Source organism: Rhinolophus sinicus, chromosome 16, assembly GCF_057876585.1.
Source record: "Rhinolophus sinicus isolate RSI-liver-muscle chromosome 16, RSI-T2T, whole genome shotgun sequence".
Taxonomy (NCBI): Eukaryota; Metazoa; Chordata; class Mammalia; order Chiroptera; family Rhinolophidae; genus Rhinolophus; species Rhinolophus sinicus.
The window spans coordinates 75,431,008-75,711,008 of record NC_142516.1 but is presented as its reverse complement, the minus strand read 5'-3'; the positions used below and the strand labels follow the sequence as shown (position 1 = coordinate 75,711,008).

The 280,001-nt window shown below is 39.8% G+C and overlaps 5 protein-coding genes across 22 annotated transcripts; 1 reads left to right on the top strand and 4 right to left on the bottom strand.

Annotated features, from left to right (window-relative positions):
• Window positions 1-20,008: 20,008 nt before the first annotated feature.
• On the bottom strand, window positions 20,009-58,320 carry SLC35D2 (solute carrier family 35 member D2). 2 transcript variants are annotated; one of them, XM_019712016.2, is made up of 12 exons: window positions 58,120-58,320; window positions 51,108-51,141; window positions 48,699-48,785; window positions 46,941-47,008; window positions 40,276-40,347; window positions 39,266-39,334; window positions 35,223-35,325; window positions 33,701-33,793; window positions 30,094-30,161; window positions 22,382-22,460; window positions 21,333-21,415; window positions 20,009-20,670 (listed from the first exon to the last, which is right to left on the bottom strand). In XM_019712016.2, exons 1-12 carry the CDS (start codon window positions 58,263-58,265, stop codon window positions 20,568-20,570), a joined length of 1,005 nt encoding a protein of 334 aa, XP_019567575.2. In that variant the 5' UTR covers window positions 58,266-58,320; the 3' UTR covers window positions 20,009-20,567. The 2 variants fall into 2 exon arrangements, with proteins under 2 accessions (XP_019567575.2, XP_088649706.1); XM_088793580.1 differs by lacking the exon at window positions 48,699-48,785.
• Window positions 58,321-60,314: 1,994 nt separating this feature from the next.
• ZNF367 (zinc finger protein 367) lies at window positions 60,315-81,528 on the bottom strand. 2 transcript variants are annotated; one of them, XM_019712019.3, is made up of 5 exons: window positions 80,774-81,528; window positions 69,067-69,220; window positions 66,569-66,688; window positions 65,980-66,118; window positions 60,315-62,844 (listed from the first exon to the last, which is right to left on the bottom strand). In XM_019712019.3, exons 1-5 carry the CDS (start codon window positions 81,170-81,172, stop codon window positions 62,622-62,624), a joined length of 1,035 nt encoding a protein of 344 aa, XP_019567578.3. In that variant the 5' UTR covers window positions 81,173-81,528; the 3' UTR covers window positions 60,315-62,621. The 2 variants fall into 2 exon arrangements, with proteins under 2 accessions (XP_019567578.3, XP_019567579.3); XM_019712020.3 differs by having other exon boundaries at window positions 69,067-69,217; window positions 80,774-81,527.
• A 19,991-nt stretch (window positions 81,529-101,519) lies between these two features.
• On the top strand, window positions 101,520-129,811 carry HABP4 (hyaluronan binding protein 4). The gene is made up of 8 exons (XM_019712014.3): window positions 101,520-101,981; window positions 107,116-107,275; window positions 108,287-108,448; window positions 108,640-108,711; window positions 115,952-116,035; window positions 122,942-123,113; window positions 126,237-126,422; window positions 127,972-129,811. Exons 1-8 carry the CDS (start codon window positions 101,630-101,632, stop codon window positions 128,026-128,028), a joined length of 1,245 nt encoding a protein of 414 aa, XP_019567573.1. The 5' UTR covers window positions 101,520-101,629; the 3' UTR covers window positions 128,029-129,811.
• Window positions 129,812-138,767: 8,956 nt separating this feature from the next.
• On the bottom strand, window positions 138,768-221,088 carry CDC14B (cell division cycle 14B). 15 transcript variants are annotated; one of them, XM_088793283.1, is made up of 18 exons: window positions 220,912-221,040; window positions 216,764-216,870; window positions 214,142-214,168; window positions 191,563-197,215; window positions 190,156-190,246; window positions 189,526-189,601; window positions 187,182-187,274; window positions 175,020-175,096; window positions 169,367-169,433; window positions 166,798-166,860; window positions 165,006-165,093; window positions 164,472-164,702; window positions 159,150-159,288; window positions 158,843-159,002; window positions 158,048-158,145; window positions 147,317-147,433; window positions 142,836-142,901; window positions 138,768-142,534 (listed from the first exon to the last, which is right to left on the bottom strand). In XM_088793283.1, the coding sequence occupies exons 4-18, from the start codon at window positions 191,609-191,611 to the stop codon at window positions 142,498-142,500; spliced, it is 1,452 nt and encodes a 483-aa protein (XP_088649409.1). In that variant the 5' UTR covers window positions 191,612-197,215; window positions 214,142-214,168; window positions 216,764-216,870; window positions 220,912-221,040; the 3' UTR covers window positions 138,768-142,497. The 15 variants fall into 15 exon arrangements, with proteins under 15 accessions (XP_088649409.1, XP_088649408.1, XP_074186361.1 ...); XM_088793282.1 differs by lacking the exon at window positions 216,764-216,870 and having other exon boundaries at window positions 220,912-221,022; XM_074330260.2 differs by lacking the exons at window positions 191,563-197,215; window positions 216,764-216,870 and having other exon boundaries at window positions 220,912-221,088.
• Window positions 221,089-243,267: 22,179 nt separating this feature from the next.
• On the bottom strand, window positions 243,268-253,424 carry PRXL2C (peroxiredoxin like 2C). 2 transcript variants are annotated; one of them, XM_019712017.3, is made up of 6 exons: window positions 253,040-253,424; window positions 252,556-252,624; window positions 251,613-251,666; window positions 251,341-251,446; window positions 247,223-247,354; window positions 243,268-244,661 (listed from the first exon to the last, which is right to left on the bottom strand). In XM_019712017.3, exons 1-6 carry the CDS (start codon window positions 253,247-253,249, stop codon window positions 244,534-244,536), a joined length of 699 nt encoding a protein of 232 aa, XP_019567576.2. In that variant the 5' UTR covers window positions 253,250-253,424; the 3' UTR covers window positions 243,268-244,533. The 2 variants fall into 2 exon arrangements, with proteins under 2 accessions (XP_019567576.2, XP_019567577.2); XM_019712018.3 differs by lacking the exon at window positions 247,223-247,354 and having other exon boundaries at window positions 253,040-253,403.
• Between the last annotated feature and the right edge of the window lie 26,577 nt (window positions 253,425-280,001).

The following is a 280,001-nucleotide window of genomic DNA, read 5'->3' as shown; positions in this document are numbered from 1 at the left end:
GGACCTACTGATTCATATAGAACAATCCAATTGGCCTTCTAGTCCTTTTACATCCAACATTTCATGCATATTTAATGACTGAGCTCTAGACATTCATTGAATGTCACAATTTCAAAATGCCCTACAATTCAGTAAATACATATCTGCAATTTACTTTTGCACCAACAATTAAAAGGTCTGCTTTCCAAGTGTGTGAACAAAAGGCACGTATACATTAAGTTTACTTGAGAGTGAGAGCAGGCCCAGTTGTACAAGCTTTGAGCAGCACACTGGCAGAATCACCCTGATTTGAATAACTGCTAATGATTTTATGTTTATTTGGGTACTTTTAAGTGAACCCATGCGTATTTCCCATTCCTCTTGATAGAGGTATTATGTTCAGGGTCATCTTTTGCCTCACCTTCCCTTCTATTACAGGGGTCAATTGTCAAAATCACCAATACAAGGCCTGCACTATGATTAACATTATAACATCAGTCAACAGCTGGTATCTATTGAGTGCTTCCTTTCTGCCATGCACTGTTTCAAGTGTTTTAGATGCATTGTCTCATTTCATATTCAAAACAAGCCTCTAATGCAGGTGCCATCATTATTCTTAATTTATAGATGAGGAAGCCAAGGGAGAGAAAGTTCTTAACTCCATCAAGGTCGCATTTCTAAAAATGATGATGATGGGATTTGAACCCAGGCTGTCTGACTTTGGGGCCCCAAGTCTATAAAGATATACCAATGACGTAATTAGGAAATCCACCACAGAGCTGTGAGGAGTTTAAAATGTTCGTGTCTAGTAATTCAATTTGCTTCTTGCTCCCCCACCCTTGAAATATATTTTCTACCCAATATTAGTCTGTGCCCAAAGACATTTTACTCTTGTTGATGATAACTCTATTCAGTACTGACTCAGTATTGAATAATCATTTTTAACAGTGCAAATGCCCATGCACTTACTTGTCTGAAATTCAAATTTAACTGAGTACCCTGTATTTTATCTGGCAGCCTTCTAATGTTGTTTACAGTCTGTTTTATTTAGCCTGGGATAGTATTCCTAAAGCCACTTAAACTTTTTTTTTCTTTTTAAGTCGTTGGATTTCTTGGTGTCCAACTTGGAAATGTAACGTTAGCATTTCATTCAAGGAGATGCTGAAACCGTAGCCTCATGCCCTTTACCTTAAACCCAGTCATGGAGCTAGAACTGCCAGATGGCAGTCCTAGGAGATAAATTAGTCAAGGCAGCAATTAACCTACTTGGAACACAATGCTGATCCAGATTCCATCTATCTTAAAAACGTGTCTCCATAAAGATTTCTGTTGCCTTGATCTCATAATACCCTCACTTCCAAAGGGCTCAGAAAATTTTTTTTAAGTAAAGTGAATTAAAATTATTTGTATTTCAGAATTTTGAAGTGCCCTTTAACAAAGCAGAAGTCCTCTAGGCTTTTGAAAATCTGGAGAAGAGGCTGTAGAAGTTTCTGCAGCATTTATTATATGCATCATGAGAAATGCCAAAAGAAAGCCCAGGTAGCGAGAAGGAGCAGATAGGCGCATGGGCGGCAATCCAGTCACTTTCCTCCCTAGTTATCTCCTCAGGCCGCACAATTCTTTTTCAGACAATTCTAATTTCACTGATGCTTTCCAACACCCCCAAATTAAAATCACCCAAAGGAATTACATCTTTGCTCTCAAACGGAAAAGATGCAATGTATCTTTTGAGACATAAATAATAATAAGCAGGAACAACAAAAAACAAAAGATGGAATGCTTTCTTTACCTGCCCACTGTCCCATTGACTTCAAGAAAGATCTTGGCAAAACTTTCCAGAAGTGCAGGAAAACACATTTGGAGAATCTCACACATTTTACCAGGTAGACCAGGCACACCAGCAGCCCTACAAAAATGAAGAGCTGCTCCATAACGTTGCCCATGATGGCACCGCAGCAGATGCTGTTTCAAGTCTGGCCCATCCCCTCTGCAGGTCTCCTAGGTCATGGCTGTTCTGGGAGGCGTGTCACCTTTTAGTCACCAGGTGCATTCCATCGGTGGAAACTTTTAGATTAGAATAACTTCGTTACACAATCATCTGATTCACAGGCTTTGGAATAAAGTATTCTTTCTAATATCTTTACAGCACTGTTGGGCTTTTGTGACCGTGGGAGAGCTGGTGAAGGAGTAAAGGCGGACATGAAGAAAGATAAAGCCTGGACAAAATTAAAATGGTAGCCCAAGGTTCTCTCCTTTATTCTTATTTGGAAGCTTACAAGGATGCTAAAAGAGTGCAAAATCCTGTAAGTCGTTTATTCAGCAAATATTTGTTGACTACCAGCCTACCAGGTAGCACCACTGTTGAAGGCATTGGGAATATACAATAGTAAACAAGATGAGGCCACTGCCCGGGGGTAGCTGAGATTCTAGTAGGAGAGACAAACGATATACAAATAGCTAAGATAATAGCAGATATCACTGCCGTGAAAAATGCTACTGAGTGTCCTATTAGAGTGACTAGTGAGCAAATATGTTACAGAAGGTGTTCAGGAAGGAATTCTGTGAAGACATGGCACTTTGAGCTGAAATCTGAATGAAATGTAAGAGCCAGCATGCAAAGATGAGGTTCCCCCTCCAGGCTAAGGAACAGGGAGTACAGATGCCCTGAAAGGAGAAAGATCCATGTACTTGAGAAATAAATGACACAGTAGAGGGACCAGTCTGTAGAGAACAAGGGAAGGAAGAATAAAGTATGCTGGAGGTGTGGGGAGCAGCCCGATCCTCTTGGTGTAGAGTCTTGGACTTTAGTCTAGGAGCAACAGGAAGCCACCCACTGAAGAGGCTCAGACAATGGACTCATATAATCTGAATTACACTTTTAGAAGATCACTCTGGATGCTGAAAAAGATGACCTTTTGTGGATGGGGATGGAGGGTGGGCATGAAAACTAAAGTAGGGAGAGTAAGACTATGGCATTCATCCAAGAAGAGCATCCCAATATTCAGTCCTTGACCTTTTTCTCTTCTCTATCCATGCTCGCGTGTTTGGTGGCATTACACCATCTCTTGACTTTAAGGACTCTATGTGCTGAAGACCCCAAATGCACAACTTCAGTAGTAACACAGACTGGTCATCCAGACTTGCATATCCAACTGCCTACTTGACACCTCCATTTGAATGCCTAATAAGCATCTCAATCTTAATATGTCTAAAATTGGTTTCTGATATTATCTCCAAATGTCAAAACCTGCACCACTTGCTGATTTCCCTATCTCAGCAACTCTTATCATCCATCTGTTTAGGTTAAAAATCTTGAAAATACCCTTGACTCCTCTCTTTCTCTCATATCCCACAGCCAATCTGTCTCCTACTGGATTTGTTTCCAGTTTTAGATTATGCAGAAAACAGTGCTACAGATATTGTTGTATTTGTACTCTTTGACACCTATGTAAGTCTCTCTCTCTCTCTCTCTCTCTCTCTCTCTCTCTCTCTCTCTCTCTCCTTCTCACATACACACATACACACATACAATTGCTAGTCACATATGTTAATCATGTACAACTCCAACTTTACTAGTGTATCAGTCAGATCCACTCAGGAGACACAAACAACACAGCAACTTGAACAGGACTACTCAATATAAAATTATTAATTATTTATAGGGAATTAGCTACTAAAAAGGCATAAAAGAGAACTCAAAAGTACACCCAAGGGCTGAAGGAGAGTATCTAAGGAACAAACTCGGAAGGGGGCCTTTGGCCCTGGGCGGCCAATGTGACCAGTGGTTGCTAGCCTGGAAATGGTATATCCAAGGCAGGGATATTGCCATGAAAGGGCAACCTAGTCTTCTTACAGAGGAGATTCACAAGGCAGAGATAGACTTGCCAGACCTTCGTCCGAGGGATGAGCAAATTCATGTCTCACTAGGAAAATGGGGCTCATCCTGGTCTCCTGTCTTGCAGAACGTCTGGTTCACAGACGGCTCAGCAATGGTAACTAAGGGCATGACTACATGGACAGCAGCAGCTTTCAGGCCAGAGGATGGGGTGGTACTCAAGGAACAAGGTAAGAGCAATTCTGCTCAACATGCAGAGCTCATAGCTGTGGTGTTGCAATGAGACACTCAATACAGGAAAAGCAACTTATGGTCAGAATTTGTACTGACTCTTGGGCAGTTGCTAATAGAATTACAATTTGGTCACAAAGATGAAAAAGACAAATTTCAAAATTAATGGCGAAGAAGTCTGGTCCAGGGATTACTGGGAAGACCTAAGCCTATTGGCTGAACAGATTAAAATCTTAGTCACACATGGATCAGCACAGAGAAAGGGAGAAACACCAGAAGAATACTATAATAACATTGCAGACTTTCTCACCAAAGAATCAGAGGTAAGGGTAGAATCTAAGGACTCACTATCGAGGCCAAAGAGACAAATCAAATTTCCTATTAAATCTCAGGACTATCATACAACTGGAGCATTTAAGGTTCCTAATGAACCGGACAAAACACAATCCTTAGACCCCAAAACACATCCACATAGACTGCAGAGGGAGCGTAAGCCTCCAGGTCATCTAAAGGACTATATCACTCATGCAACACCAGTTATAGAACAAAAACCTATTATAGTTGGTGATACTATTAATCAGGTCCATTTAGGAACACATTCCCTTTATAGTTGGCTGAATAGAAGAGGTTTACAAATTCCACTGCAACGCATTAAACATATTATTTCTACATGCGTTGACTGCAAAACATTTAGTGACAGATATAGATATAAAGAACCACCTGATACTACATCTATATGCACTTTTACTTTTCTTTGTCAAATTGATTTTATTGGACCATTAACACATTCATACACCAAAAATATGCATGCACCTTGATGGATAAATTCTCTGGCATCGGAGTTGCATTAGCCTGTCACAACCCACATCAAGGGCAGCCCAAGGAGCAATTCTTCGATGGTGTTGTTTCTATGGACCACCTAAGATAATTGAAAGTGATCAAGGATCACATTTTACCTCCACAGCAACTAAAAAACTGGCACAACTTTTAGAAATCCAATGGCAATATCATTTGCCTTATAATCCCACTGCTTCTGGCAATATTGAAAGATGCAATGGACTTTAAAAAACGGAACTAAAATTACTAGGGCAACATTCTTCTTTTCAATTGGCACTGGATGTTGCATATTTCCATTTAAATCAAAGGGAAAGACTTGGTCATGAGCCACCTCACTCTTATCTAAATTGCTGACCAGATATTGTCGATTTGCCAATTGACAACAAACCTTATAAATTTCCTTATAAAGTCACCATTAAGGATCATAAAAATAAAGGATATAATCGCTGATGGAGGAGGGAGTACTTACTGGACTTCCGGAGGACGTGGACAGTTACAGCTCCACAAAGCCAACCAAATCTCCCCAAACTTTTAAGTATTCTTACTTTTTATCCATGCACTTGTAAAAACTCAACAACTACAACACGAACAACATGAGCAGTTAGGACGAATTTTTTTCTTTCTTAGATCCCAGTACTTAGAAAACCAGCTAAGAAGACGCTGTGATAAAATGTACACTTTGCTGCAGCTTGCCTATGCTGACATTCAGAGACTCCTCAATTATGGTATTGCATCTACTAATTCTTGGAGCACTTTTTCTCTGTTAGAAATGGATTATTCCAGGCCATCTGGCTGTACGGCCAATAGTGAATGTCAGATCAATCTAACAGAACAAATAGATACAGATTCAGTACTTTCCAATGACACTTATGCTACACCCGTCACAATTCAGAGATAAACCTTCATTCCCTTTGAAAGACACTTTTATCTACAAGGCTGTTACCTTTCTAGAGATCTTGTTCATCCTTTCACTTCATCTATGTACTTCACTATGCAACCTGTGGAAGTTACGTTTTCCGATATTCCTATGGTACAAATTGAAACCCCAACACTTGTAAAGAGCTTGGGTGATGGCTCATGGATTTCGTGTACACGCAACAAATCTCAGTTATTCTATTTTAATCGTACAGCCATGTCAAATAACAATTTAACCTTTACAGCTTGCATTCATGTTTTGAATGTTACTAATATGGCTTTTAATGGTCATAGTTACATGACCTCTACTAATACACATTTATCATACCGCTTCCTTCTACCCACAGATACTAACAAATCAATTCCTTGGATTAATTCCACCACAGTCAAGGAAGCTATTCATCAAAATTTGGACGTACTAAAGACCACTCATGATGACACCATTAAACACCTCCATGCATTGGAGGCACATACAACCAAAATACAGTCATTGGTTTATACCATGAGTGCAGGGTTATCTAAGGAAGGCATGGCCACTGAATTAAGTACACCCCGTTCCTTTTGGGGACTTATTAAGAGATCCGTGCGCCCACACACTTGTTCTGACTCATGGAGCACACATAACCCTTTGTACTTCTTTCACAATACCTGGAATTCTATCATTGGAAATGTTTGAAGTGAGCTTAAAGAAATTTTGCTTTTTATGATATGTATTGATTTTGGATAGTATTTGCTTAAATATATTATACACACCTGTTTCACAGGTAAAATTTTTGCTAAAACACAATAATTGTGATTTCCTCAATGTTTTCTTTGTAACATTTCAGAAATCAGGGGATGGAATGTATAGAGCATATAAAATGTATTATATATATTGGATTGAGGTTTGCAAAACAAGTTGTTTACTGGTAGGGACAGGAATATGGCCACACATGTGTGAGACTGATAAGAGTGAAGTGCAAAACATTTTTGTGTGACACTGAGCATAACAAAATTGAGTGATAAATACCTTCACCAAAACAACTTCTGGTTGTCACCTAAGAAGTAAAAAGGCCCAAGGAAAAGAGGATAAAAGCAGAACTCCAGAGCAATGCTGTGAGAAGTTTGACTGGGCACTCCGGCTAAGACCCTTTGCGAGGAGCAAGCCACCATACTCCGGGACTCCCCGAAGCTCTTCCTTGCAAGACCAGCTCGCCTCAGACCCGTCGTGGGCCCAGTCGCCTCTCCCGGACCAGGGACCTTCTCCATCCCGATTGACTCTGGGACTTGATTCATCATTAAATTCTATACTATTCTGTATAACCTTCTGTGCTTACCAGAGCATTGGCCTCTGGAGGGACACTGGCTCCCAAATAAAGCTGAGTTACTCACTCTATCTGAATCTGTGTGCCGGGACTTTGTTCCCCACTCGCTTCACGATTACCACACAGGGACATAGGGCCCTGCCAAGGGGTTAATGTCCCCTTGGCTTTCAGGAAGAGACTGAAATGTAGCAACTGCCCTTCCAGGCGCTCGCAACAAGGCTTCACTGGAAAGAGTGTAGTTGCAGCCAACTGGATGGTGAAGAATTTCTCTGGGTTTCCCTGAGACAGAGCTGTTCGCAGTCAGGAGGATAAGGCTGGTCAGCAGGGAACTGCTGTCAGGGGGGACAGGAAATCCCCACTGGGAGGCTGACAAAACTTGCCAGAAAGCTGCAAATGGGGATGCTTCTGAACTCACTGGGGTAAGCTGATTGGGGAAGAACTGACATTTATTTTTACACTATTGGGTCTTCCAACCTATAAACATGGCATATCTCTCCTTTTAGGTCTTCTTAATATCTCTCGATAATTTCCTCAAAAAATTGTACTTATAAAGCTTTCTTTATATTAAGAAAAATAACAAAAACATACAAAAGTAGAGAGACTAATTTAATGAACCCCATTTGTATATTATGTATGAGGTGTGATCCAAAAATACAGTGACTATTTACATTTTTAAAATTTTATTACAATAAAAGACACATTGCCATTAATTTTCCCCATAATAGTCCCCCTCGCTTCAAATACACTTATCCTATTGTTGTTCTTGCCACTTTCTGAAGCAGTTCTGGAAGTCCTAGTGATAAAAAAATATAGTAAATACATCAACCAGTAAAATAGTCATTTGTTATCATTATCAAGCATTAGGTATGTGCTATACTTTTATATGACTGGCAGCACAGTTGGTTTGTTTATGCCAGCATCACCACAAACACGTAAGTAATGCCTAATGATAAGATGTACGACAGTTATGGTGTCACTATAGGCTTATGGGTTCACCATCTTATAACTGGTTCAGCTTTACTGAAACATAGTTATGCAGCTGCATTAGTCACCTGAATTTTTATTAATGGTATTTCATTAACCATCCGTAGCATGACTGTATTGGCTGTTATGGTCTACAGGGGTGCTAAAAAAGGGTGAACAGAGATCTTCAACAGTGAATCATCTGAGTCTGGTGGGACTTGTGACAAAAAGGTGTTTGGGTTCAGAACAAATGGGAAATGGAAAACAACTATCTTGTTGACAGCACTTAGGTCCTGGACAAGCCACCATCCTTACCGATTAGATTTCCAGATTGGCAAGATCAGCTTATTATAGGGGCTGGTACAGGAACTGATTAGTCCCTGGGTGATCAGATCGACTATGGATGAGAGACCTTGGTGGGGATTGTGTGGTGTTTTACAGTGTACTTCATTCACAAAAATTTTCTTGAGGTTGACAGATGACCTAGTGTTAATCTAACACATTCTGAGATGGAAACTCTGCAGGAGCAAGTCCCAGGCTATATTTCTGGCCTCTCCTGAAACTCTCTGTACTGTTCTAACAAATATTATCAGTATTACCTAACTGATAAAAATCAAGTCAGGAATATGCAATTCAGGAAAGAAGTAGACTTTATGTTTTGATTTCTTCTTTTCTTTGGCAAAAACTTGTCCCCATCCTAGCTGGGGCAGAAATAGCACCCACTTGGTGTGGAGGGGGGAGGGGGCCATTCTGCTTGACCAAACTTTAGCCTGGTGCCTGTTCCAGATGCCTCGCTGGTTACAGAGGAGCCACTGTGGGAAAGTACAGTGTGGGTAGGCAGGCTTGCGAAAACGAGGTGCTCCAGCCCCCATGCTATCACACAAGATTTGTAGCCAGGGCCAGTTCTCCTTAGTGAAAAGTGACTAGATTGAAGATTTGATAAGACCTCTCTGGATCACACTGTGTGCAGTCCAGTGTGTATAGTTAGAGACAAGTCTGAATTGAGGCAATACATTTTGCCTAGTAGAAGATACGTGTATAATTGAACAGATTATGAAATTGGTATCAGTGGGGACAGAGCCAGGAGTGCAGTTTCCAGGCTCTCGGCCTCACGTGGAAAGGTGCCGGTTCAGGTAGTAAATGGCCATCAACTGTGATTGGATGGCCATCAGCTGTGGCTAGTTGGCCGTCAGCTGTAACCAGTGAGCCATTGGCCATTAATATAACTGCTGTGGCTACGCTAGCAGAAAATGGGGGCTGGCAAGAAGATGGTGGCTGAGGTAGCAAGAGCAGATTGCAGTTAGCAGGGCGGATTGCAGTTAGCAAGTGAGGTTGGTTGGCAGAGAGAGAGTGGACGGCAGGTTGTGGATAGTGTGGCTCCTGCTTCCTATGTCTCCAACCCAGCCACCAGCGAGAGTATGTGGTATGACTCCTCTATCTATGGCTCCGTGAGTGTTCCTTTGTGGCCTCACCATATCCTGCATTCTTATATGGGGAGCGGAACCAGAGACCTCGCATGACACCTTGCATGACAGTATATCATTTGTTATATTTCTCTATATATTTTATGCGCTAGACAGAAGCAGCCAACAAAAAGCAACATTAAAAACAATTCCTTTTCATACCCTGTCATCACCACGGCCCAGCTCATGGTCTGGAGGCAGCTGGGAGAAAGGTGAGCACAGGCTCTGGAGAAAGACACTCTGGATGTGCATTTGGCTCTGCCATGTGATTTACACAAGCAAAACTTTCTGCCCCTCAAGTTATTCTTATAAAATGGGATTGCTAAATATTGTTCACTTTGCAGGACTATTGTGAGGATTAATGAAATAACATTAATAAAACTGCAGGTGACTAAACAGTGTGGCTCCAATTGTTCTTTTAGATGCGGTGATCGGTAGAAAAAAGTTTATAAGGATATTCACCAACATGTTAATGATGTTTTCATATTGAGGTGGAAGAATTTATGAGCTTTTTTTTTTTAACTTACATCTTTTGGCTTTTTTGTATTTTTAAAGTTTCCACAACGAACATGTATTACTTTTGTAATTAAAAATCATAAATATCTTCTCAAGGCTCAGATGAAGAAAGACACATCCCAAATTCATTCTCGAGTTTGTTGCCAGGATAAAATCTCCCACACATAACTGTTGGTCCCACGTGGACCTCGTCGCAAAGCAGCTCACAAAATGGCCGCTGGCTTCACCAGATCGGGCAAGTGAGAAGAGTCAGAGAGATAGACAGAAGCCACACTCTTTTGTAACCTAATCTTAAAAGAAACATCCTGTCATTTTTGCTGTATTCTATGCATGAGAGTCAAGCCCACATTCTAGATCCAGCCCACATTCAAAGGGAGAAGATTACAGAGGATGTGACTATAACTAGCAGACAGGGATCATTGAGATCCATTTGAGAAGCTGCCTACCACATGTACATACTGTATGGTTCCATTTATGTGAGGCGCAAGAACAGGCAAACCTAATCTTCAGTAAAATGAATCAGAACACTGGTTTTTGGGTAGAGGTTCAGGGATTGCCTGGTTAGGGTCATAAGGAACTTTTCCAGGTTGATGAAGATGTTGTAAATTTTGATAAGTGTTTGTGCTCGTGGGAGTAGGCTGTTATCAAAACTCATTGCACAGTACACTTAAGGTCTGTGTAATTTACTGCGTGTAAATTATACCTCAATTTTAAACTCATTTTATCGTTCAGTTATTTGGGTGGGGGGGGGGGGGAGGTGCAGATAACTTTGCCTTCCATATTACCAAAAATAGAAGTAGCAGTTCACTTGTTGGCTTGGTTTTAAACCAAATTCCCCAGCTTTATTTTTCAACATCAAAAAACGTATTCAATTCCATTTAATAGATTAAGAAATGCCAATATCCGAGTATGAATTCAGAAAATCTTTTAAATAAATTTGTATTTTCCTACTCACAATAGTACCTCAGTGAATTTGAAAAGTCTTCAGTGTGAAACCATGCTATTTTTTCCCCAGTCTACGTTAGCTGCTGTTTTCTTGCCCATTCAAGAAATGTAACTAAATGAGTGATGTTATTATAGCAATAAACATTAATTCCAATGTAAAACTTTTAGAGTTTTAATCTTTAAAAAAATATTTATTATACATTTGTATTTTAAAAACAACTGTATAAACTGGAAAGCCATCATAAGTATACTTAAATTAACAAATTTTAAATGTTTTATTTTTTTGTTGAGACATAATTGACACATAATATATCAGTTGCAGGTGTACAACATAATGATTTGATATTTGTATACACTAAGCAGTGATCAACACAATTGGTCTAGTTAGTATCCGTCACCATACATAGTTTCAAATTTTTAAAAAATTTTTCTTATGATGAGGGCTTTTAAGATCTACTCTCTTAGCAACTTTTAAATATGCAATACAGTGTTATTAACTACAGGGTTAACCTAAAATTAAAAAGTAAAAGTGAGAGGCAACAAATGTTTATTTGGAATCAGAGAGTTGCAATTTTGGAAGCAGTGATTCAGGCAGAAAGTCAAATAGTGTCCTGATTACAGAATGAAGGCGAGGGGTTTTTACGAGAAAAGAAAAGGAATAATTACATGAAAAGAAGAAAAAATTCCTATTGGGGCTGACAAGCTGAGCTACTTTTGTCTACATATGATTGGTTACTGATTCTGTCTTTAAATAGAAAGTCCATAATCATCAGTCCTTGTGGTCAGGATGTCTTCCTTCCTGCTGGCTTTACAAACAATTGTTTAGAAGACAATCTTGGCTTGGCCCAATCTGAATAGTCCAAATGTTTAACTCCAACTCCACTTTGAAATAGCTTCATTTATGTCATTTCTTACATTCGTCACCTTGCTATACATCACATCACACCTATTTATTTTATAGCTAGAATTGTATACCTTTTGACCCTCTTCACTCATTTCACACACTCCCACCCCACTCCTATGGCAATCAGCAATCTATTCTCTATAAATACATCATTTTTAAAGTTCAATAAATAGTTACAAAAAAATGTTTCCTTGCCTATCTAGCAACTCTGCATAGTGCAGAGACAAATAGTCTGAGAACTGGGCCACTGGAAATAGAATCAAAAACTCAAATGCCTACAGTTGAAGCAAACAAGTAATATAAATTAATGAAGTAAGCCAGGCACCTTATGCTGTATTCTTTCAACATAGACATATAGTAGGTATAATTCTTATTTTCACAAACAAATATACTCTTGAAACTTTGGCTCTCTTGATTCAGCTTTTATTTTCCTGCTTTCCTCCTAACTCTGTTTTAAGGAAAAGAGCACTACAAGCATACTGATGAATAGAGACTGAAATTCAGCTACATCATCAGGGACATAACAGAGAATGGTGGAGAGCATGGCAAAATGGCAACTATCCACCCAAACTCAGCTCCAGCTGACTATAGTCCTGTAAAAATTCTGGCACAGACAGCAAGTTTTGATTTTTGTAAGTGATGCTAGAAATCCAGTTTCTAATGTAATATTTCTCAATTTTGATAAAAAATTTTTTTATTTAAATGACAGAGCTGGAACATAAAGCAACAAATTCAAAAAACACTTTAACACTGTGTAAACTAAATAAAACATATGTGTGGTACAAAGTTGGCCCACGGACTAAACATGTAAGACCTCAGATTAGAAAGGGGGAACTAATTTAGTTAATTGCAACATACCCATGTTTGGTAGTGGTAGAAGAAAGGATTGGGGCCGTATAAGGTCAGTAACTAAGTTCATAAAGTAGCCTCTCCCTATCACCACCCTTGGGGGTTAGGAGAGAATGGAGACCAGTAGAAACGTGAAACAGCTGGTAGCACTTTGAAAAAAAAGACACATCAAATTAGTTAAAGCCTAGCCTAGATGTGGGCCCAAAGGAGGCCTCAGATTCAGGACATAATATCAAAGACAAAGGTCAAAGAACATCTTGAGGTAAGAGAAATGAGCAGAAAATTAAATATAGAGGAAATACAACTTGTATGCAAATGTGTGAAATAATATTTAACCTCATACATTATTAGAAATGCAAATTAAATGAACAAAATACTACTTATGCATAAATTCGTAAATAGAACTTCAGGATGTTATGCAATACTCATGAGGATGCAATGAAACTGACATTCTCCTTCACACCTTAGTGGTGATAGATTAAACTGGCAAAATTTTGTTGAAATGCACTGTATATAAAGCAGGTTAGTGGTTGCCTAGAGCTGGGTGTAGGAAGAGATTAATTATAAATGAGATGAGGGATCTTTTGAGGTGATGGAAATGTTCTAAAGCTGGATTGTGGGGATGGTTACACAACTCTATAAATTTACTCCCAAAAAATCATTAAATCGTACACTTATAATTGGTAAATTTTATGGTATTTAAATAATCCCTCAACAATCTGCTTTTTTGCGTTTTGGTTTTTTTTAATTGGCAGGACTAGGATGTAAACCCAGGCCATCTGATTCCAGAAATTACCATCACAGCAGAAGAATAATATCACAGTCGGAAAATGCCAGTCATCTAGACATCAGCAATGTCCTCAGTTGGTTTCCTAGATAAAATGCGCACGTACTGGACCATCCCATTCAAAACAATATACATGGTAACATTATCCACCCCCAGTTCTTGAAGCTAGTATCTCAAGTTTGAGACAAGAATTCATGAACAGCTCAGTCTAAAGGAATTGTCCTAAACAAAAGCCCAACCCCCTGGGGAGTTTCTTAAAAAGGGATCTTTCAGTATCAAGTAATTTTCAGTCTTCAAAAAAAGGTAAAATTTCAGAATAGTTTTTCATCACAAAGCCACAAGAGCTAAGAGATAGCGTAGAGTGGAGTCTAGGGAAGTACCAAATATGAAGCTTCTATTGTTCTCGGTCTATGAAGTCAGAACACACGACTTCCCCAGCATTGAGGTGTGATAATAAGCATGAAGTACTGCCAACCAGGGAAGCTCACCCAAGCCTCAGTGTTCAGAGTTTTTATTGTGTCATAGCTTTTGATATCATGGCTCCGTTACCTAGGCACGATTGATAGCCCACATGGTGACCTCAAACTCCAGAACCCCAGGCAATACCCACCGCTGACACCCTAAACCACATTATTGGTCTTTCTGGTGTGGTCAACCCCCACTCAGGAAAGGCCAGCCCCCATTCAAAATCACATTGTTAGACTATCCAGTATGACCCACAGTGCCCAGATAAATGACGACATTTCTATCAGGCATAACATTCCAAGGGTTTAGGATGATCTCCCAGAAGTCAATGGCAAAGCTAGATATCTTTCTGGATAAGGTTAAATTCTTTACTGCACAGACTGCCTCTTCTAGACAAACTCTCTGAGCCACCACTCTGGGTGCTAGGCAGGCTGGTAGTCTCTGGTCTTGTCAGCTTTCCTCTCCCCAGCATGGAACCTCTACCTCTGCCCTAGGTGCGAGAGTGATTGGAAAGCCAGTATTCTTGGCCTACTGCCCTGGGGTAGAGCCTCTGTCCTATGGGTAGGGACTTGGTAGAGGGTGGCTCTATCCTTCAGTTGCACTCACCAGTAATTGAGCCTCTTCAACTTGGAAGAGATGAGAAATGCTGGTGGCCTGCCCCTCCTAGTGACATATGGTGACCCTTGACTGGGAGCTGGGGAGGATGAGCCCCATGCTCTTGGCCACACCCACCTGGGATGGAGCCTCCCTCAGCTGAGCTGATGGAGGGGAGAGGAAGGGAGTGGGTCAAGGCTCAAATGCTGACTCCTACTGTTCTTATCAAGCTTTATTAGGTTTTCCTGAATCCACATTTCTTCATTTGCTACATAGCCTTAAGACAATTTCCAGAGACCTTAAATGGTTGTTTTTTCAGTTTTCTCAGTTTGCTTCCTTTTTTTTTTTTTTTTTTTAAGATTTTATTGGGGAAGGGGAACAGGCCTTTATTGGGGAACAGTGTGTATTTCCAGGTCTTTTTTTTTCCCCCAAGTCAAGTTGTTGTCCTTTCAATCTTAGTTGTGGAGGGTGCTGTTCAGCTCCAGGTCCAGTTGCCGTTTGACAGGACACATTCCAACCAACTGAGCCATCGGGAGCTCAGCGGCAGCTCAGCTCAAGGTGCCATGTTCAATCTTAGTTGCAGGGGCGCTGCCCACCATCCCTTGCGGGACTCGAGGAGTTGAACTGGCAACCTTGTGGTTGACAGCCCACTGGCCCATGTGGGAATCGAACCGGCAGCCTTTGGAGTTAGGAGCACGGAGCTCTAATGGCCTGAGCCACTGGGCTGGCCCCTCCGTTTGCTTCTTTCACTGGAGAGTGGGTCCAGAGCTCCTCATGCTGCCAACCCATCTTCTCATAGACTTTTAACATTACTCTCCAGGTAGGCAGTCACAGAATTTGAAAAATAAAGTTCGGTACTGTGACCTTGAGGATCCACATCTCCGTTCTGATCTTTGAATGAGGATATGGCAGTGAAGCCTATCTACCCTGTCCCATTCTCTCTCTCTCTCTCTCTCTCTCTCTCTCTCTCTCTCTCTCTCTCTCTCTCTCTCTCTCTCTCTCTCTCTCTCTCCTCCAGCTGTAGACAGCTGACCACCACTGGCTGACAGATGACCCCCTCCCACCAGGTGGCAGATGCAAAAAAATGCCCTGGGCTCATCAATACCCCTTCAGGCAGCAAACCTCCACTGGTACTAAGACCAAAAATGGAACAATTTCTGAGAAAACATATTAACCTGGAATGTTTTCTTTCCCTCTGAGGCAGGAGTCCTTACTTTTTTCACTCAGTGCTGCGGACCACAATGGCAGACTAGGAATGGCTACAGCCTCCTTCTCTGGATAATTTTTAAATGCATAAAATACAAAAAATTATAAAGGAAACCAACTACAAAAAGTTATCACAATATTTTCTAAACATGACATAATAAAAATATCCTTTTTTATGAATATATGAAATAACAAAAACTAGTAGAGGCTCTAATAACTACCAGAATACTGAGCGGGGCATAAATGACGTTTTCAGCAAAAACTGTAATATTTCAACTTCTGTTGATAACAAAGTCACAAGAACAGCTAGTACTGCTGTGGTTTTGCCTACATTCAAATGAAAAGAAATGCTACATTTTTGGCTAGGGAAAATGAAGATGTGCTGTTTCCCCACCCATGTTCACCAGCCCCCTAAATTCTGTGAACCTGGGTTAAGAACCCTGGTTCTTAACTAAATGCACGGCCAGCACCTATAACCTGGGGTAGGGCTTCTCAAATTGCCTGGGTTAAAATGCAGATTCTGATTCAGCGTGTGCACCCCAACATTCTGCATTTCTAACAAGCCCCCACGTAATGCTGAGGTTCTGGTCCAGGTAGCACACATTGAGGAGAAAAGACTCAGAGACTCTTCGTGGGAGACTTCAACCTGGATGGAGGTGACAGTTGCAAAGCACAGGAGGCATTTTCTGACCTTGGAAATCCCCAGGAATGGCTTGGGGATTTCATCCTAAAGGGGCATGCTGTCTTTTTCCATGTGTGTCAGTATCAGAAAAGAAACGTGGAGATTCTGAGCTGCTGGCCCTTGGTTTTCCAAAAGCTACCACAGAGTAGCAGCTACTGGTTAGCTAAATTGCTGACCCTTGGCAAGTCCCAGCACAAGTACACATATCCATTCACAGAATATAAAAATGACACAAGCCATAAAAATGACTCACCAAGAGTTAAAAGGTGAAATGATCATACAAAAGGGAAAAAGTAAAGACTTGGAAGTTACTGACATACCCAAGTTACTGACATACTTGGAAGTTACTGACATATGTACCTTTGTCATTATCCTGAGGGCACAGAAAATGAATATAAATAATAAAAAATATATAACACATTGTTATATATAATATATAGTTATATAATAGATAAAATATTTAATAATGTAAACTTAGTCTCTAAACTAGGTTCTATTCTTTAAACAAACTCAGCTGTCACAAAACTCCAGTGCTTCTGTACTTATATATTTAACATATAGAAACAATATTAACAACAGAAAAAAATCCAAGTTAACAAATGATTCATTGTTATTAGCAGTACAATAGCCAGAAGTAAGCAAAATATCAAGGCTATTAAACTAATTATCTTTGTCCCATCCAGAGTGGTTTTTATGATTTTTTTTTTAGTAAGAAAAAAGAAACCTGGAGACCTGGGGCATTGGGCTACATTTCTTCAGCCTCCTTGGAGCTCATGGGTCCCTTTTGAACCACCTCTTTGCATCCAACAGCCTCCGCTAACCTTAATTCAAAATCCAGATTGGAGCTCCCATCAATCCCACACCTCAAGAACCTGGTTTTTTAGAGATATAGCAGGAATTGCAATTTTCAACCCAGCTGCCAGGGCTGTTGGGCTGCTCTTAGGGTGCCCTCTGCTGGCCACAAATGGAAGCAGAAGTCTTTCCGCACAGATAAAAGTAAGGGTCATTGAAAGAACGGTGATTGCAAAAGAAAAAAATTTCAGTAAGAACCCTCACTCCAGGCATCCTAACTACGAAAACAAGATTGGCCATATTAAAACTTTAGAAAAACGCAAAACCATCTTCCTTTAAAAATTCTAAGAATCAAAATTAGAAAAAAAAAATTTTGGAAGAAAGCTAAAGCTTGCTTTTGTTTTGTCACTGAAAAAAGGAGTTAATGTTTACATTTTCCAAATCTTAGCATTTTTCACCTCTGGGTTTCAGAAATGATATTGATAATGAAAGAGCTGGTGGTTACACAGCTTGAGAGCCCCAAGATCACACTGCTGAAGCCTCTCAAAAGCAAAAAGTAAACTGAAACAATAAAGAACTCCTACAACTCAACAACAACAAAAAATTCAAAAAACAGGCAAAGCACTTTATAGACATTTCTCTAGAAGATACACAAATAGCCAAAAAGCACATGAAAAGAAGCCCGACATCACTAAATTAGTGCACTGCAAATCCAAACTACAATGAGATACCACCCCATACCCATTAGGATGACTACTACAAAAAAAGAAATAGAAAATAAGTGTTAGGATGTGGAGAAATTGGAAACCTTGTGCACTGTTGTACAAGGAATGTAAAACAGTGCCTGTGATCCATGTGACTATGGAAAACAGTAATGAAGCCAAAATGATGGGGTTTGGAGAGCTTCTGGGTTGGTGAACACACCGACACATGCTAGGAGAATGACGCTCCTGGAGAGGGAATGGACACTCCAAACCGTTTCCCATACACCTTGTCCTATGCATCCCTTTTCGCTGTTCCTGAGTTATAACCTTTACAATAATAACCTGGTGATAGAAGGTAAGGCACTTCCCTGAGTTCTGCGAGCTATTCTAGCAGATTATTGAACCTGAGGAAGGGGAAACCCCTGACTTACGGCTGTTTGGTTAGAAGCACCAGTCACAACCTGGGACTTGGGCTAGGCATCTGAAGTAGGGAGCAGTCTTTGGGCCACTGAGCCCTTAACTTGTGAGGTCTGTGCTAACTGTGGTTAGTGTCAGAATTAAATTGCAGGACATCCACTTGGAGTCGAGAGAGTTAAAGAACTGTTTAATGTAAAAAAATAAAATACCCCACACATTTGGGGTCAGAAGTGCTCTGTGAGTAGAGGAAACAAGTTTTATTTTAATATCCCCAAAGAATTTGAAAGCAGGATCTCAAAGACATAGTTGTACAGCCATGTTCATAGCAGCATTATTCACAAATCGCCAAGTGGAAGCAACCCAAGGGTCCACTGACATCCTGTCCATTAAACGGATAAACAAAGTGTGGTCTATCCATGGTGGTACATTATTCAGCCTTAACAAGGAAGGAAATTCTGACACATGCTGCAACTTGGGTGAACCTTGAGGACATCACCCTGTGAAATAAGCCAGCCACAGAAAGACAAATACTGCGTGATTCCACTTACATCAAATATCTAGAATTGTCAAATTCATAGAGATGGAAAGTAGAATGGTGGTTGCCAGGGGCTATGGGGAGGAATTATTATGGTTTAATGGGTATGGAGTTTCAGTTTTGCAAGATGAAAAAGTTCTGGAAATTGCTTGCACAGCAATGTGAATATATTTAACACTATTCAACTGTACATTCAGAAATGATTAAGATGGTAAATTATATGTGTATTTTAGAATTTTAAAAAATTGTTTTGGGGGCAGCAGGATGGCTCAGCTGGTCTGAACAACAAGGTTGCCGGTTCAGTTCCCACATGGGATGATGGGCTGTGACCCCTGCAACTAGATTGAAAACAGCGACTGGACTTGGAGCTGAGGTGCGCCCTCCACAACTAGATTGAAGGACAGTGACTTGGAGCTGATTGGCCCTGGAGAAACACATTGTTCCCCAATATTCCCCAATAAAATTTATTTTTAAAAAATTTGTTTTAAATAAATTGAAACAGCACATCAACACAATCATTCCTTCATTTGCTGCTCTGCCCACACTGGCTCAGCTTCTAGAAGTTTCGAAGTTAGAGTTGGCAGGGATTTGAAGATCTAGTTCAATGTTACAGGTTAAAATAATGGAGACCATAATGCAAGGTGACCTGTGAAGGTCTCAGGGGGTTAGCAGTGAAGACAGGACTAGAAGGAAGGCTCTTACCTCCCAGACGGGGGCCCTACCCTGCACCACCACCTGGATGGGAACAGCCCATTTCTTGATTGGGAGAGTAATAATAACTCCCATCACCCAGGCTCCTGCCCCACACACCACAGGTCTGGGAGGTTAGGCAGGCTTAGAAGGAAATATACTTTTGGTTAAAGTCCATCTGATCTGAATTCCACAGCCCCGTGAACAACCTGCACGGAGATGAGGAGAGCATATGACCTACTTTAACAGGGCACACTGTATCTTGTATGTTCCACTGAATTATTTTGTAATGTTTCCCAACACTAGCCTTTAAAAGATTATCAGCCTTTACAGCAGAGTAAAAAACTGACTTGCTGTTTTTCTCCCTGTCTACAACAATATCACAGTAGGGGGCATGCATATAAATTATTTTTATTTTACTCTGATGATTAGGAAAAGATACCAACATGTCAGACAAAAATCAAAGCTAACAGATAACTCTACTGGCAGTTAACTGGCTAATTTTATTGAAAATAAAGATATGTCTCTTTAAACTGCAAAAGTGTTCTTACTGGCACTTTGCTTTGGCTGGGATCTTTGAAAGTAAGGCAAAGGTGCTGATACAAAAATAATCACCCTCACAGCATCGACCTTGTACCCCATCTTAAGCACATGCAGTACTAGTGAACAGCAGCACAGACTCGGAGGCACAACTGAACACTCAGGACCCCTTTGAACCAATGGCTTATGTTGAGAAGATTCCCTTCCAGCTGGTAAGGCTCTGCCCGAAAACATTTCTCAGGGCGATGATGGCTCCGATGTGCAGTGACATGTGAGGTAGATTCTCTTTGCATTGTGCAGACACTCCTGTGCCTGCTTTAACCAGGAGGGGTGGTCCCGCGTCCCATTCTTCATTCTGGGAATATCCCCCCTCAACCCCCGACTGCAGGTCAGTCTGCAATTCTGCCCCAGAGTCTAACTCTTCAAATCTGGAGAGATGTTTTCTTCGTCCACAGGTTGTTTAGGTTTTAACTGGCTGCTCAGAGTTAAAAAGGAATATCTCAAGCCCCCTGCCATGCTGAAAGGAAGGAAAAAAAGAGTGAAAATAAAGAAACCCCATAGGTGGTACCACCAGCAGCTGCTGCCATCTTTATAAATACAGTCAACTTAATTTGTAGGGAATTACTGAGCCCCCTGTTTTCTCAAGTTTGTGGATTATTTGATAAAAATTACCCCTCTCATTTTACAAATCTTTTGGGGTTTGTAGAAAAAAGAGTAGAGCAAATCTAATACAGAAACTTAGAGAGAAAATAAGCACTTGGTTATTACTGAATAAACTATACATTATCTTAAAAATAGTGTCCCATGTCTGGGACCCCAAAACGCCTTTTAAATATATCTTAATCACTCCTCTCAATATCCTTAGCATATGGCACTTTGATGGGGCACAAGTTTAATGAGGTCCATTTCCCAAGAGGAAGACAGAGAACTTAAGGGACTTTTCCGTGAGGAAGACACAGGAATTAAATTCAGATCTCAGTCGCTTGAATTTGCATTACTCACATCCCCATGATCTACATGAGGGAGTATGTCATAAAAATAGATGAACTGAGTGATTCAAGTAAAATTATCTTAGAAACTGTAATGTCAAAACAACTGTTCTTTCACTTATAACATGTTAGTCAGACTTCTAAAATTTCGTATTTTGTGAAAACGAGTTCATTTAAAAATCCCACTTACCAAATATTTAACCCTACAAAGTTGAACACAGAGAAAATGTAATCTCCACCAACTAACATCCCAATGTAGGCAATGGATACATTCTGCAGAAAAAGAGAGGATTTGTCATTTTAAAAGTAAAGGATTTAGGGAGGAAATACATGTATAAGATGAAATCTGAAACTAAATATTTGGGTTACTTTGCACAGACTTGTACATAGTAAGTGTTCACAGGATGTTGAATGAATGAGTAAAAAAAATTACATAAGGCTTTGTAAGAAATGAAGTAAACTATGGCACAATAATCACAGAAAACTGCATTATTCATGCCCCCTTCCAGTTCACACACAGGAAAAAGATGTAAGAGCTGAGCTATAATCAGCTTTCCAGATCCCATCTCTTTACCATCACTGGGTAGTGAACTTTAGTCATAAACTTGAACAGATTAGAGATATCCAATAAATTCCATGCAGTACTCTGTCCAGTGTGTTCTGAGGCCTCTGGGCAGCCAACAGATAAGCCCACTGTGGAAGCTCATAGTTTTTCTTACTCACTTGAAGAGTTCATGTGAATAGAAAAACAGAGCAACTGTGGAAGAGAACTCAGAACACCCCTACCCGCCTATTCACTCCTTGTGTGTATTTAAACACACACACACACACACCAATCCATGAGCTTATTACCTTATAATTGAGCATATGTCTAGATTGAAACAGTTCTTCACAAGGATTCCCTTTCTTAGTTGGCAGATTCTCTCAGAGAACCAAATTGCTGAAATTTGGAATTTTTTTCAGCTTTCCCACTTCCTTTTTCCAGCCCATCCCCTACCACCACCCCCAATTTAAAAGTCATAATTTGTTCTCCTTTTTAAATTAACTAGTCCTCTCTATCTTACAGATTAGATCAGATGTACAAAAGAGTTACTGAGATGCAGCTGAAAACTGTCCCATGCCTCCATTCTTACCACCACTGCTAACAACAATAAAATGAAACTCAGCTTCTTTCGTACAAACTGGATTCACAGTCAAGTCCCCAATGGGACTGTGCACCCCAAGGCCTGATTCATTTACCTTGATGGCTCCAACCACCGCCGTCGTCAGGGCTGAGTTGTAGTAGCTGCACAGCACCGTGGAGTACATCAACAGAAACCTGGGTGAGGAAGCAAACACTGCAGTGCGTGCCTTACAGGGCGGGGTAATAACAATAGACCTCTCATGAAGAGTCAGTGAGTGACCCACGCACGAGTACTTTAAACAAATAAGAAAGAAAAACAAACCATGAAGATTCTGTAACCTGCATCTTAACACATCTCCTTTTTAACTCTGACTTTTTTCAGGAAAATGGTCCAGTCGTGCATTCGCCCAACTTTCTACCTTAGATGTCCGTTTCATTGTGCCTGCCCCTTTCCCATTCGTGTTTCCTCGGAAAGGGGGTAAGGACAATGAGGTTTTTAAAATCATCCGAAACCTTTCATTTAACAGCTATGTCACAACACTGGTTTGTGAGCCTCTCTGGGCATCAGAACCAGCTGGTGCACTTTGAACGCAGTGACGCCCAGAACAGTCTCTCTTTCAACTGGTCTGAGGTGGGGCCCCAGCTTTCGGCAGCATCAACACTCCACAGACGACTGTGCTGTGCAGCCAGCGCTGAGCACCTCTGGTGTCAGAAAGGAAAACCAACTGAGTGATTGCTGCCTTTGGACAAAGGAGACTAAAATGAATGGACTGCCCGTGTCACTAATACTCCTGAACGCTATTAAAAGTGAACTCAACAGGTTTCAATACTGACCAGTATTTTGACACTTATTTGTCAACAAAATGACTACAGAATTGTGACCAAACACCAGACAAAAAAATATACACACCGAGGAAAGAATATAGAATCCAATCAGAGATAAAGAAATACGTTCCTTTCAATCAAGTAGTGAAGAAAATTAGCTTCAACCTAAGTGGGGTACAAAGTACAATCTACCCAAATCAGTGATTAAATATGGAAAGAGGTAACAATCAAAACTTGTTGAGGATGAAATGGGAAAGGTACAGAGAGAGCATAAGATTTTAAAGCTAAATCGCAGCTGTTAGCAGGCAGGAGCATGGATACCCCTACTGACAGAGCAGAGGGAACCAGAGGCCAAGAAAGGGCTTAGCCTGTGCACCTGGCCTTAGGTAGACGAATCCCGTGGGAATTTAGTGCTCAGTTCATGATCTAGCCCCAAATCTCTCATTGTTAGTAACAAAATCAGAATCACAAATCAACACAGTAACCACTTTTGGCCTGAGTGTGTTTATTACCAGGAATGGTATAGAAAAAAAAATTAGAGATAAAGTACATCAAGCTTTACTGTAAAATTGAAGGATAAATTCAACTACAATCCTAAATTTTGTAATCTTCAGAATAATGTGTCTTTGTTATTAAGGTAATTACAACAATTTGATAAGTTAGAGAACCCAACATCTCAGCCTATGTGGTTTTCATGTGAAATGTGCGATTGATATTAGACTTGCAATTTTCATTTGAAAGGAGTATGAGAATCTGAGTAAGTTGGTATACAGTACTTGAATGTTTAAAAGAATCTGATTTACCACATTTCCAAGTTTGGTTTATTAGATTTCAAAGAGCTGCCTAAGTGTGTAAAACACTCTGGCTCATTAGCTTTGCTAGGGCCTCATTAGAGCTTAGAATTATTGGGGGGAAAGATCATGTAAATCACATTTGTAAACACAGTTTAAAATGTTTAGATTTTTTTTAATTCACTAAGTTGTAAATGGGACTAATTTACAGTAAATTGTCTAGGAGATTTTAATCAGTTAAATTTGAATTAAACCATTAATCAAATAATGAAAGTAAATATTCTCATGTATATGCAAAAATTACTGGCTTTATAAACAGAGCAATAGTATTTATATATTAAGGCTTAAGAAAATCTGTTTTTTTTTTTATTTTTACAGTTTTAATAAATTCAATATTAATTTAGCGCCCTGAGGAACTATAAATAATCCCATTCATACCTAAAATGAAAAGATTGCCAAACTCAGCATGATATTACTGAGTGCCCGCTCTGCTGGGCCTGGGTTGTAAGAGTACATTACCCACAGCAGCTACTCTGGAGCTCAGAGTTTAATACAATAATGGAAATTACAGCTCAGGGGAGAGGACCAACCCAAATAAAGGGACACAGAGAAGCTGTCAGCAGGCTTCCTCAGCTGGAGTAGAGCCTTAAACTCAGGACAATCATGGATGTTCTTCAGTTTTGCTTAAAAATTCTTACTCTGGGGTCCCAATGATGCAACATTTTACTACATTTTAGTGAAAACACCTTGGCCTGCATTCAGAATTTGCAGATAACTTGGATCTAAAATACCAATACCTATGAGTGTAGGCGACTAGGACATTCACTCACCAGCTAGCTGGGCTGAGCAGGGGAGAAGCCCAGCTCGCTAACGTCCTGGGTGTGTCTGAACTAGCAGCAGTCCTCCCAGGGAATAAATACATGGCGTCCAGACAGAAAGGCTGCACTTCTTAGTATAACCACTAGGTGTCCCCAAAGAGGGTAAATATAAAACCACGAAGATCAAAGTACGTATTAAAAAATTTTTCCTAAGGAATATAGTGTATTTCTATATGCAAATAAGTACCAATGCAGTCCTTTAGCGAAAACCAAGGTTCAGAACTAAAAGAACCTCCATTAACTCAGTACAAAGGAAACCACACCACTTTTAACACCATTTAAAAAATGTCAACCTTCACGTGACAGTTTTGATTTTAGCACCTGTGGTTTAATAAAATGAAAATATAATTTAAACGCATTGCAAATACTCAGTAGCTTTTTGCCATTCTGCATTTTTAAATCATATATCACCTCTGTACATTTGAAAAATAATAGCACATACATGGGATACACATTTATTCAGATAGCAGATGCCAGCTACACGTTTTGGATTATCGGGCCCAAGGGATGGAGGTGCCCATGTGGGAACCCCTGGACCAGAGCCCCTGCTCAAACTTTCTTCCTGTTTCTGAAAATGACACACCAAAAAACCTGATTTACCCAAGCTGGCCTGGCACACTTGTGGCAGTCACAAACAGAATTCAAATGACCTCATTTACAAGCTGTTCCTGGTTTCCAACCCATGCACGTACATATACAGAAATTCAACACAAATGTTCAAATAATAAAAGGCCACTTTTACACTCCTTCCACCATCCACAATGGTACCCCAGCACATTACTCTTTTATAATTCCAGGTTTCAAAGAATTTCCAGAATTCTTGTCTTGTCCATCTCTGGTGAGAACTCACACCAGCCCAGGCCTCAGTAGTATGCAAGGATGCTGAAGTCATGATATAAATACAGTCAATCTTCCTAGAGGACTGATTTTTACACTAAGACTTGGTTTGCTGGGCAATAACCAGAATACCTGCCGTCTACAAAGGTCCTATCACACCTCTGCCCAGACATCCACAGAATCCTGTTTTCTCTTGTAAGCTACATCTCAGCAGTATCAGTGAAAGTTCAAAGAACAGAACGTTTTTATCCTGTGAGTAGGGAAATTTGATACTTTTGTGTTTTTATTAAGGAATGTATTATTGCTTCAGTGGGATTAAAGGGCCGTTACTGGGGCAGAAGCAGTCCAGGACAATGGCCTGTGAGGCCTGGGGGCTGGTGCCAGCCGCTGGTATGAAGGAACCAGAACCTGTCATTTCTTGGCAAGATTACAAAGAGATATAGAGCTAGTTTTTTAAAATTCTAGCTGGTCAACTTAAATTCCCATCTATATTTTACCTTCTTCTGCATTAAATTATCTTAACTCCCACAATCCAGTTAGCTTCCTGACACAGTCTGACTCCATCATATGCTTTATTTACAAACTCCTGATTACAAATGCATAGCATTTCTTAAAGCTGAGTCTTTCTCAAAAAAATAATAATAATAATTAAAAGTCTCTCCTTTTCACCATTCCATTGGCTTTTAACACACATTTTTAAAGTGTTATAATCTTTAATTATATTTTCAATTTGAAATAGAGGATTGGTGGTTGGAAAAAGCAAGTTTGAAATACAAACTTGAAAGCAGTGAAAATAAGGATAAAGCTGAGCGTCAGAGTCCTCTGCAGTCAAGGGTTGGATGTGTATGCATTAGTCCTGAGACTTCCCTGAGAGAAGGGACAGCCTGAGTCCAGAACCAGTCGTTCTGAAAACGAAGGATATGCTCAGAAGCTTTCAATGGCGCCTATTACCACGAAGGATACTCATAGTGTCCTTTGAGTGAGACAATGCAAGAAAGCAGTATTCTGAAAAATCCGCCATGCCCAAACTAAAGCTTCCTTCTACAGCAGTTTCAGAATTACAACTTGATCACTGAAGGTAAAAGCACACATAACAGAAGAAAAAATGTTGAAGCCATGGCTATAGGTAGAACCAAATCTGTCTGAGGTAAAAAGAGGACAGCCGAAGTGACATCAAGAAATATAAATATTAACAATAATAACAAAAATAACAGTTAACACTTATTGAGCATTTTCAATGTGTCTATCACTCATCTAAGAGCTCTTTACTAAATCAATTCACATAACCCCACCTTATAGATCAGATACTTTAGCTAGTTGTTCCCACTTTACAGGTAAGGAGATTGAGGCTCAGAGAGGTTAAATAACTTGTCCAAGGACCCAAAGCTAATAAGTGGCAAAGCCAGGATTCAAACTCAGACCACCTGATTCCAGAGTTCAGGCACTTAACTGTTGGAGTGTCATGGTTTTAGTGTCCTCAATAGACCCACTTAAAAAACAGAGACCTACCAAGTTTTCATCCTTAAATTTAGGTGAAACCTGAAATGTTAATGATTTAACCATTTTTATTGATTTCTTTATAATTTCTATGCCTTTAGGATACTTTCATTGGCAAAGTGACTACTGATAAAATAATACATTATGAACTTTCAGCAAGATAGCATTTGTTTTCTAGGAAGCACATCATTAAATGGAAAACAATGCATGGAGTTGTACACAGATGGAGCCAAGCCTCTCACAGCCAAGCCCCAGAGAGAGACAGCTCACATCTAGGTGCTGCCCTCACCACATCACTCATTGAAAACAGCTGGTAGCAGAGGGTTACTTCTTGATTTCCTTCATGGAATGGTTAAGTGGTAAAGTACAAGTAAAAAAAAAAAGAAAGAAAGAAAGAAAAAAAGAAAACAAAAACAGTATCTCATCAAATTATAATAACATGAGAAAAGACTTTAAAACTTGGCTCTGCTGTCACAGGGCTTATGCAGGGAAAGGTGCTGGTCTGAGTTTGTGTGCTATGGGTTGAATTTTTCTTTTTCTTTTTAATTGGAGAAGAAAAAAAGATAGTTTGACAAAGGGTAACTCACAAACATGGCTTAGATTATTTTTCTTTTCAAAGTCAAATATTCTCAGTCAACAAATGGGAAAACTACAAATCTCTTACTAAACTTGTGCTTCCAACAATGGCTGCCTAAGTACTTTTAGTACTTAGTACTCTCCCACTACAGAATCGCAAATGCCTGGAAAGGACACATTATTTGAGAGATTGTTAGTCTTGAAAAAGGCACAAATAGTGGTCCAAAATTCCCCTTTTGGAAGAGGGGGAACTGGATCCAGAGTAGTAAGAATTCAGGGCCAGGCAAGGGTCAGAGCAGCAGGCAGTTGGAGCAGGCTCAGGTTACCTCAGAGCAGAGGCCATGGCAGAACAGCACTGTCTGGAACCTGGGCCTTCAGTCAAACTGCAGGTAGAAAAGACCACGGTAGCCCAGGATCCCAGGCCCTCAAAAAGACCGGACATTGTCCGGGTCAGGACTAACACCTAGCTATCAGCTAGAGCAAAATCAATTTGTTCCTATAGGAAAGTTTCTCAAATTCCCAATTTTAGCCCACAGGACTGATTAAGATTACGCAATATGCTCACAATCATAGGTCACCAAACACACAAGAAAGCAAACCATAATGACAGTCACAAACTCCATATGTAGTCAAAAAAGTACATATTTAGATTCTCAAGGATTGCAGATATTGGAATCATCAGACACAAAATATAGAATAGCTATGCATGTAACATTTTAAAAAATAAAAGCTACAGTCACAAAGATCACCAATAAAAGAATGTTAAGAATAAGCAAATACGTTTGAAAAAAATTGCGAAACTTTTACAAATAAAATATAAATTAAAATAAAAAACTGCATCAACAGGTTAAACATTAAATCAGACACAGCTAAAGACAGAATTACTGAATTGGAGGATATACATAATATTTTTTACCGTATGTGACATTACTATAATTATAATCCAGTTTGAGATTTAATTGTTGATCAAAGAGATCATGAGTTGGGGCCGGCCCGGTGGCTCAGGCGGTTAGAGCTCCATGCTCCTAACTCTGAAGGCTGCCAGTTCGATTCCCACATGAGCCAGTGGGATCTCAACCACAAAGTTGCCAGTTCAATTCCTCGAGTCCCACAAGGGATGGTGGGCTCTGCCCCCTGCAACTAAAATTGAACACAGCACCTTGAACTGAGCTGCCGCTGAGCTCCCAGATGGCTCAGCTGGTTGGAGCCCCTCTCAACCACAAGGTTGCCGGTTTGACTCCCGCAAGGGATGGTGGGCTGTGCCCCCTGCAACTAGCAACGGCAACTGGACCTAGAGCTGAGCTGCGCCCTCCACAACTAAGACTGAAAAGACAACAACTTGAAACTGAATGGCACCCTCCACAACTAAGATTGAAAGGACAACAATTTGACTTGGAAAAAAGTCCTGGAAGTACACACTGTCCACAATAAAGTCCTGTACCCCTTCCCCAATTAAAAAAAAAAGAAATGAAGTAAACTATTCTATAAAAAAGAGATCATGCGTTGTCTTAGTTCATTTACACATAATTAAAATTGTAGTATTCATGGTTTTAAAAAATGAGGGGGAAATTCACCTTTCTTCACAGGAAAAATCTTTTGATAAGTAATTCCATGAGACAATTATTCAAAGACCCTTTTGTATGGAATAAGACAGGTGCTTGTGCAAACCTGGAGCCCAGCCCAGAAAGGACACTCCAAAGACTTCAAACAGGGATTGTCTCTGGAGAGGAAAACTGCAGTGCTGCAGGGCAGGGAAGAGGAACGGTGAAAAAATACAGAAAGGGAAAAAGGAAGGGAGGAAAGGAGATAAAGGGGAAAGAGGGAGGGAGGAATGAGGGTGGCTTGTGTTCCCTGTGCATTCTTTTGCAGCTTTTGGATAATTTACTATTTGCATGTATAATATTATCTATTCATAAAAAGGAATTTTCAAGTATGGGGAACACACAAAAAAGAAAACACAAGCTGCAAAGTCTCTGACAGGAAGACAGACCTAAGGAAAATTTTAATATCAAAAGCCTAAAATTATTGGACAGTATAAAAGACCTCAACATCTCTCCTCAGAAATTTCCCTAAATATAGCAGGTGCAGCACTACAGAAAACGGTTGTCATTTTCACATATTTATGTGAGGTGGGGATCTTGGGAAACTTGGATAATTATGAGAAAGACAACACGGTACTGAATTTGACATGTCAGCTGACCTCAAACTAACTTTCAGGAATCAATAGGCAACATCATTTTGGAGTAGAATGTGACATTCAGCATGGGTCATAGTCCTCTCCTCTGCAGGAATTCTTTCCAAAGAAAACTGGAGAAGCACAAACAAAGGGATTTTGACAGAGCAGAGCAGACAGAGCGTATATTTTGATTTCACGTGTTAGGAGATACCATAGACCAAAGCTTGTACTTATTTATGGTTTCTTACCCCATAAAACAGGAAAGAAGAAACTGTATGATAAATAGAACATTCTTCCATTGGTTAAATTCAGTAGCCTATCATCAAAAAGAAAGAAAACAAATGGTTAGATTAGTTATATTGTAATTTAAATCTATTGGTTTTACCAAATTGTGTATTTTATTTAGTACAGGAACTACTCTCCCAAACAAAAAATACAATTTAAAAAATCGAAGGTAATATCAGTTGTGCTTTGTTGGGCAAATTATTTTTCCTCTGTGATCCTCAGGTTCATTTTACAAGGTGAGGATTATTTTTTTAAACTTCCTCAAAAGACCAATGTGAGGATTTAATGAAACTGTTTCAAGCCCTGCGGGTGGCAAGAGTCAAATGAGAGCTATTGTTACTGTGGCTATCATTAAATCTTTACTAAAATTGTTGACACAAATTCAGGCTTAGGTTAGAAAAAAGTTTATTATAAAATTAATAATGTCGGCAAGACTACGAAAAACTTTAAATTCATAAAATGCTTTCAAGAATGTGTAAATGCTTAGGAAGTATCGTGAACAAATAAATAGTTATTTGCTATTGACAAAGCCATAAAGTAATTCAGTAGAGGTGTTGGTAGACAGAGAAGTTTAAGACTCAGTTTCTGCTCTTTGTCCCTAGCTGAGAAAATAAAATTATTCCTCTTGAAATGATAGGTAATAATAAAAAGGAGTCTTTTTATTCATGATGTGTCCCTTGCTGCCTCCAAAACTGATTTTAAGGTGATTCAAGATTACACATAAGTATGTGCTGCAAAACGTGATTAAATGTAAGTTCTATTCACTTTCTGTTACGCAATACTTTGTTAGCCAAGTTTTAGTAACTTAATATGTTTAAAGTTATTTAAATCTTAAGTTTATAATTCAAATTTTTAAACCAATTAAAATGGAATTCTCTTGTCTGATTAGTACAACCTTGTCACACTTTATTGTCCTTGTTTCATTAGTAATACTTTACCCACCTCTCTTATCAAAAAGATACATATTAAACGTTGATTTATTGCTGTAACTGGTTGCTGGATACATGGGGTTTGTTATACTATCCTCTCTCCTTCTGCATAGGCTTGAAAGGTTCCATCTTAAAACTTTTTTTTTAAATTCTTGTGAAAGAAAAAATATAATGAGTATAAATCTGTCATATTGCCAAGCCCCAAGCCAATCAAAGAGGCAGAAACCATCTGACAGTTGATACCAGGGCCAAAGATCAAAACCAAACAAAAACTCTGGTAAACACTCTGTGTCTGAAAGTCAAATAAAAATGGGAATAGGTGAAAACCATACTCTCCAAACTTTAAACCAAGGGTAGGAAAACATTTATGCACTCAAAGAACTGCAAGTATTTATGAAAACAGTAAATAAAAACTATATATTCCTGATACCACATAAACCATTGAGGGCAACAGAATAATTTTCATAACATTTGGATTCTTTGCCAACTTAAATTTTGACAGATTTTAGTTTTATTTTGTTTCTTTAATAATGATAAGGCTGTGCAGGTGACATTTTAAAAAATAATATAGCATGACATTTATTTTAAAACATAGAAAATAATCAATACTTCTTCCTTTACTTTTATTATTATAAAAATATGTTGGAGTGTGAATCTTTCTCATTTTTGCATTTTTGGATTTTTTAATCAGAAAAAAGTCCTATTATTTATCCCTATTCATCAACAGTAATACACTAAATGTACTTTGGAAAATTGCCAGTTATAAAAACAGTCACGAGGATGTAAAGTACAGTATAGGGAATATAGTCAATAATACAATAATAACTACGTATGGTGTCAGGTGGGTACTAGACTTATAAGTTATATAAATGTCTAATCACTATATTGTATACCTGAAATTAACACAATATTGTATGTCAATTGTAATTGAAAAATTTTTTTAAGTTTAATAAATTTTAAAAAATAATTTTAAAAAATGTACTTTGGACCTATGAGTCAATGATTCAAATGACTAAAGAAAGTTCACCCACTGAGTGCTTTCCAGGGGCCAAATTTGTTAACAGTCACTGACTGTTAATCAGAGATAGAGTCAAGGTGCTGTGAGCAGACCTACTGACTGCAAGTCCAAAGTCCAGGAGTAAAACCCCCAGTGCAGTGACTCACACACTGAGTTCTAACAATCTCTGACCCTCGCCAGTCAACCAGGAAAACTGACTTATCAAAGTGCTCCTTCCACTGATAAGAGAAGTTAACATCTCGCTCTAATTCATCAGTGAACTTCCAGTACAACCAAACCAAACTTGGCAAGTAAAATGCAATTTTATATTGCAGACTAACACACCTATGTAAAGAAATTTGCTTCTTTATTGTATCTGGTTAACAATCTAAGATGGAGGCAGCCATGGTTAAAAGTGACTAACTGGAAGACGTTTGTCTTAATTCAGTTGTGGGGGAGGAACAAACTTTCCTCTACCCTCAAGGTTCTTTTGGCTGGTCTGATAATCAAATAGACATGAAACAGGTTAGCAAGAGAAAATAACCATATTTAATACATCTGTATGTATGGGCACCCCACATATATGAGAGTCAGAGATCCCACATACATGAGAGTTTCAGAGATAGAAAGAGGGATTAGACATATAAGATATTCTGAGCTAGGGATGAGGTAATGTGCCTTGAGCTTCAAATGGTCATTGGAGGATGATAAGAGGAGCAGATGGGGGCCGGCACGGTGGCTCAGGCGGTTGGAGCTCCGTGCTCCTAACACCGTAAGGCTGCCGGTTCGATTCCCACATGGTCCAGTGGGCTCTCAACCACAAAGTTGCCAGTTCGATTCCTGGAGTCCCGCAAGGGATGGTGGGCAGCACCCCCTGCAACTAAGATTGAACACGGCACCTTGAGCTGAGCTGCCTCCCGGATGGCTCAGTTGGTTGGAGCGTGTGCTCTCAACCACAAGGTTGCCAGTTCAATTCCTCGACTCCCATAAGGGATGGTGGGCTGCGCCCCCTGCAACTAAGATTGAACATGGTGGCTCCTTGAGCTGAGCTGCCGCTGAGTTCCCGGATTGCTCAGTTGATTGGAGCACGTCCTTTGGCCTCCTGCAATTAGCAACAGCAACTGGACCTGGAGCTGAGCTGCGCCCTCCACAACTAAGACTGAAAAGGACAACTTGAAGCTGAACGGCACCCTCCACAACTAAGATTGAAAGGACAACAACTTGACTTGGAAAAAGTCCTGGAAGTAAACACTGTTCCCCAATAAAGTCCTGTTCCCCTTCCCCAATAAAATATTTTTTTTAAAAAAAGTTCTTTATAAAAAAAAAAATCAAAATCCCCTTCCACATTAAATAGTTTTCCCAGGCTCTCCACATCAGCCAAGGTTAGTGAGACTCAAACTCAGATTTTTATTGTTGCTTTCCAAAAAGGTTCCAGTCCAGAGTTCTTGTGACAACTTCCTGCCACTTCCCACATGTCTAACGGTAAATGCCAATGAAAGGAGAGAGCCAAAGGTATTGCTGGGGATATCAAACATCTTGCTTTCATGGAATCCTAGTTACCTTTACACTTTTTATTTCAGTGAGTACCAAAGGTTAATACTAAAATTGTAAAAGACTGCTACGTAATAACTGTCATCTGCTCACCTGTTGAAAGTCTCCGGTGAAGACACTAAGGATAAGGGTTGGGATAATCATGAAGCAGGCATTGTAAAAAAGCACTCCATATTTCCCTAGCTCCTGCAAAAACAATGAAAACTCCATTTGATTCTAGAAACATGAAGCATCAGATTCCCTGGAGCCATTTATACAACCATGCATATGCAGAGCTCGACTATGCACTCTGACCAACTCTGTATGGAATATTTTAGCACATTTCTGATGTAAAATGCTTCATTTCAAGTATACTGTGACCTCAGGAAAAAAACATTTGTTTTACACAAAACGACAGATAAAATGAGTGGAGGTGGATGGCCTCCGAGGTCCCACCCATCTCTAACATCTAATTTTTTTTTAAAGCATGCCATTCAAAATGGGAAATCTGGAACAAAATAAAGAACATTAAAAATGTTAATATAAACAGAACTCCTTAAAAACATCTGTTCTTTCTATTCAAGAACAGCAGGGTTAAAACACCAGGTATCTCATTTTCTAATCTTGCATAAATTTACTTTTCATTAAAGTGGCTGCACCACTTCTCCACCACTTTCCATAAAGGAAAGTGACATATTGTGATTCTCAAAAGGCAACAAACCTGTTTTTGTAAAACTGCCGCTATTAAAAAACAAATGGCTGCACAGAAAGGAAAAAAAAAAAACGGTGCTGTTAAAAAACAGCTCATAGAAATAAGCCTGTCCATCAGAGCGAACCCGTCATGCAATACAAAGAACTTGAAACAAAGAAACGTATGTCTAGCTCATCCTTGGGAGCTTCCAGAACAGCTGGGGTGGGGGTGAGGGCTGGGGGGGCGGGGGGCTCCACTTGGAAGCAGCAACTCAGAAGAAAAGCTCATCTGCTCACCAGCCCCTCAGAAGAGGCAGTTACTGCATGACAGGATCTTATAAATTAATCCACTCCAATCATTTCATTCCACAGATGAGGAAACTGAGATTTAGAGAAGTGAAAGCTCAAAGTCACAATGACCAGCAAAGAGCAAGCTTTGATCTGTAACCCACATCTCCAGACTCTCAAGCTGGAGGCGCTCTCAGAATACCCCTGACATATCCTTGGTCACTGATGATGACGGTTAAAAAAAACCTTTTCATTTTAATTTGCCTTTCAAAATAATCCCCTTTATATATATTGACTTTGCACCAAAAATAGTGGCATCTTTTCCCTTCCTATCTAGTTTTCATCCAAAACTTCACTAGACAAGGAGAAATAAGAAACTATAAAGACAAGATCATTGAATAGAAATTAGTGATTTGTAGATCACATTATGTACATTAAATTACATGCCAACATTACAAATGCATTTTATTTTTTCCTGTTATTTCAGGGGCCAGAAGAAAAAGCCTAAAAGCCATAGAAAAGCGTGAAGATCTGGTACCTTTGGGTCAATTACATTAAATTACATGCCAACATTACAAATGCATTTTATTTTTTCCTGTTATTTCAGGGGCCAGAAGAAAAAGCCTAAAAGCCATAGAAAAGAGTGAAGATCTGGTACCTTTGGGTCAATTTTCTGTTTGGTATAAACTCCATTTGCTGCTGTGAAGATATCATTCAGGAATACAAAGATATAGCCTTCCAGGTTAAAAGCAAGGTCAGAACTGGGAGGGAGAACACAAAAGAGGATGATTATTCAGAAACTCACAACTTGGCCTTAAAGTCTGCCTGTTTCATCTTTCCCTAATCAAATCTGTTTGTGATGCTAGTAACTACCTTGCTCTGGCGTATTTTCCTCCTCAGTGGTGGTGAATGGTTAATTCCTCTGCTTTGTCTCCAGAGAAAAACAAAACCAGGCCATCAGGTGGCTTCAGCTCAATCATGAATGGCTTAAAACCAGAGGGACATTAACCATCTTCACTTAACTACAAAGCCCTTTCTTTCACTAACTGATAAATTGGGGTAATAACTGGTGTGCCCTGCTTTTCTAAGGGGAGTGATTTGTCCAACACAGCCAGTGGCTTTGCTTATTGTGGTAAACAGAGCCATCCTGAGGGTACAGCCCTGGGGGACAGCTGGGCAGTGACTGGAGTAAGAGGGGTAATTTGAGTAATTGACACTTCCATCTGCTGCCCAGTCACATCATCCACCAGCACCCCCAATACCCTGTCCAGCAAAAAGGCAAAGCAGGGATCCTTTCTTCTCTGCAACTCCTCTAAGGCTCCCTGATTCCCTCTCTTTTGAAATATCTTCTTGTTAATTTCCACTGTAAATAAATAATACTCATATAAAAATGTCTGGGGGGATAAGGCATAGGGAGGAGAGAGAGAATAACAGCTAAGGCACAATATGATTCATCCACCTGCAGTTGACCTTGCAGACATTACCAGACCCATGTCATAATTCATAAATATACATTGTCAGGGAGGTTTCCTCTACCCTCTTAGGTTCAGTGACTGGGGTACTGCAAATTTAACTGACAACAGGCAGACTAATAGGAAAAAAGGTACACAAATTGTAGTAAGGAGTTCACAGAGAAGTGATATTCAAATAAACTATTAAACTCTATACCATTTTAACAAAGAAGAGGGTTTGGGTTTTAAAGAACAAATAAATTACAGGAAAGGGACTAGGAAGTATCTGGGGAAAACGAATGGAAGGCAAGGCTGATTTTAGGAAGGTCTGCTGATGCAGACTCATCTTGGTGCTGACTCTCCACCTCTAGTGTTAAGAACTGCCTTCCTATTCCTGGTACAGGCGTGTGGAACACCTTCACAAAAGGAAATTTATGGTCTGCTTTTAGGCAGAAACAGGAAAACAGAGAATTCTTACATCTGTTGATTCTCAACTGCGTTCAGCTCAGAATAATGCTTATGCCAAAGCAGCATATTTTGGAGCAGCATATCCCAATCCCCCTCAATATCAAAATAAGATTATTTCTAGCCAAAGAGAAGGATGTAGAGAGAGGTAATGATTGCATCAAAATCAGAATCTAAACCAGATTCTACGTGAGGCTTCCTCTGGCATTATTATCTACAAATATATGTGTGAGAATGTAAAAAAAAAAAAAAAAAAAGAGAATGTAAATTAATTTTAGACCAGAATTCTCTGGCTCAGTCACAAAAATAGAATCTCTCAAAATAAGGGTTCTCCAAATCTCTTGCCTGCGCACATTTGGCTCAGAGCTTAAAAGTTGGCAGTTCCCTAAAATGGCAAAGAGTTGAATGAGCAAACAAGCCAGGCTTCTAGAGGAATGGAAAGGAGATGTTACTTCCTCAGAAAGCCTGAGGGAAATTCCCAGAGTTCTCAGGTCTCCCACTGGGAAACAGTAGTGCAGGAGTTCCTACCATCATTTGTTTAGGCCAGTAGTGAAAGCACAGACGTTTGGGAGACATTTACTTATTTATAAATAAGCAGGTTCACGATTACCCCTTGTCATTGTCATTCAGGGCTATTCACAGACACTTTATTTCAACTTTTTCTGGATATGTGACTTGCTTTGGCAAATAAAATGTAAGAGGAAGTAACACTTGTCACTTCTGGGCAACAGCCTGCGAAGCCAGTGCACAATTCCCCACATGCACTGGATGAGTAAGGAAGCCCCCTGAGGCAGGGGTCTCATCAACCTGGATCCCTGAGTAGCTACACTGAGCAGAGCTGGTGTTGGTTTGCATCGTAGTATGAGCAGAAGATATCTAAACCACCGAGATGTAGGAGCTGTTTGTTACAGCAGCATAAACTGGCTAATCCAACTGAGTCCGTTCTACAATTACATGCATTTGGATGAGTTTCAGTGAGAGGAGAGACGGGTGGGGTCACAGCTGGCTTCTAGCTAAGAACTGTACCTGTCACCCACCAGGATGCCATCCGTTCTGTGGGTGTCGAGGAAGGGGAAAGCCGAGAATTACTATTCCAAATTTGCTCTTGAGTAAAAGTTGGATGCTTTGGGAAACACCAGTTGTCCTTCGAGCTCGTTAGACTATCACATATGTTAAATATGAGTTGAATTTCTATAACTGGTTCTGAAAATGTGCATCTGAAGTGCCATTCCTCACCAAAGACGTACAGGCATTTTTATAAACCATTTTATAAGCCAGTCTTCAACTGGCTCTAAGTCAGTGGTTTTCAAATTGAGCTCTAAGAAAGCTAGAAGAGAGAGGCTGCCCAGGGGAGACCCCAGAGCACTATGTGGTGGGGGAGGCACTTTCAACAGAACACCTCCCTTTCTTAGCTATTTTACTCACATGATTTTGTTTGAGCAAAAGTCTTCATGAGCAAAAGAGGCTGTAAGTGCCATACTGGAGGCATAAAACACAGTGCTGAAACCAAAGAGGCCAGGTTTCAAGGAGCTGAACTCAGCCCCAGCTAGGATTGGGTCTTAGGTACAGATGAAAATATAGATAATAATCCTTGGTCTAGGCAGGGGCCTAAACACATTTATAATAATAAAAGTTATTATTGTCTGTCACCATCTGGTATGCTATATTTTTAAGTCTATTTCTTTTGGTTATTGTCTGTCCACCAACTAGAATGGAAGCTCCCTGAAGGCATGGATTCTTGTCTGTCTGGCATATAGGAGACACTCTATCTGTTTTTGTTGACCTTGGTCACACACTAGTGTGAACTCTAGTTTATTACTCACAAGGACCCTATTAGGTGGGTGCTATTCTAATCTCTACTGCACAGTTGAAATAACTAGGGCACGGGGAAGTTGAATAGCTTGTCCCTGGTTATACAGCTCGTAAGTGAGGAGACCTGAATAAGATCCCAGGCATCCTGGCTCTGTAGCATACCCCGTTATTTAATTTGCAATTAATGATTCAGAACTTGTTTCTAAACACGTTAAGGGAACTAGTTTAACTGGAATTCCTCCGACCTTTTCTTTCTTCCCATCATTCAAGTATGTTTTTCTTTTCTGTTATCATCTTTACTTTATAGATGAGGAAATTGAGGCACAGAGAGGCTAAGAAACAGCCAACAGGGGCAGGACTAAGTTTTGAATCAGGCAATGTAACTGCACACATGCTGTAATCACCATGCAATAAAAGATAGGAGTCTCAACGCCTGCTTTCAGATGGAAACTTAGAGTCCTCATTCTGGGTCTTGCATTTAGTGAATAAGACAGTAGTCATGCACTAGTGTTGGCTCATGTCCCAAACACACAAACACATTCAATGGGAGTATTCCGCCCTCGGAAATACTGATTCGTAAGGCATCACAGGATGACAAACCAAATCAGCATACAAGAGCTTTATAAATCTGTTATCCTTCTGGATCAAATGCCTAAGAACTTTGCAAGTAAATTTTTTATATCGAAGACAAACATTCACTAATAAAAGTAAACAGTTCACTCCTTTTTATGAAGAAAAGCAATATTCATATCTTAAAACACTCTCCTTATATATTCTCAGAAATGTTCTCGCCAACTTGGAATCCAGTTTGACTTTCATAGAAACACATGGGGATTCCACTAACATCAACAGATTTGTCTCCAGGCTGCTCGACTCAACTGTAGCCAGATGGAAAATGAAAAACAAAGACGGGGCTGAGCCTATTGTCAAAGACACAAAGAAGTTATTGAGCACAAACTGTCCAAAGTCTTACCCCGCTGCTAGGAAAGCACCGAGAACGATGGCAATGACACTGGCAATGATGTTCAAGGAATACTGTTTCCTGTAACACATAGACGGGCGCGCGGGTGGGTGGGTGGACAGACAGGGAAGTAGGTAGATAAAGGAAAGGAGGAGGAGAGGAAAAAAATATGGATTAAATTTTTAAAACAAACTGAAAACAGACATTGTTAACAGTTTTATAGCTAAAATCTAACGGGTAATGCTTTAGTTAGAGAAAGTACTCAAAGTATCTGTAAGTGAATTAGTAACTTAAACCAAATTTACTGCATTCTCAAGCAGTTATCTTAATATAATTATAAACATATTTCTGTTCTCATCTAGAAAAACACTGGGACCAAATGCAGAACAGCTCCTGCTGGTAGCTCTAGTTGGTATATACTTATATCAAACATCCAAAGATTAAGATAAAATTCAGTAGCAGGACTTAAAACATTGGGCCATCACCCAAATTTCATTGCTAAATAATCTTCACAGCACAATCAGGAATGACCTTTTTGGATGTCAGCCTGAGTATCCTTATGAGAAAATTTTAAACCAACATTATAAAAATTAATTTATTCTGATGTTACATCAAAATCACAGCATCAGAATGGATCTCCCTGATTTTCTGCACTATCTATCCTATATGTATACGTGAACAATTTTTCCTCTGTATTCCAAAATTAGTGTATATCCACCTGGCTTAGGAAACAGATTTTCATCTGTTTTGGGGTTGTTGTTTTAATAAATTTCTACCACAAACATGTATTATTTGACTAATGTAAAACTACAATTTAAAAAATCACCCATTAAGTGTGTAGGCAATCATGGAAACAGAAGATTGCTCTTAAGTTAATAAACTATTTATCCATAAAATACTGCTACCAGCAATTCAAATCAACTATATGGAAATAGGACTAGATGTTGAGAACTTGGTATGTAAAAATAATGCAGGGAAGGGAAAAGAGGACACCAGAGGAATAGAGGAAAAACAAAAATCACCCAAGTATGATGGTTTCCAGGAGCAAAGTAAGTGGAATGGTAAATTTCCTGAGCACGGTGAACATCGGCAAGCTGTTGGGAAAAGATTTAAGTAGAATAACGTAAGACACCAAAAAAAATTTTTAACACATTTTACATTTTTAATTAACGCACTCATTTTCCATATTAAATATAAGAAATTAATGTTAGTTCTCACATATACTACTAATGAATCACATTAAATAATTAAAAAACGGAGATTAAATAATTTCATGCTACTTTCATTTATCAGCTATTTAAAACATCATCCTCTCCAACTACTACAAAGATTTTGCTAAAACTAGTGCACAGTGTGAACCTATATACCTTTGGCAAATCAAATTGGAACTTTGTGTCAAGAGTCATCAAATGGTTCTAACCTTGGACCTAATCATTTCTTGTTGGGAAACTTATCCTAGGTAAAATCCAAAGGAAAGAAAAAAACCACGTGCAGAAACATGTTTACTGCAGTGTCTTTGGGGAAAACATCAGAAACAACCAAATGTCAGAGAACAAGGCAATGATTAAATAAATTATGATAAATCCAGTTGGGGAAACATATGTATAACTCTATAATATAAAACTTTACCACTACTGGAAAATAAGTATTAAATGAAACAAGGAGGATACAAAACTATGGAGAGTCTATAACTGTAACAAGGTACATTCTGTATATGAAAAAAGACTGAAAATCAATATTTAAAATAGTGTGTTAGCGAACAGAATTACCAGTGGTTTTCTTTCCCCCCGAAAACTTTATGTAATAAGGTTACATCCAATGGCTTAAGAAAACACTTAAGAACCTTTCACTCAGCTCAATGGATGGCCAACAGACTGCCAGGGCTGAAACAGCCCACCTCCATCTGCTTGCTGACATGACCCTGAGAAGATGGTGACCCTGGAAAGGAAAGTCCGAACCACAACCAAGGGGGAGAGTGGCCAGTTCCTCCCAACCAGACCTGAGGAGAGGTTTCACATTAACAGCGACACTACAACCAGAAGCTAAGTATGAAAAGTTTTCAGGAATTTTATATCCACATTTAAAGATATCTTATGAGACTGGTTTGAACTGCCTTTATCAAAGCAAGCAAAAAAAATAAATAACTAAAAGTCTTATTAATTTCAATTAACTTTAAAAAGTACTTTTAGATACTACCTTTTAAAGGTAGGTAAGGTATACTTAATGATCTAAAGCTAAATGGTTTTCACCTAAGATCAGGAATAAGACCAGGAGGTTCTCGCTCCCCACTAGGTCTATTCCCCATTGTACTTGACCCCCCAAAAAAGCATAGTTTGGAAAGGAAAAAATAGTTATCTTTATTTGCAGAATATATATAAATTCCTAAGGAACCCATTAAAAACTATTATAACTAATGAGTTAAGCAAGTGTGTAGGAAAGAAAATGAATACACAAAAATTAATTGTACTTATATACACTAGCAATGAACAATATGAAAGGAAATTAAAACAATTCCATGTATGATAGCATCAAAGAAAACAAAATTCTTAGGAACAAATTTAACAAAAGTATAAGACTTGTACACTAAAAACTACAAAATGTTGTTAAAAGATTAAAGATGATTCAACAGGAAGACACTGCATGTTTATGGATCAGAATGTTGTTAAAATGGAAATACTCCCCAAATGGATCTATAGATTCAACATAGTCCCTTATCAAAATCTCAGCTGGATTTCCCCCCCCCCAGAAATTGACAAGCTGATTCTAAAATTAATATGGAAATGCAAGAAAACCAGAAAGTCAAAACAAAGTTTAAAAAGAACAAAGTTGGTAGACTCAGTTTCAAAACTTACTACAAAGCTACAATAATCAATACTAGTTTAAGGATAGACATATAATCAACAGAATAGGATCGATAATCAGGAAATAAATCCTTACAATTATGGTCAACTGTTTTCAACAAGAGAGCCAAGACAATACAACGGGCAAAGAACAGTCTTTTCAACAAATGATGCTGGGACAACTAAACATCTAAATGCAAAAGAATGAATTTGGACTCCTACATCATATACAAAAAATGTATCAAAGACTAAAGGTAGGAGCTAAAACTAAAACTCTTAGAAGAAAGCATTAGAGTAAATCTTCATGACCCTGAGTTAGGCAAAGCATTCTTAGGTACATTACAAGAAGCATAAGCAATGAAAGAAAAAATAGATACATTAGAATTCATCAAAATGTAAAACTTTTATAAAGGATAAACAACATGTGATATATACATACAATAGAATATTATTCAGCCTTAAAAAGTATGAAATTCTGACCCATGCTACAAGAATGAAGTTTGCAAACACTATACTAATTGAAATAAACTAGACTTATAGAATGATAAATATTGTATGATATTCCACTTATATGAAATATCTAGAATAAGCAACTTCATAGAGACAGAGTAAAATACAGGTTACCAGGGGCTGGGGGGAGGGGAATAGGGAGTTACTGTTTAAAGGGAACAGAGTTTCTTTTTGGAAAGATGAAAAAGTTCTAGAATAGATAGTGGTGATGGCTGCTCAACATTGTGAATATATTTAATGCCTCTGACCTGTACACTTAAAAATGGTTAAAATGTTGAATTTTATGTTATGAATATGTATACTACAATTTTAAAATATGTCTAAATGGTTGAAATGGTAAATTTTGTTATAGATATTTTACCTTAATTGTTTTTTAAAACTTAAAACTTTTGTGCTCCAAAGTTCACTATTAAGAAAGTAAAAAGACAATCCACAGAATGGGAGACAATTTTGCAATCATATATATAATCTAGACTATATCTATATCTAGACTATATAAAGAAAACTTACAACTCAATAATAAAAAGATAATAAACTTATTTTTAAAAATAGGCAAAGGATTTGAATATACATTCCTGCAAAGAAGCTGTATAAATGTCCAAACAGTGCATGAAAAGACGCTCAATATCATAGTCATCAGGGAAGTATAAATCAAAACCACAGTGAGATACAAATCACAATCACCAGAATTGCTGTAATCAAACAGACAGTAACAGATTTAGCAAGAATGCAAAGAAACTGAAACCCTCATATAGCGCTGATGGGAATGTAAATTGGTGTAGCCACCTTTGAAACAGTTTGGCAGTTCCTCAAAATGTCAAACACAGAATTGCCATATGACCCAGCAGTCCTACTTCTAAGTATAGACCAAATCAATGGCAATCCCATTATTCCACTTCATCAGGCCAAAAATCATGAAGTCATCTTTGTCTCCTTTCTTTCTCAGACGCCACATGGTATTCATTAGGATATCATGTTAGCTAGCCCTTCCTTCAAAATACATGGAGCACCCAGATTGTGGCCTCAACCTAACACTAAAATAATCAGAGGATCCTTGGAGAAACAACAGGAGAAGTCCAAGACAAGCCTGGGACATCATTTGCCAGAAAGCAAGGAAATAATCAAAGACTACTTGTGGCCGTAGAACGTAGGAGCCAACTCAAAGGGGATCTCACTGGCGCAAAATGGTACAATTTAAGTATCAAAAGAGTTATTTCTATAGTGAATTGAAACATCTGGTAAGTGGAACAAACATAATTCAATGGAGAAAAGATAGTTTTTTCAACAAATAGTGCTCAAACTGGACTTGTACATGTAAAAAATTGAATCTAGACACAGGCCTTACACCTTTCACAAAAATTAACTTCAAAATGATCATACAGCTAAACGTAAAATGAAAACTATAACTTCTGGAAGATAAGATAGGAGAAAATCTGGATGACCTTAGGTTTGGCAATGTGCTTTTAGATACAACACCAAAAGCATAATCCATGAAAGAAAAAAACTGAAAGCAGAACTTCATTAAAATTTAGAATACCTACTCTGAAACACAGTGCTAAGAGAATTAACAGACAAGCCACAGACTGAGAGAAAATATTTGGAAAACACGTACTTGATAAAGGATTTGTATCAAATAAATGAAAATTCATGAGTTCATAATGATAGCAAAAAACAAAAACAACTCTCATTGGTCACCAGTGAAGGTGACAGAACACTATTATTACTCTGAACATCTATAAATAAAGCTTTTATCTTGCCCTTTCTGTGTGAAACAGTGAAAGTTTGTATTTACTGAAGAAGTTTAGACAATAAATGCAGAAGTGGGTGATACAGTTAGAAAACCACCATTTTGCAATCTGCAGTGAAATAATGAATCTAGACAATGATCATCAATGGTTTCTAAAACCATTAAGTGAAAAATTGATGGGGAATTTTCTAATAAAGGGATCAGACTGACCGCTTAAAAATCATTAAAAGTGGAACTGGTCAATTTCATATCATGAAAAGTGGGATAAAACATTATGTGACCCATGAGGTGACACAGTAGAAGGAACCCAACATCACCAATAAACTGATCTTGCCTGAAAAATTAAACCTGAATCTGATCAAGCCTCTAGAAACAACTACCAGTTTATAGAAAATATGAGGGATAGAGTAACAGATCACATGGCACCACGTATAAGCCATCTTTCTTCCTTCCTCCTCAGTCTCATTTACTAGTTCCCCCTCTTCTCCCAGAAAGCCCCCATGGCACCCAAGAGGCCCTCATCTTACCTGTTCTGCAGCACATGTAAAGAAGTGCTTAAGAACACGTGTAATAAAGATGTTACTAAGAACCCATTTGCGTGTTACCTTGAGGACAATTTTATAGAGGTGAATGGAAGTTATACCCAATCTACAGTGCACGTAGGGAAGTGTTGAGAATACCTGTGATAAAGATATTTCTACAAAATACTATCAAATCAAATACAATGCATTAAAAGGATCATATATGATAATCAAGTGGGGTTCATTCTAGGGATACAAGGATGGTTCAACATCCACAAAAGAATCAATGTGATACACCACATTAACAAAATAAAAGATAAAAACTATATAATCATGTCCATAGATGCAGAAAAAGCGTTTGACAAGATACAACATCCATTTATAATAAAACACTCAATAAAATGGGTATAGAAGGAAAGTATTATACCTCAACATCATAAAGACCATATATGACAAACCTTCAATTAATACCATACTCAATGTTGAAAAACTAAAAGCCTTTCCTCTAAGATCAGAAATGAGATAAGGATGTCCACTCTTGCCACTGTTATTCAACATAGTACTAGAAGTCCTAGCCAGAGCAATCAGGCCAGAAAAAGAAATAAAAGGCATCCAAATTGGAAATGAATAAGTAAAACTGTCACTATTTGCACATGACATGATTCTATATATAGAAAACCCTAAAGACATCAACCAAAAAAACTATTAGAAATAATAAACAAATACAGTAAAGTTGCAGGATACAAAATATACAAAAATGTGTTCCATTCCTATATACTGACAACAAAATACCAGAAAGAGAAGTGAAGAAAACAATCCCATTTATAATCTCAACAAAAAAATAAAATACCTAGAAACAAACTTAACAAAGTTGGTGAAGGACCTGTACACTGAAAACTACAAGACATTGTTGAAAGAAATTGAAGAAGGCCTAAAGAAATGGAAAGATATTCTGTGTTCACAGACTCATAGAATTAACTTTGTTAAAATGGCCATATTACTTAAAGCAGTATACAAATTTAATGCAATCCCCATCAAATCTCTAATGACATATTTCACAGAAATAAAACCAAAGATGCAAACTTGTACGGGACCACAAAAGACCGTGAATAGCCCAAGCAATCCTGAGAAAAAATAACAAAGCTGAAGGTATCATATGCCCTGACTTCAAACTATACTATACTACAAAGCTACAGTATATTAAAACAGCATGGTATTGGAAGAAAAACAACAAACAGACCAATGGACCAGAACTGAGAGCCCACAAATAAATCCACACATATATGGGCAACAAATTTTTGACAAAGGAGCCAAAACATATAATGGAGAAAGGAAAATCTCTTCAATAAATGGTATTGTGAAAACTGGAAAGCCACATGCAAAAGAATAAAACTAGACTGCTGACACCACACACAAAAATTAACTCAAAATGAATTAAAGACTTGAATATAAGACCTGAAATAATAAAATACACAGAAGAAAACATAAGCACTAAACTTATGAACCTTGGTTTCAGAGGGGCTTTTGTGAACTTAATCCCAGAGTTAAGATAAGTAAAAGCAAAAATAAGTGAATGGGACTACATCAAACTAAAAAGCTTCTGCACAGCAAAAGAAACCATAAACAAAACAAAGAGGCAGCCAATCAAATGGGAGTAGATAATGAAAAGGATACCTCCAATAAGGGGCTAATATCCAACATACGTATATAAAGAACTCATACAACTGAACAACAAACAATCTGATTTAAAAATGGGCAGAGAACCTGAATGGACACTTTTACAAGGAAGACATACAGATGGCCAACAGATATGTGAAAAGATGCTCAACATCACTAGTTATAAGGGAAACGCAAATCAAAACCATAATGAGAAAAAAAATATTAGCCTTTTAACATGTCTAAAAGCATTATCAAATTAAACTCAAAATTCTACGTTATTTTCTGAAATTGTTATATCTGTGTGATCTATGTGTAGTCTAAGCAACATCTTGAAAAATCAAACTTGGTCTTTGTACCATTAGAAGCAAATGAGTGAAGAACCTCCCATCAACCATTATCCTGCACTCTACCTTAATTTACTTGTGCTTGATAATCCACTTATGTGGTTTCCAACGTAGAGGAGAGGTAGGGGAAACAGCTTCAATAAAAAAGAAAGAATATTTGGTTAGAACTCCAATAACATATTTTCCTTCATCTATAAAAATGGTGACATTCACCTCCCAGGAGTAAGCAAATGGCTATGAATTGTCCAGAATCCAAAACACATTTTCATTTTCTAGTGCCCAAACTAGAAACAACCCAAATTACCAGAAAAAGTAAAACAGATAAGTCAATTGTAGTACTATATTCATATAATGAAATAAAGAATACAGTTACACACAATGTGGATGAATCTTACCATCCTAATGTTAAGTGAAAGAACCAAGATACCAAAGAATATAGAGTTTAATTCCTTTATATAATGTCCAAAAATGGGCAAAACTAAACTACATAATTCAGAAATACAAACACATTTAGAAAAATTACCAAAAAAATTACCAAAAAATCCTCCTTTGGGTAAGGAGGATTTTGTGATCCCATCTCATGATGTAAGTAATGATTACAAGGATAATTATTCATGCAACTATACATTCATGTATAAAGACTTTTCCCCAGTGTATGGATCATATTTCACAATTTTTAAATATTTAAAGTGTTTAAAAATTACAGTACATCCTAAACAAGGTGTTAGTAAGCCCAACAATATTCTGATTTTTCCTGTGATGATTGGGTTAATATCTTTCATATACTTCAATATTTTGTTTTTCTCTTTTTGTGGATGTCCCTGATTACTGATGCTGTAAGTCAGTCTGATGAATAATCCAGTGCTACGTAGTAGCCAGCATTTTTCCAGGTCTTAGAAATACAGCAATAAACAAGCACTGGGAGGTTCTCACTGCCAAGGAAATGACAGTCTGATTTAACCTCCCTAAAACCAAAAATGTCATCATAATCCATTTCATACCACCTGTTCTACAGGATTGCTCTAAGAATTCAATGTCTGGCCTAATGCCTGACAACCAGCAACTGTAAGTTAGTTCCATTCCACATTCCCAGGAAGGAATGGCAGGTCTCATGTTTCTAACCCCACCACAGGAGAAAAATATGCATTTTTATGTATATCAAATTGCATCCTTCATTCCACTCATAGCTTTTATCAATCCAAGCGAAAAATGAAAACTTGAAACAGGGATCAGCAAACTAAGATGCAAGAGCCAAATCTGGCCCAACACCTCTTGTTGATATAAATAAAGTTTATTAGAACACAACTGCACTAATTCATTTATGTATAGCATCTATGGCTGCCTTCATGGGACAATGGCAGAGCTGAACAGTTGCAACACAAATGGTCTGGCCCACAAAGCCTAAATATTTATTATCTGGTCCTTTATCATAAAAGTTTGCTAATCCCTGATACAGGACTTTGCCATTATAGAAGACACACAGTATTTATTTAATGTCAACTGCTAAGCATACACATACACACACACACGAACACACACACACTTTTACTATTATTATGTTACATTAATGGACAACTGAAAGATATAAAATCTTAATTAAAAAATTTGTACTAGCGCAAGCAGGAAGCACAGTGTATATATTAGGTTGGTGCAAAAGTAATTGCGGTTTTTGTAATTATTTTTAACCTTTTAAACCGCAATTACTTTTGTACCAATCAAATAAAAATGAACCTGTACTCTAAGATCAATTTGTAATTTTAATAGTATTTTCACATCTTCCACCATAGTTATACCTTCCACCATAGTTATACATATTTTTCATACCTTTATAGGAATTTTCTTGTCAAAATCAGGGAAATGAATTATTTTATTTAGCTTGGACACATACAGTATCATTATGGTAGCTGCCATCTAAAGAAAAGGGGGAAAAGAAACTTCAGCAAAATATCTGGACTGTTTGAGGTACAAAGAGATCATCAGAAGAAAGCAGATTCATTAAAAAGAAATATATCCAAAATCCACTTTCTAGGTTCCCAAAAAAATAACTGTTTCTTATAATATTAAAATTGTTTTTCTTACCACTCTGCGGATTCCATCAGAACTACAGGCAAAAACTATAACCTCAGTTAGACTCACACATATACATTTATCACAAGAGGTTTAAGCAACCAGTGACGGGGGGGGGGGGGGGGGGGGGGAAGGAACAGTGTCCCTAAAACTAGCCAATGACTACTGTCAGTGAGTCCACTCAGTGATCCTGGTCCATACTTCCCAGGTACTAAGCATATGGTCACCTTCCCCCATAAAGTGAGCATGGGCATAGCATCAGGGGCATAAACACACTTTTTATGAAGTCCAATATTTCTATAACACAGAAGGCAAATTAAGAGAAAAACAAATCTCAAAGGGGATTTATTTTCTTCAGTTTAGCAAAAATGTCTCATTCATGGGGCCCGCCCGGTGACGGTTGGCGCTCCGTGCTCCTAACTCCAAAGGCTGCCGGTTCAATTCCCACATGGGCCAGTGGGCTCTCAACCACAAGGTTGCCGGTTCGATTCCTCGACTCCCGCAAGGGATGGTGGGCAGCGCCCCCTGCAACTAGCAACAGCAACTGGACCTGGAACTGAGCTGCGCCCTCCACAACTAAGATTGAAAGGACAACAACTTGAAGCTGAACAGTACCCTCCACAACTAAGATTGAAAGGACAACAACTTGACGTGGAAAAAAGTCCTGGAAGTACACACTGTTCCCCAATAAAGTCCTGTTCCCCTTCCCCAATAATTAAAAAAAAAAAAGTCTCATTCAAATCCTATTAATCTAGAGCACACCGGGTATACTTTTAATATTCCAGCTTATTATTATGAAATATAAATTTTTAATATCATCTTCCTCTGCAAATTTTAGAACTTACTCAATTTTCTCCACATTAGGATACAAAAACTTAAGATATCCTGCAACATGATTATAATCCTAAGCCTTGATCCTAATGACTTTACAAACTTAATACTTATGATAGATTTATATAACTGGAACCCATCCTGAATTATAATTGTGGTTCGTATTTATGACATATTTTATAATTCTTACAGAAATATACTAACACTTATTTAACATATTCTGTAATTCAGACTTTTAAAATTAGGTCTGCTGGCCTCTTCCCTCAACAAATTACAAATCAAAAAGGCTTTACCCTAATTGAGTACAAGCCAGTGATTTTTATTTGCCTTGGGAATTACAAAGGACTTATTATTACATATTTACTGATCTTTTAAAGTGCTTTTTTCTACATATTTTCACATTGAAACGTAAAGAAAATATATTTTTTCACTTTAAGGAAAAATATTATTTCCTTGTTACTGTTATTTTTCTTTTCTTCTTCAAATGATGTTGCAAAGAGTACCTTAGTAGAAAAACATTTAACCAGAATAATGTTTAATCATATAAATAACAGTTTTTTCCAGATTCACAATTAGACATTTAATTAATAGATATAATTTTCATAATTTTAATTTTTCTTTCTATAAATTAAAGCAAACCAAAACAAAAAATCCCTCCTGGAAATCACCAGCATGACCAAAAGAATAAACAAGCCACAAATAATAGTAGCAAGAAATTTCAGAAACAGTCAAACAGGTTAGTCTGAAAGCTTATCCAAGCTCAAGTCTATACCTGAGAACAAAAATCACAAACCACAGGAAGCAAACATGTTTTGTTTGGCCCATAGAGAGTTTCATAAAAACTGGAATCCCTTACCAGTATTTACAAATTGGAAGATCTGATGTAAAAATTTAAATTCCCTCAAAAAAAACTCTGGAGCTCTGATAATAAGGTTCTATAGGGTCCCACCTCTTCTCCCCAACCCTTTTCCTCTCAGGCACAGTGGCTTACCTGAGTAGCAAGCGCACAGCCCAAGTCGGTCCTGGGGCCACCCTGGCCCCCATCCTATTCCTTTGTTACCCACCAGGCCTCCGAGGCTTTCTGTCTTTTGGCCCCCGGCTTTTAAGTATATAAATACTATTAAGGAAATTCAAATAAGTACTTGTCTTTCCTACAAATACAGCTGTTCCTAAATTGCAGAATGTAATAAAATGTGTTAATATTTCATATTGTTTAACCAAGAGTACCATGACTAAATGAAAAAAAATTCGTAAACCACGGTCTTAAACAAAATACTTAAAATTTTATCATGTATATTGTCAACCAATTGAGAGGTTAATTTTTTTTCCACTTACCTGTCCAATTCCAAGAACAATTGGTGATGGGAAACTAGAAAAAACATAGAATAACAAAAAATTTTAGCAACTCATAAAAATTTGAAGACAGTCTACAATACACAGTGATAGGAGTTATTAAAAAGTCTTTGACTTTTTTTTCAATCTGAATGAAATCTTAACATCAAATCTGTTCACTTTTCATTTGTCCATTTCTTTTTCATTTTTTACACTGCTGGTTGCTAAATCGGGCAAACTTCTATTGCCCCTTGAGGTGGCCTGTCATTATATTAATAAACAACATGTCTGTGTAAGTAGAAAGCTAAAGTAATCTGGAAATAAATTATTAGAGTTAATAAATAACTTTAGCAAGATTATTGGATACAAGATGAACATTTGAAAAATATCTATATATCAGAAAGACACAAAGAAAATGAAAAATTTAAAGACATCATTTACAATAGCACCAAAAAACACCAACTAACACTAACTGGATATTTTATGGTATTAAGGAATTATTTTTACTTTTCTAGGTATGAAATGATATTGGGTGGTGTTTTTTAAAACAAAAAGTCCTTCTTACCTTTTATAAATACATACTGAAATGCCTATAATGATATATTTTTAATTTGCTTCAAAATAATCTGGGGGGAAATGGTGGGGTTCAGTGAAGGAGCAATATAAATGTAACAAAGTTGAAGCTCGGTGATAGCTACATGGTGATTCATTATATCGTTTGTTTTGTTTTTTAAATAACATACCTGATACAAATTTAATACAAGATTTCCAAGAAACACCATAAAAACATCTCCAGGACTATAGGGATGATTATAAATTTGGCATTAGATTATTTTAGGAAATTACTATTAGGTTTGTTAAGAGCAAAAATGTTACTATGTAGAATATCTGTATTTCAAGAGAGGCATGTTGAAGTATTTCAGAGTGAAGTACCATGATGTTTGCAATTTACTTTCAATGGGCCTGGGGAAAAAATGCAAATAGGAAAATGTTAATTATTGCCTCTCAGTGGTGTGTATATGGGTATTCATTGTTTATTGTACTTTGCTTTCCATTTTTCTGTGTGCTTGATACTTTTCATAATAAAAAGGGATGGGAGACATAGGGGATCCTCAAAAAAAATAATTAAATAAAAGCCCCTTTCCCAACTCCTTTTTGGATTAAAGAAAACAACTTACAAATAGATGAGTCAACATGTAGCATCTATAATATCCCATTTATTTTAAAAGTAATTCAATCTATGCATGTACGAGGTCTGACAATTAAGTTCGTGAACTCATCCTAGAAAAAGTGCTGCATACCTCATTGCTGAATATCAATCACTACGGTCACCTTTGAAGTACTCCCCTTGGGAAGCTATGGACCTATGCCAGCGCCTAGTCCACCCTTCAAAGCAATTTTGGAACTCTTTTTCTGGAATGGCCATCAGAGCTGTCGTCGTATTACCCTTGATGTCCTGAATGTCATCAAAATGTCTTCCTTTCAATATTTCCTTTATCTTTGGGTAAAGAAAGAAGTCATTGGGGGCCAGATCAAATGAGTAGGGAGAGTGTTCCAATACAGTTATTTGTTTACTGGCTAAAAACTCCCTCACAGACAGTGCCATGTGAACTGGTACATTGTTGTGATGCAAGAGCCATGAATTATTGGCAAAAAGTTCAGGTTGTCTAACTTTTTCACACAGCCTTTTCAGCACTTCCAAATTGGTTAACTGTTTGTTCAGTTGGTAAAAATTCATAACAAATAATCCTTCTGATATCAAAAAAGGCTAGCAACATCGGTGCAACAAGTTCGCGAACTTAATAGTCAGACCTCGTATGTCTCCAATCCATCCATATGTCTAATTTTTATTTTGTTTGAATTCTTTATAATGATCACAACCGAATGACTTTTCTTTTTAAAAAATAAATATTTCAAGATATTGATTCTAGGTTGCGGGAATATGGATAATTCTTCTTCTTTCTTCTTTGTACATTTCTATATTTAAATAACCCCCAATTTTTTAACTGAATTCTTGTAGGAGTGAGTGCAAGGAAGTAAGACAGTCTGTATACACAACTCTTTGAGGAGTCTGACTGAAAGGAACTAGAAATGAAGGTCCACTGGAATCCAGAGAAGGTTTTTGTTTGCTGATGGAGACAGGTTGCTGATGCCAAAACAAGGAGGATCACGGAAGGAGGGGGTGGGGAGCGGAGCCCAGAAGTGGGGAACAGGCCCTTCCACAGCAACAATAGGCTCCCTCTATTTTAGCAGGAAGGACAGGGAGGGGACTCCTTTGACAGTTTCTATTTTCTCAATGATGTATCCTAGAAGGAGGCTGGAGAATGGGGGTGTGGGAAGCTTCACCATGAAGGAGAAAGCCAGAAAGAGTCATTTCTGGGACAAGGAGAGCTAGTTGAGGTTTGTGATCAACAATTTAAAGTCAAACCAGCCAGCCCAGAGTGGTTTTTCTTGCAGTCAGTGGGGCTCCAGTACTGAGGAAGGAGGCAGATGATAGGCTGTGCCCAACGAGTGACATTGTGGCTTCTAGAGCTGCGTTCCATGGGACCCAGTGGGAAGGGCTGCCCAGAGCACGGAGGTGGTGGCCACCCCCCTGGGGCCTGGAGCACGCGGCCCTGGGAGTGACCGTGGCAGTGGGCCGAGACCAGCTGCCATGGTTCAGCACGTGCATCCTGAAGTTTCCAAGGCTGACACACCAGTCCAGGTTGAAAAGAAGACCAGGCCTTTTCACTAAATGAGTTACAGCAGCACAGGAGCCATCACAGAGAGGACTGAAAGGGCGCTGGAAGGCCAAAGTCTCCACAAAGCATGAGCAGATCCCCCTCATCCGCGTCTCCCTACTTCACCCCATCCCTACCTCCAACCCCAGCACCTGCCCACATCTGGGGTGAGACCAGGATCCAGCTCCATCCCAGGTGCCGAAAAGAGCAGAGTCTTCAGGAGAGAGTAGGTTTTCATCAAAATAAAAGAAAACTAAGAATTGGTTTTGCTTTTTAACAGAGACTTTCAGTTCCCACCAGTGGACATTCTCTCCTAGTGAGTCACATTACCAGGCAGGTTTGAAAACCACTGTGTTAAATAATCTCAAAGCCCTGGGATGTAGAAAGAAGACACACAACAAATACTGAGCAAATATTTGTGAACTTAATACAACTAAGTTCTATATTTTTTATGCATCATTTATCAATTCTTGCATGCCAGAGAATATAAGATGACCACAAAAAAACAACTCCAGACCACCTGCACAACTATCATGAACTGATTCCCAAGAAGCACTTTTGTGACCAACTAGCCACGGATTCTTAGATGACCTTGCTTTTCCCTCTCACCCCAAAATGGTCTGACAGTTCACGTCATGAAGGACCTCTCTGTCCAACCAGGAAAATCTTGCATTATATTGAACTAAAGCTAAGTAAAATAATTAAAACAAATAACTAAGAGCACCCATCAGTCTTGTTCCCCAATTAGAAACAATCTATTCAAAATGGAAGAAAAAAAAAATCCTTTGAGCTACATTCCCATGACCTTATGAATAAGGTAATCATCAAGGTCCTTTCTTCCAACCTACAACACAACACTATCTCCAAACACCTAATGCTCAGATCAGATTTTTATGGTTTATTGTTATCACATCAGTTCTCCTCCCCTCAAAACTGTGCTTCTAAAGCATTTTGAGATGAGAGAATGAACAATGTTATTGAAACAGGATTCTCCAATTGTATATTACATTATGGAAATGTGAAATGTTTACTTAAAAGGGTTATAGAGACAAAAACTCAATTTCCTCCTTTAATCATGGAACTCAAAATTTTAAAGATGGAAAGTCTAGAGCATGAGAAGTCTCATACAAGTCTTCCTGGTTGGACACTGCCCGTCATCTTCGAAGCACTTAACCTGTGTTTACTGCTCCCTGCTTCCAACAAGAAGACACGTGTTTTGGAGGCACCGACTACCATGGCCAGAGAGCACATTCAAGTGCAGATAGTGGGGACTGAGCTTCAAACTTCAGCTGATGTAACTTGCAACCACTCCCAAACAAGCCTATTAATAGTATTCTCTTGTTTTTTATCCTAATGTTCAACTTTTCTTTTTCTTTCATTCGTTTGCATTGTATGTGTTGAATGATCCAGGTTTAGGCATATAGTTATTCTAATTTCTTTTTAAGGCAGGGTTTGACTTTCCCCCGGACACCAGCAAGCAGGCTGCAACACACTGGTGGAGACCTTGTAGACAATATCAACATCCATAGACTCAACAAAAAATATCCTAAATCTATCCCTTCCCTCTATATCCTCTGCTACCCACCCCACCCCAGTCCAAGCCATCGCTTAGAATTATCTGGAAAACTGCAATTGATTCCTAGCTCCTCTTCCTGCTTCCAATACCATCCACCCACCAGCCAAAGAAATCTTTTTAATCACACATATTATGTCATATCACTCCCATGCTAAAACCTTCCAAGGGACTTCCAATTGCATTTTGACTAAAATTAAAGTTATTTGTTTGGTTTAATGGTCTCCCTACTTCCATCCTGGTCCCCCAAAATTTGCTCTCAACACAGCAGCCAGAGTGATTTAGATCATGTGACTCTTCTGCTCCTTCCAGGGGCTCCCATCTCCTTCAGTAGCTCCATGGTGGCCACAAAGGCCCTACACAATCTACCAATCCATTACCGGAGACCCACCTAGTACTATTCCCACCCAAACTCCTTACTCTTCTATGCCTGAAATGTTCACCTCCCATCTCCTTCACCTCACTTATGTCTTGGCTCAAATGTCACCTCCTCAGTGAGGCTTCACTGATCACACTGAGACAGAATTCTTTCCCATGCCCATACTCCCTGCCTCACTCCCTTTCCTATTTTTTTTCTCTTGACGACACAGCCACATCTGCCATAATAAAAATTCTATCAGTTTATTTCTTAATCCACTACAGAGCTCTATGTAAGCTCCAGGAGGATGAATGTATGCTTCACGACATTTGGAATTTTGATCTGCTTTATTCACTTCTGCATCCCAAGTGCCCAGACCAATGTGTGGCACATAATAGATGTTTAATAAATATTACTGAATGACCGAAGGACCTGATCCTGCCTTCCCTGTCTCTCCTACCTTCTCCCACTTGCTCATTCAGTTCCAGTCGCAGGGACCTTCTCTGTGGTCCTCCAGCAAGCCAAGCTCATGCCCCCTTTGGCACATTCCCTTCTGTCTGGAATGCTGTAGTGCCAATCACTCCACCCCAGGCACTCACATTTCATACCTGCAATCACCTCAATTATTCATGAACTCACTTATTTTCTGTTTCTACCACTGACATGGGATCTCCAGAGCAGGGGCTTTGTGTTGTTCACAGCTGCTTCCCTGGTGCCTATGATAGGCTTGGCACATAGTAGGTACTCAGTAAGTACAGGTAACCCCTGTATAACACAGTTGTTAGGTTCCTAAAATGCCGTATTATGTGAATCCGTGTAATATGAAACAAAGAACTAGCACAAAAAAGGGGGTTAGGTTTCCCAAAATTTAAATAAAATACTATTATATTTTTATAATTAAGAGAAATATCTTTATTAAAGCAATTTTCATCAAAAGTATAACATAGTAATATGTATTAAATAATGTTTTCTTCATCAGCACTACTAAGCACCATTCACCAAGGACGTTTTCTTTTTGACAAGATATCTTCATCCTCTGAACTTAATACACCACGAACAAAATGGATTTAAAATTCTAATGAATTTTAAAATTCTGCAGTCAAATCTGAATACGCCAACCACGTTCAAATGAAAAATTTCAAATGAAATATATTTTGCTCTTAAAAGCTCTTATTACGTTCTGTGTTGTTCCGGGATTTCCCTAATTTAGAATGAAATATTTTTTGCTCTTAAAAGCTCTTATTATGCTCCGTGTTGTTCGGGGTTTTCTCCAATTCTCAAACTGCGTTAGAGTGAAACCATGTTCTAGGATGCTGTGTTGTACAAGGGTTTCTCCCAATTCTCGAACTGTGTTAGAGCGAAACCGTGTTATAGAGGTGCCGTGTTACACAGGGGTTACCTTACGCTGCAGGTGTAACTAGCCTAGCTCATGTGGGTCTCCGCTTTCTCAAGTATAAAATAAGAAGGCTGAAGATACTGAGGTCTCTTTGCACTCTTCATAAAATGCTGATTTTACAGTCTTGCAGCACAGAACAGTTCACAGCCCTCACTTATGACAGCTCCTCCAAAGCTCTGGGAGGTAATTAGCAAGGTGTAATTATTCAGCTTTTGCATCTGATAAAACTGCTGACTATGGGACTGACCCAAGAGGCACAGCTATTAAATGATGAAGCTGGGTCTAAATCCACAACGCTTTCAATACTGCTATCTAAGAGCATAATTAAGAGATTTTCTAGTTCTTACCAATAGGCTCAAGGAACCACAAATGTGCTAGTTTATTATATAATCATCCAAAAAAACTACATAATGTGAACGTCTCATTGTTTTCCCCAGTTTTCCGTGAACATGCTGGTAATGTGAGAATGATCATTCAATACAAATAAACTTCTCGCTCAGGACTCGTCTGTTGAAGGTCTAGATTTGTATAAAGAAACATTCACTTGTTTCAGCACATCGGTGCGTTTGAAAGCGTTGGCATGTAGCACTACAGAAGCACAACTACGCGGTGTCCTGCGGAAGTATCAGAATGACTTTGTTAGGTTGTGGTTGGGTTTTTACAGCGCTACGGAGGTCCAGGCCCAACGAAAACGTGGTCAAGGTGTCGAGCACGCAGCCATGCACGTTAGCACAGGGACTCCTAGCTATCGGTCCCCGCCGCCCGCTGACCCAGGCGCGCGGCCTTAGTGTATAGATGGCAGGGGCAGCCCCACCGCTCCCTACGCCCCCGACCCCGGGGGCCTCGCGAGTCCAGCCAGCCCCTGCAGGCCAGCGTGGCGCCGGGAGCGGGAAGGTGCCGGGTCAGGTCGCCGCCGAGCTGCAAGGCGCCCCCGCGGACCCCGCCCGGAACCCTAGTGCCCTCCTCACCCGTAGGTAGTCAGCAGCGCCTTGTTGACCAGCACGATGAGGAAGGAGCAGGTTCCGTAGAAGAGCGCCGACAGCGGTTGGGCCATCCCGGAGGGCAGCCGGGCGGAGGCAGGGTCAGCGCCCGCGCCGTCGTCCTGGCGGGTCATATCCAGCGCCCGCAGCCCGCCATCCGCCAGGGCTGCACTCCGCCGGGCCCCGCCCCGCCCCAGTTCCGTCCCCGCCCCCGGCTGCCCAGAGAGGGCGCGGCCGAAACAGGAAGGGCCTCCGCACGAACTCAAAGTGCGGGTACGCGCTCCAGCCTAGCGCCCGAAAGCTGCGGGTGCGGGAGGAGTTTGTGCTCAGAAATACAGCGTCTAAGCAACTCCTGTGACTGTCTAAAGGGGGATCAGAAACGGATTTGGGAGTTAAAAAGCCCTACCTTCTTCTAGACTGCTCACTTGGCAAGAAACGCTTCAGTTACGTCTCAAGAGTTGGTTTTGCTTGTTTTCTACTTTTTTTTAACGTATAATTTACATACAATAAAATGCAGGTTTGCAGAGTCCTCAGTGTAATTCTGACAAATGCATACACCCATGTAACCACCCAAATCAAAACAGGTTTTCATTACCCCAGAAAGTGCCGTTTGTGCCCCAAAGAAGTCAATCCCAACTCATTCAGATTCTACTGCGGTTGGTTAGATTTGCCCTTTCTAGAATTTCATATCAATGAGTATATTTTTTTAAGGCTTTTTTCGCTCCATTTTTCTTATTTTTTGCGATTCGTCTATGTTGTTTAACTATTGAGTAGTACCGCAATTTGTTTATCCATTCTCTGGTTGATAGGCATGTTGGTTGTCTCCACTTTAGGGATATTATAAAAAATGTCCCATAAACATTCGTGTACGAATTCTTGCGTGAACTGAACGTGTTTTCATTTCCCTTCCGCAAGTACCTATGAGTGGAATGGCTGGGGTAAGGTGAGTGCAGTCTCAAGGCTTTCCTTGCGTCTGGGTGCTTTCTAGCAGGTTCTCTCCTTACCAGGGGGCCCATTTACTACATACTGGGGTAACAACAAAGCATCCGTGTGTGTTCACCTTAATCGAAGGAGAGCCTCCCAGGACTGCGAACTCTGACCAGAGTCCACCTATTTTAGCATTATTTTCAAGTTTCCCATATTTTCATTTTAAATTATTAACTTTAAAAATCAAGTTAAATAGATGTTTGAGCCTAATTATATCCATGCCACAGAACTGTTTTTCTGTTGTAGGCATTGACCCAATATTTTCAGCACTGACAAGAACTAAAGCAGAACTTTTGATCAATAACTAAAACTAAAAAAAGCCAGAAAGGAGTCCACATTACCCAAAACAAGAAAACAAACACACATAAGATGGCTTTAAAATAGAAAATGAATTCTTATGCAGGCTGAACCAAAAAATCTGAACTTTGAAGTCATTTTGGTTAATTTCCTCAAAAAGATCAACTAAGTTTCCAGTGAGTCTCCAAATAAGTTTTGACTGCAAAAGAAGTCACTTTTAATGACAGCCTTAATCGTATTTGCATTTAATTTGCTTCTGTGTACACACTTCCAAGACCTTAGGTGCTGTCAAAGTCTCATCTTTACTTTTTAAATGACAACTCACAACTAAAGAGTTGCTTGTGAAATCATACAAAGCCTGGATGGGCTGAACCTTGCCATTTCGAGTACAAGACTAAAGATATCCCAAAAATAACTAATGAAAAAATTACACCAATTTGCTTAACTCAGAAAAGTAAATAGGTCCTGAGTGGATTCTTCAGGTGACCCCAGGTTCAACATATCCTGAGTATAAGTACAATGAAATCCCATTCCTGATTACGCTAATGTAAAGCCTGCAATGGGCTTACAATACTATCAGCACCCGTGTATTTTTAACACTGGAACAATGAACAATGAGGAAGTTAGATGAATATCTATAATCTAAAAGGCCATGATTTTAAAGTTAAGAAAAAAGATGCCCATTGTCATCCCAATAAATTTAATAAAAAAAAAAAAAAAAAAGAAAAGAAAAAAGATGCCTGGGATGAGACTGGAATGAAATATAGAACTTACCAAACTAATGATAGAAGAATGTAGGGCAGTAGGTGACATTTCTTTTTAATTTTTTATATCAAGGTTGTTATATATATGATAGGAAAACATTATAAAGGGATCAAGAATGAACATGTACTTTAAACTGTAAATTAAAATAAAATTTTATTCAAAGCATCTTTTAAAATTACAGCATGTTTATTCTTATGCTGTTAACTCTGCCAAACTACAACTTAGCCACAGAAGCATAAAACACTTCAAAATTTTGAATGTAAACCACATTTTTAAAACAAAAAGCAGTCTTAACACACCTCAAATTTTAAATGCCAATGTATTTTGTCCAAGTATATAGCTTATACCAAAAAAAAGAACATTTTAAATATTTCTATAGTAAATAGTTGTAATAATTTCTTAAACTTTCAATCATACAAATAAAAAGTGTTTGTGAATATAACTATTATAGCTGACAAAAGCTGACCAGAGAAATAAAAACCCTTACTGTTTAAGGCCTTAAATTTTATTATCTTTGAATTGGCAAGGATTTGTATTTTTTTAAATTCTTACTGCCCTTCCTTATGTAATTTCATTTCATCAAATTTTAAATTTCCCAAGACTGATGAGTATTGCTTTTTATAGTTCTTTAAGTCATATTTGAGAGGAAAACTTCTAGAGAAAAATGTTGACACATAGACCAAGAAAAGTCAATGCTATAGTCTCTCTTACTGTCTTTATAAGTGCTCCAAGTTCTATATATCAGATTACAAACAAAATTCTTAGACCATTACAAATATAAATTTTCTTATTAAAAAAATCCTTCAAGATTTGTAATTTACTACACAGAGGATTACATTTGTAAGGTATGTCCTCATCATACACATCATTTGTTGCTATCATCTTTCACACTTCCGCTCCTTTTCAAGACATTTACATCCCTCCCCTTCGTCATGGCTACATATGTGAAACTATTGGTGAACTGCAACACATGGGGATTTGGGGAAAAAGAAGCCTACATTTTAGATAATGTTTAAACTACATGTGTAGGCTACTACTTCAAAAAAAAAATAAAAAGGCGCTGAAGAGCCCATATTTCCCTCTGTTATTCCGAGGTTTACTCCAATTAATCAATCTATAAAATTAGCATGCTATGCATGTTTTCAGTTTGTGCTTAAAACAAAAGCTAAAATGATAGAGGTTTATGCCTACATAAGGAGGTGAACCGCTCAGCTCTTGATTTTTCTGTTCATGCCTCAGTACATCAAGTGGTGTTTAAGAACTTCATCTATTTGGAAAAATGGTTTCAAACCACCACACAAGTTAACACACTTGCAGTTAAAACTATCCCAGAAGCCTACTTATTTGAGTAGCTAATATTTTCTGCAGTGTTTAACTGATAGCTAAATTTAGTGAGCACAAAATAGCTTGGCATGTTATTCTGAAAAGCAAGAAGGTGGCTTTATGCACTGAAAATATAAATAGAAGGCTTCCATTTGCTAATAATTCTAAACAAGCAGTACAATTAAAATTTAGTGTTTGCTAACAAAAGATCTAAAACAGTTTACTACAAAACAACCCTGTAGATGCCCTTTTATCCATAAAAATCCAAGTGCCAAATCTCCACACAGGGCCCATAATATTTTTAAAAAACCAAAAAACCCAATTACTAGGCTACCAGACTTTGCAAGATTAATCACTCAATTTCAGCAAATGAGAAATATGAAATGTGCAAAAGTTCCCAAGTTAACAAGTGAGGGATGACAAGTGCTTTTCAAACCTGAACACCATAGTAAGTTGTAAAGCCTTGGAAAGATAGAATAAGACTGATTTTACTCCAATTTTGAAAATTCTAAACTATTGTGTATCCTACCGAAATCCTCAAATATCTACTTTTCATCCAAAGTCCATAACTTATAACATCTTCCGAAAGTCAGTTTTCCATTTCTCTAGTCTTGTTAGTCACACTATTTTGCAATTAAAACATATATATCTTACACACATATCTTATACTTTCTTGCTTGCTTCAGTGTTTACAGTATTATTAAACATACTAATATACATTGTTAAAAAAATGATCTTATAAATAATCTATTTCAACCTTCTTTGGCTACATGTTTGTTTTTTCATGAGTGTCTTATTCAGAAAGTGCTTCCTGTGAGAACTGCTTCCAATGAATGCATTAAACTTGCAAAATCTAGCTTCCCACAATATGTAGTTTCCTACCCTGTACTATACGTCCCATATTTACAAAATATTTTAAACTTTACAACAACCCATTACCATATAAAAAAAGTGCAATTCTCTCTCACCCCATATTCTGGGGCAATGACATTCTTCATAAGTTTCTACAGAATAGCAGCCTATAATAAGCAAATAAGGTGCTTAGCTTATGCCCAAGGATCTACTTTAGAAGTACGCCGGGCAGTACTTTTTGTACAGTGGGAGAGGTCCGTGTGCAGCTACTGGCGCAGTGGCGCCCCGGTCAGGTTGGCCAGCTCTATGAGCGCGAGGGCTCCGTGCAGGCGCTCCCGCTGCTCCTGTAGCCGGCGCTGGGCACCACTCTTCTCATCGTCCTCCTCATCAGACTGAAGGTATTCCAGAGGGTCCTGCTGTTCCTGATCTGCCTTCTGAACAAGCTTTCCTTTCAAGGTGGGGGTGCGCTGCTCTCTTGTTTCCCAATACCTATGGGAAATGAATCTGCATTAATTATAGGGTACGCATGACATTTGTTTCTTAATAAAAATGTTTCTTTACCACAGTATTACATGTGCTTCAGCTTAAAAAGTTATAAAGTGATTTCACATATATTACATATATTTCCCATTACTAAGGAAACAATTCAAGTTCAAGAAGTTGAGGAACTTGCTCAGATTTCCAAATTCAAACACTGGCAGTTCAGAGTCTCATTCTCAACTCTCTAATCACATATTTTTGCCATTAAACTATAGCTGCCTTAAAAACCATATGTGAAATGCACTAAAGTATAGAAATAGGAGAACAAATAATTTAGACACCTATTTATCCTATCCACAGAGGAATGGTGACTTCTGACAGTTAACTAGGAGAAATTTTAAGCCCATAAAATATGACATACAGATTAATATCTGTACTACACAGAGCTTATTCAAAAATTTAGGAGCACCACCATTATTCTATTACATAGCCAAATGGCAATTCACAAGAGAAAATGCAAATATCACACCTTTTTGGTAACTAAAGAAATGCATATTTAAATGTCAATACCATTACATCCAAAGATGTCCATACAAAGACTTTTATATTAATGTTCATAATAGCTTTACTTGTAATAGCCAAAAGCAATCCAATGCTTGTCAATAGATGAATAAGCAAGTCGAGGCGTATCCACATGGATTACTACCCAGCAATAAAAAGGAATGAACACATGATATATTCAACAACATGGATGAATCTCAAAATAATGTGTGAAAGAAGCCAGACAAACAGGAGAACATACTGTATGACTCCATTTGTATAAAACTCTAGAAAATACAAACTAATTTATGGTGACAGAAAGCAGATCAGTGCTGTTTGGGGAAGGAGGGCCGGAAGGGGTGGGAGTGATGGATTCCAAAGGGGCCTGAGGAAACTGTTGGAAGTGATGGGTATGCTCACATGTTGATATGGGTAATGATTTCACAGATGTCTACAGGTCCAGATTGCACACTTTAAATGTATACAATTTATTGTGTATGAATTATACCCCAGGAAAGCTGTTTTTAAAATTATATACAAAAAAAATACAAATACTATTAGATTTCAGGAAATCTAGACTACTTAAACTGGAAAAGTGTTGGCAATACTCAGGTATTAAAAAAGAAATGCAAATATTAATATTTCAGTATGACTTGAAAGACAACTAGGAAAGGAAAATGGCAAAAGGTAAGTTTAGCTAGGTCGGCAGGGACCAGGTAATGAAGGGCTGTGAATGCCATAGTGAAGGGCTTAGACTTCATACTGGGGAGCACATGCACATTTTAGAAAGATCCATCCCTCTGGCAACAGCATGGACAATGGATGGAGAGGGTTGAAGTAGCTGAATTATAGAGTTTTAAGGAAGTAGAATCCATAAGCTGGTCACTGCGTAGATGGAAGAAAGAGAGGATAAAGACAAGGATGACCAACAAGTTTCTGGCTTGGGCAAAATTAGAGGTACGGGGCAGTGGGGGCCAGCCCAGAGGAAGAGCGAGGGAGGAAGTGATGCAGGAAGCAACACATGTAACCCCTGCCTGGTGGAGCTGACTTGATGGTCAAGCAGGGAAGATAGACACTGAATGAATAAATGAGTGTGATGAAGATTTTGAAAGGGAAAATACAGTGTGTTATAAAAGCATCTATTAGGTGAGTCTGACCTTCTTTGTTTTGGGGGTTGGGCAGCAGGTTAGAGAAGACCTTCCTGAAGTGTTGTGAAACCTGAGTAAGAAATGAAGAAAGAGCCGAGTGGCTAAGTGAAGAGGGAAGCAAGCATGTCCCGCAGAGGCAGCAGTGACCACAAAGGTCTGGAAACCACAGGGACAGTGGGCTTATGTTGAGAAACCAGGAGCCCAGATGATGGGAAACAGTTGTGTTGCCAGAGGGAGGCAGAGCTCCAGCAGCACAGCCAGGTGGTCTAGACTTGACCCCAAGTGCAGAGGAAGCTGAGGAAGCTAGGGAGGGGGATGACCAGCTGCTGCTGGTTTCTATGCAAGAGGTGACTTCTTAAATCAAAACATCCTTACAGAACCCTTTTATACTACCTCCCATGCTGCCATTAAAAAAAATGGGTGCTTTTTGGTACTTTAGAACATCTTTCTATATATATCTGTATCTATGTCTACATATACAAGGGTGCCAAAAAAATGTATATACCTTTTAAGAGATGTTATCTATGTATTACTTTTCAAAGTTGAATTGAATTACAGTAGCAATGTGTAGTATGACATTCGCTTAAAAGATGGTATTACTCAAATGAATGCTAGTATCACCATGAGACAGGCAGGACAGTCAAAGAAAATGGCGGAAGCACAGTTGTCATTTGAGGAGCGCAAGACCATTTTGAAGTCGTAGTTGAAATTCGAGAACGTTGTGGAAGTACATCGATAATGGAGGCGTGAGTAAGCAACAGAATCTCCAATATGCCTAACAATTACACGCATTTGTGATAAGTTTGAGATGCATGGTACTTACTATGTGAAGAAATTGAAACCGCATGCACAGAGATACAAGTGGATGCTTTGGTCAACGTTGCTCAAGCAGTAGTTTGCAGTAATCAGGAGTGTGTACGCTGATGGTAACCACTTTGAGCACCTCATCATTGCAGAAGTCAAACGTGACTTGTATTCATCTTTTGTTATCAATATACATTGAGTATTACAATTTTAATACAGTTTTTTTCCTCTCTTAAAATGTGTATACATGTTTTTTGGCACCCTCTGTATAGGTAGGGGGGCACACGGATATATATCCCTATAATAATCAGCACATGTCTAACTCTGATATAAAGAAAATGAAGAGGGTTTGCGCTAACAAGTGAAACACAATACCTATAAAACATTCTTTTAAAATGGAGAAAACTATTGCTTTTAAAATAAACTGTGGTCTGGGCACTCAAGACTAATATCATATAGTATTTTTCAATCACACACAGATCCTAACAACACTCCTGACAATTCTATGGTTGAAGGAAATAAAGTGCCATTTCAAGTTATTCTATAAAATGTATATAAAAGCAACCTATTTAAAATGAGAGAACTGTCTAAGTCCCAGCATCAGCCCTCCTGCTGGGTCGTGTTCTGCAGGGGACGCCCAGGAAAGTCTTACTTTGCCAACCACTCAGCGGCAGCCTGGTTGTCCACAGCCTGGTGCTTACTGAGCGCGTCGGTGGGCTCCTCCCGCTTCAGCCTGGCGTAAGGGTGCTTCGGACAGTGGCGGTTTGCATGGGTGAATCTGCTCAGGCAGCCTTCAAAACACAGAGGGAAACACTCATCAGAACCTGGACATCCAGCAGACATGGAAAACGTTCAGTTTCGCTGGTAACCGAGAAAAGTAAATTAAGATGATGAGAAATCTAGACGATAATATGTTTCCTTCAGTTCAATAGTTAAAAAAGTTGAAAACCCAAGTAAATACCCACTCTAAAGGCTGTATATACTTTTATAGATTTTTCTACCGCATGAAACTGGATAGAGTATTTTTAATTGCCCTTTAAGATTTACATCTAAAAAGAATATTTAAAAATCAATTTTTTTCCCAGAAATTGAACATGGATCAAAATTAGCCAGGAAGAAAGCTTATGATGTTTTATAAAATCTGGATCAAAAATCTCTCCTCCCAAAAAATTCAAGCAAAAGATATTTTAACTACCAACTCACAACTAGTTATTACATAAACTTAACTCCTAACACCATACCATTTTCTGAACAAACAAAAGGTTTCTCTCCGGTGTGAAGGCGCTGATGCGTTTTAAGCTGTCCACTTTGAACAAAGGCTTTTCCACAGTCTGGATAGTCACACAGGTAGGGTCTCTCACCTAAGCAGACAAGGTAGATGTTACCTATTATTTCCGAGACAATAAGGTGAGAGGAGGAAGGGGCAGGGGGAGAGAATCAACCTTTCTATAGATCTTGACTCCAAACAAGAAAACGTTACAGCCTCTACAGAGCTGCAAGCAGAAATGCGAAAAACAGCGCTTGCATGATAGCAAGCAGCTATCCACCTGGAAGCACAACATTTTCTTTAGGCCTTGAGTTTTTAGGTACCAAGGTTCGAATCCTTGAAGCTATCATATTCGGCTTCTCCCATATTTTTTCTCCCCATAATCCAAATCACTAGCGCTTGCTGGTTCTTTAAAATGCCGCTCACTCCTACTTCCTCCATCCCCCATTCTCTAAATTTGCTGTTAACTTTCCCTGTCAGACTGGCAGCCCCTCCCACCTAGACAAACCCTGGCTGGCCTCTAGTCAATCCCCCTGCACAGCCCTTACAACATAGCTCGCACAGAACTCTTGCTTTTGTCATGCCAACTACCCCCTAATCACCCCCAAACCCTACTACACTCCTTGGACAAAAGAAAATTATCTGCTGACTTCTAAATGGTCCCCTAAGGTCTGCACTGTAGCTACTGAGTTAGGGGGCTGAGACTCATTCCAGCCAGGAGGCAGTTCCTCATCTTGTTCTATTCCTTGAAAATCCTATCTTCTCTGCCCATTCAAATCTCAGTCCTGTAGGCTCTCAGTGAAACTCCTCTATCTCCCCCTACCTCCAAATAATTGAGCTCTGCATCCTCGGTTGTTCATGTATCATGGTACTCTCCTTATACAAAGATGCATAATACCTTGTACTCCATTTCATTTCCTATACTTAACACAATGCCAGCTCAAGAAAGTGCTCACAATTAAACTTGTTTCTTCAAAAAATGTTCTTTGATCGACAATTATATACTGGTTCTTCCAATACGACTCAAAGAACAGTAACTAGTGCTCCTTAAATTTCTCATTACTTAGAAATGTACCAAATGGTTGTGACAGTTGGACACAAGTTAATAAAACACAGGAGATAAGGAGGTTATTTAAAATAGTAAGAGAAAAGTTTTTATAAAGCATATACTATTAGAGTTTAACTACACCATGGAGATCTTGGGCTCAGTTCCCTGGCATCTGGCATAGTAGGCTGAGGCCTAGCAGTATCAGGGGACACACAGTGGGTTAGGGTAGGTCAGGACTGGGGCTCAGGGATCTTTTCCTCATGCCACATGGTCTTTAATCTTATCTACACTGGCAACGTGTGGCAATGGCCTGCCCATCTCAGTTTAGACTAGGCACATTTCAGGTAATGAAGAGCCCCACGTGCTACTGTGATGGCCAGCATAGTTCTAGACTTCAGAGTATGAGAGGTTGTAGGCAGTGGTATTTGGTTTTTGGTGAACTGGTTCCGGATACGTAGGTTGGCCAGTAAAGGAACGCATATGGTCAGGCAAGTTAAGAAAGTTTATTAAGAGAAAGTCTATTTTATTAAGAGAAAGTCTATCTGGCTGAACAAAGACGGCTACAGCCCGGGCTGCACGTCTAAAGGAGACTTGCAGCCCCGAAGGAGGGGGTGAGGAGGGTTTTATAGGGGCTGTGCTGACAGGGTAGCATTGTTTGAACAGAAAATACTGACTGCTTGTAAGCCAGTAGATGTTTTGTGGCATTTTCTGTAATCGCAAGTTTGGCTCTGTCTACAGGTGTAGGCCAACAGACATTTTGTTGTTTTCTTGCAGACATGGCTCTGTCTGTAAGTCAAGGTCTCTAACATTCAGAGACCTAACATTTTCCTCATCTGTAAATTATTGGATACCATTATTAGAACCATAAGATTCCTTCTGAGGCCACCTTTCTCTTTAGAAAGAACAAGGGCTCTCTCCGTATTATTTTTCTCGCTCTCCATATGGTATTTAAAATGCAAGTATAATTTCTCTACACAAATAAAGATGTATGATACATTTGGGATACATTTAATCCTGAAAAATTATACTTCACCTTAGATTTAATGGCATACTGAAGACTCTAGAAATTCTATTAAAAACTTGACAATTACTATTTTAATATTTGGCCTACAAATCAGTTTAAACAATTATATATACAACTTAACGGTGTATCAATAAAAATCAGATAGGTAGAAGAATAGAACTAAATATAGCAATAACATTCCCATGAAAACTAGATTACCAGTGATAACTGAAAGTCACATGGAATGTTCAGAAAGCCATCACTCTCCACCAAAAAAGAAACTGACTACACAGTGTCTGTTTTTAAAAACTTTACAATAAGGAAATATAAGGCAACTAAAAAATTAATTTATAAGCCTGAATATTAAATCAGCTTTCAGGTAAGTATTATTTTTGGCATTCTCTAAATTTGCTCAACTTACCTGTATGAGTTCTTTTGTGAGCCTGGAGCGATTTCTCCCGTGGAAACACCCTATTACAGATGTTACAACGGATTCTGCTGGACGAATGCTCTCCTTCATTTATTAAATCCCGGACCGTGTCTGCTCTGGGTCTACCACGTCGGATTCCATCCTGCTAACAATTGCATAAACATTAATATAATTTCATGGACTTCACTCATTAAAGCAAAATATCACAGCAAATAATTTTTTAAATCTTTCTTGAGAGCTTGTTTGAAGGTTCTAGCAAGGGAGCCCAGCTACTCGTATACACTTGACCGAAGACTAGTCCTCTCCTCTATTGGCGAAGGTCGTCCTCTTCAACCCAGCGCGCAGCTTGGGGAGGGACGCACATGGAGCGGTGAGGGAGGAAGGAGCCACCTGCCCAGCCAGCCAGATCAGCCAAATCAACCCTGGCGATCAATGGAGTGACAGATGTCGTAGTCAGATAGCCCTCACATCCAAATATTTCTTGAGTGACATCACCAAAAATGATAGAATACGTAGTTCCAAGGACCCATCTCTCCACAGATCACTGAAAAATCAGGCTGTCAGAATCCGTTTTGTCACAACTCCAGAAAATAGAGCTTTACAGCAACTCAGCGAACACTGAATCAAGAAAAAAGCAACTTAAAACAGGAGGAAAGTTTTGCAGCATTTTTTTTAACTTGCCCTTACCCCTCCCTCTTCCCCACAGTGGTCTTAAAAATAGCAGCTTTCATTCTCAGTGTGGGAACCCGGTCCCTGGTTCCAGAGAGGGAAGAGCTGACCTTATTATGAAAAAATTGTGTTTGTCTGTTTTGACCTGTCTGGGGGCTTCCTAAAGATCTGAGGCAAGGTTCTTCTCTTTGTTTTCCCTAACTTAGAACTCTCAGGGTAGAAAAGCTGCTAGAGAGCACTGCTCAAAACACTTGTAAGGCAAATGACAACTTGCTGCCACCTGGGACAAAAGAATTCAACTGAGGCAAGCAGATATGCCAAAAGCTGAGAGAATAAGCTTGGAAGAGAGTTTCTTTTGGAAATTAGGACATTGAAAAGTGCCCATAAATCCTAAAGATAGAAATTTAGAAAGCCAAACCCTTTCCCAGGGCAGAAAGCATGCTCAGAAAAGACCTGAAAAGACCCTAAGCTTTCGCCTCTGGCTGATCTTAGGCTCAGCACAAGCAGGAAGTGAAAGCTAAGGGGGAGCTGCACAGTCTGGCTAAGCACTGAAGGAGAGCTACAGCACAGAGCCATTCTTCAAAAATTAGAATTTCTTCCCCTTTCTTTTTTTGGGTCCAGGAATTCAAGGAGATCTCTCTCAAAATATGAGCTGCCCACAAACTAAAGAAACAGACTTTAGAAAACAAACACAGCAAAGAATAGAGTTTACAAAAATAGTCAAGAAAAGTCACTAAACAAACAACTGGAACCCACAGCACCCACAAAAAACAAACTCTGAGGAGAAGAATCTGATTTCCAGAGTTACTACATTATAATGTTCAAACCATCCAGATTTCAACAAAATATTTCAAAGCATGCAAAGAAACAATAGTACGGTCCATACAGAAGAAAAACTAATAGAAACAGATCACGAGGAAGCAGACATTGGAGTTACTAGACAAACACTTTAAATAAATTGTCTTAAATATGCTAAAAGAGGTCATGGAAACCATGGACGAAGAAAAAAAGGAAACTAGGAGAACACTGTTTCAACAAATAGAGAATACCAATAAAGAAACAGAAATTATTTTTTAACAGCTAGAAATCCTGGAGCTAAACAGTACAATAACTGAAATGAAAAACTTCACTAGAGAGTTTTAATGGCAGATTTGAACTGGCAGGAAAAAAAGAATCAGCAAATTTGAAGTCAACTGAAATTATCCAGTCTGAGGAAAAGAAAGAGAAAGAATGAACGGACCCTAGAATGCTTATAGGACATCAAATGTTTCAGTCTGTTCAGGCTGCTATAACAAAATACAACAGACCTCCTAACTTATAAACAACAGAAATTTATTTCTCATAGATCTGGAGGCTGGAAAGTCCAAGATTAAGGTGCCAGCACGATCAGAAAAAGGCGCTCTTCCTGGTTCACAGCCAGTGCCTTCTCACTGTGTCCTCACATGGTAGAAGGGGAAAAGGATCCCTCCAGAACCTCTTTGATAAAGGCACTAATTTACATTTATGACAGCTCCCATGACCTAAGCATTTCCCAAAGCACCTCCTAACATCATCATCTTTGGAGGTCAGGATCTCAATACATGAATTTTTAAGGGGGACACAACACCAAGTATAACAATATACACATAACTGGATACCCAGAAGGCAAGAGAGAAAGGGGCAGAAAGAATATTTGAAGAAATAATGGCTGCAAATTTCCCAAATTTGATAAGACACAAGTCTAAACATCCAAGAAGCTCAATGAACTTCAAAAAGAATAAAGAGACATACACACTGAGATACATTAAATCAAACTATCAAAGGACAAAAAGAGAATCTTGAAAGCAGCAAGAGAAGCAATTCATCACATGTGAGTCAACAAATAAGATTAACAGCTGATTTCCCAGGAGAAACTATAGAAAGCAGTGGGACGACATGTTTAAAGAGCTGAAAGGAAAAACAAGTCAACCAATAATCTTATACTCAACAAAATTACCCTTCAAAATGAAGAAATTAAGCATTCCCACATAAACGAAAGCTAAGAGTTCATTGCTCGGAGAACTGCCCTACAATAAATATAAAGAGAGTTCTTCAGACAGAAATGAAAGGACACTAACTCAATAACTAGACAATAACTCAAAGCCATACAAAGAAATAAAGAACACCAGTCAAGGTAACTACACAAGCCAGAATTATTGTATTTTTGGCTTGTAACGCTTCTTTCCTTTCCTATATAAAAGACATATGCCAAATGTACAAAAAATTCTAAATCTATATTAACAGTAACACAATATAAGAAAGTGTAGTTTGTGACAACAATAACAAAAAGGGGGAGGGACAGAGCTTTTGTATACTACTGAAGCTACGGTTGTATTGATTCAAAATAGATTGTTTACATTTAAGAGGTTAAATGAAATTCCCAGGTTAACCATTAAAAATAAACAAAAGGAATGAAAATGGTACACTACAAAAAAAATCAGTTAAACAAAAAAGAAGATAATAATGGAGGAATTGAGAAAAAAACAAGTATATGACATGTAGAAAACACATAGCAAACTGGCTGAAGTAAATTCTTCCTTATTAAGTAATCACTTTAAATGTAAATAGATTAAATTCTCCAGTTAAAAGGTAGAGATTGGCAGGATGAATTAAAAAAACAACAAACTATGATCCAACTGTATGCTGTCTATAAGAGACTCACTTTAGATCCAAAAACACAAATAGGGGTGGCCAGTTGGCTCAATGGTTAGAGCACAGTGCTCATAACACTAAGGTCACCAGTTCGATTCCCACATGGGCCAGTGAGCTGTGACCTCCACAACAATGTGACCTGGAGCTGAGTTGCGCCCTCCACAACTAGATTGAGGGCAATGACTTGGAGCTGATAGGTCCTGGAAAAACACTGCTCCCCAGTATTCCCCAATAAAAATTAAAAAAAAAAAAACAACACAAATAGGTTAAAAGTGAAAGGATGGAAAAAGAGGCAATTATCCACACATACATACCTAACAACAGAGCCCCCAAACAATATGAAGCAAAAGTGGCAGAACTGAAGGGAGAAAGAAACAGTTCAAAAATAGCTGGAGACTTGGGGTGGACGGGTTGCTCAGTTGGTTAAAGCATGGGCTCTCAACCACAAGGTTACCAGTTCAACTCCCGCAAGGGATGGTGGGCTATGCCCCCTGCAACTAACAGCAACTGGACCTGGAGCTGAGCTGCGCCCTCCACAACTAAGATTGAAAGGACAACAACTTGACTTGGAAAAGTCCCGTAAGTACACACTGTTCCCCAATCAAGTCCTGGTCCCCTTCCCCAATAAAATCTTAAAAAAATAAAAAAATAGCTGGAGACTTTCACTTCTATGTAATGGACAGGACAGCTAGATAGAAGGTCAACAAAGATATGGAAGACTTCAACTACACCTAACAGATATATATAGAACATTCCACACAAAAACAGCAAAATATACTTTTTTTTCCTCAAGTGGACATGGAACATTGCCCAGGATACACCATACATTAGGCCATAAATCAAGTATCAATAAATTTTAAAAGATTGAAATCATCCAAAGTATCTTCCCTGAGACATATGGAATGAAACTATAAATCAGTAACAGAAATAAAACTGGAAAATTCACAAATATATGGAAACTAGATAACACACTCTTAAACAGCCAATGTGTCAAAGAAGAAAGCACAAGGAAAATTGGAAAATACTTCAACATGGATGAAAACAAAAACGACATATCAAAATTTGTAGGATATAGTTCTTGGATTGGAAGACAATAAAAGACAGCAATGCTACTCAAAGTGACCTGCAGATTCAATGCAATCCCTATTATAATTCCAAAGGCCTTTTTTGCAGAAATGGAAAAAACAATTCTCCACTTATATGGAATTGCAAGAGGATCCAAATACCCAAAACAATATTTAAAAAGAACAAAGCAGGACGACTCACATTTCTCTATTACAAAATTACCACAAAGCAACAGCAATCAAGACACTGTGATACTGGCATACAGAAAGACATGTAGACCAATGAAATAGAACTGAGTAAACAAATAAACCCTTCTATCTATGGCCAATTGATTTTCAAGAAGGATGCCAAGAACACTCAATGGGGAAAGAATACTCTATTCAAAAAACGGTTCTGAAATAACTGGATTTCTATATGTAAAATAATGAAGTTGGACCCCTATCTCACATAATATATTTAAAAAATTAACTCAAAATGTATCATACATGAAAATGTCAGAGCTAAAACCATAATACTCTTAAAAGAAAACAGGGCTAAGTCTTCTTGACCTTGTATTTGGCAATGGATTCTGATATGGCACCAAAAACATAAGCAACAAAACAATAAATAATGGGAGATATTTGCAAATCATGTATCTGATAAGGGTCTAGCTAGTATCCAGGATATGTAACTTATACAACTCAAGAACAAAAAGACAATCCAATTAAATTTTTGGTAAAGGAATTGAATAGACATTTCTCCATAGTTATACAAATGGCCAGCCAGTCCCTGAAAAGATGCTCAACACCATTAGTCATTAGGGAAATGCAAATCAAAACCACAATGAGGTCAATTATACCTCAATAAGTCTCAAAAAAAAAAAAAAAAATGAGATACTATTTCATATCAACTAAGTTATATTTTTAAAAACAGGATAATAAGTAGAAAATAAAAGTGCTCTTTGGTAAGAATGTGGAGAAATTGGAACCTTCATACATTGCTGGTAGGATTGTAAAGTAGATCACTGGAAAAGTCTGATAGTGTGGTACAATGTACATATACATATACAACAAAATGTTATTACATAAGCCACAGAAATGATACATGCTAAAAGGTGGATGAAGCTAAAAAACATTATGCCAAGTGAAAAAAGCCAGACAGAAAAGGCCACATATTGTATGATTCCATGTAATGAAACATCCATAATAAGTCCATAAAGACAGAAAACAGATTGGTGTTTTCCAGAGACTAAATGTAGAGAGGGGAATAGGGAGTGACCACTTAATACAGGGCTTTTTTTGGGGGGTAATGAAAATGTTTGGAATTTGAATTAGGTGGTGGTTGCATAACACTGTGAATTACTAAATGTCACTGAATTATACTTCAAAATGGTTAATTTTGTTATGTGAAGTACAGCTCAATTAAAATAACTAAGGAAATCTGAATATACTATGGACTTTAGTTAATAACAATTATCAACCAAGTTCATTAATTGAAATAAATGTACCATACTAATGAAAGATGTTAGCAACGGGGGAAACTGGGTATATGGTTTATTGGAACTCTCTGTAGTATCTTAACATTCCTATACAGTAGCTCTAGTCTTTCTTGCTAAAATTGTTCACCCAGCATCAGCAAAGAGGGATCTAACCACGAGTAAAAATAGAGACTCCGTTGCCATCATTTATTGAGTCATAGTAAATGTATGGATTGTTACTGGTTATGCTCATATAATTATTTTAAATGTTTTTAAAAATGCTAAACAAATAAACACAGCATCTATGATCCATAAAAATACCAGGTGACTTTGTTAAGAAAAAAATTGAACATGAAATAAGGTTAATTAAAAACCTTAGTAATACAGCTCCTCTGCCATAAAAGAATCTTTCCCCTAACATTTTTAAATACATAAAAACCTATTGTTGACTATTACAGTTTGAAATAACTGATTAATTAGTATCAAAATTTTTAAGATTACCCATTACTATTTTCTGTTTCTGGTAAAAAAATAAACAAACATGTTTAATACAGAGGGAGATATATTTTTTAAAATGTTAACCATTTGGCTGTTTCCCAGCAACTCTAAGATCTTGTTTCAGCTACAAACCACACATTCATATTTTCCAGATGAGAAACGGAGAGCTAAAAAATACATCTTAGGGGACGGCCCGGTGGCTCAGGCGGTTAGAGCTCCAAGCTCCTAACTCCGAAGGCTGCCGGTTCGATTCCCACATGGGCCAGTGGGCTCTCAACCACAAGGTTGCCAGTTCAATTCCTCGAGTCCCGCAAGCGATGGTGGGCAGCGCCCCCTGCAACTAAAATTGAACACGGCACCTTGAGCTGAGCTGCCGCTGAGCTCCCAGATGGCTCAGTTGGTTGGAGCGTGTCCTCTCAACCACAAGGTTGCTGGTTTGACTCCCGCAAGGGATGGTGGGCTGTGCCCCCTACAACTAGAAAACGGCAACTGGACCTGGAGCTGAGCTGCGCCCTCCACAACTAAGACTGAAACGACAACAACTTGAAGCTGAACAGAACCCTCCACGGCTAAGATTGAAAGGACAACAACTTGACTTGGAGGAAGGTCCTGGAAGTACACACTGTTCCCCAATAAAGTCCTGTTCCCCTTCCCCAATAAAAAAAAATCTAGAAAAAAAATAAAAAAAATACATCTTAGCCATATACAACTAGGCTTTACTAAGTGCATTCTTTGAACTAAAAAAATAAGGCAAGGCAAGTAATCATCTAATGCCCTAAATCAATGAATCAAGTATCTTTTAACCATAATATATAAATAAGCAGTACTACTTAAAAAGGACCATTTTCATTTTGGTCTTAGCAATAAGAAAATGTTTCTAGGTACATTTTGACTATGTATATTTTAACTCATCATCAACCAAGTATACATTAGCCTAAGAGAAAAACCTGGTTGAGACTGTTTGATTTGCAAGAAAAAGTTAACAAGAAATTCTAAGACATCCCATTGCCATTTATGTGGCAACTGTTGCAAAATAAGCTACTAGAAAGAAGCAAAATGATTAAACTGCCAAAAAATGTTTGCATACTTCAGTAAATTTAATTTTTAAAATAGAATTTCAATACCTCCAGAAGGTAGACTGGTGATTTTGAAAGTGTTTTCTAAAATATTTCATGATAAATGTTTTGAGTTTTTTATGTCACTAACTTTAAAATTGTTTAATAAAATTTGGGTTATTTCTCAAGCCACTTAGCATATAATGTACACATTTACGTAGGCTTTAGAAAAAGTTAAGAAACTAAAAGTCCTTGACATACTTTTATACAAAGCAAAATTCAAATAAAGTGCTCAAACACAACCTACAAGGAAAAAAAAAGAACAGGTCTCAGAGGGAGGTGTGTGTACCTTGAAAAGAAAATGAGAAAATGTAATTTATCATATTTCCCTTTCTGAAGTCATATTTAGATGCAAATTTCCTATGGCTCCCATATCTGCATCCTAACTCTATCCTCCACTTTGACCTATCTGCAAAACTTTCCAAGTCTTAATTTGAATTTATCTAGTATATTGTATATACCCTCATAAAGCATCTCAATTGAGATATGGGTAAATATAAATAGTGTGTATGTCAGTTGCCAGAGGGTAACGGGGGCGGGGGGTGGGGGGTGGGAGATGAGGGTAAGGGGGATCGAATATATGGTGATGGAAGGAGAACTGACTCTGGGTGATGAACACACAATGGGATTTATAGATGATGTAATACAGAATTGTACACCTAAAATCTATGTAATTTTACTAACAATTTTCACCCCAATAAATTTAATTTAAAAAAAAAAAAAAAGAAGAAGTCTACTTGCATTAGCTTGATGTTAAAAATATATTGAGGAGCCCACCCAGTGGCTCAGGCGGTTAGAGCTCCGTGCTCCTAACTCCAAGGCTGCCTGTTCAATTCCCACATGGGCCAGTGGGCTCCCATCGACAAGGTTGCTAGTTCAATTCCTCCAGTCCCACAAGGGATGGTGGGCAGCGCTCCCTGCAACTAAAATTGAACACAGCACCTTGAGCTGAGCTCCGGCTGGGCTTCCTGACAGCTCAGTTGGTTGGAGTGCATCCTCTCAACCACAAGGTTGTGGGTTCGACTCCCGCAAGGGATAGTGGGATGCGCCCCCTCCAACTAGCAATGGCAACTGGACCTGGAGCTGAGCTGCGCCCTCCACAATTAAGACTGAAAGGACAACTTGACTTGGAAAAAGTCCTGGAAGTACACACTGTTCCCTAATAAAAGTCCTGTTCTCCTTCCCCAATAAAAACCTTTAAAATATATATATAAAATGAACCCCTAAAGTCAATTCACACATGATATACACAGGAGCATTATCATGTAGGGATTAAGAACAAGGGCTCTGGAAGGTTCCATCAGTTCTGCCACTTACCATATGATGCTAAATACAATTAATCTTGGGGACTCTTTTCTCAAATTCCCCCTTCTTCACCCAGTAAACAAGGTAAATTAAGTAAGGAATTCACAACACTCAACACAAAGCCTGGCGGTTTGCTGTGCCAGGCAATAAATGGTGGCTACTATGTTAACAACTTATGTTTAATATGGTGGTAATTACTATGTACTAATCAGCTATTTGTAAGGCTGTGTGCAGTCTAGATGGTTGAAATGTTCACGTAATAGAAAGGGGAAGCGGGATAGGCAGCTGGCCAGTCCTGAAGGGTGAATGGTATCTGAGACTAAGCACAGAGAAGACAAACCATGCGGGTCTCACAGTGGAGAAGTAACCTCAAGAATGCAGTCTGAGTAGAGGGCACAAGGGCACAAGGTGGGGAGGCTTGGGATATCCTATGGCAGAGAGAAATTAGACCTGTTCCCTTCCTTCCCCAAATTCTACAACCCAGGAGAAGATAGTGCTAATATACAAATATACCCAAGAGTGCTAAGCAATCTTGTGATGAAGGGCCAAAATAAGTGGGTAGATGATGGGTGTTCTCCCACACAGGCAGGGGAGACAGAGTTGGATAGGAACAAACCAGAGGAGTAAGAGCTGGGGGGTGGGGTGGGTACAGGACTCAGATGTTAATGTCTCCCTTGGGAGCAGTGGCAACAAATAGACAGCAAATGAACACAAATGTTCTCAAATCCACAGCTGTTATTGCCTCTCATCTGCATACTGAGAAGGGAGTAGAGGGGAGCATGTTACGGGCACCACATGGAAACTTGTCTCCCATCTTCCCAAAAAGTGAACAAAATCAGTCAACATGATTCACCCATGATACACGTGGAGATATAGAACTACCAGCACTTCCCAGAAGCAAAACATGGGGACTGGGACTCCCTATTTTTAGTCTAGAAAGTACTGATCACAAATCAAACTAGGTAACTTCCTTAAACAAAGGTATATTCCAGACTCCCCTCTCCCCCAAGATGGGGAAGCTAAATGAGTGAACTTTTGAAGTTGTACTTGGGATTGTTTCATTGATAAAAGGACAAGTTAGAATCAGTTTATTAACGTTACAATAGGAAATACTGTGAGGAAGAAAAAAATGAAATATAAAACAGCCTTTTTATTTTTACATGTTCTCCATCACTTCTGGTATATTTCACCTCTGGAAAGAGTTGGACAAAGTGGAAATAAAATTCAAACCTATGCATTGTGTAAGCGCCTTTTATAAAGCTTTGTGTGAAGGTAAGTCTGTTTTAGGCCAAAAAGAACATACCTGCAGATTTCATTTGTCTATGATAACATTAATTTTTTTTGGATAATCCAAAATTAGATTCAACTATAATCAATAATAAATAAAAAATCTTCCACAAGTATTTGTGCATGTGTGCTTTTATGTTGATCAACTATGTACTATAACCTAATATATGTGTTTTCTAGTTTTAAAAAAGGACTAAACATTAAATCCGTTAACACAGAAAAATATCTAGGATACCCACCCAACTAACCGCTAAGTAAGGGCTACCTAAAGATAGCCAACAAGTGATTGGTTCCTTCACAAACTCACTCGGCACTATTATGAGTATTTCTACTGCTTGTTCTTTCAAATTTTTACTTTAGTGAAGCTTCAAGAGTTGAAGTGTGTTAAAGCACACAGTTTTATAACTTTATAGTTCTTTAGTTACGATGCTATTACTAACATAAAGTGTATCAATTTCCTCCGGCTCAAACAACACGGAATTTCAACATTTTTGCTACTGCGTGTAAAATGACCAAACTTGTTTCAATTAATAAATACAGTATTTGCCAATACAGATGCACTTATCCACTAGGTGATTTACTTGTTTTATCTTTGGCAAACTGCTTATATTATGCAGCCACTAGAACCTGAATAGTAACGTTATATTAGCACCATTCATTCACTACACAACTATGTACTACTGAACACCTTTATTCAGCATTTACAATGTACCAGGTATTAAAGTCGAGTAGTCTTTAATAGTCGAAAAGCCGTCCTGGAGTTTACAGTTTATAGAGGCAAGTATTTGTCAGCAGAAGCACCCCGAACACATGCTTCAAGACTAGTAGCCACAGAAATTCAGCCATAGTCCCAGGTCTCCCACTACCTAGCTGTGTGACCTTGGGGAGGTCTTCATCAATCCCCTCTAAACCTCAGTTGCCTGATCCGTAAAATGTAGGTTTGAATCAGGCAGTCACGTCCTTCCCAGCTCTAAACAGTCTGAGTGCTAGCAATTCGAGGTTAGCGACAACAGCATCCCGTTCCACTGTTGCTGTTTGTTCAGCACCTAGCAAAGTAGTAAGCTGGATTAATGAAAGGCAGCGAGGGCCCAACTTCTGCTGCCCAAGAGTCCCCGACGTCCCTTCTCACTCTTCCGCTATATCTGCAGGGCATCTTTAGCCGGGCCTGGGCTGGGATATACGCGGTAATGGAGCACAAACTGCGCAGCCCCCTCACCCACACCCAGAGGAACAGCTCAAGAAGGCAGTCCCTTCCCTCCCTCTACCTCCAAAGAGAACTCAGCGGTCTGCCCAGCGAATTACAGGGAGGGTTGACCCGCCTCCTCCGCAACCCCACGCTGCGATCCCGTCCCCTGCACCTGCCGGTCGGTCACTCGGATCTGCCTGTCCACTCCCAGCCGGCGTCACGTGGCATCCGGCCAGCTTCCCCCGCGGGGACCAGTTTTTTGGCGCGCGGCAGTGACGTAAGTGTCCTGTCACTCGCTACCGCCCCCGCCGCTGCCCCAGCGACCTCGCGTTTTAAACTCGGCCCCGCCCCGTCAGCCGCGTCCGCTGGCGCTGCCGGCTCCCCGGCTGCGCCGTTAACCGTCCGGTTGCCCCGCGCCCCGCCCGCCCACCCGCCTGCGCCGCTCACCTTGAGGTGGCCGCTGTCCGGGCTGCTCGCTTCCTCTTCGTCCTCACCCCCAGAGGCGGCGGGCGGAGGCGCGCCCCGGCCCCGAAGCCCCGGGTGCTGGGCGGCGGCGGCGGCAGGCAAGGCAGTCGAGGCGGCGGCCCCCGCAACCCCGGGGCTGAGCGTCACATTGTGCGCGTTCTCGCCCCAGCGCCACGGGTACACCATGAAGTCGCTGAAGCCGGGACTAGTGGGGATGAGCGGCGGCGGCGGCTCCGGCTCCCCTCCGCCGCTGCACGTGGGCTTGATCGGGGTCGTCCTGATGACCGACACCAGCACCCTCTTCGGGGAGTCGTGGCAGAAGATCACCGGCGGCGGCTGTGGCGGGTTGTCCGCCATCGGCGCCTCCACGCCCCGGATCATCTCCCGGCCCCGATCCGCAGCTCGGGCGGCCGCAGACAGCAGTCTCTGAGCTCGGGTCTGGCCCTTCACTCCACTCGCCCGCGCAGCACCGAGTCGCTGGCTTTCAGTCCCGCGGGCTCATGGCAGGCGGACGCTTCCCCGAATGGAGCGGAGCAGCTTGGTGGGTACCGGGCATCCAGGGCCGGACCCCAACCTCTGGTCAAGCCCTCCCTCCGCTCTTTGTACTCCCCAACGCAGGCTCCAGCGGCGGAAAGCAGCGAGCGGCCTGGCTTGCGGTGACAGAAAAACAGGACTCACGGCGCCGAACCCCCGAAAGTAACAACCTGCCACCGGGGTCCCTACTCGGCTTTTCCCGCGTTACATTTCGCGCCTGGGCGGAACCAATCACTGCGAGGCCCCTGCCGGCTGGCCGCAGCGGCGAGTGACAGACAGCGTGAGCCAATGGCCGGGCCTGAACTTCTTTCTAGCAGAGCTGGGCGGGGCCAGGGCAGCGCGCGGGTCCTTTCTGCTGAGCGATTGGCTCCGCTCTTGTATTTTTTTTCTCCCTGGAGGGCCAACTGCGTTCGAAACTCCGGGGGAGCGCGCGACTTCGGCACTAGCCCAGACTCTCTACCCGTAGCCCCGCCCCCGCCATCCTTCGGCTTGGGTTGTCAGGGGCGGAGGCGCGGGGGGGGGGGGGCGACAGGGGCGGGCCGCATGAGAGTTGCTGATTGGACCGGCGTCGGAGAGGGGGCGGGGCCAGGGCGGTCGTTGGTCCGCGTCCGGCCCGCGCGTCCCGCCGCCAGGGCCCTCCCGCCTGTGGCTGTTAGACTGAGGTTCCCGCGCGTCGGGAGTTTAAAGGGCTGGGGCTCCGGCCGCTCGCTGGACCTTCGGCTCCCGCCACCGGCTCTGCGAGTCCAAGGCCTTCCTACTGCACAAGTTTCCAGTAGATGCCCAAAGGTGCCCAGTTTCTTAACAGGCTTTCGTCTGCCCAGCTGTTGAACTCGCTGTGAATTAACTCTGTCAGCCCTTACTCCAGGTTAAGGTGGGTATCAGCCCGGACCTTCACCATCCCGGGCCTTGGTTTCCCATCTGTGTCAAGTGGGGTAGTTAAGGAAATGATCTCCGATGTACCCTTGTGCTGCTCGCGGCGCGGAGGGGACACGAATGCAGGCGTGTGTACGCTCTCACACCCGGGACCGATGCCTCAAAGTCGCCCCGAGGACCCGCCTCTCCCGGCGGTCCGTCCCCTCCACACACACACACTCTGTCCCGGAGCCTCCCCTGCATCCCCGCGTCTGGACCTGCGTGAAGCTCCCGGCTTTCCGCAGGATTCCTGTCATTCCAGACTCCAGTGTCTGCCCGCCCTCGCCTAAGGGACCCCACCCCTCACCACAGGGATGCTGGACAGTCTGGCGAGTCGGAGCCTGTCAGCCAGCCACCTAGGGCCAGCGTGGGGCTCTGAAGCACCACACAGCCGAGAATGGGGCAAAATGCAATGTCCAGTCTCATATTCAGTAGAATGGGAAGGAAGTGACAGTTTTGTTCTTGGCTATATTGCCAGAGCCTAGCGTGACTCACGGTAGGCCTTAAATATTTGTTGAATGAGTGAATAAAATGAATGGTTGGATGAATATCCAGTAATTAAAGGTTAGAATTGGTAATTAAATTAGAACATGCCAGCTAGCACACACATACATAATTATACAGGCTATGCCTAAGTTAATTTAGCCATAATTGTTTAAAAACAAATTTAAATGATATGAACAACTTCTAGGATACATTTTTAAGTGATAAAAAGGAAAACATGAAATAGTATGATTTCATGTTTTTTAAAAAAGCAGAGAATATCTCTAGCAAGATACACAAGAAACTGATATACATCACTTGACTCCAAGGAGAGGAATTATGTGGCTGGGAAACAAGTGAAAAGATTTCAAAAGATACAACATAAAATTTTGTATCTGTTGAACTTTGAACAAGTAAAAGTATCTTTTCAATAAAAGAGCATATAGCTACCATTCCTATTATAATAATGTATATCTACCGATACACAATAATATGAATGGATGCTTCACTTACATTCTACTACTATCAACAATTCTGTGAGGTAGATGTTGTTCCCACTTTACAGATAAGAAAACTTGAGGCTTGTTCAAAGTCACATAACTGGATAAATAAATCCTTTGGAAGGATGGCTCTGAAAACTACCTATGGATTATACCTCAGATCTGCTGAACAAAAGGAAAAAGACAAAAATGAGGCCCCCAAATGTCTGAGTCACATTTCTCATATTCCAAAACATTCAGGTTTTAGGAGTTAAATCCAATTTGATATTTTAATAAATAATTGATGCGGAAAGCTGAAAGTTCACCTCTCATTTCACTTAACTTAGTTAACATGTCTTTTGTTTTTACAATTTAATACCCAAGGATTGCGCCATATACTTCTGAATCAGTTGGAAGAGAAATGTAACCCATCTATTTTATACTTGAAAGAAAGTGAAAACAAAAAAGTGGGTACTAAAAGTATGGGTTGAGCAAGATTTAACAGATTAAGCACAACCGATGGTTAATTTTTAACATTCACAACATGCCCCTGAATGCAAGATGAATGACTGAGAACCAAGACACTGACTTTGTTTCTAAAAGTTACTTTTCACCAACAGTAACCTGGCAACTCCACTTGCTCTCTGCCACAAGAGAATGAAAGACATGCCAGGAATGTGTGAAGAGGGCAGAGGGTGATTCCAGGAGCAAAGCTGAGGTCATGCAAGACCTACTTGTTTGGCTCCATTTTAATGCAACTAGAAAACTGATGTGTGGGGTCATCATATCCCCCGTGTCTTTGTTCTGCCCTAGACATGGTCAACAGCCCATCGTGTATACTAACTGAAAAACACTAAAACCCATCTCAGAACACTTACTATATTATTACAGTAGTCTTCCAAATGTTAAAAAATGTAGGTCTCAAAAAAAAAAAAAATGTAGGTCTCTTCTGAGAAAACTGTATACCTCAAACCCTCTTTTTTAAGAGTAAAATTTCGAAATAAAATCTGAAAAACAAAGCCAAATTGTTTTCATTTTGAAAACAGTATCAATAAGAGCATTTGAGGCTGCTTGGTTGCTACAAAATCTTTTATCCTAGTTAGTGTGGAAGACTGAACATAACATAAATCCTTTTCAATGATGTGTCTCCACGGCTAAAAGTGCAGATAAAACAGCTTTGCAAATATTAGGTTGGTGCAAAAGTAATTTCGGTTTAGAAGGTTAAAAATAATTGCAAAAACCGCAATTACTTTTGCACCAACCTAATAGTTGTAGATGAAATAGGATAAAAATATCTGGTCACTTGTTTTGAGGTTAACAAGAATACATTTTACCATAGAAATTCTCCAAAATAATTTTCTCAATGTTTTATTTGGCAACAGACTCAAACTTGAGTTCCAAAAAATCCTCTTACAAAAGACAAAAATCTAGGGGGAAATGGTTTCCCATAGTATTTCAATGGAATTTTTAAGCTCTGATAATGGGAAAACATCAGCACAGACCAGGTACATTTTTCATCCAAAAGAGCCTTCCCCAAAATATTTTCCAAGAATCTTACTGTTGAGAGTTTCATCAAGTCAGGAGAATAAGAAAACAATTTTTAGTATCAATTTGCAGTATCTACTGTCACAAATACCAAAATATCTCATAATGAGCAATGGTGGTATTGCTACTTAGAAATAGTTCTTTTGGAGTCAAATAGGAGATCTAACTTGAGATGCAAGGAAAAGTAAGCCTGTCAATCCAGGTTAGAGAACAAAAATGGAATTATTAAAAGGAAACGGGTGTCCAGTGGACTCAAAAGTCAGAATTAGAACCTGGAACTTATCATCATTAACCCTCTGGGGACACATGGTTTCTGACCTCAGTTCCTCTCTCTATAAATGTGCTTCCTTCCACCAATCTCAATCTGTGTTATCTGATCCTTACCCAATTCTAATCAAGTCTCTGCATTAAAAAACCTACCTTAAGCAAACTTCAGATTCTCAATAAATTTTAACCTGACCTTCCCCTCTTTGAGACACTGCCAGAGCTGTAAGAAGGTGTGGATCCCCCTTACCGATGTCAGCAATAAACTCAGCTTTGTCTTAGCAACAGATTGTGTTGATGACATTTAGGAGCCATCACTCAACAGGCCTAACAAAATACCACCATATCTGTGAGTTGCTTTTAGTAAATAGGGCAAGTAGAAATCATGTAGATTGAGAGAATATAATAATTTATGTCCTTATAACTAGAAAAATGAAGTTGCAACCTCCCATCCTCCCTGAGTATGACCTTGGCCAAGAATTTAATCAACTTACAATTACTGATTTTACAGCCTCATCTAGGTCAAGGAGGCAGCCAGAAAAAGGCAAATTTTATGGAATAACAATAGGATTGCTTTGTTTTCGTAGAAGACCTGAGAGGTCATAATTTGAAAACAGAGAGTGGAGAAGGGTAGTGGGGAGGCAAGGGGAAAAAAACCAATACTGCTCGTATTATAATGTCCAGTAAGTAATGTACAGGACAGATTTCATTGATAGAGAAGTGGCTTATAAATTATGAGTCAGCAGGAAAATACTTCTCTTCCTCCTCGTGGGTTTACTGCACTACTTCTGAAAATTAAAATTTGTCCGTGGGAGATGGTAGGATGAACATGATTATGTATTTGTGTTTTATTCAGTAGTTAGCCTGGACAATCCAGAGAATAAGACATGTTCAACTCCTACAGATATCAAGAGAATCAGATTTTAAGTCACCCACAGATACTCTAAACTGCTTCTTGAAACTTGGAACGCTGAAGTCTTCCCTCACTCCCATCCCCAACTATTCGGTGGGACTTGGAAACCACCAACTCTTACCCTCCAGGCTCCCTTTTGTGGGGTGTTATTCTCATCTAGACTGAATAACTCATACTTGAGGACTTCAGCTGCTGAGAGAGAAGTTATTCTCTCATACACATGAAATTGGACATTATTGGTAGATGAAGACATTGTGAGTGCTCCATAGGCTATAAAAATTTTGTTGAATGAAATTGCCCTTTCTATAAATCTATAGAGACGGAAAATAAATCAGTGATTGCCCTGGACTAAAGGTGGAAATGGGATGGATGGCAGAGGGGTCTTCTGGGGGTGAAAGAAAAGCTCTAAAATAAAATTGGACTGTGGTGATGGGTGCACAACTTTGTAAATTGATTTAACTGAATCGTGCACTTAAAACAGCTTCATTTTGTGATATGTAATTTATACTTCAATAAAGCTTTTAAACAAAATCCCAAATTGCCCTTTTCAGTTAAAAAATACGTATTTAAAACCCTCACATTACCAAAGAAACTCTCATATGAACATGCATACTACGTTCTGCCTGGCCCTCAATCAGAGAAGAAATTAAGAAACAAATAATTCCTGAGCATTCCAGTTGAAGTGCCAAATTGATGACCTAACTGAAAATATCATAATATACATCAATTTTTAAATAAAGAAATAAAGTCATACCCAGTTTTGCAATTGGTTGTGAAATATCTACTAATACAGAGATTGTCCTTAACTATATGAATAATATGTTGTTAAAGCTCCTATAGAATAAACTTATTATCATGATTTTTTTCATGCTTTGGAAAACAGCTAATGCTGATGAGATCTTTGAAGCTATCTCACCTCAATTTTGACTGCAATTGTGTTCAGGAGTCCCTTTATCTTCAGACATCACCTGCTGGTTCTTTGAGCTCGTCCGCACCACCAAGCCCTTTCTTTCTGTGCCTTGGGTTCATTGTACATTTCTATTTCATTTTCTCTGGCCTTTGCATCTTGGTTCTTTCTATGCTCACTTCCCCTTCCCATCTCCCTCCATTCATTCACTTCTTCAGTTTTGTTTCTGGTCTTACAACTCTCATGAGACTTGATCTTCAAAAGCCAATGATGAACCAATAATAAAATCCAATGGCTTTCTTTAAATTCAGTTCTCATGCCCATCCCCAGACATCACCGTTGCTGGTTTAGTAGTACCTTCCCAGACCTTTTTAAATGCACTTATAAGCATGCTCATACAAAAATGCATGGCATATTTTGTGACTTTTCTTAAAAACATAGAGATTAAACTGTTCCTTTTGCTCTGTGGCTATCTTTTTCACTTAGAAAATGATGCCCTGGAGATCTCTGTCTGTTTTACGCTGAGCTTTGCCTCCGCAGCTCGCTGGCCTATGTGGGAATCAAATGGGCAGCTCCATTGCCCAGAGTTGGCGCTCTAACCAATTGAGTCACCTGTCCGCCCCCTCTTCTGATCTGTTACTTTCTTTACATTGTTTATAGTATCTTTTGTTGTTCAGATGTTTTCAGTCTTCCTACAGTTAAATCTGACAATCTTTTCCTTTATAGCTTCTGGGTTCTGTGATTTGTTAAAGGTCTTTCCAACCCAACATTATAAAAAAAATACTTTGTTCTGATACTTTCATAGTTGATTTTGGTGTTAGCTTATTAACTCACCTTAAATTTGTTGTTGTGGGTATGATATGAAGTACAACTCTAGCTTAGCTTTTAAATCCCAATGGATAACTGTGGCAAAGATGATTAGATGCTCACCAAAAAACATTTCTTCTTCTTCCTGGGCATACGGCAACCTGTCTTTCTTAACCTTCTTTGCAGTTAAGTGTGACCATATGACTAAGCTCTAGGGAGGAAATGTAGGTAGAAATTATGAACCCCTATTTAGGCCTGGCCCATAAACACTTCCCACTCTCATCCTCTGTGCTCTTTCCCCTCTGGCTGATGTAGTTGAGCACAGACCCTTGGAAACCATGTTTTGAAGTAGAACTATCTTAAGATGGACGAAGTCTTGATCCCTGAATCACTATTTCGAAAAGGGCCATCACCAATCAGAACCACCCATTTTGGACTTTAAGTGAGAGAGAAATGATTTCCTATATTGTTAAACTACTGAAGTTACAGCAGCTAGTGTTCACTAACATAAAAGTCACTTCTTCCAATACAATTTATTGAAAAGTGTATCCGTTTCCCCACTGACTTGAGATGCTTTTACCTTTATCATAGAATAGTCAAATAGTTAAGAACACAGCCATGGCATTATTTTGTGAACTTGGGCATTGTATTATACTTAACCTCTCTAAGTCTCGTTTTCCCAATAAGTAAAACGGGGTCAATGAGAATATGGTATATAGTGAGCTCTAAATAAATGTTAGTTGTTCTCAATGTTGTTGTAATTGTTATATACTGAATCACGTTGAGCATGGGTCTATTCTATTCCATGATACAGTTGTCTATTTCTTGTTCGTTTATTGTGTCCTGTGTCTTTTTTTGGAATTCAGTTTTCACTTTGTTGGAATTAGTATCACCCTTAGACCTTAGACTTGGGACCTGGTTTCAAATTCCAGCTTTATTACTTGTTACCTCTATGACCTTAGACAAACCTTTTAGGTTTTTTTACTATAATTTCCTCATGGATAAAATAGTGATAGTAGCACCTATCTTTGAGGATCCCTCTAAGGATTCCCTGGCATAATGTGAATGCTCAGCTCATTAATGGACTGAGGTATGTCTGAAGAAATGAAGACTAACAGGGTTAATTTGAGGGATTTCGAGGTAGGAACTGGGGTTCGAGGGGTGGGGAAAACATAGGACAAGATTTCTATGCAGTAGACTGGATGCTAGAGGGCTTTTAGTTCTATTTACAAACATCTATAAATGTGAAGTCTGATCTAACAAATTTAAAAATATTTCCCAAGAAGAATAAGCAAATCTCCTAAGTGTATGGGAAGGGCGGGGGCGGGGGGGGGGGACGGGAAAGGGATGGACTGCTCAGGGGCCAAGTAAAGAAGGAGCAGGAAGAGCTCTGGTTCACAGAGTGGCCAGGCAGAGGTCTATTACATTGAGAGAGACCTGAATGTCTCCGAGCTTGGGCTTTGATTACCATTCAGAGGTGAGATGATGCCTGGGTGTACGAAGACTCCTTAAGTAGACGTTGTCCCTGGTAGCTAGTGAGTCTTAGAAAAGTGGCTGTGGCCAACTCTAGAGGAAGCTGTTGGCCACCTCTGAGTGACCCAGGCAACTGTTGATTTCCACAGCATTTCTCTAAGCCAACCATGGCTTTGCTTGACCAACCCAAGAACGGGATGTAAATCTCATGTTCACCTCTTCAATTTAAAATTCTCTTCTTAAAATCAAGTATGAGAATATGTATATCTAGAGTCAAACATGCCAGCATTGTTGAAAATGGTGAAACATGGGAAACACCAAAATATGTATCAATAAGTACACTATAGTGTGCCAGTTATTTATTGTCTCACATCTCCAAATCATCCTTTATTGCCTGCTCTGCAAAAATGGATCTAGGCTCTTTAAATCATTTTCCATTGCCAGCAGATGTTAAGCTCTGGCCGTAGTGGCTGCTGGAAGGACACTGGAAGAGAAAGAGCTTTTCTCTTTCTAGGTCAGTGGAAGATTATACCAGGCTACTGCAGAGCATGTGTTTTTCTCCACTGCATAACTCCAAGTAGTTTATTTCTCTACTGCCTGCCAGGCTTCTGCTGTTTTCAGCTGTCAACATGGGCAGTGGCAGGACAGCCAAGAGCCTCAGAATACATGGGCCTGTGTCCCAGCCAAGGTGCTGCTCCTGGCACCCTCTCCTCTGCCCCTTGTGTGCACATACCAGGGCCCCGTGGGGCTAGCCATCTAGTGGGCCAACTACTTGAATTTTGATCCATGCAGTGTCTGGAGTCTCCCCAGCCCAAGTCATACACAGAAATGTACTAGGCTCCGGCAGACTGGGATCTCCCCAGCTTCTGGTTCCAGCAGTGTCAAAAGCGGCCCCCAACTCCCTTTGTGCATCCTTCTCTGCATCAGCCTTGACTTGCCTGAGCCCTGGATGGCTGCTCCTGCTTTCCCAGTGATTTTGGACCATCTCTGCCCTGACAACCCAGCAAACTTCTCCACCATCCACTTGGCTGTACCACATCTTCCTCAAAGAAGTTTGAACTCTCTTCCAACTTTGACCTTCCTTGGGTACCCTAGGATACCCTTCAGATTTTTTTTTCTATCTGTATAATTACTTTTCTGTCATAGTTTAATAATTCTCTATATTAAGCTTCCCCTGTTTAAATTACTGTGTGTTTCTGTCTTCTGATTGGACCCAGACTGGTATATAAAGCATTAGCATACAATGGGATCTTTTGTGGCCACTAAAATAATGACATTGATGTATTTCTTGACATAGAACTATGTCTGTGACATTGTTGAGCAAAAAAAGTAGATACGTAGAATTATGTGTGTGTCTATGTGCATGAAGAAGACTAGAAGGATGCTGAGAAAGTGTCAGCAGTATCATTTCTGGGTGGGGAGATATCAGATGAGTTTTACTTTCTCTGCTTTTTACACTTTTAATTTCTTTCAATGAGTATGTATAATTCCACCCAGCCTTCAGAAAACTGGGGACACACTCTGGGTTTAAAAGGTAAACGCTGAACTCCTTACCATGCTCACAAATTAATCCAAGGTCTGACTCCTACCTATTAGTGTAGACCCATATTTTGCCATTCTACACAGAAATTCTAGCTAATCCAAAACTCCCAATTTCCTACCTATGGACACATGTCATTCTCCCTGTAATGGCTCAGTCATTCATCAAAGCCCTGGCCTGGGCTTCCCTCCTTTCTGGAGGCTTTCCCAATTCATTCCACGTAACCTTGTTTTTAAGTGTGAGTTCATCAAAGGACATGTGGCTAGAGGACTTGGCAGTGGAAGAAGTGGCCTGAGCCCCTGCTGGTGCAGGATCTCTTTCCTTCCTTGGGAGTCAGGCAATCTTTGTCACTGCGTGGCTTGGTCCCAGGCTGAGCACTTCAAATGGACCAGCTGCTACACAGCCCTAAATATGTCAGTGACAAAAGATGACCAGGCTTCCCTCAGATGATCCTGACAGATCCAGTTGCTGGTTCGTATTTTTACTTTAGCTCAATGCTTCTCAAATTTTACTAGTACAGACACCCCTTAGGGATGTTGTCAAGTGCAGATTCTGATTCAGTAGCTCCAGGTAGGCCTGAGATTGTGCATGTCTAACATGGAGCTGCTGGTCCCAGACCATCCTTAGAGAGTGAGTGTGGGGACAGAGCCCCAGAAAGTAGTTTACAGGCTCTCGGCCTCACGTGGAAGGGTGCTGGCTCGGGTGGTGAATGGCCGTCGGCTGTGGCTGATTGGCCGTCGGCTGTGTCCGGTTAGCCGATTGGCCGCTGGCATAACTGCTGCGGCTACGAAGGATTGCCGAGGATTGCCGAGGAGCCAAGCAGAGCCGAAGAGAGCGGAAGAGGAGAGCCGAGGAGAGTGGAAGAGGAGAGCCGAGAGAGAGGAACAGAGGAGAGAGTGGAGAAGAGTCGTCGGTCGGTCGGTCGGTGGAAAAGCGGACGGCAGGTCGGCGTCCGGTGGGCCCAGCCTCCAGTGAGACCGTGGTGGTATGGCTCCCCTACCTGTGGCTCCGTGGGTGTTCCTTTTTGGCCTCACCATATCCTGCGTTCTTGTGTGGGGAGCGGGAGCAGAGACCCCGCAGGCCGCCCCGCCTGAAAGATGGCGCGGCGAGAAGGCCTCCGCGCACGACTAATGGTGCAGCGAGCAGGGTCCCCTGCACGACAGTGAGGCATTAGCTTATTTTGTAATACATTTCCGAAATATAATCCAAGCAGAACAGCAGCCCTATTTCAACATTTTAGTCAATTCAACCTTAGCATGGACACTGTGGGGACAGAGTCCCAGAGAGCAGTTTCCAGGCTCTAGGCCTCGCCTGGGGAGGTGCTGGCTCGGGTAGTGAATGACCATCAGCTGTGATTGGTTGGCCATCAGCTGTAACCGGTTAGCCAATTGGCTACTGATATAACTGCAGGGCTGCGTTGATTGGTTGGTTGGCAGGCAGAAAAGTGAATGGCGGACTGCGGGTCGTGTGGCTCGTGCTTCCTGTGTCTCCAACCCAGCCACCAGAGAGAATATAGTGGTATGACTCCCATATCTATGGTTCCATGGGTGTTCCTTTTTGGCCTCACCATATCCTCTGTTCTTATGTGGGGAGCGGGACCAAAGGCCCCGCAGGCCGCCCTGCACAACACATAGTGCAGCGAGCAGGGTATGGTGCCGACCAAAACCTACCGAAGCTTGGTGGAGCAATTTGTGCATGTAAAAGTTCAGTTTCAGAAGGCCCGAGAGGAGTTGCGCCAGGAATAGGAGGCGCGGTCTGCCTGGGAGACTTGAGCCTCCAGATGGTACACATCCCTCCTGGCCATAGAAGGCGTCACCTTCCTTTCAGTAATGTGCTGCTGCTGTAGGCTCCGAGGGTTGCGGACATCTTGGCCTGAGGCCTCCACCCAATCGGATGCCTGGCATGGCGAGCAAGATTCCGGCCAGGTAGGAATGGAGTCTGACTCTGGGCAGGAGGACGTGTGGCCCCCACACAGTGTGTGGTGTCTGGTGGCCACTGTGCTCAGGGGTTGGACCCCCAAGGAGGGGTGGGAGGACATGGACGGCTCTCCAGCCAGTGTGGAGAGGGCCCTGCAGGCTCTGGCTGAGCGGTTGCCAGAGGAGGAGAAGGCTACAGCCGGCCGCGTGGGCTGGATGTTCCTCACGGCCTTGAGTCTCAACACAGAAAATGCGCCTAATGAAATTGCCCAGGTGCCGGACCAAGTGTCCCGGTTGGAAGCGCTGGAAGCCCGGGTCCGCCTGTTAGAAGAGGGGCCCCAATGTCGAGACTCTGAGGCAGAGGCGGAGGAAGTGAGTGGAGACAACGTAGCTCCCAACCCCCAAGCCCAGCCAATCTTGAAACAAAGGGTAAAACGTGAGCAACCTTTGGGCCCCAGGGGCATTGCTGCCGGCAACCCAGCTGTGACTGAGTTTGCAACCTATACCCCTTACACACCCACTGAATTGCAGGAGCTGGGGAGGCAGTACAGACAGCACCCTGGAGAGCCAGTCTCGGCTTGACTATTATGTTTATGGGATGAGGGAGCAGACAACATTCTCTGCTCCCCAGGAGAGATGGAAAAGCTAGCCTTCGTGACAGTGCATCCATCCCTGCGACAAAGGTTACAGAACTGCCATAGGTTGACCCAAGACCAGAGCAACCACTCTCTAATGGAGTGGCTCACTGCTGCGGTACGCACAATATGGGGACAGGCTGGTGAGCTGCCAGACACTGTGAGTCATTGGCAGTCATATACGGAACTTACTCAAATCATTCTTATGCCCTATGTGGGGCGGTGGATCCATGAAGTTACAACTGCCATGGCCACCCTAGGGGATGTTGAAAAGCCGGAGGCAAAGGAAGGTAAGACAGGATGTCCGAACAGTTGAGACCTGGAAGCCCAAATCAAAAGTAAAGGGGCGAGGTCGCGGGCCTCAGAGAGTAACACATGCACAGATGTGGCGTTATCTCGTGGCAGCAGGGGTCGATCGGGAAAAAATAGACCGACAACCCAATGCACTCTTGTTGGAACTTTGGAAACAGTTGCGTCTGGAACAGCAATTCCAGAGAAGCCTAAAGGAGAAGTCTGGGAAAGCATGACCCGTGTCCCTCCAGGACTTCATGCGGCCGCTTGAGGCTGACTCCTTTCAGCTTGATTAGGGGTGGGGCCAAGGTACCCAGTCAGAGGGGACTAGCAGGGACCAGGGGCCCCACGTGGAACTATCCATACATTGGTCCCCTTCTAATGTTTTGGCCCTAGTTGACACTGGTGCAGACTGCAGTCTTGTTTATGGGAATCCAGAACTGTTCCCCGGACCAGCAATTTGCATTGATGGCTGGGGGGGGGAGGGCGCGGGGGGGGGGGGGGGGGAAGACTGTGACTGTGAAAGCCATTTCCTTACCACTGGGTATAGGCAGGCTTCCCCCTCGTACCTACAAGGTTTATGTCTCCTTTGTTCCGGAGTGTATTCTAGGGGTGGATGTACTACATGGCCTCAGCTTACAGAGGTCGGTCAGAGAGTTCCATCTCTGGATCTGGGTGGTGAAAGCGTTGACACGCGGGCATGCTCATCACCCTCCTCAAGTGTTGCCACAGCCCTGGTGCGTGGTTACAGTGCGACAGTACTGCCTGCCAGGAGGACAGGAGGAGATTGGTCGTACAGTATTGGAATTGGAGAAGGCACATATTGTGAGGCCAATGCACAGTCCCTTTAACTCCCCAGTATGGCCTGTCAAGAATCCAGATGGGGGGCCGGCCCGGTGGCTCAGGTGGTTAGAGCTCCATGCTCCTAACTCCGAAGGCTGCCGGTTCGATTCCCACATGGGCCAGTGGGCTCTCAACCACAAGGTTGACGGTTCAATTCCTCGACTCCCGCAAGGGAAGATGGGCAGCGCCCCCTGCAACTAAAATTGAACACGGCACCTTGAGCTGAGCTGCCGCTGAGCTCCCAGATGGCTCAGTTGGTTGGAGTGCATCCTCTCAACCACAAGGTTGCCGGTTCGACTCCCACAAGGGATGGTGGGCTGTGCCCCCTGCAACTAGCAACGGCAACTGGACCTGAAGCTGAGCTGTGCCCTCCACAACTAAGACTGAAAGGACAACAACTTGAAGCTGAACAGCACCCTTCACAACTGAGATTGAAAGGACAACAACTTGACTTGGAAAAAAGGCCTAGAAGTACACGCTGTTTCCCCATAAAGTCCTGTTCCCCTTCCCCAATAAAAAATCTTAAAAAAAAAAAAAGAATCCAGATGGGACCTGGCGAATGACTGTGGACTACAGGGAGTTAAATAAGGTGATGCCACCTCTGCATGCAGCAGTACCTTCAATACATGATTTGATGGATCGTCTGACTGTCTGCCTGGGAACATATCACTATGTAGTGGACTTGGCCAATGCTTTTTTCTATGCTTGTCGCATAGATTGTGAGGCGAGACCCTAGAGGGGTGAAGTGTGGGGACAGAGTCCTAGAGAGCAGTTTCCAGGCTCTCACCTCGCGTGGGGAGGAGCTGGCTAGGGTAGTGAATGACCATCAGCTGTGATTGGTTGGCCATCGGCTGTAACCAGTTGGCCAATTGGCTACTGATGTAACTGCGGGGCTGCATTGATTGGTTGGTTGGCAGACAGAAAAGTGAATGATGGACCGCAGATTGTGTGGCTACTACTGCGTGTGTCCCGCCTGGTCACCAGTGAGAATATAGTGGTATGACTCCCCTACCTATGGCTCCGTGGGTGTTCCTTTTTGGCCTAGCCATATACTGCGTTCTTATGTGAGGAGTGGGACCAGAGGCCCTGCAGGCCGCCCCATACGACAAATGGCGCAGCAAGCAGGGTCTCCAGCACTGACAAGACAATATAGCTTTTAGCCCTCAAAACAGTAGGGGGGTGGGGGTGTTTAAGTATATCATTTCCTCTCACTAGCACCGTAGTGAGCACTCCCGCATAGAATTTCTATTAGTGAAATAATTAGGGACTCCCACTCAGCTCCCTTGTAGCATTTATCTGCAGAATTACATCGTTCCCCTGCTTACTTAGCTCTTTAAGGAGAGAGATGATGTCCTGCTCACATCCAAGCTGTTAGCTCAATGCTTAGCAGGAGCATAACGGTTAGGAGTGCAGACTCAAGCCAGACTGCCTGCATTCATGATCCCAGCTCTACCACTTACTGAGGCACTCATCTCACTGTAAAATGGAGACAGCAGGGGCGGCCAGATGGCTCAGTTGGTTATAGTGCAAGCTCTGAACAACAGTGTTGTTGGTTTGATTCCCACATGGGCCAGTGAGCTGTGCCCTCCACAACTAGATTGAAGGACAACAACTTGGTGCTGATGGGCCCTGGGGAAACACATTGTTCCCCCAATATTCCCCAATAAAATTTTTAAAAAAGAAATATTTAAAAATAATAATAAATAAATAAAGGACACAGGAGACACATCTATCTCCTCAGTTGTTGTAGGGGTTAAATGAACAGATAATGCTTAGAAAGAGAACAAATAATGCTTAGAAAAATGGTTAGCTCCGAGGAAACACTGTATAAAATTCAGCTATGATTGTTAGTAAATGTGTAGAATAATGAAACTTCCAGAAAAAAGAAATGGTATCACATTGATTCATATAACATGTATTAATTAATTTTCACACATTAATCTGTTGCATTTTTACTTTATTTTTTAATACATGCAAAATTATTTATCAGGAGCCAATGTATACAAACAAGAAACTCATTCATTAACACAACAAATATTTCCTGAATGAAAGGTACCTTTCCAGGCACTGGATATGAGACCAGAAAAAGGGAAGGACGGGATACCAAATGAATTAGATATAATTTCTGGCCTTCAGGAGGAGAAATAAGGAGGAAGAATTATAATGCAGAGCACAACAGTCCAATGTTGCAAGAGGTGTACCAATAACACACTCATACTAATCAGGAAATTCTGTGTGTTACCTGCCCAGCCCTCTATTCCTACCTGCTGATATTGGAAAACTTATTTTCTGGGGAACCACCCCCCTTCCACTCAGTTCAGGGTTCAGGGGGTTGACCCAATCAGACTACAGCTTGGCCTGGTGATCTGGGCTTGGTTGATCAGAGAATTAAATACCCTTCACTATAGCAACTAGTTCAAGGTGTACACGTGACCCCAGACACACCTGTGATTCAATTCTGGGACACCTGTGCCAGTGTTGACAGAAAAGTCTTCTTTTTTTTCCTGCTGGGCTTACAACTGTAAGCCTTTAAACACTGCGCTACTGGGACCATCTGTGGTGAGAAACCAGTAAAAGGGAAGAAATACAGAAGAAAATAAAGCTGGCGGGGAGAGGGGCAGAGAGAGATCAGGTCCGGATATGGTTTATCCCCAATCCAGCAATGCCTGATTCATTTTTGGACTTTTTTCTTGAGCCAACAACTTCCTTTGTTTACTTATTCCTGGTGAGGTTTCTATTGCTCACAACTGGAAGAATCCAGAATAAATGTGGAATTAAAAGTTCTAAATTCCAAATTATTTTATTCAGCCTTGATGAAAGTTATAACCAAGACCAAAATGTTAATAATAGGAACTCTGAGAGAATAAAAAAACTGTTCTGTTGGCGCAGTGCTCTGAGAATACAAAGCACTGTGCTAACCAGTAACATCTCACCACCAGAAAGAAAGTGGGAAAGAACCTCAATGACAAAAAGGCTGGGTACAGATTTAAATATTCTGGTTTTGGTCATCATAAATGGATTTGGGCTTGCTAGAAGTTTTCCTATAGTATCTTGGTTGTTAAAGGCTTATGGTTCTACAACCCCTAACTTTGAGATTATGAACTTGCTTTATTCATTTGCTGTGGGAAACTGAATTTGAATTCACGTATCAATCTTATAACAACTAAACCAAAAACTATATTTTCGTTGAACTTATCACAATTGACTCAGCTGACATAAAGGACAGATGAGATCCTTTTAGATGTAGGAAAAACATTTTTGTTTCTGCATATATTATGCAAGTAGAAACAATTTTAAGAAGTGCAATTTTTTTTTAACTTTTTCAATTTGTTTCTTTGGTTTTATCTTCCAATCAAACATATGAGGAGCCCAGGACTGATTATAATCATCCTAATTTTATGGAGGAGAAAACATAAGCAAAGAGATAACAGTAATCCAGTTGCAAAAAACAGTATATGGAATGCAACTCCAGTGATTCACAAAAACTCATACCTTTTACAGCCTGAATGGCCCCTTGGTCCTCACCCACATGTTGCTCCCTGCATGTAATGAAAAGTAATAAAGCTACATTTAAGTCCATCTAGAAGATTTCAGTGTATTTTATTATTCCTAATGGAATTCATATATTAAGCAATTCAAGGAAACTTACATTTTGTATACTTCACTGCATTTCCATGGGTGCCAATAAATAACGACTGTGGAAGGGCTGGTGGTATCATTTAGCATCCACATCTCACTGCTTTTTTGGTATGCCTTATTATATAAGCTATATGGATGTGCATATGTGGTTTTTATTTTTTCCCATTTGGTATTATAATTACTCGAGGTAATTTTATATCTTGGATTATTAGGAAGATCAGTCTATTAAACTGATCACATTAAACATAATGTTGCAAGTAACTTATGCTAACAATGGTGAAGTTATATTTTAAGATTGCATTTATGGATGCAATCTCCCAGCAGAAAAATGGTCAGGAAAAAAATGTGAGGCTGCTTAATAAGTCACCATCAGTAAGTTCGACATTAATCAATAGCCCCATAAGAGCTAATACCTGTTAAAGGCTACTCATCTCTATTCCAGTGGTTCTAAAGGTGTTCTTAATCCTGAAACAACCAGGATTCGTTCACTTACAACTGTTTTAGGCAGTTATGTTTGGAAATTAGGGTGGAATACTCATAGGGCATGCCTTAAGAACTTGCTATAGTTGGCTGTCAGAAAGGACAGGAGGAAAATGGGGGGAGTGAGATGTCTCCAGATATCCAGTAGGGAGATGACACTCCCTTCTTAAGTAGTAATGGTTCCTTGGTGTTGTGGCTTGTGATGGGCAGTTTAAGACGCCAGAGACAACTTTGGCTTGAAGCAGTGCTTCTCAAATTCTGGTCTTTGGTGCACCTGGTGATTCTGGTGCATGAAGAGTCTGAAAATTTCATTTACATCATAATGATGAGGACTTGTTGTAACTCTACCTAGTCTTAGGTCTGATTCAAAATGATGAGGATGATATTAGTAATGTTGACAATGACTTTTACTGAGGATTTACTCTGTGCCAGGCATGGTGGTGAACACTACATATGCATTATCTGACCCAGTCCTCACAATAACCCTCTGAAGCAGGTGCCATTAGTTTTTTCATTTTACAGAAGAGAAAACTGGGGCGAAGAAATAATGAACATGTCCACGGCCATGAAGTTAATTAGTGGCTGAGCCAGGATTCAAATCATGGTCTAACTCTAAAATATATGGTTTACTTTTAAAACTGTGGTAAAATACACAAAATTTACTATTTTAATTATTATTTTAAAGTGTACAATTCAGTAGTATTTAGTACATTCACATTGTGTGCAACCATCACCACTATATAGTTCCGGAAAATTTTCATCACCCCAAAGGCAACCTCGTGGCCATTAAGCAGTCACTCACTCCCCATTCCCTTTTCCCCTGAACCTTTGTAACCACTAATCTGCTTTCTGTCTCAATGGATTTGCCTCTTCTGGACAGTTCATATAAATGGCATCATACAATATTTGTGTCTGTCTTCTTTCACTTAGCATAATGTTTTCAAGGTTCATCCATATTGTGGCAGGTATCAGTAAACACTTCATTCCTGTTTAGAGCCAAATATTAATCCATTGTACCACGTTTTGTTTATGTATTCATCAGTTGATGTACATTTGGGGTTTTTCCTACCTTTTGGCTATTGTGAGTAGTGCTGTTGTAAACATTCAGGTAAAAGTTTTTGTTCAAACATCTGCTCTCAATTCTTTTGAGTAAAAAAAAATAGGCTTTTAATCACAAACCTCTGCTGACTCCCAGCAGATGATCATATATCTTAAAATCTTCAGATATTCAACACATATTTGAGAACCTGCTGGGCAGCTGCCTAGAATGCTAAGCACTGGGAATATAAATTGCAATGAATAAGATAGACACCATCCCTGTCCTCCTCAGGAATGACAGACAGGACATTGAGTAAGTGAGTAAAACACAGGCCCGGCAGCAGTTAGGGTTAAGGGTTCCTTTTTCATTTGCTATTAAAGTAAAAGCTGGCAATGACGCACCTGAGTAAGATGCTTCTAACAGGATGCTTCTGAATGCAAGAAGCAAGCACTAAGCGTAGCTTAAACAATAATGGTGTTTTATCATCTTACATAATAAGAAGTCTGAGGTAGGGAGGTTCCCAAGTGGGGTAAGTCAGCAGCTCAACATCAAGAACCTAGGTTTTCTCCATCCCTCTGCTCTGTCATCCTTATAGTCACATTAAGGGACAGCAACTCGAAGCATCAGGTCCTCCTCACATAAGAAGGACCAAAGAATAGAAGTGGGAAGATGGCAGATTCCTTCCCAATCCCTTTTTAGGTACAAGAAAAACGTTTCCAGAAATGCTCTAGAATACTTCCCCTGAGATCTGTTCTGCCAGATTTGTACCACAAGCCTATTCCTACACCAATCACTGGCAAGAAAATGGAATTACAATGCACAATTTAAGATTAATCACCATTGAAGCTGGAAGGGGGCCCAGATTCCTCTGGGGCATAAAGACACCTGATACCCTAACAAAATACAGGTTCTGGGGAAACAAGTTCTGAGCTCAAGACCTCAATTGAATATCTCAAAAGAAAAAATGAAAAACAACACCTCAAAGCTCAACATCTCCAAGACTGAACGCATAATTCTTATCAAAGCAGTCTCTTCTAGCGCTCTAATTCTCTGTAAATAGCACCACCGTTCATTCCACCCGCACCAGCCAGAAAAATAAGAGTTCTCATAACTCTCCTCCTTTTCCTCCTCTTCATCCATATCTAATGCATCACCAAGTCCTGTTGATAAAACCTGCAAAATGGCTCTTAAATTTACTATCTCTTCACCTCCACTGCCACCATTCGAGTCCAAGTGACTGTCGTCAGCTCTTCCCTGGAGCTCTGCAACAATCTTCTACTGGTCTCCCTGCGTCCCTTTTGACCTCCCTTCAAGTCCTTCACATTGCAGCCACAGTAGCCTTTCCAAATACATGCTCACGCTTAATGTTTTCCTCCCACTGGTCCTAGAAGAAAGATCAAATAAGGCCCTCACCCAACTCTTTGCAATCCAGTTCAGTGGTTTTCTTGGAGCCTGTGAGTGGGTTGTGCTACACTCGATCTCAAGTCTTCTGCACTTGCCATTGCTCCTGCTCCTTATCATCCTTCAGATCTCAGCTTAACTGGGAAAAGCTTCCTAATTAGGTCAGGTTCCTTCGCTGTCTCATAAACAAGTCTGTGCCCTTCCTTCACGACACTTTTCTGTAAGATCCATGAAAGCACGAAGCAAGAATCTTCTACAATATGCCTGGCACATAGTAAGTGCTCAATATACAATTGTTCAATGGCTAAATGAATGTATAAACTTCAAAGAGGAGTGACCATCACGAATGTGGATCCAGATTTAGAGAAAACACAGATAATCACCGTGACTACCCACGCTGGCCAACCAGCCTGGACCAGAGGACTCGTTGCTCCTCCCAGTAGCCCCGCCCGTTGGGCTCCGCCCCTCCTTGTGAGTCGGGGGAGGGGCATAGAGGTCGGGTGACGTGACAGCAGCCTGCAACTGATTGGGCTTCCAGGCGTGCCGGCTAGGAAAAGAGGCGTGTCCGCATGCTCTGATTGGCTGTCGGGCGGCGGCGCGGGGGCTGGGGCCAGGAGGGTGGGGAGCCGGCAGGGCAGGGAGGACTGCAACTGCGGGTGGGATGGGGCCTCGCTGCCGGCTTCGCTGAGACTCGCTTGCGTGGTCTCCCGCGGTGGGCCCGCAGTGGCCGCCGCGGCATGAAGGGCGCTCTGGGGAGCCCCGTAGCCGCGGCCGCCGTAGGCGCTGCGATGCAGGAGAGTTTCGGCTGCGTCGTGGCCAACCGCTTCCACCAGCTGCTGGACGACGAGTCGGACCCGTTCGACATCCTGCGCGAGGCCGAGCGCCGGCGCCAGCAGCAGCTGCAGCGCAAGAGGCGCGATGAGGCGGCGGTTGGGGTCGGCAATCGCGGCGGCAGAAGTCCGGCCGGGGCCTCGGGCCACAGATCCGGCGCGGGCAGTGGCCGGAGGGAGTCCCAGAAGGAACGCAAGGGACTCCCGGCCCCCGGCGCGCAGCAGCCGGACAGCCCTGCGGGCGTCCCGCAACCACCCGGTACGCGCGCCCCACCTGGCACCTGGGCGCCCCTGGGTGGGCGTGGTGGACGGGAGGGGAAGGAAAATGGGTTCACGGAGGTCACCCCGCCTGGGCCGCCCCACGACCCCCGCTCTGAGAAAGGGGTCACAGGAACGTGTTATAGAAAGGGGAAGGGGGCTCTGGGAAGAGTTCGGTTGAGTTGAGGGTCCTTGTGGCGGAATAAGGTAGGAAAAGAGGACGAGGATGGGGCGGGGGTTGTCACGTCCCTTCTGGCCTTTCCCAGTCCCTTCTGGGGGAGTGGGTGTGCAGGCTTGGAGTAGGGGTATCAAAACTGAGCCCTTACAAGTTGGGCAGAGTTGAGGGATATTGCTGGGTGGTGTGTGAGGCAAAAACTGGGTTCGCTACTTCGGGATGCTCCAATCCAGAGCTAGCAGGGACCGTCTCCATTCTCCAGCCCAACCTGTGCAAGATTCAAGTCGGGAGCAAAAAGAGGCGTGATGGAAGAAGAGCCCCTCTTAGGGAGACTGGGGGAGGTAGGGCGCACCCGGTCCTTGGGAGTGGTGGCAGAGCCCCGGATGTGAAGAATCGCCGGGGTGAGAGGTTCGGGCCTCTGTGATGGAGGGAAGGCCTGGGTGACCGCGGAGTCGGGTTCTGACGTAGGCCGCGTGCGGAATGCGGCAGGGTGAACGCGGGGTCCCCGGCGCCTTCCAAGCCCTGTGCCTTCACCCGATCCCCGTATCGTAGCTTCCAGTAGAATGTCGGCATCATTTTTCAATAAGGCGTCTAGTGTTGGTGGGATGTGTAACTTGTCATTGACTCAGGCTGCTTTCTTTAACCTTTTCAAGAAGGATAGTCAAAGTTCTCCCACTCCTTGTTTAGTCAGAACGCCTAGCGTAAAACTTGGTGTACTATTTTATCCGCATATAGGGATGGAGAGTGCTTAAGAGTTCGTTTCTCACAAGAACTGAATCAGTGGTAGAGTCAGGAAGACTCCACCTGTGTTTCCTGTTTTTCTAAAGGCTGTAGTCCTAAGGTTTGCCTGAGAAGAGTGTTAAGATTAAGCTGTGCAGTTCCACCACTGCAGCCATTGTTTGGCAGTGTATTCGACTGGACTTTATGTGCTAGTTCTTTGCTTGATAAAAATTGTGCATCCCACAAATTGGCAGTTACAAAGTAGTCAGGGCGATGTAAAGTACAACATAGGGAATATAGTCAATAATGTTGTAATAACTATGTATGGTGCCAGGTGGGTACTAGACTTATGGGGGGAATTAATTATATAAATGTCTAACCACTATGCTGTACACTTGAAACTAATATAATATTGAATGTCAACTGTAATTGGAAAAAAATTATTAAAAAGAATTGTGCCTCCCAACCCTGAGAGAACAAATGATTTAAATATTGGGGCTTTCACTCCTGCAACTAGGTAATGTTTACCTTTATCTGTGAAAACTAGTCCAGCAATATCACTTGAGAATCAGAAAATCAAGTCACTATAATACAGATGTTGAAAATTATTTAAAATGCTATCTTAAGACCTCTTGGTAGACCAGTAAGTTTATGCGCCTATGTAAACGTGAGTGTGACTTGTGATATGATGTACATTTTGTATTTCCATTTTTTCCTCTTAAATCTATTTAGATACATATAGTAGTAATAAAAGAAATGAGGAAGGCTAAGCTTTTCCTCTCCCTTTATTTTTTTAACAAATGTAAATATGTATTTTATCCTTTAGAATAGTGTGAAACTGCATTTAGTGTTGTTAATATCACTTTTTAAACTTTTTAAAATTAAAAATGTCATCCATTTTTGTTACCAAGATTTGAAACAACTTAGAAATGATACAAAGTGAAAATCCCCTATTTTCCTACTGTTAACATCTTGCATTTACATACATAAATGCACAGAGCTGTTTTTTTCTGAATTTAAACAATATAAATTAGGTTGCAATCTGCTTCTTAGCATTTTAATCTAGTAAATTTGTAACTTTTTCTGTCAATTGCTCATGGTACAGGTGACCTGGCTTTTGAGATCTATACTGAAGATCTTTAATTATCTTGTAGTTAAAAGGGAAATTTTGTCATTCTAGTTCTTTTTCAAGTATGTGTTATTTCAGAAGCAAGCAGCTCAGTAATTTCCATTTATGTGGTTACTATAGTAAACTGTAATGAGTGTTTGGAAGCTACTCTCTCGAGGTTTTTGTAGCCCTGATTGATATGGACTGTACTTTTCTGACACTCAAAATTTTTAATCTATTTAGAATATTGTGAGTGAATGCTTGGTGTAAAGACTCAAAGTCAAAACATATTTAACATATAATGGAAACGTTTATTAATCTCAAAAGGATGTGGAAATTATAAGATTTTCCCATGGAAAAGGAGAGTTTTAATGTTCTTCACTATTTAACAACATACAGTTGACCGTTGAATAACATGGGTTTGAACTTCGTAGGTTCACTTTTATGTGGAGTTTTCAATTCACCCGAGTTGTTTGAGTGTCAACTGAACATAGATTCTAACTCAATAAATTCATTTTTGATATCTTAAGAGGCTGTTTCATCTTTACTTTTCCTAGGAAACCTCATTGTAAATTTTACTGTTTTCTGTCCCTTTATAGGGGTGTATTGAACAGACTGAGTGTGCCAGCCTTTTATTGGAAAGAGCTAGAGAAATTCAGTGTTTGCATTATCCACTTGGAACTGCTGATCCAGCACAGAAAAACAAACTCGTTTCAGTTGCAATCCTGATTTCTTAATACTAAATTGGGGGGAAACAATTGTACTCCTATTATCTTTGTTTTTTTGGATTTTGCAGGGAGAATAAAATGTTTGCAGGGTATTAATAATTATTTTAATAAGCAAACAGTCATATTGAATTTATACACAGAAACTTTGGAAGAAGTTTTAATATAAATTATACAGTAGGTGGCATTTTAAGTTTTGAATGGTGAATTCCAAATTTAATTGATACAATTTAAAAATAACTTTGAGAAAGGAGAAGGCGGGATAAGTTCCTAAGTAATTCTGTAGTTGAGTGGCGCTATTAAGATTTTTTTTAATTATATGTTATAAATGTATTAAGATAAGTATTGAAAAATATTGTTACTGTTGACATATTTGTTCATGACTATTAGTCATAGTCTATTATAGTTTTCAATTTGTTAGATAATTAACTTTCATAATAACATTTTCTGCTTTACATTTCAAATACCTCTTCCAATCTGATCTTCGTTAGAATGTACGTGCCTTCAGACCTAGCGCTTCATACTCCTGGGCAACTGGGCATGACTGTCAGTCTCTGTTTTGTTTCGCAGTGAAAGCATAATGCTGTATTTATAATAACATTTTTCCTGTATTCTGAGTATGTCACAAGCTCAGATTGTGGCTTCAGTACAGGATGTAAATCGGATTTAAGCGTTTCTAGGTTATGGGCCATTAACTTAAGGTTGAACTTAGATCTGTTGCACAATTTTTTACAATTGAAAAAAGTACTTTATGTTAACTAACAAGTAGTAAATAGCACAGTTTTGTTAGTGGTGTCACAGACATGACTTTTGCTTTAAAATGAGATCAGTAAGTTATCGAAACTATGTTAATATTTACATATGCCCAATTTATAAAGTTTAGATAGAAAATATTAAGTGGGAAAGTGGAAAAATATGTATAAACATATTCCTTAAGTCATGTTTATTTGTCTAAGTAGGAACAGAAACCAGCAATTAAAAAGGTACCCATTAATTCAAATATATTTAATGTTTTTTATAGCCACACAACCAACATGAAGGGTAATATATACCAAGAAAAATTGAAGCTAGTGTAATAAAAATTGTACATAGTGTTTGAGATGGAGACCTTTTAAATATGTGCAAAGTAAAGATAAACATTTTTGGAAGATGATTTAAGAAGTGACAAAGTTTTTCACAACGTATTTGCCAAGTATTAGATGCCTTCAGACATAGACTCTGCTTAAAATTTTTAAACTGTCAAAATTGGAGTGGGGGGGCAACCAGATGGGTCAGTTGGTTAGAGCGTGAGCCAGTTCGATTCCCACATGGACCAGCGAGCTGCGCCCTCCACAACTAGATTGAAGGACACGACTTGGAGCTGATGGCCCTGGAGAAACACACTGTTCCCCAATATTCCCCAATTAAAATAAATTTTAAAAAAGCTTAAAAAAATAAAAAATTGAAGTGGGGAGTAAAGTAAAGTGAGAGGAGAGAGGAAAAGACTGGAGTGGCCCAGGCCCTGCCCCAGCTGAGTGCTGGCTCCATGGATGAGAGATGCCCCTTCATTTGCTGACTGGCCCTTGTATGATTTGGCAATACCAGTTTGGCCTCATATTTGAGAAGTATGATCATAAATGCATAAAGCCTGTCAAAGAGCAGGAAAATCTGTTTCCAAATGAAAAAATAATAGAGGTATAAGCTGTATTTAAAAACAAAAATCTTGGTAGACAATTATAAACCATAGTTGGGGTTCTAAAAGTACAATCTAAAGTATAGAGTATCCTAAAATTTTCTGTGTGTAGTTTAGTGTCCATGTTTTGATAAAGCTGCTTTTATGAAATGTAGTTGATATAGCAATTATATATATCCATAGCTGTCCCAGAGTCACTATGAGATACCTGTAATAGGTTAGTTGATATGGTTTGTTTACCGTAATCATGCTTTCAGGGGCATAAGGAAAAGCATGTGATTCAATAGTAACTTTAAAGTTTTGTTAAAAAGTAGTTGATGCTTAGCAGTAGTAGTTACCAGCAACTTTTTTTTTTTTTTATCTTATTGGGGAATATTGAAGAACAGTGTGTTTCTCCCGGGCCCATCAGCTCCAACTCGTTGTCCTTTAATCTAGTTTTGGAGGGCGCAGCTCAGCTCCACGTCCAGTCCCCGTTTTCAATCTTAGTTGCAGGAGGCACAGCCCACCATCCCCTGCAGGAATTGAACTGGCAACCTTCTTGAGAGCTCAAGCTGTAACCAACTGAGCCATCCAGCCACCCCTACCAGCAACTTTTTTCTTCTCTGAACTTTTCCAAATGATTTGAATTTTCCTATGACGTTGATTTCTAGAAAAGTGAATTTTAAAAGTGTCTATAAATAATGTGCTGTCGCAGATCTTGTGTTCCAGCTCTCCCCTTTGATTTTTCATGGGCAGGTCAGAAGCGAACTCCTAGAAGGGAGCAGCAAGGATGGAATGACAGCCGGGGGACAGAGGTGATGCTGGATAGAGCAGAGCGGAGATCCTACAGGGAATATCAACTCTGTGAGACCGAGAGGCAGGCAGACTTTACACCTGAGAAGTTTACAGATGAAAAGTATGTACTACAGACAGACCTCATAAGAACGAATGGGTATCCAGAAGAACCAGGGAGCAGCTGTGTGCAGAGCACCAAAACGTTAGCTGAAAAAGGCACGGGGCAGAATTGTTCCCTTTATGTGACTCTGGAAGTTCCTGCCTCTGAGTAGTGGAAAAACGCTGCAGAGGAGCAAGGGGAGATTTGAAGTTTAACCATTTTTCTTATTGTACAAAACTTTCCAAATTTAACTTAAGCATTTAGTATTAGAACTGGAATGGACCTTAGAGTTTCTTTATCTAACCTCCTCATTTTATAAATGAGAAAACCAAATCCAAAAGAAAAAGGGATGGCCCTCTACAAATTAATGTAAGACCTACCCAGGACCTGCTTTTTCTCACTGACTCCCACACTTAGCAGCTGTATGACCTTGGGCAAGTTACCTCTGTGCCTCAGTTTCATCATCTGCGGGCAGTAGTTATATATTATAGATTTGTTTGTGAGAACTAAATGACTGTAGGTGAAGTGCTCAGAACAATGCCAGGGATAGTATGCATTCAGTACTAGTTAACTATTCATTATTAAAGCTACCATCTTTACCTAGAGAACATTATGTTAAGTGAAATAAGTCAGAAAGAGAAAGACAAATACCATATGATCTCACTTATATGCGGAATCTAAAGAAAAGAATAAGTGAATGAACTAATCAGAAACAGTTTTGGAGACATAGAGGAAAAACTGAGGGTTGCTAGATGGGGGTGGGGGATAAGGGGGAAGGTGAGAGGTTTTGGGAACGTACAGAGGGATAGTGGATGGGGGGAGGGGGGTTCACACAGTGTGAGGGATATAAATGATAAACGTCTAAGTTTTGCTTCGTCTTGTGCACCTGAAACTAATTAAAAAAAAAAAAAAAAAAAAAGCTACCATCTTTCTAATATATTGTAGCCATAATGTCCTAGAATTTTTTATCTCAAAAAAACCCTTAGATCTTAGTCTAACTCACCATTTGTTATTACACCCATCTTTTCTTAGACGAGTTGACAGATTTGATCGAGACAGACCACTGAGAGGACGTGGAGGCCCAAGAGGAGGCCTGCGGAGCAGAGGCAGAGGTGGTCCTGGGAACAGAGCTTTTGACAGTTTTGACCAGAGAGGGAAACGGGAGTATGAGAGATATGGTGGGAATGATAAAATGTAAGTTTCTTTGTAAATGCTATTTTCACTGTAAGGTCTTAGTCATACATAGTATGAACCTGTTACGTGTCAATATTTAGTTGACTTTATATTAGTATGCTGTTATTTCTGAGGGAGCTGATCCTGGGACAGCTTTTATGATCAACTTTACTGAGTTGGAGAGTTTAAGGGAATATTTTTTCTTTCTCCAGAACAGTCAGAACTGAAGACAACAACATGGGTGGATATGGAGTTCGCACGTGGGGAGCAGGTAAAGAAACCAGGTACGGTGTGAATGTGTGCCTTCTGTGAACCTACAATTGAGTAGACATTGCCGCATCTTTGCCTTTTGTGAAATTGCGTGCTCTGCGTTATGCTTGCAGTGTCTTTATACTTGTATGCCCTAAGTAGAGATTGATTTAGGCTTTTGTTTAGTGAGATAACTTTTTAAAATGGGTTTGCTATGTTGCAATGAGATTTGAAAACTGCTTTTAAAATCTTTCATTTGTATCATATTTTAGACAAACAAATTTGTGCATTTGCTGATAGCCCAAGTACATGACACTACATTTGCATATGCTTCAAATTCCTGGATATTCTATGCTTTATTTTTTTTGTGACCATCCAAAGTTCTTGTATACATTGCATCTTGATTTCCTAAAATCATTTGCAGATTGAACCTCAGTGACAAGTTTCACCTGAGGTTCAAATTTGACATTTCTCCGAGCTGTCACGGTGTCTCAGATCTGTGCCAGTTTTGCCCATTAGAGGAGGTGATTGGTTCTGCATTTCCTGTCGTTTCACGGCTACAGGGCCAGTGCCTTCCTGTTACCGGCGAAGGAACAAGCACGAAATACTTCAGGGCAGTGCAGGGTGAGGAATATGTCGCCCCAGGACATGTTGCAGGGCAGGCTTTCCACAAGTGTGAACACTTCAGGGGAATCCAGACTTCTACTGCACATCTGTGTTGTCCTTGAAAGGAAGAGAAACTTGGTGAATGTTCTCAGTCTGAGGTTCCATAGGATCTCAATTATAAATCTTTTCATTTTGTTTTATTTTGCCATGATAATATATTTTAAAAGGGTAACATAGACACCTTCTGAATCATATGATTTACTACTTTATCTAATACTACCACTACTTTTCAGTTTGCATTTGGACTTAAAATCACTTTGGCTCCAAGTGATGACTTACCCAAGGGGTCAGTGTTGGCCTTCTGACATGAAGAGGTGACGGCATGTGTTCCTGGTGGACTTGCCCTGTCTGGTGTGAAGATGACAGGTGCCCCATGGCACTCATTTTGGATTAGTTTGAGAGTTATAAAGTCAGAGCTCTTAGGTGGTGGTAATCTGTAATTGAGAGATTTTTGTTTCAAAGAGAAAGACTTTAATTGCTCATTTAATAAATTGAGATTTTGATTTGCCATCATGAAAACCATGTTGTAGAGTTAGATGCTCCATTATTTGTGTGTATGTGCTACTTTTTATTAATGAGAAAAGAACAGAGATGAGCCTATCACAGTAAGTGATGTGCCCATGGCTGGCGAGGCCAGATGCAGCCCAGTACAATGCAGGTGTGAGGGTTTGCTATAGTTTGGTAGTCCTGTTTGAAGATACTGGCAGTATAACTAGATCTGTGGACATAACCAGACTGCTTTCAAAATGGTGTGACTGAGCCATTTCCAGTATTACTGGTTTTCAGAACAGTTTGACCCCGAGAGCCTGTACTGAAAACAGAATTTTCTCCGTCGGCAGTAATTTTAAAAGTATAGTGTCACATGTTATTTTCTTTTTATCGATCGGAATAGACACCTACGAATGCAGTTTTCAATAATGCTGCCTTCCAACTTCTATTGTGAAGAGCAAGACAGTTTTATGTAGTAATCAAGCAACATTTGGTTAAAATCTGTTCCCTGTCAAGATTGGTTAAGTGTGAACTCCAATTGAAACAAAGCCTTGACATGTTTCACATTATTTTGTGGAACAGACTTGAGCAAAGAGGCATTTTCTGTGTTAGAATAACTGAAGTCAAAATGTAGACTTGGGAGCTACAGCTCTCTTCTAATTAACCCAACATTAGTGATTTACTTTAAACAGAATAACAAAATCTGCCAAAATGAATTGTAGCCCATTTTGAAACTTCATTGTTTTGTAGTTTTGGTCACTTGGTTCTATGAGAACTGTAAGTACATTAGTTTTATGTTTATTCATAAAATAATTTAGGTCAATACAGGGGGGAGATCTGTGATTTTTCTTTTCTTTAAAATCAATTGATCAAGTTTTAAAAATCCTGACTTTTTTATAATACATAATCTCTTTGTTTTGTATTCTTCTTTTTTCCTTCTCCTAGCTTTGTAGCCCTTTTATGAATTTTAATTGTTGAAAGCTATGAACTATCAGTACACTTACACTTTTTATCCCCTTGGTTTATTACGTGGCTAGAGGAATACAGAGAAAGTTGGAATAATTCAGTGTTGCAGCTGCTGCTGGATACCAAAACTTCCTGGGACCCTGCCAGGTCAGGCTGATGTGTAGAGGTGGGCGGCCTACGCTGGGTAGAGCAGCAGCGATGCCCTTCCAAACACGAGTGCGTTTGATTTAGGACTTTTTCGGTTTTTTTGTTTATTTGTTAGTTTTTTAAGATTTTATTGGGGAAGGGGTACAGGACTTCATTGGGGAACAGTGTGTACTTCCAGGACTTTTTCCAAGTGAAGTTGTTGTCCTTTCAATCTTAGTTGTGGAGGGTGCCGTTCAGCTTCAAGTTGTTGTCCTTTCAGTCTTAGTTGTGGAGGAAGCAGCTCAGCTCCAGGTCCAGTTGCTGTTGCTAGTTACAGGGGACGCAGCCCACCATCCCTTGCAGGAGTCGAGGAATTGAACTGGCAACCTTGTGGTTGAGAGCCCACTGGCCCATGTGGGAATCGAACCGGCAGCCTTCGGAGTTAGGAGCATAGAGCGCTAACCGCCTGAGCCACCGGGCCGGCCCTAGGACTTTTTCCAAAAGTAAAAATTATTCAAATTTTGTGTTGAAAAACTGAATTTTTTTTTTTAAAGTTGATTACAACAGCTTTGAGTTGAGAATAAAAAAATATGAATGTAAAAAGTGCATTCTGTTACTGCAGTTTAGTTTATGTTTACTTTTTTAAAAATAGCTTGTTTTATGAAGCTGGGCTCTGTATGTAGTGTAAAATATTTCTAATGGAAATGTAATACCCATTATGTTGACATTATATACTCATTTATAGTGACTAATTTTAGCTTTTTGCTGAAGATGACATTTCTTTCGCTGGGACTTTTAAAAAAGATTTTTTTTAAAAAAATATGGCTAACATACAACATAGTGTCAGTTTCAGGTGTACACCATAATTGTTCAACATTTATTTACGTAAAGAAGTGATCACCGTGATAAGTCCAGCAACCATCTGACACCATACCATGCTATCACAGTATCATTGACTGTATTCTTTATGTTGTACATCACATCCCCAAGACTTACTTGTTTTACACCTTGAAATTTGGACCTCTTACTCCCCTTCACATTTCCCCCCCTTTTAAAATTTTTCAATTGCTGTCGACAGTCAATATTATTTTATATTAATTTCAGGTGTACATAGTGGTTAGACATTTATATAATTTAAGAAATGATCCCCCTGACTAGTTAAGTACTCACTTGGCACTATACATGGTTATTACCATATTATTAACTATATTCCGTGTGTTTTACTTTACATTCCCATGACTATTTTGAACTACCAATTTGTACTTCTTAATCCCTTCACCTTTTTCACCCTGCTCCCCAACCCCCTCCCATCTAACACCCCAATATACAATAAATATAGTACCCATCTTACCCCATACATAGTTATCACATTATTGACTATATTCCTTATGCTATACCCTATATCCCCATGACTACTTTGTAACAACCAACTTGTACTTCTTAATCCCTTCCCCTTTTTTCACCCACACCCCCAACCCACCTCCCATCTGGCAGTTATCAAAGTGTTTTCTGTATCTATGGGTTTCTTTCTGTTTTGTTTGTTTATTTTGTTCTTTAGAGTCCATATATAAGCAAAATTACATTGCATCTGTCTTTCTCTGTCTAACACTCCACTCAGCATAATACCATCCAGGTCCATACATGCTGCCATAGATGGCAAAAACCCATTCCCTTCCATGGCTGAGCAATATTCCATTGTATTTATGTACCACCTCCTCTTTATCCATTCTTCCATCAAGGGACATCCAGGCTGCCTCCACATCTTGGCCATTGTAAACCATGCTGCAATGAAGCTATGGATGCACAGGTCCCCTCAAAGTAGCGTTTTGGGTTTTTTCAGATAAATACCAGAAGTCCTTACTTCTGTCTCTCTTATATAGCCTTTGTTTTAAAGTCTATTTTGTGTCATATAACTATTGCTGCCCCAGCTTTGTTTGTTTTTTTCATTTCCACTTTGATGAAATATCTTCTTCCATCCCCTTACTTTCCCTCTGTATGTGTCTTTCAATCTGAAGTGAGTCTCTTGTAAGCAGCATATTGTAGGGTTTTTGTTTTCTTATTCATTCACCCCTCTATGTCTTTTGAGTGGAGCATTTAATCCATTTACATTGAAAGTAATTGTTGATAGATACGTAGCTATTGCCATTTTATTATACATAATTTTGATTTTTGTTTTTCCATCTTAAAGGAGTCTCTCTAACATTCCTTGTAATACTGGTTTGGTGGTGATAAACTCCTTTAGCCTTTTCTTATCTTGGATCCTCTTTATCTGTCCCTCAATTTTAAATGATGGCCTTGCTAGGTAGAGTACCATTGGCTGTAGGTCCTTGGTTGTAGTTCCTTGCTTTTCATCACATTGAATATTTCGTGCAACTCCCTTCGGGGCTGCAAAGTTTTTGTTGAGAAATCAACTGACAATCTTATGGGGGCTCCCTTATAAGTTACTAGTTGCCTTTCTCTTGCTGCTTTTAGGATTCTCTTTTTGTCTTTAACTTTTGCCCTTTTAATTATGATGTGTCTTGATGTGGGCCTGTTTGAATTCATCTTGTTTGGGACTCTGTGCTTCCTGGGCTTGTATGTCTATTTCCTTCACAGGCTAGGAAAGTTTTCAGTCATTATTTCTTCAAATAGGTTCTCAATCCCTTGCTTTCTCTCTTTTCCTTCTGGTACCCTATGATGTCAGTGTTGTTATGATGTATGTTGTCCCGAAGGTCTCTTAAACTATCTTCATTTTTTAAAATTCTTTTTTCCTTTTGCTGTTCTGATTGGGTATTTTCTGCTACTTTATCTTCCAAATCATTGATTTTATCCTCTGCTTCATCTAGTCTGCTGGTGATTCCTTTTAGTTCATTCTTCATGTCAGTTATTGTATTCTTCACTTCCGACTGGTTCTTTTTTTGTGATTTCTATGTCCTTTTTTATGCTTGCTATCTCTTTGTTGGAGTTCCTAATAAGTTCCTTGAGTATCCTTATAACCATTGTTTTGAACTCTGTATCTGGTATGTTGCTTGCCTCATTTTGTTTAGTTCTTTTTCTGGAGTTTTCTCCTATTGTTTTATTTGGGACAAATGTTTTTGTTTCGTCATCTTTGACTGCCTCTCTGTTTGTTTCTGTGTATTAGGTAGATCTTCTGTGTCTCCCAGTCTTGGCCAGGTGACCTTGTGTGGTAGGTGCCCTGTGGGGCCCTTGCACAGTCTCCCTGGTCACCTGCTCTGGTGCTCCAGGAGTGTCCCTTGTGTGGGTTGTGTGTGCCCTCCTGTTAAAGTTGAACCTTGATTGCTATTGGCACATCAGTGGGTAGGATTGACTCTCAGGCTGATTGGCTGTGGGGTTTGGCCCGTCCACAACTTATGGGCTGCTGTGCAGAGACTTACTCTCCAAAGTGGGATTTATCCCAGTAAGCTCTGGTGTCTGTTGAGACTGCCCTTTGTGTGTGCTGCTTGTGGGGCTAATTGGGCTGAAGCCAACCTCCAAGTATGTTGATTCTGGGACCTCTTGGGAGGGGCTCCAGTGCAGGCCCAGGTTACCCATTACCTGTGACTTCCCAGTGACTACCTGGTAGGAGCTACAAAGTGATCTGCCGTTGTTCGCTGCCTTTGCTAAACCTAGCGGTGCATGGGAGAGGCCACACTGTGAACTGAGGACATCTGCCACCAGTACCGGGCCTGGGCTAGCCCTGAAGTTTCAGCTGCTGGTAAAACCTTGTACTGTTCATAAGTTGGGTGAGGCGGGGTCTCAGGGAGTCATCAGGGTGGAGCAAGCTGAGCTCACCAGACAAGTTCAGATTCAGATTTGGCCATGGGCGTGGGGCAAGGACGGGGGCCCAACAGAGGAAAGATGACACAGGTTTGATGGCTGTATGGGAGGACCCCACACAGGGAAAATGGCAACTGTCCCTTCAGTCCTTGCCTCAAACTCAGTCTCTCCACTGTGTCTCACACCCCCCACACACACTCACTGTCCCTCTGCCAGACCTCAGGGTGAGTGCCTGCAAGTGAGTCTGTGCGGGCCCTTTAGAAGATGCCTGGGTTTCCCACAGCCTTCAATCCCACCTGGACAGTTGGAATCACCACCATTTTTCACAGCCAGATGTTATGGGGGCTCCTGTTTCTGGCACCAGTACTCTGGGCTGGGGAGACTGGTGTAGGACTAGGGTTCCTCACTCCTCAGAGTGGAACCTCTGCAACTGAGATGTCGCTCCCAATTCTCAACCACTACACTGAGGTTGGGGACCAGCCTGTTCTGTGTCTCTGCCCCTCCTACCAGTCTCCATGTGCCTTCTTCTTTATAGCCTTAGTTATAAAACTTCTGTTCAGCCAAACTTCAGGTAGTTCTCCAGATTGATTGTTCTATAATTTAGTTGTAATTTTAATGTGTTCACGGGATGAGGCAAGCACAGCATTTATCTACTCCATCATCTTGGAGCTGGCCTCCTGGGGGTTTTTTTAAGTAAGTTCAGATAGGATTAACATTAACATAAAAAGGAATAATTAAGATCATATATATTAAGATTCAAATTGTTCATTGTGTTGTAATTTTCTAATCTGTAGATTGTGCATTTAGGTCTTATTTTTCTGGTATAGTTTGTAATTCTACACACTTATTTTTGTGGAATGTTTTTACTTATTTTCTGAAAGTTAGATATGGCATATTATCTATTATAAGTCATTTAACATTTGTAGGTTGGTAATTTTTATGGCCCCTGTTAATATTGGGAATTTCTTAAGGTAATAAGAGTTTTGAATAATTCTGGTCCTTTACAATCTAGTTTTTATTTTAGGGCATTCATAGAACCTTTTATTTCTCAAAGTACTTTTCACATTTGTGGAAGTAATTTATATGGGTTAGCAATTAAGAGCATTTTATCTTTTTCATTTTGATGTGGGTTACCTGTATGTGTACATAATTCCTTGAAGGATATTTACTTAAGAAAAAGGACATTGAAATATGTTTTATTGTATCTTGAATATCTAAGAGCACTGATGTGAACAAGTATGTGTGACTAGAGTGGTTCTTACTGTTTTTCAGTGACGTGGAGCCAACTGTGCCGATGGAGGAGATTTCGGTGGTGGAGGAGGCCCCAGGCCCCCTGGAGGAGGGGTCTCCAGCCAAGTAAGTGTTTCATTCATTTTCTCCATTGGGTTGGTCTTTTTCTTGCCGATTTTTAAGAGCTCTTCACAGAGCAGGAAACTCGGCCTTTTGTAATATCACAGAGGGTTGATCTACTTAATGTATTAACAAATAATCAAATTAATGAATAATTAATTCAAATAATCTAATGATTATTAATGCTAATTAATGGGTTAAATTGAAGTCATCTGTCCTCTGCCCACAACTTCTTTTCTATCAGCCCACAACCTCTTTTCCAACCTGTACTGTGACTATTTTCTCTTGTCAGGACCCCCTTCTCAAGTCCCTTTATTCTCTCCCAGTCTATCCTCCCTCTTTTTTTCATGGAGCTAAGGTCCCTGGTCCATCTCTAGCACTCTTGCCAAGTCTTTAAACTCCCTTACCACTTGGATTTTTTTGTTGTGTCTTGCTAGTAGAGTTGGCCTCCTGGATGGTGACTAGCTATCTGCCTTCTCTCTGCCTGCACACACAGGCTGAGCACTCAGTCACACAGCAAGGCCGATGGGAACCTCTGTAAATACCTAACCACCAGCATTCTGAAATGGTCCCTCAACACTGCCTGGCAGTCCCCATTTCTTGGGTTCACTCTTTCTCTCCCCCACTACAATGACTGATTTAATCCTTCTTGTCTCCTCAGAGTCCTAACTGCCCCCCACCCCATATTTGCCCACACCTCCTCTTTCATTTTCTAGATACAACTTTGCTCCCTGTGTCACAGAGAAATTAGTACTACAGATGGGAACTTCACCACCTTCCCACTCCCAAAGGTGCAAACCTGCCTACACCTGTATGTCTCCTAGCCTCCTTCCCTTGTGGTAAAATGGAGGTACCACCTCTCTTCCCACCATGCAGGCTTTGGATCTTGTTTCCTGCTGACTTCACAGAAACCTCAGACTGTACTTAGCTTCTCTCTTTTTAGGTATACTCACCTCCTTCCTTCTAACTCTGGTCTTCCAAACAAGATGTTAAACATGCTCAATTTCTCCTATTTTATTTTTTTTATTTTTTATTTTTTTAAATTTATTTTTAAAATTTATTGGGGTGACAATTGTTAGTAAAATTACATAGATTTCAGGTGTACAATTCTGTATTACATCATCTATAAATCCTATTGTGTGCTCACCACCCAGAGAAGTTCTCCTTTTTTAAACCTTCTCCTCTTGCCCCACATTGTTAAATATTATAGCCACGTTTTTCAGAGTCGTGTACTGTTTCTTCATTTCTTTCCCTCTCATTTAATCCTCACTTTATTCCAGGTCCGGCTCTGTCCTCATTGCCCTTCTGAAACAGTCACCACATGTCTCCATGCCTAATGGATTTTTGGTCTGTGTCATTCTTGACCTCTCAGAGCATCTGACTTTATTGATATATTCTTAAGCGTACCCTACCGTTGGCTACTTCAATTCCTACACTCTTCTGGCTTTCTTTCTGCCTCTCAGCTACTTCTTTGCAGACTCATCCTTGTCTTTCTGGTCTTTTAAAATATTGAGTTCTTCATGGCTCTGCCTTAGGCTTTCTTCTCTTTTTCTAGCATCTCTTTATAGGATATTATGCACCATGCAGCTTGAATTGTCCTTTATACACTGACTCCAGCCTTTGGCTCCAAAGTTCAACATGGACTCCAGGCCCATGTGCCTACCTGCCTGGTGGACACCTGCCCTTGAACATCCCAAATGCTCTCCGCACACAGCATGTCCAGGACTGAGATCCACGCACCTGCCATCCTCATGAGGTGTTTCCAGCTTGTGGAGCAGCCTTGCCACCCATCCTACTGCATGACCCAGAAACCTAGGAGCCATCCCTGAGACGTCCTTCTTCCTGATCCCCTCCCTACCTCCCCGAAATCCAATCTGTCACCCTGCCCTGGTGATTTGGACCTTCTAATATCCACCACCTCACCTCACCACCATAGTCTGTTGAGAAAGTGAGTTAACTACGTAGATACTTTCAGGAAAAATTATATCCTTTTTGAGCCAATAAAGCATTTGTACCAATTCAGATAACATAAGGCAGAATAATAGAGCATAAATTATAGCATTATTGTAACCTATAGAATTGATCGAGGTACGCTAGCATTGATAATATTAGACCAAATAATTCTTTCAATTTATCAGTCACTCTAAAAGACAAAATTATGCTTAATGATTGGTGGCCATCTCATTGTCTGCAATAAGCCGACAGAGCCGGCCAGCACATACTCTCCCTTTTCTGCTGACGGTGAGTATCTGGTTCGGATAAGACTGTGCTGAGAAATTCTTATTTCTGCACTGCCTTGTCAAATGTGAAAATTATTAGTAAAATTTCCAGTTATTCTAGCACACTGAACACCATTGTTGAAAATCAGTTGCCTATTTCTGTATTCTCTATTTTGTTCTATTGGTCTGCCTATATTACACTAATATCACACTATCTTGATTACCCCTAAGTCACTTTTAACCTATGTGTTTTCTCTTTTCTTTCCTTTGCAATGTATTTGTTGAAGAAACCAGGTCATGTGTCCAAAGAGTTTCCCAGAGTCAGAATTTTACTGATTGCATCCCTGTGGGCAGTGTTGTGTTGGTAAATACCTAACACCTGGTTCTCTGGGATGAAAAAGCAAACATTATTTCATCTGCTGATTTCTGTGGTATAAATATTCCCACCATGGCTGATTTAAAACCACCAACATGACGTCACTGAACACAGAGTTGGGAAGAGATGTGCAATAGTACATCATTATGTAGTATTTCCACTAAACACATACAATAGGTATAAACAAGAGCACAGATGAAGGTAAAATGTAGGGAAACAATTAGGGAACAGTGAGTTGTGTGTATTATCTTTTTAAAAATATAGTTAATTATAAGTTTATATAATTTTTAACAATGACTGTGTTTAATAGCTGGCACACAAAAATTCCTGACAATTTTAGCAGTTGACTTCATGACTTGGTGCAAGCCAGTTCCAGCACAGCATTGCTTGTAGAAAGTAGCTGAACATGTTTCTCTGTCCCCTGTATTTTATATATTTGCAGAAAATTAATAGTGAGAAACAGAGGTTTAGTCAAATTCAGTTTTAACCTCTTGGCAAAATTGTTTCATTGGTTATGGAAGGTCGCTGACTATCATTGTCTTTATCCATTAATACTTTAGGCTTGCAAATGGCTGATAGTCTAATTTTGTCATTCTTTCTTCATTTATTAGCTGGAATGATAGGTAAAGAGAAACTTACCCAGAACTAGTTGATTACACTGAGGTATAAGTTTGTTAAGGAAATGCAGGATAAATTAAAAGGTTACAAGTACCTTTTTTTAATCCATTTTCAGAATAACGAGTTGGTTCCCTAGCATCCTTCTAAGGTGCCAAAGACTTACTGAAGTGTCATTATGAACTTAGAGATTTAAACATATTTGATGTGTTTCAATCCACTGAGTTTTTATTCTTATGGGTGCTTACCCTGACCCATTTTTTGACTGGAGGAAGCCTCTTCAAGTTGGTTCTTGATCCTTTTGACACACATTTAGTGGTCTTTGATAGTTTCCTTGCTTTCTGGTAAGACCTATTCCAGACTCATCATCTATACTTCCTACCCCATACTTCATGCCTCGTGCCTCATCCTGAGCCATTTTTTAAGGAACCATAGTCTTTAATAGAATGTAGCATTTAGAGACCATAGTCAGGGCACTAGGGGTGCTCACTGCTGTTAGTTTCTTGACAGTTTCTAGGACATATAACTGGACAGAGCTTGGAAATAGACACACACACACATAATTTTAAGATAAAATGTTATGAGTTCATTCAGTGTTCCCATTTGAATTTAGAACTGCAAGATTTTAGCTATGTTTTCTTACATTTGTTGCTTCCATGCTGAAAGTCACAGTTGTCGGTAATATCCATCCTACTGTTACTCATTTGTGACACACACAGCACTCACACGTAGCATTACCAACACTACCTTCAATAATTTGGTCACTAAAAATTTATGTATAGAGTATTGAGCACATCCATGTTTCAAAGGCATGCTAGGTTTTACTGTTGGTTATATATCACCAACTTGATAAACATTAATTTGATTAATTTTGCTTTCAAATTTTAGAGATTGAGTTTTAATTTAAATCTGTTTAACTTACATAAAATATTTACGTTTCCGAAGTGCAATCTGATAAAACATGATACTTTCCAACTAGCTTCTATCCCTGTTCTCTCCCTGGTTTATTACAATTATAAAAAACTATATATATATTTGTAAATGTTTCTCTATTTCTTAGGTGAATAGTAACATACATTCCACCTTGCTTTTTCATCAGTATGTCCAGGAAGTAAGTGTTTCATAGCAATGCTTAGATAGTCCTCATTCCTTTTTAAAACTGTTTAATATCTGTAATTTTTACACCAAATTCCTCTCTAGATGAGTTTGGGCTGTTTCCAGTGTTTGCTATTACAAGTTTTAATGTCTTTTCAGATTTTTGCCAGTATTAGTTTGGGATATGTTTTAATATTAGTATTTTCCAACATTTCATTATGAAAAATTTCAAAAATAGCAAAGTTTAAAGAATTTTACAATAAACACTTATGGCCTATCAGCTAAACTGATATAAAATTTATTTATTGTGAAATATACAAAAATAAGTGTACAGTCATTGTTCAAAGATGCATATATTTGTGAGACCCAAACTCCTGTCCAGACGTAGAATGTTATCATTATCCTAGAAAGTTCCCTCATGATTATCTAGAGGCAACCACTACTTTGATGTTTGTTCTGCCATCAGATTGGTATTTTATTTTTTTAAATTTTAATTTAATTTAATTTTTCTTTCGGTTTGGTATTTTAAAGTCACTTTACAAATGTGTCTATTTTGGATCCTCTATGACTATGTTTTTCTCCTGATGCTGCTTATATTTTTTGTATCATTAACCGGTAATCTAGAGCCTTAAATTACACTAGCTCTTCAGTGAAGCTATTCTAGATTTGATTCCCTTCCTGCTCACCACCTAATGATTTCTTTCTTTTAAACCTTATTGAGATATAATTCCTGTACTATGCAATTCAGCCGTTTAAACTATACAATTCAATGGTTTTTGGTATATTATTGATTTTTTTTTAAATTGTGGTAAAGTATATATAACATAAAAATTGCCATTTTAACCATTTTCAAATGTACAATGTAGTGGCATTAACTGCATTCACATTGTGTGTAACCATCATCACCATCCGTCTCCAGAACTTTTCATCGTTGCAAACAGAAACTCTGTACCCATGAAATAATAATTTCCCATTCCCTTCCCCAGTCACTTCCTATCCTCCCTCCAGTCCCTGGCTACCATTAATCTGCTTTCTGTCTCTATGAATTTGCCCTTTCTGGATAGTTCATATAAATGGAATCCTATGTAAGCTTTTTGTTCCTGACTTATTTTACTTAACATAACGTTTTTAAGGTTATTCATATTGTAACTTCTGTCAGTACTTTATTTCTTCCCATAGTCAAATAATATTCTATAATAGATATACCATATTTTATTTACCATTTATCAGCTGATGGACTTTTAGGCTGTTTCTACTTTTTGGCTATTATAAATAATGCTGCTACAAACATTATCATTGAATGCTTATGTGATTCTTGTTTAAGTTTTCACATGGACATATGTTTTCATTTCTCTTGGGTATATGCTTAGGAGTCACATTGCTAGGTCAGATTGTGTTTACATTTCTGAGGAGCTGTCAGACTGTTTTCCAGAATGGACACACCATTTCATATTCCCACAGCAATGTATGAGGTTTCAATTTTTTCACATTCTCGCCAACACTTTTTATATGTCCCTTTGATTTAAACCATCCCACTGAGTATAGAGTGGTGTAAGTTGTGGTTTTGATTTGCGTTTCCCTGATGGCTAATGATGTTGAGCATCTTATTGGGTATTTATAGACTTTTTTTTTTTTTTTGAAAAATGTTCAGTACCTTGCCCGTTGTGTAGTTGGGTCATTTCTTTTTATTGAATTGTAAGAGTCCTTTATGTATTCTAGATATAAGTCCCTTCACAGATACAGGATTTGCAAATATTTTCTACCATTGTGTGGGTTGTCTTTTTACTTTCCTGATGGTATCCTTTGCAGCACAAAAGTTTGCACTTTGGTGATATCCATTTTATTTGCTTTTTGTTGTTGTTGCTTGTGCTTTTGGTCATATATAAGAAACCATTGCCTAATCCAGAGTCACGAAGGTTTATGCCTATGTTTTCTACAGTTTTATACTTCTAACTCTTATATTTATGGTGTGAGGTAGGGATCAAGCTTCATTCTTTTGCACATGGATATCTAGTTTCCCCAGCACCATTTCTTGAAGAGAATATTCTTTCTCCTTTTGTCTTTGGCACACTGATCCAAAAAAGAAAAAATCAATTGATCAGAAATGAGAGGGTTTATTTATGGACTTCGAATTCTATTCCATTGATCTATATGTCTATCTTCTATTTTCTTTTTAAGACTTATGAATTTAAAGAGGATATTTACAAAAGTATATATTTATGGCCCATTGTTTTATAACCTCTGTTCATGGTTTCCTATATTCTATCTCAATAGCTTCTCCCATTTTCTTCTGCAACTATCTCATTTTATGTGTAATGCCATCTGAGAAGGGAGTGCCTGGCGGTAAAGTGTAATGTCAGTGTCACGGTGGTGTTACTGTTTTTTGAAGACTGCTTTGAACACAGATAGGAAGTATCTTCAGTTAGCAGTGATGGCATAAAATAATAATAAAATAAGGAAGCTTATGGCGCAGAGATTTTCATACCTTATTTAGATTTGAGATGCAGTACCATGAAAGTATGTCAAGCTAATAGTTATGACTTTTTCTTTGAGAAAATAGACATTTCAGACCCATCAAAAATTATTCATTGTGATTATACTTTATAGAGTTCCTGAATTGGAAATAGAAGAAGAAACTCAAGTTCAAGAGATGACCCTAGATGAATGGAAAAATCTTCAAGAACAGACCAGACCAAAGCCTGAATTTAACATCCGGAAACCTGAGTCCACTGTCCCTTCCAAAGCAGTGGTGATACACAAGTCTAAATATAGAGATGATGTAAGTGTGATGTTTTGTATCTGGAGGTAATCTTCACTGTTACCTTATTGGAAACAAAATAGGCCTTCCCACTTGCATCTTGAAAATGGAACATTAGTAGTTGGCATTCTATTAATAATTTCTATCTAGAGTAATCAAGATGATGTATGCCTAATTTTACTGTATCTTTATTGTGAAATAATTGAATCTTGACCTGTTGACACTTAATACAAAGCAGTAATAGTGACTGAATTTTCTGTTCACCCCAGAACTGTGCGGAGACTGCAAATACTGTATGTTAATTGCACTTCATTTTTGTCTCAAAAGAGATATACAGAATGTTTTATGAATGATGCCATTTCAAAGGATGAGTACTCTGCATTCCCTGATTAGTCAGCTCTAATTCTTAGTAAGAGCATTTGATTGGGAGGGGTGGAGCATTTTAAACCGGTAGTGCTCTGTGATGCCTTTCTCATGTTAACTGTAGCAGCTTTGCGCCCTTTGCATAACTAGTGCTGAGATTCAGAGGAGGAGTATGGAAGAGACTGGCAGCACAGGCAGGGGCCGCTAGAGCAGCCTGCTGTTCAGTCAGGACGGTTCACAGCGCCTCGTGAGGCCCTTACTCTTAATGGTTCACACCCTTGTTGTTGGACGCCTCAGCTCTGAAAATATCTGCCAGCGTATATTGACAAGGATGGGCAGAAGTCATTTAATTACATTCTTTTGAAATTACTGAACTTAAGGGTACACTGAAGCATTCTAATTTTAAAATCTGGAATTTGCATCATTCGGTCACAGCTGTTTATCTTGATTCCAGTCTCTGTCAGTCATGGTGATGAGCAAAATCGTCCTCTCTGCTGGATATTATTCACTGACTTTCTGTTTGAAACTCAGGAATTTTGTACTATGTAGATTTGTCTGTGCTCCCATTTACACTTTGGTTAGTTGTATTCTTTGAACGAATACTCTCATTAGAGTTTCATTTATGATACAGGATTCCCCTCCCACCTCCTTATTTTGGTCAGTCCAAGCTCTTAGAGGCCTTACGAGTCATTTTTGAATTATTCCACTAGAAATGGCTTTTTGTACACAGGGGACGCCAGAGCCTTATTCTCTTGGAAATCTCTGAGAAGTTTTTTGGTTTTTGTATGAGTCCATCAGTTAGCTAGTTTGATTGGTTCTTTTCCTACCCACTTTCTTTGTTCTTTTTCATCCTGGGGAGCTGTAAATAAAGCCTTGCCGAAAACAAATGTGCTGTCAGGATGTGAAATGTGCCGCTGACATGTAAGGCAAAAATAGAAACTGCTCTTCCTTAATCCACACCAGATTCATCTTCCCTGGCTCCAGAGAGAGGTCTCCTGGAATATTTGGAGCAACTGGGTTAGCTGAGTCATCGAGCTTAGTCTCAGCAAAGCACACATCTTTGGTCCTTGTTAATCTTATGGCATTGAAGATTTTAGCCAGGAATGGTTTTAAAGCAACATAAGTCAAATCTTGGGGTCACTAGTTTACTTTGTTCTGGGCACCTTAAGAGACAGAAGCACTAAAATAATACCTCTCGTTCGCTTGGAGCTCTGTTTTTCGCAAAGTTCAGACCTAACAGTAGACTGTGAATAGAGCTGGGCCCTTACAGCACTTTGGCCTCTGACTGTTAGCTCATTCAGCATCCATCACCCACTGCCCCTTCTTACTGGGAAGGTGCTGCCTCTGCCCTGCTTCCCTTGTTTTCTAAACTGGGAGGCAGTGGTTTCTTACTCTGCCTCTTACTATTTTTTTACGGGTATTTTTACCGGAGTGCCAGTGCTCCTGAATTGTTCTTTCCTTCACCTTTGTAGCTTCAAGAGTCCATCTACCTAAGGCCTCTGCTTTATTTTAATCAGAAACTTTGAAGGGGACATGAATGTCAAGTATAAAACCTGTAATGAACATAAAGGGGTTGATGTGCTCCCAGAAGTTTGATTCCATTTCCTGGACAAGTGGTAGGAACTCTTAACCTTACAGCACTTTGGAGATTCTCATCCAAGATCATTGGCATGTTTTCTGTAGGTTTATATTTTACTTAAAAGTGAGGGTTTTGTTTAATCTATTATTAAGAATTGAAACAAATCGAATTTGGAGATGTTTTTAAAATACAGTTATTTTGTTTTGTTTTTATTGGGGACTTTTTATTGGGGAACAGTGTGTACTTCCAGGTCTTTTTTCCAAGTCAAGTTGTTGTCCTTTCAGTCTTAGTTGTGGAGGGCGCAATTCAGCTCCAGATCCAGTTGCCATTTCTAGTTGCAGGGGGCACAGCCCACCATCCCTTGCGGGAGTCGAACCGGCAACCTTGTGGTTGAGAGGACGTGCTCCAACCATCTGAGCCATCTGGGAGCTCAGCGGCAGCTCAGCTCAAGGAGCCACCATGTTCAATCTTAGTTGCAGGGGGCGCTGCCCACCATCCCTAGTGGGAGTCGAGGAATTGAACTGGCAACCTTGTGGTTGAGAGAGAGCCCACTGGCCCATGTGGGAATCGAACCGGCAGCCTTCGGAGTTAGGAGCATGGAGTTCTAACTGCCTGAGCCACCAGGCCGGCCCCTATTTCTATGTATTTTTGAGTCAGAATTGTCTACTGCAAATTATGCACTTTTTAACATACCATATTTTTACAGTCTACCCATGTCAACAGGAGTTTCTCCATCAAGTTCTATTGTAGGAAGGGTATGTTTCCTTATTTATCAAATAGCATTTGTGAACAAATAAAACAAAAAGTAGAAATTAAAAATTTTTACTCTCAGCAAAACACACTCAGATATAAAACATTTATCTCTAGTACTGTTAGTCGTGTCAAGTCTTACATCTTAACCTGCTAACCTGGTAGGTAGTTGGTCTCACTTGAAATAATAGTAAGGTCAAAGATGTTTGGATTAAGACTATGAATGCGAGAATTTGTGGCTGTGAAATGTGCAGAACCCCCTGCGCTGGAACAAGAGCAGCACTGTCATCTTCCTGTGCCTAGCCCTGTAGTCCAGTGCCAAGGACACATCAGGAGGGCCACCTTCTGGCTGTGACACCATCTCAGCTCCCTCACAGCACACGGCTAGGACACTGAGCAGAAGGAGTGTCCATGGAGACGGCTGTGTGTTTGATGCTGTAACTGTGTTTCAGATGGTAAAGGATGACTATGAGGACGATGCCCACGTATTCCGGAAAGCAGCCAATGACATCACATCCCAGCTGGAGATTAATTTTGGTAACCTCCCTCGTCCTGGGCGCGGAGCCAGAGGTGGCACACGGGGAGGCCGGGGAAGGATCAAACGGGCAGAGAACTATGGACCCAGAGCAGAAGTGGTGGTAAGTGTTTGTCGTCTAAATCCTGGGTAGTTTTCTGAAGGATGTGAGAGGGTGCCCTGGGCTGACAGTCTAACTTTGGAGGGTCACCAGGTTCTGTCGTGGATTCCTCCTCTACCTAGTGTGGGTCTACTGTTGACGTGTTTGGAACAGTGATGTCAGCATCATGGACATCAGCTGGATACGGACCCTGGCCTCCAGGATCTCCAGGGAGGGCCACTGTCTGCCCTGAAGGCGCACTCAGAGCCAGAGAACACTCACTCATCTGCATCAGACATGATCCCCAGGCTTGAGATAGAATCAGAGCACCTGAAGGTTGCTTACTCAGCATGGTCTGCTTGTATGCCCTGTCCACATCTGATGCTTTTAGCACAGACAGAATCCTCCACGCTCACTTCTCCTCTCACACCGTTCTTCCCCGCTCCTCAGAAGCTCTGCTGTACCTCTCATTCTGCAGACAAGCTGCTCCTTAGCACACGGACCCTGTCTGCTTCCCTAGAACAGCTCCTCCAACCTTGCCTCCTCACGGGCTTCATTGCTCACATTTCCTTCCAGACCAGGTCAGAGTCCGTGAGCAAGGAATTTTAGTTCTTCTCTTTGAAGCATTATCTCCATTTGTAGTTGTTCTCACTGGTGTGATTATTGATCGTGTCTGCTGTCTGCGGTGGACGACAGCAGTCACGGCTGCTTTTGCTCATTGTCCGTTTCCTCAGGGCCTAGCACAATGTAAGCATGTAGTAGGTGCTTCCTGAGTGTCTTACGAACAAATACATGAATACCTGTTTATCGTGGGAGATGGACACCAGGCTCTGTGGCCAGTGTGGGCCGCAGCGGAGTCCCTGTGCCGATGGAGCCAGAGCCACCCTTCTGTGTGGCTGCTCAATTCCCTCCCTCCCAGGGGCAGCCCCTGGCGGGGGGTGCCTCCAGGATGCTGTACTTAAGCAAGAGCAAAAGCCCACCTGCGCTCTTCCAGCTCAGAACTGCCCTCAACCCCTCCATGGTCACATTGCACTGTTTCAGAATCTTTGTTCTCTTTCCTCATTCACTGATGCTTACCTCAGGGAGAACCCACTCTTCCCGAAAAACCTTCCTGACTGCATGCAATGTGTACTTTGCCACCAAACTGCTGTGGACACCCCTACCTTGAGCCCCATTCCCAGGGCATCTGTTACTGACGTCACCACACTGTAACTTTCTCAGTGTGTCTCCCCCTCACTCTGAGCTCCTCGAGGTTGAGAACTGTCTGTAACCATCCTTATATCTTCATATAGTAAACATTCTGTCACATTTATTGCATGAAGGAAGTCCAGATACAAAAAGGGTCACTCAGAAAGGGTTTGTGGGAGGAGGAGGGGGAGGCACCGCTCCCCGTTGCACCCGAGGCAGCTCCTCACCTACGTGACCCTGCAACTGTTCTCTTCTACTGCGCCTGTCTGTCCCTAGGTGTTTGGGCCACCCTCCCCTAGGTGAGAGCAGGCACCATGTTTCACACCATGCTCTGCCCAAGTAGGATTGGATGAAATGACAGTTGGTTTCAAAACTTCTTTTTCAGACGCAAGATGTTGTTCCAAACCCGGATGACCCTGAAGACTTTCCTGCTCTGGCTTGAGCCCTATTTCCCTGGCAACTTAGAACAGCACTGGCATCCCTATGGAGAGACTTTCCTTGCTGTGGGGAAGAGTCAGACTCTAAGAACAATAGATGTTGCTTTTTCCCCCTGAGTAGTGTGAATCCATTGTCCTTTTTTGGCTGGGGGTGATGGTGGGATAGCATTTCTCCAGATACTCTGAGCAGCAGTTCCAGTCAGGGCAGGGGTTAGTCTGGCACTTTCCCAAGAAGGTGGAGAATGGGGATTATTTTTTTATTTAAGAAATTCCAAATGAAGTTCAGAAATAATGTTTAAAATGTGTACAGAGATTGTAAACTACAATCTGTTGAGTCTGCTTAGTAAGTTGTATAGATATTAATAGGAAGTCTGTCCTTTAGTATTAGAGGAAATAACATGTAACTCAGACCATGAATTTAAAGCAGTCACAGCCTAGTTTTCAGAGACCAAGAAATTAAAATATAATTGTATTCACTATTTACTGTAAATGTTATACTCTTCCTGGGATATTTTTAAATTCTGGTTTTCTTTTAACCAATAATTTTAAAGAACTATTGTGCAGCCACTGGTTACCACTCTGACAGAGAATTAGGGAGTTTTGATTTTCTTGTTTTAATGGTGACTTAAACTACCTCGTGGTTTCTATGTATGTACACACAATACACACACATACATGCTTAGTATTAATGTGATACTTAGTGTTTGAGTGGTTTTTAGGGTGCACATTAAGTATATGATTTTTAAAATATTATTTAACCCATCAAATAAAAAAGGCGAAAAGAGCGTTGCAGCTTAACACCATATCCTTTTCTCCATCAAAAACAAGTGTGGGGGCCGGCCCGGTGGCTCAGGCGGTTGGAGATCCGTGCTCCTAACTCCGAAGGCTGCCAGTTCGATTCCCACATGGGCCAGTGGGCTCTCAACCACAAGGTTGCCAGTTCAACTTCTCGAGTCCCGCAAGGGATGGTGGGCTCCGCCCCCTGCAACTAAGATTGAACACGGCACCTTGAGCTGAGCTGCCTCCCGGATGGCTCAGTTGGTTGGAGCACAGGATCTCAACCACAAGGTTGCCAGTTCGATTCTTTGACTCCCGCAAGGGATGGTGGGCAGCGCCCCCTGGAACTAGCAATGGCATCTGGACCTGGAGCTGAGCTGCACCCTCCACAACTAAGACTGAAAGGACAACAACTTGAAGCTGAACAGCACCCTCCACAACTAAGATTGACACACTGTTCCCCAATAAAGTCCTGTTCCCCTTCCCCAGTTAAAAAAAAAAAAATCTTAAAAAAAAGAGTGTGGGAATTCAGCATCTATGTACAGAGGCCCTCTGTCCTTGTCCTGGGCAAGACTTGTAAATAATATTTATATAACACCTACATGCAGTTTTTCTCGCTCAGTCCTTGCACCAGTTCTGAGTTCCTATTTCTTGCCTTTGGTGAACGTTTGGTGTTAGGGGCTACCTCAGAGGCTCAGTGTCTCCCCAAGTGCCGCCCTAACCAGCAGAGCTGAGACCTGCAGAGCCCACGCTCTCTCAGCCGGGAAAGTTTAGTGCCCAGAATGGGGGCTGGGGCAGAGGTAGCTGTAACAGCTGCTGGAAGCTGGGGTAATGCTTTCCCCACTTCACTAATGAAATTGCGGGTAACATTTGCCTGTTGTCACAGTTAATATGCTTGTTAGAATTTGAACCTTGGTCTCAGGATTGGGATTTTTTCCCACTTTGTTATACTGTCTAAGATGGCTCTGAACTTGAACCCAAGTGTAAATAAAGGTTGGTATTTCCTCCTAACTTTGCATATAGGAAGCTGAATCTTTTGGTCACACCCAGGTGCAGAGATAAGAATGTGGGAAAAGGCCCCAGGTTAAGAGTCACATTTTGTTGAAAAATCGGAACTGAACCCCTAGCCATGGGACTTCCACTGAATGACAGCCTAATTTTGGTCTTGTTATTAATATCCCATATTATCTGATTGTTTCATTCCCTCTCCATGGAAAAGACAATGGAGTCCCCTGATCTAAGTTACGAAGTCTTGTGAGGGTGAATGTCAAGTTCAGCATAATAATCAGCTGCTGCAACATGAAGCTGTGTCATTACTCAGCAGGCGTGAAGCTGTCACACTAAGTCATTTTGCCTTGTCTTGGCTTTGAGGATTGGCTAAACAGAGATCCCTTTCAAGAAAATTCCCATGTTGTAACACTTGAAAAGCCTGTAACGCTAGATTTAATGTTACGTTTGCCAACACTGCGGCCTTCCCAAACACACTGAAGATTCCTGAACCCTGGAGCAGTCTCGGGTCTTGGGGCTGAAGTTTTGGGGGGCAAGGTAGTTTCTGAACCTGTAGAGGGTTTCGTGTGTGCACCAGTGCTACCTCGCCAATGTGGGTTTTTGTTACGTGGTTGTCAGGAACACAGAGCAGAAGCAAAGGGCTAACGTGCTGTAGGGAAAAGCAGAAGAGGCAGGAGGGTTACATCCTTGGACCTTTACACAAGGCAAGACCTTCCAGATCAGAGTTTCCCTCCCAGACTCCTTTGAGGGACTTGTGTGTTGACGTGTTGTCACAAGGCAGGGCACATTTCTGGCTGGTAACCATACTAAGCAAATTAACCCCACAAAAGAAAAGTTGGAGGCCTGAAACACTCTTGGAAAGTGGAGGTCAAGCATGTCTGAATTCCAGGGGCATGTGTGCCAGCCCCAAGCCTGACTTGGATCCCTTCTCAACCAGCTCCCTGCTGGATCTCAGGCTGCCAGGGCAGCAGCCAAAGACAGAGCGGGGGTGGGATGTTCCAGAGCCTGCAGCTGGGAGAGTCCCATAAACAGGGAGGTTTGACCCCTGACATCTGTCGTCTCTGCATGTCTGACAAGGTCTGGGAAGAGGTGCACTTGCTCCCAAAGCTGCTGCCAGCTGGGGCGGGTTCAGGAGGGCTGAAATCATGCACTGGGTGGTAGTCACATCTGGCCAGGATATCTTTAGCCTAATGATAAGCACTTGACATTTTCATGCCGTGCAAGGCAGGCCTCTTGGAGCCAGAGAAGCCATAATAGGCCCCCGTTTTCTAGTGTTGATCATTGGTTCAGGTCTTTTTCCTTCTGGTCACTTGCTGCTCCAGGCCATCCAGTGCATAGGCATTTCCGAGGTGAAGGCATTGCTTGTCCTTTGAAACCACACCATGTTGGCAAATCCTGTGGAGCACCTGGATCCGGGTCTGGGGCTGAGCTGGGAAAGGTCAGCCCTAAAAATAAAAACGGGAACTGTCCTCTTCTAAGTTATTCCACAAGGAGCCCTTCCTCCCAGCAACACCCAGCTGGATAAGCAGTTTCACTTTGAGAAAAGATCCCAATTTCCTTTCGCTGCTGCTGCTGCCGCCTCCCCTCAGCCTCTGTGAGGATCATGCTGTGTGAACAGCCACCCAGGGGCTGGCCCCCCTTCCAAGTCCCTCCCTGAAGCAGCCAGAAGGCCAGCCCTTGGGCAGCTGGCACCACTGCCTCCAGAAGTGCCAAGTGTGTGAGGCTTTGCCTGGCTCTCTGACCCAGATTGGCCTGTAGTTATGTGGTAAAGGGAACAAGGAAGGAAAAAAAGCAGGTACTTAAAACAACTCTATTGTAAACTACAATACGTATAAAGATGCTAAACTTCTTGTAACCACCGCCAGTCAGGAAAACGATGTCCCCAGAGGCCTGTCCGTTGTGAGCGAGCCCACCACGGCCTCCCTCCCCTCTGAAAGGACCCAGTATCCCGACCAACAGAAGTCAATGCAACAGGGTGCACCCCTAACATCACAGCTTCGCCCTGTATCTGGACATCTTTTTAAGTCTGACGGATGCCCGTCTGCCCTTATTGTAGAACCTGAGGAAACAAGCATTTCTTGAGGGGCTACTGTATGCTGTCTTGTAATCATTTTATCACTTTACAGTCAGAGAACAGGGAAGGACATCCATCTTCCCACAAAGAAGCTCCCCTGCTAGTATCTGGGCAAGGGTGGGGATGAGGAGATGAGGCAAAAAGAAGATTCAGTTCCCCAGCCCAGTTCTTTCTACACATTCCTGGAATTTCCAGTTAAATGACCAATCCTTTGAGCAAAACTGGTAGGAGAGGGACAGGGAAAGGTCAGAGGACACATACTTCAGGGACCAAAGGAGCAGCACAGGATGTGCTGTGTGCTGCTGTGCTCGGCCACTCCCTGCAGAAAGGGAGCAAGTCATGGTAACCCTGAAACACCAGGACCACTTGCAGTGGTAGCCTAAGTGAGTCTGCCCCAAAGCATGAAGGGATTAGCTGTGTTCTCAGAAAGTGTTATTAGGTCTTTTACTCAGGTGGAGATGACAAGACTCAAGAGGCCACGGAGACTAGGGTCAAGGTCGCCAGCAAGGCACTGGTGGAGACAGAAGCAGAAGCGTGGCCCTCCTAGGGCCTCATGGAGCCTGATGCCTCCCCTAGGCCCTTGTCCTTGGCCACAAGGTTTCCTGTGACAAGGCAACAGGACTTGCCCCAACCAAGTCACAAGGGCTCTCAAATCCATCACAGCCCTACTATGGCCACAGCAGGCCCCATGTGTGGAGAGCAGGTCGAGCCAGGGCAGCACAGAACTAACTGTCTTCTAAGCATTGTTTCTTTGCAGAAATGTGCCCAATTTCAGAGAGCTGACTCAGGAGCACAAAATCACGTGCAAGCTGGGAAGTGCCTGTCATGTGACAATGGAGTGGCATCACTTGCATGTAAGTCCCTCAGGAGGCTCAGAGTTCTCAAAAGCTCTCAAAACACCGAGGCAGAGAAAACTATTTTCTGGTGAACAGTCACCCTGCCAGAGGCAATGGAAGATACCCTGCCCGCAGCCCCCCCCCGCCCCCCCCGCCCCCCCCCCCCCCCGCCAGATGTGTGCTTTTCCAGCCCAAGAGGACCTCATGCACATCAATGAACAACCCACAACCATGCTGGTAGCCCTGTTCTGCACTTACCACCACCCCCTCCTCCCCCAATACTGGCAGCATTAGAGCAACAGGGAGGAAACATTTTAAAATGTCGGAGGTAAGACCTAAATTATCGGCAATGCAAAATTATCAGAACTTGCATGTTCTGGTGGTGAGGCAAAACGAGTGGGAACAAGCAGGCGTCCTGGCGGTTTTCAGAAAGCAGGAAAGAAAGGTGGGTAGAAAGGAAGCAAGAGAAATGCTGAGGTGGGGTTGGAGGGGGCAGTGAGGGCAGTGGTTACCTCTCCCCGGCTCCATCCCGACCCAGGGAACTGACCAGGGTGGAAAGGCACTGCTCAGGGATTTTCACTGAGGACCCCTCGAATGCCTTGGGAGGGCCTTGGGATGACTGTCAAATAGGCTCCTTCACAGCACACCTCCAGGGGGCGCTCTTCACTTTACATCTGTCTGAACACCACCCATGGGGGTGGACAGTGCAGTGAGGCCACAGAGGACCCGTTTCAGGAACTCTTCAAAAATTATGCATGAACTTTTCTGGGGAGATAGAGACTTCAGCTTCCACCAGATGGTCACAGGGGCCCTAACATAAAAAAGTGCAAGAAACGCTGTCTACTGGGACTTTGGACTGAACTGCTACCAAAGAGGTGTCTGCCTGCCCCTTCCCCAACCCAGGCATCCCCCCAGGTCACCTACGGGAAGGCCCCGCTCGGGCGCTGGGTTGAAATCTCAGTACCAACTGGAAGAACGAGGCACAGAACTCTTGCTGAGAGGCTGAGGAAACAGGCTTTCATTACACTTTGAGAGAATTTCTGTTGGTGAACGCTGTGCTGTCCAGGAGAGACCTTCTTTGGTCTAGTCCCTGCGGAGCCCGAGCCAGATTAAAAGCTGGTTTAGAAAGTCGACAGCCCATGACAGCCAACCATCGCTGGAAAAGGGAGGAGGACAGAGCTGTATTTACAATGCCAGAATCTGTCATACGGAGTTACTGGGGATGGCAACGACTAGTTTAATATGCTGGTTGGAGAAAAGACCCCAACCTGTATGATCTAAACTCTTCTGTTAACTGCAAGGCAAATCTGGGGTTGGAGCAGAATCACTCTGAATGAGAGTGGGCCAGGGCAGCCACCAGGCGGCCCACCTGTCTTGTCCTACCCAACAATGCTGAGTGAACACTCAACTGCTACTTAAGGACTTGCCAATCACTGTGGTGCAGCTGTGTATAGCCCAGCTGTCACTCCCAGGGGTGGAGACAACAGGCTTGGCAACCTCTCTGTGGCGGCTACACTGTAGGGGATAAACAGGGCCAGGTGGGCAGCATTAGCTCCATGCCCCAACGCCCAACCCTAAGTCTCAGGGGCCCCACCCACCCAGTTTCATGAATACTCCTGAGCACTATTCCCAGGGTTGAGCTATACTGCTGCCTCCTCTATAAGTGAAACCTTTCTCCCACCCCTTCTTCCGCCCTCTGGCTGAGGCCAGAGCAGGACAAGGCAGGAGAACAATATTCACTTCAGCAGGGTCCCACGAGTATCTGTTGCTGTTTTCATGACACTACCCACTAAGCTGTACTGGAAGCTCATCAGCGGTTCCCAACCTGAAGGTGGCTGAAAATGTGTGGGGGTGTTTGGATTGTCCAATGGCTGGGAACATGACTGGCATTTAGTAGGTGGGGCAGGGGATGGGGGGTAGGGTGGGGTGGCCAGACTGGCTGCATTCTCTGAGAGCCCTACACAAGGCGGGATTGTCCCGCCCGAAAAGTCATGTTTTACGCAGAGCAGCACATCTGTGTTGAGAAACAACCATTGTCTTTCTCCAAGTAAAACAAAGCACAAACCATACCACCCCCTCCACCCTTTCTTTTCCCACACAAAGCCTCTCCCTGCTTAGACATATTTGGCCATAAAGAATCTGAGGGGCCAAGGCCAGCGCCCTGGTGGGCCTGGCCCTGCTGAGCAGGACGGCTTCTTACCTGGACACGTGTGTGTGGATGGAGCACCCCTCATCCAGAGGCATGTCAAAGCCACGCAGCCTTGCTAAGCAAAGAGATGAGACACAGTTACAGACAAGGCAAGGCAGCCAGACGTACTAGAGGGGTGGTGTGGAGGGTCTTCATTCCCACATGGGCTGGGCCAGCTCCCCTGTGAGGGAGCTGGGAAAAACGGTGAGACTGTAACACAGGGGCATACTGTGCCAACTACTTAAGACTAATGCCCCAAATCTGAATAATGGGGTAGCTAAGATAGGACTATATACAGTAGGAAGTGACACTGGGGCCAGTGTTCTGCTATTAATTAACCAGCTCAGCCATGTCACGACAGCTGCTGATGGGGGAGATGGGGAGTAGGGGACAGTACCCTGTCACAGTCCTTTTGGAGAGCATTAAGGCCATGTTTTTTATTTTCTCATTAAACAATACATATAGCTCTTGGTAATGTGCCAGGCATTTGTTCTAAGCAATTAACACATATTAACTCATTTAACCCTCATACAGCCATGTTAGATATTGTCACCCTACCCAAAGAACACAGATAGTAAGAGGCAGAGCAAAGGTTTGCACCCACACAGTCTGGGTCCAGAATCTATACTCTGAACAATGACCCCATGTTGCTTTTCAATATGGTAGGTAACAAAAACTTTAAAATTCTGCATGTCCTTCACCTAGAACTGCCTTCTGTAAGAATTTGTCTTAAGGCAATAACCAGCATCATCCAGGAAGAATTTACAGATGAGAATGGTAAAAGCTGGGAAACACCTACATGACCAACCACGATGGGAGAACGATTTAGACATCATAGCACACTGCGATGCAGGCAAAAAACGTTTGTGAACTCCTACCACGCTATCTTCCAACACACCCACAGCTGCACTCAGACACACAGGAGAAAAGAAGACACGGGCTGGCACCAGTACTGTGCTAAGACACACTCACGTACTTAGGTCTTTTAATCCAAACACTGTGTTTTTACTAGTCCCATTTTACAGATGAACAAAGTGAGGGCCAGGAGGCAGATAAAGGATCCCCAGTCACAGAATAAATGGCAGAGCTCATTTTAGAATCCACATCACTGATCACTCTTTCCATATTAATTTCCTACCTCAATAAACTCATGGGGCCTCAGGAAGGGGTCTTTTCTACTTAAACATGCCCTGCCCTGCCTCTGAACAAACCACTTTCAAGACTTACCTTCAGTACATGAATTTCTCCCTTCAAAACTCAAAATAATTTGATCTGTTTTAAAACACTCATATGATATTATGCTGCAGGTACGAAAAATATCAGATACTGAGGGACCATAGTTGGCTATCAAAATCAGCCTTTACCTGTCAACTATAATTTAGTATATATATATTGTCATAGGATGTGGAGTACAGTATAGGGACTAGAGTCAATAGAATTGTAATAACTATATACGATGTCAGACGGGTAGTAGATTGGGGGAAGGGAGTTATCACTTTGTGAGGGGCATAAATGTCTAACTATTACATTGTTTTGTACACCTGAAACTAAAAAAAAATAAAAAATAGGGGGCAGCCTGTTAGCTCAGTTGGTTAGAGCATGGTGCTCTTAACAAGGTTGCCGGTTCGATCCCCACATGGGTCACTGTGAGCCGCACCCGTCACAAGATTGAAACAATTACGTGACTTGGAGGTGATGGGTCCTGCAAAAACACTTAAAATAAAAGGTAAAAAATTAATTAATTAATTAAAAATAAACCAGCCTTTACCTAATTACCTAAAAAAAATTATCTTAAATGTATGAAAAAATTAACATATTAAAAGCTACCATGTTTTCCCGAAAATAAGACCTAGCTGTACCATCAGCTTTAATGCATCTTTTGGAGCAAAAATTAATATAAGATCCGGCCTTATTTTAATGTAATATAAGACCCAGTCTTATATAAGACCGGGTATAATACTGGGTCTTATATTAATTTTTGCTACAAAAGACCATTAGAGCTGATGGTCCCGCTAGGTCTTATTTTTGGGGAAACATGGTATGTACCAGATACTGTTTTAAGTACTTTGCGTGTATTATCTAATTTAATTCTCAGACTTACTGTTAAGATAGGAATTCTTTTTATTCCCATTTTACTTAAATGAGAGGAGAGGGGTTTAGAAATTGTCCATGTGGCAGATGGGCATTGGACAGTGTGGTAGATAACACAGGAAAGCAAGTATCTACAGTGCCAGGGGTCTCAGAGGCTCGTGACCCACACTGCACAGCCCTGGAAGATACAGCTGCTCTCAAGAGAAACTGACGCACTTCATGATTTCATCTGAAGCCTGGTTAAGTCTCAGGGCCTTGCCACCAAGCCAGCCCCCTTCACAGCATTCATGGACTTCGAGCTGCTTGGCCCCCACCAACCAAGTGAGCTCCAGTGGGTCCCAGGAAGGTACACAATGCAGCACTGGCCTCAAAGTAAACCATGGAGGGGCAGGTAGACGCCGCAGCTTTCAACAGAGCCTGCAAATCCCAATCTGGTGGGAGAAGTTTGGATACAGGTGAGAAGACAGGTCCCTTTGCTTTGTGTTTTGAAAACTCGTGTCCAAGCGTGAATCAAAGCGAAGTTCCTTCGGGGACTGGACAGCACGTCTTAAAAACAAGCTCCTATGTCCTAGACACAACCTCTGCATGATGGCCTGGGCCTTGCGTTTTCAGGATTTTGCCCTGCAAGAGACCATCAAGAGGGAAGGCAGGTAAACAGCACTGCGGATAGCATCCTAAGTTCAGACACATCAGGATGTGGAGTGCTCAAGCACCGGTCCTGCCTTTCACCCAGCACTTTGCTATTGATTTTGGCAGGTAAAATGAAGGGACTACTGTCTATGAATTATAAGACTCCAAGGGCCTAATTGATGTGTCTTAGTTTGCATCGTTGGAGCTGGAGGTGGATGGGTATAGAATGACTTTGTAACAGGAGCCTCCTCACTTGCTCACCATGTTATCCTGGGGAAAGTGTTATGGACTGACCTGTGTATCCTCGATTCTTGAACTGAAGCCCTAACACCCAATACCTCAGCATGTGACTGTATTTGGAAACAGGGCCTTTAAAGAGGTGATTAAGTTAAAATGAGGCCGTTAGGTGGGCCCTTGTTCAATCTGACTGGACTGACAATTAAGTTCACGATCTTGTTGCAACGATGCTGCTAACCTTTTTTGGTATCAGAGGGATTATTCATTATGAATTTGTACCAACTGGACAAATAGTTAACCAAGTTTACTATTTGGAAGTACTGAAAAGGCTGTGTGAACAAGTTAGACAACCTGAACTTTTCACCAACAATTCATGGCTCTTGCATCACGACAATGCACCAGCTCACACAGCACTGTCTGTGAGGGAGTTTTTAGCCAGTAAACAAATAACTGTATTGGAACACCCTCCCTACTCACCTGATCTGGCCCCCAGTGGCTTCTTTCTTTATCCAAAAATAAAGGAAATATTGAAAGGAAGACATTTTGATGACATTCAGGACATCAAGGGTAAGACGACGACAGCTCTGATGGCCATTCCAGAAAGAGTTCCAAAACTGCTTTGAAGGGTGTACTAGGTGCTGAGGTCGGTGCATAGCTTCCTGAGGGGAGTACTTTGAAGGTGACCGTAGTGATATTCAGCAATGAGGTATGCAGCACTTTTTCTAGGCTGAGTTTGCAAACTTAACTGTCTGACCTTGTAAGAAAAGGAGCTGAGGACAGACAGAAGGACACCATGGACTTTTGTAACCCTGGCAAAGGAATACTGAGGATTACACCTGCTTTACATTTTAACTACTGTCTCCCACGGTTCAGAATGGTAAGTGAATACAGTAAACCAAAAGGTCATTTGGTTAATACTTTTAATTACATGATAATAATTATACAATTTCCATTATTCAGTATTTTGTATAAAACCAGGTATAACGCACGCGATTTTCGAATGCAACAATACGTATCAAACTACATAGAGATGCAAAGTTTACAGGCCATTGTGAAGCTTTATCTTAAAAATACCTTCAGGAAAATAAACATTCATTCAACCAGTTCTTTCAGCATTATAAAATATGATTAGAAATATACATTTTAATTTTAAAAAATCAAGACAATGATTGATCAAATATCGATTAATCTGTTACATTTAAAAACTTTTAATAATCTGTACATGAGTGCAGGGTAGATAAAAGCCTGCAAATTATTAATATAAAACTGCAGTACTATAATCAGATGAACATGTCTCCTGACATTTAATCCTACTAGGCAATTAAGGAGGTAATTTCCTACACAGTATGGGTGAACTGTCCAGTCTTCTAAAGACATCTGTAGTATTTCCACAGAGCGACACGGAGAATACTCAGATTTAGGAGAAATGGAAAAACAGCAGCTAGCCTCTCATGGACAGTTTCAGTGGGGGATAGCTATTAAAGAATTAAAATACATTTTTAAAGTTGTTTGTGATGAGCACTGCTTTCCAAAATGCAATAATTATTTTTAAAAATGCATGAAGAGAAGTAGTTAAGCTACTTTTAGACCAAACATCAGAGCGGTGCATCGCTCCTTTGTCATAAACAGTTGATTCAAGCCAAGGAAAAGCTCCTGGAGTTCTTGGCACAACACAAGCCAGACAACAGAGGGTCCGTGCAGCCCGCGGGGCCGGGGATCAGGCGCCCAAGGGAAACACCTTCGCCAGGTGACAATTCTGGGGAACTCGTCTAAAACTTGTCTGGGCCCAGGAAAAGAGGTAGAAATCACCCCCTGAGAAGGGGAGGAGGGCAGGGAAGGAAGTGGATGGGTGATGGGCTGAGGGAGTCAAGTTTGGAACAGAACAATTGCGGAAACTAGAAGAGCAGCGTGCGCCAAAACGAAGCGCCAGGTGACAAGTAAGGCTACTTGTTTCAGTGAGGCACTGCTCAAGGCCAGCCCTGCTCGCCAACAGGTCAGAGGTTCCTAGTTTTTCTTTAGCAACACAACGCAGCAGTTTGTTTACACCTCTAAGTACCCAGTTTTGCAGACAGCCTTCCATTGGACTGCCCCTGACTCTTGACCTAAGTCCCAAGAAAGCTTCAAGGGCACCTAAAAATATTCATTTCTAACTTTAATTCCAATGGAAACTGTCCTGGTGTACTTTCAAAGCTATTTAAGGCTCTTAAGTCAAAGGAAGCTCCCCACTCGACATGCCCTGTTTCATATTCCACAGCAACAAGGTCTTCTACAACAAAGTCTCAAAATTAGAATTTCAGAAGATTCTGGGTGTGTTGAAGGTTCAGCTGAAGGGAGAGGGGGAAGAGTCCCTCTTATTCATAGCAGGAAGAACTTTCCATCAGTTTGATCCAGAGACTCCTGGATTCTAGATATGTCCCCCATACTAACACTGTGCTATGTCCTTTGTGTATTCTAAGAAATGATTCTTTATCAAATCACTAGTTTCCTACAACTAATTTCAGTAACAAGCCTGTTACATACAGGGATTCTTAGAAAAAGCCACAGTGACAGCAATTCTAGCTGGAAATGTGAGCAGCCAACACAGAAAGGCAATTTGTAAAAAAAAAAAAAAAAAAAAAGTACTGTGGTTAACACACTGAAGCCCAAATTTTTCACTCTTGGCCAAGACACCAAATGGCTTATTTGCTAGGAGTGGACAGCATATTTACTTGTTCTGACATAATAGAAAGCCAAAGCAAGGAGGGTTCAGATGGAAATTTGATTTTCACAGCTACCTGGATTATTTATGCAGATGGCCTTTAAAAGTCTAAAGGAAAAAAGAGTTGCCCTGAGAATTCAATATTTTATGCCTGGGCAGTCTGAATATTTACTACTGTCTCCCAGCACAACACAGCCAATGGAATGTTTCTCCTCCCACCCAAAGCTTACTGAAAAGCCGTCTTCCCATCAGGTACAAGAACTGATAACTATGAACTCCCAGGGACAGAAAAGCAACGTTTTTCTGAGATCTAGTCCCTAGTGTGTAGAAGCTGGCAGACCCCACCCCCTTTAGTGCCTGATGGGGAAAGCTATTCTTCAGGCCAAAACAATGGCATCTTCCATCTCCTCTCAAAGCTAGTCAAACTTATAATTAGTCCAAGAGAATAGATACCAAAATGGAGCCAAGGTCTCCAATTATTTTTGCATTAACAGACCTTAATCTGTTTGCTCCAAGCACTTCTTATTCCTCAGTTTTGTTTTAAAGGCAGCTTTTCAAAACAGAATTGTGTACTGACCCAATTCATCGATCCTGTAATGTGAAAGCCTTTTGCCTTTCAATACTGTATCCCCCCCATTCAACTAACCAGGATAGGCCAACACTGCTTAACAATAACTAAAACCATTCACTTCTTATAGAAGCCACCAAGGTGATTGCAAAATATTATTTTATTTTGGGTCCCATTTAAAAAAAATTTTTTTTTTTAGCAGCAAATAAACTGTTTTTATGATTGCTTTACATCACAGACACAGACTCTGCTGTGTTTCTCTAGGGGGGAAGGGTGAAGGCACTCTATAAGGAGTTTATTCCCTAACCAAAGGCAACAGTGAGTGTCTTATTTACAAACAACTGAAATCCAGATGTGGATAACTGTCACTGAAGTCAACAGGTGTGTGAAGGGCCTTAGGCCAGTCACATAAAAAAGTTCACAGAGAAAGACGCTAAAAAAGCAGTAAGTGTTTTTTTAAGCCATCATTATGTGGAGCCACTGTTTCTAAAGCGGCAACACCAAAAGTGTGGGGGTTTTTTCAGCATGGCAGGAAATATGATTTTAATTTGTATGACTGGGCAACCAAATAAATAGTGGGCAGCCTTGGAATTCTTTAGTCCTTAAGTGACACAAAAAGGAATGACTGACAACAATCTTCCAACTCCGAAGTCAGTTCCTCCTCCTGAGTCTTCTAAAGTTACTATTTAATACTCTCCTGCAAGTTTTACGTTACCAGCGTACCTACCACTTTTTGTCACAAAATCCAAGTCTTCAAACGTGGTTTTCACAGAATCGTGTTAATAAAGCACTCTTTGGTGGAAGACAAGCAGCTTGGGTACTTAACAGAGTTAACGTTACAACAGTATTACAAATATTAAAGTGAAGATGATTACACCAAATAGTATCAAATTACAGAAAGTACCATTTTCAGTAATTCCGTTTTAGCTTTACAAATTTCAACACAGGGCGAACAGAAAATAAACAGGTAAAAAACCTCCATCAGATCCTCAATTCTTCTGAAGGCCAGCAGCTAAAACGATTGCCACCACAGGGACACACATGCACCACATAGAGTGGCCAGCCCTCCTGAGAACAAAGGGCTTTGATATTTACACCTGAGACTAAATTTACAACAGCTCTTTTGTTGTTCAACTTCAGATATTTCTACAAACGGAGAGTTGGGCCGTCTTCAAAGTCCTCACTGGTACCCAAACTCGTGTAGTTACTTAAACTCCAGTGGACATTTTCTTCATTGAATGAACTTCTTAGGTGGAAAGCAGCTAAGGCTTTTGCAATTTTGTTTTGTTTCCAAATAAATTGTGCTAAGTCCTGTTGTAGTTTTCTGTTCCTAGAGTCTTCCTTCAGTTCTGGTCACAGGTTTTTACTTAACGCAAGACTGTTTTAGTCCTTGAAATGGAGGGACTATGGGGGAAAAGAAAAAGGATTTTACCACGAAGGCTTTCAAGTGTCCCAGAGGTAGTTATCAAAGACAAGGAAGGCAACATAATAAAAAATACTGACATGCTAAAGAGTATACACTTTGTATAATTCTTTAATGACAAATACTTGGGAAAGGACAGTACAGTGTCAACCATAAAGACAAACAGGAGAGAAAGGCAGAGCAGAAAAATGTTCAGTTCTGCAAAAAATGAAAATAAAGAAAAATAAAAGACAAGAAAACAAAAGAAGGGAGGGCAGAGAAGCAGCCGAGCAATGAGAGTACCATAATGCCATTAAGGGCATTTGCTGCAAAGCATTCCTTTTCCTTCCTTCCCTCTGAGGAATCAGGCTGTGGGAAAAGTGGAAAGAACGAAAAGATAAAGAAGTGTTACTTGATTATTTCCAAAGCCAAAAGTCGGTCACAGAAAAAGCTCTGGCACCTCAAGCAGTTTCCAGTTTAGCAGCGCGCCAAAGGCAATCGCGCCTGGGTACCCGGCTGTGCACTGGAAACACAGCCGCAAGGGGCCACCTGCCGCCAACACCCAACCAGGGAGGCGGGCAGGTGGCACCTGGCGAAGACACCCAAGGACACCCAGTCATTCCTAAGTAACTGCCCTTGACTGATCCTCGCCCTATTGCCCTCGTTTCCTTCCCCAATTTATTAGATCCCACTTTTAACTACATAGCAACTTTCAGAGAAAAACCAAAGCCAAAGAAGAGTCAGAAAAACCAATTCCAATCTGGAAGTGGCCCTCACGTGGATGAGGGTGATGACGCTCTATCAGAGCAGCTCATCTAACTTTATCACGTAGTTTTCGGAAACCTCAACAGAGTATTGAGTTTAAAGGTCCAGGCCAGCTGGCAAGTGGGAAAATAGCTGGAATTTCAAAGGGAGATTAATATTTTAAAAGATCTGAGGTAACCAGCATTAAAAAAAAAAAAAAATTAGATACAACATTGAGGCTTCTACAGACTGATGTCCTTTTGGAGATAATGACAATAACAAAAAATTAAAGCCTAGAGATGATGGAACAGACACTGAGATCTGAGATGCTAAGGGTCAAGAAGCAGTGACAGGGATGATGATGGCAAGAATCACAAATGACAAGACTTAAAAAAGTCCTAAATGTAGTTACTCCCAACTTCAGGGCTTGTGAAGAGACTCACGGTTTCAGAGGCTGAGGAAAGAGCCCTCACAATATGAATAATTAGCCCAAAGCAATGAACATTTGGTTGGTTTGCCAGGTGGAGCAGATGGTTCCCAATAATGCAACTTGGAATAAAAGTCTTTTGTACATGACAGTTTTCTTAGAAAATGGATGAAGTTATAATTAAAAACAAGACTGCCACAAAGAAGAGCATAAGCTGACAGAACACGTACTCAATGGGTGAGCTGTGTATAGACAGGAACAGAATGATATCAAATGAGGTAGGTGGCTGCATGTACTCAATCGAAGGCACGATGATGACATTTTCAAGACTTATTCTAAAAGAGCTCTTCAGAGAGAACACTGAAAAACAGGCCAATTCTTCACTGAATTTACTAATTCTTAAAAGAGAAAATGGGTCTCTAGCTCTAACAGAAAGTAGGAGGTGTACAAGCCCGTTCATTTGCTTCTTCCAAATTAACGAGAAAGGGGATGAGGAAGGTACCACATGAGCCGTCCTGGCACTGGGTGTCAGCTGCGTCCAATCCACCACAAGGCACTCCACAGCCTGCACTGCTGCGGTTGCCAGTTTTGTGTGAGCTTGTCACACAAGACTGAGGTTTTGATGTGACTTATATTCAATGGATACATGATGGAATAACCATCTGCCATGAGAGAAAAATGGTGGCATTTTCCCCCCAATAAATGCTTATGAGAATACTCATATTTTTTCAGTCACCAAATATTTGCTCTTTTAACATGCATGTCGAAAAATTCTTCAAAGTTGCAGAGCCTTTCAGTAAACTGTCAAAAATCAAAAGAGCCGTGCCAGTGGAAAGTGAGTGTAGGTGAGGTCTTCATCCCGGAAACCTCTAGAAACAGAACAGAAGTTGGAAATGAAAGGTCAAGTTCCTATGGCACAAGAGAGATGACGACGATGACATGTGAGCAACATAAACCTGCAAAAGAGAAGGCTTCACAAAGGGCAGTAACAGCAGACCTGCAACTCAGCCACCTTGAAAATACTTACAAACATACACTAAAAGGGTGTACTTTCTTTTTGTATTGTTGTCTAAAGAAAAGAGCGCTATTCAATACTTTAAAATTACTCAATAATCTCAGTTCGTATCTTTTTGTTCTGAATGAGATTATGTACAAATGTATCAAGTCCTTCACCACCATCCAACCAAAAATGAGTACTATTCAGTAAGATAAAAGCTTCAGGCTACAGTTTGGCTGCCTTGACTCCCATTATTTCCTAGAAGCAGGGAATGGGACCTGTACATAAGGTACTTGTCTTTCTTTTGTGAACTGTAGGTGGCTCATCAGCTAATGGGAACACAGGCCAAAGCCCTGGAAGGAGAAGGTGACCCTTATGGGGGTGTGTGGCTGGGGAATAAACACACTGTGAAACCCAGCTAACTATCACTGGTTTACTTCTTTGCCCCTTCCAATCTCTGAAAATCTATTTTGGAAATTTAAGATGCCTTTTTGCTTTTCCTTTTCAGCACCATCCCCAATGCCTGGAAACTGCTTTCGGCCGTTTCAGTATTTAGGCAAGCATATTCAGTCTGAACTCGACTTTAGCCCCCTCAGAGCATCTGGTCCAGGGACCTCAGGCAGATGCTCACTGCCGTCGGGAACCACCTCTGCCGAGAAGTACAAGTTTAGATCACTAGAAAGAACCTAGATGGAAAAACTGTCGCACGGCCACACCCTGCAGAGGAACAGGGTGTGACTGGGCACACCGGCCCAGTTCCTGGACTCTAGTGCTCTGAAACCTGAAGAACACAATCCAGAAAAGCAGAAAGCAGGTTAAATGGGCCAGACACACTCGACTGTAATGGAAGCCTGATCAATTATACCTACAAAAGAATACCCCCATTCAAAACATGTCTATCACTAATGGCAGGCTTTTGATTTGAATTTTTTAATAGTTTACTTCCCTAAAAGTGTGAAAGTTAAAATACTTCCATTTTGCCCCATTAATTGTAGGAAAGTTGGGACAAAAAAGAAAATGATAATAAAAAGAAAAATCCCCAAATGCTCTACCCATCAGAACTGTTAATATTATGGCATATTTTCCTTTATCTTGTTTCTATACATATATGGGAATATATACATCTACAAATATTTATAAGCATAAATATTTGTCTATCTACACATTTCTATACACATAGATGAAGTACATTAGACATTTAAAAAAATTCTAATACTTCATTATTTTTATGCGTAGTTCTTTTCATTTATTGCTTCATGAGCATTTATCCAGATCATTAAAATATCTTTAAAAACATGACTGGATTCATTTGGCATAATTCCTCAATCTTCAGACCATTTCTTCTTTCTCACTGTTATAAATAACATTCTGGTTTTATGTTACAATATACTTAAATCTTTGCTTTTGGTAAGAAGAATTACTCTGACATTCTTCTCAAGTGAAATTAATATGAATATTTGATACCTTTCTAATGAAACATTTTAAATCCTAAAATCCTAAGTCAGTGCCCAATTCTCAAATACTTGTGCTGGGGCATGATCACATTCTCATACAGGTAAAAGTCATGTAGTAAAATTGTACAGAAGAATCAGCAAAGAGGAAAAACTGCAGAACCAAACAATTCCTTAAAAAAGCAAAACACACGGGGCTCTCCAGTTTGTCAGCCCCTCAGGACATAGGCTGCAGCAGGACTGCACCAGACTCACTCGGCCCTGAAGACAGGCACCTCAGGCCCCAAACTCAAAGACATGCAGACAGGAGAATTAAAAAGAAGCAAGGAAATCTGTGAAGGACATTTTAAAGTCTGGTTGGCATTAGCTTCAGGCGCTTGCAATCCATCGTGACACATCCGCTGTGCTGTGAGTGCAGTACCTCCTACGGGACCGCACAGGTTGCCACCTCAGACAAAGACACAGAAACACAAAAAGGGGGCCTGCCTTCCACTCCTGAGATGACTGCATGTGGGTTATCTGCTCTTCCCCTAAAAGGGATCTGTTTTTAGAATACGTTAAAAATAGAATGTGTGCCTGCACTTCATGACAAACATCGAAAGACAACAGTGAGTAAAGGATTTGGTTACAGAACGTGTCCATTTCTTGTCAAAGCCTGTATTAATGAAGGAAGTGAAAGACACTGGGCTCAGAGTCAAAGAATGAGCCCCGCTGGGCGTGGGCTGTGGCTGAGAACATAGTCCCTCGGTAAGGAAGGATGGCAAACTCTCTAAAGTTTGCATATTTCCACTGTCACATTTATGCAGCAAATTCTCCAACAGTTTTGCTGTATTTGATACACAGAAAGATTTCCTCCAGTTCCTGATAGAGAGCTTTGGAAATTCTTAACTAAGAATTTATATACACAACATCCTCAACTTTCCCGTATTATGACCCAGAAACCACATTTCCAGTGTTGAGCATCATCTCTGAAAAACAAAACTAAACAAAAGCCTATGTTAAATGGTCCAGATTTTCTTAAACGATGAACAAGTCAAACACATTGGATTAATTTCCCATCATAGGGACTGTGCTTTTACCTATCTTCATTTCTAGCTCCAGAAGATTAAACTGGAAAGAAAACCAATGCTTGGAACTTTTCAGAAGAGTAGGATTCTTTTCTCACCTTTTAAAACTGCTTTTTCTTGAAGCAGATCTGGTGGTTCTTTTAGCAATGCCTGCACTGCCAGAAATGTTAGGTTCAGATGTTTTACAGCTCTGAACACTGGACTGAAGAATTACTCTGAAAACAGTTGGAAAAAAACAAGATTATATTCACTGAAACAATTTTCAACCATTGACAGAGGAAGGCATTTCTGCACTTTAGTGCAAATTATTTCATTGAGAATTAATAGGATTTTCTATAAACACATTTGCGAAAACCTGAAACACACTTTTACATTTTGCATCAAGGTCCTTTGAAATAAAGCATCTAATTTTCCTATGAAGGTCACACAAAGACAATCAGTGTACTTTGCTTTTGGAAAAAGATTTCCCATACCAAAGAAATCAATCAGTAAAACAAATCTGTGTGTCCCAAAGTAAAAGCAGATTCTCAGAATTCCAAAGTCATGAAAACAAGAAATCATTTAAAACTCTAAATTCTAAAGAACGTGAATATAAATATCTACACAATATTCAATCCTCAGAGCTAAGAGTATGGGCAATAAACCTGAGTCAATACCAATTTCATATAACATTTCAAATTTTAAAAATGTGTTCAAGGAACATTCGAGTTTTGTCTGGATTACAACCATTTACTAACTCACCAAGTACCATTAACAAGAAAGTGAAACTGCTTAAATTCTGTGAAACTTGATTTAACTCAACTCTAAAAATCTGAAGAAACTAATGCCTCAGGGAGTAAACTGCCCAGGAGGCAAATTCACGAATCAGAAATAACACCCTGAGATTAAGCCCACACAGAATACCTCGTTCATAAGTAGAGGGTGTTTTTAAATGCCTCATTCAATTGTCAGCAGAAGACATGAAAAGATTTTATATGCAGTTTTCTTCAAGAGATAAGGAAACACTGAACTGTATGCACACACATTTATATGTACACATTCAACTTGTATTCATCTGTAAGAGAAAACACTGACTTAAAAAAGCTTCCTCCTCTCATATCCAAACATAAAGGTGAGACAGCCGATAACAACTGCCTCGAACCCAGCTCGTAAGGAGTAAAAAGAAACCACCGCAACAAACTAGGAGTCCTACCTCCTTCCTATGCCTGCATTACCATCCTGTTAGTTAACAACCAAAGCCAGGTCCTTAAAATATAGTACAGATTAGTAAATTCCTATAATCTTACTATTACCCAAAGCACAGCACAGTCAACATTTAGTAAAATGCTAACTTCTCATCACTAAAAAACAAAAACAAAAACAATGGGTTATATTGTACCAGAGCAGAAATCTGGAGTGGACGTCTGTGGTTTTCAATCTGTTTGGGGAAGAGAGGGAGGAGGGTTAAGGGAGGGGCTGCTATCCCAACTGTTTTGCTTTATCCCTGTAGCATTTCTGGAAGCCTCAGGAAACAGGCCTTCCATCTCACAGAGGGAAACTGATCCTGGGTAAATGAGCCAACGCTTGATTCAGGATTTCTCATCCTAAATGTCGAATGGTCTAACAGTAGAAAGAGTATATGCAGACACAGTTGTATGATTAAGACACCAACTGCCTTGGCATGTGACTTCTGCCCCTGAAAAAAGTATTTATTTTAAAATTCTGATTATACAGTGTGAGGGTGAAATATTTAGTAGTGCTGGTAAGGATCTGAAACTAGAATTTTTCATCAAGTGAAATAAAACAACAACAAAACCCAACCACGATGCCTCCACGGCCACTTCTGAAGCCCAGGTCCAGGGCCTGGGCTGCCACTGTGGTCCTAACGCCTCTCACCTTGTGGGCAAGGCTCCTGGTTTTTATCTCCGTTTTTACAAATGGAGAAAATGAGACTCCTATGGCTTTTTTTGAAATACCACCCTACTATTCAAATGAGGCCACTTACTGCCAAAATTATAGACAGACAACTGCCACATTGTAAAATCATTAACATAAGGAAAAACAAGAACCAATACATTTCCTGTTTAGGAAATTCAAGCCTGATTTCTTCAATTAACTATTACTACAACGTTTAAATACTATTCAAGACAAGAAATTACTGCTAAATCAAATTTTAGACTGACAGGAAACGTCTTTTTTAAAGATCCATAAAACTAGTGTAAATATAAATGTGGCTAACATAATAGTTAATAATTTACATGGAACTTTAAAAATAAGAGCAGGGGCCGGCCCGGTGGCTCAGGCGATTGGAGCTCCATGCTCCTTACCCTGAAGGCTGCCAGTTCAGTTCCCACATGGGCCAGTGGGCTCTCAACCACAAGGTTGCCAGTTCAACTCCTCGAGTCCCGCAAGGGATGGTGGGCTGTGCCCCCTGCAACTAGCAACGTCAACTGGACCTGGAGCTGAGCTGCGTCCTCCACAACTAAGACTGAAAGGACAACAACTGGACTTGGAAAAAAGAAGTGCTGGAAGTACACACTTTTACCCACTAAAGTCCTGTTACCCTTCCCCAATATAAATAAATAAATAAATAAATAAATAAATAAAAGCATGATAGACATTTGGAATGCATTAATCACACCAGTGAAGATTCAGTTCACCAGTTATCTGCATTAACAGCAGTCATTACGTCTGTAGGTTATGCATCAATAAAGTGGAAATTTTCCAACAAGTACACTTAGGTATTACCTGTGACATCCTACAAGTAACACCTCGTAAGGTGGGATAAGCTGGCAACGTGTGAAGTTTCCACTCTGCCACTGGTTAAGTAGGAACAACCACCTCCCACCTTGCAAACCAGGCCAATCACTTGGCTTTGCAGAGCACTCTTCAGCACATGGATTTTCTCCTTTCCATCTTTCCCTGGCAGAATCCTCAGTCCTACTTTTTATCTCTTCTTCTCTGCAGTATCTTCTGAGCCCTAGTATTCTCAGATTTTGGACACAACATTATCTGCAACTTCAGGCATACAGCAAAGCAAAAGGTGAAAAGCCAGGTCTCTCACCTGTCAAGCCACAAAATGCTTTGAACATATATGTTCAATTCCAAGGAAAGAATACATCAGTGCAACTATGCACTATTTACCCTGGTCATTGACCACTGACATAAAACGAGCTTTCAAAATGATGGGACTGAGGCTCAGATGTGCCTTTCCCACTAAGAGTCTGACACAGCAATCTGAAGTGTCATCAGAGTCATGTTCTACAGCACACCCTGTCACAACCTACCAGGCAATGCTATGTCAGCAGCCAACAGAGGTGAATGCCAACAGCGGTGCCCATGAGTAATCACCTCAAAAGATAGCTACAAGGATTATACCTGTTTACGTCATTGTTACTGTTGAAAGCTTTGGTTTCCGTAAATTGCAAATTAATCAGGCTAAATTGAACACTGCTTTGGGTCTAGTGCAATGGCACATGTCAGTAATAATGACAACAACAAAATGTTGTATATTACACAGAATAGTAAAAAGAAAAGAGCCTGATGGAGCCCACTGAAAACTTCCCCTGGGAAAAATAATACAACCACGAAGCACCTCAGTATTATTAGCAACGACTCCACCCATTTAGAACTCCACCTATTTGAGATAGCTTTGCCACTGCAAATAGTTTGAAAACAATAAATCTATGCAGTACGTAATGCCCTTGAGTCAGAATATGTGGAAATGTAAGCTTACTAAGAGAAGCGAAGGAAAAACTACCTACAAGGATAATCTACATCAGAAATACAGCATATCAGCCCATGCAATAGTAAGTTTGTATTTAACATTTAAGAAAATGTCATAAATACAAACATGTTAAGCAGCTTTTCCTTGATTTTGAAAAGAAGGGAGTCTGCTAGATTTTACAATCTTTTCTAGCCATTGGAAGACACTCAAAGCACTAGAGTTGGTTGCCATGGAATTTTACTTTGGAGGAGGTCCTAGAAGAACTTTTATATTTCTTTATTAAAACTCCCAAGCCCAAATTGGAACAAGAAAAGAAATTCTTGAAATATGAGCTAAAGAAAACTCAAGAGAAAAAAGAATGCAGCCTAGGCATGCGAGGGCAGCAGGCAAACGTAGCCTCTCAGGCTGCACCCTCCTTTCCGTGCTCTTGGCCTTAACTCTGGGATGTTCCCCAGTTAAGCTTCTTACAGGGAAACAACAGTCTTCTGTAGAAAAGAAGTCACTTCACTGTTAAGATATTATGAAGGATGAAAACAGGTATGAAGAGAATACAAATGCTGCCTCTATCAACCTAAGAAAGGTATTCTGGTTACTTTTGGGAAAGAAGGAAAATGGGAGGGAGTTAGGAGCAGTGTCAGTCATGCAGAAATACAAACAGCAACCAAGGACTCCAGTCTTCTCTGCTTTCCTATTTTTGTTGAACATCAAGTTTAGAAAAGTGTACATAACTGTAAGGGGGAAGAAGTGAAATGAGATAGGAGAAAATTCCGCAAAGTCAAGGCAAAAGGCTTCTTCGGGGAGCATCTACCTGCTGAGTGCGTGCTGTGTACGATGGCAGAACCAGAGGTGAAACGGGATGCCACGTTCACTAGGCCACCCGGCTACAAAGCCAAATCTTTATGAACACCAGAAAAGCAGCGGGAAAGTCATTTTTGCTAGATTGGAAAGCATATACTAAAGATAGTCACCCTAGAAAACTAGAGGAAAGTTGCACAGCCAATTGAATTAAAGAAAACTACCCCAATTAACCCAAACTAAATATTCTTGATTGGGAAAGGAGTTAGTTCGGTGTCTTTTTAAATTGCTATTTCAAAAAAATCTGTTAAGAGTTGGTACAACTTAACAATTGAGTTTGTTGTTTTTAATACCCCTTGTATGAAAAGAACAGTGAAGGGGCCAGCCTGGTGGCTCAGGGGGTTGGAGCTCCATGCTCCTAACTCTGAAGGCTACCGGTTCGATTCCCACATGGGCCAGTGGGCTCTCCCATATGGGCCAGTGGGCTCTCAAACCCACTGTTTGTCTCAGTTGGTTGGAGCGCAGGCTCTCAACCACAAGGTTGTCAGTTCGATTCCTCGAATCCCGTAAGGAATGGTGGGCAGCGCTCCCTGCAACTAAGATTCAGCACGGCACCTTGAGCTGAGCTGCCGCTGAGCTCCCGGATGGCTCAGTTGGTTGGAGCGCGTCCTCTCAACCACAAAGGTTGCCGGTTCGACTCCCTCAAGGGATGGTGGGCTGCGTCCCCTGCAACTAGCAACAGCAACTGGACCTGGAGCTGAGCTGTGCCCTCCACAACTAAGACTGAAAGGACAACAACTTGAAGCTGAATGGCACTCTCTACAACTAAGATGGAAAGGACAACAACTTGACTTGGAAAAAAGTCCAGGAAGTACACACTGTTCCCAAATAAAGTCCTGTTCCCCTTCCCCAATAAAATCTTTAAAAAAAAAAAAAAAAAGAAAGAAAAGAACAGTGAAGGCCTCCCTCCCACCACCACCCCATTAACTGACAAGTTACAGAAAAAGAACATTTGAAAACGGGCAAACGAACAAAGCCAGGAGAGCTGACAGTAAGAAAAACATGCATTGTGAGAAAGACACTGGACACCAGAGATGAGCGAGCACTTGTAGAGAAATGGAATGGGGACACTTACACAACAGCTATTTGTCAAAGGGTCCTGATGGCTACTGTGTTCTGAAACCATCGAGACACAATAGCAGGATGGGGAGAATGTAGTCACAAACAATCCACCAGATGACAACACTACACAGTGCAGAGGTCACCACAGCTAGGGAACATCTGGAAAGGGGTGAAGGGGAAAGAACAGATGTTCAAACTGGGAAGCCAAAATAAAGAAAATAATAAATAAATAAAGCCACGTGTGAATTTTAGACAACTTGTGATGCAAAGGGGCAGGAAACATGGATAGAGTTTTGCCATTTTATGTTGGGGGCAAAAAACAAACAACACTGTCTTCAGTATTATTCTGATTTGATATTTGGTAAAAAAAGATTAGACCCAATCTCTAGTGGGAGAACTGTCCCCATTTGATTTAATTGTATGATACAGAAATCAGAGTCGTTGTCATAGCATTAAAATTCTTCAAAAAGCACAAGATATGCACAGAAAACAAAACCAAACCAGAGAGAAAAAAGGAGTCAAAACCAACCAAGCAAAAAAAGGCCATTGGACTGATGATGGTAACTAACAACCATCCCCTCAGAGGCACAATTATACACGGACATAGCACAGCAGAACTGATCTCACTTCAATGGAGCCATAAACTGTATCATCCAGGAATTTAGACAAACTGCATATTCTGAAAACAAGGCTCACAGAAGCATAGCCAACCCCAGGCAACACAAAATGAGGGGAATTTCCCTTATGTATTATTAATACAGTAAGTCCTCACTTAACATCCATGATGGTTCCGCGACTTGAAGCAATACAACGTATAACACCACCAATTTGACCACAGGCTAATTGATGTTAACAAGAGTGAATTTCCTGTGGCATCCCATCAATGCTATAATGAAATGATGTAACTTGAGGACCTGCTGTACTATGTATTTCCTTAGTCATTTTCCTCATGCAACCAAACTTGGCTTTCAGCTTGCTGTTTCTTAATCCACTGGTCTAGCTTCTGGCAGTGAGAAAGGAACCCATCTCAAGTTGTAAGGGTGGTCAACTCCTTCCAACTCCTATACTTCCAATGGTCATCCAGACACATCTGTAATCCAATACAAAAGGCTCTACTGAGCATTTGCTTTGTGCCAAGTACCGGGCTGATCAAGTCAGAGATGACTGATTTGGCTTACTACGTATGTCACCTTTATCAATATCATTGTCATCTTAATCATTTCTCACTGTGTGCCACGCACTTGCATCCTATATGGTGACGGGATTACACTAAAGGCAGCCCTGAAATCAAACCAACCTGCACCACCTCATTCACACCACCCACAAAAAAACCCAAATCTACTATTATATGTTAAGATTACAGCTGCTTAATATTGATACAGAATGTAATAAATGACCTAGGAATGCTACAGAACTCTCTACCCACCCCCCATTTTCATTTGCAGCTACGGGTTTAACTGATCTTAAAGGCAGAATGGTTTGAATAGTCAGATGTCTGCATTACAGATTTTTATTTGTTGCTCATGGCTTAAGAATAAGTTCCCAAGGATGAAAAACACACCCATCTACACTGTACTGATGAGGGGGATGGGAGGGATTTCCAAGGCTCATTATATTTGCACCTATTCCCATTTGGGTGCACTTCCCCTCTTCTTGAAGCATTTCATTTAATCCTAACAAACCCAGCAGACATGATGAGTATGCAGAAAGAAGGGCAGCACGGATGGCATTATAAAACCTACCACATCTACTATGTGAGCACACACAACAATGTACTTGCCGTCTCTCTCGATGATCACTTCGAGGTCATGGAGCGCCATGATTTACTGTCTTCATGGTGACCAGGATCAGATAGGCTCTCTGAGAGAATGACTCGTATTTTATAATTTCTAACGATTTTAACTCTCCCCAAATATTGACTATTTAATAAACTAGAAACCAATAATTGGAATGATATTTTATGTACTCTAACTTTCTCTTAAGAATCACCAGTACTTACATACTTTTCACTACCTTTACTTATTATATTATATCCAAGTATTTTCACTGGGCTCTAAGTATCAACGGTGAAGAAAAATAACTTGCCAGCGGTGACAGATGAGTCAAAATCAGGAGGCAGGAATTGAATTTAAATTTTTAAATCTGAACTGCTATTGAAAACTCTCTCAGGGGACTATTGTTTCTGAAATAACAAAAAGACTTGGGAAAGAAAGAAAATCTTCAACTGACCTCTTTTCTTAGGGCCAGAAGAGCTACCATGTTTCCCTGAAAATAAGACCTAGCCGGACAATCAGCTCTAATGCATCTTTTGGAGAAAAGATTAATATAAGACCCGGTCTTATTTTACTACAATATATGACCCGGTCATGTAATATAATTGATATGATATATGATATGATATGATATAATATATAATATAATACCGGGTCTTATATTAATTTTTGCTCCAAAATGCATTATAGCTGATTGTCCAGCTAGATCTTATTTTCAAGGAAACGGTATAAGTAAGAGCAAAAAAGAGAGGATTGTAACAAGCAAGGAGGGTTTGTTTGAAAAAGCAAAGGAGGGGGATAAGCAAAATGTTGTAAAGGAGGAAGGGAAACGTGCTTTGACTAACCTATAACCTCCCAAGGTCTTTATACATAATTAAAAACTTATGATTTTTTATAATCTTTATACATAATTATAATAATCTTTATACATAATTAAAAACTTCTGATTTTTCCTTCAAAAGTGTGGCCTAAAAGTTTGTTAATTGTGTTTACAGAAGAGGGACAGTTTGGGGGTTATTCTATTATTTTTAGGATTAGAATTACAATTAAAGGGGATTCTGAACCAGTATTTTTTTTTATAACTTTTACCATTTTCCTTGGTTTTAATTTATGCCAAGAGTGCTTCAGAGCAAAGGGCCAGTGTCCTTTATTCCTTTTGGCGGTAAGGAGGGGTGTGACTAGATAACTGAACAAATGATAGCTCTGAGGCTGGTCTTGCCTCTCCCAGTCTTTGATATGTACTTTCATTCAGCCATCACTGATCACATTCAACTTTCATCCCAGGAACCTGCATACCAAGGTGAACGTATTTTTTTTTTGTAACTATAAAACTTCCTATACCCATGTTAAACCTTCTTCTGGTTTCCAACGATATTTAGAACTTTAGTCTTCATTTGTTGTTTTCTTTTATATTTCTGTAAACCTATCAACTATGAGCGAGATGTTTATGGCCTCAATTTTTCTAGAAAGAGTGTCCAGTGATTCGAATTTTAGAAAATATAGTCACAAGGTAGTAGACAAGGGAATTTCCTGTTAAGCCCCACCTAGTAGCAACTATTTACTCAGCAGAATTCCCATCCACTGACTCTCAACTTGACTTCTGAACAGAAAGCTATAAGCTATTGAGAAACTGATGCTGTAGATTCTTAAAAACAAAACACAAAACGTGGGCACAATGAAAGGAACCCACAAAATCATCCATTTTTTAGGGCTTACAATTCCAAGTGTAGTCCCTGGAGCAGCAGCATCTGTAACACCCGGAAGCTTGCTAGAAATGCAGACTCGCACCCGTAACCCAGAGCCACTGACCACAATTTGCATTTTACCCGGCCCCCAGACTCAACTGCACGCTGAAGCGTGAGAAGCACTGCTCCTGGGCACTGCCCATTTCCTCCATCAGGCCTAAAACTGGCTTCCGAATAATTATCTGGAGGGACTATAATGTTTCTGAATAAAAATAACCCTCCAGGCTTTAAATAAAGACTAAACAATGAAATTAAAAACAAAATAGCATTTGGAGTTAAATGAATTATATAATACGCAGCAGTCTTAAAGCATTCTAATTGACTGAAGCACCACTGCCAAGGCAATGCTTAATTAATGCCTATTCACACGGCACTTTAGATTGGAAAACTCGGTTTCATTCTTTGGATCTTCTAATTACCTCCCAAGGCAGCGGCCCTTCTGTGTAATTCTACTTTAGAACTTAAGATTATGAGGAGATACCCAGAGAAGAACCATTTTTCATTAAAAAGAAGGCCTATACTTCTCTGCCACGAACATTTATTATGTTTAGTGTTTCCAGGTGGGAATTCCCGCCCATTCTCAGGAAGTTTTTTCACTTTCCCGTTCCTAAATCCCGAGAAAAGTTGGTTGGGAAATCGGGAAAATCGGCTCCTTGAACCCAGCTTGTTGGTATTATTTGCTGTCACTTGGTGGAAACGATTCATTGCTGAGAACAGATAACAGTTTATATCTTGGGATTCGGGAACGGGAAAGCGAAAAACATTCCTGGGAACGGGCGGAAATTCCCACCTGGAAACCCTAATTATGTCATCAGTTCCTTACCATATTACAGGATGCTTACTGAATAAAATGATCTCTCTCTCTCTCTCTCTCTCTCTCTCTCTCTCTCTGTCTCACACACACACACGTGCTGGAAATATGGAGTACCACAATGAAATGGGAGGTTACTAGAAGGAAGGAATCTAATGTCACAGATGGGATCATCTACTAAAGAACACCCTAGAAAAAAGTACCATAGCCAAGTTTTTTATTCTACTTTTTTTTTTTAAACAATCCTGGATGTTCCATGAGATTGAACCCAAACGACCACTAACACAAGCAAATATAAGTAAACATACACATACTCGGTAACTATAAAACTTCCTATCCCCATGTTAAACCTTCTTCTGGAACATTAAAATAATTCTTTGAACAAAAAAATTAACACAAAAATATAGCTTAGTCTAGGTCACTGTTCCCTAAAATAATATAATGACATTAAGCCACTACTGTGTCACCACTGGATTACATTCTACTACTATATTAAAACAAATTACCTATAATATGGTAATAAATTTAAAGAAATTCACAATTTTTAGTAACTATGGACAAATCTGTTACTCTGTGTTTATATCTGCTGTCGCTGTCTTGAGGATGTCACAAGGTGATTATCCAGAGAAACAGCACTCCTAATATTGCTCCCCTATCTATACAAGCTAGTGAGGTTATAATAACAGACGAAGATAAACAAAGAGCCAAAAGCTCCTCAGGCAACACCCCTAGATTTAAAATAACATAGATAATCATTTCAAGGTGGCATAATGGGCATGCAACTACGGAGGAAAATGTACAGGAAAAAAAAATGCTCATGAAAGACCTCGTATACATATTAAATATATAACATCAACCACAAAGGAAACCAGACTCACGTGAGGGGAACAGTGTTTGTTTTTGATTGTCTTCTGCTTTTCAGGGCCCGAAGTCTATCACCTTGGGTCACTCCACTGATTTCGTCGTCATCACTGTACTGTACAAGTAAAAACACACTGAGCTAATGATTTAAGCTGCACTTATTAATGTAGTAAAGAATAGCAGCTACATTTATCCACAGAAACACACACAAATATATAGTTCAACTTTCTGCTGAACTGTAAAAGATTCTGCTGCTTTCAAAATAAAGCTACACATCACATATCAAGTGAACCAAACATTGACTTTCACAGACACGGAACCCAATAGCACTCTGGTTATAAAAAGTATTGACAGTGAAGAGGCATAATGGGTTTTCAATATTGAAAACATTCTTTTTAAAATTTGACCATCTACTTACCAACACTTAATACTGTACAACTACCCACTAAACTCTTGGTTCTATAAAGGTCTCCACTTAAGAACGACTGGTTCCCTAAATCAGCTGTCATGAAATGGGCAAGTGGGGGTGGGAGGTGTGACACTAGGTCCACTACCGTGCTTACTTCACATACCTCCTTCTTACTCCAGTGCCTAATGAATAAAAAAAACCTTCAGTTTTATGGACAATAACTTTCTTTTAACTATTTCAAGTAAAAGGTTCCTAGAGAGGGCTGTTAAGTATAAAAAAATATGTGACAATAATCCCTCAAAATGTGTTTTATTATTTTTATCTACAATTTTCTCCATGCCCTAAGAGGTTCTCAGCTGCATCTAAAGCAGTAACAACAGCGTGATGAAGACGGTTCGATTACCAGTTCAGGTTCTTGCTTGTCTTGATTCTCGACCCCATTGATTGAAATGTCATCAACAGCCAAGAGGAGTTTTGAGACAGCTGCTCTGTGTTTTCCATTCTCCTGACCCCGTAACTTTTGACGAAAATAGTCACCTTCCAACCAGAGGCTTGCCTGTTTCCTGTTAGAGCATTCAAATAACATCAAAATACACCTTGCCAGAAAGATACTATCTATTGTTACTGGAGACTAAGAAAAATTCTACTTCTAATCATTTTCCAGACCCAAATGTCCCCTGAGGAATTATAAAAGCTCTCCATCTACTTACATCACCAGGAATTGTTGCTGAGGCCCAATCACTGAGCCAGGTCTACAGATTCTGATCCAAGCAATGGTCTCAGCTGCTGCCATCCTGTAATGCTTCATAATGTAGCAGGCTATCAGAGTACCCGTTCGTCCAAGGCCAGCTGGGAAAAGAAACCAATGAGACCTGGTCTCATGTACTCCAGAATTTTGCTGGGCAGGTACAATTTTTAAAAAAGGCTAGCCATGATTCGGCTCCCCTCAACAGAGGTTCTCAAGTTTGAATACACACTGCACTCATCTGCGGAGTTTTAAAAAATACTGAGTCTCACCTCCAGAATTCTGATTTAATTGGTGTGTGACGCTGGTCGGACACACAGATTTCTAAAATCCCCCAGATTATTCTATGTATAGCCAAGATTAAAAATCACTTTCCAAGCCCTGATTCTCAGTAAGTGCGGCACTTTCTACTTTGGGTTTTCTGTTAATGGTACAATCATGTTACCAAAACCACAGGCTTAAAATTTTGCAAATTGTTCTCCCTCATCCAACAGTTCCTTCTACTCCCCTTTTATATCCACTTTCACACGTTTTTTTAAACTCTATTCCTGCTATCCTCTACTCTCATCTAGACTACTATCATTATTTCCTGTGGTGGTTAATTTTATGTGTCGACCTGGCAGGTGTATTTGGGTGAGATTGGTGGCCTTTTGGATAAGAGGATTACCCTCCAATGATGTGAGTGGGCCTCGTTCAGTAAGTTGAAGGTCTGAACAGAACAGAAAGACTGGCTGCCCCAAGCTGGAGGGAATTCTCCAGCAGACTGCCTTCGGGCTTCAGTGGTACTACTGGCTCTTCTGGGTCTCCAGCCAGTCAGCCCACACTGACGATTCTGTACTCATCAGCCTTCACATCTGTGAGCCAATTCCTTATAAATCTCCTGCTATATATAAAACATATCCTATTGGTTCCGGTTCCCTAGAAAACCCTTCCTAATACAGATTTTGGCACTGTGAAATGACACGCTACTGGAACAATTCGTAAAAATGCGCAAGTGGCTTTGGAACTGGAATTTTAAAGGCTGCAAGTGTTTTAAAGCTCATGTTGGCAGGAATATGGACATTAACAGTGATTCTGGCGCAGATGTAGATGGAAATGAGGAACATGTTATTGGAAACTGGAAGAAAGGCAATCCTTGTTAGAAAGTGGCAAAAAAACAACAACCCTGGCTGAATGTGCTCTCAAGCTTTGTGGAAAGCAAAACTTGTGGGTGACAACCATGGATATTCAGCAAAGGAGATCTGTAAGCATAATTTTGAAGGTGCAGCCTGGTTTCTCCTTCTTGATTACAGTAAACTATCAGAGGAAAGAGATGAATTGAAGAAGGCATTTTTAACCAAAAAGGAACTAGAAACTAAACATTTGGAAAATTCTAGGCCTCTCCATATTGCAAAAACGTGAGAAAGCATGTTCTGAAGACAACCAAGGGTGTGGTTGGACAAGCAATTTCATGAAGATACTACCCACAGATTTGATTTGCAGAAACCAGAAATTGTAATGGGATCACATCAGCAGAAACAGTCCGTTTAGACTAAAAGGGGACAGCCACAGAATGAGAAAAAGGCAGGCTTTCAGGTTTCTGGACTACAGGACTGAACAACCGAGGTAACTGGCTGCAAACATGTCTCATCCTTCAAGAAAAGGGAAGCATGACCTTGAGGACAATGCAGAGATCGGAAGGCTGCCGCCGCTGCTACCACCACCACCACCACCACCACCGGCCCACGGGGCAGGGCTGTCTACTACTAGGTTTCAGAGGATGGAGCTGCCTCCGTGGCTTCAGTGGACCAGGCCACCACAGTCCATGACCTCAGGGGCAGGGCTGCCACCTGGGGCCAAGGAGATGGGACTGCCTCCCCAGTGGGTTCGCAGAGCAGACAATGGACATGATTCTCGTGCCTGGAGATCTAATGGCTTTTGCCTTGGTAGGTTTTGGACTTGCTTAGGACCTGTCACCCGTCTCTTCTTTCCAATTGCTGCTACTTGAAATGGAATGTCTATCCTATGCCTGTCCCACGACTGTATTTTGGAACCAAATAACTTGTCTGCTTTCACAGGTTCACAGTTGGAGAGAAATTTTGCCTCAGGATGAAATGTCACCCACATCTGATTTAGATGAGACTTTGGACTTGGAACTGATGCTGGAATGGGTTAAGACTTTGGGGGCTGTTGGGATAGGATGAATGTGTTTTACATGTGAGGACATGAATACTGGGCAGCCAGGGAGCAGGATGTTATGGACTGAATTATGCCCACCTCCCCACTTCCCAGCCCCCACCAAATTCTGTATGTTGAAGTGCTATCTCCCAACATGACAATCTCTGGTAAAAGGACTTTATGGAGTAAACCAAGGCTAAATGGGGTGGGCGGGGGGGGGGGGCACTTAATCCAATAGGACTGGTGTTCTCACAAGAAGAAGAAAAGACACTAGAACTGAGTGTACACAGAAGACAAGGACGAGGCGGCTGTCTGCAAGCCAGGAAGAGGCCTCACCGGACACCAATCCGCCAGTACCTGACTTTGGATCGCTAGCCTCCAAAACTGTGAGAAAACAAATTTCTATTGTTTAAACCACACGGTTTATGGTACTGTTAGGTACATTTCCTAATGAATCTCACTTTTCATTTGATAATCCCATCTTCACACTGACATCAGTTTTCTTCCCAAAACAAAGAACTAATCATATCAAATCCCCTTAAAGTTTTAACTGGTTATCAGCCAACTTCAGGGTTTTTCAACCTCAGCACTATTGACATTTGGAGCAGGACAATTCTTTGCTGTGGGTGCTGTCCTGGGCATTTCAGGATGCTCGGGAGCATGCCTGGCCACCATATGCACCTCTCCCCCCAAGTTGTGAAAAACAAAAAATGTCTTCAGCTATTGCCAAATGTGTAAAACCACCCTGAATGAACACCTCAGGTTATTGAGAATAACCTCAATTGCTTGTCATTTTTTAAGAAATGAAATAACCAATGTTGGATTTTAATTATTCATTATTTTAAATTGTAGTAAAATATACAAAACAAAAATTTCCATTTTAACCATTTTTGTTCATGCATAATTTTCCTGGTTTCATTTACTTCTCCATGTTTTCTCATAGCTCACTGAGCATTTTTAAGACAGCCATTTTAAATTCTTTGTCAGGAGATTCAAAGACCTATGTTTCTTTAGGGCCAGTTTCTAGAGATAATTTTAACCACTTTTAAGTGTACAATTCAGTGGTATTAAAAAAACTCACATTGTTATGCAACCATTACTATTTATTACTAATTTTTACTATTTTTTTTCATATGTTAGGAAGATCTGTTATTAGACATGTAAAATGTTTATAATTGTTAGTTTCTTGCTGTGTTGAAACTTTTATTAATATATAATGTCCTCTTTTGTCTCATAATCTTTTTAAATTAAAGTCTATTTTGTCTGATATTAGTATAATCACCGCTGCTCTCTTTTGGTTACTATTTACATGAAATATCTTTTCCATCCTTTCACTTTCAACCTATTTGTGACTTTGGATCTAAACTGAGTCTCTTTTAGTTAGCATATAGTTGATTATTTTTAAGTCATTCTTTCAATCTCGTCTTTTGATTAGAAAGTTTAAACTTAAGATACAATAATATTAGCCTTTATAACTGTCAGACATATTTACTTTTACCAGAGATCTTTATTTCTTCATATGGCTTTGAGTGACTGTCTAGTGTCCTTTCATTCAACCTTTCTTGCAGGGCAGGCCCAGTGGTAGTAGCAAACTCTCGCAGCTTTTAGTTATCTGGGAATGTCTTCATTTCTCCCTCATTTTTCAGGGAAAGTTTAGCCAGATGTAGGATTTGTGTGTGAGTTTTTTTCCTTCAGCACTTTGACTATATCAATCCACACTGCCTTCCGGCCTCCAAGGTTTCTGATGAGAAATCTGCTGACAATGTTAATGGGATCCCTTGTAGGTGATAAGCTGATTCTCTTGTTGCTTTCAAAATTCTCTTTGTCTCTGACTTTAGATTATTGATTATAATGCATCTTGGTGTGGGTCTCTGAGTTTATCCTGCGTGGAGTTCACCGAGTTTCTCCGATATTTACATTTATGCCTTTCCTGCAATTTGAGAAGCTTTCAGCAATTATTTCTTCAAATAATCTTTCAGCTCCTTTCTCTCCCTTTGCCCTTTGGGACTCCCACCATCTATAGATTGGTCCACTTTATGATATCGCAGAGGTCCCTCTTTTTTTTCAATCTTTCATTTTCAATTCTTCAGACTTGATCATTTCAATTGTCCTGTCTTCAAGTTTGCTGATTCTTTTTTCTGCCTGCTTATGAATCTCACCAGCAAATGTTTCACTTCAGTTACCGTACATTTCAGTTCCAAAATTACTTTTTGATTCCTTTTTATTTTCTATCTCTTCATTGATATTTCCATTTTGTTCATATGTTTTCTTGACTTTGTCCATTTCTTGTAGCTCTCTGAGCACCTTTAAGATAGCTGTTTTAACATCTTTGCCTAGTAAATCCACAATCTGGTCTTTCTCAGGGATAGTTTCTGTTGATTCTTTTTTTTTTCTCCTTTGAAGGAGTTATACTTTCCTGTTTCTTTCTATACCTTGTGACTTTTTGGTGAAAGCTGGACATTTGAATCTTATAATGTGGTAATTCTGGAGATTAGATTTTGGCTATTCCCTAGATTTGCTAGGTTTCTTTTTTTCAACGTTGGATATTTCTTAACAAAAATATATTCCTTCTCTTCTGAATCAACTATCTAACAAGAGGAGAAAAGCCAAATAAACCCTAGTACATTCATCATACAATGTATTATTACAGTCATTCATTCATTCAATAAATTTTTATTAAATTCCAAGCATTATTCTAACAGTTAAGAACACAACAATTTGTTAAAATATAAACTCCAAAAGACAAGCTCTTGGAGTTTGCTCTGCTCACTGACAGAACCTAGAACCTACCAAACAGTAGGCACTGAATAGTTGATGAATAAATGAATGCATTATATGTAATAAGCTTTTGTAGGGTTACCTATGAGAACAATTTAATTTACTATACTTTTCATATGAAATGACGGTTTTAAAAGCATTCTTTATAGGTACAGCTTTTTAATGTCAAACACACCTCAAAAAAGTGATTTTAAAAGCAACTTACAAAAGAAAAAGAGCATTCTTTAAAAACAAAGGCAGCTTTATGTGTCCTGGCATATAATGTAAATGAGTATGGTGTTTCTACACATATATACATATATGCTCACACACATACACATCCACCATGCTTTAACCAACCCTAGAAACATACCTTTACAATGTACTGCAATGGCACCCTCGGCATTTTCACAAATATCGAGAAATTCTTTGACGATGGCATCAGTAGGTGTGCTGCCATCCGCAAAGAAAAGATCATAGTGATCGAAACCAGCATTTGTAAAGTGTTTGGCATTATACATCCTTTTATTCAGACGGATAATGGTAGTAACGTTGTGATTCTTAAAATAGGAAATATAAGCCTCAGGAGAATGTTGGTGGTAACCTACATAAAGAAATTAACAGATGTTACACAATGCAGAAAGAAAATAATGGATAACAATTTTACCTGTAATTGTGTGGAAACAGTGTCTAGGCTAGGGAATGAATACCAATTTGATTACAACTGTAAAAAAATTTAAAAAGCTAAAATCCAGGCAAAACGATGTGCTAAAATGATTGAGTACACTTAAATAATTAAGACCATCAAGCTTATTAGTTTAAAACTCTTGGGCCTGTTTCAAAAGAAAAAAAAAAAGGATGGATACTTTTAATAGCAAAACTGTACTTGTCCCATATTTTTGCATACCACTTTCAAGTCTGGTTCTTGAATGAGGTCCACAGAAGGCAATAAATTGATCTGGTATTATCCAATTTAAATCTCCATTTTCTGCTTTCTGCAATGGGAAGAACAGCACAATTCATTTTAAGACTTAAATCTGCCCTCCACGCCCCTTTTTTCAATACTGAGTGTCTGCAGAACTTCAAATCCATTTGCTCTATCACAAAAGTTATTTACAAATGACCATGAGACACAAAACTAAAATTTAGCCTGCTATGAGTATTCCCGAGGAATAGTTAGTTATCTTCTCCCAGTCCTAATCATTTTCTATTAACAGCACTTCTTTGCTAGGGTATCCAGACTTTGGAAAATAGAGCTGATTACTGCTATCCAAAATATACCTAGGAACTTTGGTTATTTTATCCAAGTAAATTCTCAATATGAGTAAATTCCAATATGAACAATCTTGACTCATTGAACAAAGGAGAAAAAACGATCTATTTAGGCTCCTGGCTTCTCAATATCTACTTTTTATTTGTAGAGAGACATCTTCCCATCATTTTGCTAGCTATTTAATAAGATAGCAATGAAAAATTTTCACTAAACCACCAGGAAAATTGAAATTATAAGTATACTGAGATCACAGTATGTCTCTAGAAAAAAAAAAGAATATAAACTGAAATTTAAAACACTTTACCTCCTGGTATTAAGTCCTTTGGGTTGAGTTACCATAACAATTATTCTAAATTCAAATTTAACAACAATAGGAATGGTTACACAAAGACTTACCACTCCATTATTAGTGAGAATGTCTGCTCAAGATAACTACAATAGGATAAAAGGATAAGATTCCACAAGCATTCTTGGCTGAAAAAGACCTCTAGCATAAGCATCCTATTCATTATCCATTTGGAGGGAGGAATAAATGGTAGAATCAAATTCATTTGCCTTTTAAAAAAAATACACTGCATGAAAAAGCATTGAGGACATCTGCAGTTTTGCCTGCCTGGACTCTCTTCTTTCTTTTTTGGTCTGTGTGGCTTGAGAGTTGACCCCAGCACCCACCTCCCAGGAGGACCAGTCTTCTACACCCACCCAACCCCCACCCTAACCAGGAATCAGCATGATTGAGGGCTAGGGACATGATCTAAGTCAGGCCAATAAGAAGACTTCATGAGTCTTCGGCTGGAGCCATAAATGCTCTTTTCTGGTTAGTTTGCCAAACAGGTGAATTGAAGCTGCTGGTGGCCATCTTTATCTACTGAGGACTAGCCTGTGGACAAAGCCAGCTTCAGCCCAAATTTGGTTAAGTGTCTGAGTACCTGAATTTGGTCATGAGTGAAGGTACACTTGCTCCTGGCCTTTTTACTTACTAGGTAAATCAATAAATTTTCCCATTTTTATTTAAGTCATATTTGTTTACTTTCTGTAATTTGCAACCAGAAGTGTCCTGACTTCATACAAACATTCATGATAAAAACAATTTCCATAGGTAATTAGATGTATCATGACTATTTGGGCATCTCATCAGATCCTATGCTAAGGGTTTTACAAACATTATCTCATTTAATAAGAAAGTCATCAATACTAAAGAAATTTAAACTGAACATTAAAGAAAAATGCCTGGAGCACACTCATTCACTCTGGAAGGACACATCCAATGCAGAAAACCCCACTAAGAACTGGGACTGATAAAGGTTTGACTTTTTTTTTTTTAATTCTATACACATCTAAATTGTTCAATATTTTTAAAACAAAAATATTACTTCTGTAAGCAAAACATGAATAAGAGTTAAAAACAATATCCTTGAAAACTTACTTCATAGTATTCATATTCGTCAAGGTTAAATGAGTTGAAATTAAGGAAGCCATACTGCATTGCCTAAAATCCAAAGGAAAGCTTTTAAGAACAAAGGTGCAAATAAGTAAACAATTTCCAATCCAATTTTCTAATATCAAAAATCAGGAGGTACCCCCCCCAAAAAGCATTATTATATTTAGATTATGTTCCAGTGAATAGTTCTCAAAGGAGGTAGGATATGTCTTTTAAAGGCTTCCATTATCTGGAAAATTAGTTATAATAGTATTTTAATGAGATTTGATATTTTATTTTCCTTCACAATCATCCTATCTATGTAGAGCTAAATAACCAAGTCTTCAAAGCAAACCTAATTTATCAGCTCAACACTACTCAGGCTTCAAATATAATGCACAACCCAATGGTTCCTAAATAAATAATAAAGGGGAAAGAAATGGCAGTTTATCCCAAACAAATCCTACACTTCATAAATATCTCCACTTTCAAATTCTTCTAAACAGTCTTGAATTAAGAGATGAATGTTCCTTCTACTAAAAGCCGAGATCAACACTAAAATCCAAAATTTTAAGGGACAAAAAACTTCTTTCAACAAGAAAAAAAATACACATTTTCTGCTCTCTTCTGTAGCCTGACTTTGAGCTCAGTGGGCAGAGCATGCTAAGAGAAATAAGCAAAGGATCTCTTTTCTGAAACAAAAATGAGCTGGCGGCCTCTGAGAAGTATTCTCTGAGCCAGACAGTATGTAAGTAAGAATTTCTGACCAACAAGGTAATCTTGGTTCAAAAGGGGTGACTCTGTAAATAAATTTTCCAATTTTAAAGTACTGAAATATGAATGAAAAATATGAATCCTATAATACCAACGAAACGTCCTCATTTTACGAAATACACCCATTTAAATTCTAATTCCAACACCAAATCCATGATGAATTTTATTTCCTTGATTCAAAATATTCAATACATGTCATGATTTTTGGACTAGAGATGTTCTTAACAGAATGATACAATAAAATGCAGTTTACAGGAAATTTCTATTCTCTTTTGAAATTCATACGGAGATCCTATTAGAAGTCGCAGCAAAATTAAGACAATTACCTTTATAAATGTTTCATGTATGCAATATTCTAATCAGTCACAAATAAGAAATATTTAAACTGAAAATCAGAAACTGTTGACTCTTGAGTAAAATTAAATATAGTGTGAAAAGAGCAATCTTTGACCTGTAGTTCCAGCTAATTAGACTTTGTATATAATATCTGATTAAAAAACAAAATAAAACCCGAAGTCAAGAAATAATAGAATGTTATAGTAGACCATGTCCCAGGCCCTCAAAGTTTTTCTGCTCATTTTTTAAAGGTGGTGGGAGAAAGAAGGAAGCCCCAGGGTCAGGACGGGTATGTCTGCCTACATAAGCAGTTCCATGGGGTCCATCTGACAGGGACTGTAACCGCAACCCAAAGGGATCATTTATACCTACTGTCCCTCGTCTCCTGAGGGCCTCCTCTATCCATTTTACCTGCCTCAACTGAGGCCTGAGGGAGCTGCCTCATAGCCTGTGAGGACCACCTTAGTGAGCTTCACACATCAGTCACTGGTCTCCAACCCAAAGGAATTAAGTCCCATACCTCAATGCCTGATATAGGGAGAAAGTATACTAATTAATCTCTGAATCTGTATATGAATTAGTCCTCCCATTTTAATCCACAAAATTTCTGTCAAAATTCTCAGAAAGCCACCATGTTTCATTATACAAGTCAACCTGTGTTCCTTTCACCTCTGAAAATGGAAGTAACATAAAAACCTGAGATGTTGTTGAAGGCTTATTGACCCATGGTCTACTGATTTACAATTGTAGTTTCTTGTGCGGGCAGCCCTGACATCCAAGAAATATACCCCAGGGAGTGAGAGTTATAACCATGGTCTGCTGCATCACCTAACTCCAGGGGACCCTGTTCATTTGGAATGTGATGTGAAAGGTGGCCTCTGGAGACAAAGACAGCAAGCAGCCCTGGTTATAAAACACAGGCATTATTTTAAAACAGCTTTGACAAAGCAGTACTGACCTACTTAGTTTTATATAAAATCGAGTAACAAACTAATAGGCTGTACAAATTATGTTGAATTAGAAATTGATGGCTTGAAGACACAAAAACAAAGTGTTTGACAGTTACTGTGTTAAAAATTTGTCTGTTGTAAATAGGATTGATGGGAAGCAGACCCATAAAAATACATAAAGAAAACTTAGAAATCAGTAATCTGTTTTCTTTCTGTTTTTCTCTTGAAATCACAACACACTCAAACCCAATTCTGGGTTTAGAACCTAATTACACAACTCTGATTGTCTCCTGTTGCTCAAGTGCCTTTTCCCCCAACTCGTGCAGAGAAGCATTCGGATTCAGAATAAACTGTTTTGTGGTTTGGTATCACTCTGGTATTAGTGGGAAAATGGGATACCCCTGACACGCACATCTGGGAAGATGTTTGGGGAAGAAGGCCTAGTCTTCCTTGGACTGCCCTTTAGTTCCCCAACACAGCAGCAGGCACATACAGGAATCCTGCAAGTCACTTACCTTCTTCACGGCATGAAAACAGTCGAGAAGTGTAATGTAGAAATTGCAGCTCCCATAGGCAGCATCTCTGAAATCCCAAAAGCATTGAAATACATAGCTCAGTTAATTTAATGTTCGGCAGGACACTTAGCTTAAGACGAAGCTGACTAGAATTTACAATCAAACACACACTCAGATCAAGCCTCAAAAAAAAAAGGGGGAGGGAGGTACCTGCTGTTTGGCTTTTAAATAAAAGATAAGTCACTGTTATAAGTTTTACTTCAGTTTCTATCTACTCCAGTAGATAATGTTTTATAGACGTAGATCAATAATGACCACTTCCTAAATTTTAAATGATCTCGCTGGATGATTTCTGGTTTTGATGGCTGCGCTTCAAGAGTTACTTCTTCGGTTCAACTAATCAATAATATGGACCTTGCCCCCAAAAAGGCAAGGCATTTGAATTTTCTCTTCATACTGGAAAATACCATATCAAACTGTTACCAGGAAAGACTGCTTTTTGATTCTGTATATATGTATATCTGTGTGTGTGTGTGCGTGTGTGTGCGCACGCACATGTGTGTAAGCATGTGTCTTTGTGTATATCTCCATCAAGTAGGAAAAAAAGGTAATATCTGAAATTCTAGGTGCAAGCTAAAAAGCGTTTTGCTACTCTCATTGTGCTTTTACAATTTTTAACAATTTAACTGGATAACTTCTTTCTTATTCTTAAAGGGCAACAGTGCCAATAAAACCAAAAGAACTAAGGTGTCAACTGCCTTTAGTAGAAATTGCTCTACTCTTGGGAAACGTTAAGTTAGTTTTCAGATAACTCTGCACCACTTATCAATAATCCTACTACACCTCTTAATATCAGTTAAGATTTCATCCAGAAAAATAAGACATTCCTCCACTCCCACCTGCTTCTCCTTTTTGACTACCTTGAGCCATTACAAAGCAAAAATTCTTGGAATTAGGCAAAATAAAAGTTAATTTAATTATGATCATTCTACACATGCCAAATAACGGTGCCTACCTAAATGGTAACTATTTGATCCCTAGGTGGACCTGAAGCCATCCACTGCTTGCCTTGGTTGGGTTTTCACATGGTAACACTACTTACCTGAACAATTAAACTACACATCTAAAATTCTTAAGTCTTGCACAAACCTTAAGAATGCAGATGATTATAGCAACATTAAGCGAACAATGAGGAAAAGTAAGGGCACCCGTCTCAGCTAAAATAGTCTTGCCCTCCCCTGAACCGGTTAGAATTACTGAGGCATGCTGTATGGTGGCCTCTGTGAGGACTGCACACAAGACCTGACAACATGCTTTTTTTCTTTTATGAGCTTCTGAATTTAAAAGCTGTTCTCCTACAAGCTGGAAACAGTCTCTATTTTATCAAGAGCATATTGACAATATTCAGGAAGGAGAAAAGCATGATGACCTACAGCAGTGGCTCTCAGAGTGGGGTCCCTGGGCCAGCAGCATGGGCATCACCCAAACTGTTCATAGAAAGGCCAGTTCTCAGGCTCCACTCCAGACCCGCAGATCAGAAGTTCTAGGGGTGGGGCCAGGATAGTTTTGTTCTAACAGGTCCTCCAGGTGATCGGGATGTGTTCAGTTTAAGAATCACTGAGCTACAGAATCAACACAAATACTTGTTTTGTAGAAATAACGTTTTGATGACATAAGGAATGTTTTAGAAAGAGAAGTTAAGAAAATGAATTAGTTTAGTCTAAACCAGAGTGTCCATACTGTGTCCCACGGGCCAACTGCAGCCCGCAATCCATTTTTAATTGGTCCGCAGCAAATTCCAAAAATATATTTAGTTTACTTAAATAAACCAGGTGAGGCAATACGTACTTCACCTCGAGTGAGTGGCCCGGCTGTTTGTGTATTTTACCCCATATGGCCCTTAGTAAAAAACGTTGAAAAAAGTTTGGACACCCTGGTCTAAACCAAAAGCATTAGTGGAAATAAGGTGAACTCTCAAGTTACATCTCAATGTTTTTAACCGTATCTCCTCAGTTAGCTACAATTATTATCTTCTTAACCTACTGATAATTCTTTTCTAATCAAGTTAAGGCATGTCAAGTCAATCTGTGTGACGACTTGATACATTTATTCAATGCATATTTTTTGAGAACCTACTGTGTGCAAGCCCTGCTCTAGTCAGTGATGATTCAACAAGCTCTGATCTGGGCGCGGCTACAGTTCTGCCTCAGTCATCACACTAGCTGAAGAGACAACAAGAATCTCTCTTTATCCCTTCATGTTTATTTCATTAACACTTCCTTTCTCCCACCCAAGCAATCAGGTTTCTTGAAACCAACAGAGTAGCATCTATGACTCTGGACGTAAGCCTCTGGGAGAAGGGGGAGGGCTTGGCACCATGATCCTTTAACAAACTTAGAAAACCAGATGAGAATCAATGGAGTACTGCTTAGAAACTGCAAAACAATATCAAATACCAGTTTTTAAAAATAACAGCTTTCACATGAGATTGTATTCATAATAGCCCAAAACTAAAAATAACCCAAGTACTCATCAAAACGACAATGAGCAAATAAATTGTGATCTATTCATAGAATGGAATGCTACAAAAGCAATAAAAAAAAAGAATTATTGACACCTGCCACAACATGGTTAATCTCATAGCTAGTATGTGTTTAACAAGCGAGATCCCAGCTCTCCAAAATGCATACTGTATGAGTCCATTTACACAAAGTTCAAAGGCAAGAAAAACTAACTGATGGTGGCAGAAGTCACAGTAGCGGTTACTTAGGGGGTTTGGGGGTGGGTTACTGACTAGAAAGGGTGCAAGGAATCTTCAGGGGTGCTGGCAACGTCTGTATCTTGAACTGGGTGGTACATGCCCAGTATATATACATGTAAAAGTTTACTGTGTTATGCACATAAGATTAGTGGGATTTTTAATTGTATGTAAGATATACATCTAAAAAAATAAAAAAAAATGAATGTTCAACAAATGTTAGCTAAGGACCAGGCACTATACCAAGTGTCTTAGATACACGATATTACTTAATCCTCTCAACGGCATTAGACAGATACAACTATCATTCCTACTGACAGACTAGGAGACCAAGGCTCACATTTGTGAAGAACCACAGAGATCAGTGGCAGAGACACTGTCAAACTCCCATCTATTTGAAGTCAATAGCTAAGCTACTAATAGCTAAGTAATATCACCTCTCAAGAAAAAAGAGAGCAAAGACAAAAAAAAAATAATAATTAAGCAGCAAAGGAGTAGTGTACGTAATATCAAAGAATAAAAGTACTATATGCTCTTCATAACAAAAACCCATAGAAAATGCTGAACTATATACCATTTTTCACTTAGACAGGCAAAGAAATAGTTAATATAATTCATTAAGAAACTATACATGTATATATACATATGTAAACTCAGTGGTTAAAGAATAATATCTAAGTTGAATTAAATCTAATTAAATATTGCTATGGAGCATAAAAGTTATTAACTATAAATAAATAAATGCTATTCTTGCACAATCCCTTGTTAACAATACTTTGTTAGCAGTTGTATTTACTCTATGCACTTGAACTGGCAAAGATAGAAGGCTACAATGCAATTTCTTTCAAAATATTATCAGGCTTTATTAATTCCGATTGGCCTACTTTCTAATCAGTAAGTTCTATAGAACAGTGTAAAATGTGGTAAAGCACCAGATTTTTAAATCTGTCAGAGGTGGATGCTTTTGTAAAACACAATAAATATAAAATACAATACTGTACTACTACATATGCAATTATCTTATTTTTGTAAATAAAAATGAATTACTAGAAAAATGGAAGGAAAAAAATATGAGCTCAAATCCTTCTATTATTTGATTCCACAGACATAATATAGTCTATGTATTTATAAATTACTATAAAAGTCTCAAAATCTTACTCTCAATCCCTGTACGTAGGCTAGTAACAAAAAGCTCACTCTGGCCCCATTTCACAGGTCCCACTTTGAGAAACAATGCTTTAGATAAATCAAGTACCTGGCATCTGTGACTGAAGAGATTCAAATTTCACAAACCTAGCCAAGCCCTGTTTATTAGGGAATTACTTACTTCCGCTACTGGGACCAGGAGTAACTAACTTCACTTCTCAGTGCCAAACTTAAATAATTTTAAACACAGCTTTAGCAAATAGTAAGCAACATTTATTCCATTTTTGGCCCCTGTATTTAAATCAACATAAACTTTATTTTACATCAACAGTGTTTCACAGATCTTCGCTTACATTAGGTAAAATAACGTGAGCTTATTCATATTTCAGGACTTTGTGGTATAAACTTTAAGAATGGCACCACTATAAAGGATTACCAATATACTGAAAAGTTCCATAGAACAAAATTATCACTGTATATCAGCATGCCTGTCACTAAGGGACCACAAACACAAGCATTTCTGCTAAATAAAGGAAGTACATGGTTGCCATTATATTTTAGGTTGAGAAAATGGAGCATTCTTCAGTTTAGAAAAAACCCCTTCCTACCCACCTGAAATAACAGAATATTTGAGATGATCCACGTGCTAGGAAGAAAGGGTGTGATACTGGTTTCAAAGAAATTCATTTGCTAAATCACTAATATACAGTCTTGAGTGCAATATATAACTGAGCTCTACAGACTGTCCTAACAAATCTCTATGTCATAGAGTTAAGTCCCTGGACAGTCCTACAAAGTTATTTAAGGGGGAGATTCTGCCTAGGGTTAGGAAGAGCTATCCCAAAGAAGGAAAAACCATCCCTTCAAAATCAGGCATTCAAGGTGTATGCAACAACCCTCTAGCTACTGATTTATGGATGGAAGAATGATGCAATATTTGAAATTGTCCACACAGCACGCAACAAGTAAACTTATTTCACAAATTTATTACACATTCAGCACCATGTAAGTATTTAGATTATATAGCTAAGTCAAGTATCTTGGCAGAGAATCTTTTAGAACTTAATTTGATTTAAAGGAAAAAATACAGTTTTTTTTCCCAAAATATCTTCAACATGATCGTATAGTAAGTTTGAGAAGAGAATGAGATGTCATCCCTTTATGTAAAGAATTACTTATCAACCACCTCTATGACAGAGAATCTGGTTTTTCTAGTAGTGGTGTTACATTAGCAACCTCACCCACTCTCTGCTGGCTGTGTCCCTAGGGAAAAAAGGGTTAGTTTTTACTCCAGAAACTAACTCCTGACTATGGGGAAAACTTATTTCTTCACTCTTCAGAACTAGACTCCTCGGTAGTTTTGAGTAACGGTTAAGTCCAGGATTCTCACCTGATTATTCCATCTAGGACAATGGTTCTCAAGTATGAGTGATTCCATCACTACCCCTACCGCCACCAGGGACATATGGCAACGTTTGGAGGAGATACTTTTGGTTTCGACAACTGTTGAGGGGATGAAGGTGTTACTGGCATCCAGGGATACTGCTAAACATGCTACAATCCACACGACATCGCCCCCACAACAAAATATCAATACTATTACTGCTGAGTAACCTAGATAAAGGGTAATATTTGCACCCAACCTAAAATGACTATTTACCAGGTCTTGTTTTTTCAGAAACAACTACGCGAAGGTATTTCTGGCAAGGGCCTGATTAAACGAATCTACCATATCATTCTTATATTTACCTGAAAGGAATATAGGATGTATCTCCAAACATTAATTTTCTATATGCTTCTTCTGGAGTTCTCCCCAAATATATAACCTACATTTCAAAAGAGAAGAAAAAGGCAATTTACTTCTAAATGAAGACACAGTGCTGTCACTGCGAAGTTTTGTACGATTTCTACCCAGTCAAGTGAGCCTTCCCAAGGATCCTATGAGTCACCCAGCATCCTGTCAGTGAATTCCTTTTGTGTTTAAATCTGCCATAGCTCGAATGTGTTGCTTGCAATTAACACCTGTGACCAATAACTTTTCACAACAACCTTTTGGTGTAGAAAATATATAGTAAATTTAAAAACAGATTTTCTAAATCAAGATGTTAGACTGAGCACATGTTTTTGCCACACCTCTTTCCTAAAAATCCACTAAAATGAGAGTCAAGTGTGGGAGGGCATGGGGTTGGAGGATGGAATGGGATTGGGATGAGGTGGAAAGTGACACAAAAGCAAAACAACGATTTTGATTAACTCCATCCATTTAGCTTGAACTACTTATAATACTGCACAGGATTCCTATAAAACTGCATTTGTTTCTTATTTTCATTTGCTCTCCTTTATTTTCAGAAGTACGTTATGCTTCAGTTTTTATCTGGTAGAATACTGCAAGTAGATTCTTTAGCATTTGAGGTCCATCGTTGGTATTTCGTGCATTTCTAAAAATGTGTTGTTTTCTGCCCTGACATTTTTTGACTATGTATACAATTTTTGGTCTACAGTCCTTTTCTCTCAATAGTTTATAGATGTTGTTCCATTGTCTTCTCATTTCTAGTGTTGCAGAAGTATTTTACCGCATTCTCTCCTCCTCCTCCTAAGTAACCGGTTCTAGAAACTTGCGAGTTCTAGCATTTCACTGGCATCCTTGTAAATGAGTCATTCCGCTCCCATTAAGTTTGCCTGGGACTTTCTGAACCTCATTCTATCTGAAGGCACAAGACTTTTTCTAACTAGAATCTTCCAGCAGGGCAGGGCATTTTCAATTCATGCATGGAGGGGCAGGGAAGAGGCCACAAGCATTAGATTTGGCACACGTATCATTACCAAAATTAGACTCAATGCTAAAGCTTACTTTGGGATAATACACTTTAAATTTTAAATAATACACTTTAAATTAGACTCAATGCTAAAGCTTACTTTGGGATAATACACTTTAAATTTTGAGCAGTAAAAAGAAGTCACTGCAAAAGTTACAAATGTTTTATCTCCATTTCTTATTACATATGAGCTGTTTCCTTCAAGCAAATGTTGAGCATTCTGAAGTGAGGACCCATATCTTAAGTTTCCTTGTAACCTCTGGTTAATACATTATATATGGATTCTTGATTCACGATTTAATTCACTGAACCTAAATCTATTTATAATAGTTAGGAAATTTTTAAATAATTGATTAAAAGTTGATTTAAAAAGTTGATATAATTATATCATTGGATTAAGAGAAATTCTAAAAATCCAAGATCCAGCAGGATCTTTGAAAAATTAGAGAAGGACATGTCCTAAAGCAGTCCAGAGGGCATTTTACCAATTTTGTTTTAAGACTAATAAATGGACATTTCCCCCAATGTCTAGCCTAATTCTCAGTATGATTTCATCCCATTTACTCTAAAAATACAAAACTAGAAATAACTATACAGAATCGTATACCATTTATTTGTCTACAGCAGCATACAAACCAAAAAAGGCATATAACAAAGAACAATTAATTTCAAGAATAAAGGAATGCTTTGTTATCTAGTATCAAATTTTCAAGTCCACTACTACTGACTCATATAAGACAACAATTTATCACAAATTAACCACAAGGTCATCTATAACCTCACTCCTCATATTATATTTGCCTATGTATTACTTAATACACACAACCTTTTAAGCATCAACCTATGAATTGACTTTCTATTTTGTTACTATTTATTTTGAAAAACAGTATAACAATTCTTTTATGAAAAATTAAGAGCGTTTTTAAATCCAGCCCTTTCCTCCCACCCCAAATTTCCTCAGTCTCTTCTAGTCTCCAACATGCTTCACTTCTCTTCTAAGACTTACTAGATAACACTATTTATTCTCCGTTCTATTTTAGGACTTCCTAGTACACCCCCTCCAAAAAAACCACCCCTTAAACCAAAGAAAAACCAAACCAAATAAAAGAATAGCTTGGGGCCAATGAGGGTGAGAGTAGGGTTTGATTCATTTGTGTATATGTACATGTATATGTGCAGATATACACAATTTAAGTAAATTAGTTAAATGAAATCCAGTGACCTCTTTCAGATTTTCCCTAAATTTCTAATAAGACCTTTCTTAAATTATATAAATTTTTCCTTAAGCACTAGATTCATGATAATTCCTCCTCTTCAAGCCCAAACTTCTCTGGTTTCATTAATTACTAAAATTGCAATGGTATTATTTCCTTCTAACTTTCAAAAGAAAAATAGTCTCTAATACATTAAATAATGGTGGGTTAGCCTTGGAACACAAGTTCAACTCAAAGACCACAAGAACAATGTAACCTTTTTTACCTTTGGGCGGGGGGAGGGAGGAAACAAAACCTAAATTCCTAGTGATAAATTTTTTAAAAAATATAATTTTTAAATCCAGTTGGGACAAATACAACCAAAGGAAAATAAAGAACAAGAAAGAAAAAGAGAAAGTAAAAAAGTGAAAAATAACAACAAAACAAAATCTAGTTGGAGATGCCTGTATATGAATAGATAATTAGATAATGAGATATCTCATTATCTAATGAGATACGCTAAAGGAAATTTACAGATTCAAAATAAGTCTATTTACACAATGGTCTGAATGCCCCCCCATTCATATGTTGAAATCCTAAATTCCAAAAGGTAATGGTTATTAGTAAATGGGGCCTCTGAGAGGTGGTCAGCGGTAAGGGTGGAGCACTCAGAAATCAGATGGAGCACTGATAAAAGAGGCTTCAGAGAGCTCCCTCGCTCCTTCCACAAGGTGAGAGCCCTCACCGGGCCATACTGTCACCCCGATCTCAGACTCCCAGCCTCCAGAACTGTAAGAAACACATTTCTGTTGTTTACAAGTCTCCCTGACTCGTATTTTGTTACAGTAGCCTCAAAGGGCTAAGACACAACTATCAAAGAAATGTTTGCTAACAATCTATAATTATTAATTCTACATCCATTCACCTTTCCTAGTCAAAAGACCTCCCCAAAAGAAATTATTCTAAATTTGTTACTTAAAAAGAAGCCTATAAATGGCTCCTCTATTAACACAAATCCTCCTATCAGTAAAGTCTGAATCAATGCAATTTGATGACCCATCATCGTGTTCCCGGCAGTTTGGAAGCTAGGTGGCTTCTCACATCCTTTCGGTATATTTTCATGAGAAGCTATGTGTATAGAATGCCCACTCTAATTCCACATTGCTGTCCAAAAATAGGGAGGAAGACATGATGAACAAAAGAGCTACTGAACAGCTGTGGTAGCCAGCTTTCATACAGCCCCAATGATGCTCACCTCCTGGTGTTTCCATCCTCATGTGCCCCTCCCACAACAAACAGGGCGCCCTAGTGTAAGCAACAGGATATTGCAGTAATGGCAAAGTGTGACTTCTGAGGCTAGATCATAAAAGACATGTGCTTCTGTCTTGCTTTCTCTTGGATTCCTTACCCCAAGTAAATCAAGCTGTCATTTTGTGAGGGCACACAGCCAGACCATGTTGCAAAGAACCGATGGTCTTTTGCCAATGACCAACACTCATCTGCCAGCATGTGAATGGGCAGTCTTAGTGGACCCGGCGGCCCCAGTCAAGCCTTCAGATGACGAGAGTCCTGTTGGATCCAGAAGCAGACCCACCCAAGCTAGCAGGGCCCAGATACCTTCCCCATAGAAACTGTTTAAAAGAATGTTAATTATGGTTTTAAGTCACTAAGTGTTGGGGTAATTTGAAAGCCAGCAATAGATAATAAAGTAGTATAAACAGATAGGAAATGATCATTTCAGTTTGTTAAAAGTGGATTAAAACAAACCCCCAAAACGTGACAAGGCCAAGATGTTAAGGTAAGGAAGCCTAGCCCCATGGCTTAGGAAACATCAACAAGGAGACTGTCGTCCTGTCTCTCTCTGTGTCTCTCCCTCCCGCCTTCCCTCACTCCCTCCCTTTCTCTCAAGGAGCAAATAGCAATCTCACAAGACTGAAATATTGGGGTAGAAAATACCTGTGAAATTATCAGTGCTTTTCAAAGTCACAGTACAAGGTTCTGTTTTGCTGAACAGTACTGTGGCCATTTCTATGACTTGCACCACTTCCATTTCTTAAATTACCATCTGTCTGCCCCCACCCCTGTGAAAACTCCTGACTCTGGATTACTGATCCGTTTCAAAACCTGGGAGGGACTATGTTAACAATGGCTGAATTAGTGGACTTAAACAAAAGGATCACAACTCAATCATTTATATTTTATATCCAATCCTGACAATCCAGGCCTCAAACAATAAAACCCAATTATTTAGACATGTGCTTCTTTTATTCTATTCTGATATAGAACATTTGGAAGCCTGTGTACTTAGAAAGCCTTTGGTACAGTTTTAAAAACCGAAAACATCACACAGGTCATCATATCTGAGTCAAGAGAAAAGGGTATTTAAATACCACAACAAATGTGGCAGCCTGGTAAACTAGTAAACTATTTTCAAATATTCTTCCTTGAGAAATGTCACAACGTTTCCAGTATTTAACATCAGCCAGATGATATAGTCTTTTCTATGCCAAGAACACGATTCATCATTTTTTTAAAAAATCGCTCTCTCTAGATTAACACAGAATGTTCATGAATCAATGCAAGTTGGAAATAAGCTTAAAGATCCAACTACTGAATAAAAAAGGTGAGAAGGAAAAGACTATATATAATAAACAATTTTATGATAAAAAAAGTAAAAAAGATAAAATCACTTTCACAGTTTCTGCACAAATACTAGTAAGAAAAAAAATCCTAAATCACTTTTTTTAAAAAAATCAGATGGCTTTATATTTCAATAGTTTTCATTTTTCAAATTTCTTTTATTTATATATATTGTAGGTTGGTATAATGATCCCCCATTTAGATAAAGAGAAACTGGACGTCCAGTTTCAAATACATAGTAGCTACCAAGGCCAGACAGCTAACGATGTGAAGGAATGCCCTATAAAAGTGCACGTGGACATACTCCATTGGAGGTACGGACATTTGTTTAAGACAAAGCAAAAAACTTGGTATTTTTAATGAGACCTCCTAATTTTTAAACATTGGCAAAAACAAACTGCGAGTTATAAATACCGAGTTACATAAAATTGGCAGGCTACTACTTTCCAACCGGTGTTGTTAACTGCTCACCCAAGATCACGCTGCTTGTTAGTGAGGAAGAGGGCCTACTACTCAGGCCTTGTGTATAGACAAGAAGCCATACTCTCCATCTAAAAGAAGTACTAAAACAAGGATGGGATCCAAAATTCGGCAGAGCTTAAAAGTGCAATCTAGTATCATAAATGGTGAGAGGGCCATTTCTCTTTATTCTTAAAGTTAATAGCACCTAGCAAGTATGGCAGGTAGTGGAAACATGAGTTAGGCTAACCAGGGTAAAGAAAGAAGTAGAGTTGTGATGAGCAGTGATGACTACACCAGCTGCCTCCACCACAGGGCCTTCCTGTGGCAGGGCCCACGCTCTCCCCTCTCTGCAGCTCCAGCACACCTCACGCCACCTGGTGCCTGGTCCTATTTACAGCTGCCCAGTTGTTGTTTGTCCCGCCTTTCTCACACAGGAAGGTTTGCCCAGGGATGGGTGTTACAAAAGCTTTGGCTGTCCTACCTGGGTCTCTCCTGCTGAACTGGATTCTTATCCACTGCTTCCAGATCCTCCCCCCTCTGCTCCCTTGTCTTAACTTCTCAAATGAGCCCTTCACCTGCCAGCCATCTTGACCCAGCATGACAACTCTGGGTCCAAAATAATCAAATCATTAAGAAAAAGTGGACCACAGGCTCAAAAGATCATCATTATATATTAAATTAAGTCCCTAGGTCCTTATAATAACTGTTGATCTCAAATTCAGTGCAACTTAGGATTCTACTGACAGACTACTGAATTAATATATCCCTAGTATTTAATTAGTATCATAATTTTCAATATAAATGTTTTACAAGGCAAGCCATTCTAAAGGCTATAAAAATTGCTCAAAAATAAAAAAATAATAACATAGAGTGAAACACTTTGAATAGGGACTCTACATGTTACTACAATTAGCTCTAGCAAAATTACCTAGTAAACATCAGAGGAAAGCAAATTTCCAAACAGTTTGCTTGTGTCATTTATTTTTTTACACTGAGAACACTTTAACCACAGAAAAATGTCAGAAACAATGGCTAATTTCCCAGGATAGTCCTTAAAAGTACATTTAACCTACGGAAGAGCTGAATACTGTATTATTACCAGCAGGAAAATACAAATGCTAGGGCAGTAAGATGGAACCAAAACTGATAACTGGTAAGACAGAATGGTAACTTTCCTGTTTTTTAATACAAAAATCAGATTTAAGGTGTAATAATGGTGGGCAGAACCAGAAAAAAAGAGAAAGAGAAAGATATTCAGTGAATGCTTAATTTGTGCCAGCTACTCTACCTAAACTGAACTTAAAAGCCAGGTCAGTCTGAACCTAAACCTCTAAACTTCATCCACTATACAATGGCCTCTTCCAAATAATTGTTTTGAAACTAGAAATTAATGTTTGCACCTACTAGTAAAACAGCAAACCATCTCCATTTAAAGTATAAATGTAAAAAATTTAAAAGAAAAAGATAAAGTGACAATTATTTCTAAAATGAATTATAATATATTGTAATTGTGCTAAAAAAAACCCTCTGCTCATTAAATATTAATAAATGTAACAGATATGCTTCATTTTAAATTTTGATTTAAAAGCCTAGTTGTAAGTTCAGCTATTTCAATTGCTGATTTTAATGTGTGCTGTAACTAAAAGATACTTTACCATGACACGTAAATGCAAATGCAGGAATGATTACACTCATTTTTTAATTCCACCCAGCAATAATGCACATTTGGTTAGTAAATTTCCAACTTCCCAAATGCTAATCAGCGGTTATTAAAACGAATGGATAAGTGCTGTACATTTTAAAATGTTTAGCAAACGAGTACAAAACCCACTGATGCTTTGTTTGGATGATTTTAAAGCAGGTTTTAAATTTTTGTTTTGTGGCTACACTTTACTGTGTAACACCTTACTGTGAAAACTGGTAATTAAAGAGAGATGACCAATCATAGTCTTTTCAGTATAAAATTTAGTTTGAGGGTAATAAAAGAACCCCAACTAGATGAGAGAAAGCTCAGTTCCCATGAAAGCCAGCTAATAAATGAAGGATGAATGAAATAATTAAAAAATATTATACTGAAACCCTAACAGAATTACTGATTCAAGCAAGTATTTATTATCAACTGTTTAACACACTAGATGCATGGTTGATGGGGAACTAAATTTAACACATACATGTAGTTCCAAAATAACACCACACAGACTACTTTTAAGTCATAAAGCGAAAAGCATACACTGAAGGGGTCTGATGGTCAGCACCCAATCCAGTGGTCATTTGTAGCATCATTAATGGTAACTGAGGTACTATACATTTTCTGACACGATGCAACATATGCTACATCATACACAAGTCTACGGATATTAACTTCTAGTTCACAAGAAACAGAGAATGGAGCAACAAATTTTAAAATACCACAAGAAAGAAAGCAGAGAAATTCAAAAGGTGGAACATTCTACAAAATAACAGGTCTCTTCAATAAATCAGTGTTAGCAAAAACGGACCACATGTGAGACAGACTAAGGGCAAACAATCACATGCAAAGAATGGTCCTGGATTAGATGTTGGTTTGAACATTTTGGATCAATTGGGGAAATATGAATATAACTTGGGTATAAAGATGATAAAAACATGTATTAAATGGAAGAACTGATCACTGACAGAAAAAGGCAGGTGATAAAGCTACACTAGTGAACATAAAACATAGTATACACACATACATATGCACATGTCCTGCTTCTGTAATTATAAAAGCATTTTTAAAGGAAAATATTCTCAGTTTCTCAAGGGTTTTGTATATTACATCTTTTTTCCTTTTTTTTTTTTTTTACAAAAAAAGTGATAAAATTTCATATTTGAAATGACAGGTCAAGTACTACCACCTCAAAATCTGGTAGGGTTAACAGCCACTGACTTACTGCAACAGGGTAGCAAACTTACCATTTTGTAAAATGACATAGTTCACTCATGTTTTTGTAAAAGAAAAATTCAGTTATCTTTTATGTTCTTTAACTCTTTTACAGTGATTGGCACAAATTTTTAGTTTCATGCTAATTTGTTATCAAAGATTCTACCATTTGGGATGGTTGGTAAATCCATTTACCAGGCCACATAAAATGCAATACTTGGAAACACTGAAGACGAATAGTCAAGCTGCTCTTCCCACACCACACATGGCGCCTGACCATCTGACAAAAGCACTAAAGGGGCATGAGCATGTCAATCCTATTCTAAGTCTTTGTAAAGCCTAACCTCTTCTGTTTTTAAGGCAAAAATAAATAAACAGAAGTACTAGCACTTTATTCTCACACCCCCTCCACACCCCATCAGGTCCTTCTGAGTGCCCAAGGATGAAGAGAACGTGATTCCTTTCAGAGGCCCAGAATTTAAAAGGAAAGAGAGAGCTAAACAGAGTCAGTTCATTTGGAATAATACTTCCTTCCCAACTGTTCTTCCTCCAGATTTTTTGTTTTTGTTTTAACATTACCACACCACCCTTCAAGTCAATCATTAAAAAGCCTTACTAACAGCAAAATTCCTCAACAATTCCATAAAGGTTATCAAGGCTGAAGACCAATTTTTTAGGGCATTTTCACTCATCTCTACACATCTTTAATCAGAGCTTTCAACGGACTTTTCAACCAGATCAAACCTTCACTTACTTACTTTGATGTTTAATCTTTTGAGGTATCCATATTATATTTTGACATTCCTTTGCTACTATTTAAAAAACTTCCTTTTCTTAGAAGTTTTTGTCCTGTTTCTCCACTTCACATTATTCAGCTCCCTGCTTCTACTTCAGCCAGCCAGTCATGGCTGCGAAGACTTCTGCTACAGCCAAGAACTGTAATCCCACCTGCCGAGCTGGCTTCTAGCTGAGCAGAGGAATGAACTCAAGTGGATATTCAAATTGCTTACCTGGTACTTTCCTAACCAATCAAATCAGTGCTAAGCTAAGAGTTGTAAAATCCTGAAAGGATTTCTTAGCCTAAAATATATTAAATACAAAAAAAAAATTAACTGGGGCCGGCCCGGTGGCTCAAGCCGTTAGAGCTCCATACTCCTAACTCCGAAGGCTGCTGGTTCGATTCCCACATGGGCCAGTGAGCTCTCAACCACAAGGCTGCCAGTTCTATTCCTCGAGTTCCACAAGGGATGGTGGGCTCCGCCCCCTGGAACTAAGATTGAACACAGCACCTTGAGCTGAGCTGCCTCCCCATGGCTCAGTTGGTTGGAGCACTTCCTCTAAACCACAAGGTTGCCGGTTCAACTCCGGCAAGGAATGGTGGGCTGCGCCCCCTGCAACTAGCAAGAGCAACTGGACCTGGAGCTGAGCTGTGCCCTCCACAACTAGACTGAAAGGACAACAACTTGACTTGGAAAAAAAATTTTGGAAGTACACACTGTTCCCCAGTAAAGTCCTGTTCCCTTTAAAAAAAAAAAAATTAACTTCTGCCTGCTGTTAAATAGAAACAGACTCAAAATGGAGTCACTTTTGCAAAGCCCCACCGAGACTTAATATAATACCTAACCAAACTGCAGTTTCAGCCATCCTAGGAATGGGATTTTAAACCAATTAATCTGGAATTTCCTGCTCAACACTTAATAAGGTAATCTACATCATAAAACCCATTGCCTTCCCCTAAAGGGAGGTGACCTTGCCTGAAATAACCCACTCTTGTAACTTCCTTGTGCCCCACTCTTTCTACTTATAAAAACCTTCCCCTTTGTACAGCTCCTCAGGGCACCTTTCTATGTGCTGGATGGGATGCTGCCCAATTCATGAATTGTTGAATAAAGCCAATTAGATCTTTAAATTTAATCGGCTGAATTTTTATTCTTTAACAATGCCAAAATACACCCTTAAGCAAAAGGTCAACACCAAACGGAGAATATGCCAACAAGTTTTCAATAAAAATGCCAAGGGGTTATTTTTTTTTAACCTACAGTAAACAACAAGCAACAAGATTTAAAAAGAGATATCTTATTTATAAAATTATTAAGTGTTTTGTTTTTAAGACAACCGATGGTTCCCACCATGCCCACAGCCACCCTCTAAAGGGTTCCTCATGCGGAAGTCACCAGGTCTGGTTCCTCAAGACCCATCCTGAGGACATCTCATCTGACCAGAGGCAAACTGCTGCGCTAAAAGCAGCCCAGGCACAAGCTCTGTGTGTTCTACTCAGAGCACGCTCTCTTAGATGGAACTGCTTCAGCCATGCAGACTTGCTCCAGGGTAGTGTAAAGACTTTTACTGTCATACAAAGGGCCATTTCTCCAGGGTTCTGTTCAATACGCTATAAATCCAAAGAATTCTGGCTGAGTCCCTTTTTCTGTCAGGATTTACTCTAATCACAGGGTTCCCCTCCCCAGTGAATAGCCAAGTATGGGACCAAACAAACGCCCTAGTTAAACAGCCACTTCTCCATACTCTTTTTCTTGGGACCTTGCCTAGGCTCTTTTTCCCCCTAAGGAATTTTGCTAAGCACAATAAACAGCAGGAATGATGGGGAAAAAACAAAAACACCACATCAGGGCAGGCTTAAGAAATCAAAATTTAACAGACATACCCTATAACCTGTGTTTCATACATTCAGAGATGATAAAAGTTATCTCAGAAACATTTCTCAACTACTTTTGTGAGCACCAAATAGGAAACAAAAAAAAAAAGAAAAGAAAAAAAAAGCCTTAATGATCATTAATTATATGCCTTAAACACAGAAAAAGAAATTATTAAATTTTGAGGTGAAATTGTAACTAGTACCACCAACTTTTGGTCTAATCACTGTAAATCCCAGATTATCAAACTATTAACCAGAAAAGACTCTTAAAAGGGAAGAAATGTGACAGAAGCAAGTAGCAAGCTGAGGGAAGAAAGAATTCATGTCAGGAACAAAAACAATCCTTTTTATTTTCAAATCTAGGAGAGCAACTATTACAACTATGGTGGGTAGGAATGGAAGAAATACCCACTCGCCACTCTTCTCCACTGAATGGAGTACCTAAGTTTCCATACCAAAACGATGAGGCACACTGCTCTCTGAAACACTCCTGAAACACTCCTGCCCATGAATGCACTAGGCACTAGATAAAATTTGACTCTAAAAAAACAAATATCTTTCATGATATTTACAAGTAAATGAAAATTCATCACTCTAGTGCAAATACTGGCTATTCCAAAACATACTTCCAGTAACCCAAGTAGACCAACCACTCAATGTCATACGTAATCTATGTAGTGTGTTACCTGTTTTCTTATAATACTGACACACCACGTTCTCTGCTAGATGTTTTGGTGAGAAAGAAGATGATCTTTGAGTCACATCTTAGTTAGGAAAAAATTGCTTCTATTCATATTATAAAGCACTCTTACCTCATGTGGTACACTTTCATGTTTAAAAAAAGAAAAATCAATTACTGGTCCTGACTCCACTTCTACAACTTCACTAAATGGATCATGAGTTAATAACGACGCAGCTTTGAGGGCATTAATTTCTAACCTAAAGTGCCACACACATAAAGGTTTTCACACTAGTTGGTCATTCTTTTCTAAACACTTTTCTAGAGCAGTTTTAGGTTCACAGCAAATGAGCAGAAGGTATAGAAATCTTCCATACATCCCCTCCCCCCACATATGCAGAGCCTTGCCCCATTGGTCAGTTTTTAAAAAGCAAAACATGTTCTTTATGGAAATAAATCAAGACATTATCTTAGAGAAAGTCATTTCAAATTTCCAATAGCAAATTTAAAGTACCACTGTTGTCTGCATTTTCATTAATAAATTAGATAAGTAGTTAAATACTTACCATATAACATCCAACAAGGAAAGCAGCATTTGCTTGTTTTCTCTGATCAGAGCCAGTAAAATGAACAATTTTCTTCCTTATCAATGTAATGGACTGCACAAAGATACACAGCTGTTAGTATTTTCTTTTTAATTTCAAGTTTTCTAAAACTTTATTTTGTGATGAAGATAAATTCCAAATCTCACAATGTGTAAGCATTCATATTAGCAAGACCTTTAAAATATTAACTTTGATACCCTAAAGTACCATATACCTTCCTATAAAAAAACATAATCTTAGATTACAAGGAATGTACAATTAAAGAGGAAGGTAGGAGATATGAACAGATATATACTTAAAAGTACAGACTACCTTTGAAAGACTACGTAAGAAGCTGGAAAGGGGGGTCTTTTCTTTCATTTTCTTACTGTTTGATTAAAAAAAAATCTATTTCCAAAACCTTTAAATTAAAATAAAAGGGTATATAAAACCGGGCAAAAATCTGTTGAAAATCAGGAGAGTGAATGGGGTGGGGGGCAGGGTGAGAATGGTGCAGAGAGGGCCCAGGGAGCATAAGTGGGCTCTTACATGGTGCACTAATGCCCTGTTCTTGTGACCATGACCTGTGGATATTCGGTTTGTGAAAATTCATTGAGCTGTATACTCATGAGCTGTACCTACTTCTGTACATACATCAAACTTCAATAAAAAGTTAAAAATGAAAGGGATATCAAATTTTAAAAACCTGAGGAACACATGCTTAGTTATCACTTCCTCACCCGCACTTCAGTAATGCAACTAGAAACGGAATCGGGTAAGGGTAAGGAACAGGATATATTCAGTTCAATAAGCTCGCATTCCTTGGCTTCTGAGTCAGTGATGAATGTGTACGTATTTTCCTTTAGTTGTTTACATGGAATAAGAGATCCAAGTTGATTTTAAGAAACTAAAACAAACCCAACCAGCCAGAGAGCAACACAGCACAAGACACTCTTAATTCAAACTCTCAACACACTTTTATCACTACTAATCGAATAGGCAGTAATGTTTTGACCAGGTTGGATGGTCAACACTCTACAAGTTGTACTAGTAAATAATAAAACGTTAAAGAAAGAAAACGACCATTATATTCTTAGTTGACCCAAAGGATGAAAGCCCGCAGATGGCTGAGTGCAGAAAAAAATTCTTTCCAAAGTAAAGCAAAGCAACACAAGTAGGGGGAGAGGAAATTATTTTTAGCTTCCTAGCCCTGTATGAAACGAAAGACCTGCCACTGACAACTGGAAAAGGGGGGGGGGGGGGGGGGGCATAAAAACATAAGACCATAAATGCTTATATTCCTAATCAAGAGAGAAAAAAGTACAGAAAGAAGAGTCTCCATCTCTATATCCACCTGTATTGAATACATATATGACACAAAATAAAAACCAATGCTACAACTTCCATTTTACAGATCAGTAGCTCATCTAACATGTGCTTCTAACATTTATGATGTGTAATTTTAGATGTGATACTCAAGAAAAAAAAATCTGCCTACTCATCCACAATTTTTTACTATAACTTAATTTTTAATTGAAAATAAATTTTATTTCTTCTGTGTAGTAGCCTGGTAAGTAATTGATTGACTAAAGCTTTTTTTTTTTTTTAATTGCCCCCTGTATCTTCCACTTGAGAGTCTACCACAGTGACTAATTTGGAATTGTTAGCAGTACATAAACACTTTTCATTGTGCATAACCAAAAATGATCAAAGTTTTTTAAATAAACGCATGGGGTCTAAGTTCTGACTAACAGAAATACACTTTTGCAGCTCTCAGTGACACAGCCTTAAAAATATGCTGTTTTCCCTTGCTTCCCCTGCTCCTAATCGTATGTGTAAAAGGTCAAGGTGAAGAATCACAAGTAGTACATCATAGGAGATCCAAGACTGAATGAGAGAGAGTAAGATGAGCCGATTTTTCTTTATTAGTCTGCTAGTACTCCCTACCATCAAAGTGAAGGTAGAACAATGACCACAGCAAGGGAAGTTTCTCTTGTTAGGGTTTCCGGCCCATTAGGTCAGACAATAAGAGGTTCACTTTATTAACCAATTTCCACTTTGGCTTTTCAAGTATATGAACAACACCAATCCAAACCAGAACCAAATGACCCAAACTCAAACTGTTCAATCAAAACTCTGGGAAACTAACATATACACTATGCTTTTATAAAACAAAAAAAATCACAGATAGGTCCCAAACACCACTGCAATGAAAAACATGACATTTCCTTTTTAAAAACAGAGATATGCTTTCCTTACTTTCCCCTCCCCAAGATCAGGCTAACAATGATTAATTAAGTCAAATCCTAAGTAAAAAAGATTTTACCTTTAATTTCTTATTTATCTTGCAACAATATCTGTAAACCATTGCCAGATTGAGTGGTCCAAAATCTGCGTAGAAGCTTTAAAAATGAAAAACAAAAACGTGTATGTATATTCTAGATACTGTGAATATAAATGCCTTTTTGGAACTACAAGATCAAATTAAGACAGAAAGTACACACCAAATTGTTATCAGTCAGTCACACAATTTAAAGGTACTGCATTAACTAGTGGAGGAGATATTCCGGTAAACACTGCCTATTAAAAAATATGACCAGTGTTTCAATGCCTAAGTCTAACCTCAAATAACATATGAAAACACCTTCTGAATAAAAAAACCTATTTTTCCACATATATTTTTCCACTGGTAAAAACATATCTTAGTACATTAGCTTATATCTCATACTGTAAACTATTAGAATTTCAAATGGAAATTGTTAAATTTAGGAAAGGTCATTCATTTTTATTTTTTCTCTAAGGATCTATTTTATTACTAAGGGTTAAAGAAAAAACATCCTGCAATTATCAATTAACAGATTTGTAATTTTCCAAAGCTATCCTATTTATAAACATACCTTCAGATTCTTCAAACATAAAAAACGTTACCAACAAGCTTTTAAAAAGCAATACTTACTTCTCATATTCAAGTTCATTATCTATGCTGAAATAATGTACATTTGATGAACTCTTTGGTCTGCTGTAGAGAATGGCAAAACAAAGGCGATCTGAAATGGAAAAATTGCAATGTTCCTTCCTTCAGGTTATTAAAAAACATTTCATATATCATGATGCAACTCTTTTCAGATGAAGTCAAATTTTTATTTTTCCCATGCATGTTTCTGGTGGTAAGGGTGCCTGCCAATGTTCTGGCTATTTTGGTGAGTGATAATAAATAAGCAAAAATTTTAAAGAGGAAATTGCCTTTAATCGTAGGTTTCAATAATGATAAGTGACTTTTCAAGAAGCAATATGGCTTGATTTCTGGAGGACCCTCTCATCACAAAACTTTAGTTTCTCTGGACTAAGAAATCTGAGCAACTGGCAGCATGCACTTGATGGCTTGGCATCAACCTAGATGACTTTTACTATGTATCACTGTTTTCAAGACATCCCGGAGTCACTTCGGTAAGAAACAGTATTTTAAATAGAGAACACTTTCAAAACTGCTTCAAAATGAACATTTATGGCTATAGAACACAAACAACTAAATGAACCATATGTTTATCCAACTGTTCTTAGGGATCACTACTACTCTTATAGTGATTTTTACAATTATACAAATTACCATCGCAACAGAAGCAATGAAAGGTTTCTGCATGATGCGTGTGAGACGAACTTGTGTTGCACAAATGCAGTTAGGCTGCTGTGAGGTTTAGCAAGAATGGAAACCAGTGTCAGTAATGCTCAGAGGCTCCACCTTTCCCCACCCCACCCCCCAAAAAGTTGCCTAAAAATCCTCAGGGAAGCAAAGCCATATGCAAAACCTAGCAGTAACAATACCAGTAGTGCTAGTAGAATATTTACATTCAAATTGTAGCAAAATCAAGTTCAGCTTTTAAAGTAGTAAGAAACAAAGGACGACAGCTGGCATCCTTTCCCCAAATGGTAATTTAAACAATTGCCAGCAATTCAACTCACGCAGTGGCTGTATTTATTTCCCTGTAAACTCAACTAAAATGTCTTGCAACCACAAACACTCAAAAGGATGACAGGGCTTATTCCTTTCCAACCACAAATGACCCTTGATCCCTGTGCACAGTGACCGCGGATTTTGCACCCTTGGGTGGAGAGGCACCACTTACCTACCAGCCAGGGGCTCCAAACGACACAGGTCTGTTCACGTTCGTCCCAAAGCAACACCACGCCGGGGAGCCTGGGGACTAGGAGTCCCGGGAGGCCACCCATGCCCATGAAACAGCATCGGCCCTAGCCCGGAAGGTTAAAGGCACCTCCTGGCCAGCAACTAGCGCCTCCTTGAACCCCATGCCCTCTAAACATGGGGTGCCCCGGACAGGCCAGCCCCCGCACCCTCAGCACTCACCTTTGATCACCTCGGCCACCAGACGGGTCCCAGTGCCCTCCCGGCTCATGACTCCAAAGCATCTGGAAGGCGGGGCAGAGGGAAGGACTGGACAGCCAGGGAACAACCAGACGCTGAGAGAGGAGGCGCCACAACCACACCCCCGAAGTTTAAAAAACAAAGTTTAAAGGGCCGCGCCCAAGCAGTGGGCACAGCGATGCCCTGGGCCACCCAACCCACCGCAAACCCCGACCAGCCAATCCCGGAAGTTCAAAACTTCTCAAACTGCCCCAAACAGGGCGGTGAGGGAGTGGGGCGCGGAAGCCACCCCCAGCTGCCCAGGCTAAGCTTCGCCCCGCCTCAGGAATCCGGGGGAGGCCGCGAGGTCATTTGTCGCACCAGGCCCTCCAGCGCCAAGATTCTGCACTCACAGGATGTGCAGCAGAGAGCGACAGCGGCAACCATGGGCCTGGTGAAAGAAAGCAGCTCCGAAAGCCAGTGGAAGGACTTCTCGGAAGAGGAGCGATAGGTAGTGAACCTGCCCCCAGTGACACCGACTCGGGGCGCCTCCCCCAGACGTCCTGACCGCCGCCACCAGGGGGTGCTGCAGCCCTGAGCGGGCCCGGCGCTGCTTTGGCTCGGGAGACCCGCGGAGTGTCGGGCTCGCTGCAAGTGCGAGCATCTTATTTACACTGGACGTCGGTCTTCACAATTGTTCAAGATTTAAAGGTAAACTCAGCTTCAAACTGAGGTCATCATTCTTTTAAAGGCCTCAGATTTCTCTTCAGAAAAGTATTAGGATGACTAAAAAAGAAAAATTCTGACACCATACTAAGCAACCATTTAAAGTACTTTCTAAACCTATGTTCCTACAGTGTTTCCCCGAAAATAAGACCTAACCGGAAAATAAGCCCTACCATGATTTTTCAGGATGACATCTCCTGAACACAAGCCCTAATGCGCCTTTTGGAGCAAAACTTAATATAAGATCCGGTCTTATTTTCGGGAAAACACACTATGTTAGTCTCAAGTGAAAAAGAAATAAAACAGATTGAATACGGTCCCATGTAGTGCTGGGATTGGGGGCGATTTTCATTCCCTCCTTTATTTTTCCGAGTTTCCTACAGAAAAGTGTTACTTTAATAATCCGTGAAAAAAAAATTGCAATGCCTCTCCCTTAAAACAGACAAGCAATACAGTAACAACTCTTTCCCAAGAATTATACTGTATTTATAATTACAATATAATATAAACATATAAACGTTCTATATCACACATACCTTTTTTCCCCTCAAAAGTAAACCAGCATGCCTAACTTTATTCTAAAATTCCAGGCGAATTAAAGACTTCCAATGTAGAAAACAAATGAGTTCTTTTATGCTAACTAGAGAAGGCCTTTCTAAATGAAACACAATCTAAAAGCCTTAGGAGAACTGACTACTAAATTGATACCCATTGTTTAAAGGGTCGTGACAGCAATAGACACAAAGTCAAGATAAACTGGAAAAGATTTTGAATTCATCTCACGAAGATGCCCAATTTCAATTTTATGTTATTGCAAAATAACAAATGCAAATTTGAACTACAAGGTCCGAGTTTTCCTTCCCACTGGAAAAAGAAACAAACCAAAAAAACAAAGGAGTCTGAAAAGGCACTGTGTTGGTGAGGGTGTAGAGAAACAGGCACATTGCTTGTAGGTAGGAATATAAACTGGGACAACCTCCATTAAAGGCAACAAACACTTTGTTACCCCAAAATATTTTTTTTGGGATATTGATTTTAAGCTGGTTACTAAGAAACGAAAGACTCAGAAAGAACCTTTGACCCTCCCCCCTTACCTGCCTAAAGGAATTCAGATAGAAAACCATACTTAAAGGGAGGAAGCATAACCTTAGCAATTAAACTTGACAGGAAAAAATTTAGCAAAGCCTATTTGTTGGACACCTCTGTGTCCCATTGTTTCTGGGTCCTCCCAGCAAGAATTTATCTCGTTTGCTCTTCTTTGTAGCTACATGTTAATTGACTACCTCCCTTTGAAAATCCCAGACCCCCCCCCCTCCTTTGTGCAGAATGACATAAACTTTATAAACCTCAACTGCCCAATGCCTCCGTAGGTCTCATATGCTTATGAAACCCCCACAGGTGCAAACAAAATAAATTGTGGATACATAAAATAGCAGGGCCTAAGCTTACAGGACAAAGTACATCATATTTGGTACCTGCTTGCTAAGAATATTTAATAAATGACTGTTGTACAGAAAATTTTTTTATGTGAGACTGGCTTTCATTGTAATCTGGTGGTAGTAAGGTTGTAGGGGAGTAGCAAACCCCATCTACCTGGAGGTTTCTTGCAATTACTGTTATCTATGAAAAAGTCCTGAGAGCTGTGCAAGACCAGACTGGCCCAGGGCAGTTTCCATCAGTGTGATACAGAGATAAGAGCTGACATGAACATGTCCTAAACCACGTGGATAATAACCATGCAAGTCAGATAAACCTGAACCAGAAAGAGAAGTCACACAGAAGAAGTAAAGCAGTCAGCTTCAGCAAACAGATTTTTCTAGGATCCTAAGACAAGAACTTTGCTAAGTTCTAATTTATCTACCCTAAATAAACATTTCAAAGGGAGGGGAGGTAAGGATCTGTCTCACTTCAAATTTCTTGGCAGTGAATAAAAAAGACTTATTTTAATAAATATTTTCAATATTTAATTGCTTTATCAGAAGCAAATTCTTATTCACAATACTCATTCTTTCTCTCCAATGGTATTTCAAGGGCCTCCTAACAATGTTTAGGACACAGCTCAATTCTAGGCCACTAGTCATATCAGTAAGTAATTTTTTCTATAGAGAAAACTCTCAGGGAGAGCTTTAAAAATTGTCATGCTATTTGACTGTGGTTTTTAAGAAAGTGTAGAGAAGAAAGGATTAAGGGTACATATTAAATTTTTTAAAGTGGGAACCAGGGCAAAAGATTTGAAGGCACTTTGTGAAAGAAGTTACAGGAATGGCATGTAAGCTCATGAAAAAGGCATGCAAGTCAGGGAAATGCAAATTAAAACCACAATTAATACCACTCCACGGCCACTAGGATGCTAAAATCACAATGACAACACCAATTGTTGGAGAAGATGTAGAGCAATACAACTCTCAAACATTGCTAACAGGTATGTAAAATGGTATTAAAATACTGGAAAAGTTTAGCAGTTTCTTACAAAGTTACATACACTTTCCCTATGATCCAGCCATCCAACTCCCAAGTATGTATATATACCCAGTACATAAACTCAAGAGAAACCCTTGTCTACAAAAAGACTTGTACATGAATATTTGTAACAGCTTTAGAATAGCCAGAAACCGGAAACAACACAAATTTCCATCAACAGAATGGATAAACAGATTGTAGTATATTCATGGAACACCACGCAGCAAAAGCAAAAGAATGAAATATTGATACACAAAATAAAATGGATGCATCTCTAAAACACTATGCTGAGCAAAAAACAGACGCAAAAGAGTTCATGCTGTATGATCTTTGATACATAAAGTTCAAAAAGAGGTAAAATTAATCTATACTGACAGAAGTCAACAGTGGTTGCTTGGGGTAAGAGTGGCCCAGAGGGTACAGTAATTCAATCTGTACACATAAATCTGTGTGTTTTACTGTATATGTCATATTTCACTTTTTAAAGGGTGGGGGGGGTGGAAAAAATTTTTTGATTGATACAGATCCATGAAAAGACTACAAAATTAATAAAGTATAGACAATGAGTAGTAAATCACACTGCAACTTTTAAAAAAAAGAGAGACCTACCAGAAAAGATAGTGTGGCTAACAGATTCTTTCAAAGAGTCTTGAAATATTTTTATCCTTTCTCAGTCTGTAAAAGACTTAAGAAAAAAAAGCATCAGGTCCTAAAATCTTCACAAAGAAAAATTCACAGAAACAGAGTTTATCTTTTCATGGAAAGATTATCTGCCATTCTTTATATTCTATCATATGGCTCCAACTAAAACTTGCTTCAATTCACATAAATACAACAGAATAATCTGGAGCTCTTCTATCTCTTTTCTATCTTAAAACTATTGATCTACTAATGAGCCAACTCTCACACTACCTAGAACATCGCTGACCAATAGAACTTTCTGCGATGATATTACAGAAATGTTCAATATCTGCTAACATGTGGTTAGTGGATACTATACTGGACAGCACAGACTCAGAGGAAGTAAGTCCATCCGTTTATAACCCTTAGCCTCTGACAAGTGGATACTAAAAGACAAAAGGCCTCCAGGCCTCCAACTATCAGAAAAACAAACACAAGAGAACCATGCCTTTTCTTCTGCTTTTAGGGACTTTGGTTCCAAGAGTCTTGATCCTGACATTCAACTCTTATTTCCTCAGCTGCCTGAAGAGAATGAGAGCACCTGTGGTCAGAAACGCACTGTACCCAGCACTGCGACTAGGACACAACAGGCGCTTGGTCAAATGTCTGCTTAATAAACAAATGAATAAATAAATGGAGGAAGGGCAGACAAGGTAGAGGAAAAGGAAATTCTTATTTACTGAGTACATCCTCATCTAGGCACTTTACAGATATTATCTGTTATTTTTCACTTATTCTTAGGATATAGGTATTATTGCCCTCATTTTACAGACGGGAGAAGCAGTGCCAAGGAAGAATAAGGAACTTGCAGAGTGTCACTCAGCTTGTGACAACAGGGTAAAACAAAGCTTTGAACAAATATACCATATTTTGCCATGTATAATGCACTCCCATGTATAATGTGTAGCCACATTTTTGGCCCAAATTTTCAGGGGGAAAAAATCTTTCGTTTTAACTTTTTAATTCAAATTTTTATTTGTTTACACTGAGGTACTTGTTTTTTTGTATTATAAAGAAATTTTAGCATTCAGTTTTAAACATATTATGGTGCAAGAAATTTTATGTAACAAATACTTACAAAACAGAATGGATACAAGGTACAAGAAATTTTATGTATCAGTAACAAATTTATAATATTTATGTACCATAAATATTAGAAGGCCAAGAACTCTTCTTTGTAAGTTCAACAAAACTGATTATCGTATTCCAGGGTATTATTTTGCATACGGATATCGTTATTGATTTGTAGAGTTACACTTTTAACTCATAAGCATAAATGAAAGAATTAAAAACTTTTATATAAATATGGAATTAGTACTACCCATGTATAATGCGCATCCTGATTGTTCCCTCACAAATTTGGGCCAAAAAGTGCGCATTATACACGGCAAAATACGGTAACCAATGTATCCTGACCTACGTATAGGAGCATAGATACCAGTAATTGCCCTGCAGCATTTTTTTTAAAAAGGCCCCAATTTCTCATTTTATCAGTGTAGCTTCAAGGAAAGCTATGGAAAAATAATTAAATGGCTCAGAAAAGCAACTTCCAAAACTGTTTATTTTATCTGGTATGGCTGTCAAGATTTAATATTTTTTTCAAAAGGAAAGATGGGGGGAGCAGGGGAACAAACTGCAATCTGCATTATACAAAGAGATGCTTTAATTGAGCTTTTCCAGGCTCAGTTCCCTTCAAAGCTTTGCTTCCTTGGGGGAGCTGTGACACCACAGAAGAAACACTCTGGGAGATCCAGGAGGAGAGCTGGAAGCAGCACAACTTTGTGTAAACCTAAGAAAGAGAAAGTGGGGTGTTCACTGAGAACCCTCTAGTAGACCAGCCACACAGTTATTCAGCAAAGGCACACACTGCCTTTACTTACAGGTCATTTTTTAATACAACACACTTTCGGATCAGTAACATTTAGCTCTGTGCAGCAGCCTTACATGGAGCAGGAAGTCCATGGACTTCAAAGAGAAATTTGCTTATACATACAGTACTTTGATTTTGAGGAGAAAAAAGCTCCTGCTAAATTTAACATAATTCTGAATTAGTCTTCTTTATGCTCTTAAATTTGAAGTTTGATTTTTTTTTTAATAAAAGGTTTTAGGAGAAATCATTAAAAATCCAGGAATTTGAATGCCACTCCTGAATTATATTTACCTATTTTATAACAGTGATATTTAGCTTGTAACTAGAGCAGCTTTATATTTTACAGTATTATCTAGATACAGTAGTTACAATCTAAGAATGCTGCCTGAAAGGAGTGTAATCTTCCTTTGAGAAAAAAAATCATAAAATACTAAAAATTTTGATAAAATTACAGCTGGTAAGTATATTTTGTTTTTTGTTTAAATTGAATGAATATAAGCAAGCACTCTGTTTATGCTTAACCACATCCTAAAAAATTTTAATTTCAAATATTCTGTTCCATTCCTAAAAGTAACTCTCAAATTTGTCAGATACACATATTTACTTAAGATACAGCAAAATATTCTCTGAAATCTAGATTCTTGATCTCCAAGGGCCTAATATATTCTAGGAAGGTACCTATACCTACACAAATAACAATACTAAGAATAGCATGCAAATAGAAATAGATGTGAAACTGAGTTTTTTAAGACTATAAGGTTTTTTGTCATCAAAAACAGCGTAACGTAAACTTTACCATCATAACCATTTTTAAGTATACAGTACATTAGTGTTAACTATATACACATTTGTTATGCAACAGATCTCTCGAACTTTTCCATCTCTTGAACTTTTCATCTTGAAAACCTGAAACTCAATACCCACTGACCAGCATCACCCCTTTTCCTCCTCCCTCCAGAATGGCAATCACCATTTGCTTTCTGCCTCTAAGAGTTTGGCTACTTTAGATACCTCATAAATGGAATCGTACAGTATTTGTCCTTTTGTGACTAGCTTATTTCACTTAGCATAATGTCCTCAAGGTTCGTCCATGTTATAGCATATAACAGGATTTCCTTTTTTTCTTTAAGGCTGAATAACATTCCAGTATATGCATATAGCATATCTTCCTTATCAATTCATCTGTTAATGGGCACTTGGGTTGCTTCCACCTCTTGACTATTGTGAAAAATGCTGCAGTGAACATGCGTGCAACTATCTCTTTGAGATCCTGTTTTCAATTATTTTAGATATATACATATCCAGAAGTGGGATTGCTGATCATATAGTAGCTCTTATTTTTAATTTTTTAAGAAACCTCCATACTGTTTTCCATAGCAGCTACACCATTTTACATGCCCAACAGTGCACCAGGATTCCAATTTCTCCATATCCTTGCCAACAATTGTTATTTTCGTTTGTGGAGGGCGCAGCTCAGCTCCAGGTCCAGTTGCCCTTGTTAGTTGCAGGGGGCAGAGCCCACCATCCCTTGCGGGAGTTGAAGAATCGAACCGGCAACCTTGTGGTTGAGAGCCCACTGGCCCATGTGGGAATTCAACCAGTAGCCTTCAGCGTTAGGAGCACGGAGCTCCAACCGCCTGAGCCACTGGGCCGGCCCCATTATTTTCATTTTTCGTTGTTTTGTTTTTGATAGTGGGCATCCTAACAGGTATGAGGTGATATTTTATTGTGGTTTTGACCTGCATTTCCCCAATAATTAGTGATGCTAACATTTTTTTCGTATGCTTGTGTGAGATTACAGAAAATACATATATTGGTCTCTGCTGCCAGCTCTTGGCACAGAGCTCCCTAAAACCCTTGTGATTGCCTAAGTGATAAGAACACCAGGAATATCTTTTGTTCTACTATTTGGTCTTTGACTCCAGTTCCTAGTACAGGATATTAAATCCCTTGGAATTTACTGGGTGATAGGAGTGTCTTTTGTTCTAATGAGGCAACTCTGTGGGGACTCCTGGATGGGTCCTGGATCGGGGCTAGTTGTGAGAAAGACCAAGCCATATTAGAAGGTTGGGGTTTTCAGCCCCACCTGAATTCTCTAGAGGAGAGAGGAGTTAAAAATGGAGCTGATAGATAGATGATTAGATAAAGAAGATGTAGTACATATATACACAGTGCAATATTACTCAGCCATAAGAAAAGATGAAATACTGTCATTTGCAATAAACTGGATGGATCTGGAGATTATCATGCTAAGTAAAATAAGTCAGACAGAAAAAGTCAAGAACCATATGACTTCACTCATATGTGGGATATAAAACTAAAAACAACAAAGGAACAAGACAAACAAAACCTCATAGACACAGACAACAGTTTAGTGGTTATCAGAGGGTAAGGGGGGAGGGGCTGGTAGATGAGGGTAAAGGGGGTCAAACATATGATGATGGAAGGAGAATTGACTGGTAGTGAACACAAAATGTGATATATAGATGTGTTATAGACATGTACACTTGAAACCTATACAATTTTACTAACCATTGTCACCCCAATAAATTTAACAAACAAAATTAAAGTTAAAATTTGAAAAAAAGAAAGTGAAGCTGATAATTGATCATGCCTAGTGAGGAAGCCTCCACATACTGTATTTCCCCGAAAATAAGACCTAACCAGAAAATAAGTCCTAGCATGATTTTTCAGGATGGCACCCCTGAACATAAGCTCTAATGCATCTTTTGGAGCAAACCTTAATATAAGACCCGGTCTCATTTTCAGGGAAACACAGTTGTATGGGGGTCGGGGAGCTTCCAGGTTGGGAATACATGTAGCTGCTAGGAGAGTGTTGGGCCCAGAGAGGGCATGAAAGCTCCACATCCTATCTCACATTCCTTGCCCCACACATCTCTTCCACCTGGATGTTCATCTGTATCCTATGTCATATCCTTTTATAATAAACCGGTAAACAGTAAGTAAACAGTTTTCCTAAGTTCTGTGAGCTGCTCTAGCAAATTAATTAAACCAGAAGACGGGGTTATGGGAACCTCTGATTTATAGCTACTTGGTCAGAAAGACAGGTAACGACCTGGACTAGCAATTGGCATCTGAGGTGGAATGGTGGTCCTGTGGGACTGAGCCCTTAACCTGTGGGATCTGATGCTATCTCCAGTAGTGATAGAATTCAGTTAAATTGTAGGACTGTAGAGGAGAGACTGTTCCATGACGTGATCACTTCCGGACCCTGCCTGACCACTGCCAGACATTCGTGCTAGCTCCAGCTTGATTCAGGCCAGATCACAACAGGGATTGTTTCCCACAAAACTGCTCAGAGACTGTCCGCCCCTCATCCCTGTGCCCCAGGTGTGCTGGGTCCTAGAACAGACCCTCTCCCATTTCCCCTTATAGGGGGTCAGTCCCACCCCAGTACTCCTATCCATCCTGCCCTGTCCTTTATAACCCCTTAGTGCCTGCCACAGGGCACAGTGGACATCCATGTACAGCCCAAGGCGCACCTGGTATTAAGTTCCCTCAATAAACTTGATGTAATGCTGGAGTTGTCAGCCTCTTTCTTTGCTCTCTCAGCCCCAGGAAATTTTTCCTAATAAGGACACACAACTGGTGTCATATAATTGCTTGGAGTGGAGAAAACACCCACACATTTGATGATCTAAAGTGTGAGAAGTGAGGTGTTCTGCATAAGCATAAAGGAGAAACACAGGAGGGAAGACTGGGAGTCCTTTTTCCAATACAGCTTGTTGGCCATCTGTGTTTACCTTCTTTGCAGAAACGTGCTTTCCCCATGTTTTTATTGCAGGAGTTCTTTATAAGAGCTCTTTATATATTCTGGATATTTAACCCCTTAATATTAATTCATATAACAAATACATATGGTTTGCAAACATTTGTACTATTCCCTAGGTTGCCTTTTCACGCTATTGATTGCATCCTTTGATATGCAGAAGTTTTTAAGTTTGACGTAGTCACATTTGTCTATTTTTGCTTTTGTTGCCTATTCTTTGGGTGCCAAATCCAAGAAATTATTGCCAAATCCAATGTCACGAAGCTTTTCCCGTTTTCTTCTAGGAACTTTATAGTTTCTGGTCTTACATTTAGGTCTTGAATCCATTTCGAATTCATTTTTGTGTATGATGTAAGAGTCCAACTTCATTCTTCTGCTTGTGGCTGTTCAGTTTTCCCAACACCGTTAGTTGAAGAGATTATCCTCTTCCCCGTTGTGCAGTCTTAGCACCTGTCAAAGATCATTTGACCATATGCAGGTTCTTCCATATTTCTCGGTTCTTTTCTGTTCCACTAGTCTATGTCTATCTTTATGCCAATACCACATTGCTTTGTCTTACATGTTTTGAAATCAGAAGCCTGAGGCCTCCAGCTCTTTCTTTCTCAAGATTGTTTTGGCTGTTCAAGGCCCTTTGAGATTCCATATGAATTTGAGGAATTTTTTTTTCTATTGAAATTGAATTTATATTGAAATTCATAGATATTTTTTCTAGGCAAAATATGCCATTAGGATTTTAATAGGAATTGTACTGAATCTCTAGTACACTTGGATAGTATGGACATTTTGACAATATGAAGTCTTTCAAGCAACAAGCGTATAATATCTTTCCATTTATTTGTATGTTCTTTAATTTCTTACAGCAATACAAAACCGTAAGTTCTTTAAAGACCACTTTGTTTCTAAAGCAAATTCCTACTCACTTATGAAACAAATCCATTCACTAAATATGATCACCATTAGCTATGCTAACTTACTCTACAGATAAAAAACAGATAAAGGATATTAAGAGTCTTATTTACAAGATCAGAATGATCAATCCTAAATTTTAATAATTAAAAATGAAGCCCTGAGTTAATCATCTATAATGTAAATGCAGTGTTAACATAGTTAAAGTAACTCTTCACTCTTTATTCTAACATCTGAACAATAAGCAGCCATTTCTACCTTCTAAACTCTGTGTCTAATTTAGGCACTAGAGTCTAAATTAAATAAAATGAAAATGTTTTCAAGAGTTCAGTTAACTATTCAGAGTATTGTTAATATGTGAAATAAAATAGTGAAAATACCATTTATAATAGTAACAAAAAATATTTAATAGCTCAGAAAAAGTTTAACAAGTATAAAATATTGTATGGTATGAAAAATGTAACACATTAATGGGCTACCCAAAAGGGGCCTTGAGCAAACAAAGACATCCATGTTTGTGGACAGAAGAGTCATCATCCTAAAGATGTTTTCACTCCAAGTTAGTATTTTTTTAGTATTCATGTAAGTAACTAGAAGGATTTTTCGTTTGTTTATGGAATAGTCAAGTTCACCCTAAAGTTCATATGGAAATACATGCAAAAATAAAAACATAAGAATAGCTTGGTGGAGGGGCCGGCCCGCTGGCTCAGGGGGCGAGAGCTTCATGCTCCTAACTCTGAAGGCTGCTGGTTCGATTCCCACATGGGCTAGTGGGCTCTCAACCACAAGGTTGTCAGTTCAATTCCGCGAATCCTGCAAGGGATGGTGGGCAGCGCCCCCTGCAACTAAGATTGAACACCGCACCTTGAGCTGAGCTGCCGCTGAGCTCCCAGATGGCTCAAATGGTTGGAGCACGTCCTCTCAACCACAAGGTTGCCGGTTCAACGCCCGCTCCAAGGGATGGTGGGCTGCACCCCCTGCAACTAACAATGGCAACTGGACCTGGAGCTGAGCTGCACCCTCCACAACTAAGACTGAAAGGACAACACCTTGACTTGGGAAAAAGGCCTGGAAGTACACACTGTTCCCCAATAAAGTCCTGTTCCCCTCCCCCAATAAAATCTTAAAAAAAAAAAAAAAGAATAGCAGGTTGGAAAATTTTTTTAAGAAAAGGTCTAAAAGGCTCTCTCTGCGATCACCAACTTGACCTTCTGGTGTGGCCCCTTGCAGTGTGTATACCTGAGTTTATACTTCTCTATTTAAAAAAAAAAAGTCTTAAATGGAGCTAGCACTAACCAGATATTAAATACAAGGCTTCTATTACTAATATAGAATGTTCCTGGCATGTGGTCAACATATATACAATAGAACAGAAGTTATGAAATAAACCCACACACATACAGGAATATAATACATGATAAAGATGATAAACCAACATTGAGTTAATATATGGTATTAGGTAGCCATTTGAAAAAATAAATAAAAGTGGCTCCATGACCTCACAGCAGAATAAATTTCAAATGGAGAAAATATTTAAATGTAAGAAAATAAAAACTTAAAATACATAAGAAAACACAGGATTTCCACTACTAGCCAAGATATAGAGAGTATCAAGGATCAAATTACCATTCCTCCTAAAAATATACATATGTATTTTTTTTAAAACAGACAAGATACATTACATAATGGTTTTCAAGACTTTAGATATCAGGGAATGGAGGACAGTGATCCCTGAGACAGAGGAAACAAAAAAGGAGAATCCTACGTTTGCCCACGCTCACTGCTACTGCACTGGGAGGGTAAACTGAGGCAGAACCCAGCAGACTACCCGAGTTCAGGAGATGCAGTTGAGTCCAGGGAAACCAAGGCAGCAAGAGTTCATAGGGCAGAGTACCAAAGAGGAGGAAGTTGCAGAGAAAGAACCCCAGAGATTTGCAAAAAGTCCCAAATATTTAACAGAGTACAGAGCATGCATGTGAGTAAACCACTAGAGGCCCAGGAAAGAACCATCCAAAAGAATCAGAGCAAACAGTGTCTGGCACTCACATAAGGCTTAGGAGAGCACCTCTTCTCAGCAGCCATTATGTAAAAACTCCTAAATGACGGGGCACTGGATGACTGTTATCTCTGGAAAGTCTTGCCTCAATAATGAATAATCGGCCATGGACCAAGCACACTGATCCACGCCCACCTAACAAACAGTAAAGGCAGGATCAGAAAGTATGAAACTGTTCCCAAGTAACTTAACTGCATCCCTGAACAGAGCTCAAGATTTATAAAAATACAGAAATTCCTAGCACCCACTAGAATCACAGAAATATCTAGCACCAACTAAGGTAAAATTCAGCATCCAGTAAGATTGCCAAGCATGCAAAGAAGCAGAAAAGCATGACTGGTAATGAAGAGAATAGTGAGTCAATCAAAATAGACCTAGAACCAATGCACAAGTTAGAATTAGTAGAGAAAGTCATTAAAAGCTATAACTATACTCATATTTCAATGCATAGATGAAAATATATATCCAGAAAAAAACATATATATATGTATTATATACGTTCATAGTAGCATTGTTCATAGTAGCCTAAAAGTGGAAAAAACCCAAATGCCCATCAACTAATGAACAGATAAACAAAATGTGATAGTCACACAATGAAATATTATTCAGCCACAAAAAGAAATGAAGTGCTGACACCTGCTACAACATGAATGAACCTCATAAACATGCTAAGTGAAATAAACCAGTCACAAAAGATCACTAATAGTATAAAACAATTTCTATGAAATGTCCAAAATAGGAAATACATAGTAAGGGAAAGTAGATTAATGGCTGCCTAGGGCTGGGAAGGAGGAGAAGGTGAAGGGAATGGGGAGTAACTGCTATTTGGTAAAGGTTTCTTTTTGGGATAATGACAATGTTCTAAAATTAGATCATGGTGATAATTGCTCAACCCCCTAAAAATATTATTTACCCCCAAAATACTATTTTTAAAATGTTTACAATGTAAAGATTGAATATTTAATTTAAAATTTAAATATTATATAAAATAGACTATTACCAAAAAAACCGCTGAAATGTACACTTTCAATTGGTGGGTTTGTATATTATGTGAATTATATCTCAACAGGTCCATTATTTAAAAAATAGAGTAAAAAAAAAAAACGTAAAGACACAGAAGATACATAAATGCCCAAATTCAGCTTTCTGAAGATGAAAACTACAATCTGAGATGAAAAATACGTTGGATGGAATTAATGACAGATAATAGAAGAAAAGATGAGTGAACTTGAAGGCATGGCAGTGAAACTATCCAAATGAAAGAGAGAAAAAAAATGTAAAGAACATCAGTGTCCTGTGTGACAACTTAAAATGGCCTAACACACAGGTAATTGTATATTGAGGAAGGGGCTTGGAAGGCAGGAAAATATTTAAAGGAATAATGGCTGAAAACTTTCTAAATTGATGAACTCTATAAACCCACAGATCCAAGAAGTTTCATGAATCCTAAGCACAAGAAACATGAAGAAAACTGCACCATAATCAAATTGCTCAAAACCAGTGATAAAGAGAAAAGCTTAAAAGCAGCCAGAGGGGAAAGCCCATACTTAGCACAGAGCAGCAGATAAGGATATCAGATTTCTTATTGGAACCAAAGCAAGTGATAAGACAGTAGAGCAACACCTTGAAAGAAAAAAAGAAAAATGCCAATCCTGATTTCTAAACGAAACAAAAAAAAAACTTCCAAAAAGGAAGGCATAATGAAGGCATTTTTAGACATTCAAAAGATGAAAGAGTTCATCACCAGCAGCCCAGCACTGTATAAAAAGTTAAAAAATATCCCTCAGGCAGAAGGAAAATGATACCAGTTGGAAATCTGGGTCTACACAAAGGAATAAAGGGCACTACAAATGGTAACTATATAGATAAATACATATGATTTTCCTTACTTAAATCTCTTTAAAATATTACTGTTTTAACCAAAGTAGTAACAATGTACTGTGAGTTTTTAATATATGAATAAGTAAAATGCATGAGAACAAAGCATAAAGGCCAGGCCAAGGAGAAACGGGAGAAAACACATTAGAATTCCTTAATAACTTTGTTGAGTCCAACTATGACTTAAAACCCAGAAGCCATAAAAGATGAGCAGGCTCATCTATACAAGTAAACTTTGCATGGCAAACACATGCCATACCACAGCTATAAGGAAATCAAAAGGCAATGACAATCAAAAGGCAAATAGAAAACATATTTGTAAATCATCACCGATAATAAACTTCCTAATATTTAAAGAGCCTGATGTATATCAATTAGGAAACAGCCCAACAGAAAAATGGGCAAAAGATATTTATAGTCAGTTTTCAGAAACTCAACTTATGCTCTTAAGAGAAATACAAATAAAAACTATACTGAGACTATAATTTTCCGCCTGTCAGACTGGCAAAAATCCAAAAGTTTGGTAAACTACTCGGTTGGTGAAGTTATAACCAAGTCCTCTCATTCACTGCTGGTGGGATTGTAAATGGGTGTAACGTCTATCAAAATTACAAATATTATACTTCTAACTCAGCAATTCTCTCTTGGAAAATTATCCCCAATATACATCTGTACATATGAAATGACATATGTAACAGGTTATTCAATACAGCATTATTTTTTATAGCTAAAGAATGAAAACAAAAGAATCAATACAGGTTTCATTAAAACTCTTATGTGCATGATAAAGTGAAATTCTGTGCAACCATAAAAAATGAATGAGGAGGTCTCTATAAAATAAAATTGAAAGCTCTCCAAGATATATCATATCCCATCAATTCTAAGATGTACATTTTTTTCATATTTGAATATCTCTGAAATTACTCTGTCTCTTAAAATCTATGACTTACGGACGGTTGTAATTGGCAGCATGTTTCCTTTCTTTGATGTACTTAAAATAAAACATCCTATCATATTTTTTGAGTGCTTTATGTTATTATTTGCAAAAAGCCATTTCCAGTATATTTGCTACTTTTTAAATTAAATACATCCTATCATTTTAGAATCAATGAAATATGGTATCAGTTGAGAACAGCACAGTGCAAAACCATGTGTAGAATGTGCAATCTTTCAGTTAATAAAGAATCTATTAAATGTAATGTAGTATCCTGGATTGTGTCCTGGAACAGAAAAAAAAGATATTGGTGGGAAATCCAGATAAAGGCTGGAGTTTAGTGAATGGTTCACTTCAATGTTGGCTTCTTAAGTTTTGACAAGTGGACTGCAGTGATATATGAAACATTAGGGGAAACAGGCGAGGGATATACAGGAGCTCTCTGCATTATCTTTGCAACTTTTCTATAAATCTTAAATTACTCCAAAATTTAAAAGTTCATTAAAATAATAATTTTAAAGGAATCAATATTTTAAGCAAATGCATTTTTAAAAACTCAAGGTAAATATAAGAAACGAAAACCGTGGGGATAGCAGGGTGGAAGAACTAGACAGGAGACTGTTCGCTTTACACTTGTCTCAGAACCATGTGAATATATTTACCTATCCAAAATATCAAGTTTAAAAAGTTATATATGAGGGGACAAAAGGGATAAACAAGGGATAAAGAGAAGTTATTTTAAATAGAGCTTATATTTACAACCTAGAGACTCTGGCAAGAACCCATGATTTGGCTGGGGAAGGTCTACAACCCCTAAAATTCTCTACCTGATTTTATGCAAATGAATTCACGTACATTTTCCTCACTAGATGAGCCCCAAGGAAATACATTACACATCCATACAATGGAATAATATGCATCCACTGAGATATACAGAGGATGCCAAAAAAAAAGTACACATATTTTAAGAAAGGAAAAAACTGTATTAAAATTGTAATGATATATACCGATAACAAAAGATGAATACAAGTCATGTGTATACATTTTTTTGGCACCCCCTCTGGGATATTTAGACACATATTTATGACAATGAAAGATTCTACTGTAATATGATGTAGAAAAAGCAATGATAACAGTATTTACCTTGATGTAAATGCATCATTGAGATATCTATGTATATAAGTGTGCACTGAGCCATCTAAAAGATTACGTGTGGTAGCCATTAAAGCTGTTCACCAAATATTTCTGGCTCCCTGCCTGACAGACACATTCCCGTCCCTCTGTGACTAGGTAGCACTGTGTGATTAATTCTGGCCAAGGAGCTGTGAGTGAAAACGAGCATTTAATTATTGATTCAAGACCTTCTACAGCACCCTTCTTCCTCTGGCACAGGCACCACCAACATTACATAGAAAATCTCTGGTAAGACACAGAAGAGGTTAGTTATGTCTGATTCTGAAGAGGGCAAACAGGTAGCCTTTCCTAGGTGACAGGAAAGTGGGAATCGTAATCTGTGCTACTTCCTCTTTTGTCTCTTTTAAATTTTGCACCAAGTACATGAATTATCTATTCAAAATATAAAATGAAAAACTTAAAAAAAACAAACCACAACTCTAGATGAAGGGGTAAATTGAGTGTTGTTTAGTGGGCCATATTTCAGTAACAATAGAAAGCCTGCAGAAAGAGCTTGCATGGACCAATGATGAATGTGTCGTGAACGTAGAATCATCAATACCCCTTAAAAATATGGAACATGATTAAAGGGCAGGGAAGATCACCAGCACGACTTTTTCAAGTAAGTTCTAAAAGCTGCCCACTGATGTTCAAGAAAATAAAGAAAAATTGCTTCTAATGCTTTCAAAGTCAAGGCTTTTATTACTGAAACGTGATCCCATGTGAAAGCTTCAGCATTGTTAAAGCTCACCTCTTACAAGATTAGCAGTATGACATTTTCCCCTCCACTGAGAGCAGCTGACTGAATTATTTCTTCCAAGGAAAAATAAAAATGGACTGTGTAATGCTTTAATAATATGGGGGAAAGCATCCAAAAACGGTAGGAAAACTTACCTACACCACATATGGTAAACTGTGGTTTCCCTACTTTGTATCTGTGTAACACTTTGTACACGCACACAATATATAGATTATAAACTCCTGAGTCATTAAGTCAGTAGATTTATTTATCCTGAACATTCCCAAGAGTACGTAACACGAGTTATCTGGCCTCGTTAGAAATAAACGACATAAGGTGACGGACTTCACACACGCACAAACTCCACTGAGACGGTGATGAGGAGTTCCTGGAAATGGAACTTGCACAGAACCCACAGTCTCGGAGGAGACCCAGCCCTGGCATTCCACACTGGCAATGGCTCAGCTCTCCAGTCACTTCACATTCACTGAGTCAGGACTGTCTCTGCCCATAATTCTTCTAGATGCTAATCACACAATTGTTTAGTCAAACCCCCTAGCTACAGTGATGTTTGTAAAGCCTTTCATAAAAATCAAAGAACTTCCAACCATCCTTAATTGCATGCATACTGATCTTTACCTAGTTTCCTTAAACAATTTCTTGCAAGGGCCTCATTAAGCCCATGCCTCTTAAACTTCCATCTTAGTCCCCTCCCATTGGTTCTCACAAACCCACCCTGTCACCTGCATTCCTTTTTCTCAACATTTGCTACCAAAAATGCTCCACCAGGACACAACATAATGACAATATGGTTGAATGCTAACTAGCTAAAAACTTACACAATAATAGCACTAAGTGCACACAGAAAAAAATTAATACTGAAACTGACTGCAGGAGGCACCGTAAGAGCTCCACCCTTAACTCGCCTTCTTTCAGCACTTTTCAATTGCACCAACATTTCTTCCAGGGCTTTCTCTGGCATACAGAGTCCATTTTGGCCACTCTCACAGCACTTCCAAATTATCACTCACCCTCGAGTTATTGGTGTTTAAGTATCCCAGCCCCCTCGGGCCTTGTTTGCTCCATACTGGCTCTCAGATTTCCCCTGTGGAATCCAACTCCAGTTACCACAGTTGTTAACTTGCCATCTATGGCCTGCCTTTCCTGACCCTCTCACTTGCCAACTCCCCTTGGAGAGGTTCCTGGGATTATCTCCTAAAGTAATTGACCCTTAAACAGCATGGGTCCACTTGCAAGTGATTTTTTTTCAGTAACTACCTGTACTGTTTTCGGTCTGTGGGTGCAGGTCAACTGTATGCGTCGAGCTGCAGCATCTTACATAGGGGACTTGAGCACCCGTGGAGTTTGGTATCTGAACGGGTCCTGGACCAATCCCCTGCAGATACCAAGGGACAACTAAGTTTCCAGGGAGTCAAAAGTTACATGTGGGGGCCGGCCCGGTGGCTCAGGCGGTTGGAGTTCCATGCTCCTAACTCCAAAGGCTGCCTGTTCAATTCCCACATGGGCCAGTGGGCTCTCAACCACAGGGTTGCCAGTTCGATTCCTCGACTTCCGCAAGGGATGGTGGGCAGCGCCCCCTGCAACTAAAGATTGAAAATGGCACCTTGAGCTGAGCTGCCACTGAGCTCCCAGATGGCCCAGTTGGTTGGAGCATGTCCTCTCAACCATAAGGTTGCCTGTTCGACTCCCGCAAGGGATGGCTGGCTGCACCCCCTGCAACTAGCAAGAGCAACTGGACCTGGAGCTGAGCTGCGCCCTCCACAACTAAGACTGAAAGGACAACAACTTGACTTGGAAAAAAGTCCTGGAAGTACACACTGTTCCCCAATAAAGTCCTGTTAAAAAAAAAAAAAAGTTACATGTGGATTTTTGACTGCGCAGGGTTGGGCACCACTAATGCCAGTGTTGTTCAAGGGTCAACTGCACTTGTGTTGGAATCTGGCTCTGTCTGTTCTGGGGGAACCCAAAACAAGACATTGACTACAGTTTCATATATGCCTCCTTCTTCTTAGTAAAATATTATGAAGACAATAAAATTACAACAAAGCAGCACAGTATAGGGTTGTGTTAAATGGGGTATATAACAGGTACACAAAAATTGGCATTAAAATTGCTTTTGTGGCATACAACATAACTTAGTAATCTAATTCATAAATATTAGAATATACGAAATCATTTGGAAATCAAGGGTTTACTACAAAGCTTTGATTAAAAAAAAAAAGTGCAAGTTTATTTCTTAGCCTTCAAAATAGCCCACATTTTTATTTTTTAAATTCCCCAAACTATCACATTAAGAAAGAAAAAAAATCCTTTTAACACTGTGCCTGAAATGGCTATCTTCTGAATCCACAAATTTAACCTCTAAAAATGTGTTTGAGCAAAATAATCCAAATAGGTTCTCGTAGGTAAAGGATGCCCAAGGTTTACCTTCCTTTTCCTCCTCTCCTGAATAAGAGATTTCATTAAATAAAGTATTTTTCATTTTGGAGCAAAGTTGTTATTTAATTCAGGTTAACTGCCATGTCTTGATACTTGTTACTCGCAGAACGTAAGAGCACTATGGACAGGTCTGGGGGGTATGAAGAGGATATTGCCCCCTGGGGCAGAGTCTATCCTCATTTCCAGCAGTCACCCCCCCCCCCAAACACACACACACACACACACACACACACACTGCCATCACAGTAGGGACAATGAATGGTGCTGTCAGGAGTAAGGAAAAAGCAGACTTGTGTGTTACTGTGATCAAGAAAAGTTCCTGCTCGTTCTGGAGGAAAATAGGAGAATCTTTTAAAATGGTAGCTCAAGCCTCCTTCCAAAGATCCCATTCATTCAGAGGTGTCCATCATTGAGTGTCCATGATATTTACAGATAAGCTTCTCTGTGTAATACAGATATGGGTACGGATATAGATGTAAACATAATTACCCTGTTCTGTATGCTACTGTCACTTCCCAGAGATCAGGGGACAAGTCTGAAATGGCTACTGCAGCTCTTACAGCAGCCATTGTAAGGATGAGACTATAAAATGCACTCAGACATATCCTGAGTGAAGTTGTGCTTCAAGCCCCTTCAGTCACAATAGTTTAAAATTAGAATACAGTATTAATAGTGGAGTTAAAAATCCCAGTCTCAGTTGTGTTTGCCAGCTAAATTCTAAGCTTTTTTGAGTTTCCTGTCAAAAAGGAAAGACATGCATGATAAGATACTTCCATTTCAGATGATAGGTGCTTCAAAAAAGCTATATAATGACAGTATTACAATAAAAAATTCTAAGAGCAGACTGAGAACAGCTCCCCAAAATGTAAAACCGTAATTGTTAATTCTGTTATACATTCATGTCAAAGCAAATCTTCCTCAGCACCTATAAAAGAATGTGAAAATCAGAATGCTTTTCAGTTCAAGTCACACACACCAAATCTAGCTCTGAAAATATTTAGCAATCTTCATCTTTAGTGCCTTCAATTTAAGAAGCAATATTCAGTTTAAAAGGTGCTCAGTAACTACTTCTTACCAATAAATAATGTATTCTTAAGAATAAACAGGTATCTCATTTTAAATTATATACTCTGCGATACTTTGAGATTCAAATTAGAGATACAGAATTGGAATGTAGACCTTTTCTTTGGTTCTGTTTTAGTAGAGATAGGGTTTTCAGTATATTATTAACTATATGCATATATATATATATGCATATATATATATATATATATATATATATATATATATATATATATGATTAGTTAGTTATATACCAAAATGAAACTTTTTATCCCGGTTTCTTTGAACTGTTAACATGTGCGAGTACACACAAAACACACCATAAGACAAAAAGACAAATCATTCTCACCACATATTGGAAAAAATAATTCACTTTGTGTAGGAATTACCGAGTGACATTTCCATCATAAAATTTTCTCAAACTGACACTGTTTCAATGAAGAAGACAGCAAAACTACATAATGACTGATTCCTTCATTACCTGTCTTCATTGAGATGATGACTTAAAGTCTATTCCTTCTCAATCTTTCAGGGATAAAGAGTAGGTCGTTATAAATCTTCACATCCCCTTCTTCCTTCCTCATAATACTTGGCCCAATCCCTTGCTCAAAGTAGTTGCTCAATAAATATTTGTTGAATGGATACACTAATTAATTCCATAGCACAAGTCATACAAATACAAATGAGTATAAATGAGCAAAATAGAGAATGACTCAGCTGTGATGGTCCTACTATAGAAGGCCTTGGGAGAATTCAGAATCTGTAATGACATTATAGCATTATGGATTGGGTATAAAAAGACCAGTGTTATAAATTACATAGCAGTGCCAAGAAAGTAATCTTACTTTCAAATTAGAACTTGAAAGAACAAACATCATCGACATCAGGAACAAGATGTTTTTCTTTTGTGAAAAGTACACTCACTGCCAACCAAATTTGAAAGGCATAAAAGTGAACTACCTGAGAAATGAATTCAATATGTGGTATTACACAATTAGAATGAATTTACCCAGCCTAGTTTCCTCAGCTTTTCAAGCTCAAAGACAATGAGACCCAATCTTTGAACTAACTGGTGAGTAAAGCATTCTAAGATAATTGCTCTCCAAGACTATAAATGATACTAAAAATTAACGGAGCTGAATAAAAGACCAAGAGAATAGTCAGAAATCTTTTAAAAATTGGGGAAAAATATATATGTACAAACAGGGCCATTCACACTTCTTCTTTTGATAACTGGCCTTATTTTGTGAACTTGAAAATTAAAGGGAATAAGAATATTTTTTTTAATTCTTTTAAAAAAGAATATGAAAGAGCTTCCGTTTCTAAAGTTCAGGTTGGCATTTCATGACATTTCCCTCTTGTCAAACACAGTAAATAAGATATAAGCCTGTCCATTAAGCAAAGAAATGTTTAGAAATAACTAAGTAACCTTGGGGGGCAGGGGAAGATCAAGAATGGCTGTTATAACAACTCATTCTAAGTATCCTTTCAGCAAGAGCCTACAAAAGTGAAATTCAATTAAAACAGAAAAAAATTTAGTTTTACCAAAAATATCAACCACCCAAACACAGCATTCATAATTAACCCAATATCACAGAAACTACTTTAGCATTACCTAGACACAGAAACCAACGAAACTTTTCATATAAAGACAAATTTCAACTTGAGTCGTAAACATACGAAAGGTACTCTACAGTTACAGAAAACTGAATCTGCTATCTAAATAAGACTAAATTTAAGACAAGCAAACAGGAAGGGACGGAACCAAGAATCACAACTAACAGATTAAATCTACAGTTTAAAAATCATCAGAAAGAACTGCAAAGTAGAGTCAATGATCTGAATACCTTTGTTGGAGCAGTATCCATGAAAAGCTATAGAAAAAAAAGAGAGAGAGAAGGGCGTAAAACTTTCATATACACTCCAGAATCCAGATGAGATGTACACATTCCAGTTAAATATCCTTGATTTTAGGAAGTTAAAATCAATTGTATCTTGGAAAATGTTTTCAGAGGTAATCCCTGCCTAATACGGTAGTCAGCACTTCTAGAAATTATGTGACTAACCTTGGAAGCTAAAAACCAAATAATATAAAAAAACAATATGTGAAGATTGGTTAGCTCCTGCCAAACCAACACACTCTCTTCACTTTTTTGCCCACAGCAACCCCTGCACCTACTTACCTCACTCATACTGGTGCCTGTCCTAAGTGAGGACCAGCTTTGTAATATTCAGATAAACCACTCTGGTCATGCTTTTCATTTCAACTTACAGAGAATTATAAAAAGAACTGTAATGTGATGACCCTTAAAGGATTTACTAAGATTTAAAATATTCCGTAGCTAGGCTGGGAAGGGAAACAGAATACTGGCTACTAAAATTACTTTTTCCCAGTATAACAAAAATACAGATTTAAAGATATAATTTATTTATGTTGACACCTACACCTTTCAAATACATTGTATCTCTGTGCTACATTAAGCATGGAAAGGCCTTTTCAAGGGCAATTTGTCCCCCACACACACCAAATAAATGCCGTCTGCCAATAATATACACCACCAATATCAAATCTTTTGGATCTATGTAATACTTTCTTAAAACAGATGTACTAGAGCACAGTCATGCTTTCAATTAACTACACTGAAAAATGTATATTCTCAGTAAATAATGTAATGTATTTACTTCCTATAACCTTCTACCTGAGGCTCTCCCATGAGGCCTTTGAATCTTAGCTGCAATTTAATATTAGACAACATATAAACTCTTCAGTATAATAAAAATTCATAACAATAGCCTCAAAAGCAAAGGAAGGGCTTGGGTTTATTCTTCCTCTTACAAAGAATCTTTAAAGAAAAACCTCCCCGTTTTTTCCCAAGAACAGCAAGGTGCCAAATCTCCTCCGCTGCTCTGAAAAATACTGAGCCACCCTCATCTGGAGCATTCGTGCCCTGAAGATCACTTAGAAGCAAAAAAAGGAACACACTGCATTTTCACTGTGCTGATTCACCGAACCTTTTGTGCAAGTACACGCACTGAGAAATGTCTGCTTCTGAGCTGGGAACCCTTCCGGCACTGATGACTGTCTCAGTCTGCCCTTATGTCTCCAGCCTGGCCTACTGCTGGCACATTTGTGACCATCGACAGAGCCCTGACTGTCAACACGGCACCAAGCAGGCACTTCACATGCCGCCCCTTCATTTCAGCCTTCCAAAAACTCTGCGGACTTTTATTTTTAAATAGATGGGAAAGTCGTGACTCCAGCAGTGATTAATAACCTGGCTGTGTTCAATCCCCGTGTGGGCAGACACATTAGCTTTCCCCGGTGTCGTCACGCCTAACCCAAAGAATCAGCTCTGCAAAAACTCTACTCGTCAAAGATTTTCTTCCTCAAAGATTGCAACCATGAAATGGGTCCTCTATACCCAGGTTTTTCCCTCAGACCCTCCAAGGTCTATTTTCTCACTTATTACAGAAAACAAACTCCAGGAGAGCAGGAACTATCTCTAGCAGTGGCCTATTTTTAGCACTTGAGGAAAAAAAAGCCTGGCACAGTATTCATTAAACACATTTGTTGAATGAATGAAATATCTGGAAAATCTGGGCTGTACTGATAGCCAATTTGGAAAACAGTATGAGCTCTGGAGGACCTGAATTGTGTACTTAAGTTTGCTCATTTTTCCAAATTCACTAGGTAATTACTCATTTCTCTAAAAATTCAACTTTATAGATATTGCTTGTGGAGCATCTACTATGACCTCGTCTACTAACCTAAGTAGCACAGGACTAACCAGTAGATGTTCAATAAAACGTGCACAACTCTGTGCAGCAACTTTATCTGTTGGGAACAGTAAGTCAGGTAGTCACGGCTTTCCCAGAAAGAAACCATCAATTTGGCCAAAGTTACTCATCTCTGGTCTTGGCTTCTTCAGAGGGAAAAGTGGATGGTTGTGCTATTTCTAGATGATCACTTGAAATTCTGTCAAGAAACAAAACACCTGTCCTATCAATTCAGAGATCCCCAGAGACTCTCTCAGAAACTTCCAAGAAAGGTCATTCCACCCTAAAAATCCACAATGTGGTTTCATTCCAGCTTTCCCTAACTCCAACAGGAACCTGGGAAATTCATGTCCATTCAAAGGCACAGAGAAGTTACATTTGCACTGACTGGCAACTCCTGGCATTAGTACTATCTATGTAACCCGATTATTCCACTTGCCCTTCCTCTCTATGCCCAGCCATTCTTTATGTCCATTGAAGCAGTAACATTGAAGCTGTGTTAAGTTTTTATCTGTGTGTGGTGCTGGAATGCCTCCGGAATTAGACATAAAGCAGAGACCATGACACCATCAGAAGTAAAAGATTTTGAAGAATTAAACAAGCACATAAATCAAGAAAATTAATTCACATCATGTACAAATTTAAAAATAAGTATAGAAGTCATAAACAAGAAGAAAAATAATACTACGTACTTTGATGAGCTTCAATTATTGAAACTCAATCATCTACTATATGAAACTCTTGAAAAACGAATTTATTTCTTTCTTGAATCAGTGTCCCGGATAACAGCATCCCTTTTCTGTCAAGAAAAATATACTTCTATCACTGTAAACAATGAATATGAATGACTTTTATATAGCAAGCATTCAATAAATACTTCTTGAATTAATGAATACCCTGTCTAATGATGTGGTGTGATTTTTTTGAAATCCTAAAAAGAAAAGGGGGCAAGCAGTGGTGTATCTGTTTAATTTTATTCGATGAATATCTAATATACCATTAATTAGTGCTTTCAGATGACAATCATGACCTCGAGTAGAGTTTCTCCAATAAAATGACTTACTGTTATAATATAGACACTGTTTAAAAGGTAGAGCATCACGGCAGACATTGAAAAAAATTTTTTTTAATTGATGACAAACCACCAAGAATCTTTTTTTAGCCAGTAGTTATTACCAATTTCCTTTACTAGTCAGAAATTTTAAAAGTAAAATAAATTGAATTTCTGTACCATCAATCCTATAAATTACCAAACACAGAGGTTATGCACCAGTGTTATTATAGTCTTTAAAAACTGCTTCCCTCTGTTAATAAAGAGGAAAGGGGAATGCACACTATCGTTTATAGAGGGCCCTATTTACAGGATAAGAACATAGAGATCCAAAAGATTCAGATGTCTGGCCGCAAGGAAGTTCATAGGAAAATAAAAAACCTGACTGTGCCCAATATTTGTTCCTTTGGTAATTCTTCCATCTTGGAGTTTATCTAGTTCCAAATCCAATTGAAAACCTTCCTCACTTCCCTTCTTCCCTCAGCTTCCTTGACTGGTAACAACTCATTCTGATTATCTTTGCTCAGTATCTCTTTAGCATTAATATATACAGTTTACACTGTATTTATGAACTTTCTTTCACATGGCGCACGGGAACTGCACCAGGAATACAACTCAGGTAAAAATCCATGTCATTGCACATGGCAAGAACTCAATGAATGGTCAATGACAGCTTGATGGGATTGGAGTGAGAATAAACACCCCCACCCATCACCCCCATCAACTAACACCAAGGTTGCCGGTTCGATCCCCACATGGGCCACTTTGAGCTGTGCCCTCTTTAAAAAAAAAAAAGTCAAGTGGCTAAAGTAAAAAAATAATAATGTATTTAAGGGCAGAGTGGGCAGAAGTGATAATGTGCATTAATTTTTACAAACCAACTACACTGGGAAAGAATTTTCATAATCCTAAAACAAGTTGGCGAGGACACAAAACACCTAGTACATTGCTGGTGGTGCAGCCACTTTGGAAAAAAGTCTCGCAGTTGCTCAAAAGATTAAACATGAAGTTACCATGCGACCCAGCAATTCCACTCCTACGTATATACCCAAAGGAGCTGAAAACATATGTCCACACAAAAACTTGTACACAAACGTTCATAGCAGCATTGTTTATAATTGCCCAAAGTCTACTGATGAATAGATAACCCTGTATATACTATGGCCCAGCCTCTTCACTTCTAGTTTACTCTACAGATATAGTCACACATGTAGATAGACATGTACACTGATGCTACTGAAGCCATTTGCAGTAGGGAGTGGAAGACCCTCCCCCCCCCAGAGTAACTATTTATTACCATTAAATAAATCACACTTCAGCCATACAATGCAAACGTTCATAGCAGCATTGTTTATAATTGCCCAAAGTCCACTAACCTTTAAAAAGAGGATTGCTCTGGTTGGTATGGCACAATTTATATAAACTTGAATATGCATAAAGGAAAGAAAATATTACTGGAAAGACGGTATCTATATATCTCCTGTGGTACCATTTGACTCTAAAAATGTGCATGCATTGCTTTTTAAGAAAACAATGATAGGGGAAAACAAGTTGGCAAGAATGGGACCAGGTTGTCATTTGCTGTGGATGAGGCCTCAAGCCTCCCTACAAAGCCAATAAAAAGTAATCCCCACCCTGCATCCAGTCACTTTAATTTGTCTTGTGTATCACACCAAAACAGACTGATTCAGTATTCCAGGAATTGAAGATTGTCACTAAAGGACACCTGGAGAAATCTCAAGGGAAGTTAACTCTCTTACTACCCTGGAGTGATCTCACACCGAGGCTGGACCCTACCATCATCTGAAGTAACAGCATTTTGATATTATATACTGCACCAACTGTTTCCTCAATATTCTGCTGGTGATACTCTCTGAACTTAATTCATTGGCCCCTGTCTCAGGAAAGCCAGCCACACTGCATTGTTTTCCTCCATAAAGGAGGAAGATTTACTCCAATGATTTTGTTGTCAAAAACTTCCTAGAGCCAACCTAAATGTTAGGAAACTCTCTAAACAAGTTAGAAAACATAGATACATTTAAATCCACATATATTTTTTCATGGCTTTAGATTTTAAAACCATATCTACTTGGGCCTAAGCAGTAACTAAAAGCAAATGAGGCAGTTTTGCCTGTACTAATATAAAACAATAGATCTGCTAAGAAATAGTGTGAAGAAAAACCAATGTGTAAAACAAGATGTTGTATGCTACCTGTGCTTGGGTATGGCAGAGAATCTCCGTTTGTGCACTCCTAGTCTATTTCTGGAAGGATTCACAAGAAACTAGGAACATGCATTGCCTCTGAGGAAGGACACCCAGAGGCTGAGACCAACTTTTCACTATACTCCTGTGTACCTCTAGAATTAAGAGTTCTGTACCATGTAAGTGCGTTACTTGCCCTAAAATGAAATGCTATTAAACAGTTTCTTTGAAGAAGTATAACTAAGGAATGCATAAAGAATGTGTGGGTCCTCCACCCCCAGTCCTTCTCGGCAGGGCCATCTCCGTGGAGTGCACACCATGGTGGGACCTGGACTCATCATCAGCAAGCTGGCTGCACCTCCTGCGGCGGTACGCGCCACCATGGGCCCTGCAGGTGCTAGCTGGGGACAGGGGCATAAGGCAACTCCTTCCTCCTCCCTCCTCTGTTCCCAAGGGCCACCCACCAAGGTTGAGAAATCTTCCGCTCTACTTTTGGGTTTTTCTAAAATGGATCTTAGTTTCCAACTATCCATCAACCTAGAAAATAATTTCTACATTTCTGTGTTTGTCTGAACGCTTTCTAAATTAATACTCTGACCACTCCAGTTCACCTAGTGCATCAAAAGCTAAGGGCGGAAAGCCATTTATAAAAACCCCAGACACACCAAGGTTTACGCGAGATGTACACACTACGCGTCGCAGGAAACAGACTGCAAATTCCCTCAAAATTGTAGACCGCTGTTTACAAAGCGTTTCCACATACATCATCGCATGTACTGCTTTCACACGGTTCAGTGTCGATCCTGGCAAACCCAACAGCTGCCAAATTGGATTTATTAGTCTTCAAGAATTGCAGAATCAGCACTAATAATGAAACAGCTATCGACGGGCTGCTTTTCTACCTGCGGTGGCTGGCTGCGATTTCTCAAAAGTGACAATTCTGGGCATTCAGCATGCTGAAGGGTTCAAATGCCATCCACGTGACACGGTGCTTCTCGAAGCCCGGGAGAGGAATGACCCCGTGCGCGCGCTGGGGAGGGGGCAGTGCGGGGAGGGCCAGGGCAGGGAAGTGGCTGTCGCGCCCGGCCCGGGTACGCCGCATTAGGCGGGACTCCATTTCCTACCCAGTAGCGGCGGTTTGGCAAACGCCACACAAACAGGGCAGCTCCCATGCGGGCGTGTTCCGCGCGCTCGGGGAATCCTCTGGGGTGACTCCGAGGTTCAGACTCCTGTGAGGGCCAACCGAGCTGGCACCCCTAGGAGGCGGTTAGCAACCCGAACTTAGAAAAACCCCGTGGCGCCGAACTGACGCCAGCCATTTAGAAAGGTGACCCTCGGCCCACCTTGCTGGCGTGGGAGGGAACCAAACGGGTAAAGTTACAGCTCGCCACAAACGCAGATGGCAACTCGGGGTAGAGGGGCGCTCCCCGGGCACCCAGTTCCAGGAGGGGGTGTGGCCGGCTGCGGCTTTTATGGGGGTGGGGGTGAAGGCGCCTTCACTGCTGCGGGAGGTGGGTGGGCTGGGACCACCGCGCAGAGTGCCGTGTGTCCAGGGCGCCCCGCCACGCGCTCGCCCGCCGGCTCACCGGTGATGTCCAGGTACAGGTCCTCCGGCTGGTCCAGGTGATGCAGTTCCTGCGACGTGGAGCTGCGGATCTTCTTCACTCCCAACGAGGACGACGAGCCGCGCCGCGAGCAGGGGGGCGCGGCGGCCCAGTTTGGCCGCCGCTCGTTCTTCCGCTTCATGGAGGCGGCCGCGGTCCGTTATGGGGCCACAAGCATGGCCCCGCGCTCCCGCCGAAGCCCCCGCCAGCCCCGCGCGCGGGCGCTCGGAACAGTGAGCGCGGAGGGGCGCTGCGGGGACGGCGGGCGCCGGCCGAGCCCGGCAGGAGGCGGCCGCGCAGGAGCTGGAGAAGTGGCCGGGCCCACCGCGCCTGCCCCGCTCCCTCCCGCGGCCGCCACGGAACCCGCGCCGCAGCCCTGGCTACAGCGCCTCCTGCCGCTGCCGGCGCCCCCCAGCCCGCCCCCAGGTGCCCGCAGCCCGCTGGCGCTGCCGAGACGACAGTGCTGCCGCGGGCAGCTGGGGCTGACCGGGGTGACCGCTCGCGTCCACCACGGCCGCGGACGCTGCTGCCCAGGCACCCGAGTACAGCGGGCCGCGGCGCTGGGGGACCCCAGGAGGGCTGTTCCGTGGAGCTTCATTCACAAAAAAGGGCCCACAACCCTCCTCGCGGCCTGCAGACTAAGGCCTTTCATTGGTCAGCGAGTCGTGACGTCACTGAGACGAGGCCTTTCTACAGGCAGGTACCCGGTGACGCCATAAAGAAAAGTCTGAGTGGTTCCGCCAATCAAAGGTAAATGTGTGCGGCGACACTCCGCTAGCTCCCCAACTTTTCTGTTTCTTCTGTGTTCCCCGAATGCGAAGACCCCAGTTCCCACCTTTCTTTAATGAGTCACCAAAGCTTTACACAGCCTCACTCCAGTAACTTAACTCCAGTTCTTTGGCATTCATATATTTTAAAGGATTCTTGGTTTCCCTTGTAATCGCGCCAACTGGAAGGGACTTACTTTTGCCTTGGCTGCGGGCTTGGACTGAGTAAATTGTCCGCTGCTGTGTAAACTTAAGGTAGAGTAGGTTTCAGAATTTACAAACTGTTCAAATCAACTGTGCTCTTTTTATCCACCTATATGCAGCATTCAAAAAGAACAATCAAGGGCTACTTAAGGAGTGGATCAAACTACCGTGGAGATAGTATATACCATAGTGGTTTGACACCTCGTAGCTCCGCATCTCGGAATCCAGTGCCCGCCTTAACTCAGTAATTTTATAGACCAGTTGCTATGTTTTTTCTTACCTAAAGGGTCTACCGGTCCAATGATTGAAGTATTGAAGCAAGTGGCGAATTTAATACTTGAACTTTTATTTTGCAAACTGTAATCATATACCTTTGTTTTTCTACTGGGTTAAAATAATGCCTGACCTTTGTGGAACTTAACCAAAACTGTCATCTTGCAGGGCCTTTACACAAATTTCCATGGTAGCATCTAAAACGGTGAGAAAATTGGAGGGCAGTCTTTGCATTTCATAGCCAAAAATTCTACATTTTGTAAACTATTCCTAATTTTTCACGAGCATTTTCACGTCTACAGTCAGCCTCTAAAAGAGAACGGTGAATTTAAGTCAGTCCTCCGGGAAGCCTCTCAGAAATGCAAGTTTTCATGGAGTATACCTCCTGGAGGGACTATTTGACTTCTATTGTTGAAGGCCTTTACCTTAATTACTGCTGATTAAGGAGGAACGAGGCCTGGGGGAAGAAGGTTCTGCTTGTTAGTCTCCTTGGAAGTCTGCAACTAGAGGTCAGCCACTTAGACCTGAAGCTTAATAATCTTGTTCATTCTTCCCCTATTTCCCGTAAGGAAATCGGTGAAGTTTTGAAATTAAAAATGGTCTATGTGTTTGTCTGTAGGGGCAGCAAAGAAACAAGAGAGAGGCTGTGAAGTGACGTGCAAATGACCTGGGTAAGCAGAAACCTACGCGTCCCAGGTCCTTTCTGTTTTGACCCAGAATAGGAGACCTTACACCCTAAGCAATAGAAAGGCCACCCTTTCCCAGACTATCTGGGACTTTACAAGAGTAGGTCTTGTGTTTTGTTTTGTGTATTGAGATATAATTGGCCTATAACATTATATTAGTTTCAGATATACAACGTGATTTGATATTTGTATAAATTGTGAAATGATCACCACAATAAGTCTAGTTAATATCTCAGTAGTTCTTGTTTTGAATAAACATTACATGGGAGTTGTCCACTTGGCTCTGCAGAATTAAACTCAAGTCCCCATGACTGTCGATTTATTTGAGAGTGACTTACCTAAATGTCAAACTAAAACTAAAGTGCCCAGAAGTTCATTTATATGTTTGTTTTCTCTCACCTTCAAATATTATGTTGGGCTAGAAATTCTAACAAAATGCATATTTTCAATTTTAAAAAGTGTCATAAATACAGGTATTTAGGTAATGTAAGAATATTCACATTTTAAAAAAGTATAATTTTACAGTTTTGTTAGTATAACATCATTAAGAGAAAAGGTATCTATGATGACACTTGGTAATTATGAAGAAATACCTTCCATTCTTAGAAAAGGAAGTCAATGTGCTAAGTATACACTTTAAAGTTTTAAGCCCTATTTGTATTTTGTTTTTAGGTCATGTTTAGATACTGACAGCAAAGTGCTATTTCTTATTACTCTTTCTTTTGTGTGTGGCACTTCTCTTGACCAATTTAGCTCTTCCCTCTGTTCAGCAAAGATGACTGGGCTCTGAGAATTTGGCCGCAGGAAATGTAATTTGCTTGGTTGGTTAGTGAGTTTGTTGTTCATTATTTGACCTCTGATCATAGAATTTTAGAGCTTGAAAGAGCCTTGACAGTATTTGGTCCAAGGCTGTCCTTTCACACTGAATACGTGGGAACCCATGTAAGTGGCCATGGCAAGGCAGGGGCGAGAACCTTAAACACTGGAGGACTCCAAGTTGTCTTTCCCTGAGCATAAAGAACAGATGCATAATGGTCCTTAATATTAGGGCTGCACAGTGAAAAGCAACAAAAGGAGAGGAAGGGGTTCTCTCAAATAGTCCTTTCTCCTAGGTAAATGCACCCTGAAAGGAGAACAGCTTTGGAGCATTCATTTTCTCAAATGTGTATTTCAGATAAGTCACATTCAGAAAATCTGAAATCTTACCCTGAAATTTGTAGAAACTTGTCGATAGGTACTACGTGACGTTAAACTTTCAAATGATAATAGAAGTTTTAGAATCAGTGAATTATAGCTTTAATTATGTGGTAATTTGTTTAAGATCAACTCTCCATAAAAATGAGAGGGTTTAGGTGGCAGGCATATGGGAAAACAGACACACACTAAAATCTTAACTAGTGTGTTTAGGATAAAATAGTACTATTTCATTGGATATTCTGGTAATCTCAGCATTAATCTGAAATCCCCCATGTTCCTGACCCTGAGACTGAAAATCTCTCAGAATTGTGAAAAGGGAAGAAAATGAATATTGAGCTCCCACTACATGCTGTACACCATATTGGGGGCTTCACACAAATACCCTATTCGATGTTATTGCTCTCATTCTATAGGTGCGGAATCCCCCATTTGACAGTTCCAGGCACTTATTTGTAACCTGTCATGCAATGAGTATGGTTTGAAAACCCATGGCTATTTCTTGGGGCCAGCACCATTCTTCATAGGTTTTGAAAACAGAGTTTGAAGGGATCTTTCCTTGCAAGTGAGTTTGTAAAATTGAATAACCTCTGTAGTTGTGTAAATGTCTTAAGTTCTGATTAATTTTTCACTTATCAGACCAGACCCTATAATTGTGAATTTTTAAAACAACATCCTTGATGTTAATTTGGTTTTATGGTTATATACGCTTCCTCCCCCACAAAAAATAAAATAATAATAATGGAGTGCTGCGTTTGAGGGATTGAACATTCTGGTTATTTTGACTCTTGTGATCAGATTATGACTTAGAATGCTTTCACCCCAGAGCCAAAATGAGGCGTGTGCCTAGGGGACTGAGTAAACAGTACCAACCTCTACCTCTCATTTACCTTTTAAAATATGCTGGCATGCATTTGACAAACTGTCAGTTATTCAGTATGTCAGTGGAGTAGAATTTAGTAATCTGGGAGAAATGGAAAAAGATCCATGAAGATCAGCACATTCATGCTGTTCTTGGCTAAACGCTTCTACCAAGGCTGAATGGGTGCGTGAGCTCATCCTCCTGAGTAGCGTCTGAAAGCCAGTCTTATTTTGTGACTTTTTACCTCAAAGTTTGTTTGTTTTTAAAGACTCTTGAGTAAGAAACTTTTTTTTCTTTGGTTTTATCTCAAATGACCAAATAATGCCTGAACATGTGATGTGATTGTATTTTTTAATTTAAATAAAGAACAAATATATATATGAAAGTTTCCCTTCACCCTCACATCCCAATCCCACCCTCATAGATAACCACCTTTAACAGTTTGTATTTAAGTAGACAGATTTTTTTTTTTTTTTTTAAAGATTTTATAGGGGAAGGGGAACAGGACTTTATTGGGGAACAGTGTGTACTTCCAGGACTTTTTTCCAGTCAAGTTGTTGTCCTTTCAATCTTAGTTGTGGAGGGTACCATTCAGCTTCAAGTTTTCCTTTCAGTCTTAGTTGTGGAGGGCGCAGCTCAGCACCAGGTCTAGTTGCCTATACTAGTTGCAGGAGGCGCAGCCCACCATCCCTTGCGGGAGTCGAGGAATTGAACTGGCAACCTTGTGGTTGAGAGCATGTGCTCCAACCAACTGAGCCATCTGGGAGCTCAGCGGCAGCTCAGCTCAAGGTGCCATGTTCAATCTTAGTTGCAGGGGCACTGCCCACCATCCCTTGCGGGACTCGAGGAATTGAACTGGCAACCTTGTGGTTGAGAGTACGTGCTCCAACCAACTGAGCCATCCGGGAGGCAGCTCAGCTCAAGGTGCCGTGTTCAATCTTAGTTGCAGGGGGCATTGCCCACTATCCCTTGCGGGACTTGAGGAATTGAACTGACAACCTTGTGGTTGAGAGCCTACTGGCCCATGTGGGAAGCGAACCGGCAGCCTTCGGAGTTAGGAGCATGGAGCTCTAACCGCCTGAGCCACCGGGCCGGCCCCCAGATTTTTTTTTTTTTTTTTTAAATAAATTGGTTCATACTGTACATAATGTTCTGGGGGGGGGTTGTTTTTTGGGGGTGTGTTGTTGTTGTTTTTCACTTAATATCGCATCTTGAAAATTTTCCTTGACAGTCCTTATGGCCAACTTCATTCAGTCTAATGGCTGCATAAGTGTCTCTTGTATGTTTCCCATAATGTATTTTCCTATGGATAGACACTTAGGTTGTGTTGGGGAGGGTGCTATTACAAACAGTGTTGCAATGAATATCCTAACGTGTATATCCACAGTAGATGGAATTGCTGGATCAAAGTGTATTTACTTTCTAAAATTTGATAGACACCAACAACATTTTAGGGTACCTATTTCCTCACACCCTTGAAATCATTGGCTATAATCAATATTTTAAGGTTTAAGAACAAAAATACCTCACTGCTATTTTTATTGCATATCCCTGATCAGTAGTGAAGCTGAGCATATTATAAAGGGCTCATTAGATGTTTGCAGTATATCTTCTAAGAATTTCTTATTCGTGTTCTTTGCTCATTTGTTTATTATTTTTTTTTAGATAGGTGGTAGCTACTTATATATTATGGATATCAGCCCATTAAACTTTATTGATATTACCTATCCACATATTCTTTGTCATATTACTGTATTCATGTTGCTGCAAAAGTTTTATGTGTTTTAATGTCAAATCAATTTTACCAATCTTTTTTTAAAGCTTCTAGATGTTGTATTTAAAGCTTCTAGATGTAAATTCTAATAGAAATTTCTTAAAATGTTGAATTGTATCTTATTTTTCCCGTCCCAATATTTTTTTTGTAAGATTTTATTGGGGAAAGGGAGCAGGACTTTATTGGGGAACAGTGTGTACCTCCAGGACTTTTTTTTTTCCAAGTCAAGTTGTCCTTTCAATCTTAGTTGTGGAGGGCGCAGCTCAACTCCAGGTCCAGTTGCCCATTGCTAGTTGCAGGGGGCGCAGCCCACCATCCCTTGTGGGAGTCGAACCGGCAAACTTGTGGTTGAGAGGACGCACTCTAATCAACTGAGCTGTCAGGAAGCCCAGCCACAACTCAGTTCAAGGTGCTGTGTTCATATTAGTTGCAGGGGACACTGCCCACCATCCCTTGCAGGACTCGAGGAATTGAACTGGCAACCTTGTGGTTGAGAGCCCACTGGCCCATGTGGGAATCGAACTGGCCGCCTTCAGAGTTAGGAGCTCAGAGCTCCAACTGCCTGAGCTACCAGGCCGGCCCCACAATATTTAATTTACAATATTGAATTCTCTAATAGAAATTTCTTAAAATGTTGAATTTCTTTAATTAATGGAAAAGGTATACCTTTCAATTCATTTAAGTCCTCTCCTATGTCCTTCAGTAAGTAAACCTTAATAGGTTTGTTATGAATGAGGTATTGCATGATTTTGCTATAATTGTGAATGGGCTTTTCCCCCCCTCCAATACAGTTTCTAATTGGTCATTACTGTTAGACAAGGAAGCTATTGATTTTGTATATTGTTCTTATATCCACTTGTCACTAGAAGGCACAGCCTATATCCATACTAAGGAATGCAAACCTTTTTTTCATTAAACATAGACTTCTCAGGTCCTTTTGTTCACAAGGGAGATAGTATTGTATTTTAAATTATTGTCCAGATTAATTTCAGTTCTCCCTCCTGGCTTCTCACAATGCCCAGAGGCCTCCTGGTGCAAAAGAAATTAGACCTATTACAATCTTATCAAAAAGCAGAATCTACTACCTCTGAAACACTTTCATATATACCAAAGTCCAACTGAACTTTAAAACCAAACTCTCCTCTTTATTTCAGTTCAGATTTTTGGCAGTGCAGTTTCTCTTCACCTAATTTTTATAAGTGTAAGGGAGGCCTTATGAAAATTTATTACCCTTGTGTTCAAAATAAGCTCTGAGGGTACGATAAGATTATAATTTTGGCTCCCGCAATCTCCTGCTGTATCTACTTCTAATGGGCTTTAAAAAAAAGTCAAAAGTATAATTAACATACAATAAAAGCTATGATCTTAGGTGTTAGATCAATGAGTTTTAAAATTATGTATACCTGTGTAACCACCACCCAAAGCAAGATATAGAATCAACAGGCCTTTAAAAAATACTGTCCATGCAAACATGAGCATGGTTCCCTGTGTCAGGCCCTTATCCAGACCTTCGCCCTGGCCACTCCAATCCATCCCCTGCCTTTTCCTTGCCCCTGCTTGAAGCTCTCCATCTTGCCTCTGACACCCGTTTGGCACCATACCTCAGCTTCTGAAACTTCCCTCCTGCTTTCTCACTGACTGAGTTGGATAGATTCAGTCCTCTTCTTCAAATAGGACTTGGCCATTCTCTCTTGGGCTCTGCAAAATTTGCTGCAGCCCTAAGTTTTCCTTGCCTTAGGCCAGGCCAAAGCCAGCTGCGAGGCCGACCCCTACCAGGGCTCCTCCCACCTGCTTTGTGGTGGTAGGACAGAATAGACTGTGGGTAGTCAGCAGTAGAGATAATCAGGTCATCTGATATAGCTAATAGGCTCCTTCACCTTCACGACACACGTTTTTCTTTCCAATTGTTGCAGGACAAGAAAGACATCCTTGTCTGACCCTGCCCTTATCCACACTATTAGAAGTAAATTAAAGGAATCAATTTTAAGTCACTTCCATAGCTGTAGAAGTGTAAAAGCAATTTATTCTTTATCTCCTGTTGTGGTTGGGAAGAAAATTCCCTGCAAAGACTTTTCGTGCTTTGGAAGAGAACTAGCTACGAATTTCAATCTATTGGGCAATTTTTCTGTCTTTTTTTATAAAGTTTCTCTCCTATGAGGAAATCCTAGCCCAGACTTGGATCCCCACTCTTGTCTACTATTTTCCATAGGAGTAGGGAGGGCAGAAAAGAGTAAAATACACAGATAAATAGTTTTAGTTTCTTAGTATATAGTGGAAGGTTTTCACTATGATGTTTTTTTCCTCTCAGTGATACCAGAGCACAAAATTGGATTCTTCATTAATTTCCCTTTTTCCATTTTTAAATGCAGATTGAAGTGAGCAATGAATTATTTTATCCAACATTGGGGGCTATGCAAGAGACAAAAGCAGAATGCTGAAATGACCCATAATATAGGCAATATCCTTGTAGAAATTATCTGTAAACGTGAATTCTCATTTAACAATATTGAAAGAAAAGCAGTTATGTTTTCACATTTAATGTATTAATTATTTTAGGTAGTGCACTATTAAATATTACAGATAAAGAAAACTAATGTTTCTGAGTTAAATATAGCTGCCAAAATAACATTAAAATTTATTTCGAAAATCCAACTGAAGAGTTTCGGGATCACACCTGTCCTTTGGCCAGCATGTCCATTTTCTAGACCGGGCTCCATCCTGCTCCCTAGTAAATTTTCCACATGACAAATCTCATCAAATCATTTTATCAATTAAAATGTCCCAACAGCTCCCTGCCCCATTTAGGGAAAGTATTCTTGAATTTATCTTTTGGATCTGTTACAGGAGTCTCAGTTCTTCTTGCTGAGGCAGTGAAGTATGAAAGGTCAGCAAGCTGATCAATATGCAAGCAGGGTTTATTAGTGATACATTCTCAGAGAAGAGAACAGGCCTAGCCCGAGGTGGGAGAGAAGGAGAGAGAGAGAGAGAGAGAGAGAGAGAGAGAGAGAGAGAGAGAGAGAGAGAGAGAGAGAGAGAGAAGCCTAGGTCCCCGGTATTAGTGATATGTTCAAGGAAGAGAACAGGCCTAGCCGTGGAGGTGAGAGAGAAAGAGAGAGAGAGAAGGAGAGAGTGAGAGAGAATGCGTGTGCAAGAGAGCTCTTGTCCCCAGAACATAAAGTTTGCTGGGTGGGGTGAGGCAGTTACATATTGATTTAGTGGGAAAAGGTGGTGCATGCTCTTCCAGTGAGGGGTGGAGCTGAGCTGCGCCCTCCACAACTAAGACTGAAAGGACTTGGAAAAAGTCCTGGAAGTACACATTGTTCCCCAATAAAGTCCTTTTCCCCCTCCCCAATACAAATCTTAAAAAAAACAAACCTGTGAAGAATGGTGCTGGCCCCAAGAAATAGCCATGGGTTTTCAAACCATACTCACTGTATGACAGTACAAATAAGTGCCTGGAACTGTCAACTGAGGGATTCCGCACCTATAAAATGAGAGCAATAACATCGAATAGGGTATTTGTGTGAAGCCCCCAGTATGGTGTACAGCATGTAGTGGGAGCTCAATATTCATTGTCTTCCCTTTTCACAATTCTGAGAGATTTTCAGTCTCAGGGTCAGGAACATGGGGGATTTCCGATTAATGCTGAGATTACCAGAATATCCAATGAAATAGTACTATTTTATCCTAAACACACTAGTTAAGGTTTTAGTGTGTGTCTGTTTTCCCATATGCCTGCCACCTAAACCCTCTCGTTTTTATGGAGAGTTGACCTTAAACAAATTACCACATAGTTAAAGCTGTAATTCACTGATTATACTGCAGTCCATATATTCTAGGTCAATATTAGAATAATTTCTAAACATTAGAAAAGTGGGTATATTTTCTTTCCTGAAAATGTGGCAGAAAGATGCTTAAATTATTTATCTGTGGTCACAGATCTCTCAACCAGAATGTCTTTGGTACTATACTTTATTTACCAATTACACGATATAAATGGATCATTGTTTCCAGTACATTTTAAAAAAATATTATTTACTTAACTTTTTGGGCTGTATATATATATATATATATATATATATATATATATATATGTATATGTATATATATATATACTTTTAAAAAAAAATTTATTGGGGAATATTGGGGAACAGAGTGCCCCTCCAGGGCCCATCAGCTCCAAGTCATTGTCCCTCAATCCAGCCGTGGAGGGCGCAACCCAGCACCAAGTCCAGTCGCTGTTCCCAATCCCCAGTTGCAGGGGGCGCAGCCCACCATCCCATGCGGGAACCGAACCTGCAACCCAGTCGTTGAGAGCCCACGCTCCAACCAACTGAGCCACCCTGCCACCCCTCCAGTACATTTTTGAAAGCATTTGCTTTTGCTTCATTTTCCTCTTGTGTGACGAACAGAATTAATTCACAAGAGGCCCTCATACTTTCCAATATAGTATGGGCAACAAAATATCAAAATCTGAGCTTTTGGCCTAGAAAAAAAGAGAGGAAAGCACACTGGTTTAAGCTGAAAAATGACTGTGGTGTTTATGAGAGATGTGTGCATGTTGGTTGGAAATCTGAAGCTAGTCTTTATTTACATCAAATCAGTAAATACATTCACATATGGCTTTTTAAGTCTCAGGAGTAAGTCTGGAAATGTCAGTGATTACAGGCTTCTCTGTCAGAGTGAAGTTAAATAACAGGGTTGGAATGACTGCTAAAGAAAACTTAAAAATATTCTGAGTGCTTACCGATTTTTAAAAATGGCGTTGTAAGAAGATTGGCATAATATTTAAAATGATTTTCTAGAAACAAGGTTTACTTCCATAAGAGCTCTGATCACATACCTCATCATGATGGATAAGGCTAATTACATTGCGGTCCTTGTGAGCTGCTCATAAAAATCCATGTGCAAACCTTATTTGAGCACTTCAAGCTCCTGCATTCCCCTCCAAGACCTTCTTCAAACCACTGTGGGTTTACTGCACTGGCAGACAGCTGTTGATCATCTACTGCCTTACTTTGTTAGTTACCTCAGTATTCTTCCTGCCCTCCCCTAATATATTCTGAATGGCTGAAGGAGAAACTCTGCTTTATCCGTCCTTTAAATCTCCCACAATCTAACATCATAGGCACTTGGGAACATCTTTCCTGGATTATCAGACTACCTCACATGTAGGGGATAGTACAGCAGTACAGATCCCAAACAAGAAAGACACCCATAGTATCATTCTAGGTGGGATCTAAAAGTAGAGCTTAGTAAACCAGTATGAGCAAAAGTTGTAGCAATTACTTTCGCACATCCCATATATAAATGTAAAATTGTTGATTGCCCTTTCTTTCAACATTTAGGGTGTAAAGGCAATTATTGGGTAATAATATAAGGCATAAACCAGTTGATACATAACAAAACAGGCTATGGTGTGTGTGTGTGTGTGTGTGTGTGTGTGTGTGTGTGTGTGTATACAGAGGGTGCCAAAAATGCATACGCATTTTAAGAAATGAAAAAACTATTAAAATTGTAATAATATATACCAATAACAAAAGAGTAATACAAGTCATGTTTGACTTCTGCAATTACAAGAGCTGCTCAAAGTGGTTACCATCAGCGTCCAGACACTTCTGATTATGGCAAACTACTGTTTGAGCAACGTTGACCAAAGTGTCCACTTGTATACATTTTTTTGGCATCCTGGTATATACATATGAGTACATACACACACACACACACACACACACACACACACACACTTACATATATTTAATTTTCAAAAGTACTATACACCATTTAAGAACTCAAAAGGTATAAAGAATGACACAAAGATATACAGAATGACACAACAAATATCCATATACTCACTACCCTACACTTGAATGAAACATTGGCAACCCAGCCAAAGTCCCCTTGTCTATACAATTCTACTCACCTCCACTTCATCCCCCCAATATTCATTATGTTTAACTTGCTATTTATGATTGCCTTGCATTTCTTTAAAACTGTAACACATAAGCAAATATCCTTAAGTAATACATACTTTTTAAAACGTTATGCCACAATTAATTCATCCATTCTCCTGGTGATGGACAATTAGGATGTCTCCAATTTGCAGCTATGACAAACCTTGTTGCTATAGACATTTTTGTGAGTTTCACCTGGTTTATTTAAGACTGACTCTAGAGCTGTGCATATTTTCAGTTTTACTTTGTATGACCAAATTATTCTCCAATTGTTTCTCCAATTTACCACTCTATTAAAATAAAGTTTCTGCACAGCAAAGGAAACCATTAACAAAGTGAAAATGCCACCTAAGGAATGGGAGAAAATATTTACAAATCATATATCTGATAAGGGGTTAATACCCAAAAGAACTCATACAGCTCAATAACAAAAAAACACTGATTTAAAAATGTGCAGAGTATCTGAATAGACACTTTTTCCAAAGAAGACACACAGATGGTCAACAGGTACATGAAAAGGTGCTCAATGTCACTAATCATCAGGAAAACACAAAGCAAATCCACAATGAGATATCACCTCACACCAGTTAGAATAGCTATTGTCAAAAAGATAAGAAATAACAAGTGTTGGCAAGGATGTGAAGAAAATGGAATCCTTGTGCACTGTTGGTGAGAGTGTAAATTGGTGCAGCCACTAAGGAAAACAGTATGGTAATTCCTCAAAAAATTAAAACTACCATATGGTCTAGTAATTCCACTTGAGGGTATTTATCCAAAGGAAATGAAAACACTAAATGGAAAAGGTAGCTGCACCCCTGTATCGATAAGTATTATCGATTGCTGTTCACAGACTTAATTTCAAGGCCCCATACGCAAGACACACCACCACAAGCCGGGATGAAGGGGTTAAAGTTTTATTACAAGGTGAAAGTAAATAAGACAAGACAGAGATTAGGGGAATATATCATTATACCACTAACAAGCAAGGAGGCAATTCATCATACCACCAGCGCCCAGTTAATTAGAGTCGCAGAAACAGCAACGGCCTTTCATCACCACAGGCAAAACATCATGCGCAGAAACAGCACCAGCCCTTCGTCAGCGTGGGCGAAATCCCAGTCAAGTAAAGTCATCAGCATGGGCGGAATGCCTTGCAGCAGCCGAGGCGGCCAGGGGAACAACAACTGAGCCCGCCTGAGTTTTCTGGGGTTTTGAGGACTTCACTAACAACAGCGGCAAGGAGCCAATAAGCATACGTGTTAACAACACAAGGAACTGGACTCGGATCTGGCTAGGAGCCGGGGCCAGTCCTTGGTATGAGATTAGATGTATCAGAGCTCGGCCCACCTGCGCCAAGGTGAAGGCCAGGCTCCACATCCTGTAAATATTTTCTTGTTCCTTGGGAGGGTAGCCAATCCTTCCAAGGCCAAGCACTTACCCCAGCCACTGTGAGAGTTTACATCCCCAAATGTTCCCAGGCAGACCTTCATGTTTTCTATTCCTTACAACCCCCATGATCATTGCAGCACTATTTACAATAGCCAAGACATGGGAAACTTAGTGTCCATTGATGGATGCATGGATCAAGAATATGTGGTTTATACAATGAAATATTATTTAGCCATCAAAAAGGAAATGTGGCCATTTGTGATAACATGGATGAACCTTGAGGGCATTATGCTAAGTGAAATAAGTCAAGACAGACAAATACTACATGACCTCCTTTATATGTGGAATCTAAACAAAGAAGAACTTTGACCCTCCCTGTGGCTCACGCCGATAAAGTTCCGTGCTCCTAATTCTGAAGGCTGCCAGTTCGATTCCCACATGGGCCAGTGGGCTCTCAACCACAAGGTTGCCTGTTCAACTCCTCGAGTCCCGCAAGAGATGGTGGGCTCCGCCCCCTGCAACTAAGATTGAACATGGCACCTTGAGCTGAGCTGCCGCTGAGCTCCCGGATGGCTCAGTTGGTTGGAGCGCATCCTCTCAACCACAAGGTTGCCAGTTCGACTCATGTAAGGGATGGTGGGCTGTGCCACCTGCAACTAGAAAACGGCAACTGGACCTGGACCTGGAGCTGAGCTGCACCCTCCACAACTAAGACTGAAAGGACAACAACTTGAAGCTCAACGGCACCCTCCACAACTGAGATTGAAGGGACAACAGCTTGACTTGGAAAAAAGTCCTGGAAGTACACACTGTTCCCCAATAAAGTCCTATTCCTCTTCCCCAATAAAATCTTAAAAAATAATAATAAAAAAGAAAAAACGAAAAGGAAAAAAGAGCTCATACAGAGAACCAATTGGTGGTTGCCAGAGAAGGGGTGGAGGGTGGGGAAGGGGCAAAATGGGTGAGGGTTGTCAAAAGATACAAACTTCCAGTTATAAAATAAAGAAGTCGTCGGGATGTAACATACAGCATGGTGATGTGGAGAAGGTAAAAACTTTACTCCCAAGGTTATTTTGGCTAGTCTAATAATCAACCAGAGATGAGAAGCATTAGCAAGAGAAAATTACCAAATTTAATGCATACATATGTATGGAAAGACTGCATACATGAGAAAGTCAAAGACCTCACACGCACAAGAGGTTCAGAGACAGAAAGGGAAAATGGATATATACGAAATTCTGAGCTAGGGAATGAGGTATGGTGCCTTAGGGGCTTTAAGAGGTTATTGCAGAGTGATAGGAAGAGCAGATATTTAGTAAATAGAAGTTTACCGTGCCCTATAGGTGGCTCAAAAGAGAATATCTCTGATAATCTCCCATTATGGGACAAGGTCCCTAATTCCAGTTCTTCTAGATAAGTAAGGGAGGAGCAGAAGTTTCTCTTGAGCCTGAGGCTCAAGTTGCCTTTAGCTCAAAACAATCCGCGTAGCACAGAGGCACATCTTGGGGTGACTCATTCTGAACCTCCTCAGTGACTTCGGTTAATAATACTGTATTGCATATTTGAAAGTTGCGGTGAGAATAAATCTTAAAAGTGCTCATCACAAGGAAAAAAATGACACTATGTGTGGTAATGAATGTTCAACTAGACCGATTGTGGTGACCATTTTAAAATATATACATTTATCAAATCATTATGTTGTATACCTAAAACTAATATAATGTTATATGTCAGTTATATCTCAATAAAAAAGTTATGCTCATGGTCAGTAGATCAGAGTACCCACGACTATATCCTCAACACTTATTGTCATATTTTTTTATTTTTTTCCAAATTCCTGAGTATAAAAGAATACCTTGTTGTGGTTTTAATTCGCAAGTCCTTAATTACTAGTGAGGTTGGACATATTTTCATGTGTTTATAAGCCATTTATGAGTTTTCCCCCCCCCTATAATTTGTGGTTGTGTAGTCAAGAATGTGATCTTTCCCCAAAGAGGTCTGGCATTGGCCCCAGGCTGCTCACAGGTAACCTCCAGGCCCTTGGGATGTCTGCCTGATAGAAACGTCTTTGTTTGCCTGAGGACTTTGTGTCATAGCACATAGGCTAAGGATGTGATTAACAGTGTCATTTATGGTTGGAGTTTTGAGTCACATGGTATCAACTTAGCCTCAGGAGGGGCTCAAGACTGAGGTGGGCAATCAACCATGGAACCCTACTAAAGACACTGGACTCCAGGTTTGGATGAGCTTCCCCAGCTGGCAAAACTCCATGCATACTCACTGATGCCAGGAAAGGAACGCTGTCCTGACTCCAAGGAGAGAGATCAACGGAAGCTCTGGATTTGCTACTTTCCTGGACTGCCCTATGTACTTCTTCCCTTGGCTCATTTTAATCTTTTAAAGATCTTAAAGGCTTATTGATTTTAATTCTTTTTCTGTGATAAACTGTAACTGAGAGTATAACAGCTTTCAGTGGGTTCTCTGAGTCCTTTTAGCGAATTATTAATAGCAAACCTGAGTGTAGTTTTGGGAACCCCCTGAACTGGCAATTGGTGTTGAAAGTGAGGGTGGTCTTGTAAGTGACGGTGGTTTTGTGCCTTGTCTCGCGTAAGTTTGCAATGGTTGATCTTTTTTGTCCATTTATTTTATTATGTTGTTTGTCTTATTTAAAAATTGAGTTGTAGAAGTTCTGAAACATTCTTGGTATTAATTTTTGTTGTTGTTATGTGTGTTGCATATATCGTTTCTCAGTTGATTTCCTCCTGTTTTGCTGTCCATTGATGAACAAAAGATTTTGATTTGATTGAATCAAAATCCTTTAAGATTTTTTGCTTTCTTTAAAATCTTATTTAAGAATTTCTTTCCTACTCTGATTTCATAAAGACATTCTCCTATAGAAAATCAAAGTATAAATGTTTTGTTATTCACATTTAGGTCTTTAATTCTTTTGAAGTTTATGTGTTTGGTGTGTATTAGGAATCTATCAAAGAGAATTAGTTTTGGCTGCAGATATTTGAAAAACAGTGGCTTAGATATATTGCACTAATTTATTTATCTTTTCCTATGGAAAATTAAATATCTCAGCACCATTTATTTATTAATACTCCCTCCTTTTTACAGTTATCTGCAACATGAACTTGGTCATATAGTAAGTATCTATATGTGTGTATGTCTGTTTCTGGGCTTTCTATTGTATTCCATTAATCAGATAGGTTCTGCCAATTCCACATCATTTTAATTGCTATGGTTTTATTCTGCATTTTGATATCTTGCCTCTTGTTCTTCTTCAGGAATGTCTCAGCTTCTCTTTACCTGTTGTTCTTCTACATAAATTTTAGAACCAACATATCAAGTTCCATGAAAAAGTCTGTAAGAATTCTGTTAGGAATCTGCATATCAATTTGAGAACAACAGACATTATTAGAATAATGAGAAATCTTCTCTATGATTATGGTATATCTGTGCATTTATTCAAGTCTTTAAAAATGTATTTAATTAAGTTTATGATTTTCTTATAAAGATTTAGCACATTAGATTTATTTCTGGGTACCTTATAAGTTTTTCTCCCTTAAATGTGCTAATGTGGTGAATTATATTAATTTTTTCTGTATAACCAAACTTGCATCTGGGCTAAACCCTACTTTATTGTGGTAAATTAAATATTTTATATACTGTTTTATTCCATTTGCCAATATTCAATTTAGGAATTTTGCCTTTGTTATGGGAGGGTCCAACCTATAATATTCCTTTTTTATGTTATCCTAGTCTGATTGAAGTAACAAGCTAAAATTAGCCCCATTTTCTATATTCTATTTTCAAAAAGTTTATGTGAGATTGAAAGTATCGTGTTTCCCCAAAAATAAGACCAAGCCGGATAATCAGCTCTAATGCATCTTTTGGAGCAAAAATTAATATTATATTAATTATATTAATTATATTATATTAATTATATTATATTATATTATATTATATTATATTATATTATATTATATTATATTATATTATATTAGACTTGGTCTTATATTATAGTAAAATAAAACTGAGTCTTATATTAGTTTTTGCTCCAAAAGACGCATTAGAGCTGATTGGCTAGGTTTTATTTTCGGGGAAACACAGTACGTGTCTCTTCCTTGAAAATGTGATAGAATTCACTTGTAAAACCCTCTTGATTAGGTGTTTACTTTGTGGGAAGAAACTGCTGATAATCAACTGCTGATTCAATTTTTAAATGGTTATAAGACTACATAGTATTCCATTTCTTCTTGAGACTTTTGAAAAGTTACTTGTTAAATAAAATATATTTTCTCAAAATTTTCAAATTTATTGGAATAGTTGTTTAGAATAATATTTATTTATTTATTTATTTATTTATAAAAGATTTTATTGTGGAAGGGGAACAGGACTTTAGTGGGGAACAGTGTGTACTTCCAGGATTTTTTTTTTTCCAAGTCAAGTTGTCCTTTCAATCGTAGTTGTGGAGGGCGCAGTTCAGCTCTAGGTCCAGTTGCTGTTGCTAGTTGCAGGGGGCACAGCCCACCATCCCTTGCCTGAGTCGAACCAGCAACCTTGTAGTTGAGAGGACACACTCCAACCAACTCTGCTCAGCGGCAGCTCAGCGGCAGCTCAGCGGCAGCTCAGCTCAAGGTGCCATGTTCAATCTTAGTTGCAGGGGGCAGATCCCACCATCCCCTGTGGGAGTTGAGGAATCATACCAGCAACCTTGTGGTTGAGAGCCCACTAGTCCATGTGGGAATTGAACCGGCAGCCTTCCTCATTAGGTTCCCTTTTCTCCACATCCTCACATTTAGTGATTTTTTAATTAAAAAAAAATGTCTATGGGAGGTTTTGTTTTGTTATTATTATTGATTTCTAATATAATTGCTTAATAGTAATAGACAACGGTCTGCATGAACTTCAGTCTAAAATTTGAGATTTAGTTTAAGGGATACTATATGGTTAATTTTTCATTTGTTCTTGAGAAGAATGGGTGTTTTTAAATTGTTTTATGTTTTTCATTAAGTCAAGCTTAGTGTGTATATTGTTCAAATATTCTTTATCCTTAATGGCTGTTTTATTTATTTGCTTTGTCCATCAATGAAGTTGATCAATAAGGTGACCATATATATAATTTATGCTCCAAACCAGAACATTTGAGATTGAAAAAAAGCACAAAAATAATTAAGACTATATAATTACTTGAAATATTGACTGACAATTGTTTCAAAGGGACCTATACAATCATTCCATTAAAAAACTATTTAAAAAATAAAATTATTTCTAAAAATTTTTAAACTTTTTGTATTATCTGAATTTAAAAAAATAATATAAGCAGGAAATCATGCTTAGCACATATTTGTACACTTTAGTCCATTTCTAAGCTGACTCTGTCTCTAATGCCATTTCATTAGAATTTTTCTGAAAACTGTGTTTTCAATATGGTTATATTATTATTATTTTTCATTTTATTGAGGGAAGGGGAACAGGACTTTATTGGGGAACAGTGTATACTTCCAGGACTTTTTCCAAGTCAAGTTGTTATCCTTTCAATCATAGTTGTGGAGGGCGCAGCTCAGCTCCAGGTCCAGTTGCCAGTTGTTCGTTGCAGGGGGCGTAGCCCACCATCCCTTGCTGGAGCCGAACTGGCAATCTTGTGGTTGAGAGGACACGCTCCAACCAACTGAGCCATCCGGGAGCTCAACGGCAGCTCAGTTCAAGGTGCCGTGTTCAGTCTTAGTTGCAGGGTCAGAGCCCACCATCCCTTGCGGGAGTTGAAGAATCGAACCGGCAACCTTGAGGTTGAGAGCCCACTGGCCCATGTGGAATCGAACCGGCAGCCTTTGGCATTAGGAGCACGGAGCTCCAAACGTCTGTGCCACCGGGCCGACCCTATTATTTTTAATTTTTAAACAAAATTCCCTGCAACCTTCTTCAAAGTTGCATTTTATAGTCAAATGACTTGGAATTGAAAACCTCTTCATTTGATTCTTCTTTATAGTCCACATTTCAAATTGAGAATATTCTGTCTCTGCAGGTACTGAGATATCTGTTAAGCTCAAACAGATTTTGCTAAATGGAGAATATTTTCAAGTACATTTTTTTCATATTAAAAACAAATATTTCAGGCCTCATATTTTCAGATACTGTCTTTTGTCAACTCAGAGTATCTTTCTTCAATACTTAATTTTTATACGATGAAACTCATCAAATAAATTCTACATTTATAATTATTTTGAATGTTTCACCAAATTTTGATGCTACAAAATCATAGGCAATTTTATTATCTTCTCTCTTTTCCTATTTCATTCCCTTTCGATGCAGAATTCACATTTACCTAATTAAAATTAGGAGCCCCTTCATAAGTTGAAAAACTGTTAAACAAAGTTATAGAATTTCAAAATTAAGTTTTTAATCATATTTTATCTTTCAATTATTTATTTTGTTTAGTTTCCTTAAGAGCCAAATTTCAATGTCTATTTGTGAGATTTGTTTCCAGTCATATGATTTGCCAAAAGCTTCAAAAGTTCATTGGCACACCCTTCATTGAACAAATTCATTAAAGATTTCCAACTTACTAAAGAAATCAAGAAATATGGGAACTATTTACAAAAAAAAAAATGGTTCACTATTAATGCAGACAACACAGGTTGATTTACAGAGCAGTTCTTCAACACTTCAAACGTTTCTAATGTCTGCTTGATGATGCGCAACAGAAAAAATAGACTGCTATGCTCACTTTTTAAAAAGTATTATTCAACATCACCTTCTCAAAGATATTTTGTTGTTTGGTTACTCTGTGCATACGTTTTTTTTAATTGGCAAATTTTGTCAAAAGTACAATGTGAAATCCCTTCATACTCATTAGACTGGCTGTTATTTTAAAAGAGAAAAGTGTTGGTGAAGATGTAGAGAAATTGGAACTCTGTGCATTGATGGTGGGAATGTAAAATGATGCAGCTGTTGTGGAAAACAGTATGGTGTTTCCTCAAAACATTCAACATAGAATGCCAATATGATCCAACAATTCTACTTCTGGGTATGTCTACAGAACTGAAAGCAGGGACTCAAACAGGTATTTACTCGTATATAGCAATGTTAATAGCAACATTATTTGTAATAGCCAAAAAGTAGAATTAACCCAAATGTCCATGGAGGTATAAATGAATTAATAAAATGTGGTCTACATATACAATGGTGTATTATTCAACCTTACAAAGGAATGAAATTCTGATGCATGCTACAACCTTACAAAGGAATGAAATTCTGATGCATGCTACAAGATGCATGCAGCTTGAGGACATTAAGCTAAGTGAAATAAGCCTGACATAAAAGGATAAATACTATATGACTCCACTTACATTAAGGTTCCTAGAGTCAAATTTATAGAGACGGAAACTAGAACAATGGTTACCGGTGGCGGTGGCCGGGGGAAAGAGGGAATGGGGAGTTTGTGTTTAATGGGTATGAGATGATGACAAAGTTCTGGAGATGGATGGTGGTGATGGTTGCATAACAATGTGAATGTACTTAATGCCACTGAACTGTACACTTAAAAATGGTTAAAATGGTAAATTTTGTTACATATATTTTACAATAAAAATGCTTAAAATGATCAATTTAGTGTCATATTTTACGACAATAAATTTTAATTGGTAAATTTTTACAACTATGATCTCTATTCTAATTGACAGCTTGTTTGGAAAAAATTATGAATTATGTCTGTACCACAACAAATTTCAAGTACATTTCTGCCGCACAGTGTTTTTTATTTTAAGATGGACGTTTTTATCACAAATGTATTCATCCAAATTTATACTCATCTTGTCATGAATCATTTTTTCTCAATGTTGAATTTTTAAACTGAATCTGGATTAGTATTCATCATAATGTCGGATGTTTCACCTTTGACAGCATGAACTTCCAAAGATTATGCTTTGACTTCATAAACTGGCTGGAAAAGAGGAATCTATTTTTAGCTCTCTTTTTAGGAATGAGTATATGTGATTTTCTATTTAAAGCATTCGATACAAAACTGGCATCTTGTAAGTTTTTAGAATTTTCTGCTAATAGAGCCATAAATAGCTACCATTCCACTTTTTGTACGTGCACAAGAAAACTTGGAATTGAAAATGAGTGAAAGCAATTTAAAAGAACTCTGATCTAAATGAAAAATCATTCTTCACAGAATGATGTTAATGTACCTTCTGCAACTGCACATCCTAATCATCTTCTGGAACACTCTTCTTAAAATAACGATTAACTGTTAAGTAGATGATGTTGCTTCTTTACAAAGTTTGTCTTCCAGTTTTCACATGGTCATTGTAATCACTTTGCCCCCATCATGGTAGGTGGTAACAGGAACAAACATTTTATGCAGGTTACTAGTTCCTCATCAATCTTCTTGAGAAAAAAAAAATTTCATTTTTAAAAAATTAAACATGCACTTTCATTTTATTGTAATTCTTGTTGCCCAGTGGTTCATTGCAGAAGTTTTACAACACATGTCATCACTGGGCTCCTCGGTCTACAGATGGATGTGACTGGTAGCCCATTTTTACACTGCTATAGCCCTTCTCAGGCATAAGTCTCAGGTTGAACTTTATGCAGTGGCCTTCGTTTTAACTCTCCACTGTGCAAAGCCCTCTGAGTTGGCCAAGGGACAGCCTCCTCTAATTCCTGGGATGGGCATAGCCCTCAGGGCAGCCCATGGCTTCAATGCATGGTCATTAGCCTGTTTTCTACTTGTTTTTGGCCCTGGTAGAGTATCCTCATTGTTATAAATTCAGCTTAAAAAAAAATGTTGTCTCTTCTCCATAAAATGGGGATGATGATAATATCAATTCCAGAGATAATATATGTGAAGCATTTGGATTAGTACCATAAAAGTGTCAGATGTTATTCTTTATACAGTATTTCTATGTATTACACGAAGGTTTTTCAAAAATTTGAGTCCAGGGCATTACTGGATGTGGAGCATGTTTTTATATTTCATAGCACCTATTATATGTAATTTTTATACTGTTTGTTTGGGTAGGCAATTTACCACCGCACTGTTGTTTATGTAACTGTACCTCCTAGAAGCCACATAAATAACATTCATGTAGCTTAGAAATATGTGGTATACTTTCATAAATATATAAATTTTGTATTAGGTATGATTCAGCAGTTTTAAATCTAAAATCAGCAGAGATCTGGGTCACCAGTCTTTCCTTACTATAAAAAAATAGCACAAAATTGCTTAATTTTAAACTTCATAAGAAATTTTTATTGATTAAAAACATGATTATCCATATATATGTACATGAAAATGCATTCAAATATTGGGATACTTTAAATATATGTATTTTGTGTGACTTTAAAGGCTTGACTTAATGTAAGTGTGTTGTAAGTTCAACAGTATTATACTTGCTATATACCAATATTTTGATTTTGCTGTACTTTTCACCAGAATTTCTGGGCCACTTCATATTAAGACTCTAGAAAAATAAAAGATAACAATTAAATAAAAGCAATTTCAGGATGAGAAATGGAAGCTGTCTAGGAATGTACAACCAAACCACAGTATGTTTAAGTTACAAAGTGTTTTTTTAAACAGTTCTTAAAATTTCCTTTCAAAAAGCATACTGAGCATATTTTAAATACATACCTTAAATACCTAAAACATATTTTTCTTCTTTTAGCACCACCCCACTACCAAAAACAAATCCTGGTGAAATGGATAGCGAATGTATAGTGACAAGGTGCTTTGAACACAGACTATACGAAAGGTTTGCTGTGCCTTATTTCCTCCGAGTAAAGCAATTAAGATAGAAATATGTGAACTGCAGCCTTTGCGGAGCTTGTTATGTAGGAATATATTCTTCATATAATTTTTAAAGACATTTTCCTGGCCAAAAAATGAATTATGCTCATTGTAGCATAGTTGGGAAATATAGAAAGTACGAAAAATAAAAATACCTGTACTCCTACCACATAGACATACCTACAGGCAATATTCTGGTGTTCATTTTTTGTCTTTCTTTAATAAGCATACAAAAATATAAACATATACATATAAAAGTGTGATTATATTCTTTATAGAATATCCTTTTTTTACTATTTTCCGTTGGATAAAAAGGTCTTGAGTTGCTTTCTTGTCCCCTAATATGTTCTTCGTAAGAGTTTATCATTTTAATGGCCAAAAAAACCTTTGATTGGATGTATATACCATAATATAAAATATAAAATGGTATTTATAATTTTTTTAGCTTTTAAAGTGTTATTGTGTAAATAAAACTTTACTTTGTATAAAACTTTAAAAGCTATAACATTATAAATGTACATCCCATTTTTGACAACTGATGCCTCTCAACATGCAGTTGAACTGGTACATGTCTCTTTATGTTTTCACAACTCCTCAAAAACTGGGAAGAGCCAACAAGTTGCACAGTGCACAGGGGTACCACACGCCAATATTTCAGGCCATGTATCAGGGGTCCATCTGCAAGTGACAGAGTCTGTGTTGTCACACATGGATAACTGAAGATCGGCTTGTGAAGTCCACATGCTGAACTCCTACAAGCTGTAAAATGGAATTGATGGGTTTGTGATCCAACCGATTCCTATCACGGTGTATAAAATGGATGTTGTCACCTAGAAGACAATAAGAACAAAAGGCAGAGGTTGGCATATAGTATTAGCCATTAGATTTATCACTTGCTAGAATCAAGGAAGCTTTTCAACTTTTAATTCGTCCAAAGGGAAGAACTAATTACCCGGAGTACATTATATTCTCTATATAATGCCACAATAATTTTTACTTAAGGTAATAAAGCATGACAAGGATATGGTTAAATAAGAGTGATACTTAATGTTTTATGAGATCCAAAGGGAAAGATTCTTAAATTATAACCTTCTATTAGGTTTTATTCAATGTAATTAAAATATCCTGTCAAACACATAGGCAGAATATGGAACACAAATATCAAGCTGGAAAATCACATCTGTTTCTTAAATGTAATAATGGAATAAATCACTCATTTAAAAAATCTCACTCCCATATACTGATTTAATAGGCTATATGCATTAACCATAGACCAAAAGAGGCTGAAAAATAAGGACATTAAGACAATCAGAATATATTTAGATGTCCACAATCCTTTCATCTGCTCAAAAAGGCACAATTTATAGTCTAAGTTGTTTACTTTGATTGTTGGGCTCAAGATCAGAATTTTAACGTACAACATTAGATTAAGTAAATATTGTTTTCTGCATTGTATTTATTTGATGCCTAAAGTCATCACTATAGATTTAACATTGTAAATTGGCTTATTATCAAATAATAATGCAAATAAGGCAAAATGAACTACCGGGTTAACCATGGTACATGTAAGTACACCTAGCTCTTTCCTTAGAGAAGCTACATTTTTTCCACTGGGTAGTATCAAAAAGTTCTCCATATTAAGTATATATCCCCAACTTGGCACACAAATGACATTGTCCCTGTGCTCTTCATTCTTACACAACCAAACGTGTATGGTCAAATGATGCCGAAACATGGAGACGAGGGACTCAAAAAACAATGTCTTCCGGGTCTGAGGATGGAAATAAGTCATTCTGAAATAGGGCCCAATGTCATTCTGGGATAATTTATATGACTCATTCTTATAAACAGGGCTTCTTTTTTGGCTAATCTAACTGGTGTAAATTCACGAGACAGAGGGAAAGAGAGATGAAATCAAATGGCAGATTTTTAACTAGCTATAGAATTACAGAGGTAAAAAGCCCAAAAGTCATAATGCTAGGTCAAAATCCTCCTTCTAAAGACTTCCTTTTAGATATCTGGAATTTATTAAAGTAAATGCAAATTTTATAACTCCTAGAAGCTACGCTCACTAACATGGACAATTTTAAAAATGAAGAAGAACCATGAAAAAACAGTTTACAACATAGTGCTTTAGGCTTTCTGACAGTTATGTGGATGTTTGTCCCTGACTGCAACACTTGATCATGGCAGAGGCTACACTCAACCATTTAGCAAAGCCAAAGGAATTTCAGATGGTCCATAATGATCAATAAAGCTATTTAAAGGAAGTGGCTTATAGTAATTGTTATTGAAAGAGCTGCCCCCAGGGCTGACTGGCTTTCTGATGCTGAGCAAGTCCCCTAGTTTTGTTAGATATAAATAACTAGATTGATTCATCTATTGACAAAAAAAGTGCTTGATTTTCTCCTACTTGGAAATGTTCACCTCTACTGAACCTTTTCAAGAGTGTTATAAGCCATAGACAGTTCACCAAACCACCGCTGACTTTCCCATCCCAAATACCTCAACACACTCGAGTATAGAATGATGGGCACATCACATCCAATAAACACACATTAAAATATACAGAAGCCTTTGAAAACAAAAGATACTCCCTACGAAGTACAGCATCCTGACTGTTATACTATCAAGCAGCCCACTTCCACATGGTGGCTATTTTATGAAGAAAGTGGGTGGCCTCTGGACTTCTGTAGCAGCAAGGGGCTAGGTTTTAAGTGGCCACAGCATTTGGGTGTCGAATACGCATTCACCATGCACACTGAGACGGAGTTGAGGCAGCAAAACACTATTTCTTAAGTGAGACAATAAGTAAGATAGACAGAATAAAGCAAAATAAGACAAAGAGCAACATGAGTTCTCACCACCCGAAGTGTTTCCAAGGTGCTGGGGAACCGAGACAGGGTCTTGGCTTCAGGTGTGTCCAGCGAGCGTCCCCATCGGAGGGTTCCCCCAGGACACTAATTTTATAGACTTTTTTCTAATAGATTACCAGTCTGGAAAGAATGCTAGGCCATAACACTTACAATCAGCAAGCATGGGGACAATGAATCACAAGTTTCACAGTAATTATCTAGGGTAGCAAGCAGGGGACATGATTCCGGTAGTTTCATTATGTACATGAGGTTACTATGGCCACAGGGCAACCTACTGATCCTATTCATGCGTTCCACCTGCGGGTCAGCTATTGTTCAACCAGGATGGCTGAAGAGGCCTTTCCGAGTTTACTCCTGCTGACTGGGGAGTCAGTGTCCGGGTGCCACCCGGACAGAGCATTCCCCTGACGCAACAAGTGGAAGGCACAAAGGGGCACCTAACTCACATTATATTTACTTTCCAACTTCTAAAAGGTATGAGATATGTCCTGCTGTGTCTGGACTTTGATGCTTACCTGGACCTAAAATGAGGGTTCCGCCTTGCTGAACTGGATCTCCTTGAAAATCAAAAAGAGGGCCAGTCACTGCCCTCCACAGGCTCCAAATGCTTCCTGAGAGTATATTTGACTTTATATGGGGACTCTGTCCTGAAATATTAGAAATTGTCTTTAGATGTTATCATTTTATATTCAATTAGGTATTAAAAAGAAGTTACTACTTCTATAAAACATTCTCTTTCTTGTGTGTCATCTTACTTCCGACTTGTCTTTTTTCCTTCAAAGAATGGTTTCTCAGCCTTTTACTGACATTTTAGACCAGTGTTTCTGTGTCCTGTGCAATATAGGGTGTTAAGCAGCACCCTTCCCTCTGTACCCACTAGATGCCATAGCACCCACCATACACCAAGTTCAATAACCGAAAATGTCTCTGATGTCAAATGTCCCCTGGTTGGGGGGGAGGGGCAAAACTGTCCCCAGTTGAGGACTGCTGTTTAAAGGAAAAAGTAATGCCAGACCCAGATCATTTTCTGCCACAGAAAAATGTCTGCTACAGACTTCTCAAACTGGTAGTGCTCGCCTTTTTAATTCCCCATTCATACTTTGTTTACTCTCTAACCTACAAATAGGTAGCTATACTCCTTTTCAAGAGACATTGTGACACAGACTTATAGGCTGGTCAAAACCTGTTTCCTCTTTCTGGGACCACAGTTAAACTACATTTCCCAGTCTTCCTGGAAGTTTGGTATGGCACATGACTATGTTCTAACCAATAAGTCAACTGATGTGTGCCACTTCCAGGCCAGCTCCTAAAAACCTCCCACAAGTGATTCTCCACGTTCCTTCTACATTCTTGAAAGCCTTGGGTTTAAAATGGCAGAGCCACAAGATGGAAAGGACCTGGGTCCTCCTATGTGGTGTTCATGAATTACTACTTGGAGGAGAGGCACCCGAACAGATACACCCTCTTGAAATGTAAAAGAACAAGTAAACTTTGACCATGTTATGCCATTGAGACTGGGGTTTAGCTATAACTACTACAGCTACCTCTCCAGCTTTCCTTGGCTGTCAGTTTTCCTGTTTCCTTCTCACACTGATATTTTACTTCCATTCCCTTTGAGTGAAGACACTTGACCCTTCTTGTATCTTCTCCTATTCCTGCCTTTTACAATTTGCTTTTAACTTTTTATTTTGATGATTATGCTGCCTTTGACCTGCCTGATTTCTTAATATGTCCGGATACCTATTATTTCCCTTCATCTCTAGAACTCTTCTGTTTCTTTTGTGTTTACTTAAGGATGGACATTCATCCTACCAAGAAACAAATGCAGGCTCATTAGCTTAGAAATTTAGTCTTTTCAGACTAAATTTTACTGTTTTATAGGATTCTGTATCTATATAGAAATAAATGTTCAGAAATCCAAACTATCTCTGTATGTCCAAAGAAGTGGTCATTTTATATTTTTGAAATGTTAGAAATTCAACTGGAGATTTCACAACACAGACTTTAACAATTTTTGCAGTGAAGCACTCTAATTTTGCCAGTTTGAATTTAATTCTTATGTATAAAACTCTTATTTTCAGTTTTTTCTTGTTTACTTTGATTCTTGGACTCAAGAGCAGAATTTTAACTTAAAACACTAGGTTAAGTAAATATTATAAGATGAGTGTTTTCTGCATTGTAGTTTATCTTCTACCCACAGTCATCACTATAGATTTAATATCATAAATTAGCTTATTATCAAATAAGGCAAAATGAAATACTACAGGGAAACCTGCTCCCTTGCATTTACTGCCTTTATTATTCTTTATAAAACGTCCCACTAATTTAAAATTGTAATTGTATAATATATTTTTAGTGTGTTAATTTTCAAGTAGAACTGTTCTGAGACTGATTTTGAGATTTATGTTGTTTTAGGGAGGAACTTTTAAAATTTACTTTATGAAAACTTAATATTTTGTTTGGAAATACAGTACTTTAACATAGGTCAAAGGAGTTTAAAGGATTTGAATATACTCTTTTTCATAATCACAAGCATCTATTTTTGTTTAGAATTCATCTGTTTTCTTAGCAATTCCGTATCTTTATTGTGGCAACAAACGGTGACGTATTAGTAAAGTAAAACTCATAGGTATATGGAAAGTGCTAAATGATACAGAGACCTTATATGTGCTGAGACTCTTACAGGACAGGAAATCAGTCTACAAAAAGTAAGGTCCACAATCCGTACTGTTGCAATTTTCTACACTAAAGGGAGAAGAGAAAGAGCAAACTGTGTTTATGCTAGCTCATCATTAGTTCTAATAAAGTCTAGGTTGCTTTCTTTAAAAACATCAGTAAAGGGATCACGTCAACTCTCCCTCATAAACAGCTCCCTGATCCATTCCCTCCTTTTCATCCATCTCTACTTTAGGCCCCATCATGTCTTTCTAGCCTATTATTACTACCGTGTCACAAATGTCATTGGCTCTGGTTGTCGGGTTCCAATTTCTCCTCCACACTAGTGATACGTAACTGTATCCCTACTTCACTTCAAATACTTGTATGACTCCCCCACTACCATCACAACAAATCCAAACTTCCTGGAATGTCAGCCGAGACTCAGCATGAACTGGCCACAACCTGTCTCTTGGTCCACACCAATTGCCCAACTGGCTCCCCAGACAGATGCAGGAACCTGCACTCATCCAAGAGTCACGTTTTTTCACGGCTGTGTGCTTCTGTGTGTTCTACTTTCTGTCAGCAGTACCCCTGTGCAGCCACAGTTCACCCAGCAAACTCCTTTAAGAGTGAGCTTAGATGACACCTCCTCTGAGAAGCCTCCCAGATCCTTTTCTCCCGTTGCTTTTCTGGCATTTGTATAGTAGTACCTCGGTTTTTGAACGTCTCAGTTGAGGAACATTTCAGTTTACGAACATTTCAGTTTACGAACGCCGTAAACCCAGAAATGCTTCAGTTTTCGAAAATGCCTCGGAAGTCGAACATGTCACACGGCTTCCGCTGAGTGCAAGATCCTGCAGCCCAGCTGTCGCCTGTTTTTGAACGTTTCAGAACTCAAACGGTCTTCTGGAACAGATTAGGTTCGAAAACCAAGGTACCACTGTATTCCCAAAACATGTTCTCCTCTGTTATAAGCCCATAAACTGGATTGTAATCAGCTGTTTGTTTCTGTCGCCCAGAGTAGATTATGAGTTTGGGGATGGTACAGGGTTGTGTCTTTTATCACTACCCTCATGGGAGTAGCCAACACAGTGGGGTCACGAACAAGAGCTCAATAATATTTGCTGAGAATGAATAGTTTGAGTTCGAGTCGAGTTCTTATTTGACATTTCAGAAGCCAAGTTCTTTCTACCTAAAACGCATATCAACAATTGACCTAAAGCTTATTAAGCTCTATTAATTATAAAGAATTGTGCGAAGGGCAGGGAATGTGGACCACATAAACATTAATAAAACACCAAACTCTTCAACTAACTATACTACCCCCACTTTATATGCAATAACAGAGTATAAAACGAAGTACAAGGTGTATTAAAGTACAATAAAGAAAGTAATTATTTCTGCTTGAAGCGCTATTAACCCTTTTGACTCGGGCTTCAAATAAAAACGAAGATTTCACCAATTAAAACATAGAGTATTCAAAACCATGATGCTGAGGTATGAAAATATATTCACTTAAGCAATTATTTTTCTTTTGATGACAAAAGTAAAATGTACTCATTGTAAAAACAAATAAAAACCACTTTCCTCACTCCTATTCCTTGGGGTAAGCACTGCAGTATCTTTTAAAGCCTTTTTCATCACAAACACACACACACACACACACACACACACACACACACTATAGATCTTTGTTTATGAAATGGTGTTTTGTTTTTTTTTCACAAAACTGGAATCATAATGAAAACATTGTCCTTCAACCTGCTTTTTAAATTCATTTAGTGTTTCAAAAACAGCTTTCCATGTCATTACACCCAGGAAATAAGTATTTTAAACTCTGGTGTATCTGGACTGCTTACTAGAATCATAAAAAGCAGTCTGATTTATTAATTTACCATTTGTTCCCTCATGCACATAGACGCAAATGTGAAAGTACACCATCAGCATTTTCTATTTGAGACATATCATGTGTTACCTGAGGAGGCAATTTCTTCACCTCTTTTCATTCCCAATCTTTTATAAATTTCTCTCTCAGGATCAACATAGATTTCATGAGAATACCCAGTCAGTTTGCAGAAAGGCTACAAAAAGAATATTTGCAATTTTTATAAGAAAAATTGAGAGAAAGTAATGATAATCTAACTTAATTTTAATACATTGAACCCATACTTAGTGGTTCAAATAAGATAATTTTTTATGTCTGACACAGATTTAATCTGTTAGTGTTTTAATTTGCTACATATTTACCTCAATATGATGGTAGGATGACTGTCCAATCACTATAAGGGCGACATTTGCCTCCTTTAGGAGAAAAAAAAAAAAGAGACATGTATACTCTATTAGAAATTGTTTTCTACAATTTCCCCTTATCCAAGTCTTTTGTTCCATTCTAATGCCATCTATTGGCTTCCAGAAGAATGGAATAAACAGCAAAATTGTGTGAGTCAAAGCAAAGAAATGTATGCTAAAATGTTTAATTCAGATGATCTTTTGCTAAGTAAGTTTAAAATAATATAGTAAATAATTCTCTACACTTTCCCAAAGGCATACACTAAAAAAAGAATAAAACTATTGAAGTAGGGGATTTAATCAAACAGTGTTATCTTTTCACATCCCAACTGATAAGGTCTACTAAAAATAGTTGAGTTTTACAAAGGCTGCCCAACGCCTTCACTCAAAAGATCACCTGGGGAAAACCCTCTATGAGCCTGAAGAAAAACACATGTATTTTATTGTCATAGGGATGTGAAATGTGCACCCTGTTACAACATTTCACCTTTAAGATATATTAGTTATTTTCCTATAATGAACAACTATTTCGAGTGTTTTTATTACAAAAATAAAGGGAAGAAAATATCATTAATTTCCAGCATTTACGTTTTTGGCCATTGTCACAATTCAACATTTGTAAATAGGCAGGTTATTAGATAGCGTCAAAATTATTATGTTTACAAGCAAGCAGTTACCAATAAGTTGGGACAGAAATAGATCTCTAACGCGTCTCTTCCCTTCTTGGAGGTGCTGAAGAAGTGTGTGGGAAGGTGATAATCTGGGTTTATGCGTGTCAGCGCTGTACAGGCGGCACATTCACTCCGCACCTGACCCTACTGCATTGCTTATAAACGACACGGGACTTTCACAAGGTCGGCCTAAAATAGGGCACGCTGCTGCTCACTCTCAGGAAACTTACCTGTAAGAAACTCTTGGGGATTTTGGCTAGATCTTCTACGTATTCCTTGCAGATATAACACAGGAAATGCTGAAATCCCAACAGGGCAAAAAGAACAAGTTAGCAACTAACACCCTCAGGAGCCAAAAGGGACCAAGTACTTCGTTACGCGTGACTCTAGTTAATTGAACACCCAAGTTGTCAAGGGCGCCCAATATGCATTATAACTGGGCCGCAACCAGTCCCTGCTTGGCCCCTCGCTCGCTGAGAAAATGGCCTCGGCCTGATGGGCTATTTGTCGATTTCCCGTTACGGGAAGCGAGAGGAGCGCTTCGCATTCAGGACGCCTCTAGTAGACGACAATGGGAAGGGCCCAGAGGACACCACTCTGACTCTGACACTCTGAGGGCCCCGATGTGCCCCGCAGCCAAGGCTGTGGAAGTAACTTCCATCCCAGCCTGCGGGCGAGGTCCCAGCTCCGGGCCGCCCCGCCGCTCAGGCTCACCCGCACGAAGATCACAACGGCCCTGCGGTCCCGGAACAGCGTGCCGAACGGCACCCGCCTTCCAGACGCGTCCAGTACGGGAAGCTCGGCCACGGCGGCAGCCAGTGGTTGCACACTCTCGGGGCCGCTCGGGACCAGGGCCGGGGCGGCGCGGCTGCTGACCTGCCGGGTGACTGGGGCCAGAGCCGGGGCAGCCATCCCGCCCTGCATACGAGGGCCCGGGTTCGCGCCGACCAAGCGCGGACGCGACTCACAGGTTGTATCAGACCGGCCCCCGCCAGGGTGGGCGCACCGGACAGGGCCCACGGGACTGGGCGCAATGCTGCCGGGGGAGGCCAGGCTAACCCCGAGACGGGGCGTTCGGGGAGGCGGGGCGCACTCAGAGGCGGGGCGCACTCGGAGGCGGGGCGCACTCGGAGGCGGGGCGCACTCGGAGGCGGGGCGCACTCAGAGGTGGGGCGGAGCTGGGCAGGCTCCTTATAGGCCTGGGCATGGCGGTGGCATGTTGACGACAGTGTTTCCCTGAAAATAAGACCTAGCCAGATAAGCAGCTCTAATGTGTCTTTTGGAGTAAAAGTTAATATAAGTCCCAGTCTTGTATTACATTACATCATATAAGACCCGGTCTTACAATAAAATAAGACCGGGTCTTATATTAATTTTTGCTTCAAAAGATGCATTGGAGTTGATGGTCCGGCTAGGTCTTATTTTTGGGGAAACAAAGAAGTTGGGGCGCGCAGGGTTTGGGCTGAGTACGCTCAGAGGCGAGGCCCTGTGGGTCTCGGTTTCTACCTCTCCACAAGTAGTGATGCTGCGGGGAAGTGCAGATACCACTGAGCGTTTCTGACTCAGTCACTCCTGGTAGGAGGAGAGAGAGGGATCCCAGGCGAAATAAGTGTTATTTAGGAAGAAGCAGCCCCTGCCCTCCATAGCCGCCTGGGCTGACATTAGCTCTTATCTATTCAGGAGAACCAGTTACCGAGCTATTTGTAAATTTTTTTTTACCCGGGACAACCATATCTAGGATCCAGTAGATTTATCATTTTATCTTATATTCCGTTTTTAACCCACTCCCTTCTCAGTTCTGCCCCCCTTTTATTAGTTATCATTAACAGTGTAATGTACAGATCTTAAGTGTAGAGTTGAATTTTATTTCTAAATTAACTTTTTTAATTTTAAAATTAAAAATTTCCAAAATTTTATCATGGACATTTTTAACGTGTCCGAAAAGTTGAAAGAATTTCACAGTGAACGCTCCTATATTCACCACCTAGATTCTACCGTTAACATTTTACACTACTCTATCACCTATCTACCCATCTGTCCGCAGTAAAATGAGTTTTGCCTGATTATTCACCCCTGTTTTCCACACCCTATGAAAATATGGAACATTTTTATCACTGGAGAAAATGCCCCCAGTTCTACTTTTTACGATCCGGTGTAATAAACCTATTTTAGAAATGTACTGGGGTGTTTCAAGAGTCAATAACATTTTTCAGATGTTTTTTAGCTACTTACCAGACCCCTCAAGTGCCATAACCTGTGTGTGTGTGTGTGTGTGTGTGTGTGTGTGTGTGTGTGTGTGTGTAAAAGGTGAGCTGGGAGGGATGAGGATAAAGGAGTTAGACAGCTTGGTGTCAGTTTTGTAGAAGTCCCACCGTAATGCATACAAGGTAGTCTTACACATGATTGCTGTTCCACCTTAATTTTTGTTAGGGCAGGCTGCCGGCAGGCAGCATAGGGAATCTAGAATTTTCTGCAGCCTCTATGAAGCCCAGCTGGCCCTAGAGTTGGAGGTTGGTCTTACACTGGGGTGTCTCACGGATGGTGACCATGTGATCAAGATTTCCTAGGCAGGACCAGACAACATTCAGGTTCTTTGTAAGTCTACCCACCCTTGCATCTACATTTGCAGTTCAGAAAATGCAATCTAGTTGAAGCCCTTTCAAATCACCCATATCAAGGGCAGAGTGCTGGTGACACTGCTATATCTCCTCTTGGGACTAAATTAAGTAACAAACTATCTTTTCAATGGTAACTATCTCCTGATCTGTTGGCCTCATCAGACCTGAATAATAATAAAACCTATATATTTTTTAACAAAGGTGCTGGAGGACATTGCAGCAATAAGGGCTTATCTTCCTGGTTTCAGTGTACTGTGGTTTTGCTTACCTTGCTCCTATTCTACAATTACCAGCAGTGCACATGAGGGGACATCAGTGATGCTGTCTCAGCTGTGCTCCCAGGAGTATGCGGTCCTTTGGTGAGCTTGCAGCCCCAGTCCTGGCTCAGTGACCACCTTGCTGTAGCCCTCCCAATGCAAACGCCACACCCCCTAGGCCTCATACATACTGCTCAGAGATGGGCTCCTGATGCCCTGACTCTCTCTGTTCACCCACCTGCCAGCCTCAGCTCACCTGAACCCTGGAGGTTTTCCCGTGGTCCTCCCAATGTGGACACTGCAACTCCAGGCTGAGTACCACCCAGTGGCTTCCTGAGGCCCCAACTCCCTGTGCATACCTGTCTGGTAGTCTCTGCCACCCTGCGACCTGCAGGGGTGTTTCTGCTTGCCTGGTGATTGTGGACCAGCTCTGACTCAAGCAATCTAGCAAACTTCTCCATCATCCAATGTACTTAGTTCACATCTTCTAGGAAGAGACCTGGATCCCAGCCATGGGGAGGAGGGCCCCTGCCAAGTTTATTCCTTCTTAAGCACTCTCCCTTGACCCTAGGGTATTCTTTACAGTTACCTTTTCACATTAAGTTACTGTCTGTAACAGTTAATTGTGTGTATTTTTTTGGTGTGGGGAGGATTAAGAGAGGGAGAGGTGAAAGATACTGGAGGGAGAAGAAATGACCAACATAGTACTGTTCCAGCATTGGGGAGAAAAAGGGCAAGACAGGCGCAAGCAGAGGTGGGCAGATCAGGCTTGAACAAGAGAAGGGAGTCTGCAGACACGCTGGAAGCAAAGACACAGCTGCATCTGTAGGAGGGTGGTGGCAGGGATCAGAGGAATGCACACCTGTGAGGCATGGTTTTCTTAATGGGAGTCATTAAAAAACAAAATTCAACTGAGGAAAGTTGAAGATCTAATTGGCTTTAGTAAGTAATTCATGAACTGGGAAGCATCCCATCTACCAACTAGAAAGGCACTTCTGTTAATAGTTCTTTGTATTAATTTTTTCCCATTGATGTTGTTTTCCGTCTTTTGGTTGGATCTCAACTAATACAATAGATTCGTAATTGAGATTAAAGATCTCAAGATACGTAAATTATTTTAACTGATTAATATCTTTGCTGAATTGTAACAAAAGGCTCTGTGAACAGAATGCCTCTTTTACATAATATGGATTCAAGTTGTTAGTAACTAAGGGCAAGCATCTCTTGACGAATAAAACAAGTTTGCTCTACTTGCAAAGTTGTTTCTTAAAATACATTTGTAATGGTAAAACAAATGAAAATGAATATGGGTAAAGGCATGTGAGTGTTCTACATATTGTTTTAAGTCTTCTAACTTTTCTCTAAGTTTGAAATTATTTTCAAATAGAAAATGAAAAAACCACAGTGAACTTTTAATGCTTTTTTATGTATATAGGTAATTTCTTGACAATAGATGAATTAATGCAGATTGAAAAAATTCTGATTGGGGATTACATTGAATCTATAAATCAATTCAGGAAGAACTGACATCTTGATAATACTGAGTTTTACATTCCATGATCATGGTATATCTCTCCATTATTTAGTTAAGGAATATTTTATAGTTTTCAGTGTAAAGATCTTTTATATATTTTGTTAAATTTATTCTTATTTAATTTTTTGATACTATTGTAAATAACATTTCTCTAAATTTTATTTTCCAGTGTTTGCCTCTAATATATAGAAATATAATTGATTTTTGAATATTAAAAAAATACATTTGTGGTATCTACTGCTATTATTTAGTAACATGCAGATAAAATTCTTGTTGATTTGCAATGGATAGATTTTAAATGTTCTATAGCCACATAAAAGTACTAACCAAAGGGAACATTTTTATTCTTTCTTTACAACTTACCAGTCCAGGACTTTGAGTGTTTCTTTATGAATTTGGTAAACAGTAATCTAGTAGACAGATGAAGAAATAATATTCTATTAGTTATGTAAGAACCAATCTGAAATGCAGGAACTCTTGGATTTAGGAAACATATTCTAACTTCAAGTTGAATTATAATCTACTTGTTTACATTGTTGGGAAAACGATCACTGAAAAGGAGTAATGATGATGAATCTATTGTTTACTCATTCATTTATTTAATTATCAGTACTCATTTATTGAGTACCTATTATGTCTCAGGTCCAGTCAACTCTTCTGTTTGAAAAATTGGATGGACTGCGAGAAAACAATAGAGTTAAATATCAAAGAAAATTTTGACTCTAGTATGAGCTTTTTTTGTTGGCTAATTCTGTTTGTAATGTAATGCCTTAATTTATTACCTAATTTCCTTTTTTATTTTTTAGAATGAAATAGAAATTTACTGGTTTCTGTAACAAAAATAGCAGAAGAGGCAAAGATTTACCTTGTCTCAGGAGATACCACCACCAGGAATTTCTCCCTTCTCTAGTCTCTGCATCTCTCTATGGTCTGGCCTCCTTTTCTCAACCTGTCCCCTTTATGATGCCTGAGAACATGGCTACTCCCAGATTTATGTCTCATACACTCCACTGGAGATGAATTGAGCTTCTCCCCTCTTAAGTCCCAAGTTTAGAATCCGGAAAAGAGCCCTGACAACCTATCAATTGGGAGAAGATATCGACCAATGATATACCCGATAAGGGGCTACTATCCAAAATTTATAAAGAGTTCATACAACTTAACACCAAAAAACAAACAAACAAAAAATCCAATTAAAAAATGGGCAGAGGAACTGAATGGACATTTCTCCAAAGAGGACATACACATGGTCAATAGACATGAAAAGATGCTCAACATCACTAATCGTAAGAGAAATACAAATTAAAACTACAATGAGATATCATGTCACACCTGTCAGAATGACTGTCATCAATAAATCAACAAACAAGTGTTCCCAAGGATGTGGAGAAAAAGGAATGCTCGTGCACCATTGGTGGGTTTGGAAATTGGTGCAACCAATATAGAAGTTCCTCAAAAAATTTAAAATAGAACTACCTGATGATCCACCAATTCCACTTCTGGGTATCTATCCAAAAAAAATCTAAAACACTAATTCGAAAATATGTATGCACCCCTATGTCCTCTGTAGTGCTAGTTACAAAAGCCAAGATATGGAAGCAACCTAAGTGCCCGTCAATAAATAATTGGATGAAGATTTTGTGCATATATACAATGGAATATTATTTGGCCAAAGAAAAGAATGAACTCTTACCATTTGTGACCACATAGATGGACTTAGAGTGTATTATGCTAAGTGAAATAAGACAGAGAAAGACAAATACCATATAATCTCACTTATATATGGAATCTAAAAAACAATATAAACAAAACAGAAACAAACTCATAGATACAGAGAACAAATTGATGGTTGCCAGATGGGAAGGGGGATTGGAAACTCGGTGAAAAAGGTGAAGGGATTAAGAAGTACAATTAGCAGTTACAAAATAGTCATGGGGATATACTATTTTATGGTGCCAGGTGGGTACTAGACTAATTGGGTTGAATCACTTCATAGTTATATAAATGTCTAACCACAATGCTGTACACCTGAAACTAATATAATATTTTTAAAAATAAGTAAGGGGCGGCCAGTTGGCTCAGTTGGTTAGAGCACGTGCTCTTAACAACAAGGTTGCCAGTTTGATTCCCACATGGGCCAGTGAGCTGCACCCTCTACAACTAGATTGAAGGACGACTTGACATGGAGCTGAGGGTTCTGGAAAAACACCCTGTTACCCCACGTATTTAAGGTCCTTCATTGTCTTTCATGACTTGATAGCTCATTTCTTTCTAGCACTGAATAATATTCCATTGTCTGGAGGCACCAGTTTATATATTCATTCACCTACTGAAGGACATTTTGGTTGCTTCTTAGTTTTGGCAACTGGGAATAAAGTTAATATAAACATTTGTATGCCGGATTTTGTGTGGACATAAGTTTTCAACTCCTTTGGGTAAATACCAAGGAGCATGAATGCTGGATCATATGGTAAGAGTATATTTAGTTCTGTAAGAGACTGCTAAACTGTCTTCCAACGTGGCTGTATGTACTATTTTGCATTCCCCTATTTTGCAATGAATGAGAGTTCCTATTGCTGCACTTCCTTGCTCCTTGCTAGCATCTGATGTTGTCAGTGTTTTGGATTTTGCCCATTCTAATAGGTGCATAGTGGTATCTCATTTTAATTTGCATTTCCCTAATGACATAGGATGTGGAGCATCTTTTCATTTGCTTTGTTGTCATCTGTGTACTTTTTTGTGAGGTATCTGTTCAAGTCTTTTGCCCATTTTTAAGTTTTTTTTTTATTGTTGAGTTCTAAGAGTTCATTTCATATTTGGAGTAACAGTTCTTTATCAAATATGGTTTTTTGTAAATATTTTCTCCCAGACTGGCTTGTCTTTTCATTCTCTTGACATTGTCTTTCACAGAGCAGAAGTTTTAAATTTTAATGAAATCCAGCTTATCAATTAATTTCATGGATTGTGCCTTTGTGATATCAAACTTATTTTTTACTTCCTAAAAAGTATGTAATTCCTAGCTCTGTTCACTAAAATGGACTAGAAGCAAGATAACCTAGTAGCAATGAATAACCCTAGCACCCAGATTGTAGTTTTTGAATAACACAGAGAGAAACTGGGGCTCTTTTTAGAAATGGCTGATCCCAGATTTGGTCAGGAAATGTACAAAATGAACCTGGGCCATCATATTTTACCAGAAGGCAAGGAAGCTATCAAAGACTAAGGGAATGTCAAAAGGACAGCAGCCAATTTGCAGCAGCTGCCAACAGCAAAATTTTGGACAAATTGAGCATCAAAATTGAATGTAATGAGTTAAAACAACTGCAATGAGTTAAAACACATGAAATAGTTAAAAATACATGACTGTTATAATGATACTAAAAACAAAGGCTCAAATAATCAGAACCTCCTTGGTCACCTTTGGAGGTTGCTGGGTCATCAACTCATTATTCTGAATACTGGTAAATAAAGAAAAGAAATCAAACATTTATCTTGCTTTTCCTGTATTTCAGAGACTTTAAAGACATATCAACACATGTAATGTGTAGATCTGTTTTTAGATCCAGATTTGAACAAATCACCTGTAAAAGCACACCAAATAGCCAAAATAATCATGAGAAAGAACAAAGCAAAAATCAACAGGTGGCCAACTCAAAGCAATTATGAATGTTTACATTACAGTGATGTAAAATTCTGCCATTTATATTCAGTTGACAGCTTCTTTGTGTGCTCATAAAATATTAATGTAAAAGAAAAAAAGCAACAGGTATATCAAAGTAAAAAGCTTCTGCCCAGCAAAAGAAACAAACTGAAAAGGCAACCTACAGAATGGGAGAAAATATTTGCAACCCATATTTCAGATCATTTTAATAGCCAAAATATATAAAGAACTCATACAACTCAATAACAGAAAAAAAAATCTGATTTAAAAATGGGCAGCAAAACTTAAATAAGACTTTTTTTTACTCGGTGGTGAACACACAGTGCAATATATAGATGGTGTATTATAGAAATGTACACTTGAAACCTATATAATTTTACTAACCAATGTCACCCCAATAATTTAATTAAAAAAAAACAAACCTAAGTGTCCATTGACAAAAAATTTTTTTTTTCTGAAGAAGACGTCTAAATTGCCAACAGGTACACAAAAAGATGTTCAATATCACTAAATCAGGGAAATGCAAATCAAAACAACAATGAGCTATCACCTCACATCTGTCAGAATGGATATTATAAAAAAGACAAAATAAGTGTTGGCGAGATATGTAGGAAAGGGAGAAAACCCTTGTGCACTGTTGGTGGGAATGTAAATTGGTGCACCTACTATGGAGAAACACTATGGGGTTCCTCAAAAAATTAAAAATAGAACTACCATATGATTCAGCAATTCCACTTCTGGATATACATCCAAAGGAAATGAAAGCAGGACATTGAAATGATATATGCACTCCCATGTTTGTTGCAGCATTATTCACAATAGTCCAGATATGGAAACACTTATTTAGTGGATGAATGGATAAAGAAGAGATAGCTCAGATATGGATGGAAACAACCATCAACAGATAAATGGATAAAGAAGATGTGATATACATGCGTATGTATATATATATATATATATATATATATATATATATATGCGTATGTATATATATATATATATTTGTAGTATATATATATATTTGTAATATATATATATATATATATATATATATATATATATATATACATAAACATATAATGGAATATTAATCGGCCATGAGAAAGATGGAAATCCTTCTATTTTCGACAACATGGATGGACCTTAAGGACGTTATGCTAAGTGAAATGAGTCAGACAGAGAAAGACAAATACTGTATGATATCATTTACATGTGGAATCTGAAAAAACCCTGAACTTGTAAAAACAGTAAAATGGTGGTTATCAGGGGCTAGGGGATGGAGAAATAGGAGAAATGCTGTTTAAGGGTACAAACTTGCAATTGGTAGATAAATAAGTTTTAGAGATCTAATGCACAGTCTAGTGATTATAGACAACAGTATTGTATTATAATCATCAAACTTGCTAAGAGACTAGATCTTAATTATCCCCACTACAAAAAAGAAATGATAATTATGTGAATAGAGATGCTAGATAACCCTACAATGGCAATCATACTGCTGTGTGTATGTGTGTGTGTGTGTGAGTGTGTTTTGTGTGTGTGTGTGAAATCAACATGTTGTAAACCTTAAACTTACACAATATTATATGTCAAATATATTCAATAAACATGCCACATTTTTAAACAACTGGAAACTATAAACTGAGTTTTACTTGATATTAAGAAATTATTGTAAGTTTTGTTAGATGTGATTATGTGTTTTTAAAGATCCTTTCTATTATTACAGATACATATTGAAATGTTTAAAGGAAAAATAACATAACGGTGGAATTTGCCATTTACTTCAAATTATTCCACCTCATCCCCCCACACACACCCCTAAAAAAAAAGAAAAAGGGAGAGAATAGATGAGACAAGATTAGCAAAATGATGATAATTTTTGAAGATGCATGATGGATAAATGTGGGCTAATTATACTATTGTTTCTTCTATTATGTATATTTGGGATTTTTCCATATTAAAAGTTTAAAATATTGCTGCATAATTTGTCCTTGAGTTTATAAAAATATAATTAATTGATTTCCTAATGATATAGATGTAGATAGTTTTTTTTTGGCTATTAGAAATAACATTTGAGTTACATCCTTATGCAAACACCAGTTTTGAACTGGGGAAATATATGCCTTGGAGAAGTTGTTAGAAGTGGAATTTCTGAGCGAAAGGATACTTCATTTTAAACGAGGGTTATTTATCATAGCAAAGGCAGTCTTGAGAGTTCCTGTTTCCTCATTTCCCTTGGAGCCCTGGGTATTATCAAATTAACTGAGATCATTTAAAATGGTGACCAGGAGCCAGTGTGAAGTTATTTTAAAATTCCCTCTGGGGTTTGTGTGGGATTTGAAATGATGCCTCCATCCTCTCTCTCATTTGGGAGTCATCAATTTGACATATAAAGGAAAGAGAATGGTATGTTTACATTGAAGAGCCTTTGCCACAAGGGATTTCAGCACCAAAGCCTTTGGCTAACAGAGAGAGAGCTCCTTGAATTTCTGGGAATAAATGTATGACCAGTAGAGAGTAACAGGCTGATGGATAGCACTGACAACAGGCAGTTTGCTAGAGAAAGACGTGACCACATTTATTACAAGCATTGCTCTGGAAAGCAGGAATAGTTGTGCAAATAAGAAAACAGCTGTTCATATTTTGACAGCTCTAATTAATTACTAATATTAATGAATGTAAAGTTTTCTTTGACATTACTGCTCTCAGGGCTATATTTCATGTGAAATACAAATTACAGATTAGACAATTTCATTTTCAAATAAAGAGCCATATGACTTAGTCATTGTTATTTTAGCAGAGCAATAAACTCAGACATCATGAGAAAGTAATTTTGTAGAAGGGATAATAGCCATGTACAAAGGCAAAACTTAGAAGGGATTGTGTAGGGGGCGTCAGTATGTGACTGACTGAATGACAGACCCTGAAGGGTAAAGTGCCTGTGACAGTCAGCAGTTTATTACCTCTTAAGCTCCCAGTTAATCCTTCAACCTATGCTCCATGATATTATACAGAATTCCTTTAATCATCTCTCCTTTACCGTAAGCATGATGTTAAAGCATTTTCAGTAGAGGGCACTGGAGCGGGCTTGCAGGACGAAGGTATCTCCGCTCTTTCCCGGTGCTGCATGTTGGGTCAGGGCAGAGCTCTGCCCCAAGCACATATCCAAGACCACATTTCCTCAGCAATCCCGCAGCCATGGCTTGATCTAGCAATGATCTTCCTGTACCTCATTTGACATGGAATCTGCTTGGAAGTCCTCCAGCCTGTACCAGTGGCCCAATTCTTCATTTGCACCACAGAGGGTTCCCAGGCAGCCACCACTCTCCACCAGCCTGTGCACAGCTCACCTACATCCTAGCACCATCATGCCTCTGGTGGCTGATCCCCTGTGCCTGACCAGCACTCTGGAATGTCACTTCCAGCTTGCCTATTGACTGCAGACCTTTGACATCAACTGATCTGGGAGAACCAGAAACCTTCTCCGCTATGCAGTAGGCTGAATTGCATCTTCTCCAACAAGGTCTGAACCCCAAACCTTTTGGGGAAGGGGCCCACTCCAAGTTTGTCTTCCTTGGGTACACTCCCACAGCTTTTGTTTTCTTATATTTCCTAGCCACACTTTAATCTGAGTTTAATAATTCTTTATATTAAATTTCCCTTGTTTAACCTACATTGTGGTTTCAATCTCCTTACTGGGCCCAAACTAATACAGTACCATAGAGACTATGATAAAGGAAGTGTAAATGTGAACTATTGTTGTTTCCATTCTTTTATTATTTAACAATGACCTGCTATTTTGTGGTATAACTAAGAAAAATGTTCCTCATATGTCCATGGTTTTAAATAGAACCAAAGAATACACATTGAAAAACACACAAATGCTGTACACCTGAAATTAATATAAAATAATATTGAATGTCAACTGTAATTGAAAAATATAAAAAGGGGGAAAAGGTGGAGGGAAAAAGAGGTTCAAAGTTCCAGGTATAAAACAAATAAGTCATGGGGATGTAATGTACAGTATGGGGAATATAGTCAATAATATTGTGATAGCATGGTACAGTGTCAGATAGTTCCTGGACTTATCATGGTGATCACTTCTTTTTTTTACTTTATATAAATAATTAACTATTTTATTTTTTATATTTTTTCTTAGTTTCAGGTGTACAAAGCAATGTAATAGTTAGACATTTAAACCCCTCATAAAGTGATAAACACCCTCCCCAAGCTACTACCCCTCTGACATCTTATATAGCTTTTACAATAACATTGACTATCTTAGCTATGCTATACTCCACATCCCGTGACTATATATACCTATATATTTAGTTATAGTTGACATTCAATATTATTCTACTTCAGCTTCAGGTGTATAGTGCATTAGTCAGGCATCTACAGTCTATGACGTGATCCCCCTGGTAAGTCCAATGCCTGTCTGACACCTTACATGGTCTTTACAACATTGTTGATTATATTCCCCATACTATATTAACTATTAATTTGTATTTCTTAATGCCTTCACCTTTTTCACCCTGCCCCCAACCCCATTCCCATCACTGTGTTTCCCCAAAAATAAGACCTAGCCAGACAATCAGCTCTAATGTGTCTTTCGGAGCAAAAATTAATATAAGACCTGGTCTTATTTTACTATAATACAAGATCCAGTCTTATCTAACATCGCATAAAATCGGGTTTTATATTAATTTTTGCTCCAAAAGACGCATTATAGCTGATTGTCCAGCTAGTTCTTATTTTCGGGGAAACATGGTATCACCCTGAGAGATCTAGTACCTGTCTGGCACCATACCTAGTTATTACAAAATTATTGGCTATATTCCTTATGCTATACCCTATATCGCCATGACTACTATATAACAACCAATTTGTACTTCTTTTTTTTTTTTTAAAGATTTTTTATTGGGGAAGGGGATCAGGACTTTATTGGGGAACAGTGTGTACTTCCAGGACTTTTTTCCAAGTCAAGCTGTTGTCCTTTCAATCTTAGTTATGAAGAGTGCCATTCAGCTTCAAGTTGTTGTCCTTTCAGTCTTAGTTGTGGAGGACGCAGCTCAGCTCCAGGTCCAGTTGCCATTACTAGTTGCAGGGGGTACAGCCCACCATCCCTTGCGGGAGTCGGACCGGCAACCTTGTGGTTGAGAGGACGCATTCCAACCAACTGAGCCAACTGAGCCATTCGCGAGCCCAGCGGCAGCACAGCTCAAGGTGCCGTGTTCAATCTTAGTTGCAGGGGGTGCTGCCCACCATCCCTTGCGGGACTTGCAGAACTGAACTGACAACCTTGTGGTTGAGAGCCCACTGGCCTATGTGGGACTCGAACCGGCAGCCTTTGGAGTTAGGAGCATGGAGCTCTAACCGCTTGAGCCACCGGGCTGGCCCCCAATTTATACTTCTTAATCCCTTCCCCTTTCACCCATCCTTAACCTCCCTCCTATCTTAAAGATTCCTTGTAATACTGGTTTTGTAGTGATGAACTCCTTCAGCTTTTTCTTGTCTGGGAAGCTCATTAACTGTCCTTCAATTCTAAATGGCAGCCTTGCTGGGTAAAGCAATCTTGATTTTATGTCTTTGCTTTTCATCACTTGGAATATTTCCTGCAACTTCCTTCTTGCCTGCAAAGTTTCTGTTGAGAAATCAGCTGATAGTCTTATGGGGGCTCCCTTGTAGGTAACTAACTGCTTTTCTCTTGCCGCTTTTAAGATTCTCTCTTTGTCTTTAACCTTTGTCATTTTAAGTATGATATATCTTGGTGTTGGCTTCTTTTGGTTATCTCTGTGCTTTCTGGGCTTCTATGTTTATTTCCTTCACCAGGTTAGGAAAGTTTTCTGTGATTATTTCTTCAAATAGTTATCAATTCCTTGCTCTCTCTCTTCTCCTTCTAGTACCCCTGTAATGCGAATGTTGGTATGCTTGACATTGTCCCAGAGGACCCTTAAAATTTCCTCAATTTTTTGGATTCTTTTTTCTTTTTGCTGTTCTGGTTGGTTTTTTTCCTGCTACCTTATCTTCTACATCGCTGGTTCAATCCTCTGCTTTATCTAATCTATTGTTGATTCCCTTTCATGCTGTTATTTCTGATTGGTTCTTTTTCATGATTTCCATCTCCAGTTTTATGCTTCCTATCTCTCTGTTGAAGTTCTCCCTGAGATCATTGAGCATTCTTATAACCAGTGTTTGGACCTCTGTGTCTGACAGATTTCTTATCTCCATTTCACTTAGTTCTTTTTCTGGAGCTTAGTTCTGTTCTTTTATTTGGGACATGTTTCTTTGTCTCCCCATTTTGGCTGCCTCCCTGTGTTTGTTTCTATGTATTAGGTAGGGCTGCTATGTCTTTTGATTTTAGTAGAGTGGACTTATGTAGTAGGTCTGCTAGGGGGTTCAGTGGCACAGTTTTTCTGGTCACCTGAGCCACGTGCTCAGGTGCATCCCTTGTGTGGGTTGTGTGTGCCCTCTTCTTGTAGTTAAGACTTGGTTGATAATTGCACATCAATGTGAGAGACTGATCCTTGGCCTCACTGATTGTGAGGATTGGCTGTGACTACAGTGGAAGAGTTGTGGTGCGGGGGCTGACCCTACAGAGCAGGATCTGCCTCAGCAGGACTCTGGTGACTGCCCAATCCGCTCGTTGGGTGTATTGTACTTGGAGGCAAGGTGGCAGGGTGATGCTCCAGCTCATTTTGAAACTGGCCACTGGGGGCACCAGCCCCAGGACCACCTTGGAGAGTATCCGCTGCTGGTCAAGTTCAGCTACAGCCTATACCCCACCTGAAGCCACCTAGTGGGAGTCAGAAAGAAATCTGCAGATGGCTGCTGCCCCTGCTGTGCTTAGAAGCACCTTCAGAGGCCAAGCCGCGAACCAAGGCCTGCTGCTGCTAGTGCCAGGTTTAGGGCTACTCAGCCAGAGGTACAGGACACCCTCAAGCCAGATGCTGCTTGTCTGGGTTCTGCAAATCTTTGAGAGACCCTAGGAAAGTCTGCAGCTTGAGCCAAAGCAGGCAGTCGGAATGAAAAAGCCACTGTAAGCAGCCTGGGTATGCCGGAAAGTTGGGCAGGGCCAGGTCTCAAATTGCCAGGGCGGAGACTCAGATATGGCAGCCACCTATGTTCCCACATAGGCGGGAAGTGCTCAACAAAGAAACAATGGCCTCCCCCAGTTCCTCCGTCCAGAAAAAAGCTGCCTCTCCAGCCTCCATCCCAAGCCAGACAACTCAATTCCCCACAATTTGTCTCTGCTGCCTTTTCTGCTGCTGCCCCCGTGCTGGAGCTCAGAGCGCGTGACTCCGTTGGTAGGTAAGTCTGCATGCAGACCCTTTAGGAGGAAAGCCTGTGAGTGCAGCCACACTCAATCTCAGTCACAATGTCCGCTGGTTTTCACAACCAGAAATTATGGGGACTTCTCTCCCCAGCACTGGAACCTGTATAGAGCATATAAAATGTATTATATGTATTGGATTGAGGTTTGCAAAACAAGTTGTTTACTAGTAGGGACAGGACTATGGCCACACATGTGTGAGACTGATAAGAAGGAAGTGAAAAACATGTATTTGTGTCAAACTGAGCATAACAAAATTGAGTGATACACACATTTACCAAACTTCTGATTATCATCTAAGAGGTAAAAAACTCCTGGCAAACAACTTCTGGTTATCACCTAAGAAGTAAACGAGTCCAAGGAAAGGAGGATAAAAGCAGAACTCCAGAGCAATGCCATGAGTGGTCTGACTGAGTGCTCTAGCTAAGACCCTCTGTGAGGCTCTGAGTGAGTCACTCTGGAATGATCCTCCGGGACGTTCGTCTGGGCCATCTGACGGAGTCCCTGAGAGGAGCAAGCTGCGATATTCCAGGACTCCCCGAAGTTCTTCCTTGCAAGACCAGCTCGCCTCAGACACGTCGTGGGCCAAGTCGTCTCTCCCGGATCAGGAACCTTCTCCATCCTGATTGACTCTGGGACTTGGTTCATTATTAAATTCTGTTCTATTCTGTATAACTTTCTGTGCTTACCAGAATATTGGCCTCTGGAGGGGCACTTGCTCCCAAATAAAGCTGTGTTACTCACTCTATCTGAACCTGTGTGCCGGGACTTTGTTCCCCACTCACCTCACGAGTACCATGCAGGGATGTAGGGCCCTGCCAAGGGGTTAACATCCCCTTGGCTTTCAGGAAGAGACTGAAATGTTAGTGATTGCCCTTACAGGCACTCACAACAGAATCCTGTGCTGGGGTGGGGCTGGGATATCTTGCTCCTGTAGAGGGGGAAGGGGGGACCCCCACAGCCAAAATATCCCTCCTGATCTTTAAAGGTCACACACGGGTGTGGGACGAGCCCGTTCCATGTGTCTGACCTTCCTATCAGTCTGGAGATGGCTTCTTCTGCACATCCTTAGTTGAAAAGCTTCAGTTTAGCTTGATTTTAGGTGATTCTCAATGATTGTTTTGTAGATTAGTTATAATTTTGATGTGTTTGTGAGGGAAGGTGAACACAGCAATTACCTACTGTGCCATCTTGGCTGTCCTCATGATCACTTCTTTAGGTATAAATGTTGAACACCTGAAACTGATGTTTCAGGTGTATGTTAGCTATATTTATGATGTTGTATGTTAGCTATATTTTTTAATAAAAATCTTTTTAAAAAATAAAAACACATACACACAGAGCCATCACTACCTGTAATTACAGTTGCCAATATGAACCATTTTGTTGCCCAAGAAAAGCCTCCTGCGCAAAATATCTTCTGACAGGTCCAACAGGAGATTCAGCTGCCAAGAATAAAGCCCTGAGGGGATGACAAAGGATGTGCAAGTTATTTCTTAATTCCATAATTTTAAAAAATCTATTTTTCCTTTTAAAAATGGTGGTAAAATACACTTAACATAAAATTTAACATTTTTAAGTGTACAGTTCAATGGCATTAAGTATACTTGTATTTTGTGCAACCATCACCACCATCCATGTCCAGATTTTTTTTCATCTTTCCAAACTGAAACTCTATACCCAGGAACAAATAACTCTTCCAGTCTCCCTCACCTCCAGCCCCTTGGCCATTCTGTTCTCTATCTCTATGAATTTGACTACTTTATATACCGGATATAAGTGGAACCATACAGTACTTATCCTTTTGAGACTGGCTTAATTCAGTTAGCATAAGTTAATGTCCTCAAGGTTTATCTATGTTGCAACATATGACTGTGTTTCTTTCTTTTTTTAAGGATGAATGATATTCCACTATATGTATATACCACATTTTATTAATCCATTTATCTGCTGATGAACATTTAGGTTGTTTCCACCTTTCGCCTATTACAAATAATGCTGGTATGAACATGGATGCACAATTCATTAATTTTTTTGAATGCTGTATTAGTCAACATGTTATATATAGAGAGAGAGATTTTAAGGAGTGGACTTACATTATTGTGGGGGCTGACAACTGTGAAATCTGTAGGATAGAGCAGCAGGCTGGAAATTCATGGAAGAATTGATGTTGCAGTCTTGAATTAGAATTTTGCAGTCAGGAGGCTGGAAACACAGGCAGAGTGTCTATACTGCAGTTTTGAGAGGAAGTGCCTCATCTCCAGGAAGCCAATCTTGCTCTTAAGGCTTTCAACTGATTGGATGAGGCCCACCTTCGTTATTGAGGGTGTCTGCTTTTCTCAAAGTCTACTAATTTCAATATTAGTCACATCTAAAAGGTACCTTTAAAACCTCAAGACTGGTTTTTGTTTTTTTTTCAATGTTTTACTTTTTTTTTTAATTTTATTGGGGAATATTGGGGAACAGTGTGTTTCTCCAGGGCCCATCAGCTCCAAGTCATTGTCCTTCAATCTAGTCATGGAGGGCGCAGCTCAGCTCCAAGTCCAGTCGCCATTTTCAATCTTTAGTTGCAGGGGGCACAGCCCACCATCCCATGCGGGAATTGAACCGGCAACCTTGCTGTTCAGAGCCCGCACTCTAACCAACTGAGGCATCCGGCCGCCCCCTGGAAGCTCTGTGGCAGATCATTGTCTTCAATCTAGTTGTGGAGGGCGCAGCTCACTGGCCCATGTGGGAATCGAACCGGCAACCCTGGTGTTCAGAGCTCACGTTCTAATGAACTGAGCCATCCGGCCGCCCCCATCAAGATTGGTTTTGACCAAACGGCTGGGAACCATAGCCTAGCCAAATTGACACACAAAATAAACCATCCCAGTTTACCTCTTGTTGGCATGGTACCTATACACATCCCCCTAAACCATACATAATCTCTAAATAAAGATAATAACAAAGTCATACTTCTGCCTAACATGATACAACTATCTTGTGTGCAACTGAAAACAAACTAACCTTTCCCTTAGAAGAAGATGCAAAGTCCTTGGGTGATGTTCCCTCTTCTTGCTATCCTGTGACTTAACTACTATTATATAAAAGTAATGCATCCTGGTATATGATAAGGGAATAAGAGAGGAGAAAACAAAGATATATACACATACATATAGAGACACATATACACGCACTCATGCGTATACATACATGCACACAAACATACAACAACTATCATCTTCATTTCTGCAACTTGTCACATGTTTGTAGTTGGTATTTATAACAATTTTCTTCTACTACGAATTACGTATTTCTTTACCTTCAGCAAGTACCTCAGCTTGTTGTGGCTCTTCACCAGGTGGGATGAACCAAATCTTCATTCCTGAAGGGTCTGGGCCATTAGTAGTCTTATCTGAATTGGGTTGTTAAGAGTTTTCCATTAACTTTAATTACATCAGAGTAGTACTTAGGCACACTATGAAACTGTGATATGAGAAGAAATACATATTTGGTCTTCATCCCCAGTTCCTGGCACAGAGCTGCTGTAGGGAAGATGGTGAGGAAAATTTGCCTTCATTGACTGGTGTTAACTTCTATTAGCTTTTGTCTGTTCCTGCATATGAGGTGATTTCTGTGCTGTGATCAGGGGTTGAGTAAATTCCCCCATTGGTCTCATTCTCCCGGGCAGGGAAGATATGAGATGATGTTGCTTTCTCTCTGTTTCGCCCGTGTCAGCAGATAAAATGAAGAAGTAGCTAAATTGTATCAGGATGATGTAACAGGCACATCGTCAGCCAGGCCTTGTTGCTTATCCAGATGAACTAGCCCTTCAGCCGGATGGGCAGCATTCATATCATTGACTGCTAGACCCTCCCGGAACTAGCCATTCCTTGAGAGGGGAGGCAGGAACACAAAACTTGGCTCTGGAGTGCATCTAAAGAAATATATATGACAGATCTCAGATGGATTGGATGTTGATTCATTGCTGTTTCAAGACATTGTTATTCAGAAGATTTGCTGTTTCAGGACTTCTTTTCAGGATTGGATTGTTTTAGAGTAAGAGATCACAGCATGCCTCAATGGACAGTAAAGACTTCTTTTGTTGGTAAATTGTTATCATTCTAGCATCTTTGGGAACTTGTCTGCAGGTTGCAGCTTGCAGAATCAGAAGATTTCCTAACTTCCAACAACAACAACAACAAAAACACGCCAACAGCAGCAGCATTCTTGGGAACTAACAAGCAGCGGTGTGGGAGACACCTGAGTTTCTCTCAGCTACAGAGCTGGCAAGGTTTTGATTTATGACTTTTCCAGTGCTATTCCCCCCTGGTTTGGTGAGATTTTGGCATCTAATCTGTAATAGTTGCTATCTTATAAAGCTTATTACTGCTTTTGGATACTTCTTGCTGATGTTATTTGTGTATTTTGCCAAGTGATTTTTGATCAATAGTAAACATGTGTTGGGATCTCTTAAACTTATATGTATGTGTACTCCTTCGACATTACATTGGTATCAGTGTATATAGTTTAGTCTTAACCACCTTTACTTTCTGTCATTAACATATTCTATTAATTGCCTTTGTATTTTGCTATTACATATTGCTAAATAAATTGATTAGATATTGCTAAATAAATTCATTAGCTCCACTCTAGTGTGTGTTCCCCCCTTTTTCATTTCCCCGCTCATCATTACAGCTGCTAAAACCCTTGTAATTTCCTGAGTGATGGAGGTAAGAAGAGCATCTTGTTTTTGTTCATAATAAGCCCCTTTCAAATATACTGAATGCTAATGAAGCATAACTGAGTTTATAACTCTGTATAACATTAGCACACTGAGTTTATACTAATGAAGTGATTCTTGGAGAATGCGGGCTGCTTACCAGAGGAACCAACCATATGGTTAGAGGGCTGGAACTTTCAGTTCCACCCCTGACCTCTGGGGAGGGGATAGGGATTGAAAATTGAGATAATCACCAGTGGCCAATAATACCTACATAATGGAACCTTCAATAAACCCTAAATGACAGGGTTTGGAGAGCTTCCAGGTAGGTGAAGACATTGAGGTGCTGGGTGGATGACGAGCCTGGCGAGGACACTACCCCCTCTCACCCCACACCCCCATGCCCTTACCTTGAACTATACATCTCTTCCATTTGACAGTTCCTGAGTTGTTTCCTTTATAATACGATTGCAGTCGTAGTAAGTACACTGTTTCTCTGAGTTCTGTTTGCCATTCTAGCAAATTATTGAACCTAAGGAGGGAGTTTTGGAAGCCCCTGATTTATACTTGGTCAAAAGTACAGGTGACAACCTGGGACTGACAACTGGTATCTGAAGGGGAGGCAGTCTTATATGACCGAATTTTTTTTTTAAGGAGGGCGCAGCTCACAGTGACCATGTGGGGATCGAAACAGCAACCTTGGTGTTATTAGCACCACACTTTAACCTATTGAGCTAATCAGCCACCCTCTGTGACCGAGTTTTAAACTGTGAGGTCTGCACTAACTCTGGGTAGTTAGTATCAGAACTGCTTGGTATGGATAATCCACACATTTGGTGTCCAAAGTGTTGTGAGTAGAGAAAAAATTTTTCCTTTTAGATGCCCTAAGGGATTCTCTATGTTCCAGGCACACTCTTCCTTACTTCCATTAGAGTAGTAGTCCAATTCTCCTGGGTAGTCAGAACTAATCACCCAGCCAGCACCATGACTCCCTTCTTTATCTTTTGATTCAGAGGCATGAGGAGCCCAAATGGCCAGGTGGCTGTCTTAAGTTCCAGTTCAATGGAATCATTTTTGTGTCTCCTGGTAGAAGCATTCCCCATTTTAGAACTAAGATCTCTAGACCAGCAGAGCATAAGGTCATGGGGATGGGGCAAAAATTCTGGTATTGGGAAACTAGGGGTAATAATGAGTGATGCCACTCCCATTTCTATCCCTTGATTCTGGGCTATGGAAACACACACACACACACACACACACACACACACACACACACACACCACATATTGGACGCTGATTTAGGACATACAGCCTCCTGGAGAACCTTGCCCCAGCTCTGCAAGGTGTTGCCACCTACCTGGTGCTGTAAATGAATTTTGAAAAGGCCGTCCCGCTGTTCTATCAAGCCAGCTACTTTAAGATGGGGGTGGAACATGACAAGACCAGTGAATTCCATGAGCATGGACCTGTTTCCACACTTCATTTGCTGTGAAGTAAGTTCTTTGATCAGAAGCAATGTTGTGTGGAATACCAAGATGGTAGATAAGGTATTCTGTAAGTCCATAGATGGTAGTTTTGGTAGAAGTATTGCATGTAGGGAGGGCAAATATGTATCCAGAGGAAGTGTCTATTTCAGGAAAAACAAAATGCTGCTTTTTCCATGATGAAAGTGGTGCAAATGTAATCAACCTACCACTAGCTAGCTGGCTGATCACCCCGGAAAATGGTGCCATAGTGGGGGCTCAGTGTTGGTGTCTGGTGCTGGCAGATGGGGCACTCAGTGGTGGCTGTAGCCAGGTCAGCCTTGGTGTTACTGAGCCCATGAACAACCTCCATCTCTGTGGCCATTGTCACTTTTTTTCATGAGCTCATTGAGTGATGACCGTAGTGGCTGGAGAAAGAGGCAGACTGACATTCACAGGACAGGTCATCGTATCCACTTGATTAGTAAAATCCTCCTCTGCTGAGGTCACACTTTGGTAAACATTCACATGGGACACAAAGTGACTTTCTTTTTACCCATTCAGAGAGGTGGGTTCACTTTCTTTTTCTTAGACCTTCTTGACACCAATTTTCTAATCATATTCTTTCCAAGTTCCTGACTATCCAGCCAAATCGTTGACCATAGTTCGTGAATTAGTGTATAATTGCACATCTGATCATTTCTTCTTCCAAGCAAAGGGAACAAGCAGGAACACTTCTTGAAGTTCTGCCCACTGGAGGATTTCCCTTCACTAGTGTCCTTCAGGAATGTCCCAGAAGGGGGCTGTAGTGCTGTTGTTGTCTATGTTTTGGGTGGTGCCTGTATATTGTGCAATCTCTTCCTCGGCTAACTTGTTGTATGGAACTTCCCATGAGGCCATAGTTGCAGGTTGGGAGACAGAAGATAATGTAGAAAGAATGGAATCCCCACTATGTGCATCTGGGCCACTTCCCCCCTGTAAATTTTATGCCTTCAGAGCTTGTTCAAGACAGATTTCATATACGCTGCTTCTATTTGATGATGGAGTGCCTAATTTTATCTTGCTGGGTAACAATAACTTCCAGTCATGATTGGAAGCTCAGGTGCATGGTAATGTGCTGGCCCTACTAAGGGCCAGCAGCAAGCTAAAAGCTGTTTCTCAAAATGAGAACAGTTATCCATAGTAGGAGTAGGAAGCCATAGGAAGGTATGGCTTTGCTGCAAAATCCCAAAGTTCTGCACAGTGATTCACCTATAGAGGCCTGCCAACGGCTCCTAACAACATCCCAAATGCCCTGCCACTTAAAGCACCGATGGATCTTCTAGACTTGTATGACCCGAGCGGCAGAGCAGCTTGTACAGCGGCCTGGACATACTGCAAAGCCGTCTCTTGCCCAAGCCCTACTCAAAACAATAGCTTTCAGGTCACTTGGCAAATGTGCCAGAGTAGCACACCCAAGTGAGGAGTACGTTGTGTCCAAAATCCATAAAGTCCCACAGGCTCTGTGCCTCTCTTTTGGTTATAGGAGGGGCCAGATGCAGCCACCTATCCTTCACCTTACAAAGGTTATCATGACACATCCCATATCACTGGACCCCTAAAAATTTCAAGGAGGTAGAAGGCCCCTGAATTTTTGTTGGATTTATTTCCCACCCCAACATGCAAATGTGTTACCAGTAAGTCTAGAGTAGTTGCTACTCCTTGTTCATAAGGTCCAATCAGCATAATGTCGATGGAATGGACTGGTGTGATGTCTTGTGGAAGGGGAAGGCGATCATTGTCCAAGTGAACTAAATTAAGACAGAGCTGGAGAGTTATCATACCCCTGAGTAAGAGTAAGACAGTGAAGTTATATGGTTGGCTTTTCCAGCTGAAAGTGTACTGCTTCTGGTGGGCTTTTCTAATAGGTGTTGTGAAAAAAAGCATTTTCCACATCAGTGGTTGCATACCAGGTAACAGGGATGTATTAATTTGCTCCAGCAATGAAACCACCTCTGGTACAGCAGCTGCAGTTGGAGTCACCCTTTGGTTAAGTTGTTAATAACCCACTGGCATTCGCCAAGATCCATGTTTGCTGCACAGGCCAGAGAGGCAAGTTGAATGGGGATGTGGTGGGAACCACCATCCTAGCCTCCTTCAAGTCCCCGATGGTGGCACTCATCTCTGCAATGACTTCAGGAATGCGGCATTGCATTTGCTTTACCACAGAGGGTGCCAAAAAAAATGTATACACATTTTAAGAAAGGAAAAAACTGTGTTAAAATTGTAATACTCAATATATACCGATAATAAAAGATGAATACAAGTCACGTTTGACGTCTGCAATTACAAGAGGTGCTCAAAGTGGTTGCCATCAGCATCCAGACACTTCTGATGACAGCAAACTACTGCTTAAAAAACGATGACCAAAGTGTCCACTTGTATATATCTTTTTGGAACCCCCGGTATTTTGTTAGGAAGAGGCAGTTCTAGTGGTTTCACTTGCCTTTCCTACCACATTAGCCCTCACTCCACAGGTCTGGAACCAAAGTGGGAATTCCGCCAGTTGCTGAGTATGTCTGTTCCAATTAGGAATTCTAGAAATAACCACAAGATGGGTTTGGTGACCCTACTGGATCCACTGTTAGATGAACCTGAGCTAAAACTTCATATATCACCCAACCTCCATTAGCTCCTACTATGACTGATAGACCACAGTGACATTTTGGGTCTTTTGAAATGATTTTAAGTTCAGAGCCAATGTCCAGTAATCCACAAAAAGTTTGATTATTTCCTTTTTCCCAATGCTCAGTCACCCTGGTAATAGGCTGTAGATCTCTTTGGGGAAAGCTGGGAGAAAGATTAACAGTACACATTTTTGGCAATGTACCATGGTCCTTCCTTGAGGGGATCTGGTCTCCTTTTCATTCAAGGGGTTCTGGGTCTGTGAACTGGCTCAAGTCTCGGAATTGTTTGAGGGGCCGTGACATTATTTTTTAAAAATTCAATTATATTTTTGTTCAGTGACCTAGAACTCTTCTGCTTACACAGATCAAGGACAAATTTAATAGACTGCCCATCTATTTCATGTCTACGGACACCATGATTAACAAGCTAACGCCATAAATTTCTGTGAGTCAGACTATTCCAATTGCTGCTTTGACTCTGCTGTCCATTACAGTAACCATGCCTACCTTGCCTTTGGTGATTAAGTGCCTCCACTTGACCCCTGATCCCTTGGGATCCAAAATCCCCATTGCATTTAGGTTTCCCAATCTAGTTGCTGCAATTCCCACTGTAATTTCTAACCTACAGAGGAGAGTGACCACGGAGCTCTTCAAGGATGCTGGAACTATGAGAAATTTATTTCTCATAGTCATGGTCCTCTGGATGCTCCCAGGATGGGTGAGCTGGTCTTAAATGATAAATCCACTCTAACATGCTCATCTCCCCAGGCCTTGAGATACCGTTCTCTAAGTATACCAAGGCAGTTCTGGCATTTCAATCTCATTTAGTGTAGGCCACATTTTTGTTCCAACCAATGGAACATCCCATTAGAGACATTCCTAACCCCTTGAATTGCAACATTAAATCTAGAATCTTTGCTTGGTGGGTCCATATCAATAAATTCTGCCTGATCCAACTTTATGTTCCTTCCACCATTATCTCACACTCTTAATATCTCTTCCCACACATTTTCTGGATTTCTGTCTGGATAAATTGGAAAAATCATGCAGTTCTTTTGGAGTATAGAGCCCCATCTCATGAGTTACACTTCATAGTTCACCTTCAGGGGCTTGCTGGGACTTGCAATCGATTATAAGTCTAGAGGCAAAGAATGTGGTGGGAGAGTGGCTGGATGACTCAGTTGATTAGAGCGCAAGCTCTGAACAATGGGGTTGCTGGTTCGATTCCCCCATGGGTCAGTGAGCTGTGCCCTCCACAACTAGATTGAAGACAATGCTGCTGTTGAGCTGCCCGATGGCTCAGTTTGTTGGAGTGCATGCTCTGAACAGCAAGGTTGCCGGTTCGATTCCCACATGGGATGGTGGGCTACACCCCCTGCAACTAGAATGAATACGGCAACTGGGCTTGGAGCTTAGCTGCACCCTCCACAAAAAGATTGAAGGACAATGACTTGGAGCTGATGGATCCTGGAAGAACACACTGTTCCCCAAACACACTGTTCCCCAATGTTCTCCAATAAAAAATAAAAAAAAGAAGGTTGGGGTGTGTGTCTTGAGGAGAATCAACATTGTCTTGCAAGGTAACTACTACCTGAAAGGAGGCCAGAGGAGGCCATTACAGGTTCCTCAGCATTAATCTCAGATTGGGGTGGAGTGGCTGCTTCTATTGACAATTAGCAGAATTTAGGGTCAATGTTCTATTGCATCAGGATCTTCCCGTATGCTCCCAATTTCAATTTTCAGGATCCTATTCCTTTCTAATCAGTGCTTCACTTTAATGGTAGACACCCTGTGAGATTGAGAATTCCATTATTCTTATAATTCAGCCATCTCAGGATTAAACTCTAGGTTTGTTTTTCAGCAATCTCAGATTTGCAGCCACAAGAGATAAAGATTTTTCAGGGCAGACACAGAAAACTTCTAAGTTATTTATTAACTACTCAAGCTGGCATTTCACATTCCTGAGCTCTTTTCTTTCCCCACTTTGCCCAGTGCAATTAGCCAATCTTATTATATTCATTAGTTTGACAAAATGTTCTACAGTATCAAATCCAAGGTCATACAGGATCTTGCCTCTTAGTATTTGATTAGGAATATTCAATGGTGATATTTTATCTCTATTGCCATATCATGCCATGGACTCTTAGCACTCTCTTTACTGCTGGAAATAGTCACCAGTGCCTTTAAATCTAATTAGAGAATCAATTACAGAAATCCCAGAACCAATTCAGAAAACCCAACCTTAGGGTTCTGTTCCTCTAAAATCACTCTCAGTACAAAATTTGTATTAGTCAGGGTTCTCCAGAGAAATAAAACCAACAGGACGTGGGGGTTGGCGAGTGTGGAATTTGTAGAGCATTCTGACAGGCTGGAAATTCAAGGATGAGTTGATGTTGCAGTCTTGAGTTAGAAATATATAGGCTGGAAACTCAAGCAGGGTTTCTATGTTGTAGTCTTGAGGCAGAATTGCTTCTTCAGGAAACCTCTCTCTTTGTTAAGACCTTCAATTGATTTGATGAAGCCTACCACATTATAGATGGTAACCTGCTTTATTCAAAGTCTACTGATATATAGATATAGATATATAGGTAGATATGGGTGCATAGAAAACAAACTGGAAGCATAAGAGTATAAACCTGTTACTGGTGGTTATCCCTGGTGGAGAGAAGTGGAGTTATGAGGATATTTTGGTGTTTTCCTCTATATACTTATGGATTACATGAATGGCCATAAAAGCGTGTTTATGTAATCTTATAAACTGAGAGAGAGAGAGAGAAACACTACTAGACTAGATATTCCCTAAAATGCCAATTGTATGGAACCTGACCTATTGGGCCGGTCACTCCTCACTTCCCCTCTCCGTCTTCCCACTCCCTCTCAGTCTGGCTGGTCTCCTAAACAGGGTAGATGTGAATGCGTCTCTGAAGACACATTCTGTTCTGTTCTGTTATCTGAGGAGCACAGAAGTCCAGCCCACTAAGAAAGACAGCAAAGCACACATGCGGAGCCCATGAAGGAGAAAGATTTCTTAGGGCAATTGAGTCTTTTTTGTTCCAATTGGTTACTGAGCTTGGGTTACATCTTTGCCCCCAGGTTCTGTGAGTCATCTTTGAATCCTGATAACAAATTTCCCTTTGATTTAAGCTGATTCTGTGCTGTTTTCCTACTTATAACCCAAAGTGATGTAACTAAATGTAGAAATTATACTGATTCTGTGGATGATGGTGACTGGTCGCCTAGAGTTAATTCTCAAGGAGATTGAGTTACATATGTTGTTATCTGTAACACCTGCACCTAGAAACAAGTTCTTCTTCCTGAAGATAACTGATACATGTTAGGACAAAGTGAATTTACAACTCACCATCTCTTTTGCTTGTTGTTGAAAACAGAATGGAAACATCTACAAAGTAAAATCAAACCTAATTTTTTTTTGCTTTTT

What these genes read in the sequence shown, in the direction of transcription:
- HABP4 (XM_019712014.3), top strand. Translation starts at nt 101,630, where the DNA reads ATGAAGGGCGCTCTGGGGAGCCCCGTAGCCGCGGCCGCCGTAGGCGCT. An exon ending in GAGAAGTTTACAGATGAAAA is followed by an intron (nt 107,276 to 108,286) that starts GTATGTACTACA and finishes ATCTTTTCTTAG; the next exon opens with ACGAGTTGACAGATTTGATC. An exon ending in GGAGCAGGTAAAGAAACCAG is followed by an intron (nt 108,712 to 115,951) that starts GTACGGTGTGAA and finishes ACTGTTTTTCAG; the next exon opens with TGACGTGGAGCCAACTGTGC.
- CDC14B (XM_088793279.1), bottom strand. Translation starts at nt 221,071, where the DNA reads ATGAAGCGGAAGAACGAGCGGCGGCCAAACTGGGCCGCCGCGCCCCCC. An exon ending in ACGAATATGAATACTATGAA is followed by an intron (nt 165,094 to 166,797) that starts GTAAGTTTTCAA and finishes TTCCCATTGCAG; the next exon opens with AAAGCAGAAAATGGAGATTT. An exon ending in AGAAAAAGCAGTTTTAAAAG is followed by an intron (nt 142,902 to 147,316) that starts GTGAGAAAAGAA and finishes CTTTTCCCACAG; the next exon opens with CCTGATTCCTCAGAGGGAAG.
- ZNF367 (XM_019712019.3), bottom strand. Translation starts at nt 81,172, where the DNA reads ATGATCCGGGGCGTGGAGGCGCCGATGGCGGACAACCCGCCACAGCCG. An exon ending in CGGACAGCGGCCACCTCAAG is followed by an intron (nt 69,221 to 80,773) that starts GTGAGCGGCGCA and finishes TGCAATTGTTAG; the next exon opens with CAGGATGGAATCCGACGTGG. An exon ending in TCACAAAAGAACTCATACAG is followed by an intron (nt 66,689 to 69,066) that starts GTAAGTTGAGCA and finishes TTGTCTGCTTAG; the next exon opens with GTGAGAGACCCTACCTGTGT.
- SLC35D2 (XM_019712016.2), bottom strand. Translation starts at nt 58,265, where the DNA reads ATGACCCGCCAGGACGACGGCGCGGGCGCTGACCCTGCCTCCGCCCGG. An exon ending in CTGGAAACCATCATACTTGG is followed by an intron (nt 39,335 to 40,275) that starts GTGATTTTTGTT and finishes TATGTGTTACAG; the next exon opens with GAAACAGTATTCCTTGAACA. An exon ending in CTTCTTTCCTGTTTTATGGG is followed by an intron (nt 22,461 to 30,093) that starts GTAAGAAACCAT and finishes TTCCTCACCCAG; the next exon opens with GTTTCTGTTGATGTACTCCA.
- PRXL2C (XM_019712017.3), bottom strand. Translation starts at nt 253,249, where the DNA reads ATGCAGGGCGGGATGGCTGCCCCGGCTCTGGCCCCAGTCACCCGGCAG. An exon ending in TGAAGAAATTGCCTCCTCAG is followed by an intron (nt 247,355 to 251,340) that starts GTAACACATGAT and finishes CTAATATTTCAG; the next exon opens with GACAGAGTCCCCATATAAAG. An exon ending in AACCCTCATTTTAGGTCCAG is followed by an intron (nt 244,662 to 247,222) that starts GTAAGCATCAAA and finishes ATTGTCTTCTAG; the next exon opens with GTGACAACATCCATTTTATA.